Below are 288,358 nucleotides of genomic sequence, written 5' to 3'. Positions count from 1 at the left end.
TAGGGTCAGACATAATTTTACTTTCTACTTTTACCGCGTTTACCGTCTGTAGAAGGCTAGGTAGTATACTGGCAGCGTAATCCTCTAAGTACTGAGGTGGCTGCCGTCTACGCTGCGGGCGATCTACTTTAGGAGGACCGTTTTGTGGAGTGTTCATCATAGGCCATTTCAATATTAATACCACTATATTAATATTACACTAGTTACCATCCGGTTCGAAGGACCAATTGTAACTGAGGGGTACAATTCCCTGACTGTATTGATAAGTATGGTATCATTAAACCACTACCGCTTTATGTACTTTAACTACTGGCCATACAGTACACAATATATGAATATGATGAACACTTCCCACAATGAAATCGGTTCCAGTCAAAGGTATTAATCAAGTATTTAATGGAGCAAAAGGTACATATGATACTTATATTACATTTGATTGCACTTGTAAGGCAAATGAGTATTCGTAGGCAAATCAACACTGAATGTCCATTCTCTGGTTACGCAGGAGGCAAGTATACAACCTGGCTCTTAGGGAATTATATCTATGGTACACTTAATGATATAGCGGGATATACTGGAAGGGGTCCTCCCGGTTGTAAGCCGGCAGGGGGGGTAGGAGAGCTGTCGGTAGTAGAACGTCTGGTCAACGATATCTAGGGAGACTTCGAGTACAGAAGACAGTGCGATAGACTCTTGATCCGCAGACGAATACAGCTTGGTTCTCTTGTAGGCTGTAGCTCCACAGTGAAGAAGAAAACTAGGCGGCCTCAGGCTCTCTGAGCGCCGACTCGACCTTGACTCCTCTCGGGGGTAAATCCAACACTCACAGGCGTCGGCGATTATCCGCTCCACAAATCACAGTACCAAAGCAAATATATATTCCAGCCGCAAAGGGCTAAGCAGTCGTCGGGTAGGTAATCCAGTGTACATGTCCATTCGGTCCTCGCCTAGATCTCCTCGGATGAAAGCGCCATGTGGTCGGCCCAGCCTGGATAAGAATCTAGCTAACACGAGGAAGCGTTGGAGATGCTGGTCACTTTAGAACTCTAACCGCACGATGCACCATACACAATAGTGTGGTGACCTATATTAAGAGACATTCACCAAGGTGGGCTTGTGCCTTTAAGAGTGTGGGTTGTACTGTTTAGGGGACAGGTTAAATACCACTTCCGGTTCCGGGTTAACTTTGTTGTCATTTGTAAATGCTATGTGAGTGAGAAGTAAAGTACCTCAACTCGAACCACGTCTCTGGCTCGCTACTTTCTTATCACCACATTGGTGACCCTGTGAAGAACATTTGTAACGTTAACAGCATTTAGCGTTATGTCTCAAAACAACGGCGTCGCGCAACCGCAAGCTCCCGCGCCGAATGCTAACGACGCTAACATGCTACAAGCGAACATTTACGCTGCGACCGTCAAGTTGCCCGACTTTTGGCAGCATAATCCCCGGCCGTGGTTTCAACACATCGAAGCCCAATTCCAGCTGAGAGGAATAACACAGGATATAACTAAGTACTTCCATGTTGTGGCGGCGTTGGATGCTTCAACGACGGCACGGGCGATGATGCTGTTGGAGGATCCGCCGGCAGCTGACAAGTACAATGCGCTAAAGACATTCCTTCTGAAGCTATATGAACTGTCAGAACTGGAGAAAGCGGACCGCCTGCTGTCCCTCAACGGCCTCGGCGATGGCAAACCGTCGGAGTTGATGGAAAAAATGCTGGCTGTACTGGGATCAGCTGATCCCTCTTTTCTATTTACACACATTTTCTTGCGACAGCTTCCAGTGCCTGTGCGCACAGCACTGGCGAGTTCCCTCCTCTCCTCCACCAAGGACTATCGCGGCCTGGCTGCAGAAGCGGACAGGGTTTTTCTGGCCAACAGGCAGCAGCAGTTTGTCCATGCGCTGCTGCCCCACCAGGGCACCTCTGCCCCACCACTGGAGGCCTATACAGACACCGCTGCTGCGGTGACAGCCCGACGCCAACCCGATGATGGGCTCTGCTATTACCATGCCAGGTTTGGGGACAGGGCCAAGCAGTGTCGCAAGCCATGCAGTTTCAAGGGGCAGGGAAACGCCAGGGCCGGCGCTCATTAGTGGCTGTGGGTGCCGCCCATGACTGCAAGCTATTGTTTATCACCGACTCCTTGTCTGGCCGGCGGCTGCTGGTGGACTCGGGCGCGCAACGCAGCATCCTGCCGGCACAGGGCGTGGACACCATGGACGGCAGACACGGGCCCCAGATGGACGCAGCGAACGGTACGCCCATACGTACCTATGGCACCAGGTATGTGGAGGTGTGTTTTGGGGGGCGCCGTTTCGGCTGGGGTTTTGTGATGGCTGCGGTGTCCACGCCGCTCCTGGGAGCAGACTTCCTCTGTGCTTTCAGCTTACTGGTAGATGTTAAAAACTGTCGCTTGATCGATGCCCTCTCTTTTTCCTCTTACCCCTGCACACTTGGGGCGGTTGGGGGGGGCGGAGCTCTCTGCCTGTTGAACACACTTGCCACCGGGGACCCGTATGAACGCCTGCTCGCCGGTTTCCCTGACCTCACCACACCCACGTTCTCATCGGCAGTGGCCAAACACGGTGTGGAACACCATATTACCACAGAGGGCCCCCCAGTCTATGCCCGGGCCCGGCGCCTCGACTCAGCCAAGCTGGCAATCGCCAGGGGGGAGTTTTCCACCATGGAGCGACTTGGCATTGTGCGCCGCTCGAACAGCCCGTGGGCTTCTCCATTACACATGGTTACAAAGGCTGGCGGAGGTTGGCGTCCATGCGGCGATTTCCGTCGCCTTAATAACGCCACAACCCCCGACCGGTACCCTGTTCCGCACATACAGGACTTCTCTACCCACCTGGCAGGGGCTGTCATCTTCTCCAAGGTGGACCTGGTGCGCGGTTACCACCAGGTGCCGGTCCATCCACGGGATGTGCCAAAGACAGCTGTCATTACACCCTTTGGGCTTTTCGAATTCCTAAGAATGCCTTTCGGGCTCATGGGGGCGGCGCAGACGTTTCAGCGCCTGATGGACTCTGTGCTCCAGGACATGCCATTTTTGTTTGTGTACTTGGATGACATTCTTATAGCCAGTGCGTCCATAGAGGAGCACATGACACACCTCCAGCAGCTGTTTGAGCGGCTCAGTAAGCACGGCCTCATCGTGAACCCAACCAAGTGCCAGTTCGGGCAGTCCTCCATCACTTTCCTCGGACACCATGTCGCTCCACAGGGAGCCACCCCACTCCCCGCCAGGGTGGAGGCCGTGGCCAGTTTTCCTCGTCCCCGCACCGTACGGGCTCTACAGGAGTTCCTGGGCATGGTGAACTTTTACAACCGGTTCCTTCCCCATGCTGCCCACCTCATGCGGCCCTTGTATGAGGCCCTGCGGGGCAAAGTGCCCAAGGACGAGTTAGATTGGTCCTCGGAGATGGACAGCGCTTTTGGGGCTGCCAAGAACGCGCTAGCCAACGCTGCTCTGCTGGCGCACCCCTCTCCCACTGCCCCGGTCGCCCTCACGACAGACGCCTCTGACTATGCAGTGGGGGCGGTGTGCGAGCAGTGGGTGGGCGGTGCCTGGCAGCCACTGGCCTTTTTTAGCAAACAGCTCCGCGACAACGAGCGTAAGTACAGTACTTTCGACAGGGAACTGCTGGGTCTGTTCCTCGCCACCAGGCACTTTAGATTCCTGTTGGAAGGCCGCCAGTTCACTGCCTTTGTGGACCACAAGCCGCTAACGTTCTCCATGGCCAAGACCTCGGAGCCGTGGTCGGGACGTCAGCAGCGGCAGCTATCGGCGATCTCCGAGTTAACCACGGACATTCAGCACGTGGCGGGCAAGGACAACTTTGTCGCCGACTGCCTCTCTCGGGCGGTCATCGGGTCCGTCCACTTGGGACTCGATTATGCCGCCATGGCGGCAGACCAAGCCACGGACTCGGACATTCAGGCCTATCGGACGGGTCCTACCGCACTGCAGCTGGAGGATGTGGTGTTCGACACAGCTAACGCCACTCTCCTCTGCGACGTCTCCACTGGCCAACCGCGCCCTATGGTGCCTACGGCCTGGCGGCGCCGGGTTTTTAACATGATCCACAGCCTTTCCCACCCAGGTGTGAAGGCCTCGACTAAGCTGGTGGGGGTCAAGTTTGTGTGGCCTGGCCTCCGGAAGGATGTTAGGACCTGGGCTAGCTCATGTGTGGCGTGCCAGCGTGCCAAGGTGCACCGCCATACCAAAGCCCCTTTGGCACCGTTTATAGTGCCGGAGAGGCGGTTCGACCATGTGAATGTGGACCTGGTGGGCCCCCTGCCCCCCTCCCATGGATATACTCACCTCCTCACCATGGTGGACAGGACCACCAGGTGGCCGGAGGCTGTTCCACTGTCCTCCACTACGGCAGCGGAGGTGGCCCGGGCGTTCATCGGCTGCTGGGTGGCCCGTTTTGGCACACCGGGGGACATCACAAGCGACAGGGGCCCCCAGTTCACTTCGGAGCTCTGGACTGCAGTTGCGGAGCACCTGGGGGTGAAGATCCACCGCACTACGGCGTACAACCCGCAGGGCAACGGACTTTGCGAGCGGTTCCATAGGGACATGAAGGCCGCTCTTCGGGCTGCCCTTACGGATGGCGCCTGGGTTGACCGCCTCCCGTGGGTCTTGCTTGGTCTTCGTTCTGCCCCCAAAGAGGACCTCCAGGCCTCGTCCGCCGAGCTGGTGTGCGGCCAGCCGCTGCGGGTCCCTGGGGAGTTTCTTCCGGGGGCCACAGCGTCCTGGTCCGTCGCCTCCCATCGAACAGCGTCCCGGGGTGTTGCCGATGCCCTTATTCCCATTCCAACATCCCGCCACTGCCTTCCCCAGTCCTACGTCCCCAGGGACCTGCCATTGGCCAAATATGTTTTCATCCGCCACGACAGCCATCGGACCCCGCTGCAGCCCCCTTATGACGGGCCTTTCCGTGTCTTGGAGGCAGGCACTAAAAACTTTGTTGTGGACATGGGGGGCAGGCCAGAGCGGGTCACTATAGACCGTCTTAAGCCTGCTCACTTGGACAAGGACGAACCAGTTAAGTTGGCCCTACCCCCGCGGCGGGGGCGCCCCCCGGTTTCGGCTCAGACCCCTGCCCTATCCTCTGTTCCGGCCTTGGCCCCTTCCGTGGCCCGGCCGCTGGTTCCACTTATCTCCCTTAATCCCCCTCTGGTTAAGCGCAGTCGGTTCGGCCGCTTGATCCGTCCCCCTCCACGTTGACTATTTCATGCTGTGATCTGTTCACTGATGGACTGTTCACTGGCTATTAATTAGTTGCAGTTTTTGTATTGGTGAATTCTGGGGGGGCCTGTGTGGTGACCTATATTAAGAGACATTCACCGAGGTGGGCTTGTGCCTTTAAGCGTGTGGGTTGTACTGTTTAGGGGACAGGTTAAATACCACTTCCGGTTCCGGGTTAACTTTGTTGTCATTTGTAAATGCTATGTGAGTGAGAAGTAAAGTACCTCAACTCGAACCACGTCTCTGGCTCGCTACTTTCTTATCACCACAATAGACTATTATTAACTTAATAGAAATACGTCGCACTTGACGGTACAGTGCCAAACTCTGACAATTCAGTTATTAATTCGCACGCGGTCTCAATGCTATTCTGGGGCCAAACAGGCCATACTTCACCGCACGTCGTATCGTGGGTGAGGCTTCACGTTGGTTACTAAGTTTCTGACTAAGACTAAGTGCTTCTGTATTCACTTACGCCATATTTATATGCACGGTGAACAAATAGTGCCACTCTCATTTCTGTCGCCGTATCCCTGGGCAGGGCCGGGGCTAGTACAGACATGTCTTGTCGGTAACTTTGAACTTGACTCCGGGGGCTGGTCCCCTGGCGCCTGGTCCTTTGTCCAATAGGAGAATGAACTATTATGAGCTATAGTAGGCTAAAGGGATATTCCGTGTATATGTACAAGGAATATACAAGGGATATCAAACGATATACAAATACTATTCAATATATATCAACAAATAAATATATATACTCGGTTTAATCTGATCCTTCGTAACAGTCTCTAACTTGTATTTTATTTTTTTATTATTTTTTAAACAAACATATAAACAAACATGACAACACACGATAAGATATACAAGCATTAATTGTCAGGGCACATCCAATGAGATCACCTTTTAGTTAGTTGTCTTATATAAGATATACCCATAATACCTGTTATCTAATAAAAAAACCTACACACATATGCTCAGCTCGAACCCCCCCCTCCCGGACCCCACCTTGAGAAGTACCTCCACTATCCCTCGCACCTAACCAGACACTACCATTATAAGCTAGCTTTTATTCTCTCCACCACTTCTAACCACATTGACATTTTGGATTCATTGAGACCCAGAATTCTTGCTGTAGATATTTCATGGTAAATTACATCGAGATATGTAAGAAACCAAACTTTACGGCACATTTTTTCCGGTTGAAACCAGCGTGATGCGATCAGCTTTTTGGCTACTGTGATACCCGATAAAACCAATCTCTTTAGCTGTGGATTCACTGCAAACTCAAAAACATCATTCAACAGCAATACCGAGGGGTGTACAGGTATATTCCAAGATACGAGTTTTGATATTTGTTGGGTCACATCTTTCCAGAATGCCTTAACTGGTGAGCAGTCCCAATACATGTGCATAAATGTCCCTTCGTCCCCATTTGTACATTGGGTGCATTTGGAATCTTGTTTGAGCCCCATTCGGCACAGTCTTATAGGAGTCAAGTATGTCCTGTGAATATAGTTAAGATTGATTTGTTGATGATCCGGGTTCCTTGATGTAAGTCGGACATTTGCCCAGGCTCCTTGCCAATCAAAGTAATTTTCCAGGTCTGGTATATCCCTCCTCCAGACAGAGTCAAGTTGGAGGGTTTCATACGAGGACGTTAGTAATTGATGATAAAATTCTGAAACAAAACCTCTCGATGTCTCTCTTGCGTAGAAGAATTTGTGGTATCTGTGGTGTTCAATTGGTCTGTCTAATGGAACACCGTGAGACTTCAAACATAGCTCTAACTGTTTGTGAAAAAGCCATGTGGACTTGGTGAGATAAAATTTTTTGCGTATTTCTTTATCACTACAAAAACCCTGTTTGTTAAAAACATCCCCTAATGAGCGTATGCCTTGCACTTCCCATATAGGGAATCTTATAGGTTGTTTTCCAATTAAGAGAGCATTGTTATTGAATAAGGGAGTATGATTGTGCCATTCTTGTGGGTTAGGATTTTTTTTTTGTGATTCACGCCATATCCGGATCGCATGAGTAATTATGGGGCAAAATTTTCGTTCACAGTGCTTGATTGGTAGTTTAGTGTATGCTATGTCCTTCAGTCTATGTGGGGCTACTATGTTTTCTTCTATTTTTCTCCAAGATGCTAATGCTTGGGAGTCAAACCATGTTGTCAATGGACTTAATGAGTACGCCTTAAAATATAGGAAAAAATCTGGAAATGCCATGCCACCATCTGCTTTATTTCTCTGTGCGGTGGATCTTTTTATACGTGGTGGTTTGTTATTCCAAATAAATTTGTATGTGGAGGAGTGTAATCTTTTCCAGTAACCCTCTGGAGGGGGTAACGGTAGCATTGAACAGAAGAAGTTGATTTTAGGTAGTACATCCATCTTAACTATTGATATCCGTGCTTGTACTGTGTTTTTAAGTTTTGCCCATCTATCAAGGTCGTCTTTGATTTTGTTTTGGATTTTTGTGTAGTTGTGCTTCACCGTTTGTCTTATGGTAGGGAATATTTCCACTCCCAAGCATCTGAAATGTTTTACCATCGGTATCTGTCCTGGGAGGGTTGTATCTTTTTTTGCAGGGGTGTTAAGTGGAAGGAAAGCCGACTTCGGCCAATTTATCTTAAATCCCGATAAATCACCAAAGTTCTCAATCAACTTGAGCAGATGAGGCAATGTGGTGTTGGGGTTTTTCATGAACAATATTACATCGTCCGCATATAAACAAATTTTTTGTTGTGTGCCCTTGATTACGATAGGTTCTATGGATTGGGATTGTCTTATATATTGTGCTAAAGGCTCTAATGATAGATTGAACAGTCCGGGACTAAGAAGACACTGTCTGGCAGAGCGTGATACCGGAAATATTTCAGAGATGATTGTGCCTGTTGTAATCATGGCCGATGGGTCTTTGTATAATACTTTAATCATATCGATGAATCCTTTTCCTAACCCCATCCTTTCTAGCACTGCCCACAGATACGACCATTCCAGCCTGTCAAAGGCCTTCATAGCATCCAGGGACAGCATCGCCTTAGGTATGGTGTCCTCCTTGTCGGCATCAAGTACGTGCAGTATACGTCTTATGTTCTCAGTGATCAGGCGGCCTCCTATGAAGCCAGTTTGGTCCGGGTGAACTAAAGACGTCATATGCTTTTGTAATCTGATGGCTAATACCTTAGAGTACAGTTTGATATCTGTTCCGAGGAGGCTTAAAGGTCTATAACTACCGCACTCGTTGGGGTCTTTGTCTTTTTTAAGGAGGACTGTTATGAGTGCAATATTGTCATTTTTATGGAAGTTCCCCTCCTTGACTGAGTATAAGATCATATTTAGTAATAAGGGGCCAATTATGTCCCAACAAGAAAGGTACATTTCTGATGGGAAACCGTCTCTTCCTGGAGCCTTACCACTTTTCATTGCGGTTATGGCCTTCTTGAGTTCCTCTAGTGTGATCGGTATTTCTAACTGTTTAGCGTCATCCTCTGAAAGTTTAGGGAGAATAATTTGATTAAGAAATGTGTCCATTTTGTTTTGATCGAAGGTCATTTCTGATTTATATAAGTCGGAGTAGAATACTTTGAATGTATCGTTTATTTTTACAGGATCTGTTACAAGTACTTGTTGTGCTCTAATGGTAGTTATATCTGCAAATGTTGCATTAATTCTTAATCGCATGGCTAATAGGTGGCTGGGTTTGGAACGATGGGAGTACTGCTGTTGTCTTGTGCTGCGTATTTGTATTTCCGATTGTTGTCTGTATATGGCATTGATCTCTATTTTTAGTATGTTAACTTGATTTTCTAGTCGAGTTGAGTTGTTGTATTTCAGAGAATTAAATAACGTTGAGTAAAGCGTTTCCAGCTCATCCAGTTTTGTGCTTTGATTCTTGCGCATTTTGGAGGAAAAGCTATCCGTGAAGTCTTTGATCATTCCCTTTACCGACATCCATATTATTCTGGGGTCTTGCACCGAGTTTGCATTCTCCCGTTACTATAAGAGCTTCTTTGAGTTGTGTAATGAATTCCTTGTTGTTAAGCAGCAACGAGTTAAATCGCCATCTTTGGGGCTCGGGAGGATAGTATACCAAATGTACCTTTAAGGAGTAAATAACAGTGATCTGATAGTGCGTTGGGTATCATTTCCACTTCATAATTATCAAATAGTCTCTGTGATGCAAAGACATAATCTATTCTGGATAGTGTATTATGTCTCGCAGATCGACAAGAGTACTTTCGGGTCGTGGGATTAAGTAACCGCCATAAGTCATTTACACCTGTAATCTTTGACCAATCCTTTAATGCCTTCGATGAATTCTTTTGTTCGCTGGAAAAGGCGAGGTAAGATTTGTCCATCCTTGGGTTCCAGATGGCATTAAAATCCGCTCCTATTATAAATGAGTAATCGGGAATGTCTAACATTGCATTGGTTAGTGTAGTGAAGAAATCTTCTTCGTACAAATTTGGGGCGTATACCGCTATCAACGCTATTTTCCTGTTCTTATGTTCAATCTTAGCTATAGTTATCCGACCTTCTACATCAGACCATACTCCCTTTAGTACAATATTCAACTTACGTTTAACGACTATTGCTACACCCCGAGTTCTCGTACCAATAGAGGAGTGACTGATATTATGGTATATGTTGTCCGCTAATTTATCTACGTCTTTCCCTAGAATGTGTGTTTCGCTTAGCAGAGCAATGTCCACATGTTCTTTTTTCATCAGTGTGAGCACGCTTTTGCGTTTGAGTTGGTTATTTATTCCCCCGGTGTTCCATATCATTATATTCAAACTAGCCATAGTCTATACATGTTGCATTGTAATTTTTGGTAATGCTTCTAGAGTGCGAGGCAATAATAGATATACATCCCACTAGTGAGGTCCCGTTGAGAGCCGAGCTTAAAAACATACATATATACAAATAAAAATCCCCTACCCTTCCCTCCCACCGAGAGTCGTACAGGATTGTGTTCCATGAACACAACCTTTGCGTATGACTCCCTCCCTTGCACCACCGGATATCCCAGAATGATCCAATTATCCTTAACATTCCTATGTATACCATAGGATCTAACACTCTAAATTCTACCATAAGTAGAATGTCGACTGTGGCTTGGCCACTTACCCGTAAAAAATAAATAAATAAAAATTTAAATGAGATAAACTAAAAATAAAGACCAAAAATAAGCTTCAATTGTCATGCCCTAATCACTTACATTTTATATGAACTTGTGTAATTTATAGTAACCCATGAATAATATGAAGGTATTGAACTGAAGAGAGAGCCTCAATAAATCAGAGAGAGCGGATGAAAAAGAAAAAAAAAAACAAGTAAAAGGAAGAGAACATTAACTTAGATCTTAAAAGAGCATTGCTATGCTTAAACATCTAAAGTATAAATTGGAGAAGTAGTGAAATTATTTCCCATTAATAAAAAACAGTTTTTAAATACGTATATGCAGCATTTCCCCTGACCGGGGTGGGCGATGATCGTTGTGTAGAGTGATCTTTCAGCCGGCCGGCTATGATGGCTCTGTGGTTCTGCATCTAGATAGCTGTTGATTATTCCCCCGAGGGGCTTCTGGTAGAGTGAATGACCACGTATTGCTGATATTCCAGAATGCTCCATATATCAAAGAATGCTTCGATGTTCTAGATTATTCCAATATGTCATTTTTACATTGTCTGAATGTTCCAGTATGTTCTGGAGTGTTCCAATCTTGAATCCAATATGTCCGCAATAATATAAACACGTCGGGGAAAGCATTCAAAAACTCTGAGCACGTAGGTCTCTCTGTCCCAAATCCTCGGTTATTAAAGATTGTACTATATGGTGACCTTGCATAACTGAGATTTAAAAGGCCATTTATACACTATTCTGCGTGTTGTTCAGACAGGAATTTGGCTGCATCTTCAGGCGAGTTGAGGAGAACCCTTGCTCCTTGTTTGTCGACAATGCGAAGTATTGCAGGGTATATTAGTAGGGGTCTGTATTTCCCCAGGTATAGTTGAGACATCACCGTCTTGAACTTGGCACGCAGTTCCACTACATCATGACAATAATCTTCAAAGCAGTGTATTGGTACCTCCATGTATTTCAGATTGCCTTTCATCCTGCGAGTTTCACGAATAATAATTTCTTTTATTCTGACTTGGCGCAGGATAACCAATATCACTCTGGGCTTAGCGTTATTGTCACTGGAGCGGGGTCCCAATCTGAAGCACCGATCCACCTCCGGTATTTTAGGAAGGATCCCTGTTCCCAAGATTTTCTGTAATTCTGTGGCAAACTCTTCAGGGTTTGCACATCTCACTGATTCGTCCAGACCGACAATACGAATATTCAGCTTGCGTTTTTGATATTCCATCTAGAATATTTTGGCTTTCTGTTCTTTATTGATTCGCGTAAGCTCCAACGTTATTTCGCTGAGCTCCGTCTTGATTTCATTGTAGTTCCCCTTCATCTCAGCAGTTAGGTTAACTTTGTTAACCTCTACTTCATTGTAGATGCGAGTGAAATTGATTTTGTGGGCTTCCATTACTTTCTCCAGAGCCTCGGTGCGTTTATTCTGTGCGTCGGCGTCCGCTCTCAGCGCATCAATTTTGCCTTCAATAGATTCTTTAATAGCATCTACTTTTTGAGTTATTATCTTCTCCGACAGTTGTGATTGGAGGATCATTTCCTTCATTATTGTCTTCCCCATTTCCTCCATTTGTTTGATGGGGTTGAACTTGAAGCGGCCTCTGTCAAGTCTATATTTCCTGCTGTCCGCTGTACGAATCCTGGGTCCCGCGGCGGGACCTCTTCGACTGGTTTTGGTCTCGCTGTGTCTTTCCTTGTGTTTGGCATCTCGATTCTTTTGGTCAATATAGTTAGTTGATAATCTCAGTTGATATATGCGTCAAGTTTTAAACGCATTAATGGTTTAAAAATATGTTTTTAAAACGAAAAAAAAATAACGGGTGAGCAGCTGTGTCACATGCGACCTACTCCATTCTAGCGCTAAACCGGAGGTCAAGTCTCTAACTTGAAAATGGTCTCTTAAAAAAAATAGTAGAACTTGTAAGTCGCTTTGGATAAAAGTGTCAGCTAAATGACTAAATGTAAATGTACACACCCGCTCCCTCCTACCTCTGGTCAATGGTATCTAACTACACACCCTCAAGACCCCTGCGCTCTGCATCTTCTGGCCACTCCTATTCAGGCTCCTGGGGGGTCATCAAAAAGAAGCAAGCTATTCTCTGTCCTTGCTCCACAATGGTGGAACGAACTTCTCACCACAGTCAGGACAGCAGAAACCTGCCCAATTTCCACCATTGACCAAAAAACACACCTCTTCCGCTTTGGATAAAAGCATCAGCTAAATTACTAAATGTAAATGTAGCACCTACTGTTGACCGGGGTTATAGAGGTAGGGGGGGTGGCGGGTGGAGGGGCCTCAGAGGGTCTGGATTAAAATAGTTTAGGTTTAAAAATAGTTTAGTATAGTAGTTTAGTTTTTACTAAAACATAATAAAACATTTAATTCTATGCTATTTTTGTTCTAGTTTATTTATATTATATTGGATGGTCAAGGAACCACAACAAAGTGAATTTCAATTTCTTTTGCTGTAAGGTACTGAATGACGTGATAATAATGGAATCTGAATCTGAATCTAAAATGTGTGTATGAATCGCAGCTGGGGAGGGAGGAGGGGCCCAGAGACAGAGACTCATGCACAGGGCCCAGACATTTTTGCTATGCTGCTGCTGTTGACCTTGAGCCCCTCCCCCCAATAAATTCCCCAGTATCTCAACAGGATAAGCACCCACTTTAAAGATGTCATGATGGCATATTTCTTGTGACATCTTCAAGGTTTTTTGGTAGGACCTTTGGGGGTCTGTTATTGACACAAATGTTTAAGCCCTTCGTTTTCGCAAGCGAGACATATAAAGTTCATAACAGCGGTAGGCCCGTTCGGTAATCATTTACAAAAAATTATTACATTATTGTTTATTGTTGTTGATTAATAATAATTGGACCTGTTCATGCTAGAGTTAAAAGTGTTATTTTACGAGGACATCTCCCCCATTATAACCACCCTTCGTCTACATCTGCAACCCCGTTCTCAACACCCAATAGGTGACTCCTGCTTCTTGTTAGCATCCAACAGCAAATCCGTCAGGAGAGCTGGCGCCAACAGTCTAAAACGCTGGCCTCCCCCTGATTGGCTGATTACATAACCCCATTGTATTTTCACTTTCCTCGCCTTCCGCAATGGCATTGTATCACACAACATCACTCATAAGTTGTGCCGTTTGTTTGGCACCTCTGAGTCGGACCTCATGTCAGGGGGCCTCTGGAGGAACAGCAAAGCAGGCGTCCCGCCGGCGACCTCCCACCGTCCTGTCATGTTGTATGTTATGTTGCTACGCAGGTTGCTTATGTCGGGGGCTGATGGACAAGGCAAGGCTGCGCCGCTGTGTGTCCAAGGAGTGAGGGACGCAAACCGCATCAGGTTCTCATTATGGGGATTTATTGCACGTCAAGCCCGTCTGTCTCGTGACATGCACTTCGGGGCTTTATGTTTTCTGCATTGCTCTTTGTTTCCTTCTGACATGCGGTTGTTTATATAAGCGCTGAGACAAATCTGATTGTTTTACAGGTTGGTTATGTCCTAACATAACAACAATGTAACGTGTCAAAGATGCCAGTTGACTAGCTGTGGACCCACGTCACAGTTGGGCAGTAACAGATTACATAGGGTTACAGTTATCTGATTACAAAATAATTGGTAAAGGTGATCTGTTACTACTGTAAAAGCACAGTAATCGTATTAAACATTGCTTTTAAAACAGGTGATTACTTCTCAGATTACAAAAAAACACATTCAGAGGAAGAAATTCGTTTTCTTTGTAAAATTATGGATGCAAATACTCTATTTTATATAATTAGTAGTGCTGTCAATCGATTAAAATATTTAATCGTGATTAATCGCATGATTGTCCATAGTTAACTCGCAATTAATCGCAAATACCTTAAACAGATATTTTTCAAGTTCCAAGTTTTAATACTCTTGAAATGCATTGCAAATTTGCATCAAATTCAAAACAGAGTGATGCACAAAATAACATAAAAGAAAATAATAATTTAAAACAATGAATAAAGTGTGCATGAAATAATAGGGGAAAGAAAACGTTAGGAACTTGTTACATTCACCCACACAAGGGCTGAGTAATCACCCCCCCCCCCCCCCCTCTCTCTCTCACACACACTCTCTCCCAGGTCTCTTTCTCTCTTGCCCCTTCCTCACCTCTCTCACCCCCTCTCTCTCTCTATATATATCTCACACTCACACACTTCAGAAACAAACATAGTATCAATGAGAGCATCAATAATACACCTGAGTGAAGTCTAGTAAAAAAAATTAAAAAAAATAAAATAAAAAATCTTTTTCTTAAAAGAATCGTGAGTTAAAAAAAATAGTGGCGTTAATAGAATTGGGCGATAACGCGTTAATACCGCGTTAACTTTGACAGCCTTAATAATTAGTAATAATTGTGGTGGTAGATGATGATAATAATAATAATAATAATAATAATAATAATAATAATAATAATAATAATAATAATAATAATAATAATAATAATAATAATAATAATAATAATAATAATAATAATAATAATAATAATAATAATAATAATAATAATAATAATAATAATAATAATAATAATAATAATAATAATAATAATAATAATAATAATAATAATAATAATAATAATAATAATAATAATAATAATAATAATAATTACAGTCAATTTAGAGAGTCAAATAAATTGGAATAAATTGTTAGTTCAATGGATTCTGGATTCAAGTAATCCAAGAGTATTGTAATGGATATCATATTATATTACTGAGTTGGTGTAATCCAATGTGGAAAATAACTCTCACAGTCACAATCCATATGGTCACATTATTTTTTAAGACCAAGTTGATCATGATTCCAAACTTGTGAAGCAGCTGGTGTAGCTTTAGACCCGTGGTCAGTGGTTAAAAATACACTTGCAGGTCAACTCATAAAATTGACAATGCTGTCTGCTCAACGCATTTACATCCGAATGGAAACCTGATTACTCACTCGGGCAGTCTCCTGCTGGTCCAGTTCCTGCAGTGGGGATCTCCTGAGCACTAAAGACAGCTGATCTTTGAATGCTACGTGTGGGGACCTCCACAGGGAACGAGAGGTCTCTTTGCTACACTGCCAACTCAATGGGGATCGCTGCTCCGTGCCGATCGAGGGGAGACTAGAGGTGGAGAGTAGAGGTGGTTCAGGCGTGTCGTGTGCTAAGGATGCAACTCCCACTGATTGTACTGGATACTACAGGGGCCAAACCCAGGCCGCGTTAGTGGGATCCTGTCTCTCAGCCGGCCTGGGAATAATTGGGACTCACACAGGAGGAGCTGGACTTTGTTATCACTCTGACCCTCACCAGTATGTCTTTGACAATGGGAGAATGCATGGACATGCATCTCTGCTGTTATTGCATTTGCTGTTCAAATCTGACCAGAACATTGTGACAACTGACTATTTGTATCTGATGTGCAATCAACCGTCCTGGTCCATAAGAACTCTAAACACCAGCAAACAGTAATCATTCCACTACCCATATCCGTGCAATAATCATCACTCTATTCACATTGATATGCTATAGTCATGATGTTATATTATATTCTAATTGTTTGTATATATATTGATATCTTTCTTTTTTTTCTTTTTTTTCCCGCCTGATTCTCTATTTAATTTTTTCATCCCAATTTAGTCGTTATGCCAATTCCCCCCCTCCCCTACCTGGTTGTTGTGCGCATGTTCCTCCTACTGGTCAGTACAAGGGAACCCTGAAGTCCACCACATGCTTCCTCCGACACATGTGGAGACAGCCAGTGGCTCTTTTTTCACCTGGCAGCGAGGACTCTCATTGGTGAAGCGTAACACGTGGGAGGTCACGCTGCCTTCACCATTTCCTGCCTTTCGCTGAGCAGGCACCCAGACCTGACCTGTCCACAACGCCAGATTACCACCCACGACTTCCCTCCCCCTAACTCAGCCAAACGAGTTAGTATGACGACCGGCCCAAGCCGCAGGGCAATGCTGACTCTGGGAGTCGAGACCGCAGCCTCTTGCATTCGTGACGAGCGCAATCTCCGCTACGCCACCCGACCGCAATATATTGATATCTTTTGTACTTTTTATATCTGTCTATGTACTGTTTTATACTGACTTGCACTTTTAATCACTTTTAGCATTGACATGTGTATTGTGAGGAACTTCAACTTCAACTTCAAATTACTTTATCCGGCCTCCACCAGACCTAGGTGTTCAGCAGTCTGATGGAGGGTGGCACGCAGCTACCTAAGCCCCTTTTGTTCAGTGATGAAGCTCTGTATCGACGGCCTGAGGGCATTAGTTTGTAATGGGTATGAAGGGTGTGTGTGTTATCTACAACCCTATAACTATGGGTACTGTGTGAGTGATATGTGTAGTATGGAGTGCATGATAGGTGTAGTATGGAGTTAGTGATATGTGTAGTATGGAGTGCATGATAGGTGTAGTATGGAGTTAGTGATATATGTATATGGAGTGAATGATATGTGTAGTATGGAGTTAGTGATATGTGTAGTATGTAAATGTAAAATGTAGTATGTAGGGATGTTCGATATTGGCTTTTTTACCGATACCGATATACCGATATTGTCCAACTCTTAATTTCCGATACCGATATCAACCGATACCGATATATGCAGGGTTTCCCCCCCCAAAAAAAACTGAATAATTTCAGGTAATTAACATTACATATCTCTTGTCATGGAATTAACACGACATTATGCATACTTGACAATAAATAAAATTTGTTCTTACTTGCTTGCCTGGGTAAATAAAGGTTAAATAAATAAAAACATTAAACCTATACCGATCATTTCCAATATCACATTTTAATATCGGTAGACCGATAATATCGAACATCCCTAGTAGTATGGAGTTAGTGATATGTGTAGTATACTCAGCTGATAGAGTTGTACCCTTCCTGATGACCTGTCGTCAGTGGCGTCCTTTCACTAAAAGGCAAGGTATGGCGAAGAGTGGGGGGGGGGGGGGTTAAGGGGGGTTTTCCCCCCCTTGGAGGATTTTTTTGTCAAATCAGTTGTGCAATAGTCACTTTTGGTGAGTTGTTTCTATACAATTCAGTTATATGACATGTAGGTATGACACAGGACTACACAAGCATTTTTAGTATAGAAATGTATCAACAGACTAAAGCAGGGAACCACAATATTTTGCATACGAATTATGCAGAATGTAATATCATAACTGTCTATTACTTTTCTTGCAATTGAGCCAATTTTCCTTAGGTACGGTTTTGAGGTGTGTGTTCAACAGAATGTAGTATCAAAAACACATTCACAAAAAGTATGGGTTACTGAATGCTGAACTGCACTATTATAATCACTAAGCCAGACCTTACCTGTGTCCCTGTATCACTTGTCTCTGCTGCCCTTTGATAAAAAAACTTCCCTATGTCCATTTTCCTTTTTTTTTTGGCATATTTCAGTTAGTCACAGCAAAAGTCACCTAGTAAAAGTGAGATAATTGACAATATCAAAACATGCTAGGGCTGTACCGAATAGTTCGAAGCTTCGTTCATAATGTTGACATTCAAATTCTAAATCAACATAAAAAATTGTAAAAAAAAAAAAAAAAAAAAAAAAAAAAAATTACATTTTTATTTGCCAAGGTATGGCGAGTGCCATACCTTGCCATACCAAATGGACGCCCCTGCCTGTCGTACAGAACTTGTAAGTCGCTTTGGATAAAAGCGTCAGCTAAATGACTAAATGTAAATGTAAAATGTAAATGTATGGAGTTAGTGATATGTGTAGTATGGAGTTAGTGATATGTGTAGTATGGAGTTAGTGATATGTGTAGTATGGAGTTAGTGATATATGTAGTATGGAGTGAATATGTGTAGTATGGAGTTAGTGATATGTGTAGTATGGAGTTAGTGATATGTGTAGTATGGAGTTAGTGATATGTGTAGTATGGAGTTAGTGATATATGTAGTATGGAGTGAATATGTTTAGTATGGAGTTAGTGATATGTGTAGTATGGAGTTAGTGATATGTGTGGTATGGAGTTAGTGATATGTGTAGTATGGAGTTAGTGATATATGTAGTATGGAGTGAATATGTTTAGTATGGAGTTAGTGATATGTGTAGTATGGAGTTAGTGATATGTGTGGTATGGAGTTAGTGATATGTGTAGTATGGAGTGAATATGTGTAGTATGGAGTTAGTGATATGCAGGGGTGTAAAAAGTACCCAGAAATTATACTTAAGTGAAAGTATGGGTACTGTCTCAAAATCTGACTCAAGTAAAAGTCAAAGTATCTGGCTAAAAACACACTTGAGTAAAAGTCAAAAAGTCCTACTTTTAAATGTACTTAAGTACTAAAAAGTAAAAGTAATTTTTTTTTAAAGGGATAGACCCCAGGGGTCTCAAACTCATTCCATCGTGGGCCACGTTTTCATTTTAACTACACATTGCACCAGGTGAGTTAGTTGAAGAGGTGAGCCAATTAGTGAAATCATCAGCTGGTGTTTAGGCAATGCTGAAATGAAACCAAGCATACATTCTGCCCACAATGGAATGTGTTCTGCGATAGACAATGCTGAAATGAAAGAACATATGACACTTTTTTTGCATTAAAATTATGCACTTCTCCATTGAAGGTCAACTAACATGGACGGCATTCACATCACAGCATGAATAATATCACAATATTAAAGACCGAATACTGTAGTATCCTGAATAATATGACAATATTAAAAACAGAATGGTGTATCCTGAATAATATCACAATATTAACCACAGCATACTGGATTATCCTGAATAATATCAATATTAAAGGCAGAATACTGGAGTACCCTGAATAATATCACAATATTAAAGGCAGAATACTGGAGTACCCTCAATAATATCACAATATTAAAGACAGAATACTGGAGTACACTGAATAATATCACAATATTAAAGACAGAATACTGGAGTACCCTGAATAATATCACAATATTAAAGACAGAATACTGGAGTACCCTGAATAATATCACAATATTAAAGACAGAATACTGGAGTACCCTGAATAATATCACAATATTAAAGACAGAATACTGGAGTACCCTGAATAATATCACAATATTAAAGACAGAATACTGGAGTACCCTGAATAATATCACAATATTAAAGACAGAATACTGGAGTACACTGAATAATATCACAATATTAACCACAGCATAATGCGGATTTTGTACTCCAAGTGAATGTCGTTTAAGGCACTGGCCAAAACATTGAAAGTATGGGAGCCCTTCAGTCTTCTGCAGGCAAGTGCAACAGAATGCCTTTCAAAGCTTTCAGTGTCGATCCAGTGAGCGGTTACCCCTATGAAACTTCTTCGTCGGGCTGTCCAGCAATCTGTTGTTGTCGCGATCCATTCAACTTCACTCATAGCAGCAGTGACTTTCTCTTTCATGGTTTGAGCAGCTTTGCTGATCTTCGAACGGCCAGTGGGCCTCGTCATAATGACGTTAGTGCTTGGTCGCAAACCATTTATCAGGTTTTTGAATGATGGCAACTCAACAACACTATAAGGTTGGAGTCCTTGAACTATTTATTTTTTGTAGATAGGGCCATGGATGCTCGTCTTGTCCGTCCACGCTGTCGCCGACCGTTTCGTCTTCTTCATCACTCCTTGTGGCCATCTTCTATGGCTTGTCACTCTGACTGTCTATTCTTCTGATAACAGGTGTTTAATCAAAGATCCCCGCTTTCTAGTCTTGCACAAGGACCAATCAGCATGGGTATGGGCGGGTTCATTTTACATTGATGGGGATTTGATTGGCTGTTTACCTGCGGTCGCAGGATTAATAACGTTAACGTTAGTTTGGCGAGATAAACAATTCAAATATACTAATTAAAATGGTTGGACCTGCGAGATTTGTACTTTGTAGGTCTGCATTTTAAATGTAAGGAGTAAAAAGTATGTTTTTTTTGTCTGAAATGTAATGGAGTAAAAGTACAAAGTATACAAACCTAATAATACTTGAGTAAAGTACAAATCCCCCAAAACAGTACTTAAGTATTGTAACGAAGTACAATTACTCAAGTACTTTACACCCCTGGTGATATGTGTGGTATGGAGTTAGTGATATGTGTGGTATGGAGTTAGTGATATGTGTGGTATGGAGTTAGTGATATGTGTAGTATGGAGTTAGTGATATGTGTGGTATGGAGTTAGTGATATGTGTGGTCAGGGCCACCTCAGGGGGTGTGCGAGCAGTGCGGTCGCACAGGGCCTCGCGGGAAGGGGGGCCAAATAGCATTTCAATTTCTTTCCAATGTGTCTCTCTCTCCCTCTCTCTCTCTCTCTCTCTCTCTCTGTACACTGTATATTGACTGTAGAACGGGAGCTCTCTCTCGCTCTCTCTTGCTATATGTTGACTGTATCATGCCCAGCCTCGGGCAGCGCTATTATTTAAGAATATGTTGACTGTATGAATTTTTTTTTTTTTACCTTTTGTGCGAGATTTAAACGCGATAAACATTGTTATTAACAAAACATTCGGGAGGGGAAGGAAGGAAGAGTGGGGTAATGTCATGACATTTTCATTAATCTTACCTGCACCAAGGAACGCAGGGCGAAAGGCCGCAACACAGGTCTCCACGTTGACGAAAGGCCTCTCGCTGTCGGGACAAAAATAAGCTATGGCCAGAGCCTTGTCATGGTGCAGGCCCGACTACATCTTCTGTCAAAGATGATGTCGTAGTCAGAGTGCCAGAACCCCCTGCTATTCTCACGGCTAATGTCAATGGTCGTAGCACAAGCTAACAGCTAACTCAAGGCTAACTGATAGCATCAAACGAACGTTCCCAGCCGAGCGCAGCCGGCAGCTAACGTCGTAGCTAAACAGCTAACTGGCTAACAGTTAGCTCAACCAGGCTATCGCTAACCATTAGCTAACGCAGAAGCAAGCTATGCGGCTACATACAGGTGCTGACACCAGGCCACACACCGTTAGCTACTAGTAGTACTACAACAGCTAGTCGGCCAGTTTAGCTCCAGAGAGAGAGAGAGAGAGAGAGATGTCCACGGCGGGAATAGAATAGAGTTAATAGAATAGGTTAAAAACTCACCAAACGTCCAAGAGGATGGAGACAACCGCGTGGAGTTGACGAAGTTCATCTGCCAAACGACCATCCTCTTCATCTTGGCTGCATGCGCTGTCTCTAGGTTAGCTAACGCTAGTTAGCCTTTAGCTAAGCTAGCTACTAGCCGACATCATCATGGCTATATCCCGACTGCATCATGACAAGGCTCCGGCCATTTGTCCCGCCAGCGAGAGGCCTTTCGTCAACGTTCCTTGGTGACCGACCGACTGATAATGACCGACCTCTTCGTCTTGGCTGGCATAACTAAGCATAATAGTCAAAAACTGCACGCGCGAAATAGTCAAACGCAGCTGACTCACGCCGGCGTACTACACATGATGTAAGTAACCACTCCCTTCGTTGAAACCAATAGTATGTCTGCTGCAGAGCCCCAGAGCTCCAATAGTGAGTATGTCACTGCAGACCCAGGAACAAGTCAGACACATTCTACAAACGTGTCTAATGTGAAATATATAAGCATATAAGCAAAACTAGATTTTAGGTCTGTGATGAAAAAGGGCCTCGCGGGAAGGGGGGCCTCGAAAAAAAAAAAAAAAAAATTATTATTTTTTATTTTGCGAGGCCCCCCTTCCCGCGAGGCCCTGTGCGACCGCACTGCTCGCACACCCCCTGAGGCGGCCCTGGGTATGGAGTTAGTGATATGTGTGGTATGGAGTTAGTGATATGTGGTATGGAGTTAGTGATTATGTTTACATTTAGTCATTTAGCTGACGCTTTTATCCAAAGCAACTTACAAGTTCTGTACGACAAGTCAACAGGAAGGGCACAACTCAAGTGCATGACAGTAAAGTTAGTTAGGGTTAGAATCATTATTATTATAATATTTTTTTCAGATAATGGTTACAATCAGAATATGTGTAGTATGGAGTGAATAATATGTGTATTATGGAGTGAATGATATGTGTAGCATGGAGGGATGAATGTGTATTGTAGTTGTCCTGTTTACCCTTTTACCTGTTTTTAAATGCACTGATCAGGAGTAGCACTCCTAATTTATTTTCATTGTATTAGTACAATGACAATAAAGCTTTCTATTATATTCTATTCACTTAGAATGAGGGCCAGCCTTGGGTTTAAGCAATTATGAGACAGAAACCTCAGGGTGTTGAGTCTTGCCACCATGAGGAAATATAAACAGTGGTTGAATTGGGAGTTACTGTAATTTGTTTGTGATAAATGGAGAGGAAGCCAATCCCAGTCCGTTGACGCAGAATGGCTCACAAATCATATTGATGCAGTAATTCCTCTTAATCTGCAGTACATTCTTCATATGTAGCTGTAACCAGGCCTGTGTCAAGAGGCCCCGGTTCTCTCATGGCAGGCGGTGGGGTGTTGGCAGTGCCTGTAGGCCAGTCTGCACCAACGTGATTCAACCTTGACCAAAAAATTTCAGCCGCAGCCACTGTTCAGTTTTTATTTCAACAAGTGCAACACATTAATCGTATTGTACTAAATAAACAGATCTAGAAAGTAACTGCCCTCAGCTCTTTAACTAGATGCTATTTTGTGCATGCGTGAGATCGATGACATAGGAAAGGAGAATTCTTTGCATGCGTTTTCCTCTAACCCACGCAAACTAGCAAAGTCAAAGGAACATGTAATCCAGTTTTATTACATTTGGTCTTTGGTTTGATCTGACATTGTAATTATTTTCGAATTTTCTTTTTATATTTTTTTTTATTATAATGTTATGGTCCTTCTGTTTTATTCAATAGAGTACAGTATAGGGGCGGTGATGCTGGTGGTGAGGTGACACGCAATAAATGTCAAGAGTTGGACTCGAACCTGCGACATTGCCCATATGCGGTGCGACACACCGTGGCCTGGTTCACCCGAGAGCGGTCCTGGCAGGGCAACTCAAAATCTGACACATAAGTCAAGTCTCCAAGACGTTCTCTGGAACAGTGTGCGCTACTGTGGTGACCTGCCCACGCAGCACATCTCCTGTGGTGACCTGCCCACGCAGCACATCTACTGTGGTGACCTGCCCACGCAGCACATCTCCTGTGGTGACCTGCCCACGCAGCACATCTACTGTGGTGACCTGCCCACGCAGCACATCTCCTGTGGTGACCTGCCCACGCAGCACATCTACTGTGGTGACCTGCCCACGCAGCACATCTACTGTGGTGACCTGCCCACGCAGCACATCTCCTGTGGTGACCTGCCCACGCAGCACATCTCCTGTGGTGACCTGCCCACGCAGCACATCTACTGTGGTGACCTGCCCACGCAGCACATCTACTGTGGTGACCTGCCCACGCAGCACATCTACTGTGGTGACCTGCCCACGCAGCACATCTACTGTGGTGACCTGCCCACGCAGCACATCTACTGTGGTGACCTGCCCACGCAGCACATCTCCTGTGGTGACCTGCCCACGCAGCACATCTCCTGTAACCCTAACCCTAACCCTACTGTGGTGACCTGCCCACGCAGCACATCTCCTGTAACCCTAACCCTAACCCTACTGTGGTGACCTGCCCACGCAGCACATCTCCTGTAACCCTAACCCTAACCCTACTGTGGTGACCTGCCCACGCAGCACATCTCCTGTAAACGTCCACATTTTATAAATCAAATCAAATCAAATCAACTGTACTGTTCCACCAGTGACTCAATGAAGGAGACATATATTTCATCATTCTAGATGACCTTTTATTGGATTTCAATTTTCAGTTAATTTCCAAGATGCGGGTATCATAATCATCATGATGATAAATGAGTAGCAAAAGTAATAATGATTTATATACATTTTGTGGATAGTGGAACTGACTACCCAGCGCCCCAAGCTGGGGGAGGGCCCTCAGAGAGTCTGGACTAAAACATTTGTTTTAAAAGCTCAAAAAGGTGATTTGGTCAATTATTACTGCTTTTATTTCCACTATGGGCGTGGAATCGTTAAATCAATGCATTTGTTAGATTGTATGGAGGTGCGCAAGTATGGATGCAATTGGAAATGGTAGTTAATTGTTGTGGCTCCAGGCTAATGGTGTTCTTTGCCTATAGGAGGATTTAAAAAGTATGGGGGGAAAAACATATGCAAGGAACATATTTAATCAGCTTCATTAAGTCATATTTTGCTCATATAATATTTGGCTTCTGGTCTTTTTCTGTGATTCTTTTTCATGAATATTCTGTGATTCAGAACATTCTGGTCTTGGTGTTGACCTCTGACCTCTGGAGGAGCAGAGACAGTCAGCTTGGTGTTGACCTCTGGAGGAGGAGGAGCAGAGACAGTCAGCTTGGTGTTGACCTCTGAGGAGCAGAGACAGTCAGCTTGGTGTTGACCTCTGACCTCTGGAGGAGCAGAGACAGTCAGCTTGGTGTTGACCTCTGGAGGAGCAGAGACAGTCAGCTTGGTGTTGACCTCTGGAGCAGCAGAGACAGTCAGCTTGGTGTTGACCTCTGGAGGAGACAGTCAGCTTGGTGTTGACCTCTGGAGGAGACAGTCAGCTTGGTGTTGACCTCTGGAGGAGACAGTCAGCTTGGTGTTGACCTCTGGAGGAGACAGTCAGCTTGGTGTTGACCTCTGTAGGAGCAGAGACAGTCAGCTTGGTGTTGACCTCTGGAGGAGACAGTCAGCTTGGTGTTGACCTCTGGAGGAGACAGTCAGCTTGGTGTTGACCTCTGGAGGAGCAGAGACAGTCAGCTTGGTGTTGACCTCTGGAGGAGACAGTCAGCTTGGTGTTGACCTCTGGAGGAGACAGTCAGCTTGGTGTTGACCTCTGGAGCAGCAGAGACAGTCAGCTTGGTGTTGACCTCTGGAGGAGCAGAGACAGTCAGCTTGGTGTTGACCTCTGGAGGAGACAGTCAGCTTGGTGTTGACCTCTGACCTCTGGAGCAGCAGAGACAGTCAGCTTGGTGTTGACCTCTGACCTCTGGAGGAGCAGAGACAGTCAGCTTGGTGTTGACCTCTGGAGCAGCAGAGACAGTCAGCTTGGTGTTGACCTCTGGAGGAGCAGAGACAGTCAGCTTGGTGTTGACCTCTGGAGGAGCAGAGACAGTCAGCTTGGTGTTGACCTCTGTAGGAGACAGTCAGCTTGGTGTTGACCTCTGGAGGAGCAGAGACAGTCAGCTTGGTGTTGACCTCTGGAGCAGCAGAGACAGTCAGCTTGGTGTTGACCTCTGGAGGAGCAGAGACAGTCAGCTTGGTGTTGACCTCTGGAGGAGCAGAGACAGTCAGCTTGGTGTTGACCTCTGGAGGAGACAGTCAGCTTGGTGTTGACCTCTGGAGGAGCAGAGACAGTCAGCTTGGTGTTGACCTCTGGAGGAGCAGAGACAGTCAGCTTGGTGTTGACCTCTGGAGGAGCAGAGACAGTCAGCTTGGTGTTGACCTCTGTAGGAGACAGTCAGCTTGGTGTTGACCTCTGGAGGAGCAGAGACAGTCAGCTTGGTGTTGACCTCTGGAGGAGCAGAGACAGTCAGCTTGGTGTTGACCTCTGGAGGAGCAGAGACAGTCAGCTTGGTGTTGACCTCTGGAGCAGCAGAGACAGTCAGCTTGGTGTTGACCTCTGGAGGAGCAGAGACAGTCAGCTTGGTGTTGACCTCTGGAGCAGCAGAGACAGTCAGCTTGGTGTTGACCTCTGGAGGAGCAGAGACAGTCAGCTTGGTGTTGACCTCTGGAGCAGCAGAGACAGTCAGCTTGGTGTTGACCTCTGGAGGAGCAGAGACAGTCAGCTTGGTGTTGACCTCTGGAGCAGCAGAGACAGTCAGCTTGGTGTTGACCTCTGGAGGAGACAGTCAGCTTGGTGTTGACCTCTGGAGCAGCAGAGACAGTCAGCTTGGTGTTGACCTCTGGAGGAGCAGAGACAGTCAGCTTGGTGTTGACCTCTGGAGCAGCAGAGACAGTCAGCTTGGTGTTGACCTCTGGAGGAGCAGAGACAGTCAGCTTGGTGTTGACCTCTGGAGGAGACAGTCAGCTTGGTGTTGACCTCTGGAGCAGCAGAGACAGTCAGCTTGGTGTTGACCTCTGGAGCAGCAGAGACAGTCAGCCATAGGGCACCATGGTCGCAAGGGAGTGTCAAGATGTTGTGTTGTGCCAGTGTAAAAGCCTGGTCATTTCTTTTTATGTATAACACAGAAAATAGTCTTACATAATGGAGGTCTATCCATATTGAGTGAACTATGTAGGAAGTGTAGCCCTTTTATACATAGCCCCCCATTTAGGGGACAGAAAGTAATTGGATAAATTACCATAAACTTAAATAAAGTCATCATATTTAATATTTGGTTGCAAATCCTTTACAATCAATGACTTGCCCTAAGTGGTCATTCATGAAATTAGTTTGTCTTTCATGCTAACAAAAGCAGACCAATGCCCCTCAATACAATGGGACCTAATGGGATTTTAGGTGTACAGTGGACTCTCCGAGAATCAGAATAATCTAACTGTTCTAACACGTTGTGGGAAATGTAGTTTTCTTCTGAGCGTCATGTTGTCCAGACCCTGGGGGTTCATGTTGTCCAGACCCTGGGGGTTCAAAGACAATATAAAGCATCACTATCCTGTCACTGTAAGAACAGATGTCTGATTTCTCCATTGACTTCCATAGTAAAAGTGGACATGAAAAAGCTGTACTTTATACAGACTGCATTGTATATACTGTAACTGAGCAGATTTGCACCTTTTCCTTGGTCCATTGCCACTCATTCATGTCTGTCCTCACCACCGTCAGCAATTGGTGTGGTTCTCTTGAGCAGACAGAGGTTTGAGCTCTATTGTTCAAGGGCACACTGGTGGCATAATATTCCAGAGGATCTTCTAGTCACTTTATATTGCCCACCTTCCAAGTTGTGTAGCCAAATCTTGGAATCTTGGGAGACAAACTTGGTGTTGAAACTAGCATCTGATACAGTAGTCACTGTGTAACTCGAGAGCTCTGGTACCACTTGCCAATGATATGGAATAAAATAAAAAAATTATTTTAAATCTACAGGGACTCCTTAACTCATTCACTGCCAACGAAGAGTATACTCGTTATTGGGCGCCAATCGTTGAACGCCAAGAACGAGTATACTCGTTATTTGATCGTTATTTCTTTTATTCAATATTTCTATTCATTACAGGCACACAGACTCGGGGTTAACATGGGGAATCCTCATGAGAATGTAAAAGTGCAATACCGGCCGTATCACGCTAGACGGCGGTATCGAGCACCCTTTCTACCCTTGTATCTTTCTCTGTGGGACGGCCCCAGGTCTCCGGTTTCATGTTTCCTTGTCGGACAAGGGCATCCGTTCTGCCGGTTCCATCGAAGCGCATCAAATATCTCCGATCCATATGTTGTGGTGGATTATGCCGTCGACGAAATGGACATTGGATATACCAGATGGCGATCAAACAATTGGAATATTATTTTTGGAATACTCCCGGTCCCGGCCACAGGTAAGGACGATTTGACGTAAATTTTTGCTTGATCCTGCAATGCTTTCATACCGATCGAGCTGATAACTGTTTTTAGTGTTCAATGCGAATGCCGTTACTGACAATCAAATAATCAGAAACGACCCCCCCCTTTCATGCATTCATGATGGAACATAATAGCTATGATATAGATTTCATTTTGGGATAATAGCGTATACAGGCAAGGCATGGCAACGTCTATAGTGGAATCGAGGTATAGGGCTTTAACTCAGGATTTCATGAATTACCCTAGACCGCTCTAAAACCGCGGTATAACACAGGAACGTATGGATGGAAACATTTATTCTTTCTCACATATTGAACGATAGATAGGTGATGTCAAATGGGCCATAGTATTGTATCCATAGCTATAATATAGAATATAGTTATAGCTCTACAAACAAGGTGACTCAGTCCTATATTTTAACATGTGGCAATGCGACCACAGGGCGATGGCTAATCCCCGGCACTGAATGAGTTAAGAGCCTCTCGCACACATAACACTGTATAAAACAGGAAGATAAAGGAGCAGGAGCCATTGAACCTATTTACTTAAGGGAAGAAATAACATTGTATTACGTCCATGCGCATAAATTACCCTTTCTGCTGACTTTGCATTCGGGACGCTATTTTTCTAGGCACTCCAGCCAGTTGGGCTCTCAGACTTCACTGTTAGAAGAGCTTTCAGAGCCAAGAAGCCCAATCTCCCTGCGCAGCACCTTCGCTTGTCCTCACAGGGATACGCGTTCCTCAAAAAACATGTGTACACACGCACGCACTCTCTCTCTCTCTCTGTCTTCCTTTCTTGTTAGTATTGTATCTAAAATAAAGTATGAGTATCTTATAATAGCGTATCTTGTTGGGCTGTTGGGGGAAACCAGAAAACCCACGAGTGCTTGAAGATGTATCTGGAAAACATTTTCCTCTGCACTTTTATTTTCTCGGCTCGGCTGCTTGAATCTAGACGGCACAGAGGCACGCGGGCACAGAGGCACGCGGGCCCCGACAGAGGGCACAGAGGCACGAGGGCACAGAGGCACGCGGGCCCCGACAGAGGGCACAGAGGCACGCGGGCCCCGACAGAGGGCACAGAGGCACGCGGGCCCCGACAGAGGGCACAGAGGCACGCGGGCCCCGACAGAGGGCACAGAGGCACGCGGGCCCCGACAGAGGGCACAGAGGCACGCGGGCCCCGACAGAGGGCACAGAGGCACGCGGGCCCCGACAGAGGGCACAGAGGCACGCGGGCCCCGACAGAGGGCACAGAGGCACGCGGGCCCCGACAGAGGCCACGTTCAAGTTTCTTTAATAGTTGTCATACAGAAGTACAGAATACTTTTATACAAAATGCTTCTTACTGTTACGCTCCAGAGACTGTGCTAGACAAGATAAGTATGAAATAAAATAGTATAGCATGTAAAATAGAAGTACAAAAAGGTCACAGTGTTCAGTATAGACATATGTACAATGTTCGATGCAGAATAGAAGTAACTGAGTTACCATACAATATACAATATTCTATGCAATGTACTAATATACAATACTATATAGTGCAGAGCAGAAATGGGATGAGGTACAATTTAGGTACAATTTACAGTAAGGTGTACGAGTTGTAGTGCAAATCCTTTACCAATAAATATAAAGTGTAAAGTGTGTTTAAGTGATCTAAAGTGTGGAGAGTGGGTGCTGCAGTGTGTTGTTTGTTTAAGTGAGTGTGTGCGTGTGGGTGTGTGTGCTGTGTGCATTTGATGGTTGTTGCATAGTGTTTATTGTTCGTTGAGCAGCCTGATGGCCTGGTGATAGAAGCTTCTTCTGAGTCTTTCTGTGCTCGCCTTAAGACTCCGGTATCGCTTGCCTGACCGCAGTAGTTCAAAGAGGCAGTTGTTCGGGTGGCTGGAGTCCTTGATGGTTCTCTTAGCCTTGCCCCTGCACCGCTTGTTGTAAATGTTCTGGAGGGTGGGAAGCCCCTCTCCAATTGTGCGTTCGGCTGAACGTGTCACTCTCTGTAGTCTGCTACGGTCTTGTGCAGTGCTATTCCCAAACCAGGAGGTGATGTTGCCAGGCAGGATGCTCTCTATTGTACATGAGTAGAAGTTCTTAAGGATCTTCTGACTGACTTGGAACTTCCTTAGGCGCCTGAGGAAGTAGAGGCGTTGTCGTGCCTTCTTCACAACACTGTCAATGTGTGTGGTCCATGTCAAGTCCTCGGATATGTGGGCTCCGAGGTACTTGAAACTGTTCACTCTCTCAACCGGTGCCCCGTCGATGCTGAGGGGGCTGTAGTCCTTGACCCCCGACCTCCTGAAGTCCACAATCATCTCTTTTGTTTTGCTGACGTTCAGGGAGAGGCAGTTCTCCTGACACCACTGTGACAGATTCTCTACCTCTTCCAGGTAGGCCCTCTCGTCGTTGGCAGAGATCAGGCCCACCACTACTGTGTCATCAGCAAATTTGATGATTGTGTTGTTGTTCCGCTGTGCCACGCAGTCATGTGTGTACAGGGAGTAGAGGAGGGGGCTCAGGACACAGCCCTGGGGGGCCCCTATGTTGAGCATGATGGATGTGGAGGTGCAGTTGCCTGCTCTCACCACCTGCGGTCTGCCCGTCAGGAAGTCCAAGACCCACTGGCAGAGGTCATAGTTCAAGCCCAGGTCCCTGAGCTTGGCTATGAGTTTGGAGGGGACTATGGTATTGAATGCTGAGCTGTAGTCGATGAACAGCATTCTCACATAGTTCCCCTGCCGCTTGTCCAGGTGTGATGCTGCTGTGTGCAGCACATGGGCTATGGCGTCCTCCGTGGACCTGTTGGGGCGGTATGCAAATTGCAGGGGGTCCAGATTGATGGTGAGGGAGGAACAGATGTAGCCCTTCACTAGCTTCTCAAAGCACTTCATGGCTATGGAGGTGAGAGCTACAGGGCGGTAGTCGTTGAGGCAAGCGGGCGTAGATTTTTTGGGTACAGGGATGATGGTTGACTTCTTCAGACAGGTGGGGATGACAGCCTGTTCTAGGGACAGGTTAAAGATGTCAGTGAATACCGGGGCCAGTTGGTCGGCACAGAATTTTAGGACGCGGCCGGGGATGCCGTCCGGTCCTGCTGCCTTCCTGATATTAACTTTTTTAAAGGTCCGCCTCACCTCATGCTCTGTTACCCTGAACACTGAGTCTCCATCAGCAGACCCCCCCCCCCCCATTGCCGTGGCTTGTAGGCTGGTGTTGTTATTCACAGCCTCAAACCTCGCATAGAAGGTGTTGAGATCATTTGCTAAGGAGATGTCACTGTTCAGTTTGAGGGGGGTGCCTTTGTAGTCTGTCATTGTTCTGAGGCCCTGCCACATACCTCTAGAGTCAGCCTGTTCAAACTGAAGTTCAACTTTATCCCTGTAACGCCGTTTTGCCTCTATTACTGCTCTCCTGATGTTGTATCTTGCCGTCTTGTGTTCATCCATGTTGCCTGTCACCAGCCCGGTGTTGTAGGCTGAGGTGCGCACTTTCAGAGCCTCACGGACGGATTTATCTACCCAGGGCTTTTGATTTGCGTAGATTCTAATTGTGGTAGAGGGGATTGTTTCTTCTACCAGAGTACAGACAAAGTCAAGCACTGTTTCAGTGTATTCGTTAATATTGGCTGTGTTATCACGGAATACATTCCAGTCTGTGCATTCCAGCGCAGCTTGGAGTGTCTCCTCTGACGTCACAGTCCAACGCTTAACCTCTCGCGATACTACCGGCGTTCGCTTGAGACTTTGTTTATACTTTGGCAAAAGAAAGATGGCGGTGTGGTCCGACTTGCCGAAAGGACTAAGAGCCTGTGACTTGTACCCATTCTTAAATTGCGAGTATACATGGTCTAATATGTTCTCGCCTCTGGTGGGACAGGTCACATGCTGATAGAAATTCGGCAACACCTTTTTAAGACGCGCGCTGTTGAAATCGCCCAGAAACAAAATGGCAGCGTCAACGCTAGCTATCTGTAGTTTGTTTACCTCGTCGTGTAACTTTGAAAGTGCGGCCCCAGTGTTCGCGTGTGGTGGTATGTACACTCCGATCATGATGATGGACGTTAACTCCCTCGGGAGAAAGAAGGGTCGACATTTGATCGTGATAAACTCCAGGTCTGGGGAGCAGTGATTAGACAATTCCTTTGCGTTGCCTGTATCGCACCACTCCTTGTTTATCATGAAGGCAATGCCGCCTCCTTTCGTCTTTAGTGACTCTTCTGCCGTTCGGTCCTTGCGGAGAACGAAGAAGTGATCTGCCGGTTCTATTGCATTATTTGGGACTTCTGGAGACAGCCAAGTTTCTGTGAAACAGAGGACATTGCAGTCCCGAATGTCCCTCTGGAATTGGATCCGTGCTCTGATGTCGTCCAGTTTGTTCCCTATCGATTGCACATTGGCCAACAATATGCTGGGCAATGTGGTTCTGTGTCATTTGGACCTTAATCTATTTCGGATGCCGGCTCTTCTGCCTCGTCGCCGTGTTTTTTCCTTGCCTTGGCGACAACAAAGGATCTCCGTTGGAAACTGATGTTGCTCAGCAATCCGATCCAGAGAGAAGTCGGTAAGTTTTCTTTAATCCAATGTCAATGAGTGACTGACAATCATACACATATAATGCACCAACAGTTGGTGCAAATAAAACTCTTAAAACTGCCTGCCTGCAACGCGTTCTCACGAGGAGCCCTCGCAGGGGGACGGATCATTGATTGATTGATTTGATTGACAGAATGGCCGCGCAGGGGGATGGATCACACAGACAGAATGCCCTCGGAACAATCCAAGCCACTCTTTTTTATCCTTGTGTCGGGAAATGTCCCATTTCCACTCACAATTGCTGTAATAACATTGGACTCTAATGAACTGAACTCCGAAAGTTCCAACTCGATGTCATGAACACCCTACACAATATTCAACAAGTATGATCATCATCATTATGAAACATAATGCTATTAGAGAATGTTTATGTACATTTGATTTTTAGATAACTTGAGATTTATACATGCATAGTATGCTCAAATGTCATATAGGCCATAGCTCAGCAGTAGATGTGCAACAGCTAAATGAAACCCAGTTGGTTATGAAATGGATTGATTTAGTTTCAGTTGATTCAAATATTGGTAGAGTCGCGGCCTGAGAGTGATTCAGTGGCATCGGTGTTGACGTTGGTGGCTTCGGGAGCGGAACGGGACTGTGGGAATTGAAATAGATAACACATTACTCATCATAACTCTGCCTCAACTGGCCGCATCTCATGTGCACTGACTCCCGTCTGTCCGTTCCTTAGCCGCTCACGGTGTGTGTTCATGTGTGCGAGTGCTGCATGCGTGTGTCTGTTTGATTGGAGCACCTCTGTTTTCCCTTCCTCCCTCGTCTCCTCAAAGTGACTGCCTGGTCGCAGTGGTGGAAAGTAACTAAGTATTTTTACTCAAGTACTGTATTAATTTTAGGGAACTTTATACTTTTGCATAGAAAACATGAAGATCATATACTTTCACATTTGAAGCCTGCCAACTTCAAGAGGAACAGAACTGGACCACATACTGTACCACTTTAACATAACCTTTAATCAGAGCAGCATAACTGGACCACATACCACTTTGACATAACCTTTAGAGGTCAATGGATCGAGGCTTGAATGCTCCCAAGCACTGGGATACCAAATGTCATGTATAATGTGTACTTTTACTTTAGATACTTAAGTACATTCAATAGAAAATACATCTCTACATTTACGTACGAATTTTAATGACTAATAATACTTTTTTTCTTTTACCAGAGTACTCATTTATCTGGGTATTTCTACTTTTACTTAAGTAAAGGAACTATGTACTTCTTCCACCACTGCCTGGTAGTGAGGGAGGACTGGAGGACTGTTTGTCTCTGGCATTTGAGCATGGGGTCTTCCCGGACTGTATGAAGATATGTTAGATGTTTGTTTCTCTTGACCCTTCCACAAGACACGTCTTTCCTTCCAAGGTTATTTCGTCTTCCTAAAGAACCAGGACTTTTACACAAGACAATGAAAACTGACACGATACACCCCGGGGATTTATAGGTCACATAAAACACAACCTCTGACACAAGTCCCTTTAGCAACATAATTCAGGCACCAAGTTGGACCAAGACCCCGACTAACCTGCTTTAGAGTGGATGATCTCCAGGGTTACAGAGGAAAACAACGGGAGGGTGGTCGCCTTAGTGGTCTCAGCCAGCAGAGGTTCATACGCTGTTGAAGTTGGCTCAATGCCGCTTTTACCAGAGTTGTCTATATAATTTTTTATCAGGATATTACTTTTACTCAAGTCGTCTACTATTTTTCCCACCACCGTCATCCTGTCACTCTCTGTAGTTACTAATGATAATAAATAACCTCAGGACAGAAAGTAGAGAACAACCAAATGTTGGTGCTTAAGAGATTTTTCAGGGAGACAGTGTGCCTTCGCTATATTATAATATAATTTACCTTCTGTCAAAATGAATAACGAAGCATGCATACAGTATAGCCAACATACTCTTCTGCAGTATTTACTTATGCTTCATCCATAATAGTGCGGTGGCTTAGCAAAAAAATGTGGACGCGCCGTACAAAAGCACCAAATTTTTTCCACGTGTTCCCCATCACCATAGCTTTCATTTTGGGGTAGGGGCCACGTCATCATGATGGATTTCAAGATGGCCGCCATGTAAAATCAAGGTTCTGCCCATTAATAAATATCTTGGTCCATAGCGCGCTCAATATTTGAGCGAACACAAAGATATTGGTATCCCTGTAAACTAGAGAAGCTAAGCTTTCCATTGGTACCATTTTCATTAAGCCCAACTGTTGGGTAGGGGGTTTTAATAGGCAATGATTCAAAATTATGTTACATTTTCAACCTAGAAAAAACTGCCATGCTCATCTTTCAAAAGGTCCCTTGGCTGTTCACATGAATATATCAAGAGTGACCATTGGTTTTATAGGTACCCACAAGCCTCTTCTTTCCAGACATACCCACTTCGTCCAACTTGCATGCTATTTGGGGCAATAATCAAGCAGGTTTGTGCATGTGGTACAAATGTGTCGAACATTCTAACAACTGCCAAAAATGTGAATGTTGGGTTAGGGTTTGTTGTTAGAATGTTGAACATAGAAGATACATTTTGGTGTCAAACTGTGGTGCTTTTGTCCGGCGCGTCCACATCCTTCTCAAATCTGGTGATAAGCCACCGCACTATAAGATCCTCTGTGTAACACATCTTTAGTTCCCTCTGGTGCTTGGTAGAGGAAATACAGTTTCAGACACGCCCACTTTACTCTGTGTTGGATCAGCTGTTGCTCCATATACAGTTATGACATTTCAGATTGATATTTAATCCTTTCTTTTCGCAATGTAGCGTGGATGTAGCCAAGACCAAATCAACCAATCAGAGACCGGCCCAGTGGCCCAAAGGTCACAGGCCCAGTCTACGAATCAGACCCAGCCAGCCCTGCTGCTCTAGGGTTGACTCGTCATGAGTGTGTGACTCAAGACAGACACCAGAAATAGGAGTACAAAGGACTCATTGGCTACTTTGACCTCTAATTTGCCTGTCCAATCGCTGGGGTCTAGTGGCTAATCTGTTCACTGTAATAATAATAATAATGGCTTGGATTTATATAGCGCTCTTCATGACACCCAGAGCGCTTCACAGAGTCCATTATTCATTCATACACAGTCATACCGGTGGTGGTAAGCTACAATTGCAGCCAGAGCTGCCCTGAGGCCCCAACAGTCTTAATGTCCCAGGGAGAGAAGTACATGATTAGGCCCATTGCAAGTAAAGGTAGAGATGACTCAGGTGTCTCTTCCGAGAAATCATGACAAGAAAATCTGTGGCGGGAAGTGTTAAAGGAACAGTTCACCCAAAAGAAAAGTAAACCATATTCTTTCTGGAATGCTAAGTATCTATCCATCCAGATAGTTTCTGTACAATTTGCGAAAATGGGTTGGAATGGATATCTCCAAATCCATCTCCCAAAACTCTGCAAATCGTACAGAAACTATCTGGATGGATAGATAGCATTCTGGAAATAATGTTTTAACTTTTCTTTTTGGTGAACTGTCCCTTTAACACTTCTTGCCACAGATTTTCTCCACTGCATTCCAGTGGTGTTATGGGTAATACGAACGGTTCAGTGCTATTTCCTTCCAGGTTCTTTGCTGGTCATATTACTGTCGAGGTTGTATCACTCTATAGCTGACATTCTTCAATATTTGATTTGATCTTTATTTTGATTCGATCTTTATTTATCTCGAACAACCATAAACACACAAATTTGTAATAACAAACAATTATATACAAATAACAAATAACAAACAAACAAATACAAATAAAATAAAATATATCTTCCTAGACATGGAAGCAATAATCAACAAAAAATGGTTTTGTTCGAGAAGGGACAGAAAGAAGCAAAGCTTATCTGGTCCTGCCCCTTCCTTACTAGGGGTGTAACGATGCAACCTCACAACGATTAATTTCGATTACGATTAGGCAACGATTCAATGCATCATGAAATCTCTTCATTTGACCAGGATTCGATTCGATTCGATTCGATTTTAATCATTTTCGATACATTTTCTATCAGTTAATTCCCCCCCCAAAAAAATAATACACAAATGTGGCTGGGGGAACTGATTCACTCAGCATGAATGGACTATAGGTCAATAAAAACAATACACACAAAAAGAAATACACAAACATTTATAAAAAAAGTTTTTTTTATTTCGATTCATTTTGATTATAATCGATTCTAACATTTTCAAATCGATGCAGTTGAATCGTCACATTAGAATCAATGCAGTTCGATTAATCTATGCATCGTTACACCTCTATTCCTTACAATATCATATTAATATGTAATAAGTTATCTATCAATATAAAAAAATAATATACCTATCCATTACAGCAAAAGATAAATAATTACAAAAATACTAGTTCACGTTATTTTCAAGCTCCTCTAACTTATACTTGTCCAAGACTTCCTGTTTATATCTGCATTTAAACATTTCAATAGTATTACTTGTTTTTATTGCTACATCAAGGCCATTCCAAATGGATACCCCACAAACTGAGATGCACTTGCTTTTGAGAGTTGTACGGACAATAGTTGTTTTTAATAAAATTTACCTCTTAGATTATAACCCCCATCTCTGCCCATGAAAAAATGTTGTATGTTGCCAGGGACTATATTTTGTACATGAATTGTTCAGTTTTTAATGTGTCAAAGGACAGTGGGTTTACAACTATGTAATAGTCAGGGAATTTTGTGTGTCAGGGCATTTCCCATACTTTTCGGATTTTATTTTAATGGGCAAAACTAATTTAAAGGGGAATTACCACAAAATGTATGTGTAGGTATATTTGTTATAACTGAGTTCTGAACAAAGTTAAAGCCTGTAATCAACTGGGATTCCATACTTATACACAACTGTACAAGTTCTTTGTATGTGTCCCGTTTCAGATTCATGCTTTTTCTGGGAGTTTCAGATGTATGCATTTTCTGGGACTTCATAAGCTCATGCCTTGGTTATTAGTCGAGATATGGGATGGGCACCTCCACATATCTGACAGAAGTTCCTAATTTATGCAAATTACATGTCGTCAGCTTGTGACTGCAACTTGTTCTTGTTCGCGGACGACTCAGCCCTGCTGGTCTCTGACAAGAACAAGTTACAGGTTGAAAAAACCCTCAGCTCTGAACTCGGCAGAATCTGCACCTGGCTCGCTGATAACAAACTATCATTACACCTGGGTAAAACAGAGTCCATTCTCTTCGGATCAAATAACAAACTCAGCAAGACCGATGGCTTCTCAGTTACAGTGGGTGACAATATTGTCACAAGGAAAGATGAAATTACATACCTAGGTTCCATCCTAGAGGCAAATCTTTCCTGTGACAAAATGGCATCCAAGGTAATAAAAAAAGTCAACCAACGAACTAGATTCTTGTACCGGATCTCCTCTCTGGTAAACAAGAATACCTTGAAGACTCTGGCAGGAGCACTCATTCAAGGGTACTATGACTATGTTTGCACCTCATGGTACCAAAGCACCTCAAAGGCACTAAAAACAAGATTACAAACATCACAAAACAAACAGACTTCTACTTGACCTTACCCCTAGAACCCACCTCACCCCTGCCCACTTTGACAACCTAGGATGGCTTAGAGTAGACGACAGAGTACAGCAACTTGCAATGGGCCTGGTCTACAAGATACACTATACGACTAAGGTACCCATGTACATGTCAAAATACTTCCCAAAGGTCAGTAAATACCATGACCACAACACCAGAGGAAGCTCAACAATTCATGTCAAACCCAGATTCGGCTCAAACAAGGGACTAAACACGTTTCGCAATTATGCCACATCAATGTGGAACGCCCTACCCAAAGCTGTAAAGGAATGTGAATCCCTCCCTACCCACATTCAAAACCGCTCTTAAAGAGCACCTACGGGAGGCTGCAATTCTAAACTGGCCACCGTAAATGTCCAAACCCCCCCACCCCCACCCCCTCCTAATAGACCAGGGGTCTCAAACTCGCGGCCCGCGGGCCAATTGCGGCCCGCTGGATGATATTTTACGGCCCCCTACTTGACATCAAAGTTAAACAAATCATTTTTTTTTTATGTTGTGGGACTTGTACAGCACTTTGTCAGTGCTGTAAAGTTTAAACCTTTTTAAATCTTAGACAAACAAAACACTTTGCTTTCATGAAATATTGTAAGCCGTCATTTGAGGCTTTATAAAAGCAGCACAATGAACACAAATCTGTCAGTGCAGAGTCCGACCTCATCTTAAATAACAAACAGCATTGCTTGTTAGTAGTTAACAAAGAGAGGAAGAGTTGATTTTGCAAAAAAAAAAGAAAAAAAAATCATATATATATATATATATATATAATATTTGATGCGGCCCAGCCTCACCCAGACTCTACCTCCAGCGGCCCCCAGGTAAATTGAGTTTGAGACAGTCTAGTCTCCTCCCCACCGCATGTATATATTCTCTCCCAACCGTATGTATATTTCTCTCCCACCCTCCCACCCCCTCCTAATGTACAGTCTCCTCCCCACCGTATGTATATATTCTCTCCCACCCGACCACCCCCTCCTAATGTACAGTCTCCTCCCCACCGTATGTATATATTCTCTCCCACCCGACCACCCCCTCCTAATGTACAGCCCCCTCCCCATCATATGTATATACTCTGTCAGGATCTATGGGTAACAGTACTGTATATTTGCATATCGTATATGTCACAAATGTAACAGTACTAAATACCTGTATGTCATGTATGTCCCTATGCTATAAATGTCATGTATGTTGTCGTGTATGTCATAATAAATGTCACTATGAATTGATGTAAACAAGACAAACGTCTTTCTCTGGTCTGCATCCCCTTAACAATTGTGTGTATTGAGCCGTACTGTATTGTACCCATTCTGCAATCTGTTAAATAAAGTTTTCATTCATTCATTCCTTCAGATGCCTCGACTTTGGAATAGGCTTGTAAACATGCCTGAGCATATAGGCTTGTAAACATGCCTGAGTCACTAGAAGAATATAATTAACAATTTATCATTACATTTCAAAATAGGTTACGGTGTGATATCCAGGACATTCCAAGTAAATTATTACTTATGTATAAAGAAAGATGGTCTGTTGAGAAATAAAAATAAAAATGTGTCTCATTAGAGAAGATTAGAACTATATTTCAGAATAAATTGTTGTGCAATTTATGCAAGTACGATGCCATTAGCTATATAGTACATGACAAATACGACTTCATACAATGGTCATCTCAATGTAACCCTATATCACCATCTTGTGAAACATCTGGGCATTGCAGGCACCGGTAGTATTCTTCATAGCACCAGCTGACTATGAGACTGCAGAGAGAGACTGCAGCACTCAGCACTCAAATAAGAGTATCTATTGGAGAACGATGAGAAAAGGAATGATTTGTTTTGCTTGATTCTTTAAACTTGAGAGCAGACAAGACTTGTTGTAGGAGTGAGATAAAAACAACAGGCTCCAGAATGTCCTGGAGTCTGTTCACGCTGTGTTGATGTGGAGGTATCACATGGACTGCTGTCGGCTCATACAGAGGCTGCAGGATGAACGCCAGGCCAAGTACAAAGAGACAATCCTTAACAGACAACAGACCCTTGATGAGTCTACTGGGCCAGCAGGAAAGGATGAATTGGACCACCGTTCTGAGCAAAAAACATTTCACCTCTGAGCAACAGGAAAGGTGTTCCTGATTTAAGTACAAAATGAGGGCTAATCAACTGATGCTCTAAATGCTCTAAAGTCAAAAAGCACCACACGCTTCAGACTGAGCTTAATGCTACTCTGTTAGAAAGAAACCATTTGACAAAGGCACTTGAAAGGCAATCCGCAGAGCTAAGAGAACCTGTGCCAACAGAAAGGAAGTGGAGGTAGTCTCTCCATTAAACAAAAGACATAGAAAGAGAAGCTCCTGAAATGATGGCCAAGGCCCTGCAGAGCTCACAAAAAGCCCACAAAGACCTCAGTCTTTGTCAATGGACATTCCCAGGTTGTGGAGTAGCAAAAGGTTAGTCAGCTAAACGAGAGACATGAGACGGGACAACTCAGCTAAGCACACCTTGGCTTCCAAAGCACAAAAGTTGGAGAAAGAGCGTCATGCCCTAAAGGCAGGACGTCAGTCCCTCGCTACAGAACAACAAACCCTCTCTTCATTGAGCACCAGGACCTACTGAGTAGCTATCACACTTTGCAAATGGACCATGGCACCCTAACAAGAAAGCTTGAAGTCCCTCCAAGTGGATGGCCTGACGCCGAGATCCAGCTGATCATCACAAGAAAGAAGGAAATGTTGATGGGAGTGCCAGGAGGTTTTGCAACTGAAGTGCAACAGACAAGTCAGTGCACTGTTTGAGGAGTGAGGCAAAAATAACTCGAAACTGCCCGCAGTGCATTAGGAAAGTCCCATGTTGAGCATGGCAAGCCCCTTCAGAGGCTGGACTTCATACATTATGACGTTGCTAGTGCAGAGAGCTAGAGGAACAGAACACAAGTCAACCATTGCAGAAAAACAAACCTTGCAGTGGATTACCAAGTGTAATCCACCAAGTGTACAAGCCAAGCCCCAAACTGGACAGGATGAATTGAAAGTAGGGATGCTCGATATTGGCTTTTTTACCGATACCGATATACCGATATTGTCCAACTCTTAATTTCCGATACCGATATCAACCGATACCGATATATGCAGGGTCCCCCCCCCCCCCAAAAAAACGGAATAATTTCAGGTAATTAACATTACATATCTCTTGTCGTGTAATTAACACAACATTATGCATACTTTGACAATAAATAAAATAATAATTTGTTCTTACTTGCTTGCCTGGGTAAATAAAGGTTAAATAAATGTAAAAAAAAAGAAAAAACAATACAGATATTTTCCGATTATCACATTTTTATGCCAATATCGGCCGATAATATCGGTAGGCCGATAATATCGGACATCCCTAATTGAGAGCATTGCATGCTTTCATATGGCCTTCCTGTAACCGTTTACCTTCCACCTGTCAAACATGTTTATCATTTTTCACTTCACATCTACCATTCCACCCACATGAACACCAAAGTAGATGTTCATTCATCATTCACTGTTTGATGAACATTGTTACTCAGCTGAAAGAGTTGTACCCTTCCTGCTAACTTGTAAGTCACTTTGGATAAAAGCGTCGGCTCAATGACTAAATGTAAATGTAGATGCTTTATGGAAAACCCTCCTGTAATGGTTTCAGAGCTTTGACCTGAAAAATGGCGGGTTGGATGGCTTGAAGTTGGTCTGAAGTAGGTCTAGGTACTGTATAAAGCACATGGTGAGGGGGATAGAGGTAGGTGTAAGAGGAAAGGTAGGTTCTCAGATGAAGAGGGGAGGAAGAAAATCAAAGAATAGAGAGAGAGGGGGGGGGGGAAGGACAGGCAGAGTAATTCATTGGATGAATAATGGTCTATTTAGCACTTTGTTGGGTGACTTCTTAGGTCAGGTCCTTCCTTTGATAACTCCGTAGGAAAAATCCACTATAAGAGCACGTATAAATACACATATAAGAGCCCAGCCAAAGTCATTTGTATAAAACGGGATTTATTAAACAGCATACATGATATAATTATTACATAGGAAATGGTGCATTTTTAAAGGGTAATTCCAGTTATTTTCAACTTACACCCTATTTTTCTACCATCTGGCATCATAACGATGGATTCCCACCGAAGTCCTGTCAACTGGCCAATCGAGCAGGAGCGCGTTAGAGCTGAAGGAGAGCTCTGCCAACTCAAGCATCTAAATAATAGTGTCTAGGTCATCAATAACAGGAATTATCCTTTCAAGAGAAGACTCTAGATTGGTTTGAAAGTAAAATACTGCATTCCTCTTAACAAATCTTAACAATGCCCCTTCGTGAACCACAGTGGTTCAGTCGGCGCGTCCTCTCAGCATTACCGTGCATTCACAGTGCAGTTTGACTACATTGAGCTATAGAATCAGCAATATGATGGAGCAGTCGACAGCCTTCCTTGGAACACTAAAGAGACCAAAGGTAAGATATTCCTTTATTGATCCCCTTGGGGAAATTCAGGAAAATAAGTGTGTACTTGAAGAGGTCTCCCTGAAACATACGACAGAGGCGTCTCGTGAGCTCGCAGAACCGCGGTTAATCACTTCCACAGGAGTAGCGCTTGTTATCATCAACTGCGAGACTACCGTAACAAAATCATCATGAGAACCACGATACTCACATCAGCCGATGTGACCGTCACATTGACACAAGTCACACACACACACACTCACTCCTTTGTCTTTAACAGGTGTCGACCCCGTTCATTCACTGATATACTGTATCACATTGCCAATAGTGCCTGTACACTGTACAGGCTTCATCTGCGGTGTCACCTTGATGTTTGACTAATTAGATTACATTTTTTTTTAAACATCTATATAGTTCAGAAGTCACTTTTGATCAATCGAAATTCGAGGCGTTTACCAGCGAACTTGAGCTACCGAGGACATCCGAGGAGGGGGCTGGGGAATTGGGGACAGATCACTCTTTTAGAACTCAGAGACGCAATTGCCGAGATGCAGAAGGGCAAAGCACCGGGCTGGGATGGAATTCCACCCGAACTATACCTAGAGTTTTGGGAACCACTAGGCCCACTATTGCATGAGATGATTAAACACTCCATTGAACAAGGGGGATTCTCGAGGGATGTAAATATGGCTCTTAGTTCTCTACTCCTTAACACTTTGAGTGCCAGCGACGAGATATCATGCCAACCGTTGAGTGCCAGCCGACGAGATATCTCGTTTTTAATCGTAATAATTTTTTTTGCGATTTCCATTCATATTTCATCAATCTAGCCTCACGTTACCAGTGGGGATCTGTCTGAACTCGAATAGGGAAAATACCTATCGTCTCCCGGATGGTAATGCACGCATTGGAATGGACTCAATGAAAATGGATGAGAAAAGAAAAATCCGGAATCCACATTTTACTTCTCAGGTAAGTAACCCGAGCCGATCGGACTCATTGTGGAGCCTCAGAACAGCGTGGAATATTTCCAGTACCCAGCGTTGGATCAATAAACACGATCGATATTTGGAATGGCGATCAGGAGTTGGAATAATCTTTTTGGAGAACATCTGATCTGAGGTAAGGAATCTATTTTTACCAGTATTGGGATAATCAGAGCTATTTTCACCTATATCAGCATGTGCCATATGTGTGTATGTGTGTGTGTGTGCGATCAGGAAATAAGAGAATCGATTTTTCAGCCCGCTTCTATAGCGTGCATAAGTACACATATACTATCGATAATCTAGCGTTTATTTGAAAACGATTCATAAATAGGCCGAAAAATGACAACGTGTTTTGTGTATTCCAGTAAAGGGCGTTTATCACAGAATCTTCTCAAATCTTCTGGAAGTTTCAAGAAACAAGCGTTTTTCAAAATGGTATAAAACGGAAATGAACCGATTAAAAAACAATCCGTTTCGACAATGTTGACTGCAAACAAGTCATTGATAAGCGATGGCCAGATTAGACACATAGCCATAATTTAAGATATAGTTTATGCGTTCGCAAATATGAGAGCTCTATCATTGAAGTGGGTGGCGGCAAATGGGGTAAATAGGAAACGGAGGCCGGCACTGAAAGGACCAATGTTCCCTCTAAGGTGCGCGTGCGTGCACATGGCAAACCGCTCCCGCGCACATCTGAAATCTGTCGCGCACAGAAACGTTTGTGTAAAATAAGCATGTAGTTAAATTGACTGGCGCGTTGCACCGAATACTACGGTACCCTGTTGCGTGTGACGTTACCCAGAGAAGCCTGCTTTCAGTGCTTTGTGGGCGTCGCTACTGCGCTCACACACACACAACAGATGAGGAAGCGGACAGATCCAACCAGCATTGATTCTGCTCACAATGCCGAAAATGTACATTACAGATGAACTGCAGAGAAAATTCCCAATTTACCGTCCCGGTCGAGACTAATTGGAAGCAGAGTGCAACGCGTGCAAAGCTTGACCATATGTTTCTGTGTCTAATAAAGGTGCTGGCGATCTCAAAGCTCACATGGACACAGATACAAATAAACATTACAAATAAAGCTGTGCGAGGCGAGAGTTTGATGGCAAAGTTGACAGAATTGATTGAAGTATGCAGCTATACAGAGAGAGAAATACATTTATTTAAAACTATTTTGATGCCTCAAAATGATGTTTTGGTTTGATAAGATGCTTGTTATGATACAATCATTCTAAGGATTATGTGTGTAATAAATTAGTTTTGTACACTAATAGCAAGTTATGCAAATGTAACAAATTCGAAACTGCATAGAGCACTTTTAAATTAGTATCTTTGTGAGGTTACTGTTTTATAATTTACATTACATTGAAAAGATAAAGATATATTTTTTAAAGCTGGATTTTCTAATACAGAAGAGGTGTTATTTAGAATATTACTTCATATTTTTCTTATTTATTTTGTCCAGTAAGACTTGGCATAATACAGCATGTTGAGTAACTTTGGTTATAGAGATATAATTTTGTTATAAAATAATATAAACAATAATTTTATATCCATACAGAGGAGGCATACTTTAAATATATTAAAATTATAAGACATCTTTGAGTAAACTTCGAGTATCATTAAGTATCTTGAGGCTGAAGGCAGAGTGTCCTCTTTAAAAAAAAAAAATCACAATATGGTCACCCTTGAAGTCGCATGATAATTCACTTAATAAAATAATGACGAGTCAGCCTCCTAAAAAGACAAGAGTTAGGTACACGACTCACACCGCCGCCTTATATTTGATTAAGGAATATAATATGCCTTTTTGTATTATTTTTGTGTATCAGCTAAATGTATAGATTTTTATGTTAGACATTGAGGGAAATTAAGATTCTCAGATTTTTTCCGCTTATCAACTAACCGGTTAATCGGCAGGTGACGTATGTTGCTCAGTAGTTGCTGATGTCTGCTCAAGAGGTTTGAGTGTTTGCTCAGACCGAAAAAAAAAATTAGAGGGAACAATGACAAGGACCCAAACGACTGTGGTAGTTTACAGGCCCCCCGAGTCTTCTTGGCGCCAACCTCAAAATATTTGCCAAAGTCCTAGCCCATCGTCTACACAAATATACGACGGAGCTAGTACACTGTGATCAAACCGGCTTTATTCGGGGACTCTTAGCTGCGGATAACCTTAGAAGATTGTTGCACATAATCGACACTAATAAGGCTAATAAAAGACCAGCTACCGTCCTATCTTTGGATGCCATGACGGCATTCAATAGACTGGAGTGGTCATACCTATGGGCGGTACTGGAGGCTATGGGACTGGGAAAGGAGTTTATTCATATGATTAAAGTACTCTACGTCACTCCATCAGCAATGATAATGACTGGCAAGATCTGCTCCCCTCTCTTCTCAGTGTCAAGGTCTTCTAGACAGGGTTGTCCTTTGAGTCCTGGGCTTTTTGTGCTTTCCCTAGAACCATTAGCTCAAAATTGGCCACAAACGTACTTAGGATAATTGAAGAATTTGGTGAACTATCGGGCTTCAAAATGAACTGGCTCAAATCTGCTTGTCTACCCCTTAATGAGTTGGCCAGAGCTGTGGACCTTCCGGCATAGTTGAACATTTCAAATACCATGGCATTGAGATTTCCCCCACCCTGAGTCAGACTGTTAGACACAATTATACAGGTACGTACAACAAAACACTTCAGGACCTCAATAGATGGTCATGCCTCCCCAACTTGCTACAAGCCATTATCAAAATTAATGTACTACAGAGAATAAACTTTGTCAGCTCAATGCCCCCCCCCCCCCCCCCCCCATCGACTACTGGCACAAAACACAATATCTAAGATCTATCTATCATTTGGAACAACAAGCGACCGCGAATAAAAATAACCATCACTCAGCGTAGGAAACAGGACGGGGGTCTAGCATTACCGGATTTTAAATTATATTTCTGGTCCTTCTCACTGAGACCCCTGATTAACTGGTTTGATCCCGAGATTGCTGTGTTGTGGTGCGCCTTGGAGGAGGCAACAGTCTATCCACAAAGACAAGATGTAATATATTCCAACACCTCGATTAGAAAATGTCAATTACGGTTTGGTCCCATCATCTCCCATGTGAATCAGACATGGCATAACGCACAGAGGTATTATACTATTAAGTGCCCATGGCACGTCGACTCTCCAATATTTCTTAACCAACAATTACTTGTTGGGCATAAACCCATTAACAACTCAGTGGGAAAGGAAGAGAGTCCACACTCTCTTAAACGGATTTAATTTTGCGGGAGGACATTCCAGAACTGGACCCTGAGTTTGATTGGGATGATGTCTGGACTAATATTACACTGGCTTCCCGTAACCCAAATCATCAACAAGTACACTTTAATTATATTCATAGAACATATCTCACCCCTAGGAAACTGTGTATGATGGGTTTGGTGGCTGACTCCCGGTGCACCCTCGATTTTGGAAAACCATAACCATTAAGCTTTCGGATATTATGTGACCTGACAATTCCACTATCCGCAACAACACTACTCCTGAATGATATCTCCCAGATACAGAATTTCTTTCTTTTTTATTATCTTGCTGTGGACACCGTAATGAAGTGAATGATGGGTTATTGGTTCCTTGGTAAAGCGAGGACAATCTCAAGTGTTAAGGTGTTTTTTGGGAAAGCCATGATCTAGGTCACAGTAGATAAATAATGTGATTGAAGGTTTGTGTAAAGGAAGCTGTGTGAGGCTGTGGTCCAGGGGAAGCTGTGTGAGGCTGTGGTCCAGGGGAAGCTGTGTGAGGCTGTGGTCCAGGGGAAGCTGTGTGAGGCTGTGGTCCAGGGGAAGCCGTGTGATGCTGTGGTCCAGGGGAAGCTGTGTGAGGCTGTGGTCCAGGGGAAGCTGTGTGAGACTGTGGTCCAGGGGAAGCTGTGTGAGGCTGTGGTCCAGGGGAAGCTGTGTGAGGCTGTGGTCCAGGGGAAGCTGTGTGAGGCTGTGGTCCAGGGGAAGCTGTGTGAGGCTGTGGTCCAGGGGAAGCTGTGTGAGGCTGTGGTCCAGGGGAAGCTGTGTGAGGCTGTGGTTCAGGGGGAGCTGTGTGAGGCTGTGGTCCAGGGGAAGCTGTGTGAGGCTGTGGTCCAGGGGAAGCTGTGTGAGGCTGTGGTCCAAGGGAAGCTGTGTGAGGCTGTGGTCCAGGGGAAGCTGTGTGAGGCTGTGGTCCAGGGGAAGCTGTGTGAGGCTGTGGTCCAGGGGAAGCTGTGTGAGGCTGTGGTCCAAGGGAAGCTGTGTGAGGCTGTGGTCCAAGGGAAGCTGTGTGAGGCTGTGGTCCAGGGGAAGCTGTGTGAGGCTGTGGTCCAGGGGAAGCTGTGTGAGGCTGTGGTCCAGGGGAAGCTGTGTGAGGCTGTGGTCCAAGGGAAGCTGTGTGAGGCTGTGGTCCAGGGGAAGCTGTGTGAGGCTGTGGTCCAGGGGAAGCTGTGTGAGGCTGTGGTCCAGGGGGAGCTGTGTGAGGCTGTGGTCCAGGATAACTGGACAGGGAATAAATACAGCAGGAGGGAGGGAGGGGCGCTACTTCTTGATGACTTCCTCTTTCAGCTTCTCAGCCAGATGTTTTCTCTTCTGCAACTTCTTCCTCTCCTCCACAGAGATCTCCTGGAAACAGAACAGTGGTACAGTCAACCACTTTGCAATCTTCTAATCTGCTCATTTGTTTTTCAAATCCCACCCCTCCCACAGAATATTTTCAGAATATTTCCCAAACCAACAATATCACCATTATTTTACAAAATTTGCAGATAATCACGCCTCCTTCAGAACCAGGTACATTTTCAATAGGGTTTAAAGGTCAGCTAGAGTTCATTACTGATTTACATCAGATATTGTCACTTAAAGTGGATAAATTATGGCAAATGGGTTTTCCTCGTCTTTTTATGGATTTGGCAGTCTGGATGTTATTTAGGCGCTTGGGAAAAATTACATAGGTCCTTGTCGTTTTGGCCAGGGTTTGAAGTACAAGCTTTAAAACACAAGAAGGACTTGTTGTGCTTCTTGTGCTTTCCAATTAGCATCAATAGATCAATTAGCTGTGCTTTTTGGAGCCAGGAACACTGCCTACTAATGTACTGTCCAGTTTGTAGAGGTTTCTACTCCTGGGTGTGGGCTAACCAGGTAGGGAAGGGAACAGCATATCTCAAATGTGGTGTGTGCTACACACACCACCGCAGATGACATCACGTCATAAATCAATCTCTCCAGACTGTCTGACAAAATGATAGTTTTTATTTTTTTATCCACTTTTTCTCCTTATTTTTCTATTTTTCTCCCATCCCAATTTCATGTTTCCAATTCTCCCCTCCCCTGTCTTGAACGTTGCTCGACTATGCCCCCCACTGGTCAGTTGTAGGGAGGATAGAAGCCTTGCATCACGTGTCCCCTCCGGTTTTCACCTGCCAGCGCGGACTCTCATTGGCGAGGTGTAACGCATGGGAGGCTCACACTACCCCCGCCACTTCCTGTCTCTGCTGTGCAGGCGTCCCCCAACCGACCTGTAGGAGTTGCTGTCCACAACGTCCAAATCACCACCCATGGACTTCCACCCACTGGCTCTGCAATGCTGACACCCGGATTCGAGACCGGAGTCTCTTGCATTGGTGACGAGCGCAATCTCCGCTGCGCCACCCAGCCGCCCTATCATTTAATTTTTCAAACATATTCAAGAATAAACATCATAACCATGTCACAACAGCAGTTATAATGTATATTTTCATCAATACATTTGTTTACCAAAAGGTTAAAGTGTTATTAGTGAGGTTTTATTTTCTTAAATGTGGTGTTGTGATCGCGAAAATCCACCATTTTGAATGACCGGAAGTCGCTGAATTGTAGTAATTTTGAGGCCATTTTGAAGAGGACATCCAGAGCTTTCAATGAGCATTGGAATAAAAAAGAAATACACTTCCCAAAGGCCTCTAGGTCCCGGCAAGCAAATAACTTGTTATGAATATTATTTTATTCTCTTATTACTCTGGATAATATACCACAAAACTGAACGTTATTGGCATATATTGGAGCGCAATTAGTTTGTCTCCCCTATTTTGAGCATTTAGCAACAATCAGATTTGAAATCAGTTTCATAATGGCGGACCTCTTGCAACATTAAAAAACCTACTGTACATACAGTAGATTTCATTATCTGTTCCTTATGCACACCTGGTGATACCAATTCCAAATTGAACTTGGACATATGAAAGATAAGATTTGGCACAATCTTCCGGATTCTCCGGATGGGAGAATTCAGTACTGTATCAACAAAACCTTCTGTTTAATCATCTTCCCTTTATTCATTTCGTTAGATTTTTTGTACACGTGATCTCAAGAAGGTACTGAACGAGCTCCTTGGCAGTTCTTCATGTCTGGTCATTTTTAGCATGGTGTTATTCACTGTCAAAGATGCAATGAAAAATCGTAATTCATATTCTCCTTTGTTTAATCACAATTTAAGCAAGCCTAGTAATAGACAATATTTCTGACACTGGGAGTACATTCACTGAGGTCCATAGATGTACCTAGATACCAAGAACATGCAAATGGACCTTGTAGAAGTGGAGCAATATTCCATTTACTTAGGTATGTATTTTAGGCAGATTTTCAGAAAATAGGGCTCCGGGCTTAACTCTTTGGACGCCACTGACTTGAGCATCGTTTGTTCCTACCACACCAATGCTCTAAAATATAGGAATAAGTGGCAGTGTTTGCAGGGCTATATATATATATTCTATATTATAGCTATGTATACAATACTATGGCCCATTTGACATCAACTATCTATCGTTCAATATGTGAAAAATTATAAAATTTTTCATCAATATGTTTGCATGTTATACCGTGGTGAATATAAGTATCGTTTGCGTGTGTGCGTGTTATACTGTGGTGAATATAAGTATCGTTTTAGAGTGATCCTGTCTAATCCCAGAAAACGACGATATGCAGCAAAACGTGAATTTCACTAAAAGCGTTGCCGTTTCTTGCCTGGACACGCTACTATTTCCAAATCAAATGTATATAATAGGTATTATGTTTCATCATGAATGCATGAAAGGGAAGGGGGTTGTTTTTTGATGCTTTGATCGTCACCAACGGCATACGTTGTGGAGTAACGTTACACACACACATTGCGATCGAGGTGATATCATGGTTGGATCAAAGCAGGATTGATATCATTTAGTCCTTACCTTCACTAGGAGGTACCCCAAAAAGAATATTCCAATTGTCTGATCGCAAGTCCAAGTATTGGTGTCCATCGTGTTGCCAACATAATCCACCACAACAGATGCATCGGGGGCATTTGACGCTTCTTAATGCAATCAGGATACCCGCTCGACTCGCCTGACAAAGAAAAGTGCACCCGGATATACATTTGAACGTTGCACAGGCCAAGATATAAGGTTTCAAAGGGTGCTCGATACTGCCAGGATGCGGCCGGTATTGCACTTTGGCATTCTCAGGATGATTCACCATGTTAACCCCGAGTCTGTGTGCCTGTAATGAATAGAAATATTGAATAAAAGAAATAACGATGAAAACCCGACTATCCTCGGGATTGAGTTAAGAGGTTAAACATGTTCCACAGATTCAAGGAAGTCATATAACGTTCTTGGAAAATACATGTCCCCTTTGAGAAACAATCATCCAATATTTTCTCAATATTACTGAATACTTTACTTTTGTCTACTTATATTCTTTTGTCTGTTAGACGTTTTCTACTCCTTATGTGTGTTTTTATTGTTGTTTATATTGACTTTTGTTTGTTTTCTGCGTGCTGAATCAATAAATCAATCGGTAAATGGAAAAAGGCACTTTAAAAGAATACGAAGACAGGGAGGAAATTATAAAACTAAGGAAAGAGCACTCTGTGGTGGAAGCAGTACACAGATGACTTAAGGAAAAGCAGAACTATCCAAATAGGATATTACTCTGAAGTCTTCACTGAAGATTTGACTCAAGAAACTGAAGCATTTGCGACAAATACTTCACCAACAGTACAGGTACATTCTATATATGGTTCTTGTATTTCCGCTCTTTCACAGAGGTCAGTCTAGTAGTTCTGGCTGAGTTCCGAATGAAACAGAAAGCAAATGGGGGCAAGAAACCCAAAAAGCGTAATCCACATCACACCATGCAGCAAAATGTTCAACACGAAACCACTGTCCTCCAGCATTTCCTATTCTGCTATCATTTGGCACTATTTTGTTTCTTGGAAAAAGCCAGTGTATTACTATGCACTGGAGCCGGTTCCCAGGTAATGTGGCCTATCAGCTGTTTCAAAATACTGGAAGACAGTGGTTTTGGGTTGGAAATGGGTAACCATTGCTTGTGGTGTGGATTCAAAAGGAAAAGTGTTTTTGTGATCCCCGAATCATCACTTGCTGCCTAAAGCTTATCGGTTCGCTCAAAACCTGTCCAGAACTCTGACCACCTGTGCTTTGTAAGACAGCTAATAGCTTTGCATCGACTACACTACTGGCAAATATTTCATACAATTTCATGTCCAAATATCTGAACTGAATATCTGAATATTGAAACGTACATACGTAAATATACTTAGTTACTTTAAAGGTGCTGTAAGTGGCATTTTTTGTTAAGATAAGTGTTAAGTAGCTCAATAGCCATCACTGATATAGAGTGTTTGGTAACCCTTCCCACTTTATCCAATCAGGAGAGAGAACCCTAGATATCTTTTTTTTACTAATTTCAAGAAATCTTGCCGAGCCAGATTTTCTTACTGCACTGGTAGATTATTTGTTTCAAGCACACATTTGCTTAAAACTAGTTTTTATTTCTTATTTTTGTCAGACAATTTTTGCAGTGTGGAGTTCTCTATCCTGATTGGATAATGTGGGAACGGGATATCAGAACATTTATTTTGTGTTTACTGCACAGCGGATTGATTGATTGAAAATGTTATCAACAGATTGCAGAATGGGTACAATACAGTACGGTTCAATACACACAATTGTTACGGGGATGCAGACCAGAGAAAGACTTTCATCTTGTTTACATCAGGGTCCCCCATTTTCAATTCATAATGACATTTATGACTGTTACGTATTACTTTCACATGGTGGAGGGATACTTACTGTCTGTGGTGCATATTCACATTGTGGTAGTAGTGTGTTGTCACTAATGGGTGGTTTGTAGCGTAGGGCTGTCTTAAATACTTCGTGTGTGTGTGTGTGTGTGTGTGTGTGTGTGTGTGTGTGTGTGTGTGTGTGTGTGTGTGTGTGTGTGTGTGTGTGTGTGTGTGTGTGTGAGAACTACCCATCCCAGTTAGGACAGCCGAATCCCGTCCAATCTTTCGCCGTCGACTAAAGACTCACTTCTTCAACCATTATCTGAAATGATTAAAAAAAAAAAGAAAAAAAAAATCTAACCGTGACTAACCTTACTGTCATGCACTTTTCCTAATAAACTAACCCACACTGTAACACGCAACACTTTGATAAACATTGTTACTCAGCTGATAGAGTTGTACCCTTCTTGCTGTCTTGTCGTACAGAACTTGTAAGTCGCTTTGGATAAAAGCGTCAGCTAAATGACTAAATGTAAATGTGTGTGTGCGTGTGCGTGTGCGTGTGCGTGTGTGTGTGTTTGTGTGTGTGTGTGCGCGCGCATGGGGCCATTGGGTGGGGCCGGGGGACAAATACACTGGAGGAAAGTAACCAAGCTCAGCACTGCCCAAATTATATCATCACTATTGCCTGTTTGAAGGATATCATCCTCAAATACATATACACCTACATGCCTTGTAGAATTCCACACATAAGAAAGAAAGATACTGGGATGAATAAACAAAATAGGAAATAAAATTTAGATAAGGTGCTACTGAGATGTTTTGGTGAGTTCTTTGTTTTTTTGTGGAAGTTGCCCTTCTTAAAAATGCATGAACATTCACTGATAATTGGTCTGTAGTGGAGTCTACAAGGTCTACATTGCCGGACCATGTAGAATCCGGACCTTGTAGACTGACATAATTATGTGCATAGTTTAGTCTACACAGGCCATATTTCAAATAATCAAAATCTTACTTCGTTCATCTTAAACATTCTTGATTTGGGGGATTGGTAGTTCCCATGAAATCTGAAGTTGTTCAAACGACAACAGCGATCCACCTTGAATTAAATCACACAGCCGAGTGAAACCTTGTTGGCTCAGTCACGAAAGGGGCTACTTACTGTAATTCATTAATCCAACCCACTTTATTTATAGAGCACATTTAAAAACAACAAAGTTTATGAAAGTGCTGTACAAGTCCCACAACATAAGATAAAAAATTAAAATAAATAAAAAATAAAAAATAAAAATAAATATTTTTTTTATTTTTTTTCAAAGCTTCGAATTAAAATCGAAGCTCGGCCCCGAAGCTTCGATTGCCAAAAAAAGCTTCGAAGGTCAGCCCTAGTGGTTTGATTGACACACTGTTTTCTTTCTGTTGTCTTTTTGGCTTGTCATTAAAATGGCCGCTTTTCTAATTGACACAGGTGTGGTGATGAGGCACCACGCCCTACAAATGCAGAGCAGAGTGCAGGCTGCAGTTGTCAAGTTCTCACTTCACAGAGCTCGTCCTCGTCACAGCTCTCCAGCGTCTCACCTGCTCTCACTGCTTTGTTATATTTTTGGCTTGTTCTTCCTTTTGCCTTTGTGCATTCTTTTTGTTATCGAACTATGGAGTCTGGAGCACCCAGCTCCCCACTCCTTTTGTCAATTTAAATTAGCTGTGCAAATAAATAGTTATTTTTGATAACTCCTCTCTTGTCTTGTGTCCACCACTTTATGTTCAAGGCCTAAACGAGCCATATTGTAGGATTGAACGTAACATGGGGGCTCGAGTCCGGTCTTTCATGTACGGTTAACATGGAGGCTTGGATCCGGTCTTTCACGTGCGGCTGACGTGGGGGGCTTTAGTCCAGCTTTCCATGTGCTGTTTACATGGGAGCTTCAGTGTTCTTTTTCCCATGTGCTGTTGACATGGGAGCTTCAATTCTTTTTTTTTCTCCATGTGTTAGTGTTATGTACTAGAGGCCTGATCACTCCTGTGTCACCGGGCATGCAGGTGAGGCCTGCCAATTAGCCAATTAGTGCTGATTGGTTACCTGCTGGGGAGCTTTAAAGACATACCTAGTAACACACATGCACTGTCTGTGCTTAGAGAAAGAGCTGTTGGGTTCTTCAGTCCTTGTCCGTTGGTTTACCTTAATACTTTAGTTTACATTTACATTAATAGTTCCTTGGTTTAGTAGCATTTTGAGTTAGAGCACAGGGTTTTGGTGTTGGTTACACATAGGTTGCGTACCCATGAGCCAGGGTCGTAACAGTTGGGCGCTCTTCCGGGATCTTTTACCCCTAGAACTTTGTTTGGTGTTTTTTTTTTTGTGTTGCACGGGGTGTCATCGTATTAAGGTTTGGGTGGTGTTCGTTACATATGGTGTAACGTGGGGGCTGAGCCATTTCATCAAACAGGTGAGTATGCCGTATTTGTTTGTAATTTGATGTGACTACTTATGCTGTTAAAATATATAGTTTAGTGGGCTCCACATGTAGATAGGGACATTATTTTCTGGTTGTTGGTTAGCGTCCGGTGCACCACGTACTCCTGGGGCGGTCAATGAAATGATTGGTATATGATCTTTGACTGGTAGCAGGTGTGGTTGAAGAAAGTTAGGTCTACAGGGCATTAGTTTAAGGGTAGGTAGATTAGGGCGGCCAGAAAACACAGGTAGTGTGGTAGGGCTTGATTTAGTGTTTCTTAGGGTAGACATGTGGTGGGCCGGTTTTTTCTGCAGTTTAGACGTAGAAGCATATGTAGTCATATCAGGTTAGAAGGCGCACCTGTTTGGAATTGTTTGTTGGATTTATTTTGTTTGTTTGAGTGTTTGGTGAGCATACCTGGTAGCACCTAACACCCTGAGTGTATGACACGTCTATTTGGGGTGGGTGTGTTTTTTTTATGTTTTTTTTTGCGTCCTTGAAATGTGCGCTCCGTAACACACATTGCCACCGCGTCCCTTTATGGTTATTATTAGTGGCTTTGGCATTCTGTATGGTTCTTCAGTGGTTCGTCGTGGTTCTTTAGTCGTTCTTCAGTGGTTCTTTAGTGTTTCTTTGGTGGCTCTTTAGGTGGATTGTGTGTGTACTAGGGTGCTTTTGGCAGCTTTTTGGTGACTCTAAAGTGAACGGGTTGTGGCGCTGGTGCAGAAAAGATGGCTTCCGTTAGGGATTTTGTGGATCACCCTTCACATGACATATTGGAGAGGTTTTCCAAAGAACAGCTTCTCGAGCTTGCTGTGCACTACAAGGTCGAGCTTACTCCCAGTGAGAAACGTTTGAAACCAAATGCCTTGGGTGCTTTGAGGGTTTTGCTCATTAGGGAACAGGTGCTTGAGGAGAGGGTGGAGGAGCCTCCTTCGTCTGGCGCATCTCCGCTATTGCCTGGTGTAGAGGGTGACTGGAGGATAAGGGAGTTGGAGTTTAAGGAAAGGCAGCTAGAGCGGGAGGAGAGGAGAGAGGAGCGTGAGCTTAAGGAGAGAAGAGGAGCGTGAGTTTAACGGTGAGCGTGAACTTAAGGAGCGTGAGCTTAAGGAGAGAGAGCACGAGCGTGCGCAGAAGGAGCGTGAGCATGAGCGTGAGCTTAAGGAGAGGCAGCTACAACAAGAACGTTACTTGAAGGACTTAGAGCACGAGCGTGCGCAGAAGGAGCTTGATTTTAAGCACGCTGTCTTGCAGGCGGGTGCTCTGCATCCAGAGTCACGTTCCGGATTTGATGTAGGCAGGAATATTAGGATGGTACCTCCATTTTTTGAGAAAGACGTGGAAAGATATTTTCCCCTTTTTGAACGGGTGGCAACCACATTGAGGTGGCCTGATACCGCCTGGACACTGCTGCTGCAATGTGTTTTAGTTGGTAGGGCACAAGAAGCCTACACTACTCTGTCCCTTGAACAAAGCGCTGATTATGAGCTGGTTAAAGCTTCCATTTTGAGGGCTTATGAGTTGGTCCCTGAGGCCTATCGTCAGCGTTTTAGAGGTTATCGCAGGATGGAGGGGCAGTCTTATGTTGAGTTTGGTAGGGAGAAGGAGAACCTGTTTGACAGGTGGTGCACTTCTCAGAAGGCAGAGTCAAGAGAGCAGCTTAGGCAGTTGATTCTCCTAGAGGAATTTAAAAGATGTGTTCCTGATACCGTTTCCACACATCTAAATGAGCGTGGGGTATCGAAGATAGGCGACGCCGCTGTCTTCGCCGATGAGTTTGTGTTGACACACAAGTCCGTGTTTTTGGAGGACTACCGTGTTGAGTCCGGGGATAGGCATCCTGTTCAGGGGGGCCGTTTCCCAAAACCTGTGTCTGCTGGTCAGTTAACTTCACCTCCTAGGCGGGGTGGTTCTGCTGGTGCATTCCCAGAAGGGATTATCTGTTTTTACTGTAAAGAATCTGGTCATATCGTTGCTGGGTGCCCGGTGCTTGAGCAGAAAAATGTCAGAACCGTGGCTCTGGTAGAAACCATATGCAGGACGCCTATGCCAACGTTAGATGGGGATGGGGAAAGTATCAAACGTGTGGACAAAGAACTCGAGGGTTCCTCAAGGTTTATGATGAATGGATTTGTTTCCCTGACTAATGCACTAGAGTCCAAACAGGCTATAACAGTTTGGAGAGATACCGGTGCTTTTCAGTCCCTCATTCTGGAGGGGGTTTTGCCGTTTTCAGAAAACTCTTCTTTGCATTCCGGTGTCGTTGTTCGGGGCTTTGGGGGTGGATTTGTGGATGCACCTTTGCATGAGGTCACGCTCAATTCTCCCTTAGTATCAGGCAATGTTGTTGTGGGGGTATGTTCTCACATTCCCATAAAGGGGGTGTCCTTCATTCTAGGGAATGATTTGGCTGGTGACAAAGTGTTGGCTACTCCGGTTGTAACTCCCATTCCTGTGGTTTCTGAGGTCTCTAATGAGCTGGCACAGAAACATCCAGGAGTGTTTCCTGTGTGTGCTGTGGCACGAGAAATGTCAAAGGACAAAAGTGATGTTGTTGATACTTCGACTTGGGACATTACACTTAGTGACACATTCTTTGTTGAGTTAAAATGTGTACCTGTTGAGAATTTTGGAAAGCACACTGTGGATGTACCTCTGCATAATGATTCTCTTGATTGTGGTTTTGTGTTAGGCCCGGTGGTGAAACCAGAGTTGACAGGAGTGCCGGAGAAGCATGTGACAGGAGATGATATGGCAGCGCAGTGTCTCAAGGTCTTCCCAGCCTGTACGGTGGCTGAGGCCACGAACGAATTGGAGGAGGAGTGTGGGAAGGATGCTATGAGAGGTGCTGTTGTTTCATGTGACACCGTTCTAGTTGGAGAGGCTACTAAGCTTGACTTAGGCTGCCAGCCTTCCCACAGTAGCTCTATTGTCCCTAATGTTTCACTTGTGGGCAGGGATGGTCCCAGTATGTCAGTTGATGATTCTGACATTGATCCACATGTCCACACTGATTCTCTGCCATGCACTAGGTGTGATGGTCAACCTAGTTACCTAGGTCCTGTGGAGCAGGAGCCGCCTTCGCAACCTGGTCTGTTGAGTGGCAGCCATTTTGATTTTGATCAGGACAAAGTTATTTTGGGTGACGCCATTTTAGATGGTGTTCCAGACGTTATTGTGACTGTCGTACTGCCATGTTCCCGGTACACTGGGGCTGTACCTGAGGCGGTACAGCCTACTCTGGATGTTCACGGTGTGCAGTATCCTGAACTGCCAGTGCCAGGTGGGATGGATATGGGTGCGGTGGTGGTATCAGTGATCTATGGTTTTGTTGTGCTGTGTTCTGTTCTGTTAAGCGCAGTTCTCAGGTTGATTTTGGTTTGCAGTATAATTTTGACAGATCGGTATCGGTGGTCGTGTTCGACAGGGGCCGACCCGGTTCTTGCCTTGAACCATTTTGATGTTTACGTTGGATCCTCCAGTTTACCCCTTGTTGTGTATACAGACCATAACCCTTTGGTTTTTCTTCGCAGCATGGTGAACTCGAACCATCGTTTGATGCGATGGAGTTTGTTCCTCCAGGCGTATAACTTGGATATTCGCCACATCGTGGGAGGGACAACGTGCTAGCAAACGCCCTCTCACGATCATAGTACCGGTTTTTGTGGTACCCGTTATCGCTGTTGTGGTAGTGGCCCTGACAACTAAGGGGTCACAGTTGTTTTTTGTTTTGTTTATGGGTTGTTGTGTAGTGGTTGCCTCTTGGGCAACCAGTTTGGTGGGGGAGGTGTTATGTACTAGAGGCCTGATCACTCCTGTGTCACCGGGCATGCAGGTGAGGCCTGCCAATTAGCCAATTAGTGCTGATTGGTTACCTGCTGGGGAGCTTTAAAGGCAGACCTAGTAACACACATGCACTGTCTGTGCTTAGAGAAAGAGCTGTTGGGTTCTTCAGTCCTTGTCCGTTGGTTTACCTTAATACTTTAGTTTACATTTACATTAATAGTTCCTTGGTTTAGTAGCATTTTGAGTTAGAGCACAGGGTTTTGGTGTTGGTTACACATAGGTTGCGTACCCATGAGCCAGGGTCGTAACAGTTAGTAACATGTGCTTGAGCCGGTCTTCAAACAGGTGAGTATGCTCTTGGTTTATAATTTGATTTGATACACAACATACAGATATACAGATATATATCTGTAACAATATATTATACATAATAATAATAATAATAATAATAATAATAATGTACTGTTACTGTACATTTATGACATACAGGATATACAAATATACAGTACTGTTTACTAGAGATCTTAACAGAAACTATATACATTCGAGGGGGAGGAAACTGTACATTAGGAGGGGGTTGGGTGGGTGGGTGGGTGGTTGGACATTTACAGGGGCCAGTATCGAATTGCAGTCTCCCGTAGGTGCTCTCTGAGGGTGATTTTGAAGGTGGGTAGGGTTCACATTATTTTACGGCTGTGGGTAGGGTGTTCCACATTGTTGTGGCATAATTGCGAAACGTGTTTAGTCCCTTGTTTGTGCCGAATCTGGGTTGAACATGATTTGTGGAACTCCCTCTGGTGTTGTGGTCGTGGAATTCACTTTGGGAAGTATTTTGACGTGTACATGGGTATCTTAGTGGTGTAGTGTATCTTGTAGACCAGGCCCATTGCAAGTTGCTGTACTCTGTCGTCTACTCTAAGCCATCCTAGGATGTCAAAATGGGCAGGGGTGAGGTGGGTTTTAGGAGTAAGGTCAAGCAGTAGTCTGACCAGTTTGTTTTGTGATGTTTGTAATCTTGTTTTTAGTGCCTTTGAGGTGCTTTGGTACCATGAGGTGCAAGCATAGTCGTAGTACCCTTGAATGAGTGCTCCTGTTAGAGTCTTCAGGGTATTCTTGATTACCAAAGAAAAGATCCGGTACAAGAATCTTGTTCATTGGTTGACTTTTTTTATTACATTGGTTGCCATTTTGTCACAGGAAAGATTTGCCTCTAGGATAGAGCCCAGCTATGTAATTTAATCTTTCCTTGTGACAATATTGTCACCCACTGTAACAAGGGGATCAATAAAGGAATATCTTATCTTATCTTATAAGATGACATCCACATTTGTATCTTTCCTTAAGACCTCTGAAAGATGTATTTAAAGGGGAACTATCTTATAAATGGCCTTTTTCAGTGTTTAGCATTGTTTCCTAGCTATGTGGACTTATATTAATATGATCTATGTCTCTAATTCTCATATTGGCGCATTCTTCCAATTCTCCTCTCACAATATTCACCCTCACTGAACTGAGTCATCTGAAAATGTGATGATTTGTGATGTCAGAGAGACTCAGCTGCATGATAATGTGGCAGATGCCACCAGGTAGTTTAGGAGCCCAGCCTCAAAACGGCTCGCGATCTTGAGGTAGAAAAATGCTGTTTTTGAGGACTTGATTAGAAATACAAAACAATGAATTAAAAAAAATTATAATTACAGAGGTGTTCCATAAACTCACAGGAATTGTGTAAAAGTGCCCAAATAGTGAAAGAAATAGTAAAATAGTTCCCCTTTAAGACATTTTCAGACTAATTAAGGCCTTTATTGTTGATAAACAAATGTTATACCTTTTAATACTTTTTAAGGATCCGCGGACACCCTGTAGTTTGGTTGTTGAGTAATTTCCAAAGTTCACAGGGTTTGTTTTTGTTTTCCTCAGTTTTGTCATTGTCATGACATTTTATTTTTTGTCGATTTGATCATGGTGTTTACATCGTTTCTTAGCCTGTTCCTTTGTAGTTTGAGTTCAACCACGTGGGCTTGGAGGTCACTGTTTGAGCTTTTGGCAAGCTTAGACTGACTTTTCTCTGGTTTTCATAGCGGTCAGTATCTCTGAGTGCATCCATGGCTCAGCGCAGTTTTCAACCCTGGTGGTTCTTAGGGAGGCCATGTTGTTTAGTATTGTTGAGAATTTGGTTTTGAATCCAAGCCATGTTTTTTCAACTAGTGTACCACTGAGCTCATCTGACCAGTCTATGCTCTCCAGTTCTTGGTTAAAGGCCTCACTAGAGTAGGTTTTGAAGTCCCTAGATGTGACTGTTTTGTGGAGGGACTGGGAGACCCATGTTACTGACCAGACACTTTATATCAGTGATGGAGAGCTATTATTTTAACATGTAGACCACTTATTTTAACAAACAAAAAATACCACTTACATTTAAGTATAGTACATAAGTAAATGGGATTAGTTACAATACTTACTTTCCACACTGAGACAATTAAAATACAACCAAACACAGAGATATATGAATTGGCTAAGAAACTGCAGCAGCACTCTGTCTACATCTACTGTACGGCACCTACAGTCTACACACACATGCTTTGTTCTCACTGTTGTGTTGCAGCAGTTAGTTACAGGTTACAAAAGGCTTCATGTGATGAAGTTGCATCCAAACATGTGCGTGTTGGGAAATGTGTAAATAAATGGGCTACGTTTAGAGTTAAAATCACTTAAAATTAAAGAAACGCCACAAAACAACATTTCTTATTTAGTAGAGCCTTAGGCAAACATACGTGTCAGTAATACGGAGTGGAAATAGCAATGTCGGGCAGAACATTTCAGATTTATGACGTCTGGATTTCAGGATTTACTAGGTCAAAATGATGCATCAACCCTAGGGTGTGATATTTCTGTGATCTTTTATAGTATCCACAACTGTTTTCCGCTTTTCAAAATATCGCTCTAGGATTAATGATTGATCCTGGAACCCAGATTTGGAAACCGGAAACATCAGTGTAGTGTTGCCATTTCTAATCGGTGACACAGACATGCGTACATTCGTCCAAGAAGTTCCACTAGATTGGAGCGTGTTGTTCTGCGGCGTAACCTTCCTAAAAAAATACTAATTGTTTTGCAAATTGCTGCGGTAAAATGGGTTTCAAACCACATTTGAAAACAAAGCTGAATTCTTGGACACGACATTGACCGTATTCAGCCGGTGGCCATTTTGCTCTTATGTCCTGCTTTACTGCTTAGGATAGGATTCCTTTCTTTTGGGATGGGATTTATAACTGCAGTAATAAATATAATCCTTCTTCGTAAAGAGACGTGGACAGGTCCAGGAGATAATCTGTTAAACCAGATCCCAGGTGTTTACTGATAAACATGTTCTCACCGGGTTCCCCCGCCACGAGGCTCTGAGGAACCTTTTAACAGCCTTGTATGGTAATGGCAACAGAAACATCCCACCATGCGTTTCAAATAATAATCTGTGTGTGTGTGGAGGTATTCTGAGGTCAACCGGGTGGAAAGGAATCCCGTCCTGAACAGGACATAAGAGCAAAACGGCCACCGTGTGACTATGGTCGATGGAACTGAAAAGCGGACTGCAGTAGAGAACAGGCCCTTCCTGAGGGGCAGGACAACTATGACACGCCGCACTGCCACAAGAGTTGCCACAAGTCACGGAACAACACACAGAAGGGGTACGTCGACGCTGGTCCGCGGATCACCTTGTGTCTGGAGTTGTCGGCTTGTTGTACCGGTGGTGGAGGAGGGGTACTGACCCCGTTCCTCTGGGACTGACCCACGGCCTCCAGAGAAGGACGGGCCAATCCCAGGGCAGCCAGAGAGACAGAGGAGCAAGAAGAACCCAAATCAATTCACGGTGCGTTCGCGGTCGGTCCACGTCAACCGGTGAAGTCATACCAATTACCATTGTAATATATATATATAATCAGAAAGTCAGGACCAAATCAGATCCAGACAGATTATTCAACCTTTATTTCTTGATATAGGTGGTTTGAATCCCAGTATGTCAACATCATATGTCCTATGATGTCTCATGATACTCCACAATAATAAAGTGTGTTTGCACCGTGAAAAGGTCACCGTTACGTCACAACTCTTTATCAATTTTACGAGTTGACAAGGACCTGCCGAACGCATGATAGGTCAACAGAGAGGGAGGAGGAGGAGGGAGGAAAAAGAAGAGGGTGAGAAAGACAGCAGGTGAGGGGTTAAAATGAGATGAGATCAAATCAAGTGTGATTGGAAATGAAGAGACATGATGAAAATATCAGAACACAACCAAGAAAAATGGAGAGAGAAAATAACACACGGATGAGCCTATTGCTGTGGAAGTGTGATGTTAGGTACTGGTGCCACCGGTCACTACTACTACTGGCCTGGCTAAGATACAATAGCCGACCACTTATTTCAATCAAAAAGGTCCTTGAAGAGCACTGTAAACTGTGGAGTCCTTTTGTCATTGTGTCTGACGACTTTTTTTTTCTCCCTCTGTATATCTTAGTGTTAAGATAACCTCGTTTCTAGTTTTTTTGAGTTAGTGTCACACTGTTTCTCTAAGGGTGGAGATCTGATTCAAGATTTAAAACTCTCTGTATTATGGTACTGCGTTTTGGGGTGGGGCAGAGCTGTCATGTACCGGCAGGTGTCGGTGCAGAGTTGTCATGTACCGGTGTAATAGCGGCGGGTGTCGGTGCAGAGCTGTCATGTACTGGTGTGGTAGCAGTGGGTGTCGGTGCAGAGCTGTCATGTACCAGTGTGGTAGCAGTGGGTGTCGGTGCAGAGCTGTCATGTACTGGTGTGGTAGCGGTGGGTGTCGGTGCAGAGCTGTCATGTACCGGTGTGGTAGTGGTGGGTGTCGGTGCAGAGCTGTCATGTACCGGTGTGGTAGTGGTGGGTGTCGGTGCAGAGCTGTCATGTACTGGTGTGGTAGTGGTGGGTGTCGGTGCAGAGCTGTCATGTACTGGTGTGGTAGCGGTGGGTGTCGGTGCAGAGCTGTCATGTACTGGTGTGGTAGTGGTGGGTGTCGGTGCAGAGCTGTCATGTACGGTGTGGTAGTGGTGGGTGTCGGTGCAGAGCTCTCATGTACCGGTGTGGTAGCGGTGGGTGTCGGTGCAGAGCTGTCATGTACTGGTGTGGTAGCAGTGGGTGTCGGTGCAGAGCTGTCATGTACTGGTGTGGTAGTGGTGGGTGTCGGTGCAGAGCTGTCATGTACTGGTGTGGTAGTGGTGGGTGTCGGTGCAGAGCTGTCATGTACCGGTGTGGTAGCGGTGGGTGTCGGTGCAGAGCTGTCATGTACCGGTGTGGTAGCAGTGGGTGTCGGTGCAGAGCTGTCATGTACCGGTGTGGTAGCGGCGGGTGTCGGTGCAGGGCTGGCGGGCGTCTCCTCCGGTACGGACATCTGTTTGGCTCTCTGCTGCTCCTTCTTCAGGGCCTGCAGTTTGTCTCTCTGCTGTCGGAGATACAGCGCCCTCTGCTGGAGCTGTTCCTGCTGGGACGCAGACAACTCCTGGAGAGGAGGGGGAAAACACACACACACACACACGCACACGCACACGCACACACACACACACACACACACACACACACACACACACACACACACACACACACACACACACACACACACACACACACACACACACTTGAATACAAACATAATGTATCTCCAGCCATGTGTGTTTTTGCTCATTTATTCTTAGGTCGAATAAAGGATTTCAGTTAATATTTTACAATGTTGATGTTTCCTCTGGCTGGATGTATTCTAAGTACTGGTCTGTAGGATGATATCACTGCAACTCACACAAGTTGGAGAACTATCTCTCTCTCTCTCTTGCTCTCACACACACACACACACACACAAAGGGAGCCGCATGTGATTGGTGGAGGCGGGTCCCTTACAAAAAACTGTTGTTGCTAATCATTGACAGATGCTAGCCTGTAATAATCCCCCCAAGAAAAATCTACTTTGCATTTGATATATTGCAAATATATGCCATCACACACACTGGCATTTAAAGGGTTAGAATTATAAAATGAATATGTGGTGTTATGATCAGGGCTGAAGTTGAATAACATATTGTATTTTTTTCAATCTGACATTACAAAAAAACTGAAAATCCATCAAAATCAGTGTTGTTGCTAATCATACATATGCTAGCCTGTTTTTTAACAATCATTTGTGATGCCAACACTGGCATTTAAAGGGTACAAATAAAAAAAATCCTGCACCAGAATGCAGGAAATTAAGTCTTTGTAACAAAAAAAAATCTGGTGGGGGACCCCCAGACCCCCTGCTTAAAAAGTGGCCTGACTGGGGCTATATTTTGCACTATATTTCCTGGCCTGAATGATTTCCCCAGTCCGGCCCTGGTTAAAAGCCTCCAATGCTTATTAGTGTGTGTGCGTTTGAACGTTTGCATGTTTCAACCATACATTTCCATTTATAAAAAAAAATATATATATATATATATATTTTTTTTTACCTCCTATAATAATGGGGGTTGCGGCTCTCTGACACCGTTATTTGGGGGTCACGGCCTGAAAAGTTTGGGAACCCCTGGACTAGAGCACTCACAGTGTACGGCTTGGAGATCCCGGCCTCTCTGCGGGCTTCGTCCAGCCAGCTCTCAGCTGCAGTATGACCGCCGCTCTTCTCCCTGGGGGCAGGGCCGGGCGTGTGGCTGGGGCTGGAGGTGGGGCTGCGGCTGACCACGCGCTCACTGCCCTTCACTGGGACCCTCACCGCTGGAAGGACTCTGGGTTCTGCACAGTTACTGCCACGCTCTGGAACAAACAGACCCCGGTTACATTCCGATCGGACTCAAATCAGTAACCTTCTTTGGAAGTAACTGGAGTAACATTTGGGACAGCGAGTGCGAGTGGTGTGAAATGGGGGATAATTTAATTTGTTTTTTAATCCATTTAAAAAAAAATTTATCTTTCCCCCCCCCTCCTTTTTCCTCCGTTTTTCTCCCATCCCAATGTTAGTCATTATGCCAATTCCCAATCCCCTTCCTGGTCGCTGCGCACATACCCCCTACGGTCGGTCTGGGAGAGTGGAGGCTACCACGTGCTTCCTCTGACACATGTGTAGCCGCTTCTTTTCACCTGGCAGCGCGGACTCTCACTGAGAGGGTGTAACGTGTGGAAGGATCACACTAACCCCCCTTAGATCCTTTCCTCGCTGAGCAGGCGCCCCGACCGAACTGTAGGAGTCGCTGTTTACAACGACCAGGACCCACCCACCAGCTTTCCCACCCCTAACACTGCCAATTGTGTTAGTATGAACGACCAGCCAAGCTGGTAGCAATGCCGAGAGCTGGGCTCGAACCCAGCATCTCCTGCACTAGTGGCGAGCGCCTTGCCCACTGCGCCACTTAGCCGCCCTTGTTTTCTAATCCATTTTAAATGTTGGCATCGGAGGAACCTTTCAAGTCAAGTCAGTCAAGAGTTTTATTTGTCACGGCATACAAGTATACAATGAAATGCGGGGGGTCTTGCCCGCAACGATGTGCATAATACAATAGTAATATATAATAAGAATCCAATAGAACGACATTGTGCAATAAACAAGTAAACAAAGTAGGGCATATCGGTATATGTACATGAGTTATTTACAGAGCATGGTAGGACATGCTAGGTCCTGTGGTAGTGCAATACACTGTTAGCTATGGATGAGGCACTGGGTCTTTATGTACACTGTTATACAATGCTATATTATACAATCTCAAGTTATACTATACTATTCTTAAAGTGACCTTTCCTTTTGTAAAGTGGCCATAAGTGTGAGCGTGTGCAGCATGAGTGTGTGTGTACTCATGTTAAAGTGGATGCTAGTGTGTGAGCGTGTACAGTGTGTGTGTTGTGTGTGTGCTCATGTGTGCTTGTGTGTGGAGAGTTCAGTGTTCAAGGCTCTGATGGCCTGGGGGAAAAAGCTGAGCCGAAGTCTCTCTGTCCTAGTTGCTGGTGTTCGCAGGCGTTTGCCTGACCGCAGCAGCATGAACAGGCTGTTGTTGGGGTGGTGAGGGTCTTTCATTATTCTGCAGGCTCTGGATTTGCACCTCTTGTTGTATAGGACCTGCAGGGGTGGTAGTGCAATACCCCGTGGTACGCTCGGCTGAGCGCACCACTCTCTGTAGGGCCTTCTTGTCCTGCGCCGTGCTGTTTCCATACCAGGCAGTGATGTTTCCAGTCAAGATGCTCTCTACAGCTCCGGAGTAGAAGGACTGGAGTATCTTCCCAGATACTCTGAACTTCCTTAACTGTCTCAGGTGGTAGAGGCGCTGCTTCGCCTTTTTTACGACTGAGTCTATGTGTGTTGTCCATGTCAGATCCTCTGAGATGTGGACCCCCAGGTACTTGAAGCTGCTCACCCTGTCCACGGTAGCCCCGTTTATCCTCAGTGGTGTGTGTGTCTCCTGCTGTCTCCTCCTAAAATCCACGATCAGCTCCTTGGTTTTACCAATGTTCAGGAGCAGGCTGTTGTCCTGGCACCAGCGTTCCAGTACCTCAACCTCCTCCCGGTAGGCCTTCTTGTCGTTGTCCGAGATCAGCCCCACCACCACTCTGTCGTCCGCAAACTTCACTATGGAGTTGGAGCTGAACTTGGCCACACAGTCATGTGTGTTTAGTGAGTACAGCAGGGGGCTCAGAACACAGCCCTGGGGGGACCCGATGCTCATGGTGATGGTGTTGGAGGTCTGACCCCCCACCCTGACTGCCTGGGGCCTTTCACTCAGAAAGTCCAGTATCCAGGCACTCAGAGCGGAGCTCAGACCCAGCTCGATCAGCTTGTCTACCAGTCTGGTGGGGACTATGGTGTTAAACGCTGAGCTGTAGTCAATGAACAACAGTGTCACATAGCCCCCCTTCTGACGGTCAAGGTGGGAGAGGGTGCTGTGCAGTACTTGGGAGACCGCATCATCAGTGGACCTGTTTGGCCTGTATGCAAATTGCATAGGGTCCATATCACTGGGGAGGGAGGCACAAATGTGATCCATGACCAGCCTCTTAAAACATTTCATGGCCACAGAGGTGAGTGCCACCGGTCTGTAGTCATTGAGACCTGTTGGGGAGGGTTTCTTTGGTACCGGGATAATGGTAGACATCTTGAAGCAGGCAGGGACCACCGACTCCGCCAGGGATCGATTAAATATGGTGGTGAACACAGGGGCTAGCTGGTTAGCACAGGACTTAAGTATGCGTCCTGTTATTCCATCTCGGCCAGCAGCCTTTCTGGTGTTCACCTGCATAAATGCTCTTCTCACACTGTGTACCGTCAATGAGAGAGCGTCCCCGCCCCCCGCGGAGCCCCCCCCCCCCCCCCCCCCCCCCCCCCTCCACAACAGCCGGCGCGCCAGTGACGTCATTAGCCATTGAGCTAGCGGCGCCACTGTTTGCACCAAACCGCTCGTAGAAGGTGTTGAGCTGGTCCGCAAGAGAGGCGTCGTCGCTCCCCATTGAGGGGGCGCTGACTTTGTAGTCAGTTATCGTCCTCAGTCCCCGCCATAAGCCTCTTGTGTCATTCTGTGCCATTTGTGCCTCCATCTTGTCAGCATACGTCCTTTTCGCAAGTTTAACAGCCTTGCACAGAGTGTAGACTGTTGTCTTGTACTCTTCCATGTTTCCTGACTCTCTGCCCAGGTTGTAAGCAGTGGTGCGAGTTTTCAGGGCTGCTCTGATAGTACTGTCCACCCACGTTTTCTGGTTCGGGAAGACCCTCGCCTTCTTTGTGGGGACGATACTATCAGCTAGTGTTGTTATAAAGCTAACAACAGTGTCTGCGAACTCGCTGACGTCACTGGCGCTTCCCTCGAACATATCCCAATCGACGTCATCACCTTTGATCCTTGGCATGAATCATAACAAGGTTGTGAACCTATGAACAGAGAGCCAGCGCATGAGTATTACTGTGAGCCACCTGTGTTGACTTTAAGAGGAGTAGTAGCAGCAGAGCTGGTCTTGGCTGGACTCTTCTGGCCTCCCGTGGCAGCCATTGTGCCCTCCTCCCTCCTGGTTGGTATGTGGTTAACCTGGAGTGAGAAAGACAAGACCTGCTCTCAGATAGGCCACAGTACACTTAGGACAACAACAAATGACATAGCTTGACATTCAATACAACGGCAGTTAGCTTAAAACCATAGGCTTCAGCATTATGAGCCAATTCTCACCTGATCTCAGGCTTCCATTTCCCGTCCTGACGGACTACTACCCACCCCCCCAACCCCGTTCCTCCATTCTCCTGTGTCTATTACTAGTACTACTGCAGAGCATCTTGCTGTCATGTAAGAGAAGGTAAATGCCACTTGCTCTCATTGAAAACAACAATAGTTGTCTTCAAATGATCTTTCGGTTGTATCAATTGACCGTATTATCAAATTGCTGAAAATAGCTAAATTCACTTTGACAGTTCCATTAAGTTGGATTTCCGCATTCACTACTCCGCAACTACTACTGCGACTATATGAGGCTGATTCAGTTACCGTGGGAGAGATTCCATTGACTAGAGGGGACTGGAGACTACTGCTGTTCCCAGCCTTCCCCACAGCTTTGGTCTGAGCATGGAGTGGACAGCACAGTGGACCGAGGAGGACACATCAAAAGAAAGGACAAATTCAATGTTAGAAGGGAGCGCTAATATTGACCTCAATTGATATATTGATCTCAAACCCCTGCCTTCTTTTCTTGATCCTCCGAATACAACTGTTGCTTCCCTCAGACAAACTAGCAACAGTTGTGATTGGAGGATCAAGTAAAGAGGGGGGGTTTTGAGATAGGCCCATTAACATCAGCCTTTAACTTCAGCCTTTAAACAATGGTAGCATTGAGTGCATGTAGGAAAATGGAAAAGGAGATTTGTGACACAACACCAAGATCAGTTTAACAAAGACGAAAATACAGACACATAGAGGTAATGCTGGTTATGAGGGCAGTATATTAACATGTTAATTATGGCAATTTATCTACGCAAATGAAACCACATCACATATTTTACCCCAACCGCATCCCATAACTTCCAAAGCAAGTCCTGGTGGGCAGTGCGTTTACATCACTCCGACATGTAAACTGGAAGAATGATGAGTAACCGGACATTTTACATTTACATTTTGTCATTTAGCTCAGGGGTTCCCAAACTTTTCAGGCCGCGACCGCCAAATAATGGTGTCAGAGAGCCGCGACCCCCACTATTATAGGAGGTAAAAAAAAATAAAAAAAATCGAATTATAATCTTTTTCTTTTTTTTTATAAATGGAAATGTATGGTTGAAACATGCAAACGTTCAAACGCACACAATAATACGCATTGGAGGCTTTTAACCAGGGCCGGACTGGGGAAATCATTCAGGCCAGGAAATATAGTGCAAAATATAGCCCCAGTCAGGCCACTTTTTAAGCAGGGGGTCTGGGGGTCCCAGGAATTCTTTTGTTACAAAGACTTAATTTCCTGCATTCTGTTGCAGGAATTTTTTTATTTGTACCCTTTAAATGCCAGTGTTTGTGATGGCAAAAAACATATGTTTTTTTGTAATCTCAGATTGAAAAAAATACAATCTTTTATTCAACTTCAGCCCTGATCATAACACCACATATTAATTTTATAATTCTAACCCTTTAAATGCCAGTGTGTGTGATGGCATATATTTGCAATATATCAAATGCAAAGTAGATTTTTCTGGGGGGGATTATTACAGGCTAGCATGTGTCAATGATTAGCAACAACAGTTTTTTGTAAGGGTCCCGCTTCCACCAATCACATGCGGCTCCCTTTGTGTGTGTGAGAGCAAGAGAGAGAGATAGTTCTCCAACTTGTGTGAGTTGCAGTGATCTCCTGGTTGTTCCCCACCTAGGTTATCTAACTATTGCGCTGCTGCAACTAGAAATACTGGCCTGGCCTGCTTCTAAGTTCAGTGGCCTGACTGCATACACTTTTTTTCAATTTTTTTTGTTTTATTTCTTTTGGATAATTTTTTTTAAAATGTAATCATCTGGCGACCCCCACTTTGGGAACCCCTGCAGAGGCTTTTATGCAAAGCGACTTACAAGTTCTGTACAACAAGTCAGCAGGAAGGGTACAACTCTGGCAGCTAAGTAACAGTGTTGAACTTGGGTGCTACAGTCTTGAGTGGATAGTAGTATACACTTATTAGCATAGTAGGTAGTAATATAGGCAAGGAAGATTATTTAGTAGCAAAGTGCATGGATAGTAGAAATATAGTAAAAAAAGGTCATTATTATTTTTTTATTTTAAATAAATTTTATTTATTGTGTGTAATAGTCGACGGCGGAAAATTGGTCAGGTTACGGCTGTCCCGAATGTGGTGGGAAGTTCGTTCCACCATTGTGGAGCAAGGACTGAGAATAGCCGGCCTCTCTCTGATGACCCCCCCGGAGCCTGGATAAGAGTGGGTCTGAGGCGGCCGGCCTCTCTCTGATGACCCCCCCGGAGCCTGGATAAGAGTGGGTCTGAGGCGGCCTGGAGGGGCCTGTTTGATGACCCCCCCGGAGCTGGATAAGAGTGGGTCTGAGGCGGCCGGAGGGGCCTGTTTCAGGACATCTCCCTCCACTTTGATACCTGTCATGTATCCCAGAGCTCCACCATAAAAAACCTTGGAGTCATTTTTGATTCCTCCCTCTCATTTAATGCACATATAAAAAATGTCACCAAAATTGCATTCTTCCATCTTCGTAATATCGCAAAAATACGCCCCATTTTAACTCTGGCTGATGCTGAAACCCTGATTCATGCTTTTGTCTCATCACGTCTGGACTACTGTAATGCACTTTTGTCAGGCCTACCTAATTCAAGCATCAAAAATCTTCAACTCGTGCAAAATGCGGCTGCACAGATACTAACTAGAACTAGAAAATTTGATCACATCACACCAGTTTTGTCCGCCCTACACTGGCTTCCTATCCAAGCCCGTTCTGACTTTAAAGTGCTACTCCTCACCTACAAAATTTTAAATGGGCTTGCACCGCTCTATCTATCCGATCTCATCTCCCGATACTCGCCCGCTCGTGCTCTGCGCTCACAAAATGCGGGGCTTCTATCGACCCCTAGGGTTAAAAAGAAATCCGCCGGCCACAGAGCCTTTGTCTACCGCGCTCCCTACCTGTGGAACAAATTACCTGCTGTCATCAGGGGCGCCTGCTCTGTCGAAGCTTTTAAATCCCTGCTTAAGACTCATCTTTTCTCTCTCTCCTTCAACCTACCCTGATCTCACCTGGTCGGGGACTGACCTTTAGATTAATCTGTGTAGTTTAGTTATGGTACAGGGTACTACATGGTACCACTGGGTAGTTTACTACAGGGTAGTTTAGTTAGGGTACAGGGTACTACATGGTACTACATGGTACTACATGGTACTACATGGTACTACATGGCACTACAGGGTTCTACATGGCTCTACATGGCTCTACGTGGCACTACAGGGTACCACAGGGCACTACAGGGTACTACATGACACTACAGGGTACTACAGGGTACTACATGGTACTACATGGCACTACATGGCACTACAGGGTACTATAGGGTACTACATGGCACTACGGGGTACTACATGGTACTACATGGCACTACAGGGTACTACATGTCTGCTCCTTTGCAGCACCACAAACATGGGAACTCTCTAACTCTTCCCCCCCCCCCTCCCCCCCTTCTCTCTGAGTGCCCGTCTCCTGGCGCTGACTAAGGTGATGGATGCCTCGGGGTCTTGGCCAAGATTGTAGTGACTGCTCTACATGCACCTCCGAGGCCTTGGATCAGTTATTCACCGCCGTCTGTCCGTGGTCCTGTCAACTGATTAACAGTATTAACAGACTGTTAACAGATTAACAGTCAATGCGGTTTCATTGCTGGGTTAAGTACTTCCATTTCTATTCACATAATACGCCTACTTCATATATCTACTCCTTTCACATATATGCCTACCACTTGTATCTATTGCTATGTCCGCCTACTACAATCTCATGAGCCGTCTAACGCCTGTCCCGTCTCCCTGTCTCCCTATGACTTGCTGTCCTGGAGTGTTGGACGTCCCGTGACGAAGGCCGGGAGGTTGCGACCCCCTCTGCGTGCCCCCCTGTCTCCGGAGGTCTCGTAGTGGTGACCGGAGTGCCGGATGTCCCGCGATGATGTCGGGGAGTTCGTGACCCTCTCTGCGCCGCCCCTATCTCCCTGTCTCCGGCTGTCCCTGAGCAACGACCGGAGTGTTAAATGTCCCTTGACTAAGACGGGGAGGACGTGACCCTCTTTGCGCCGCCCCTGTGCCTCAAATAGATTGCTATCAGCTCTATCTTTAATCTTTCAAAATGTTCAGTTGCTATCGCTATTAGCTCTATCTTTAATTTTTCAAAATGTACAGTTGCTATTGCATGCACTCATCTGTGTTCCACTACACACATGAGTGCATGCTTACCAACTGTCCGTCTGCAACACTACTATCACCAACATCTAAGAAGGGAGATCCCCCCTTGAATGGCCCTTCTAAGGTTTCTCTCCTCCACACTGCCTGTGGAGCTTTTTTTCCCTATTGTTAGGTTTTAGTGAGTTTTTCCTTACCTTCGCGTGGGGTATGTCTGGGAGTGCTTGCATTCTTTCATTTATTTGCATCCATCTAAAAATGTTTGCACCTTATGGTGTTCTTGTTCTGTTCTTGACTTATTGTTATGTTTTCTTCTTGACTTGTTTAAAGAAGATCTGTACGGCCCATGGGGACATTAACGTGTGTTGTTGGGCCCTATAAATAAATTTGATTTGATTTGAACAGACTTCTGAATTAAACCCAAGTCATACGCACTTTCCTTCCACCGATGTTTGGAGAGCGGCCGGGATCCAACCAGCGCCTATAAATCTTTGCTGAGGATGCTAACGTTAGCGGTGTCATCCTTACCCCATGAAGGAACCGACAGGTCAACAGACATCGGAGAAGCCCATATTTTATTTAACTCTATGGGATCGCCGGTCAATGTTATTTAAGGACTGATAAGTGATAAGTACCCCTGATTACCTCCCCTGGCCAATTTGTCACGTATTTCTTCATTAACACTTTTGTGTTGACTGCAATTTATCAGAGCCTATTTTTTAATGACAGCCCTACTGATGAATTATCACAGAGACCAACATGGCTAACAGATTATATAGAATTAATTTGTTTGAATATCGCCACTAGTGATGTCATCGGGGATAGTGACTCCTTGTGTTGTGTTAATTACATTGCCAGGAAATGATGTAGATGAAAAAATAGCAATACCACCAAAAAAAATTCATCTGGAACCGCAAAACCAATTTACCCTTAAAATGAAGACAACACAGTGTAAATATCGTTTTATATATAGTTATCCCCAAGCATACACCACATTTAGCATAAAACGCCTGACGATTGCATACCCAAAGTAATTAGCGATGTATTATACGTTATACTTATAGCACACAGTTTGTTGCATTAATGGAATTATAAAACAACTAAAAGAAAATTGTTGCCATTTTATTGCTGTTTTTACCTGTTATAACAAAGGAAAACCTCAAACTCGTATGACGAGGAGAAAAAAGACTGGCATGTGTAGACCTACTTTGAAATAGAACACAGAAGAGGAGACAAAACAATGGAGTCTGTAGACCGACTTTGAAATAAAACCCTGAACTATGCAGGTATGTTCGAGTCCTTCCCTTATTTGTGGAACATTTATCAAATTAAAAGTAGTCCACTTTGAAAAAAGACTACCATGTGTAGACCTACTTTGAAATAAAACACAGAAGAGGAGAAACAACACTGGCATCTGTAGACCTACTTTGAAATAAAACCCTGAACTATGCAGGTATATTTGAGTCCTTCCCTTATTTGTGGAAAATGTATCAAATAAAGAGTTGTCCACTTTGAAAATAGACTGGCATCTGTAGACCTACTTTGAAATAAAACACAGAACTATAGGGGCGCTCCAGTAGCACACCATGTACCGCGCTCGTCGCGGAGTACCGCGCTGCGTCGCGGATCGGCTGACCCCGAGTTCGATTCCCGGACCCGCCGTCATTTACCAAATGTCTTCCCCTGCTCTCTCTCCCGTTTCACCCTGCATCTGTCGGTCATGCTTGACCAGGAAAAGCGATAAACGCTAAAAAAATAAAGTAAAAAAAAAAAAAAAAACACAGAACTATGCAGCTCTATTTGAGTCATTCCCTTATTTGTGTAACATTTATAAAATAAAAAGTAAATTTTTTGTTGTTCGCAAATTTCTCACCACATATCAGGCATACAGGTAAGCCAGCATCGTTAGTCGTGAAAGCAAATTAATCCATGCTGAATTAAACGCTCTATTTTCCTCAGACTTTCCTTTTTTGGGATTTATCCATGGTTAGTTTACTGGGGGATCCGAAACTCAAGATTAGCCACCTGCAGACGGCAGGGAGAGGTGCAACGTATATTTTAGTTGATGAATTATTTCAGTTGACAAAATATTTTAGTTGACGAAATATTTTTTCATTTCAGTGTCACAGTATGACCTCAATCTCCAAAATAAGAGATGTAAAAAATGTATAAAAAATGTAATACATTTTTATTTCTTTATTTTTTTAAGTAACAGGGAGCCATAGCAGAGTGGCTAAGAGCAGCATGCAGCTCCGGAGCCGCAGGTTGCCAACCCCTGTCCTATAGCAACTGCTTATCATGGTGCTGTGATTAACACAACACAAGGATTCTATGTCCCCGATAGGGATGGATACCTTTCACATTTGAACCGATACGGTACCGGTACCGGTACATGTGAATCGATACCGGTACCCAACGGTACCTTTTTCGGTACTTTAGTCTCTAAAAATGTAATTTACCTTCCTCAGTCGTGAAAAAAAATATCCAAACTTCAAATAACTACAATAAATACATTATTTTATTTTATATATTTTTTTTATCTCACGTGAATCGATACTCGGTAGTACCGACATGTTTCGGTAAGTACCTTTAAAAGTACCGAATTCGGTACCCATCCCTAGTCCCCGATGATATCACTGGTGGACATATTCAAACTCATTTACTTGCAATAACTGTCAAACTAAATGAACGTGTTCAAAACGGTTTACTTTTCGGATGTGTGTGAGATTTAGGGCTGTCAACTAATATTCTATATTCAAATTAATAATAGAATTGTTCAAAAAAACATACATTAGATTGTAAAAATTTATATTCGAATTGTGTGAATTGTGTTTCTCCCTCTCGACTTGTCACGTGTGTCTGAACGCGCTGCATGACGGACAGGAAAGACGTGACAGCTATATATATTCATGGGATATCACTGCGCCCTTTACGTGCACCTTAAAAAAGCACTGGATAAAAGTATACATTCACACTAATAAAACAAATTGTCTATTGGCTGAGCAGCCTGGCATTCGTGTGACATCATGTCCGGAATCAACCAGGAAATAGCTAACGGCTAATAGTTGTTGTCGTTGTTGAAAATGAATAATAATCACAAGATACATTCAGTGCTGGATCTAACTAAATGGATTCATGGAGAGTGGAGACACATTTATGGAAAGTTCAAGACTGGGACCACAAAGCTTCTGGAAGGGTTAGAATGATATGCAACAGCCAGGGCCGGATTAACGACCGGGCCGTCCAAGTGGGCCTCTAGTGACGAGGGGCTTCAAAAAAAAATAAAAAAAAATTAAAATGTTTAATTAAAAAAAAAATTGGAGGCCCCTTGTCACTAGAGGCCCCAAATTTTTTTTTTAACTTACATTTTTTTTGGAGGCCCCTCGTCACAAGAGGCCCCAAATTATTATTATAATCTTTTTTTACTTACTTACTTTTTTTTTTTTTTAGGTCGCTCGTCACTCGAGGCCTTTTGGAGGCCCCTCATCACTAGAGGCCTTTTGGAGGCCCCTCATCACTAGAGGCCTTTTGGAGGCCCCTCATCACTAGAGGCCTTTTGGAGGCCCCTCGTCACTAGAGGCCCCAAATATTTGTTTATTTTTCTTTAACTTTAATTTTTTTTTTATTTTGGAGGCCCCTCGTCACTAGAGGCCCCACATTTTATTTTTTTCTTATTTTGGAGATCGATGTCATACTGTGACACTGAAATGAAAACATATTTCATCAACTAAAATATTTAGTCAACAAAAATATTTCATCAACTAAAATATACAGTATGTCACACCCTGCCGTCTGCAAGTGGCTAATCTTGAGTATTTTTTCTCCTCTTCATAAGAGTTTGAGGTTTTCCGTTTGAGGTAAAAACAGCAATAAAAAGTCAAAACTTTCATCTCCACATCCCAGCCCCGACGCCTGAATACTTTTACCAACGGATTTCCAGTTCCGCGTTCGCGTTCTGCGCTCTGATTGGCCACTGACGTTTCTGGTAGCGCCAATCGTGTGACGCCTCTTTCTTTCACCGGTTAAGCTTAGGCACTCTTTCGAAGTTGGTTAAGGTTAGAGTTTGTCTTAGAGCAGGGCGATAGAACACCAGCCCTGATTCCATACTCTAACCTTAACCAACTTCGAAAGAGTCGCCTAAGAAACGTCAGTGGCCAATCAGATCGCAGAACGCGAACGCGGAACTGGAAATCCGTTGGTAAAAGAATAGACACGGCCCAACACGAATAAGGCAGATTGGGATCATTATTCATGACAGACAGCAGAGACCCGCCGGTGCTGATAGCGGATATCATCGAGCTCCCCCTAGTGACTAGGGGGCGTTATTTCTAAACCTAGCCACTGACTGACCAACTTCGAAAGAGTGCCTAAGCTTAACCAGTGTAGAAACAGGCGTCGGCCAATCAGAGAGCGTCTTGCCAGAAATGCGGCTAGGTTTAGAAATAACGCGACTAGGGGCATCCACTACACACTAATAAAAAAAAATAAAAGAAAAAAAATATATATAATCAGATCCTCATCCAGCGTTTACTTTCACAGCATCTATAGTGACTACTAGTATCATCTAATCTCTTCTCTATCTACATTTTTTATACAAAAATTTGTATTGCAAATACAAATATGATTGATTGTTTGATAATGAGGGGTGAGAGACGTTGAGTCTACGTGACACTGACGTCCAGGTCCAGGGGTCACTGTCAGGTCAGGTGACCACTGATCGCGAGAATTGCACTTGCAAGTTGATCAAGTAGGCTAAGACTCGTCTCGATTAGTACTGTATGATCATATGACTGACACTCAAAAAACATGGATAAAAAAGTTAAACGGTGGGAAAGCGGAGCTGCTAAGTTAAAATCTAAACAGGAAAGGGACAGAAAGAGCGAGTTACTTCGGCAAAGCATACCAACTATCTCTACTTTTTTCACCCCGTCAGGTAAGACTAAGGAGGACCTGGAGGAGGATAGCCCCCTCCCCCTGGCTAGCACTAGTAGTAGCAGCAACATCGTTAAAGAGGCTGAGCCAGGCGCCGTGGGCAGAGAGGACGAGAATGCTAACGTTATTATTATTATTGATGCTAGCGACAGAGAAGAGGCAGCGGCAGCCTCTAGTTCAGCCGGCCCACCACCACCAGTGGCTGCCAGTGCCACCTGTTCGTATACGCCCGCCGCATCTCCACAGCCCAGCCCCAACACCAACACGAATGACTCTGAGGCAGACCGCGATGATGACAGCCCTGCCGCCGGCGGTGCTTGAACATGACTGTACAACTGTACAAGCAAAACTGTACATTGGAATATTGACAAAACCATACTTGGTCATTTACTGTACATTGGAGGGGGTTGTGTTAGGACATTTACAGGGGCCAGTTTCGAATTGCAGTCTCCCGTAGGTGTTCTTTGAGAGTGTTTTTGAAAGTGGGTAGTGATTCACATTCCTTTACAGCTTTGGGTAGGGCGTTCGACATTGATGTGGCATAATTGCGAAACGTGTTTAGTCCCTTGTTTGAGCCGAATCTGGGTTTAACATGATTTGTGGAGCTCCCTCTGGTGTTGTGATTGTGGTATTCACTGACCTTTGGGAAGTATTTTGACATGTACATGGGTACCTTGGTCGTGTAGTGTATCTTGTAGACCAGGCCCATTGCAAGTTGCTGTACTCTATCGTCTACTCTAAGCCATCCTAGGTTGTCAAAGTGGGCAGGGGTGATCAAAGTCCTTTTAGCTTGGCCCTCAGAGCCCACCACTTCTAAATATTCTATATATTTTTTAAAGAGACATATAAAAACGCCACTGTGCGTGTGTGCACTTATGTGTGTGTGGGGGGGCCTCCACAAGAATCTGGCCCAGGGGCCTCTGAAGTCTTAATCTGGCCTTGGCAACAGCGCTTCCAATTCGTGATGATGGCAGAGAGTTCAGATCCCAACTCAGCTCCGGAGAGCGCAATCTGAAAAGCCCCGTTTGGAAATACTTTGGATTTATGCTGAACCAGTTAGTTAGTTAGTTACATGTATTATTTTGTGTGCTAAGTGCTAACCCTAGCGTTTTGAGAGTTATATATAATTTAAGCACCCTAACTTTTGCGTTTTTTTATAGCACTTTATTGTAAATCATCCCTCAGGGCAAAACGACTTTGTTTAGTCACATTTCTAGGGATTGTGTGCCTTCTGATTGGGAAGGGCATTGTTGTTGAAAGTTCTTCCCCAAGTCAATGGTCGCCTACTGCTCCTTTAAGTGTGTGACCTTGCAAACGTGGAGGTTATTATGCATAGGGGTTTTTAGTAGTGCTGTCAATCGATTAAAATATTTAATCTGATTAATCTCATGATTGTCCATAGTTAACTCGCGATTAATCGCATTGTTTAAAAAAGTATCTACCTTAAACTGATCTTTTTCAAGTTTTAATACTCTTATCAACATGAGTCAACAAATGCTTGCTTTATGCAGCCATTTAACACAAAAGGATGACCCTCATGCATTGCAAATTTGCATCAAATTCAAAACAGAGTGATGCACAAAATAACTTAAAAGAAAATAATAATTTAAAACAATGAATAAAGTGCATGAAATAATAGGGGAAAGAAAACGTTAGGAACTTGTTACATTCACCCACACAAGGGCTGAGAACTCCCACCCCACCCCCCTCTCTCTCTCTCACACACACTCTCTTGCCCCTTCCTCATCGCTCTCACCCCCCCTCTCTATCTCTCTCTATCTCTCACACACACACACACACACACACACACACACACACACACACACACACACACACACACACACACACACACACACACACACACACACACACACACACACACACACACACTTTGAGTAAGAAACAAACATAGTATCAATGAGAGTATCAATAATACACCTGAGTGAAGTCTAGTAAAAAAAATTAAAATAAAAAAAAGTTTTGGAAAAAGTTAATCGTGAGTAAAAAAAAATAGTGCCGTTAATAGAATCGGGGGTTAACACGTTAACTTTGACAGCCTTAGTTTTTAGCTATGATAACAGAACAGCAGTCTACTACAGTAGGTCACCTTAACTATGATAGTAGAGCAGTAACAGCTGTAGAACAGGTGGCACACAGTGGCTCACCTTGGCAGTGGTGCTCTGTCGGCTGGGGGCAGAGGTTGCTTGCTGGGCTCTCGCTCCCTCCACAGCTGGCCTATCAGAGCAGCTACTGGAGGTGGAGCCAAGCTCTTCCTCAAATAGCAACCGCCGAGACATTTCAGCATCATACTCCTCCTTTGACTTCCTAAAAGAGCAAACACAGAGAGGGTGAGAGAGTGAGTGAGAGAGACAGAGATATTATCAGTTTTTTTTATCCGACATAAAATCATTGAAATCACCACTCCTCCACATATAGTTATAACATGTATAATGAGTACTACATGGACTAGCCTATGGTGCATTGTTCTTTGTTTGAACGGATTAGTTTGTAAGTTTCAAGGTTTATTAATTGTCACAATAAAATACACATACTTTACAGTGAACTGCTTGGTTCTGTATGAGCCCCTGAGAGTGTGCTTCATACAGTAAAAAAAAGTAAGTAAGAAAGTAAGTAAAAAGTAAGTAAAAAGGTAAGTAAAGAGGAATATACAATATACAGTACATATATACAATATACAATCTAAAGTACAACCTAGGTACAATCTAACAGTTGTAAACAGTGAGGTACAATGCAAAACAATGCCAACAACGATTTAATACGTGTTTGTCCGCCAATCGTTGAGCGCCAACCACATATATACGTTATTTGATTGTTATTTATTTTATTCACTATTCCCAATCATTATCCATCCAGGGAGCCTGTGTAACCATAGGGAATGAGTCTGAGATCGCAAAAGTCCAATACCGCCGCCTGGTGGTATGCGGCCGATGTTGCTAGTGGTATGCAGCAGAGTCTCCCTTTGAGACTCTGTGTATGGGGCTGTGTGTCGATGAGATTCCTCCGGGCGGACTTTTCTAGTAACCTTGACCAAGGGCTTTACCCGATCGCATTGAATAGTTTCGATCGCATTGAATAGTTTCCGGGACCCCCGATTCATTATGCTGTGGTGGGTTATGTCATGGCCCAAATGGACATACAATCTACCAGATGGCAATCAAATAATTGCAATATTCATTTTGGAATCTCACCGGCCACAGGTTAGAGCAATTTAACGTCAATTTCAGCTCGATTGTGCCTTGTTTTCATAGCCATCGCCGTTATTGACTGTTATGTGGGGGTATATGTTTGTGCCCTGATCAGGCGCTCCTAATGTGAGTCGTCATGTCTAGATGTAGTCCTCTGTCATGGTGTGTAGTCCCTATTGTTTTCCCCCAGGTGTACCCAATTACCATTACCCCAGGTGTGTGTTGTCTCGTCATTCCCCTGTGTATAAGTAGTCTGTCATCCCTTCCGTCTGGTGCTGATCCTGTCTGTATAGTTCTGTGTTTGTCTGTTTATTATTTGATGTTCATTTTGGATTACAAAACCATGCCAATTATACATTAAATATTCTTTATTTAGATACTTTGGCTACCGTCTCTTTATTATGTAACATTGACCAGATAACGAGCCTTCCTGTAGTCAATGGTTACGTAATATGGGGGCTCGTGCCAAACTACTCGGAGCAAACATTTGGTGGTGGCCGCTGGGCTGGATCCACACTGAGGTATGGTTGACATTGTCGTGTGTGTGACCCATGTTTTAGACCCCCTTGGCAAACACTTCTCCAATAGGGAGCGTTCTCAACCAGCTAGGGCAGTCGGACCATTTTATATATGGTGCCTTCCATCGCATGGGGACACACCACATGCGGTCGGGGGTATTAGAAGGACCCTGTCAGGCTCCTCCTAGGCCGGCGTGTGTATAGTGTTTACTTATATAGGGGTGCTATAGTGAGGGTTGAGAACGTTTGGGGATGGGTTTGGTTTTTTTTTTTTTTTTTTTTTTTTACACACGACGGTGGTTGATTTGCGAATATCTCTAGGTGTGGAAGCGTTAGGCGGTCATGCCAGTGCTCGCTTATATTTCTTACATACAGTACCAGTGTTTTGGTAGTGGAGCGGTGGCCGAAGTAGGTAGGGACCAGGGCCCTCATTCATCAACGTGGACGTAGAATATGTTCTATTTCCACACGTAAGCACAGAATGTAGAATCAGTGTACGCACAGAAAAATCGGGATTCATCAACCGTGCGTACACAGGTCCTATGCTCCTCCGTGTTGATGAATACCACTTTGTTCTACCGTCAATGCTCGTGCATGATTATCCATATATGGTCATGAAAGTGAGGAAACACCCCCCATGGGATGTGAAATAATGGACTGACCCGAGCGGAACTCTGAGAAACTTCACGGAGATTGTTCACTGCTGTCGAACCAAGAAGACACTATCGCGTGTTATGGGATAAATAAAAGGCGGACTTGTAAACGGTGATGTCAGATATCAACGGCTCCCTAAGACCATTGCTGCAATTCTGCCTGGACAGCTCAAAATACTAATAAAGACCGTTCGTTGACCACTGTTTGGCGTTGGTTGTGTGTCATTATAACCGTGCTGTAATATGAATGCCTTTATTAGTTGTGTTCGATTGGCTATATGATTTTTAGAGGCATCTATTTTGTTGTCGGTATTACCGACAACAAAATAGATGCCTCTAAAAATCATATACTATTAGGTAGCCTATATGGATTACATATAATAGCAGCCATAGCCTACATTATGCAACAGTAACTTGCGCATACCAGTGTATGCGACGGACCAGTGTATACCTTATATCATGTCATATTCATATAATAGTTTACTCTATCAGCATACTTACTTACGCCTATCGCTCCTTTTGGGGGAGCATAGGCCGTCGACAACAGTTCGCCAGGGTCCTCTGTCCTGTGCTTTGCTTTCCAGCTGTTTCCATGTCAGTCCGCTCTGTGTGATGTCTGTCTCCAAGTCCCTGCGCCAGGTGTTCTTGGGCCGGCCTCTCTTCCTTTTGCCTTGGGGGTTCCATCTAAGGGCCTGTCAGGTGGTGCTGGTGTTTGGTTTGCGTAGTGTGTGGCCGATCCATCCCCACTTTCTTCTCTTGATTTGTTCTTCCACTGGTTGTTCGACCGTTCTCTGCCAGAGATCATTGTTGCTGATGGTATCTGGCCAGTGGATGTTCAGGATCCGCCTCAGGCATCTGTTGATGAATGACTGCACTCTAGTCATTGTGATCTTGGTTGTCCTCCACGTCTCTGATCCGTATAAGAGTACTGGCTTGATGTTGGATTTGAATAGTCTGATCTTTGTCTGCTGACTGATAACCTTGGAGCTCCAGATGTTCTTTAGTTGGATGTATGAGGCCCTTGCCTTGCTGATTCTTGCTCTGACATCTGCCTCCGTGCCACCCTTCTTATCTATGATGCTACCTAGGTAGGTGAAGGATTCTACTTCCTCAAGTGCTGTTCCCTCCAGGTTTACTGGGTCTTTGTTGTTTGTGTTGATCTTGAGTATTTTGGTCTTTCCTTGGTGGATGTTGAGGCCTAGTTGTGTTGAGGTGTCTGCCAGTATGTTAGTCTTCTCCTGCATCTGTTGTCGACTGTGGGATAGTAGGGCAAGGTCGTCTGCAAAGTCTAGGTCGTCCAGTTGTGTTGTGAGTGTCCACTGGATCCTGTTTCTCCTCTGTGCTGTTGTGGTCTTCAATATCCAGTCGATGGCCAGGAGGAAGAGGAAAGGGGACAGGATACCACCTTGCCTTACTCCGGTCTTCACTTGGAAGCTTCGTGTGAGCTGTCCGCTGTGTATGACTCTGCAGGTCATACCTTCATAGGAGTTCCTCATGATGTTGACAAGCTTTTCTGGTATGCCGTAGTGTCGAAGCAGTTTCCAGAGGGTGTTTCTGTGGAGGCTGTCAAATGCCTTCTCATAGTCTACGAAGTTGATGTATAGTGGAGAGTTCCATTCCAATGATTGCTCGACTATGATTCGGAGGGTTGCAATCTGGTCCACACATGATCTATTGGGCCGGAAGCCTGCCTGCTGGTCTCTTAGCTGCGGAACCACCGCTTTCTTTATTCGTTCGAGGAGGATTCTGTTGAAGATTTTTCCTGGCACTGATAAAAGCATGATTCCTCTGTAGTTGTGGCATTGGCTGAGGTCTCCTTTCTTAGGTATTTTGACCAAGTAGCCTTCTTTCCAATCTGTTGGCCCTTCCTCTTTCTCCCAGATCTTCTCAAACAGAGGGTGTAGCATCTCTACCGAGGTGTCTATGTCTGCCTTCAGTGCCTCTGCAGGGATGTTGTCTGGTCCTGCTGCCTTACTATTCTTTAGTTGTGCAATGGCCTGTTGGATTTCCTGCTTGCTGGGCTTTCCACAGTTGATGACTATGTCAGTCTCCGCAGGTTGAATGTCCGGGGGGTTAGGTGGTGCCGGTCTATTCAGTAGTTCTTCAAAATACTCTGCCCATCCCTCTTGCTGTTGGTCCAGTCTTGTGATGGTCTTTCCTTCCTTGTTTTTGATTGGTCGTTCTGGTCTGCTGAACTTTCCGGACAGTTTCTTGGTGGTGTCATACAGTTCCTTCATGTTTCCTTTTGCTGCTGCCTCTTCTGCTTCTTTAGCCAGGTTGTCGATGTAGTTTCGCTTGTCCTTCTTGGCATTTCTTTTGACCTTTCTGTTTGCCTGAGTGTACTCTCTTTGCGCTTTTGCCTTGGTTGCCCTTGTTCTGCTGTTGTTAACTTCTGCCTTTTTCTGTCTCCTTTCTTCTATGTTGCGTAGTGTTTCTGCTGATATCCACTCTTTATTCCTATCACTTCCTTACATGTTGTTGTGAGAGTTTCCCTTATCCTTTCCCATTGGTATTGCTGGTCTCCTTCGTCACTGCTTAGATCTTGCAAGGCTTGATATCTATTCTTCAGCTTCAGTGTGAACACTTCTCTTATCTGTGTGTCTTTTAAGAGGTGGACATTGAATATCTGTTTCTTTGATGTTGTTTCCATCCAGTGTTTCTTCAGTTTCAACTTGAGCGTAGCGCTTAGTAGGTGGTGGTCTGATGCTATGTCTGCTCCTCGCCTTACTCGTAGGTCTTGTAGTGATCTCCTGAACTTGCTGGTTATGCAGAAGTGGTCTATCTGGTTCTCGGTCACTCCATCCGGTGATACCCAGGTTGCCTTGTGGATTCTCTTATGTGGGAAGACGCTTCCTCCGACAACCAGGTTGTTCAGGGCACAGGTGTCCACAAATCTCTCTCCATTCTCATTCATTTCTCCTAGGCCATGCTTTCCCATCACTTTTTCGAAGCCTGTGTTGTCTCCGCCAATCTTTGCCATATCATATCTATCAGCATACCAGCATGTAATAATTATGTTCTTTGTTAGAACTCAACTCGTTATTATTTTGCACATAGATTGCAGAAATACGGGAACGTTTTGATTTACATTAAAAGGCTTTGACATTGTAAAACTAAATACGTGGAATCCTGTAAGCATAATACAAGTCATATCACCCACACGATATGCTCTGTGTCCAGAGCATGTATGCTTTTCATTCATTTAAGACACATTATTGCAAGGGTTTTGTAATACACATACACCCTGGTGTCATTGCAATGCGTTTTTTTATTCTTTCTTATACAGTAAAAAGGGGGAAGAACACTATATCGTGGGTGTTCATGACTTGTATTCTGCTTACAGCTTCGAAATTCCACTTGTTTCGTTTAACGTAAAGCCTTTTAAATATAATCAAAACGTTCCCGTGTTTCTGCGGTCTGTGCGCAAAATAATAACGAGTTGAGCTACGTTCCGATAACGCTATATAAGTTTCAAGTTTCAAGTTTCAAGTTTCTTTAATAGTTGTCATACAGAAGTACAGAATACTTTTGTACAAAATGCTTCTTACTGTTGCGCTCCAGAGACTGTGCATGACAAGATAAGTATGAAATAAAAACATAGTAAAAATTAGAAGTAAAAAAAGAGGTCACAGTGTTCAGTTTAGACATATGTACAATGTTCGTAGACGTAGTTACCATACAATATACAATACTGTGCAGTGTACTAATATACAATACTATATAGTGCAAGGCATAAATGGACGAGGTGCAGTTTAGGTACAATTCACAGTAGGTGTACGAGTTGTAGTGCAAATCCTTTATCAATAAATATAAAGTGTAAGTGTGTTTGTGTGATCTAAAGTGTGGAGAGTGGGTGCTGCAGTGAGTTGTTTGTTTGAGTGAGTGTGTGCGTGTGGGTGTGTGTGCTGTGTGCATTTGATGGTTGTTGCATAGTGATTATTGTTCGTTTAGCGATTATTGTTCGTTTAGCAGCCTGATGGCCTGGGGATAGAAGCTCCTTCTGAGTCTTTCTGTGCTCGCCATAAGACTCCGGTATCGCTTGCCTGACGGCAGCAGTTCAAAGAGGCAGTTGTTCAGTTGAACCATGCTGCATTCATTCTGAGAGAAAGATCTATTATTCCAAATGCTATTTATAGGGTTTTGACCATAATTACACTACTGTTGCTATTTCACAATGAACTATAATGGATTACGGGGGTCATACAGAACACGCGCCAGTGTCTTTATTTCCGCCTTGAAACTAATGCAGAAGTGAGGAGCGCTTATGCGTAGTAACGATATTCTACCACTGGGCGTCAGCTAAGTGTGCTCCGACCTGTGCGTACACGTAAGCACGGAGTCAAGTTCAAGTTGAAATTGATGAATCCCACTTTGCTTAGAAATGATCGTACGCACAGGTTAAGCACAAATCTGTGCGTAAGACACGTTGATGAATGAGGGCCCAGGACTATACAGACACATAGGGTGAAGCCGTTTTGTTTTTCTTGTTTTGTTGTTGTTCTTTAGGGGTTGGTTGTTTCGTTTTTTATATATAGTGGTTATAGATATCTCTCTCCTTCTCCTCCCCTGTTCCTCCCCTGTTCAAAAATGCCGGTGACAGTGGCAGACTTTGTGCGTAGGCCGACAGTGGGGTTCAGAGTGCTCTTACGGGAAAAGCCCAACATGTATATGCGTCACTGTGCCCGAATACCCAAAACTACGAGGCGGTCAAAGCTGCGATTCTCAGGGCGTATGAGCTGGTGCCTGAGGCGTACAGACAGCGGTTCAGGGCTCTGAGAAAGGGCAGCTTGCAGACTTATGTGGACTTTGCATATGAGAAAGAGCTGTTGTTTGACCGGTGGTGCGCGTCGGAGAAGACACCCTGCTTAAGATGCGGGAGCTCGTGCTCCTTGAGGAGTTCAAATCGTATTGTTTGCCCGATAATGTTGCTATGTACATGAATGAGCATAAGGTGACTGAGTGTTCGGTGGCTGCGAGCCTGGCGGACGAGTTTGTGCTGACGCACAAGACACTCTTTGACAGGCCAAGTTACCCTGTGCGCAATGTGGAGAGTAGGCCGAGGTGGGGTTTCGGCGACAAGACTGTGGGCACTGGTGGTATCAGTGGGGGCGAGGCGGTTGAGCGGGGCGCGAAGTCTGAAACATGTGAGTGCTTTAACTGCAGGAAAAGAGGCCATATAAAGGAACATTTTTTGCCCTTACTCGCCCCAGTAAGCAGATTTCGTTGGTGATGGCACCGGTTGAGTACGACAAAAGGGGTGAGGATATTAAAGCTTACCTACCGTTTATCAGCAGGGGTTTTGTATCCTTGGCTAGTGATGGGGTGAGGGTTCCTGTGACCATATTAAGGGACACGGCTGCATCCCAGTCATTTATTCGGGGGGATGTGTTGTCCTTCGACAGTAGTTCAGAGGTGGATGCTGGGATAACAGTTAGGTCTTTTGGGATGCATGTGATGAAGGTCCCGCTTCACATTGTCCACCGGACGTCTGAGTTGGTGTCGGGCCCGGTCATCATTGGGGTAGAAAGTTGTTTCCCGGTTGCGGGGGTGTCACTAATCCCCGGGAACGATTTGGCAGGGGGTAGGGTCCTCGTGAAGGCAGATGTGACTTGTGTGCCAGCACAGTCTGGTGCTGTAGACACCCTGGCAGAGGCGTATCTGAGGGTGTTCTCTTCATGTGCGGTGACGCGAGCCATGGTTGTTAGAGCTCGGGCCGAGGAAGAGGGCGATGTGGACTTGTTCGATACCATAGTAGCGGCTGACGGCGAGGAGCCTGAGGGGGAGGGGGCGCTCCAGGGGCAGCCTGGCTCGTCGTTATTGTCTCAGCTTGCCCCTACAGTTGACCAACTTGAGTCTGATGATGTTGTTTCTTCTGTTTCAGCCGGTTCATTGCTGCCCACTATTTCCTCGGCTGAAGTTGCCAGTAGCGCGGCTGGGTTCTCTTTCGCTCGTGAGGAACTTATCGCAGAACAGGGTAGGGATTCAAGCCTGTCGGGGCTTTTTGCGTCCGCTGTGGGGGAAGGAGAGAGTAAGGGCCTTAAAAGCTGTTATGTCCTGGGAGACGGGGTGTTGCTGCGTAAATGGTCCCCTGATCCCGATGCGTCATTGGGAAATGATTGGAATGTGGTGACGCAGGTTGTGGTTCCGTTTAAGTACCGTCATGACATCCTTTGTTTGGCTCATGATCATAGGCTCGCGGGGCATTTGGGGGTCAACAAGACGTTTGATAGGGTGCTTATGTAGTGGGCACTTACATGGGCACTTACCTGGACGGGACATAATCCACCTACACTGTCACTTTAAGGACACGGGGCATCCGGGGTAGCTAGAGCGGCCATATTAACGCTTGGCTTGGTTTGTTGTGGTATCCATGGCTATGCTAATAAATGATGCACACGGATGTGTGGTCAAAGAAACTTCACTCTCTTTGGTCGTGATTTCCCGTCTCCTACACTGCGTAATTTTTTTTGGCCAGGGTTGAAACAGGATGTGGCGCAGCACTGCAGGGGGTGTTCTACGTGTCAAGTGGTGGGGAAACCCAATGACGTCATTCCACGGGCGCCGCTCTATCCTATCCCGGCAGTGGGGGAACCCTTTGAGAGGGTTATTATTGATTGTGTGGGGCCGCTCCCTAGAACTAAGGCAGGTAATAGTTTTCTTTTGATCATTATGTGTGCCAACACACGTTTCCCCGAAGCGATTCCGTTGAAACGGATAACGGCCAAGACAGTGTCACAGGCCTTGGTGAGGTTCTTCTCTGTGTTCGGTTTACCTCGCGTGGTCCAATCCGATCAAGGGACGAATTTCTTATCTCGTATCTTCTCGCAGGTTTTGAAACAGCTGGATATATCACATAGCTTCTCTAGTCCATACCACCCGGAGTCACAGGGGGCGTTAGAAAGATTCCACTCCACGTTAAAGACTATGCTTCGGGCGTTCTGTCGTGATACAGAGGATGATTGGGATGACGGGGTTCATTTGATGTTGTTTGCCGCAAGGGAAGTGGTACAGGAATCTTTGGGTTTCAGCCCTGCGGAGTTGGTGTTTGCACATTCTGTGAGGGGGCCGCTCAGGTTGTTGAGGGATAAGTGGTTGGGGGAGAGCGAGCCGATAAACATGTTGGACTATGTTTGTGGCTTTAGGGAAAAGCTGAAGAGGGCATGTGATCTGGCGAGAACAAATCTGATCGACACACAAAAACGGATGAAGGGGTGGTATGATAGGAAGGCTCGGGATAGGACGTTTGTGCCAGGGGAGAGGGTCTTGGTGTTACTTCCTGTAACAGGGTCCAGTCTACAGGCTCGGTTTAGTGGACCGTATCGGGTTAGGGAAAAGGTAGGGGAGCTGAATTACATTATTGAGACACCGGATCATGGGCGGAAGACCCGCCTGTGTCATATTAATATGATTAAGCCGTTTCATAGAAGGGGTCCTGTGGCCAGTACTGTGGTGGCCGCTATGCCGGTGTCGGCTTGTGTGTGGCCCCATCTAGTGTCGATATGAGTAATGACAGTTGTAGCTAAGGGGCTACACAACCCGGACTGTATTAAAGATTGTTTAGATTAAACCACTACTAAAGAATATTAATAGCCAGACAGTATAGTTAGACAAAATGGCAGACACTCAATTGACGGCACGGGGACAAGGATACCTGGTTTATAAGCATTTTAATCGTCATAGCAACATACATCTGAATTATCACGTTTCTCTTTTAATAATAGAATGTCAGAGTATCAAAGTCAGCGGTAATGAATAGTTCCTAGGTTACGAATACTCGACCGGAGCTCTGCAGGGAGTGAGAAGAGACGAGGCGATACAGGGAAAGCAAGGGTAGCTGGAGACAATGGTTTCCCTCTGGAGCTCCAAGCTCCGGAGGAATTGGAGACTGGTTGGATAATCCTGTCGTCGCTGGAAGAAAAGGGGTCTCGTACGGAACCGGTCCTTGTAATCCTAGCGCCCGATGGCAGGGTTAATAGCTATTAATCCAAAAGCCTGTTGGCATAGATGGTAGCTAGCTAGCTTCGTTTGTACTGGAAGCTAGCCCGCAGACGGTCTTCAATGAGTAGTTAGATCCAAACGCCGCTGGGTTTAACTATACGTTTCTCCACGTTACTTCGCTTACACAAGTCACTATACTGCGCCAATAATGGCTCTACCATATTATAGTCGTATCTAAGTAGCTACTAGCTATCTGTAACGATTAGAGATGTTCCGATACCATTTTTTCCTTTCCGATCCGATTCCGATACCTAAGCTTTGGGTATCGGCCGATACCGATACTTATCCGATACCAGTGCATACAAAAAAAAAAAAAAAAAAACGATATTATATAAAAAAAAATTATAAATATATATATATATTTTTTTTTAACAAATACTGTTTTATATATACTGTTTTTTAGTAATAACTAGAAAGTAATGGTATTTATTCAACAACAGGTGATTGTATAGATTTGTATTAGTATCATTAATCAATGAGTATGGGGCTTCAGCACTGCAGATATACCCTACTCCAATGATCCACACGGACATTATACATTGCTGCACTCGCTACCCACTGGCTCTGCAGATATACCCTACTCAGTCTGTCTACAAGGCTCCGTTTCAGTAGCAGTCGGATCTGTTGTGATTTTTGCACAATAAATATTCAACATTCTCTTTTGAGACTCCGCCTCAGACTCTTATCATTTGGCACTAAAAGCTAAACATTGTCACCGATATGGCTGTCTGCATTATGTCATTAATTGTGTACGCGAGGTGGTCTCAATGATGACGTCAACGTGAGCTAAGTTAGCATAGCATGAGCTGCCGGTATATGAAAAGACTGTAACGTTACTGGTGACATTGTGATTTAACGAATACTCCTTTGCCAACTTGCTGTACTTTGCTTGCAGGTCTGCAGCCATTATTGCTGGATTATATGAATAGCCCCAACTTTAGCCAAGGTAATGTTAAAGCTAGCTTTCGGTTAGCTGTTCAATGCTAATAACACCAGCCACCAAGCGAACCCATGAGCTCCCCGTCAACACCGCTCTGTCGGGACGATGACATTTGTGTCACTTGGCAGCGCTTGCAACCACAACTCGGCCCGCCCCTTTTTCGTCTACACGTGAAAACGTTTTTTTTTTTTTGTCTTTTTTTTTTTTATATATTATTATAAATTGAATGTATAAGCACATATATACTATAAAAACGAACAGTTAGAATATTTAAAAATAGTAACAACCTTTGTTTAAAAGTAGGCTGTTCACGACATGATTTCAGTGGAACGGGAGGCGTAATAACAATTTGCATTTGAATCGAATCTAAACCTTGGGGGGGTAGCCAGCCCGGAGCGCAACGCCCCCACAATACCTATACATACACCTGTTGGCATCTGGTGACACTTTTAATGTGTCTTGCGTTGAGATTGAGAGATGGATGCGAAGACGATCGCTGCTGAACTCAACAAGATATCTGCTGCGGGGAGAGCCATCGATGGATCGCATTTAATGAGTGGGTACTTAACGGACTATTTTCACCCAGGTGTCCCCGAACCACCGCCCAAACCGGACTCTTCAGATGAAGAAGAAGATTCGGAAAACGAAGTAGTGCCTGATATCGATCCGATACCGCAGCGCGCTGATGATTTTGAAGAGGAAGATGAGCGCGCGGATCAATCAGATTTAGAGGATGATTCTATTCACAGCGGGACCGTCACACCGGGCTATTCAACGGAATTAACGATGAGACATGTCGCAGATATGGTGTCTGTTGTAACCGTAGACAGTGACACCAAAGAAGAATTGAAAAAAATAAGAACGTTTGATTGCAAATGCTATAAAGAGCGGAAAGAGAATTCCGAACGGCAGGCGTTGTCGTGTACAACAAAACTGTCGGAAGAATTGATATACAATAGCAGACTGGACATGGCCTCATTGACGCCGAAAGAGAGGGACATGTGTCTGCTCTCGGCTATACAAACAGGCATCAATGATTCTGAAGTCACACAGAGCACGAAGAGAGTAAACACCATTCGCAAAGCTTCACGGACAGTGTACAGATTCCATAACGTCGTGGTCTGCCGGGCAACATTCTGCTTTCTCCATGGGTAAGTGCCATTATTATTCTGTGTGCATGTGTAACTATGACCGGTTAGTACAGGCTAGTATACATTCTGGAACATTCTGAATTGTGTTGTCATAGTAGTGATGTCATAGCAGACCCTTGATTGATTAAGTTTATTAACAGATTGCAGAATGGGTACAGTACAGTACAGCTCAATACATACAATTGTTAAGAGGATGCAGACCTGAGAAAGACTTTCATCTTGTTTCCATCAGGGTCCCCCATTTTCAATTCATCATATGACACACATGACATACAGATAGACAGTACTGCTACATCTATACATTTATGACATACCAGATTTTCAAATACAGTACTGTTTGTGATACTAAAAAATATACATTTGACATAGAAACATGTGCATTGGGGAGGTTGGGTAGGTGGGGTGGGGCTGTACATTGGAGGTGGGGGGGGGGTTGGGTAGGGGGGGGGCACTGTACATTGGAATACTCACATACATTTGACATAGAAACTGTACATTGGAGGAGGTTGGGTAGGTGGGTTGGGTGGGGCTGTACATTGGAATACTGACATTTGTAGGGTCCAGTTTTGAATTGCAGTCTCCCGTAGGTGTTCTTTGAGAACTATAGAGAACTACAGTACTATACAATAATATTCTATATAGTGCAAAGCACGTGACTGTATTGAAGACATTATCATTGGCTCTAGCTAGCAGGGACTGTGTATGTGTGTATAATAATGATTTCACATTTTTTTTTGTTTAGGATAAGCTGTGGACTTCTCAAAGCTATTATCAAGCACTACAAGACAAATGGAATGACACCACGTGATAGGAAAAAACAACCGAGAACTCACAAAAAGTTTCTCTGTAAAGACGACTGTCAACGTGTGGTGGATTTTCTCACCAATTATGCAGAGGTCCATTCTATTGTCTTGCCTGGTAGACATCCTGGCCACAGAGACTACACTGCCAAGTTACTTCCAAGCAATCTGACAAAAGCGGCACTCTGGCGTCAATACAAACCGGCTGGGGAGGAAGCAGGTATGTGTGTTTGTTATTTATTAATTTATTTCATGACATGAGGTACAGCCGCCTGGACTGCAACATTCCATAATGTTGATAATTTTCTACTGTTCTATAATAAGCATGATCTGTTCAACTGTGAAATGCAATGTTGAAGGAGCCAAGCTGCTTTCATCAAATATCCTTCTCACAATACAATATCTCCAATGTACTTATTGACATCACTTAAGTTCAAGCCCCCCTCCATAAACCACTTGTGTTTACACATCAATTGTGTAAATTTGCAGCATAGACCAGTCCTCCTGAGTAGCCATCCTCTGGCATTGTGTATATGTAATGTGTACTATTACCAAGACAAAGACATTAACGATCTAACATTCCATAAACCACTTGTGTTTACACATCAATTGTGTAAATTTGCAGCATAGACCAGTCCTCCTGAGTAGCCATCCTCTGGCATTGTGTATATGTAATGTGTACTATTACCAAGACAAAGACATTAACGATCTAACATTCCATAAACCACTCGTGTTTACACATCAATTGTGTAAATTTGCAGCATAGACCAGTCCTCCTGAGTAGCCATCCTCTGGCATTGTGTATATGTAATGTGTACTATTACTATTTTATTCTAGGACATCGCGTTGTTGGTCAGGGGAGCTTTCTTCAGCTGTGGAAAACCCTTCTGCCCCAGATAACAATCATCAAACCGAGGACAGATTTGTGTTGGGAATGCTACAAAAACAACTACCAGTTGAGTCAAGCGGCTGGCAAGCCGGATAAATTGCAGACAGAAAAATTGCAGGTGCAATTACAACATCTGGCCCGTGTTAAGAGAGAGCGCAAGCTGTTGCAGGCTATGACTGCTTCCACCCAAAAGACCTGTGCGGAATTGCAGCTGAGTCTAGGCCCTGCCACACCGGCAAGCAAAGACATCACAATGCACTACAGCTTTGATTATGCACAGCAGGTGAGAATCCGATCCTATTACAATGTAGCTTTTTGTTGTTAACTTACTTGACAAAAATCGTTTGTTTGCTGTATTACAGCATTACATCATGTTGTGTAATATTTAAAATGACAATCACCATCACAATTACTACAGCACTACTGTACTACTACACTACAACATTATTTCAATGTATCATTTTTCTTCCGCCAGGTACACTACCCCTCTCACCCTCTTCAAGTTGGGCCGATGTATTTTGCAACACCGCGCAAGTGTGGCCTGTTTGGCGTACATTGTGAAGGGCTGACAAAGCAGGTGAATTACCTTATTGACGAAGGGATGGCCACGAGTAAGGGTAAGAGACTCCAAGATACCAACATAATTATTATTATTATTATTATTATTATTATTATTATTATTATTATTTTTTTTTTTTTTTTTTTTTTTTTTTTTTTTTTTACGAATGAGGAAATGTTTTCCTCCTGTTTTTTCTGTTCTTATCTTAGAGAATTTTGGTTTGCAAATATTGCAATAGGCTAATTTACTTAGCACTATTAGCTATGATGAAGAAGGTTTATTTTGTTTCTGGTAATCAATGTACGAAATGTGTTGACATGGATGCTTGACTCACAGTGTCCTGGAGGCTGGGACCAGTGTTTTCTTTACGAAATAGACAATATTTTAAATGTGTTCTTTATTCTATTACAGCTTCGATGCCAGCAGACCTGGCATGGTGACGGCGAAATTACACCGTGATGATGCTGAACCATTCGAGTTTCAACTGCTGAAAGACCCAAAACGCTACCCGACCATCTCCAATTTTCCAGTGATACCCCCACCCGGTCTGGACAATGACAGGCAGAATTATCTTTTTAAGGAGATAAGACAATACTGTTCTGATGCGGGAAAAGACATCACATGCCCGCGACCAACGTCTACAGCACCTCAGAACAAGACTGTACGATGTTAGATACCCTCAAGACCAACGTCTACAGCACCTCAGAACAAGACTGTACGATGTTAGAAGACCCAACACACACAAAGATACAGATAAGTGCTGAGATCACACACACACACACACACACACAGATGGACCCTGCATCCATACACTGTAGACATTGACTTTTATTTTATCTTCCTAAAATTGTTTATTTTTTATTGTGATGTTACCTACTAAGATAAGATGATCCTTTATTAATCCCCTTGGGGAAATTCTGGTGTCAAAGCAGCATGGGGGGGGGGGGGGGGGTACATAGAAATGGACTATTTTATTGTATCTTCCTAATAATTATTATTGTTTATTAATTGTGCACTGTTGAGCTATATAACGCTGTCTGTATAATGACAATAAAGACTCTAGAAATATTCTATTCTATTTAATTTTATTAAAGCACTTTGGTTTGTGCTTAAGCTCCTGTCTGTACAAGCTGGCAGAAGACGAGCCAAATTAACTTCAATTAATATCTGAAACTACTAACCTTCATACCATCTTTTACTAGTATCCATCTTACTACTACTACCTACTATGCTAATAATGTCTATAGCTCAATACAAACAAGAGAATGAAGATCGGGTCCTGAGGAGAGATAACTGCCATGGCAGCACTTAATTATGTTAATGCTATTCAGGTGAGGGGCGTTGCTGGAGGGGGTTTGTTGACGCCCAGTTGAAACTGTCTGAAGTGTGAAAAGTTGCCTTCCTTTGAGACACCTTTTCACCTCTTAGGCAATCTAGAACACAGCCAGTTTTAGAAGTTATAATTGGGCACATCGTGTTCAAAACATTCTCAGATGTCAACATATGACACATCATTTGAAAGCTTAGATTCTGTACTTTAGCAATCTGGAATAATCTAAAAAATGAAAATGTAGAGATCTGGCATAAAGCGCTGTGAGGTGACACATTTAAGAAAGTATCTGCTGTTAAAATGACAAATGGCATTGACACTTTAATCGATTAAGCACCCGTTTGTTTTATAATGCTTATTCAACAGACCACAGTGTTGTTGATAAATTACGTCATATGGTATCGGAGCGCAGCATTAGAGGGTACTTGCCGATACCGATACCAGCATTTTAGCCAGTATCGGCGGCTTTTCCGATACTGGTATCGGTATCGGAACAACTCTAGTAACGATACACCGCTGGTAGGTCTGTGTACAACTGTACCGGACGTATCACACTCTCGCTCTGCTGCTTCTCCTGTTCTGATACTGCCGACTCGCGGCTGCTTGCACCATCCACAATATATATACTCAGACTGATTTCTAGGGCGCAGCCGATTTACCTGTCCGGAATCAATGCGCCTGCTATGGGCAAGTCTGAACTTGTCTGAACATGTCTAGAACCATGTCTGGGGGGCTCGTCTGGTGGCGCCTCCAATGTCAAGGGCGGGACCCAATGAGGCGAGCGAAGAATACTATTATGCAAACGGATGGCGTAAAGATATATATCCTATATATATAAACAATATACAAGTTATACAAAATAATAAACGCAGACTTTCAGTGTTTATCTGGACCTTCAGAACAGCCGCCCCCTAATTAGTCCGAACCTAATTAGTAAATAAATGGGGGCACAGATTAATATTAAGGGTCAAGTCAACTTCTCCATAATGTGCTATGGGGAGTTGGAAATAATCTATAAAGTCAGTGGGTTATCGTCGTCGTCAGGGGGTTTAGGGATCTCAGGCAGCTCTATCAACTTGGCTACTGGTCTGGTGTAAGTCCGCCCTTGGACGATGACTTCTGCCGCTCTGACCTTCCCATCGGAACCGGTAATCACTTTGCTCACACGGCCGGCCGGCCACGTAGCTCGGGGTAGTGACTGGTCTATTATCATCACGACGGTATCCACTGTCAGGTTGTCCCTGTCTTTAACCCACTTCTGACGGGCTTGAAGGGATGGTAGATAGTGTAGGAGGAAGCGGGCCCAAAACTGGTCGGCCAGTACTTGGCTGTGTCTCCACATCCTCCGGCCGTTCATCTCGTTCTGTCTGTACACCGTCTGAGGAAGGGCAGGGTCCAGCCGCCCCATCAAGAGGTAGTTTGGGGTGATGGGGTCGATGTCAGCTACGTCGCTTGAAACGTAGCCGAGGGGCTTAGAGTTCAGAATGCCCTCAATCTCTGTGAGGACCGTAGCTAGGACTTCATCGCCCACGGTCTGGGCCCCAAGTACGGTGTACATAGCAGTCTTTATGGATCGGACCTCTCTCTCCCACGTTCCCCCGAAATGGGGGGCGTTCAGGGGGTTGAACTGAAAGGTGACCTGAGCAGGAGCGAGGCGGATCTTGAGTTCTTCACCCATAGTCAGGAAGCTCTCTCTCAGTTCCGTGTCTCCTCCTCGGAAATTTGTCCCCTGGTCGGACAATAGCACTGATGGGGTCCCTCTCCTTGCTTGGAACCTCCGGAATGACATGAGGAACGAGTCTGTACTCATGGTCTGGAGGAGCTCAATGTGAACAGCTCGGGTGGTCATGCACTTGTACACGATGCCCCACCTCTTCTCTGTCCCTCTTCCTTTCTTGAAGTTGAATGGGCCGAAGCAGTCCACACCCGTGGAGTGGAAGGCCCGCTCGCCGAGTCGGAGGCGGCAGGGAGGCAGGTCGGCCATCTTCGGAATACTAGGCTGTGCCCTCCACTTGCGACAGGTCGGGCAAGTCCGTTGGAATCGACGTACAGCTTCTCTCCCTTGGAGTATCCAGAAGCGCCGTCGGATCTCCGCAAAGACTCGCTCAGCCCCCGCGTGGTGCACCACCTTGTCGTACTTCTGGATGATCAGATCTGTTATCTTGTGTCGGCTGTTGAGGACGATGGGATGCTTAGCATCTTCGGTCAAGTCCGGGGCCCGTCTCAATCGACCACCCACCCTGATGAGGTGCTGGGCGTCGAGCTCTGGGGCTAAGGTGAGGAGTCGACTGTCTGAGGGGACTGGCTTTTCCCCTCTCAGACAATCTAGTTCTTCTGGGAAGGAGTCTCTTTGTGCTCTCTTTAGTAGAAGAAGTTCTGCTTCCTCGTAGTTCGATGCGTCGAGGTCTGTGGAGGGGGGAAGTTCCGGGTGGTGCCATAGGAATGTCCTTTTCTGAGCACTCTCAAGGGTTAGACAGTCGTCTAGGTCCGGGTCCGTTGGAGCCGGGGCTTGACTCAGCCCGCAGAACATAGACTTCTTCATCTCTGACTCATCTTGGTTCGCCTCCCGTGGTGTGGGGATAGGCCACTTCTCCTCCGGGAGCTTGAGGAACTCTGGACCATCACTGTATGGGTTAGGACGTGTGAGGTCATCTAGGGACATCCCCCGTGTGATGACATCCGCCGGGTTCTGCTTGGTGTCAACATATCTCCAACATGCCGCTCCTACCAGGTCTTGGATTTCGGTTACTCGGACTCCGACGAAAACTTTGTACCGACAGGAGGCGGACTGGATCCAGGTGAGCACGGTCATGGAGTCTGACCATAGGATGATCTCACGCACCGGTATGGTGAGTTCACTTTGTATCATTTTTGCGAGTTGCGCGCCTACCAGAGCTGCGCAGAGCTCTAGCCGCGGGATCGACTGCTGCTTGCGGGGAGCTATCCTCGAGCGGGCCAGGACGAAGGCTACGTGGACTTCTCCTCCCTCTTCTCGGGCTCTCAGGTAGGCCACTGATCCGTACGCCACTTCAGAGGCGTCGCTGAAGACGATTTGTGCTGAAGAGGTCTATCTGACACGTCTCCAGCCGCACTGTAGGAGGGAAGTAACTCCGCCGGATGGTCACCTTGCGGAGTAAGACAAGTTCATCCTCCCATTCTCTCCATGTGGTAGCCAGGTGCTCGGGTATGGGGTCGTCCCAGCCCTGCTCCTTGTCCCACAGTTCTCTCACCAGCATCTTCGCCTGAGTGGTGTAGGGGAGGATACATCCCATTGGGTCGTACTGGCTGGCGAGTGTTCGGTACACACTCCGCCGAGTGGTCAGTCTAGTCGTGGACGTCTCCCGATCCGTCCTCAGGGGTGTGTGTCTGTAGTGAAGCGAGTCAGTCTTGAAACGCCAGACGAGGCCCAGGGTCATCTATTGCGCTTCGCCTGGGGTGTGCGCCGTCCAGGTCTCGCTGCTCACGGCCTTGGTCTCTGGGGGGAGGCTTCGGAGAACTTGAGGGTCGCTGCTGGCCCATTGTCGGAGGTCGAATCCACCTTTGGCTAATGAAGCTCGTAGCTTCAGTAGGATGCTCTCTGCTTCTTCTGCCGTGGATACGCTCTGTAGGCAGTTGTCCACGTAGAAACTTCTTTCCACGCTGTGTCGGACATCATCGTCGGCTCCGGGGTCTTCGGCCACGTGCTTCTGTAACGCGAACGTGGCGCAGCACGGGCTGCAGGTGGTGCCGAATGGGAGTACCTCCCATTGGTATATCGAGGGTTGTTCGTCGTCGAGCCTCTCTCTCCACAGAAACCTCAGTAGAGGCTTGTCTTCCTCCATCAGTCGGACTTGTAGGAACATTCCCTTGATGTCGCCGCTGATGGCCACTTTGTTCTGACGAAAGCGTATCAGTACGCCGAGGAGGGAGGGTCCGAGTGTCGGGCCGGGCAGGAGCAGGTTATTCAGATTCTGCTGTCCAATCTGATAACTGCAATTGAACACGATGTGGTTCTTTCCGTTGTGGGTGACCTTGTGGTGGGGCACGTACCATGACTTGTCGTCCTTTCTGCCTCGTGGTCATCGATTTTCTTTATATGGCCAGCCGTGATCAGCTTCTCGATCTCGGTGCGATATATCGTTGCTTGGGGGGGGTCTTTGGCGAGGCGCCGCTCAGTGCTCTGTAGGTAGTGGTGTGTCGCTCCCTTCGGCACGTGCAGAGTGGGCATCCCTTCCCGCCTCAAGAGTGGGGTCGCGTATCTTAGTACTCAGTCGACCTCGACCCTCGTAGTCTTCTGCTCGAGTAGAACTATGGCATACTTGTCCTCCTTTGACCGAACCATCTTGCGTTCGTTCTTGAATGGCAGTGAGTCTAGTGTCCATAGCCTCTCAACGTGCTGTAAGAGGGTATTGTCTGGGTCGCTCACCTTGGTGTAAAGGCAGCGTGTGGACGTTGGCCGGTTGGAAGGCCCGGAGAGAGGGCCCTGGAGCGTCCGTCCCAGTCGGGTCTTAACCGCGGCTGGGCATCCTCTGCGTCCGATGTGGACCGCATCAGTTGGGACAATAAGGTCCGCGTGGTCGGAGCCTATGAGTAGGGTCGGTGTAGCGCCGTTGATAAGCGGTATGGGCAGTCGGCGTAGGTGTTCGTACTTCTCCCTCAGCTGTGGGATGGGGTAATCGTAGTGTGACAAACCTATGTCGTAGCTTGTGAACGCCTTGTTGATGCTGTACCGCTTCTCGGGCTGATCGATCGCTGCTATGGTGAACTAGCCATTTTCACCTTTGATTGTCTTTAAGTCTCGACGAATGGTATGGATGGTCATGGTCTCCTCTGGACCCCGCAAGTCCAACTGGGTCGCGGCGGAGGCGAGGAGGAGAGTCTTCTCCGACCCGTACTTCTGCTCTCGAGCTGCTTTGTGGGGTGGGTTTTCGCTTGTTGCTCTCGTGCAGTGCTTCGAGGTGAGCGCTGTCACACTTGCCACACTTCTTCTTAAGGCGGCATTCGGCTGCCATGTGGCGGCGCGCGCAGCGGAAACAGCGGAGGTTAGCTTTAATCCACTGACTTACGTCGTCGGCGGTCAGTTTCTTGAATGCGTCGCACTGTGACAGCCAGTGTTCGTTGTCGCAGTATTGACATGCGATCTTCCATTTTCCCTTGGCGGGGGGGTTATGACTCTTCTGTCGTGGCACCGACTCGGCCTGGTGCATCACGGTGATGGGCCTGCTTTGGTCTTTAAACCTTCTCGGTCCCTCTTTAATGTTCGATCCACCCCATGCGAAGGTGTCAATTCTTAGGCTGCTAACCTCCCTGGCTAGGAAGTCAGCAAGGTCCAGGAGTGATTGTTCTGGGCCATTGGGGTCACATGGTTTCTTTGCCGCCGAAAACGTTCTTGGCGGAATGGGGGGAGCTTCTCTAATATACGCTCCACGTTGGAGTTGGCGTACAACTCGTACATCCCCTTCTCTCGTTGGGACCCGAGCATCCCTACCAGAGATTGTACTTTGACGGATAGGTCGTCCAGGGCTCGGTTGTCTTTAGCTGGGGGGAGACGTTCAATCTCACGTATCTCCTGAATGACGTAGTCCCATGTACGTCCGTAACGTGCGTCGAGAGCCACCAGGGCATCAGAATAGGGAGTCTGTGAATTGGAGTATGCCAGCGCTATGTTGTGCGCTCTAGTTACCTTGAGGTGCTTAAGGAGGATGGCATACTTGTATGACTCGTCCTGTACTCCGGACATAATTGTCTCTAGGCACATACGCAGCTCGGTATACTGCGCTCGGTCTTCTCTTGTGAAGTCTGGGAATGTGGGTGTCCCAATGTAGGATGCCATGGATGGCTGTGACACTGATGCACATGGGGGGAGAGGCCTCCTTGGCTAGTCTCCCCGTACGTGGGGTCGTTGGTTCGTGGTGGGCGGGAACCAGAGGCTGGGCCCCCAGGCACTATTCCTCTGTGCTGTCTGTTGCTCGAACTCCCCACTGGGACGGGTTGGGGATTCATAATGCAGCGTGTCGGGACTGAGACCGGGGCTGCACTGTTCCTCTTGGTCTGAGATGGGTTCGTGCGGGTGGGCTTTCTGTCCTCCCTCGTCCTCCGTTAGGCTTTGTGGTCGCTCGGTTAGCTGCTCTGCAACGTAAGCAGGTTCTTCCCGTAGGCTGGGTCCCGTGTAGCTTTGTCGGGGAGGGGAAGGTGCCCTAGACCCGTGTCGTGATGATCTCCGGGAGCTCCGGGTGGAAGAGTGGGGCGTCACCCTCTGGAGCGCTTGCTCCATCATTTGTGCTTGTAGACGGTCTCGCTCCGCCTCGTGCTGTGCATTGGCTACGTCACGCTGTGCATCGCGCTGCGCATTGGCTGCGTCACGCTGTGCATTGGCGCGGTCTCGCTCCATGTTTTCTTCAGCCTGGAGGCGCCTCTCTTCCAGTCTGATGGTCATCGTGGCGTCAGCCTGGAGGCGACTCTCTTCCAGTCTGAGATGTTCGCGTTCACTCTCTCGTTGCGCCTGGAGGCGGTCACGCTCACCCTGGAGGCGGTCTCTTTCCGCTGAAGCGGTTAGCGTGGCGATCAGGATCTGCGCTAGCCTCTGGTCGGCCTCGCTTGGGGATGACGCTGATGATGGTGATTTGGAGTTGGCAGGGCTTGGCGGTGACCTGGTCTCCTTACGCGCTCCGAGGTCCATCTCGGGGGCGCTGTACTTTGTCTTCTCTCGCGCTACAAGGTCCATCTCGGGGGCGCGGTGCTCTTTACTCTGGTGCGCTCCGAGGTCCATCTCGGGGGCGCATTCGTTACCTTCTTGCGCTCCGAGGTCCATCTCAGGGGCGCGTTCTTTACCTTCTTGCGCTCCGAGGTCCATCTCGGGGGCGCGGTGTTCTATGGGCATAGTCAAGTCATGTCCCGCTTGTCCCCCCCCCCCCCGTGAGCTAAGTCAGTTTCACTTAAACTAGCTTGGGTCTCTACCGGTGGGGTTGACAGGTCGATAAGGTTGGGCATACTTAAGCTACTAACGTTATCCTTGCTTAACGTCCTCGTAGATAAGCTAGGAGGTAGATCTACAGCGTAGTTCTCCAAGTGGGGAGGGGGCTGACGCTGGTGCCTAGGGCGCTCTAATGGGGGAGAGCCGATTGGAGAGTGTCCGCCGCTGGCCATATTATTACTAATATGATTATTATTACTGATACCCTCCGGCTCGAAGGACCAATTGTAGCTAAGGGGCTACACAACCCGGACTGTATTAAAGATTGTTTAGATTAAACCACTACTAAAGAATATTAATAGCCAGACAGTATAGTTAGACAAAATGGCGGACACTCAATTGACGGCACGGGGACAAGGATACCTGGTTTATAAGCATTTTAATCGTCATAGCAACATACATCTGAATTATCACGTTTCTCTTTTAATAATAGAATGTCAGAGTATCAAAGTCAGCGGTAATGAATAGTTCCTAGGTTACGAATACTCGACCGGAGCTCTGCAGGGAGTGAGAAGAGACGAGGCGATACGGGGAAAGCAAGGGTAGCTGGAGACAATGGTTTCCCTCGGGAGCTCCAAGCTCCGGAGGAATTGGAGACTGGTCGGATAATCCTGTCGTCGCTGGAAGAAAATAGGTCTCGTACGGAACCGGTCCTTGTAATCCTAGCACCCGATGGCAGGGTTAATAGCTATTAATCCAAAAGCCTGTTGGCATAGATGGTAGCTAGCTAGCATCGTTTGTACTGGAAGCTAGCCCGCAGACGGTCTTCAATGAGTAGTTAGATCCAAACGCCGCTGGGTTTAACTATACGTTTCTCCACGTTACTTCGCTTACACAAGTCACTATACTGCGCCAATAATGGCTCTACCATATTATAGTCGTATCTAAGTAGCTACTAGCTATCTGTAACGATACACCGCTGGTAGGTCTGTGTACAACTGTACCGGACGTATCACGCTCTCGCTCTGCTGCTTCTCCTGTTCTGATACTGCCGACTCGCGGCTGCTTGCACCATCCACAATATATATACTCAGACTGATTTCTAGGGCGCAGCCGATTTACCTGTCCGGAATCAATGCACCTGCTATGGGCAAGTCTGAACTTGTCTGAACATGTCTAGAACCATGTCTGGGGGGCTCGTCTGGTGGCGCCTCCAATGTCAAGGGCGGGACCCAATGAGGCGAGCGAAGAATACTATTATGCAAACGGATGGCGTAAAGATATATATCTTATATATATAAACAATATACAAGTTATACAAAATAATAAACGCAGACTTTCAGTGTTAATCTGGACCTTCAGAACAACAGTCTTTCTCTTTCAGACGGCGGTGGTGGTGGGCTGGAGGATGACGTGATTATCCCGTCTAAAGCGGTTGTGGAGGGCCGTCTTACAAACACAGAGTCTTTGGTCACTCTTGGCTGTCGTCTGGGCCATTTATCGGATCTACAGCGAGCTGATATCATGGGCCTGGTTAGGACTCATGGCGAACTTTTCTCTGATATCCCTTCGCGCACGAGTGTCTTGTACCATGACATTGATGTGGGGGAGGCATTGCCCATTAAACAGCACGCGTATCGCGTGAATCCACACAAACGTGCACGGTTACAAAAAGAGGTGGAATATATGCTCGCTAATGGCATCGCTGAGCCCAGCTTTAGCCCGTGGAGCTCGCCGTGCTTATTGGTGGATAAATCTGATAAGACAGATAGATTTTGCACTGATTTTCGTCGGGTAAATAATGTGACTAGGCCAGATAGTTTCCCGTTGCCCAGGATGGAGGACTGTGTCGACAGGGTGGGGGCGTGTCTTTTGTAACTAAGTTGGATTTGCTAAAAGGGTACTGGCAGGTGCCACTTACGAACCGGGCTAAACTAATTTCTGCATTCGTGACACCTGACAGTTTCCTGCAATACACGGTGATGCCGTTTGGGATGCGCAACGCGCCTGCGACCTTCCAGAGGTTGGTTAATCATGTGTTGTCAGGCGTGGCTTGTTGTGAGGCCTACCTCGACGATCTCGTCATTTACTCTGACGAGTGGGAGGGGCACATACAGTAGCTAGTTTGCGGGAGGTGTTTGGACGGCTTGTTGGGGCGAACTTGACACTGAACCTGGCCAAGTGCGAGTTTGGCAGGGCGACCGTCACCTATCTTGGCAAGGTAGTGGGGCGGGGGGAGGTCCGCCCTGTCCATTCTAAGGTGGAGGCTATACTTGGTTTCCCAGAGCCAGCTACACGTCGGGATCTCTGGTGCTTTCTGGGGATGACGGGGTATTATAGGGGGTTTTGTAGGAACTTTTCGGCGGTAGCCTCTCCCCTTACAGATCTGCTGAGCCCGAAAATCCCATTTCAGTGGACGCCTAGGTGTTCCTTCGCGTTTCGACAGTTGAAGTCCATTCTGGTCAGTGCCCCTGTCCTTGAGGCGCCTTTTAAATTGGCGGTGGATGCTAGCGAGTTGGGCGCTGGCGCAGTGCTCTTTCAGGATGATGACAGGGGTATTGAGCACCCGGTGTTGTACTTCTCCAGCAAGTTTAATATACACCAGAGGCGCTACTCGACCATCGAGAAGGAGGCATTGGCTTTGATTCTGGCACTCTCCCATTTTGAGGTGTATGTCGGCTCCTCTCAATCACCTATTAGAATTTACACGGACCACAACCCATTGGTCTTTATAGGCAGGATGCAGTTTTCGAACGAGCGGCTGATGCGCTGGAGCCTCTTCCTGCAAGCCTTTGATGTGGAGGTGGTATATGTAAAGGGCAAGGACAATGTGTTGGCCGACGCGTTGTCACGACTGTAGTCAGTGGTGGGGTGTGGGGTTTGTGCTGTGTTTCTGGGGGGGGGGGTTGTGTGAGAGGTGTTGTTGTTTTGTTTTTGCTTTTTGTTGATTTTGCTCTGTGTTCCAGGAGTCGGGAGTGATGAGGAGTAAGGCTGAGGCTGCCCATTCTCCTTACCTGGTTGATCAAGGACTTTATTGACGGATTGCAGGGTGCAGTGCGGTGCAGCTCAATATGCACAGTTGTTGGAGGGATGCGGACCGGAGGGCAACTTTCGTCTTGTTTACATCAGGGTTCCCCATTTATCGACCGCTATTTATTTTTCCTTTATTTATTTACGTACGGTTTTCCTTGTTTATGTCCATTTCCCCATTTCACTTTGGGGTTATGGCCATACATTTTAGGGGGGAGGGGTATTATGTGGGGGTATATGTTTGTGCCCTGATCAGGCGCTCCTAATGTGAGTCGTCATGTCTAGATGTAGTCCGCTGTCATGGTGTGTAGTCCCTATTGTTTTCCCCCAGGTGTACCCAATTACCATTACCCCAGGTGTGTGTTGTCTCGTCATTCCCCTGTGTATAAGTAGTCTGTCATCCCTTCCGTCTGGTGCTGATCCTGTCTGTATAGTTCTGTGTTTGTCTGTTTATTATTTGATGTTCATTTTGGATTACAAAACCATGGTAATTATACATTAAATATTCTTTATTTAGATACTTTGGCTACCGTCTCTTTATTATGTAACATTGACCAGCTAACAAGCCTTCCTGTAGTCAATGGTTACGTAATATTGACAATCAATTAATCAGAAACGACCCCCCCCCCCCCTTTCATGCATTCATGATGGAACCTAATATACGATCATATGCATTTGAATTGTAGCGTGTATAGGGACGAAATGCCAATGGATTAAGTATAATATGTGTCGCGGCCTATTACTAGCCTCCCAGGAATTACCCTAAACCGCTCTAAAACCATACTTATATTCACCACGGTATAAAACTTTTTTTCAGTCACGGCACCCTTCATGTGTTTATAAGTCCCACCCTCTGGCCTCTGATGTTGCTAATGTCTTTTTTATTTGGGCCTCACAGGGTTAACCTCTTAAGCCCAAGTGGTCAGGCCATAAATCCATCTCTACAGAATGTATGAATTAATGTTGCGTTTTCTTCTCAAATGTAGTCAAGAGTAAAGACCCTAACCCTGTCAAAACAGCAGTCAAAGTGTATATTTTCAGCATTACGTTTGTTTACCAATGATTGTAACTGTTATTAGTGAAATATATGATTATAGAAATCTCAGGGCATTGAGTCGAAAACCGGCGCATATTGACAGGAGGAAGTGGCGCAGCCAAAAGTGAGTGTAGTCTTTTGAAGGAAGAGACCCAGGGCTTTTGACTTTCAAAAAACTACCCTACCCAGCTCACGCCAGCACCTGTCAATCATCTGACTTCTGGATAAACTTTTTAATTTCTCTTATTTTTCGGGATTATCTCCCACAAACCTGAACGTTATTGCCATAATACAGAACACAGTTAGTTTCTCTACCTTTTTGTGAACGTCTAGCAAAAAACTGCGTTGCAATCTGATGAACATTTTTGGAGAAATGTACATTATAAAAAAGTAACTGTACTGGTGAATAGGGGTGTAACGGTACACAGAAGCCACGGTTCGGTACGTACCTCGGTATTGGGGTCACGGTTCGGTACGAGTTCGGTACAACAGAAACAAATTATTTATAATTATTATTATTAATATAATAATTTTTTTTAATTTTTTTTTAATTTAATTTATATATTATATTTATGATAATTATGATAATTATTATTATTAAATAGAATAATTTTCTATAGGCTTGCCGTGGTAGTCAGTGATACTGGTGTCATTCTGTGTTCAGGCATCCAGAGTAAATGAATTGCCTAGTGCCCCTTTAACAACTTTTTATTTAACCTTTATTTGACCAGGTAGTCACTTGAGATCAAAGATCTCTTTTTCGAGCAAGACCTGGCCAAGAACTTATAGGCTTGGTAAGTTTCAGTTTCACTTCTAGAGAGGATTTAACTTCACGTGAAGCCGAGACTGTAGACTGAAGACTAGAAAACAGATGACATGTTACACAACAATGGCAGAGGATTATTTGGATTTAAACACAATAGCAGTTCAACTGGAGAGGAGCTCAGATGATCAGTCCGAAAAAGTATATATTTTTTATTTGATCAGCGTGAGTCCGGCGGGGGAGAATGTTGTTGTTGTTTGTTGGCGACGCACGTGTGTGTGTGTGTGTTGGCTATGCGCGGCGTGTGTGTGTTGGCGATGCGCGGCGTGTGTGTGTGTTGGCGATGCGGCCCGTGTGTGTGTTGGCGACACACGGCGTGTGTGTGTGTTGGCGATGCGCGCCGTGTGTGTGTTGGCGATGTGCAGCGTGTGTGTGTGTGTCTTCAAGTTTCAAGTTCAAGTTTCTTTATTAGTTGACATGCAAAAATACAGAATACCTTCACATGGAATGCTTTTTTCTGTTATGCTCCTATGAGGATCGTAGGACGCTTGGATCATACACATACAGCTCATTACAGTAATATTCCACAATTATTACATTTTAGATAGTAATAATGGTACAGAGCCTTGAGACATATGCGTATTCACCACCGCAAACAGACTGGCAGCCGTCATAGGCAGCGCCATGTACGGAAGGAGGGGGGAGTGGGTTGGGGTTGTTACAGGGCTGGATGAGACAGTCTTAGGCTCCCCCCCTCCAGCGCGCGTACTAGTCGGCTGCCGTCACCATCGTGGGAGTGGCGCCGGGCGTACACGCGGGAGGGGGGATTGGGTAGGGATTGGGGGTGGGGGAAGCCGCTTGCCACTCTTATCTCCCAGAAGGCCTTCGACTCCAGCAGCTCATGGTTCGACCTTAGTCCAGGAATTTGTTTTGTCTGACTGACTGGCACATTTATCCCAGCCACGTCACTTTAAATTTGATTTGAATAGAGTGAAATATAACTCTATTGATTTGAGTGGAGTGAGTTTTAACAACTCCGTCCAAATGACTGAATGCATTATTAGTCCAAGTGTCCAAGTGTCTTAATCAGTTCATTTGGTAGGTCCTGTGCACGGTAAACAGATCCAAAATCTTCTTATTGCAGTCCAAAAGCTTCGATAATCCAAAAATGACCACGTCTTCAAGTTGGTAGTCCGATTATGATGTCCCAATAGCGTGAATATTAAAGGCAACCAACTTGTGTTCAGCTTTTCTCTGATTGGCCACGACCCCACGCCGCTAGCCCGCCCCCTTTTGCCGCGAGCACAAGCGCAGGAACCTTCAAGTTCCCTGGTGCAAAATAAATCTGGTAGTTGGTTTATGACGTTAATTAATAATAAACACTGTTAGGGCTCTTAATAATAAACACTGTTAGGACTATCTGACTCTTAATAATAAACACTGTTAGGACTATCTGACTCTTACTAATAAACACTGTTATAGGACTATAAACACTGTGCGGTCTATCTGACTCTTAATAATAAACACTGTTAGGACTATCGATTCACGCGTCACTACTGTAACTAGAAACTCTGCTGGGTGTCACTGTACATCAGTGTGGAACTGTACGCTGTAACGTTATATGTTATTTCGCCCGTGGAGGCTGCTGAAGCGCCAGCGGGGCGACGCGGTGGTTTGTCCCCGGCTTCCGTGCGCCGCCCGCGGCTTGACTTGGTCCAGCTCCAGCAGCAGCAGCGGCCGTGCTCCGTTGTAGAAGTCCTTCAATGACAGCGCTCTCATATTTTGCGAATGCATAAACTATATCTTAAATTATGGCTATGTGTCTAATATGGCTGTCGCTTATCAATGACTTCGCGACAGCCATATTAGACACATCGCCATAATTTAAGATATAGTTTATGCATTCGCAAATATGAGAGCTCTGTCATTGAAGTGGGTGGTGGCAGCGTTACTAACCGTAGCGATTTTTCGCCAAAATTTAAGATATAGTTTATGCATTCGCAAATATGAGAGCTCTGTCATTGAAGTGGGTGGTGGCAGCGTTACTAACAGTAGCGATTTTTATTGTTTTGTCATGACCAAACATAATCCCAACATAGATAGGAGGTGTACTGTATTTCAAATGTCGGTCATGTGGTGGAAGAGTTTAGTACAGTCACACAACAGAACACCAGTGTTTCTAGTAGATATGTTTATTAATATAAATAAACACCTCTGTCTGAACTGGTTCGACCACCAAATGATCCCAACTCACTCTCTGCCGCGTCTGCCGCGTCTCTCAGCGGATAAGGGCGTGTGCTAGGGCGGTCACGTGGCCGTGTGGCCAATCAGAGAAACGCTGAACACAAGTTGGTTGCCTTTAATAATCAGAGAAACGCTGAACACAAGTTGGTTGCCTTTAATATTCATGCGTCCCAATAGGCAGAGAGGGTTAGCCTTATTCTGCTTCTTGAAGAAAATATGCAATCCACTGATTAGATCCATTTAGAGTTGATTTGAGTATAGTCCGGCAACCGGCACGAAGCAGAGCATAGCAGCGTCGGGCTCCATGGAGCAGTAGAGGCGGCGGTAGGAACGGCCTTGAGGAGCCTGGGGAGAGGAGAGAAATGCGACTGTCTCTGGGAAGGGCTGGGGAGGACTGGGAGGACTTTCCATTGGTTTCATTTGGTTAACATTATTGGGCGAACAAGAAAACGAAAAAAAACTGTACAATTGTAATGACTGGCTGCAGCTGTTCTTCTAATGTAAATGTGCCTTTCTCCGTGCACTTTCGCTCGCTCTGAAGTCGGACTCTGTGTGCCCGGCCACATGCGCTGTTCTCGCACGGACCTCGCGAGTGCCTGCATGCGCGACTGGTATGTTTGCGCTGTCACGTATTCGTCACACCCCCTACTGGTGAATCACGCCTGGTGATACTAAATCCATATTGAATACTGCCATTGGAAAGGGGAGATTTGGCCCGGTCCATAGATGTGCGACATGGCCATAATAAGGTAATTTATAGGCCTGATATTCTATAATCATATTTCAAATTGCATGGGTCCGGATGGCAGAATTCAGTACTGTATCTACAAAACCTTCTGTTTAATCATGTTCCCTTTATTAATTTGCTTAGATTTTTCAGGTCTGGTCAATTTTAGCATGGTGTTATTCACAGTCAAAGATAAAAAAAAAATATATATAATTTAATTGATATTCTCCTTTGGTTCATTACAATTTACTCAAGCCTAGTAACATACACAATATTTCTGACACTGGGAATACATTCCCTGAGATCCATAGATGTCCCTAGAATCAGATACCAAGAACATGCAAATGAACCATTAAAAAAAAAAAAAAATTTAAATGTTTATTCTACGTCTTATGGAATGAATGACAGGAGGGAGGAGGCACACATTGGCGGGCAAAGAGCCGCATGTGGCTCGCGAGCCGTGGGTTGGCCACCCCTGGTATAGGGGCAACGTGCCAGCACCACCATGTGTTGAAAAAAAATGAAATAATAATAATATATATAGATTTTGTTTTATTAAATACAATAATTTTTTATTTTCTTTGCAGTGAAAGCTTGCAGCCAGCTTAGAAACAGATGCATCATTGTCTAATACGTGATTGATCGGTCCACTGTTCCTTTGTAGGCCGTAAAGGTGAAGCCTGTTATCGTTTCATCCCGTTCCCACCTCGGCGGACTACACAATTTTCACTCTGGGTGAAAGATATATTGGTGTCTCCATTTACAATCCTGCCTGTTTTGCGCAATCATAATTTTAAAGTCGGGACTAGATCTTTCCTCGCGAACGGATACTTGGTCACCACATACTTATATTTGATGTAATTGGTGCAAGTTCTGTCACGTGTCTTGTGCTCGACCAATAGCAGCTCTCTCTGTTGCCAGGATATAGCCGTGGGGCGACAACAAATAACATCCACAGAGTAACGTTACATCTCGACGAATACAGAGGACGAAAATGGACAAAAAACACCTGCTAAAGTTCGCAAAAAGGTTTCTAAACAATGTTATATACATCTCACGTCCGTTCAGAAAGAACGTGTACATGATTTTACACCGACACGGTGAGATAGATATAGAAACTGCGTCGAACGGTGGCTTAACTCATTCACTGCCAGCTGTGAGCTGTGGTGTTCCACAAGGAAGCATACTAGGTCCGCTACTGTTCCTAATCTATCCAAATGACATGTCGTCAGCTTGTGACTGCAACTTGTTCCTGTTTGTGGACGACTCAGCCCTGCTGGTCTCTGACAAGAACAAGTTACAGGTTGAAAAAACCCTCAGCTCATAACTAGGCAAAATCTGCATATGGCTCGCTGATAACAAACTATCATTACACATGGGCAAAACAGAGTCCATTCTCTTCGGTTCAAATAACAAACTCAGCAAGACCGACGGCTTCTCAGTTACAGTGGGTGACAATATTGTCACAAGGAAAGAAGATATTACCTACCTGGGCTCCATCCTAGAGGCAAATCTTTCCTGTGACAAAATGGCATCCAATGTAATAAAAAAAGTCAACCAACGAACACGATTCTTGAACGGATCTCCTCACTGGTAAACAAGAATACCCTGAAGACTCTGGCAGGAGCACTCATTCAAAGGTACTACAACTATGCTTGCACCTCATGGTACCAAAGCACCTCAAAGGAATATTGTGTCTATTACTAGGCTTGCTTAAATTGTGATGAAACAAAGGAAAATATGAATTATGATTTTTCTTTTCATCTTTGACAGTGAATAACACCATGATAATAATGACCAGACTTAAAAAACTACCACTGACCTCATTCAGTACCCTCTTGAGATCATGTGTACAAAAGATATAAGGAAATTAATAAAGGGAAGATGATAAAACTGAAGGTTCTGTATATACAGTACTGAATTCTCCCATCCGGACCAATGCAATTTGAAATATTATTATAGAATATAGAATATATGCTTATACATTACCTTATTATAGCCAATTCGCACATTTATATATATATATATATACATATAGTATCTTTCAAATGGCCGAGTTCAATTTGGATATAGTATCACCAGGCGTGCATAATAACAGATACTGATATTTACTGTAATCGACTGTACTTTTTTATTTCCCCCACAGTGTAACCATTTTGAAACTAATTTCAGATCTAACTGTTCCTACATGGTAACAATAGTGAGGAGAAACTGACTGTGTTTCAATATTTGTCAAAAACGTTACCTTTTGTGGCTTATTATCGCGAATCATAACAATTATTGATATGATTCATTCAGAACGCTGAACTTTGAACCACCATAGTATGTGACAGGAAGTGTAGATCGGAGAAATGTCAATGCTGGCCGATAGCTATGAATCTCCTCTACAAAAAAAACTACAATTCCCATGGTTCAACATTTCCATTTCCGGTTCCGGGTCAGATAGACGATTGCATATCGAAAACTTAAAACGATATAAGGACACTTTTAACCTATTGCTAAACTATTGCCAACCTAACGTTTTACATTCTACATGCATTTGTGACATAGTAGTGATGTTAATACTTGAAAACGGTTGATTTTAAGATCACAAATTATTTTCATCATTCATAAAAATATGCCTATATGATCATAATGTCAAAAGGGGTCGGTACTTTGTTCTGTAATAGCCCTTTAATATGTTGTTGTTGACAGGAAAGGGTAATTGATTTATGCCAGTGTAATCGTTCAGCGTGATGTGCTCCAGCTAGTGTCGCATTCTAGTCTGCTGATAAGGTTACTGGCCCTTTAAGAGTTTCTTCTAACGTCGCGCAAGTCTGGTCTCAGTTCAGCTGTCAGTAGTGTACTCCCGTCCCTTTGGAGAACGTGTGCGTCAATGACAGACCTAAGTACAGTACTTATGTTTAGTTCCTGCCTAATTAATTCATTCAGCTTACTCTACACTTACAGTATGTTCACATTGATCTATTTCTGTCGATGTTGTTTCTCTCTGCTACTGAGATGCTGCTGTGCTGCGTTGGTTAGCTTAGCCGCATGCTAGCTAGCCTAGGCTATCTCTGCTATTGAGATGCGTGCTGCGTTGGTTAGCTTAGCCGCATGTTAGCTAGCCTACGCTATATAAATATAACTCACTCATTACTGTTAGTGAATAGAATGTATCTTTACACCTGGTTTACAGTCTGCCTATTTATATTGTTTACATGTACTGCACGAGTAATTCCCTGCATAGGCTATGTAGGTTATATATAATAACTCCGGCTAAGTGAATGTCTTAGTTACTAGTTGCACTATATTACTAATGAATATTATTGTAGCTATAGACCACATGTTTATGACATTATGTTTATGTACGTCACTACTGTGTTTACTAATGTATACTGTATTGTATTCCTTTGTAGACAACCACACATGCAAATTCCCAAATACAATCATGAACTGCAGCACGCCTCTGTGATTCCTTAATCGGAGTCACAACCCCATAGTGTCCGCCAGCTCTATCAAACGCACCCTGTGGAGGCCCTAGCCCTCTCTGTAGCTCTGTTTCAACACATTTATTCTCTCTCACAGAGGAAAGAAAAACTTGGCTACAATATTCAACAAATGCAGAGACATATCTATTACCGTTAATTATAATTACCGGAATCCAAACCAAAAAAAGAAGCCCAACTGTGAGCGTGTAGTCAGAATAGTGTAGTGATAGAGATTGGAAATACTTCACCTTTAAACACAGCCCAGCTTTACACAATGTTGTTGTAACTAAGAGATGTGCTGAAAAGAATCCTCGTTTTTGTGCATAGATCAGATGTATCAACTTCTAATACGTATTTCATGCATAGAATTAGGTTTCACATGAACTCTGATTGACCCTTCCATCTGTAAGATGAGTTGTCTAAACCCTCTTAGGTGCGATTCGATTAATTTCATGCAAAGGAAATGTCTCCCTCCTCAGTACAGAACCACCAGAATCATTCAATGCAGGGGAACTTGATGCTTTGGTGCTTCCTGCATTTAGACCGTGTCAGCTTCAGCCATCCCCAAACAAAACCTTTCATATGATCCAACATAATCTATTAGAGCTATATGAATCTTTTGGAGGGTCCAAAAGTCCAACTGGAATGTTTTATAACACTAACTAACAACTCAATTGGACTGTCCAACATTTCTCTCTACCCCAAAATACTAAACATTCATGTTTGGTTATTTCCATGTAAAAAATGTATTCATGAAAATTACTACGATTTCAGATAAGTTAGGCTAATCAGTTAGGCTGTACAGTTATTATAGCAACTCTATACCAGAAATCGAATAGATAGCTAAATGTATTTTTTTCTAAAGTTAAAACAGACATAACACATGGTATATTTAGGATAGCCGAATAATCTTTAATATGTCAGAGATCTGTGTGCCTGAAAATAAAAACAGAACAACTTACAGTAACTCAATATAAACACGGGGCAGGAAATGGTTTAATTAAATTAATTCCATTCCGACTGTAAGCTACTTCACAGTGCCAACAAACACACACACATGCACGCACGGTGGCAGAGTGGTTAGCACTGCTGCCTCACAGCAAGAAGGTCCTGGGTTCGAACCCCAGCAGGGGGCCTGGGGTGTGGAGTTTGCATGTTCTCCCTGTTTTCGCGTGGGTTTCCTCTGGGTACTCCAGTTTCCTCCCACACCATAAAGACATACATGTTAGGCAGGGACTACAGATGAAAACTTAGCTAATTCTGGCACATTTACATTGATGTGGAAACTGAAGATGTTCACTTTTTCCCCTATTGTTAGCTTTTAGTATGTGTTTCCTTACCTTCGCGTGGGGTATGTCTGGGAGTGCTTGAATTCTATTATTTATTTGCATTTATTTTAAATTTGTTGGACCTTATGGTGTTCTTGTTTTGTTCTTGACTTATTGTTATGTTTCTTCTTGTTTTGTTTAAAGAAGACGTGTCCGGCCCATGGGGACATTAACGTGTGTGGTCTGGCCTTACAAATACATTTGATTTGATTTGATTAGTGTGCACTGTCCCTTGGAAAAGCACGCACATACACACACACACACACACACACGCACGCACGCACGCACGCACGCACGCACGCACGCACGCACGCACCTCTGCCTTTTACTCACAAACGCTCTATCCCCCCTGAGCTCTCTCCTCTGTGTGTCAACTTGTCCTTTCTTTCTCTCCCCACTTCAAAGTGTCCTCATTGATAAGCCGGCCAGGTGGTTACTTTGTCCAAATAATTTGTTGAGCGCAAGTATAGGCAAACAATGTCTATCTTAGAAAAGAATGTTGTTCGACACAAAATGTCAGGTAAACTGCAAATTCATTGGTTTACAGCAGGTTTTAAGCCTATTTTAAACCAATGCCTATTCTGAGTGCATCCCCAACGATTTGAGATTAGCCTACTTTCCCGCAAGTACTATGCGTAACTTAGCTAGCGCTATTGAATCATAAGCATTCATGGTTAGAACGCCTGTTTTGTCAATCAAATGTATATCAAACCTATAGCTCATTTCATTCAGAAATAGATAACTTTCTAGTCAATATAATGTCACAAGCAAGTGGACATATCTTGAAAGCATGACAGGGAGGCTTCCGGCAACTTTGGTCCATACAGTACTCGCTACATATACAACCTATGTACTGAGCTATTGCATAACCTCTTAAGCCCGATCGGCCCGGTACAAGATTTATTTCACGTCACAAATAGATCAATACAGTCAGTATTTTTTATTTATTTAACCTTTATTTACCCAGGCAAGCAATTAAGAACAAATTCTTAATTAAGTGATGTTGTGTTCCTTTTTCAAATGTACTGTAGCAAAGAGTAAAGACCCTAACCCTATCAAAACAGCTGTCAAATTGTATATTTTCAGCACTACGTTAGTTTAGCAATGATTTTAAGTGTTCGCCGTCATGAAATCGTTGTAGTCCTAAGAAAGAGGAGACCCAGGGCTTTCGATGCACGTATACATTTCATAAAACTACACTATATACAGATATTATCGGCCGATATCGGCATTCAAATGTGATATCGGAAAATATCGGTATCGGTTTTCAAAATTCTTTTATTTGATTATTTTCTTTTTTTTTTACATTTCTATAACCTTTATTTACCCAGGCAAGCAAGTAAGAACAAATTATGATTTTATTTATTGTCAAAAGTATGCATAATGTTGTGTTAATTCCACAACAAGAGATATGTAATGTTAATTACCTGAAATGATTCAGTTTTTTGGGGGGGGGAAATCGGAAATTAAGAGTTGGACAATATCGGTATATCGGTATCGGTAAAAAAGCCAATATCGAGCATCCCTAATAGGAATACGTGGTGGTGTTTGCAGGGCTAAAACTATATTATATATTATAGCTACGGATTAGGGATGCCCCGATCACGTTTTTTGCCACCGATACCGATCACCGATCGTCGTGAGCCATATCGGCCGATACCGATCCGATACCGATTGTTTTTGATTAAAAAGAAATAAAAAATTATTTTATATAAAAAGTTTTTTTTTTTTTTTTTTTTATAAAATATATATATTATATAATTAGACTTGTACTTGTATTATCTGCGAGACATTGCCACCACGCAACAAGTCAAAATGCTCGCTATCTGCAAACAGCTCCACTGTCTGTGTGTACTCTAGTAGCCTCCAGCTCCAAAAAGGATTCTCCGGCGCTGCAGTGGGACCCTATTGGTAACGTGTGCTTTGGTCATTTCACATTCAGCAAGCCCTCAGCTCGAATACGCATTAAATCAATGTTATAAGACATTGATATCAAGAGCTATCTGTAGCTACTGCTAGCCGGCTAGATGACGTTAAGACAGAACTTTAGTTCAATGGGACATTTCGTTTTGAACAGTAAACTAACATCAGCTAACGCAAGCTAACGGAGGTATGAACATGGACTACTAGACTTTCTGGATCATTTGTTGATATCAGGAGCTATCGGTAGCTAGCCGGCTAAATACCGTTAGACAATGCCTACTAAACGTGAATAGTTGACTGGGTAATTTTGTTTAAACAGTAACGATAGCTAGGTAGCTAACGTTAGCGCAGGTCGAATGCACTACAGACTCGAGCAGAGGAGCCGCCTGGCTCTCAGTCCTCTTTGTTTACAAACTCTACACGGGGGCGGGCGGGGCTAGGGAGGAGGAGCAGCGGCAGTTTGCAGGTCGTGTGTGTCTGAGACAGACAGCGAGTGAGAGCTTCGCTTGATCGGTTTCCGCGATCGGCGAATATGACTCATTATCGGAATTCACAGATTGCATATTTATACTGAGTATCGGCCGATAACGATCGGTGGCCGATCGATCGGGGCATCCCTACTATGGATATAATAATATTGCCCATTTGACATCACCTATCTATCGTTCAATATGAGAAAAAGAAATAATTTGTTCATCCATACATTCCCGTTTTATACCGTGGTGAATATGACTATAGTTTTAGAATAATCCTGTCTAATCCCAGAAAACGACGCTATGCAGCAATACGTGCAATTCACTAAAAGCTTTGTAATTTCTCGTCTGTACATGCTACATGAAAGGGTAGAGCCATATGAAATCCGTTTTATTTTTTTCCAAATTCCATTTTATTTTTTTCCAAATTCCGTTTTTTCCGTTTTAATATTTCAGAATTCTGTATTTTGCTTTGTACGCTCATTTTACCATCAGAAATAGTGTCTAATAAGTGGGAATGAATAAATGTCCACAATTTAATAAGATATAACAGTCCATTTAATAGGGCTGTCTTAAATACTTCGAAGCTTCGTTCGATGGGCATGGGATTCGAATATGAAAATAAAATTCGATTATAAAAAAAATAAAAAGGTATATATATTTTTGCAAAATCAACTCTGCCTCTCTTTGTTAACTACAACAAGCAATGCTGTTTGTTATTTAAGATGAGGTCGGACTCGGCACTGACAGATTTGTGTTCATTGTGCTGCTTTTATGAAGCCTCAAATGACTGCTTACAACATGTCATGAAAGCAAAGTGCTTTGTTTGTCTAATATTTAAAAAGGTTTCAACTTTACAGCACTGACAAAGTTGAACAAAGTGCTGTACAAGTCCCACAACATAAAAAAAAAAAAAGTAAAAAAAAAAAAAACGTTTTTTAATTCATTTTTTTTATAGTTGATTCCATTTTTATTGCTCAATTCCGCGATTCCGTCCGCGATTCCGTGATCGCGGATTCCATATGGCTCTATGAAAGGGGGGGGGGGGTCGTTTTTTTATGCTTTGATCATCACCAACGGAATACGCTACACAGTACATTACACACATGCGCTCCGATCGCAATGGAGGAATTATTGGATCAACGCAATACACATAGTTTCAAAGGATGTGGAATACCGGCCGCAAGCCACCAGGTGGCGGTATTGGACTTTTGCGATTTCAGACCTATTCCCAATGATAACACCAGGCTCCCTGGATGGATAATGAATGGAAATAGGAAATAAAAGAAATAACGACCATCATCGGGTCTGGCGCGGAAAGTGTTAAAGGAGCTATGCTGTTTACACTACGCACTGAGCTATGCTACTTGTATACCAAGAGCTTATTGGCAGGAGAAGAAAAAATGGGCCTCATTCACCAATACTCTTATTATCTTTCTTATATTTTTTCTTAACCGTCTGTTAACTCATTGCGCCGGGGATTAGTCGGAGCCCTGTGGTCGCATTGTTAAAATATAGGACTGAGTCACCTTGTTTGTAGAGCTATAACTATATTCTATATTATAGCTATGGATAATACTATGGCCCATTTGACATCACCTATATTCCGTTCAAGATGCAAAAAAGAAATAATTTTTCCATCCATATGTTCCCGTTTTATACCATGGTGAATATAAGTATGGTTTTAGAACGGTCTAGGGTAATTCATAGGGCTGTCTTAAATACTTCGAAGCTTCAAAGCTTCGTTCGATGGCACAAGCTTCAAACATAAAAAAAAATCTAAGTGAAAAAAAAGAAAAAAATATATAATTATTTTTTAATATTATTATAAATTTTTTTTGCCTCCAAAATCTTGCGCCTCCATTCCAATTAAACGAAAGTAAGCGGCGCCTTCCCGCCTCCATTCCAATGAAACGAAAGTAAGCGGCGCCTCGACTCCACCTCTCTACAACAAGCACGTGGAGATTATCTGTGTTGAAAACAACAAGGACATGTGCAGCAGACATGTCGACGAAGAAGCGAAGCAATGCCGTTTGTTATTTAAGACTATGTCGGACAGATTTGTGTTCATTGTGCTGCTTTTTTAACGTGTCCCGACCCATATAAAAATATGTCTTAACACTTTGGTCGCCAGGCTTATATTCTTAATAAACCATCCCACGCCAGCTCTATTTGTCTATGGAGAAGTTCCCCTTCTTTGCAGGGCTATAACTTTTTAAATTGTATTGCTAAATTGACATTACTATGGCCCATTCAACATCAAGTATCTATTGTTCAGGGTGTAGCAACGTTATACTTTTTCATTCACATATTCATACTAAAATACGGTCTAAAGTATAAGTATGTTTTTATCGTTTTCTGCAGCTTTCTCCAGAACGTGATTTATAGCCCTAAATGCATTATATTGATGATTGTATACAGTTTGATAGCAATCGGCGCGAGATAAAACATTTCAAATGGACGTGCTTCTAGAAGTTACTACTTATCATCTGATGTTGACCGGATGGGGGGGGGGTCGTTTATAATTCCGTGGCCAACGTTAGATGATTCATCTAGTGTGGGTGATATGATCATTAGAGCAGTTTGTATCGAACACGTTAGAAAACAACGCTGAAACTAACCGTAGCTTACTCGGGCCGTTGGGCGATGAGCGTGGAGCAGAAATATTCCTATTATGGGATGTAGAAATATGCGATCCATCTCCAGGTTGTATAATAGTATATACGTCCAAATCATGTTGTTTATCGAGTTATTGGTAACGGATTGCTATCCATTGTGTCTAGCTCGAGTCCTGGGACTATTAGCGAGTGATCGGACCGAATTGGAATGAGCACCAGCTTCCATTTCCTGTTTCGGGTTTGAGCGATCCGCCGATCGGCCACCAGATGGCGCTCTTGAACCGTTGGAGAGTTGAGAGGGGATCAACAGTAGATTTCAACTCTCCGGGGGAGAAATATGATTGCGATCACAGATTTTTGAAATATTGATATCAAAGACGTGGTACGGCGTCTTTGGCAGAATGAGCATGGCGGGGAATGACGTGGTAAGGCGTTTTTGGCGACCATAGTGTTAATAAAACGTGCTTAATTAAGTCGAATTCTGCCTTTGTCTCTATCAACTACATATAAATATTTATATAATTGTTTGCTTGATAGACGAAGGTTGCAACATAATTATGTAATGTCATGTCATTGGCTGTGAGCGCAGCCCCACTGCACCCAGGCAGCGCAGCCGAGTGAAACCTTGTTGGCTGCGTCACAGTCACGAAAGGGGCTACTTAATTAATTAATCCAATCCACTTTATTTATAGAGCACATTTAAAAACAACAACGTTTACCAAAGTGCTGTACAAGTCCCACAACATTAGATAAAAAAAAAAAAAAATAAAAAAAAAAAATTTATTTTTTCTCTAAGCTTTGAATTAAAATCGAAGCTCGGCCCCGAAGCTTCGATTGCCAAAAAAAGCTTCGAAGGTCAGCCTTTATATGTCTTGGCCTTATACGCTATTATCCCGAAATCAAATCTAGATCATAGCTATTATGTTCCATCATGAATGCATGAAAAGGGGGGGGGGGGCGGATAGTTTCTGATTATTTGATAGTCAGTAACGGCATTCGTATTGAACACTAAAAACGGTTATCAGCCCGATCGGTATGAAAGCATTGCAGGATCAAGCTAAAATGTACGTCAAATCGCCCTTACCTGTGGCCGGGAGTAATCCAAAAAGGATTGGGCATATTTGACGGGCTTCAATGTAACCGGCAGAACCATTCGTCTTGCCTGACAAAGAAAAATGTAACGCGAAACCCTTGGCCATCCCACAGCTCAGGATACAATGTTAGAAAGGGTGCTCGATACCGCCGTCTAGCGTGATGCGGCCAGTATTGCACCTAGGCATTCTCAATGCGATTCCCAATGTTAACCCCGAGTCAGTGGGCCTGTAATGAATAGAAATATCAAATAAAAAAAATAACGATCAAATAACGAGTATACACGTTGTTGGCGTTCAACGATTGGCGGCCAATAACGAGTAGAATCGTCGTTGGCGGGGGATGAGTTAAGAGAAAAATAAGAAAAGCCACCGCCGCATTCATCAACGCGTTCTTAACGTCCAAATCTGTTCTTACACAGGTGTGTTGAATGATGAATCCCACTTATTCTTAAACTTAAGCGTTCACGTGCCTGAATGGACCTGAATTGGCAGAGAAAATTACATTCACAACTGGGTCACTGGATAAACTGATAGACTTCAACTCAAGCTCAATGTTTCTTTATCCGGTAGATGAAAATGAAGTAATGGACACTGTATTGAACTGTAAGAATAAAAAATCTAAAGATTATAATGATATTGATATGGAGACGATTAAGAAAATTGTTGGGGGAATTATAAAACCACTAACTCACATTTGCAACTTATCCTTTCAAACAGGAACATTTCCAAATAAAATGAAAATAGCTAAAGTAATACCACCATTTAAATCAGGGGATAAACATACTTTTACAAATTACCGGCCAGTCTCTCTCCTACCTCAGTTCTCAAAAATACTAGAAAAGCATTTTTCAATAAGACTTTTCAGTTTTATTGAAAAAAATAACTTGCTTTCCAACAGCCAGTATGGTTTCCGACATAATAGATCAACTTTATTGGCACTTACAGACCTAATTGAGGAAATCACCACATGTATGGACAATAAGAAATTAGCTGTAGGAATATTTATAGATTTTAAGAAGGCGTTTGATACTATAGATCAGGGGTAGGCAACCCTAGGCACGCATGCATTTTCATAGGCACAGGGGGCAGCATTAAAAAAATTATATATATATATATTATAATAATTTTTTTCTTTTTCTTTGAAATATTATAGTGTGGTGACCTATATTAAGAGACATTCACCAAGGTGGGCTTGTGCCTTTAAGAGTGTGGGTTGTACTGGTTAGGGGAAAGGTGAAATGCAACTTCCGGTTCCGGGTGACGGGTGGTTGTTATTGTAAATGCTATGTGCAGGATAAGTAAAGTACTCAACTCGACCTACGTCTCTGGCTCACTACTTTCTTATCGCCACATTGGTGACCCTGTGAAGAACATTTGTTAACGTTAAACGTCATTAGCATTATGTCTCAAGACAACGGCGTCGCGCAACCGCAAGCACCCGCGCCGAATGCTAACGACGCTAATATGTTACAAGCGAACATTTACACTGCGACCGTGAAGTTGCCCGACTTTTGGCAGCATAATCCCCGGCCGTGGTTTCAACACATCGAAGCCCAATTCCAGCTGAGAGGAATAATGCAGGACATAACCAAATACTTCCATGTGGTGGCAGCGTTGGATGCTTCGACGACGGCACGGGCGATGATGCTGTTGGAGGATCCGCCGGCAGCTGACAAGTACAATGCGCTAAAGACATTCCTTCTGAAGCTGTATGAACTGTCAGAGTTAGAGAAAGCGGACCGCCTGCTGTCCCTCAACAGCCTCGGTGACGGCAAACCATCAGAGTTGATGGAGAAGATGCTGGCTGTGCTGGGATCAGCAGATCCCTCCTTTCTGTTCACGCACATTTTTCTACGGCAGCTTCCAGTGCCTGTGCGCACGGCACTGGCCAGTTCCCTCCTCTCCTCCACCAAAGACTATCGCGGCCTGGCTGCAGAAGCAGACAGGGTTTTCCTGGCCAACAGGCAGCAGCAGTTTGTCCATGCACTGCTGCCCCACCAGGGTACCTCAGCCCCACCACTGGATGCTTATACAGACACCGCGGCTGCGGTGACAGCCAGACGCCAACCCGACGACGGGCTCTGTTATTACCATGCCAGGTTTGGGGACAGGGCCAAGCAGTGTCGCAAGCCATGCAGCTTCAAGGGGCAGGGAAACGCCAGGGCCGGCGCTCATTAGTGGCTGTGGGTGCCGGCCATGACTGCAAGCTGTTGTTCATCACTGACTCCTTGTCCGGCCGGCGGCTGCTGGTGGACTCGGGCGCACAACGCAGCATCCTGCCGGCACAGGGCGTGGACACCATGGACGGCAGACACGGGCCCCAGATGGACGCAGCGAACGGTACGCCCATACGTACTTACGGCACCAGGTATGTGGAGGTGTGTTTTGGGGAGCGCCGTTTCGGCTGGGGTTTTGTGATAGCTGCGGTGTCCACGCCGCTCCTGGGAGCAGACTTCCTCTGTGCCTTCAGTCTGTTGTTAGATGTGAAAAACTGTCGCTTGATCGATGCCTTCTCTTTTTCCTCTTACCCCTGCACACTTGGGGCGGTTGGGGGGGGGTGGAGCTCTCTGCCTGTTGAACACACTTGCCACCGGGGACCCGTATGAACGCCTGCTTGCCGGGTTCCCTGACCTCACCACACCCACGTTCTCATCTGCAGTGGCCAAACACGGGGTGGAACACCATGTTACTACCGAAGGCCCCCCAGTCTATGCCCGGGCTTGGCGTCTCGACTCAGCCAAGCTGGCAATCGCCAGGGGGGAGTTTTCCACCATGGAGCGACTTGGTATTGTGCGCCGCTCGAACAGCCCGTGGGCTTCTCCATTACATATGGTTACAAAAACTGGCGGGGGATGGCGCACCTGCGGCGATTTCCGTCGCATTAATAACGCCACAACCCCCGACCGGTACCCTGTCCCGCACATACAGGACTTCTCTACCCACCTGGCGGGGGCCGTCATCTTCTCCAAGGTGGACCTGGTGCGCGGGTACCACCAGGTGCCGGTCCATCCACGGGACGTGCCCAAAACAGCTGTCATTACACCCTTTGGACTTTTTGAGTTCCTAAGAATGCCTTTCGGACTCATGGGGGCGGCGCAGACGTTTCAGCGGCTGATGGACTCTGTGCTCCAGGACATGCCGTTTTTGTTTGTGTATTTGGATGACATTCTTGTAGCCAGTGCATCCATAGAGGAGCACATGACACACCTCCAGCAGCTGTTTGAGCGGCTCAGTAAACACGGCCTCATCGTCAACCCGACCAAGTGCCAGTTCTGGCAGTCCTCCATCACCTTCCTCGGACACCACGTCGCTCCACAGGGAGCCACCCCACTCCCCGCAAGGGTGGAGGCCGTTGCCAGTTTTCCTCGCCCCCGCACAGTACAGTCTCTACAGGAGTTCCTGGGCATGGTGAACTTTTACAACCGGTTCCTTCCCCATGCTGCCCACCTCATGCGCCCCTTGTATGAGGCCCTGTGGGGCAAGGTGCCCAAGGACGAGTTAGACTGGTCCTCGGGGATGGACAGCGCTTTTGGGGCTGCCAAGACCGCGCTAGCCAACGCTGCTCTGCTGGCGCACCCCTCTCCCACTGCCCCGGTCGCCCTCACGACAGACGCCTCTGACTATGCAGTGGGGGCGGTGTGCGAGCAGTGGGTGGGCGGGGCCTGGCAGCCACTGGCCTTTTTTAGCAAACAGATCTGCGACAACGAGCGTAAGTACAGTACTTTCGACAGGGAACTGCTGGGTCTGTTCCTCGCCACTAGGCACTTTAGATTCCTGTTGGAAGGCCGCCAGTTCACTGCCTTTGTGGACCACAAGCCGCTGACGTTCTCCATGGCCAAGACCTCGGAGCCGTGGTCGAGCAGCGGCAGCTATCGGCGATCTCCGAGTTAACCACGGACATTCAGCACGTGGCGGGCAAGGACAACTTTGTCGCCAACTGCCTCTCTAGGGCGGTCATCGGGTCCGTCCACTTGGGACTCGATTATGCCGCCATGGCGGCAGACCAAGCCACAGACTCAGACATTCAGGCCTACCGGACGGGCCCTACTGCACTGCAGCTGGAGGATGTGGTGTTCGACACAGCTAATGCCACTCTCCTCTGCGACATCTCCACTGGCCAACCGCGCCCTATGGTGCCTACGGCCTGGCGGCGCCGGGTTTTTAACATGATTCACGGCCTTTCCCACCCAGGTGTGATGGCCTCGACTAAGCTGGTGGGGGTCAAGTTTGTGTGGCCTGGCCTCCGGAAGGATGTTAGGACCTGGGCTGGCTCATGTGTGGCGTGCCAGCGCGCCAAGGTGCACCGCCATACCAAAGCCCCTTTGGCACCGTTTATAGTGCCGGAGATGCGGTTCGATCACGTGAATGTGGACCTGGTGGGCCCCCTGCCCCCCTCCCGCGGATATACTCACCTCTTCACCATGGTGGACAGGACCACCAGGTGGCCGGAGGCTGTTCCACTGTCCTCCACTACGGCAGCGGAGGTGGCCCGGGCTTTCATCGGCTGCTGGGTGGCCCGTTTTGGCACACCGGGGGACATCACAAGCGACAGGGGCCCCCAGTTCACTTCGGAGCTCTGGACTGCAGTTGCAGAGCACCTGGGGGTGAAGATCCACCGCACTACGGCGTACAACCCGCAGGGCAACGGGCTTTGCGAGCGGTTCCATAGGGACATGAAGGCCGCTCTTCTGGCTGCCCTTACGGATGGCAACTGGGTTGACCGCCTCCCGTGGACCTCCAGAGGACCTCCAGGCCTCGTCCGCCGAGCTGGTGTACGGCCAGCCGCTGCGGGTCCCTGGGGAGTTTCTTCCGGAGGCCACAGCTTCCTGGTCCGTCGCCTCCCATCGAAACAGTGTCCCGGGGTGTTGCCGATGCCCTTATTCCCATTCCAACATCCCGCCACTGCCCTCCCCAGTCCTACATCGCCAGGGACCTGCCATTGGCCAAATATGTGTTCATCCGGCACGACAGCCATCGGACCCCGCTGCAGCCCCCTTATGACGGGCCTTTCCGTGTCCTGGAGGCAGGCACTAAAAACTTTGTTGTGGACATGGGGGCAGGCCGGAGCGGGTCACTATAGACCGTCTTAAGCCTGCCCACTTGGACAAGGACGAACCAGTTCAGTTGGCCCTACCCCCGCGGCGGGGGCGCCCCCCGGTTTCGGCTCAGACCCCTGCCCGTCCTCTGTTCCGGCCTTGGCCCCTTCCGTGGCCCGGCCGCTGGTCCCACTTCTCTCCCTTAATCCCCCTCTGGTTAAGCGCGGTCGGTTCGGCCGCTTGATCCGTCCCCCTCCACTATTTCATGCGGTAATCTGTTCATTGATGGACTGATCACTGGCTATTAATTAGTTGCAGTTTTTGTTTTGGTGAATTCTGGGGGGGGCCTGTGTGGTGACCTATATTAAGAGACATTCACCAAGGTGGGCTTGTGCCTTTAAGAGTGTGGGTTGTACTGGTTAGGGGAAAGGTTAAATGCCACTTCCGGGTGACGGGTGGTTGTTATTGTAAATGCTATGTGCAGGATAAGTAAAGTACTCAACTCGACCTACGTCTCTGGCTCACTACTTTCTTATCACCACAATAGTGAAATATTTTGCACTGTTGTCGCATTTATCTTGTTGAAATCCTCCCACAGGTTCTTTTTACTACCACATATTTAATTGAGACCCTTTATTTGTTTATTATTTCAATTTAGCTGGAAATACATTGCTACATCATTCAGTAACATTTGCAGAGCCTTATAACAAAAAGATTATTATGGTCACCATTGTGACCAGTGGGATTAATCAACACATTTTATTATTTATTTTTCTATTTCATTGAACATTGCACATGTTTTTTTTTATCCACTTTTTCTCCCATTTTCTATATTTTCTCCCATCCCAATTTCGTATCATCCAATTCAACCCTCCCCTGTCACGAACGCTGTTTCTTGCCTCCCACAAGCCGGCTGCAATGTGGACTAAGTCATACATAGCACAAGTCCCCTCCGGTACTTGAGGTAACAGCAGTCGCATCTTTTCACCTGCGCAGCTCGATCTCTCAGTGGTGAGGAGTAACGCGTGGGAGGCTCACGCTGCCCCCGACACTTCCTGATTCCACTGCGCAGGCGCACCAACCGACCTGTAGGAGTCGCTGTCCACAACGCCCGATCCCCACCCATCAGTTTCCCACCCCCTAATACGGCCAATGTGTATTAGTACGGACGACCAGCTAAACTGAAAGCAAATGTGGAGCGCTGGGCTCGAACAGGCGAGCCCAGCGTCTCCAGATTTCGTGGCGAGCGCCTTGCCCACTACGCCACGTAGCCGCCCTGAACATTGCACATGTTAAAAGCCATTTTTTTACTCAAAATGTGAGTATTACCAAGTCAACTTGTGTTCTTAAAACAATGACAATAAACATAGTTTTATTAGGTTGAAATAATGTGGTTGTGTACTTATTTTTCTGTTAACTTATTATGGATTGAAAACTGAAAACCTTAATGCACAGTAACTGAACTCAATATTTTTAAGTTCTGGTAACTTATTATTATTTTTTTTTTTACAGTGTAGTCTTGCGATCAATCAAAACTTATTTACACGATATACCTCACATTCACCCTCCATTCACATCCTGGTGTTCTCCTGGTGTTCTCCATTAGGCCTGTAGGTGGAGCTATGACAGCACACGTACAGTACACACACTGATGGTGTGTGATGTGTCCAAAAATGAATGGGCAAATGTGAGTGAAATGGTCGCACTGTATGCAGCTGTTTGTCTGCATTGCATCCCCCCCCCCCCCCCAACTCAGATTTAGGGTTGATACAACCATCATAATAATATTGTTAATAATAACAATAATGATGTAATAATGTAAAAATGATCATTAAAAATACCTGATTATGAGGGGAAAAAAATACGATGCATGGAATATTGTTGAGGCACACTAGTTACAACTATATTTCAAACAGGCACTCTATGTCAAAAAGGTTGCTGACCCCTGCTATAGATCATGGTATATTATTAAAAAAAACTGGATCGATGTGGTATTAGAGGAACTGTTCTAAATTGGTTGGAAAGTTATTTGGAAGACAGGAAACAATTTGTACAAATTGACAAACATAGGTCAACACTGATGAACATCGTCTGCGGAGTACCGCAAGGGTAAATTTTGGGTCCGATATTGTTTTTATTATATATTAATGACATATGTAGAGTATCATCCATCATGAAATTCATTCTTTTTGCAGATGACACTAATATAATTTGTTCAGGGCAAGATTTGCAGGATCTTTTGCAGGTGATCACACAGGAGTTGATCAAGTTAAAAAAATGGTTTGATGAGAATAAATTGTTGTTGAATTTGAGTAAAACTAAATTAATGTTATTTGGAAAGCGCAATAGTGACATAACAATGAAAGTTATGATAGACAAGGTATGTATTGAAAGAGTCAATCAAACCACATTCCTGGGGGTGATCATAGATGACAGGATAAGCTGGAAACCACACATCAGTCATGTAAAATCCAAGATGGCCAAAAGTGTGGGGATTATGTATCGATCCAAGAATTTTGTCAACCAAAGGTCACTTCTCATCCTCTACCATGCACTTGTAGTCCCATATTTAAATTATTGTCTGGAAGTATGGGGTAATACTTATCGTTCCAAGATATCACAGCTTTATATTCTGCAAAAAAAGGCCATTAGGATTGTGTACAATGCTAAGTACAACCAACACTCTACCCCATTGTTTTTACAAGCATCAGCTTTTAAATTATGGGACTTGATCAAAATTAAAACTGCCGAAATCATGTTCAAAGCTTCACATAACTCTCTTCCAACCCCCATCCAATATCGGTTCACTGAGAGGGTAGGAACCAGGATTTATAATCTTAGAGGGAAACAGAAACTCCAGCAACCGGGTGTAAGAACCACTCTAAAATCTATGTGTATATCTGTTTGTGGAGTAAGATTATGGAATGGATTGGACGAGGAGGTTAAATTGAGTAAAAACATATAACAGTTTAAAATAAAGTTAAAAAAAGGAATATTGGAAAGGTATAAGGAGGAGGGTGAACATGATGTTTGGCATTAAAAGGAGTATGTATATAAAATATGTATTGACTGGTCAGACTCATGTGTGTCTTGTTGAGATGTCGGGGGAATGTGGGAAGCGGAGCTGTGTTGCATGTTGTGTGTGTAGCGGTGATGGCCGGGGTGTGGGGAATGGAAGTTCACAGGCTTGGCTTCTTCCGTCCCACTTTTCGGACCATGGGTGGTGTCTGTTGTTGCTGTTGTCTATTGTTTTGTGGTGGTTGTAGTGCTGTTTTGTGGTTGTCTTGTATTGTATAGGTTGTATGGTTTGAAATGAACAAATGAAACTGATACTGATACTTGTTTAGTTTAAGTTTAACCATATTCCTGCTCCTTTTGCCCATGGTAGAACTGTATTTATGATTTTGTATGAAAACAGTATGATTGTATTGCTTCCATGTGGCAAATAAAAACTCTGAATCTGAATTCATTTGCATACAGACACGCCCCGCATGCTCCTTATAAGGCGGATGAGGCTTGTGCGACTGATATCAAAATTTGATTACATTCAAATGTATTGTTATTATTAAGGCTGTCAAATTGAACGCAGTATTAACGCACAATTATTTTAACGCTACTATTTCTTTTAACGCACAATTAACGTTTTAAATTTTTTATTTTTTAAACGTTTTTTTTTCCTTTTTCTTAAATTATTTCACTCAGGTGTATTATTGATACTCTCATTGATACTATGTTTGTTTCTGACTCAAAGTGTGTGTGTGAGAGAGAGAGAGAGAGAGAGAGAGAGAGAGAGAGAGAGAGAGAGAGAGAGAGAGAGAGAGAGAGAGAGAGCTGGGAGAGAGAGAGAGAGCTGGGAGAGAGAGAGAGAGCTGGGAGAGAGAGAGAGAGCTGGGAGAGTGTGAGAGAGAGAGAGATAGGGAGTGGGGGATGCAAGTCCTCAGCCCTTGTGTGGGTGAATGTAACAAGTTCCTAACATTTCTTTCCCCTATTATTTCATGCACACTTTATTCGTTGTTTTAAATTATTATTTTCTTTTAAGTTATTTTGTGCATCACTCTGTTTTGAATTTGATGCAAATTTGCAATGCATGAGGGTCATCCTTTTGTGTTAAATGGCTGTATAAAGCAAGCAGTTGTTGACTCATGTTGATAAGAGTATTAAAACTTGAAAAAGATCCGTTTAAGGTAGATTTAGAACAGATAAAAAATATGCGATTAATTTGCGATTAATCGTGAGTTAACTATGGACAATCATGCGATTAATCAGATAAAATATTTTAATCGATTGAAGCCATAGTTATTATACAGCACAAGTACAATACACCATCCAACCAGAGAGGATAAATGCATTTAATGCTCCAGAAATAAATAAATAAACGGCTTAGCGAGGCAGCCTTAGCGCACGTCCGAGCACGCACACACACACACACGTCTCAGTGCATGTGTGTGTGTGTTCCTGTGCATCGCCCATCGCATGTGTGTGTGTGTTAATCTGATGACAAATAAAGACTTATACTTCTGCGTATTGTATATGTGCGAAATTAATCATTCCAGCAATGTAGGCTTTGTCAATACTGAACGACTGCGGAGTGTGTTGTGTCTGAGTTGATGCTCCAGAGTATTGCATACATCTCAATCTGAAACGGTTAACCTCTAAACACATTGGACGCCAGCAGCAGGGGGCGTTGATGGCCTTCAGCGCCAGTGCATTATTCAATGGATATAGTTTTAGAATGCCAAACTTGCGAGTCCTAAAACTATATTTTATATTATAGCTATGGATCTAATAACGCCGTCGACTGCCCCCCCCCCACCGCAGCCAACGGTAAACAGCCACACACAGTCCACACAGACAGCTTTGATCGCGGGAGAAAGAAATATCAAATCAACGCAAGATTTTATATAGCGTTCTTACCTCGTCTCTGATGTAATGCAAAAGAAATAACCCAATTATCTGATCGCCATTCCAGTTATCCACAGCGATCCTGTCCCCGACATTACTGAGCGCTACACATGAACGGGCGGGCGGGGTTAGTGTTCCATGCCATACCTACAAGCGCCTGCCTCGTCTGAGTATTTAAACCCCGCCCCCACGGCTCAGATCGGCTCGGAAAACACACAAGACCGTTTCCAATGGAGTGCAATAGCTCCGCAAGGCAGTAGAGGGCGTGTTGACCGTCACATTCACCAGGGTCTGCAGAGGCTGCAGCCATGAATTATGAATAGATCTAGCGAATAAAAGAAATAACGATTATAAAAACGAGTAAACTCGTTATTGGCGTTATTCGATTGGCGGGCAATAACGAGTTAACTCGTTCTTGGCAATTAATGTGTTAACACATCCAGTGCCATTCACGGATAAACACGTGTCTGGCGCCCGACGGTTGAGTGCCATTCACGGATTAACACGTTTCTTGATCGTTATTTCTTTTATTCGCTATTTCCATTGATAATTCATCAGGCAGCCTGTGCAGGCTGTCCTGAATGGGTCTGAAACGTCCAATACCGCCACCTAACGCATTGCGGCCACTATTGCACTCCATTTGAAACGATGTGGCTTGGTGTCTGGGCCGAGCTGCGGCGTGCGGGCGGGGTCTAACTACTCGAGCAAGGCAAGCGCTTATAACGGATGCATCGACGAGGGTCGGGACGTTCATGTTCAATGCTGGATTACGCTGGAAACCCGATCGTGATCAGTACTTGGAATGGCGATCAGATAATTGGAATATTCTTTTTGCAGTACATCATAGACAAGGTAAGGGCTATATGTTATCAATCTTGCGTTGATCCGATAATTCCTTCCCCGCGATCGGAGCGTGTGTCTGTAATGTACTGTGTAACGTATTCCGTTGGTGACGATCGAAGCATAGAAACCCCCCCCCCCCCACCCTTTCATGCATGCATGAGGAACATAATACCGATAATCTAGCATTGATTTCAGATTGATTGTCGATCCAAGCGAGGAATGGCACGCTTCCTAATGAAATGCAATAAAACGCTGTTTAGCGGCGTTTCCTGGGATTACACAGGATGACTCTAAATTAAACTACCGTATACTCATATTCACCACGGTATAAAACGGGAATGTATTGATGACATTTTTTTAGTTTTTTGCATCTTGACCAGAAGAAACTCAATGACAATCGACTATAGTATTAGATCCATAGCTATAATATTTAATATAGTTTTAGCACAAACCTGGGACTTATAAGCACTCTGGAGCTATGCTGTAAGTCTTCACACACGGATGGACGTTTCACAAGCTGTTGTTGATGGGCGTATACTAGCTACCTGTAGCAGACTACAAAGAGTGGCCCGTTCAGCCGAACGCACAATTGGAGGTGGGCTTCCCACTCTCCAAGACATTTACAACAAGCGTTGCAAGAGTAAGGCTAAGAGAATAATAAAAGACTCTAGCCACCCAAACAACTGCCTCATTGAACTGCTGCAGTCAGGCAAGCGATACCGGAGTCTCATCGCAAGCACAGAGAGACTCAGAAAGAGCTTCTATCCCCAGGCCATCAGGATGCTCAATGACAATTAACACTATGGGCTAGATCCACAAAGAATGGATTGCACGGTGCAAGTTGCACCCTTACTTACAATTCATTATGAATTGAAAATGGGGGACCCTGATGTAAACAAGATGAAAGTCTTTCTCTGGTCTGCATCCCCTTAACAATTGTATGTATTGAGCCGTACTGTATTGTACCCATTCTGCAATCTGTTAATACAATGTTCATTCAATCAATCAATCTGCATGGTGATTGATTGAATGGAAATTTTATTAACAGATTGCAGAATGGGTACAATACAGTCTTGTTTACATCAGGGTCCCCCATTTTCAATTCATAATGAATTGTAAGTAAGGGTGCAACCAGCACCGTGCAATCCATTCTTTGTGGATCTAGCCCTATGTAACAAACCATCACACACTCACAGCACACACATCCACATGTACACACTCACTTTAAATAAACAACTCACTGTAGCACCCACTTTACACACTTTAACACACTTTATATTTATTGGCAACTCATACCTCATTGCACATAGCCAAGCCTTGCACCTTACCACCACAAGGTGGCACCACAAGCTACCTCATCCCATTTATATTGTATTGTAACTCTACTCTGCATTGTATATTGTATATATGTATATTGAACATTCTTGTTTTGTTTACACTTGTTTTGAGTACTTGACTCTCTATTCTATACTTATTATATAATTATCTATTTTTATCTAGCACACTCTCAGGAGCAAAACAGAAAGAAGCATTTCATACAAAAGTATTCTGTATTTCTGTATGACAACTAATAAAGAAACTTGAACTTGAACCTTGGGCTACTTCTGATTGGTAAGCATGATTGGCACGCAAGAACGGGACATACGGGGAGGGGGGGAGGAGGACGCACCAGAACAATTATTTGCACTTGCACAAATGCTCCCAATTATATTTTGAGGTCGTACAGATTACATTTCGGGAGCATGTGCGACCAAAACAGTTGCAATTTCGAGCCCTTACAAATTTAGTGACTGCTCGGTGACACTCGTTCACCTTTTCCTGACTAATTTTACCCCACTGTGCTAGCGTGAAAGGATTTTCCTGAGGTGCGCGAGAACCACTAGCTGCAGCCTCAGTCTATTGTCATCATCTAAAATGGATGAAATGGGAGAATATTTAGGGGCGGTCAGGTGGCGTAACGGAGATTGCGTTCGTCACCAACCCCGGAGCGGCTGGATTCGCCTGTTCGAATCCAGCTCACAGCTCCGGGGTTGTCACCAGCTTGGCTGGCCGTTCACACTAATACAATTGGCAGTATTAGAGGGTGGGAGAAGCTGGCGGGGTGGGTCCGGGTCGTTGTAAACAGCGACTCCTACAGTTCGGTCGGGGCGCCTGCTAAGCGCGGATAGGATCTAAGTGGGATAGTGTGATCCTTCCACACGCTACGCCCTCTCAGTGAGAATCCGCGCTGCCAGGTGAAAAGAAGCGGTTGATTGGCTGGACGTGTGTCGGAGGAAGCACGTGGTAGCCTCCACTCTCCCAGACCGACTGTGGGGGGTAAGTGCGCAGCGACCAGGAAGGGGATTGGGAATTGGCATAACGACTAGGGATGGGAGAAAATCGGAGGAAAAAGGAGGGGAAAAAAGATTAAAAAAAAAAAAAAAATGGGAGAATATTTATACAGTGAAAGCATTCGTTTTTCATTTAGTCAAGGAATCAATGCGCAACTGTCAAATGCGCAACTGTCGGAAAAAACATGGCATCGATAAGAGGAATCGATAGTCACGGAGGCATGCGATTCCAGGAATCGCACAATTAGGAACGGGAACCGGTTCTCGATTCCCATCCCTAATCCTTTTTTTTATCCACTTTTTCTCCTCCTATTTTTCTTGTATTTTCCTCCCATCCCAATTTAGTCGTTATGCCAATTCCCCCCTCCCCTTCCTGGTCGCGCATGTTTCCCCCCTACTTGCCAGTCTAGGGAGCCCTGAAGTCTATCACATGCTTCGTCCGATACATAGGAGACAGCCAGCAGCCTCTTTTCACCTGGCAGCGAGGACTCCCATTGGGTGAGTGTAACGCATGGGAGGGCACACTACCTCACCCAGATCCCTTCCTCACTGTGCAGGCGCCCTGACCGACCAGATTACCACCCACCGGCTTCCCTCCCGCTAACACTGCCAATTGTGTCAGTATGACGACCGGCCAAGCCGGAGGCACCGCTGACAGCTGGATTCGATACCAGTGTCTCTGCGGTGGTAGACAGATCCTGATCCTAATCCTGACTGGGAACATCACTGCCTCAGGGAACAAAATAACCACCCGCCAAGCGTCAATGGCCTGTAGATTTAAGGTTTGGCGATAAAAAATATAGGTCTGCCCACCATCTGGCGTTTAGTTCATATCGATACTCTTATTTTGAAAATCCTGTGCGGGTCTCATTTCCGCCCCAAGCGCAGCTCCAGTCATAATATCTGGGCTCCGGCAGCTAGCAACGTTCAGGTTCATATTATCCCACAACGGGTCAAATGCATCTACATGCTTTGCACCGTCGTCATTCCTTTATGTCCACATCGCCCGAAATTAACGTTTATGTACCATTACAATCACTACAACGTTAGCGTAAGCTAACGAGCTAATCCTGATCAGAGGCAGAGGCGCAGAGCCATAGAGAACAGCAGACACAGTGTGGACTGGGGAAAGGGAAATGGGGGGGCACTCTCCCCTTCCCTGTGTGTGTGCGTGCGTTTGGAAAGACGACGAAGTCACTAGTCAGGACTCAGGACAGGAGTATATTATAGTAAACTGAGGATTACTGAGGATGGACAGATAATGTTGATATTCAAATATAAAAAAGTTTCGAGAGGAGTGGAAGTTTGAAGTTTAATATTCCTTATGTTGTTTATGATATTAAAGGGGAACTATTTTACTATTTCTTTCACTATTTGGGCACTTTTACACAATTCCTGTGAGTTTATGGAACACCTCTGTAATTTTTTATTTTTTTTAATTCATTGTTTTGTATTTCTAATCAAGTCCTCAAAAACAGCATTTTTCTACCTCAAGATCTTAAGCCGTTTTGAGCCTGGGCCTAAACCACTGCGCCGCCTGAACATTATCATGCAGCGGTGTCTCTCTGACATCACAAATCATCACATTTTCAGATGACTCAGTTCAGTGAGGGTGAATATTGTGAGAGGAGAATTGGAAGAATGCGCCAATATGAGAATTAGAGACATAGATCATATTAATATAAGTCCACATAGCTAGGAAACGATGCTAAACACTGAAGAAGGCCATTTATAAGATAGTTCCCCTTTAATTGAAAATAACATATGAGAGTATTATATAGTAATAATAACACATGGCGATATACTAAAAAGCTATTTATAATTTTTGGCTGGTAAAAAAATCTGCCCGGCTGGTAGTTTTTAAAATCTACCAAATGGCTGGTAAGTCAAAAAGTTAAGTTTGTTCCCTGCACTGCCTGGTTTGGAAAATGCACTGCCCAGGACAGGAAGGCCCTACAGAGAGTGGTGCACTCAGCAGAGCGTACTACGGGTATTGCACTACCACCCCCGCAGGACTTATACAATAGGAGGTGCAAATCCAGCGCCTGCAGAATAATGAAGGACCCTCACCACCCCAACAATAGCCTGTGCAAGCTGCTGTGGCCAGGCAAGCACCTCTGCATACACGCAGCAAGAACAGAGAGACTCAGGCTCAGCTTCTTCCCCAAGGCCATCAGAACTTTGAACACTGATCTCTCCACATACAAGCACACATACCACACATTCTACACTCTCTCACACACAAACACACCACAGGTCACTTTAATCACATGAGAAGAGGTCACTTTATAGGTGGCCGATACCGATAACCGATATTAATATAGCTGTTCTGGCCGATACCGATATTTACCGATGTCGATATCTCTGTATAGAAAACACCTTTTTATGATAATCAAATAAAGAGATATTTTCCAAAACGCTTTTGTAAACTTTTGTAACTTATTTTCAGAAATGATATTTTAAAACTATTTAAGGCCAAAACATGAAAAAAACATTTGTTTCCCCATATTGGCCCTATCTTGATAGGATAGCATACTGGCATAGGGTAGAAGTGTATATTGTATAGAAGTGTACATAGGACTCATTGCCTTTTGTATTTTATCTTAGTATTTTTATCATGTCTATTTTATTTCTATTTTATTCTATTATTATTTGTTTTTTTTGCACAATCGAAGTGGGCATGGCCACCTTCATTTCACTATATGTGTTGTGTATGTATGTGATGAATAAACCTCTTGAATCTTGAATTGTAATTTCATATTGACGAGGCTCGACAACAGAGGTTCAAAGATAACTTCACATTTATTGGCTATTTGTTTCTTTATATCGCTTCATGCATCGAGCTCCTCAAGGTTCCAATTCTGCGTGTTCATGTGTTGACATCCTAGTGTGACATCATCAACTACGGCAACTCAAACGCAAACCTAAAACAAAACCCTGAGGGTGGGGGGGGGGGGGGGGGTGGCTCTCTCGTGCTCTCTCGCTCTCTACGCTCAATGATTTAAAGCCAAACGTTACACTATAAATACTAACTGGATAGTTGATGATATAAACATTTAATTTCATTATCTGAAATATTCTAAAATCAATAACCTCTTCCACCCGTGCGTTCCGGTGCCGGACTGCAAATTACATCATGTCATAAATCATGCTCTCCAGACTGTCTGACATAATCTTTTTTTTTTTTTTTTACGTATTCAAGAATAAACATCATAACCATGTCACAACAGCAGTTATAATGTATATTTTCATCAATATGTTTGTTTACCAATAGGTTAAAGTGTTATTAGTGAGATTTTAGTTTTTTTTTTTAAATGTGTTGTTGTGGTTGCGTAAATCTGCCATTTTGAATTACCGGCCGTCAGTGAATGTAGTCATTTTGAGTCATTTTGAGAAGAGGACAACCAGAGCTTTCAATGAGCGTTGGGTTTTATTTTAAACTACACTTCCCAACAGATTCTAGCTGCCTTCAAGCAAATTACTTGGGTATGATTTTTTTCTTTTCTCTTATTACTCTGGATTATATACCACAAAACTAAACGTTATTGGCATATATTGGAGCGCAGTTAGTTTGTCTCCCCTATTGTAAACATTTAGCAACCATCCAATTTGAAATCAGTTTCAAATTGCAGAGCTGTCGCAAGAATAAAAAACCTACTGTACATACAGTAGATTTCATTCTCCGTTCTTCATGCATGCCTGGTGATACTAAATCCAAATTGAACTCTGCCATTGGAAAGAGTAGATTTGGCCCGATCCATAGCTGTGCAAGTTGGCTATAATAAGGTCATTTATATGCCTCATATTCTATATTCTATAATAATATTTCAAATAGCATGAGTCTGGATGGCAGAATTCAGTACTGTATCTACAAAACCTTCTGTTTAATCATCTTCCCTTTATTCATTTCCTTAGATTTTTTTGTACATGTGATCTCAAGAAGGTACTGAATGAGCTCAGTGGCATTTACTTAGGTATGTATTTTGAGAATTTTTTAAATCAAGATTTCATGAGAATCACGTTGCTGGGATCTTTTTATTATCTGTTGGGTGTTGTGAGCCCAGGTGAGGTCCTCGCTGATGTGGGTTCCAAGGAATTTAAAGGTTTTCACCCTGTCCACCTCTGTCTCACCTATGTACAGAGGTGTGTACTGTAATTTGGCAGGCTCCTTTTGTGGAACAGGCCCCTGTTCCTTTGAATCTATTTCAAACCACCCATGTCATAACACTGGCTCCATCCTCCTGAACACACCGGTTAAGCTCATGGCCTAGCTAGCTCCACCACAGATCCCAGAGGATAATGCACTGCTGGCCACCGGCACTCAGGTAAGACAAAGGGATAAAAATAAAAAATTTCTCAGTCGTCTGTTTAGTGTCAATCCCTCCAGCCTAAATTAGCGAGACCCTAAGGAGCTTAGCTTGCGGCCGTTCCTAGACACACAGTGTGTTCCACATGGCCAGGTTGACTGGAGAAATCCCATTAGACTGAGAGCTGCCTGGGACAGGAGCTTGGGGAGCTTCTACAACCCTGGGCATTGCAGGCTATGGGAAGAATAAAGGACTGAACTAGGGTTGTCACGATACCAACATTTTAGTTTCGATACTATACCAATATTAATTTCGATACTTTTCGATACTTTCGATGCTTTTCCTCAAAATCAGGGAAACACTCTCAGATGTCATTATTGTTCTTTATTTTAAAACACAACAATGACGAGAATAAATAAATTAAATTAAAAGCAATGGCATTAAAAATGATGGAGAACTTTTTTTGCACTCAAAACAGTTGCTGTACAAGGTTTCTGAACCCAGCTTTCTCAACTGTAGGTCTATATATATTGGAACTTGGTCCATACAGATGAACTCTGCGACTGCCCTGTTGAGCCTTTTATCATCTTTTGGACTAATTTGTGTACTTAAAATGCTGCTAAAAAAAAGCGGAGGTTAGGTTGCTTCTGAGTGGGGGGAGTCACTCTGTGAGCCAAATGCAGCAGACTTCTGTAGTTAAAAAAAAAGTATGGTTGTATTATTATACATTTGTCATAGCAGAGGGCCTAATTAGTTTGAGATACCATAAGTTACCTAGAAAATATTTTGATGAGTGAGACTGATTATAGCCTATCATAATCTAGAACTAGGTTATGTCATATTGTAGGCTGTTTAACAAAAATAAAATAGATTTCCGTTATACAGTATGTATGAACCATTAATGGGCAATTGTCAAATGTCTTTGTATAAATCAAGTTTGTGACTAAGCCATAGAGATGCTGTGTTTACTAGCTTTCAGCACGGCAGTTTAGGCTATTATTAGGCATTTCAATTTATTTTCTATTCTTGCAAATAGCATTGTGGACATTTTCTAATGCTTGTATAAGGAACTGTAGTCACGGGAGCCGGCAAGGCGACGCCGGCCACCACAACCATCGACAGTCGCAGTGAGGATCTCCGTCGACCAGAGCCAGCTAGCTAGCTCCAACTAGAACCATAGCTCGCCAGCTATGCAGGCCGGCGCCGGCCGGGTTCGCCCCATGCGGGGTGTGCTGGCCGGCCGACGCTGGTCAACAAGGATACTCACCACGACTGCCGATGTTTATGATAACTAACTGGTCGCAGTGAGGATCTTTGTTGATTGGCGTTGGCTGGCTAGCACACCCCGCATGGGGCGAACTCGGTCGATGGAGATCCTCACTGCGACTGCCGATGGCCACGACAACCGGCGCCGCGTGCCGCGGTGGCTCCTGTCGGCGCTGCGGTCATGCCGCCGATGCCAACACTCGCCGGACGAGCCATGCCAGCTCTCGTCTCAACTAGAGTTTGTTGTTCTTCATTCCAGAAGGTTACTTCCGGTAAACTAGCGCAACGTCACCACTGACAGCAGCGCTATGCTCCAATAGGAAGGCATTCGCATGCATAAATGAATAAAAAATAAATAAAAAAAAGTAGAGTTTTTTCCCCAAACGCAGTATAGCATCATTTCGAACACTCTAGTACCGCGGTACTATACTAATACCGGTATACCGTGCAACCATAGACTGAACACACCTACATAGTCAGTTTCTTTACATTAATATTCCAATATTATTTTGGGACGCTTGGTGCATGTGAATTCCATATCCTGAATAGTGAGGTTAGGCTCATATCCCGGAGAAGAGAAACACAAATACGAAAGCTTGGATAATATGCCTGTCAGCTACCTACTGAGGCATGTAAACACACCATGTCCCATTTACTGTTAAGTTCTGCTGTTTGCGTAAGTTCTGTTTCCACGGCAATACTTGCAATAATCTGTTTCCTTATACATAATTATGATGATAAGGACATGAAAATGTACTTAACCTGACCTAATAAAAACATTTTAAAGTATTCAGAATACTGTGTGAGTAAATCCTTTCAGTGTAGGGTTCTGCTTAACACTTTCGCAACCACTGGGCTGAGTCTAATTAATGTCAAGAGGACCGGGGAATGTAAACAAACGTGTGTCTTTTTGTAGAGCTAAATCTATACTTTATAGCAGTGGTTCTCAAACGTTTTACACCAAGTACCACCTGAGAACGTAGCTGGCTCTCCAAGTACCACCATATGACCGGCGTTAAAATACAGTCTACTCAGCTATGCACAGTTCACGCAGGAGGCAAATGTATTCCTAATACCATTATTTATTGTTAACTTTTGTCAGACACAGCCACAATGTACAAAGGGATAGCACTAGAACTAGCAAACGCTTCCGCACAACTCATACAATGCAACATTGAGAACATAATAACTAACATTCTCACATAGCAAGTGAGAAAATGAAGAACATGGGGAACGTCGTTTATTATTATTGATTACCAATAACAGTGTTCGTCTAACTAGCCACATAGGCCGTTCGCCTGGATGGCTATCAGAACGGTGTCCGATCGGGCTGTAATTTACGTGAAGGGGATCTTACCGTGGTCGGGGCTGATCCCCCCGAGCATTTCCCCGTTATCGATTGCCATCTGGTAGATCGATATGTCCATTGGCTGATGATAAATCCCCTTATTGCATGGTGAAATCTGTGATCCAAAACGTATCCCGTGCAACAGACAATAGCTATCGCTTCAGATGAGTAGAAAACTACATTAGAGAGCCAAAAAAAAAAAGACAACTTCTGCCACAGGGAACACTCTATTATCGTGATAGCGCCCCTAAGAGGATCTGGCCGGTATTGCACCTTCTCGAATTCACAGACTAGGGTAGATCTGCAGTGCCGGTCGGCGACCTTGAACAGGTTATTAAAATGGAATAAAAGCAATAACAACTTGCCACGTATTTATACGTGATTCTGTCCACAACGCATGGATTCGAAACACGTATAAATACGTGCTTTGTCCCCAATGTGTTATTAAGGCTGGGGATTCAGTGTAGGGTTCTGCTTAAGGCTGGGGATTCAGTGTGTAGGGTTCTACTTAATTACAGCACTGGCAGAGAGTGGTATAAGATGGGCAAACTGCGTGGCAGACAATGTGTTAAGGATGGCGCCCAATAACGTAAATATACGTGGTTGGCCACGAAACGGTTAAGTTGTAAAGCCCTGGCCTATATTTGATTTCATAATTATATTATATTCTAGTGAAGGAGAGGAGTTATTTTTTATTTAATAATAATAATAATAACTTCATAATAATAATAACTTCATAATAATAAGCATGATGTTGAATTACTGCTAATCAGCACGCCTATCAGAAATAAATGTTTACTGTATTGATCATCTCAGAACCTTAACACATTGGTTGCCAGCAGGGGGTGCGCTATTTATCGATTGAGTGCCAGCGATTTAGTCAATGAGAGTACGGGGATATTTGCGAACGCATAAACTATATCTTAAATTATGGCTATGTGTCTAATAGAAACCGTCGCTTATCAATGACTTGCTTGCAGTCAACATGTATGAAACAGATTGTTTTTTCATCAGTACATTTCCGTTTTATACCATTTTGAATACAAGTATAGTTTTGAAGATTTCTAGTGATTCCAGAAAAATCAGCGAAAATAGCCCTTTACTGGAATACACAAAACACTAGGGGTGGGGGGGGGGGGAATCTATACGTAGTAGTATCACGATACTTTGCGTGGCGATACTGTATCGATACAGGGACGCCAAGTATCTATATTTAATTATTCATAAAAATTTATATATCTTTTTTTTGTATAAGGAAGTTGCAGTGTTCATTTCAATACCTGTAATAGTACAGTAGTCCACACACACACACACACACACACACACACACACACATGTGCATTCAGTTAAGTTGGAATTTATTTTATTATATGACTAATACAAACAGTTCAGTTTGTCAGGTACATGCAACACAGATTACAGTGTTTACATCTGTCTGCTTGAGAAAATACCATGTTCTGCAATACAAATTATTGAAGTGAGATGAACAGACTGAACTCTTATTTTATTAGATAAAACATGTTGACAAAGTTTTACTTTGCAGTTGAAAAAAGGTAATACATTAAATGTATTGTGTCTTACTATAGTAATGATATGAAAATATAGATGCCCTATGTATTACTATAGTAATGATGAGAAAATGTAGAGGCCTAGTGTCTTACTATAGTAATGATATGAAAAGATGGAGGCCTAGTGTCTCTTACTATAGTAATGATATGAAAAGATAGAGGCCTAGTGTCTCTTACTATAGTAATGATATGAATAGATAGAGTTCTAGTGTCTTACTTCGATGCCCCGAGGGAGTTTCGAACACGGGTCTCCCACGCCACGAGCAACAGCACAGACCACTATACCAAGAAGTGAACTCACTGCTTTGTAACGTGTCTATGTGTCTTTTGAGGATGAGAGTGAGTTTAACCCATAGAGCACCGCTACTCACCCCAGCCCTTCATGACTGCGCTTCACGATACCATCTGTTACATATATAGTAACTAGTAACTAGTAAGAGTAGGTAAGGGATATGTACAGATATATATATATAGTAACTAGTAAGAGTAGGTAAGGGATATGAACAGATATAGATATCTGTACATATCCCCCACCCACTCCCACCAGTAGTCACCACATCCATATCATATAGATATAGCAACTACCAGCTAGAGCAGGCAAGGGATATGCACAGACATTGATATAGTAACTAGTAAGAGTAGGTAAGGGATATGTACAGATATAGATATAGTAACTAGTAAGAGTAGGTAAGGGATATGTACAGATAATATATAATAACTACTAAGAGTAGCCTAGGTAAGGGATATGTACAGATATAGATATAGTAACTAGTAAGAGTAGGTAAGGGATATGAACAGATATAGATATCTGTACATATCCCCCACCCACTCCCACCAGTAGTCACCACATCCATATCATATAGATATAGCAACTACCAGCTAGAGCAGGCAAGGGATATGCACAGACATTGATATAGTAACTAGTAAGAGTAGGTAAGGGATATGTACAGATATAGATATAGTAACTAGTAAGAGTAGGTAAGGGATATGTACAGATAATATATAATAACTACTAAGAGTAGCCTAGGTAAGGGATATGTACAGATATAGATATAGTAACTAGTAAGAGTAGGTAAGGGATATGTACAGATATCTATATCTGTACATATCCCCACCCACTCCCACCAGCAGTCACCACATCCATATCATATAGATACAGTAACTACTAGCAAGAGTAGGCAAGGGACATGCAAATACATAGATATAGTAACTAAGTAGTGAGAGTAGGTAAGGGATATGTACAGATATGTAAGGGATACATATCTGAGATACATATACGAGGTCATTGTCGCAAAATAATTTACCAACACGGAGTTTAGAATACCGAGGCGCCTCGCCGAGGTGTTCTTTAAACGTAGTGAAGGTCAATTATTTTGCGACAATGACCGAGTATAGGCTATACATTATCCCGCTTATTACATCGCTAACTTACTAACAATATACCTAATTCATTTTACACCATCGACAAGACGAGATCAAATGCAGATGCAGTTCTGTTCCGGCAGCCGGCAGGTCTGTGGTCTGATTGCACTGATGACTGAGTGCAGCTGTGCATATGCTGAGCAGCTTTCATGACTGCGATCTGTGTGTCAGTGGGCTTGATTGGTCCAGCTGCGCACAGCGGCCATTATTGCTCGGCAGAGGTCCGTTATCGAGTAATAACGGACCTTTGACGAGCGCTATTGACCAATCACAATCAAGCATTTCGGCGAATGTTAAAACGCCATGTAATAAAGATATATAGTAACTAGTAAGAGTAGCTGTGATGCATGTGATGTCTTGTGCATTATCACGTTAGCCTAGCTTAGCACAATGAATGAAAGCGATAGTGCCGGTTAGCTAGGCTAATAACAAAGCCTGATAGCTTTATACTGAATGCACAGACGCACACACAGCCAGCCAGCATGTAGGCGTTATTTATTTTCTAGCGTGATTCATTCATTGACTCGTTCTGTAGAAAGCTATCTGGCTGACTGACTGACAAAGTCCAGTTAATATTATTAGCCTAGCTTATATATATACAACAGTTCAAAGCACTCAAAAATGCCATTTCTCTGTTTTGACCATTTCTGAAATGCGCAACACTTTGGGCATTTCTGAGGAATGCTCTCGGCAATTTGTTCTACCGCATGCGGTAGCAAACAGCAGGTCCGACCCCCAAGGGAAGGCTGGGATTCAGTGTAGGGTTCTGCTTAAGGCTGGGGATTCAGTGTAGGGTTCTACTTAAGGCTGGGGATTGAAGATGGGTGATATAACGTTACTACCCGGTGTTGAGGAATCCCTTTTGGTTTCCCACTAACAACAGCTTAACTCATTGGGCGCCAATAACGAGTATACTCGTGTTTCGCCGCCAATGCTTGAGCGCCAATAACGAGTATACTCGTTTTTGGATCATTTGATATTTTTCCTTTGATCCCCGTTCTAGACACTCAGCCGGAGCTCCCTGGCACATCTGCCTACGTTGCAATGATGATCGAATCTCGCCAGGTGGCAGTATCGCCTACCTTATGAACATCCATGGGCCAGCTATTAGTGTGTTAGTGCCAGCCCCCACAGCCCCTAAACAACTGGGTACTCGTTGTGAGCAGCAGTGAGCAGGACACGTTCGACAATCGCGATCGCCTAGAGCGAACAATTGGATATTATGAAAAAGACTAAATGGATTATATGGATGATGATTATGGACGATAAAATGCATTTCCACCAGACTCTATTGGACTAAGCACTACTGGTAAAACGTAAAACCACTATAATCAAACCGACCGATGAGGAAACCTATTCGGCTCCGTGGTATAGTCTGGTCCGAGCACACAATAGTAACCTGGCTGCAATGCAATGGTGAGCGCACTATTGGATATTATGAAGAAGAAGACAAAACGGATTATATGGATGATGATTATGGATGATAAGGTGCGTTTCCACCAGACTCGGCTCCGTCTATAGTCTGGCCCGAGCAGATGAAGAAGACTGATGAGGGCTACCTAACGTTATATGTATTGATCCTGTTCTGATTCAAGACACTTTTGGACTCGACGTGAGAAATGGAGTACCTCCAAACCAAAGGTAACGTCTATTTTACGTGTACTTTACCGAAACTCCATCATAAAACATGCGTTTATATGATCACAGCGTCGGATAAACGACCCTCCCCCCCTTGTGAAGAAACAAGGTCATGCGTTTACCTTTGACCTGGCAATAATATAGGTTTCATACGCTGCACAAAACACACTTTATCTCACAATCTAGAAAACCAGCCTGGATTATTTTGAAACAAGGCAATGTTTAGCTTGGAATTGTGAACGAACGAAGGTACGAACTAAACTCTTTTTTACATGTTGGACTACAAATAGTGTCTGTCAAATGAGCCATACTATTGTCTCCATAGCTATAATATAGAATATACAATAGCTCCGCAAAGATCGTGAAATATCATGAAAATGGTAAAAAAAAAAGATGGGGAAAGAGGGTGGCGCTCAATGAGTGAACTCACACCTACGTGAGAGATGAGGGGCTACGGCCCCCACCCCTCTCTACACTTAAGCTCATTGGGCCTCATTCACGAAGCGATATAAGAACATATGTCCTCTTATTTTGTTCTTAACTAGCATTTTTTCTTATTTTGTTCTTACCTGGGATTCAGCAAAGTTTTCTTATTTTTGCTTTTCTCTCAGGCATGACCACATTTTAAGAGTGGTCGAGAGCACGCTTACCCAGATAAGAAACTCTTACCCAGATAAGAAACTCTTACCCAGATAAGAAACTCTTACCCAGATAAGAAACTCTTACTCAGATGAGAAAAGGAAAATAAAGCCAGTCAATTGCCCCCAAATATGATTTTAGAAACCCTGACCTTATTGCATGCGTTCTGATTCTGAAATGGATTATATATTGCTGTTAGAACAGTTGGATACTCTGGCCGCCCAGGCCGTATAGAACGCATTATTTAGAGATTGTCTAGATCTATTTGCAGAGCCAGATGAGTGGCTGCTTAGCCGTTTCAGATTGCCAAGAGCGGTCCTTTTAGATGTATGCAATACTCTGGAGCCTCAACTCAGACACAACACATGCCGGTCAAATCCTGTGCCTCCACACCTACAAGTTCTGAGCGCACTCTGGGTTTTAGCCACAGGGACCTTACAGAGAGAGATACTGTAGGTGACAGGTCAGGTATTTCCCAACCTACTGCTCGATTGGCTCTTGACAAGCGCAGTCGTTCAGAGTCGCAGCGGACGGCTCATCTCCCTGCACTCACGGACTGAGCGGCACAGGAGGTCCTTTGTCCCCACAGCCATCAGACTGTACAACAGCGTAATATAGTGCGGGGGACCTGACCTCTGACCCACACACCTGTTTTTACACCTGTTTTTACACCTGTTTTTATACACTGTTTTATACACCTGCTTTTATCTAATCACGCTCCTATTAATATTGATGGATATGATTTAATTGAATTTTATCATGTGCTTATTTTTAATTCATGATGCAGACATAACGTGTAATAACTGAATGAGAACGGTCAATGTCTGTATACTGTGTGAGCTGCGAGATACCCTGAATTTCCCCAAGGGGATTAATAAAGTATCTATATCTATCTATCTATCTATCTATCTATCTATCTATCTATCTATTGACAAAGCCTACTTTGCTGGAACGATTAATTTTGCACGTACAGTACGTGTGTGTGTGTTTGTGCGCTGAGGCTGCCTCATTAAGCCTTTTTTTTTTATTTATCTATTTATGGAGCATTTATTTATCCACTCTGGTTGGATGGTGTATTGTACTTGTGCTGTATAATAACAATACATTTTTTATCTAATCTCATTTTGAGATCAGTCGCAAATCGCTTCCTGTTGAATGGATCAGCATAGTGCAGATGCAATGCCGAACCTCTTGTTTTGCACACCGCCCTCGCCGCTTTGCACACGCCTCATCCGCCTTATAAGGAGCTGGCGGGGCATGCCTGTATGCATATGTATTGATCGAGAACGCACATTTCAGTTTAAGAATGAGTGGGATTCATCATTCAACACACCTGGGTAAGAACAGATTTGGACATAAAGAACGGGTTGATGAATGCGGCGATGGCTTTTCTTATTTTTCTCTTAACTCAATCAGCGCCAATCACGCAAAAAGTCGGGTTATCTCACCATGCGTTGAGCGCCAAAACCAGAGAAAAGTTGGGTGTTCGATAGTTTATTGTTTTTTCTTTTATTCGATTTTTTTTATTCTATACAGTCTCACGGGCCTCTGTGTATCATTGGGACTCATTTTGAGACCCCGAGATTGCAATGCCGGCCGAATTCTTATAGGTGGCAGTATCGCCTAGCCTTTGAAACCTTATTTCACACGGTGTGTTACATTTTATATGGTCCGAGCGGAGAAATGATACCCACACTTCATGCATAGTTTGTCCCATGTCATGTCAGGGACCTGATCAATACTGGAAATTGTGATCAGACAATTGGAATATTCTTTTTGCAATACCTCCTAGCAAAGGTAAGGACTATATGACATCAATCCTACTTTGATCCTACAATGATTTCACATCGATCGCAACGATCATATGTTACGTACTCCAAAACGTATGCCGTTGCTGATGATCAGAGCATCACAAAACGACCCCCCCCCCCCCTTTGATGCCTTCATGATGAAACATAATACCTATTCTATACCTATGATTTGGAAATAGTATCGTGTCCAGGCGAGCAACGCGAACGGCTTTGGCAAAATGCACATAGCGCTCCATAACTCAGCTTCCAGGAATTAGCCCAGATCACTCTGAAACTATACAATATTCACCACACACAAACGTATAGATGAAAAAATTTACTCTTTTTTACATGTTGGACGAGAGATAGTGACTGTCAAATGAGCCATAGTATTGTCTCCATAGCTATAATATAGAATATAGATATAGCTCTGCAAACATCGTAACGCATTGTGAAAATGCCTATCTTTTAAAGCTTGGCCCATTGACCACAGGGATGGGGATACACGCTGGCGCTGAATGAGTTAACAGTTAAGTTAAGAAAGTTAAGAAAAAATAAGAAAAATAAAAGAGAGTTAAGAAAGTATTGGTGAATGAGGCCCATTGTCCCCTTCTCTCCCTCAGTGTTCTCCCAGCGGCCATGACAAGAGCACTCCTTTTAGCCAAGCTCATTTAATCTATTTGTACTTTGATCCGTCTATGACATAATTGATGAGTCCGGGTCCACTATACACTGGAATAAAAAAAAATTAGGAAAACTATACAAAATGTATTTAACGCCGTTTTTGCTACAACTGAATACTATTGTATTAACTTGACTTGACTGACAAATCAACACCTCTCCACATGTTGTAAAAATATGAGTTTCCTTTGACAGAAACATAGTCAGCCTAAAAAACATAATTAGGCTATATGGTTTTCATTCACAAAATATCAAACACTAGGCAAGCCCATTTAACTTGGACCCAGGCAAATTGGAAACATTTTCTGGGAGGGGGTAATCTAAAAAGATTAGTTTGTGTGTGTGTCACGCTGGACAGCGCTGTCCAACACGGTAGTGCTGAATGTAGTAGACTGAGCCATGAATGAGACCCAAGGCTTTAATCAGACACTACACACAATGATGTCGCCATCTAGGGTTGGGTACCATTCACATTTGAACCGATACCGGTACCGGTAGCTGTGAATCGATACCGGTACCCAACGGTACCTTTTTTCAGTACTTTAGTCTCTAAAAATGTTATCTACCTACAGTACCTCAGTTGTAAAAAATATATATATATATATATATATTATTATTAATAATAATATTGCAGCGAGCGTTGTCTGCATCTAGCTTTGTAAAGTGTAACAATACACAAAATGTATTTACCGTAATTCCTCTAATAGTAACCCCGGCTTGTATTTGTTTCAACTGTAGCGGGTACCAGGCTTGTATTAGGAGGAGGCCTGTATAAGAGGGAGGCCTATATTTCAAATTTTCAAACGGATCATAATGAATAAATCAACATTTTGTGTCAGTTTGAACCCAGTAAAATGTACTGGGTTCATTTATTGAAACCAAGTACTGTATGAAATAGTAAACAGTGCAATTACAGGTGGTCACTGGTCATTTCAACGTTTTCAAAGTGAAATCAAGTAACTCGCTCAGTATGCAGCTCAGTATATTAGTAACCCGGCTTGTATTAGGAGGCCGGCTTATAATTGCTTAGCTCAAGAGCGCACCCGGCCATTAATAGAGACCCGGCTTGTATTTGAGACCCGGTTACTATTAGAGGAATTACGGTACTCGCACAGTGTGCAAGTGAAGATTACAACCTCAGCAGTGCTTTTTTTGCTCCGCTGCTAATCGTTCAAAAACTAATGAATAAATGAAAAAGTTTATTTTTGAACATGTATTCTCCATATTCCACCAAACAAATCACAGTATCTAGCTCCATCAAACAGAACAATCATAATAATAAAAAAAAGAAATTATAAACAAAAAGTCAAGAGCAATGTATTTAGTTAGTTGACCTGTTCAAAAAAGGAGTAGAGGGAAGCTAAGCTTATTGATCCCTACCCCCTTACATTTACATTTGTTCTAGGGATGTCCGATATTATCTGCCGATATTGGCATACAAATTTGATATCGGAAAATATCGGTATCGGTTTTAAATTTTTTTATTAATTTTTTACATTTATTTAACCTTTATTTACCCAGGCAAGCAAGTAAGAACAAATAATAATTTTATTTATTGTCAAAGTATGCATAATGTTGTGTTAATTACACAACAAGAGATATGTAATGTTAATTACCTGAAATGATTCCGTTTTTTGGGGGGGAAAACCCTGCATATATATCGGTATCGGTTGATATTGGTTGATATCGGTATCGGAAATTAAGAGTTGGACAATATCGGTATATCGGTATCGGTAAAAAAGCCAATATCGAGCATCCCTATTTTGTTCTTCCATAAATCTTACTAGATATAACATAATTTAGTATAATACATTATAGAATATACTTTTACTTATAATACAAAAAGAAAAAACTTTATTCGCTTGACAGCAGTAAATACAATACAACACTACATAACACAATATACCATAACTTTGTTTATCCGCATTACTCATTTCTGGATTTCTCTAATGTGTATTTTTAAAGCTGCTTTTTAAATTGTGCCATATGTTTACTCAGTTTGGTGTATTCAGGTAAATTATTCCACAACTTCACTCCACAAACAGACTTTTATTCAACTTCAGTCCTGATCATAACACCACATATTAATTTTATAATTCTAACCCTTTAAATGCCAGTGTATGTGATGGCATATATTTGCAATATATCAAATGCAAAGTAGATTTTTCTGGGGGGGATTATTACAGGCTAGCATGTGTCAATGATTAGCAACAACCGTTTTTTGTAAGGGTCCCGCCTCCGCCAATCACATGCGGCTCCCTTTGTGTGTGTGTGAGAGCAAGAGAGAGAGATAGTTCTCCAACTTGTGTGAGTTGCAGTGATCTCCTGGTTGGTCCCCACCTAGGTTATCTAACTATTGCGCTGCTCCAACTAGAAACACTGGCCTGGCCTACTTCTAAATTCAGTAGCCTGACTCCATAAAAAAAATATATATATATGAATTTTTTTTTAATCACCGGGCCCCCCCCCCCCCCCCCCCCCCCCCACCCGGCGGCTCGCGACCCTCCTGGGGGTCGCAACCCCGACTTTGGGAACCCCTGTGTTAATGCATGAGTGAGCGAGTGTGTGTGTGCGTGCGTGCGTGTGTGTGTGTGTGTGCGAGAGAGACTTACTTGAGCACTTCCTGCAGGATCCTCATCTCCTGTTGCTCCAGCTCTGACATCACATCCACACCGTCTGTCAAACACTCTGGAAGGGCCCCTACACACATGCACCCACAACAATCACAGGTTACTTACAGCTTTGTGTGTGGTGGGGGGTGGGGGGTAGGGTTTCATCAAAGATTACTAGATGTACCAGCAGCCGAGCATTACAATAAAGGGGAATGCCACACATTTTAAGAATTCACATGTTCTTCCCGTGCCCCAGGACAGTTGAGTCAGTATTTGTGAACACGCACCACTCTCTCCTAAAGCTAGGAATCAGAGAGAGAACCTCCAATCGGTGAAGTAACAGTGATGTAAAATCTGGGGCTGCTCCATAGACAATGAGTTATCCTTATTCACTAGGCCAGTGGTTCCTAAAGTAAGGTCGCGACCCAAAGGTGGGGCGTGAGCAGCCACGGGAGGGCCGCAAGATGATTTGCAAAAAATAAAATAAAAAAAATCCAATTATTTTTTTTCAGGCCACTGAACTTAGAAGCAGGCCAGGACAGTGTTTCTAGTTGTATTCTAAAATTCTATTATATTGTATTCTAAAATGTGACTATATAAATAAACAAAAACGAAAAATCTACTTATTTCAACGAACATTTCAAACTAAATAACAGATTATGCACATAAAACGCTGAAAACAACCGAAGCAACAATAATATTTTAATGAGGCTATTATTATTATTATTATATTATATTATATTATTATTTTGCAACAAGTTAGCCCTCTCATAAATAGCACATATAAATGAATAACTAACTTGAACTAACTTAATAAGATTGAAGTGATATTTGGCTTAAAAAATCGGTCGCCTGGCAAAAAAAAAAAAAAAAAAAAAGCCTGACGATGTGCATTGGGCCGCGGCTCTCTGACGCCTTATTTTCTGGGTCCTGGCCTGAAAAGTTTGGGAACCCCTGCACTAGGCGACCGTACCGGTTGATGGGGTGGGAAGATGCACACGGATATGGACCAGCTGGCCCAGCTGTTGATGGGGTGGGGAGATGCACACGGATATGGACCAGCTGGCCCAGCTGTTGATGGGGTGGGAAGATGCACACGGATATGGACCAGCTGGCCCAGCTGTTGGCCAAAAACTCTCCTGGAGTTTTGAGCTAGGCTAGTGGTCTATATCCGCTTCCATTCATTTGTGCTAAGCTAGGCTAGCTTGCAGCCAGATTTCTACTAAATGCACAGAGATGATGTAGAGGATCCCATAATGTTGGTGTGTTTCTTAAAAAAAACGAAAAAAATTATATATATATTAGGGCTGACCTCGACTAGTCGACTAATTGATCGAAAGGAGCTCTAGTCAACTGCCAATCTCTCAGTTGCATGCAAAATATATATATATATGAATTATAATAATATAATTTTCTTTCCAAAAGCAAAGAGGCCTAGAAGCGTGGCTAACGCTAATGGCGCGCATACCGGAGAGGCTAACTGCCTACGAAAACAGGCACAGAGGCACTGAAAGAGGATTTCACCCATCTAATGAACACACTAGACTAGACAAATATCAAGATGTATCCATCAGTGGACCAATTGCATGCTTTTGCAGAGGACAAGAAGCCTTCAGTCGACTCCTTCAGACATTAAGCACCCCCCACAGCCCAAATGGAATGACATTTATCTACTGCTAGTCGACTATCGACAAATTTTGGCCAATCATAGTCGACTATACAAATCCTTAGTCGGGGACGGGCCTAATATATATATGTGCAATAAAAAAAGCAAAAACCAGTCCTGAGGAGTGTGCGGTCCCTTCTTTCTTTTGAATGTATTCTACTTTTGACAACGCCGGAGCTGTGAGCTGGATTCGAACAGGTGAATCCAGCGTCTCCGGTGTTGGTGACAAACGCAATCTCCGCTACGCCACCTGACCGCCACTCTACTTTTAGTTTTATATATAAATACTACTTCTAGAACTGAAATAGTCAAAACAACAGGAGAGTGGTTTTATTATCTAGTATCCCCTGGAGAGTGGTTTTATTATGTAGTATCCCCTGGAGAGTGGTTTTATTATCAAGTATCGCCTGGAGAGTGGTTTTATTATCTAGTATCCCCTGGAGAGTGGTTTTATTATCTAGTATCCCCTGGAGAGTGGTTTTATTATCTAGTATCGCCTGGAGAGTGGTTTTATTATCTAGTATCCCCTGGAGAGTGGTTTTATTATCTAGTATCGCCTGGAGAGTGGTTTTATTATCTAGTATCCCCTGGAGAGTGGTTTTATTATCTAGTATCCCCTGGAGAGTGGTTTTATTATCTAGTATCGCCTGGAGAGTGGTTTTATTATCTAGTATCCCCTGGAGAGTGGTTTTATTATCTAGTATCGCCTGGAGAGTGGTTTTATTATCTAGTATCCCCTGGAGAGTGGTTTTATTATCTAGTATCCCCTGGAGAGTGGTTTTATTATCTAGTATCGCCTGGAGAGTGGTTTTATTATCTAGTATCCCCTGGAGAGTGGTTTTATTATCTAGTATCGCCTGGAGAGTGGTTTTATTATCAAGTATCGCCTGGGGAGTGGTTTTATTTAGGGATGCCCCGATCACGTTTTTTGCCACCGATACCGATCACCGATCGTCTTGAGCCATATCGGCCGATACCGATCCGATACCGATCGTTTTTGATTAATAAAAAAAAAAATTATATCATTATTTTTTTATTTTTTATAAAATATATATATTATATAATTAGACTTGTACTTGTAGTTGTATTATCTGCGAGACAACGCCACCACGCAACAAGTCAAAATGCTCGCTATCTCCACTGTCTGTGTGTACATACTCTGCTTTGATCAAATCACATTCGGCTCTGCAGATTTACCCTAGGCTCTGCAGATATACCCTACTCCCTCAGCTATCCCCGTTAGTGACTGCGACGCAAGTTATAAGACATTGATATCAGGAGCTGTCTGTAGCTACTGCTAGCCGGAAATATAACGTTAAGACAACGCCTCAGTGAACTATTTAGTTGAATGGGACATTTCGTTTTGAACAGTGAGCTAAGCTAACGTGAGCTAACAGAGGTATCATACACTAGTACTAGATAACTAGACTATTGCTGGAGCATTTGTTGATATCAGGAGCTATCAGTAGCTAGCCGGCTAGATACCGTTCAGTTAGACAATGCCTCATCATGTATTAAACTAAAAGTGAATAGTTGACTGGGTCATTTTGTAACGGTAGCTAACGTTAGCTCATGGAGGTCCCGTCCCACTAGACTAGACCCGTGTTTACATGCGTGCAGGAGGAGCTGGAGGAGGAGCAGACGCGCAGCACTGTGTGCAGCTCCCGGTGTCTGAGACAGAACTCAGCGAGTGAGATCTGTTTTGACGATCGGCGAAAATAAAGCATTATCACCGATCACCGATCGCATATTTATACTGATTATCGGCCGATAACGATCGGTGGCCGATCGATCGGGGCATCCCTAGTTTTATTATCTAGTATCATCTGGAGAGTGGTGTATTATTTGCGTCACGTTTCTCATAGCCTATCTTCCTAGCTGTTTTCTCACTTGGATACCAGAGAAGCTAAGTCAATGCAGAATGCAGGGGAGCTCTAGGCTAATATCCACAATGATAATATGGAAGGAGAATAACAAGTATATATATATATATATATATATATATATATATATAAGCACGCCCCCATAATATAAATGCGTAAAATGGCACTGTTGTGCATGAATCATGTAGCTTCCTTATTCATTAAAAAGTGAAGGTAGTTGGAGATAGAGATAGGAAGAGAGAGAGACGAGCAGTACATAACGCTATAATTAAAATCGTAACTGGCCAGCAGGTTGTTCAGTGCGGTGCTCCTCCATTCTAGCTGTCTGGAAGCATTTGAAAAGTTGTGTAGTCTCTCTAAATTAAAGGGATTTCATTGACATTGTACATTTGTATGAAAACACTGCATGCACTGAATTATAGTATCTGTGCGTGCCTCTTTAGTAACCCAAGTGTTTACTTTCCATATTGAGCAAGGAAGCAAGATATGATCACAACATCACAAGTGGTCACTCAAGATGCATGTGGAGACAGATTCTAATGCCAGGTGTGAACAGACGTACTTAAGGGCGGCTAAGTGGCGCAGTGGGCAAGGCGCTCGCCACTAATGCAGGAGATGCTGGGTTCGAGCCCAGCACTCGGCATTGCTGCCAGCTTGGCTAGTCGTTCATACTAACGCAATTGGCAGTGTTAGGGGTGGGAAGCTGGTGGGTGGGGATCGGACGTTGTGGACAGCGACTCCTACAGGTCGGTTGGTGCACCTGCGCAGCAGAATCAGGAAGCAACGGGGCGGCGTGAGCCTCCCATGCAGACCCTCGCCGCTGAGAGATCGCGCTGTGCAGGTGAAAAGATGCAACGGCTGCCTCCTCGTGTACCGGAGGGGACACGTGATGCAAGGCTTCGTCCACATTGCAGCCGGCCTGTGGGAGGCATGGCCCAACAGCGTTCGAGACAGGGGAGGGTAGAATTGGACAATACGAAATTGGGATGGGAGAAAAATAGAAAATGGGAGAAAAAGTAGATAAAAAAAACAGACGTACTTAGAGCTGTCCACTTGTGATCGGATCACCCAGATTGGATCTTAATTCCCAGGTGGAAACAGCCTCAGTGTGTGTGTGTGTATCCTGCCTACCGTTCCTCTCTTTGATGACCCGGAGGGCTTGTAGCTGCAGCTCGATGTTCTTCTGCACCATCAACGTCCTGAACATCTGGAAGTCATCTGTGGCCAGGACCGGCTGGAACACTGTCTACACAGCAAAGCAACACACCAGGTAAACCACTGACACCAGGACCGGCTGGAACACTGTCTGTACACAGCAAAGCAACACACCAGGTAAACCACTGACACCAGGACCGGCTGGAACACTGTCTGTACACAGCAAAGCAACACACCAGGTAAACCACTGACACCAGGACCGGCTGGAACACTGTACACAGCAAAGCAACACACCAGGTAAACCACTGACACCAGGACTGGCTGGAACACTGTCTGTACACAGCAAAGCAACACACCAGGTAAACCACTGACACCAGGACCGGCTGGAACACTGTCTGTACACAGCAAAGCAACATACCAGGTAAACCACTGACACCAGGACCGGCTGGAACACTGTCTGTACACAGCAAAGCAACACACCAGGGCCCTCATTTATCAACAGTTCTTAGAAAGTCTTCTACTTTCGTTCGTAAGCACAGCATTTAGAATGTGTGCACGCACAAAAAAAAACGGGATTTATCACACGTGCGTACACAGGTCCTACGCACACCTGTCTTGATAAATATCACTTTGATCCTACGCTGGAGCTTGTGCATGGTTTTAAGTATTTGCATACCAGAACCGCCCCGATTATCCATATATGGTCATGAAACACCCCCATGGGATGTGAAATAATGGTCTAACCCGAGCAAACTCTGAGAGACTTCACTGAGAGCGAGATTGATCACAGAGGTCCAACCAACAAATTGAACGTATACAGCATTTCCCGTTGTGAACAATCTTATTTGGAAACATGACACACAGAATAATAGTATTTAGCGTTTTATTTTAAACAATATTTAATCGTATGATTATAGATATTTTTAGAGAATAAATAAATCCAATGAAGTTGCCAAGTTCACAGACAACTCCGCTGAGGAGGAGGGAGCGTGTAGACTATCTTCGGTGCGCCGGGAGCCAAGGATGTTGACTGACCCAGTCCTGCTACAGAACCAGCACATTGACAGAAATAAATGACAAGCTGACCCGACATTAAGCACTGTAATGACTGAAATTAAATCAATTTCAGCAGGCCAACTCTGCGCTCTACAATGCCTATTATGTGCGCTCGTCGTGAGCCTGTGGTTCTGGTCAGAGTCATTATGGCTTCAGTGGATAACCCTGATCTGCATTTAAGTGATGTTTTAGATACCCCAGTAATAACATTACAATTGAATTAAATACAATTAGGCCTGAATGAGACTCCGGCCACCGGCACATTATCAGCCAAAATGCGCATCGCAGATTAGCTGTACATTGACCGAGTGGAATCCCGTTCACATTACTGGATTTGTTTATTGATGGAGCATTGAAAGCTATATGGGTACAGTCTATATATTGCTCCGATGATGTTGGGTAACCTGGCGTAAAATCCTCTCTTGGCCTCCTGTTATTGATATATGGATATTGTATGTAGTTGGTGGGATTGGGGAAATTAGACATCCAACACTGCGTTTTGCTCCACGCTCCAATGTGGGTCTCAAATTGGGTCTCAAATCCCAAGGGGATCAATAAAGGAATATCTTATCTTATCTTAAATTGCGGTACAAATCAGGGAGAATGTGTCTCGGGTAGCGAACTCTACTTAATATTATTATGTTGTCTCTCTCTGCAAATAGACATGCCCTATATCTCTGAAAACATCTGAGCGCACACCGGAGAAGTATTCCTATAATAACGCTATGAACCAGGCTGAATTCATTTGGAAATAACTATTCCACATGCTATTTAGGGTTTAACAATAATTACACTACTATCGCTATTTCACAATGAACTATAATGAATTACGTGTCGGGACTCGGGAGTAATGCACAGAAGCTTATTTCCGCATTGAAACATGCATGAAACTGATGAGCGCATATGTCGTCCGTCTGCAATATCGATATTCTACCACCGGGCGTCAGGTATGCATGCTCCGAGCTGTGTGTAGATATACACACAAAGTCAAGTTCACGTTCAAATTGATAAGTCCCACACTTTGCTTAGAAATTATCGTACGCACGGGTTATGCACATATCTGTGCGTACGCAACGTTGATAAATGAGGGCCCAGGTAAACCACTGACACCAGGACCGGCTGGAACACTGTCTGTACACAGCAAAGCCAGGGTTTCCCATTAATTACCTAGACCAGTGTTTCTCAAAGTGTGGGGCGCGCCCCCCAGGGGGGGCGCAGAGGCATGACAGGGGGGGCCTTGCGATTTATTATTAAAAAACAAAAAAAAAATTGGATTACAGAAAATTATCACTAAAGTGCCATCTGTTGCAGCTGCACTGTTCTCCATGAAAATACCATATTTGGATAAGTTTGACCATTTCTCAAAATCTGAAAATCATTATTTAATAAAACACAGAAAAGGATCACCAAGTTACTCTGGATAAAAAATTTTTTACAGACAACATTGAGACAAAGCTTCCTGACACATCTCCATCCAAACTCTTGGAAGAACTCATTGAAATCTCATCTGATACCACCTGGAGAGCTAGTTTCAGAGTGTGGTGCTGAGTACACATGCTGAGACACATGCCTTCTCTATTTAAACGACCACATCAAACAAGAGGTGGACGCGGGCAAATACTGCGGCATGGTCATGCTGGACCTACAAAAGGCCTTAGACACTGTCAATCACACCATTCTGATTGACAAGCTAAAAGCAATTGGTTTTGATAGTCTATCAGTGAGCTGGATGCAATCCTACCTGGAGGGGAGAGAGCAGATGGTGGAGGTAAACGGTACCCTACCCCCCCCCCCCCTCACAGTAAGCTGTGGTGTTCCACAAGGAAGCATACTAGGTCCGCTACTGTTCCTAATTTATGCAAATGACATGTCGTCAGCTTGTGACTGCAACTTGTTCCTGTTTGCGGACGACTCAGCCCTGCTGGTCTCTGACAAGAACAAGTTAAAAAACCCTCAGCTCAGAACTAGGCAAAATCTGCATATGGCTCGCTGATAACAAACTATCATTACACATGGGCAAAACAGAGTCCATTCTCTTCGGTTCAAATAACAAACTCAGCAAGACCGACGGCTTCTCAGTTACAGTGGGTGACAATATTGTCACAAGGAAAGAAGATATTACCTACCTGGGTTCCATCCTAGAGGCAAATCTTTCCTGTGACAAAATGGCATCCAATGTAATAAAAAAAGTCAACCAACGAACTCGATTCTTGTACCGGATCTCCTCACTGGTAAACAAGAATACCCTGAAGACTCTAGCAGGAGCACTCATTCAAGGGTACTACGACTATGCTTGCACATCATGGTACCAAAGCACCTCAAAGGCGCTAAAAACAAAATTACAAACATCTCAAAACAAACTGGTCAGACTACTGCTTGACCTTACTCCTAGAACCCACCTCACCCCTGCCCACTTTGACAACCTAGGATGGCTTAGAGTAGACGACAGAGTACAGCAACTTGCAATGGGCCTAGTCTACAAGATACACTACACGACCAAGGTACCCATGTACATGACAAAATACTTCCCAAAGGTCAGTGAATACCACGATCACAACACCAGAGGGAGCTCCACAAATCATGTTAAACCCAGATTCGGCTCAAACAAGGGACTAAACACGTTTCGCAATTATGCCACATCAATGTGGAACGCCCTACCCAAAGCTGTAAAGGAATGTGAATCACTACCCACTTTCAAAAACACTCTCAAAAAACACCTAAGGGAGACTGCAACTCGAAACTGGCCCCTGTAAATGTCCGAACACAACCCCCTCCAATGTACAGTAAATTACCAAGTATGGTCTTGTCAATAATCCAATGTACAGTTTTGCTTGTACAGTTGTACAGTGTCCCCCACCCACCCCTCCTACCCAACCCCCCCCCCCCACTCCGGACTAACCAACCGACTGAAAGCCGCAAGTCTCAACCAGCATCCCGGAGCAGTCCAGACCACCCATCACCAAGTGTGCTCAGCTGGATCGATACCGGATGGTGAGCCAACCCCGGAACATTTGATATACCTCCAGACTAATGCCAGCCTGATGCTCAACTATTGCTCAACTAACAGTCCGGTAGGTTTGAACTGAACGAGACTACAAGGACTTCCAAGGGAGTCGATCCCGTTCATCTTGTGTTATTTTGATATTGTATTTTGTATTTGAGTTGATTTAACTTGATATATGGATACGGATATTCTCCTATAAGAATTAGAGAGTAAATGCTTAACCACTGTATGATGTCATAATAGCACCTTCTAGAACATAGAACCTTCTAGAACGTTTGTGTTGATGTCATAATAGAACCTTCTAGATGACATATCGATTATAGCTGAATCACTGATAGTTTTCCTGTAAAGAAAAAGGGTTTAAAGGGCCAATTCACCTAATAAAGGTATTTGCATTCCCTGATAAACTAATAATTATAGAGTTACCGATGATAACCTCAGAGACGTCTGAACGAACCCCAATGTGTTGATCCAATCGACCTAGGCCTTGATATCGACCTAACCCTCCCGCAAGGATAGGTTACTGACCTAACCTAAAAGGGATACTTCAAAGCATAACTTGTACTTTACGTATGTATGTATTAATAATAATACATCTATTTTATATAGCGCTTTTCCAGGTGCTCAAAGACGCTTTACATGGGCAGGAGAGACAAACTATGGCAAAACAAAAAACAGAACAAAAATAATACATGACAAAAATAAAATAACACCGACAGAATTAGAGGTCAAAAGCAAGATTGAAAAGGTGAGTTTTGAGGGCTGATTTAAAAGATGTCAGGGTGTTTGCATCACGGATATGGCTGGGGAGGGCATTCCAGAGGGAGGGGGCAGCAGCAGCAAAGGCCCTGTCGCCCCAGGTCCGGAGCCTGGTCGTGGGAGGTGTCAGGAGGTTGGCATCTGCAGACCTAAGGCGACGGGTGGGCGTGTGACGGTGGAGGAGGTCGGACAGGTAGGGAGGGGCAAGGTTGGAAGCCAGTGGACGTCGTGGAGGACAGGGGTGATGTGATCAGAGCGACGGGTGGAGGTGAGCATGCGGGCAGCAGAGTTTTGGACATATTGGAGTTTATTGAGGATAGTGTTTGGTGAGCCGTAGAGGATGCTGTTGCAGTAATCTAGTCTTGATGATATGAATGCATGAACCAGTGTTTCAGCAGTGGAGAGTGATAGGGAGGGGCGGAGACGAGCAATGTTCCGGAGGTGGTAGAAGGCCGATTTGGTTATGTGGTTCACATGTATTATTACTGTTTATCTAGCGCGCTTATAATTAAAACACCGGTTATTGTTATAACTCTGCCTCTGGTCTACTATTCTTTTAATTGTGCATATTACTCCTCGTCTCATTCGAACCTAGAACTGTGCCTGTGGCAAACAGCTGTTACTGTTATTAACACAAGTGCTACACTGACTTAAAGTGCTCTTTAAGTAGTGAATCAGACTGCAGGTCAATGAGTTCAAGATGAACAACTATCAACACTGCAGGTAAAGGGAGAGGAAACCAGCTGCATTTCATCCTCAACCTTTTTGAAATCTTGAAAACGCCTTGAAAATTCATCATGCAGTGCTCCCAACATGGATGAGTACCTGTGCCGGTGATCAGCTGATGGTTTGACTTCTTTCAGGGTTTTCATGTGTTTGAGATTGTTGCTGCCTAGTTGCCTTGAAATTAATTGCAACTTTGTCATGAAGACTTTCACATGGCTATGCATTTCAGGAGCAAAAATGCCCTTGCCCTGCAGTTGTGTGTTCAGTAGGGATGGGTACCGTTCACATTTGAACCGATACGGTACCGGTACCTGTGAATCGATACCGGTACCCAACGGTACCTTTTTTCTGTACTTTAGTCTCTAAAAATGTAATCTACCTACCTCAGTTGTGAAAAAAAAATCCAAACTTCAAATAACCACACTTTCGACCGTTTTCGGCTTGCCCCGACTGCTTTGTTGTTGAATCAAGTCAAATCCTAGGTAAGCGTATATTGTGCGTGTGAACGTTGACATGAAAAGAAAAAAGTTAAAAAAAAATATATATATATATATTAATTATCATGTAATCTTTCGCGGGCCGGTCAGAATCATCCCGTACAATCCCGGGCCGTACAATGCCCAGGTCTGCCCTAGAGAGAGAGGTCCAAGTGGATGCTAGTGTAGCATAGCATAAATACCCGGAAGTGGTAGGGATCACGTAGCTCCGTCAAAAGTGGAGAAATACAACTTCAGACAACTCCAAAACTGAGATACAATTGACATCAATCTTCTCATTCGACTCTGGGGAAGTGTATTCCCCAAAATGGAGCGTTCGTTTAAGTTGTATCTACTGGGTAAGCAGAGGGAGGAAGAACACAGGAGACTGCAGGCACACTGAACTTTCCCAAGCGGTGCCAACTAGCAGAGAATAGGTACGTTAATAGGGCTAATGGAAGAATAGAAGAGTCTTGTTTCAAAACAAGATGCCCACCATTTGGAAAATGTTAACACCTATTCTCGCAAACTGACCACTGGAATGAGTAAAACTGAAATATCAAAATATCAAGTTATTATTACCTATCTGAATCTGACTTCTGAGAATGGCTATCTGGAAAGAAAAATCAACTGCCGACAATTGCATTGTAATCATCTGAATATTTGGATCACTGATCCATGAATATCAGGTTAAAACAAATGCCCTCCTGGTTACAACAGCCAATCAGCACAGCAGACCAGGGCACAGTGCCCTCCTGGTTACGACAGCCAATCAGCACAGCAACTTCCACAGACATGCTTCTTTCTTACATCCATCAATGTAAAACAAGGACAATTACAAATATACCAAACTTTAGAACACTGATATTTAGTAAGTCTTTCTCTGGTCTGCATCCCCTTAACAATTGTGTGTATTTAGCCGTACTGTATTGTACCCATTCTGCAATCTGTTAATACAATTTTCAATCAATCAATCAATCAATCAATCAATGTATACGTTTGCGTGTTATCCCGTGGTGAATATTGTATGAACGCATACAATGAGTTATGGAGCGCATTGTGAATTTGGCTAAAGTTGTTCGCGTTGCTCGCCTGGACAGGTTACTATTTCCAAATCAAAGGTATATAATAGGTATTATGTTTCATCATGAATGCATCAAGGGGGGGGGGGTCGTTTTTTTATGCTCTGATCATCAGCAACGGCATACGTTTTGAATACTACATACGTTGATCTTTGCGATCGATGTGAAATCATTGTTGGATTGATGTCACATAGTCCTTACGTTTACTCGGAGGTATCCCAAAATGAATATTCCAATTGTCTGATCACGATTTCCAGTATTGATGTCCATCAGGTCCCTGACATGAAATGGCACAAAATATGCATCAAGTGTGCTGAACGCGTTCCAAGGTGCTCGGATGAAGCGTTTCACTTGCCTGGGTCCAAATTCTCCGCCCGGACCATATAGAATGTAACACACAGTGTGAAATAAGGTTTCAAAGGGTAGGCGATACTGCCACCTAGGAGGATTCGGCCGGCATTGCACTCTCTGGGTCTCAGAATGAGTTCCAATGATAACACAGAGGTCTGTGAGAGTGTATAGAATATTACCTCATTGAACGCCACTCACAAATAAAGTCGGGTTAACTCGCCAACACTTGAGCGCCAAACCCGAGAAAAGTCGGGTTTTCTATCGTTATTTCTTTTATTCGATATTCCCATTCATAATCCATCGAGGGAGCCTGTGTTATCATTGGGAATGAGTCTGAGATCGCAAACATCCAATACCGCCGCCTGCCGCATTGCGGCTGGTATTGCACATCCTTTGAAACTCTCTGTCTTGAGCTGTGCGTCGATCTAAAGTGTCCGGGCGGGGTTTTCCTTGTCGGGCAGGACAAGCATTTATAATGCATGGATTGAGGAGAATCAAGCACTTTTCATGTTCTTTGGTGGATTATGTTGGCAACACGATCGACATCAATACTTGGAATGGCGATCAGATAATTGGAATATTCTTTTTGGAGTACATCCTAGTCAAGGTAAGGGCTATATGGTATCAATCTTGCGTTGATCCGAGCGTATGTGTGTAATGTGTGTCTATAACCAGGGGTGTAAAGTACTTGAGTAATTGTACTTTGTTACAATACTTAAGTACTGTTTTTGGGGATTTGTACTTTACTCAAGTATTATTAGGTTTGTATACTTGTACTTTTACTCAATTACATTTCAGGGAAAAAAAAACATACTTTATACTCCTTACATATGCAGACCTACAAAGTACAAATCTTGCAGGTCCAACCATTTTAATTGGTATATTTGTTTCTCTGGCCGAACTAACGTTAACGTTATTAATCCTGCGGCCACACTTTATTTAAAAACAGCCAATCAAATCCCCATCAATGGAAAATGTATCCGCCCATAACCATGCTGATTGGTCCTTCTGCAAGACTAGAAAGCGGGGATATTTGATTAAACACCTGCTATCAGAAGAATAGACAGTCAGAAAAAGAGTTTTACATTTTTAGTACATTTAAAAAAGGTAGAAACTATTTTACTTTTACTCAAGTGTGTTTTTAGCCAGATACTCTGACTTTTACTTGAGTAAGATTTTAAGTATAATTTATGGGTACTTTACACCTGTGTGTAACGTATTCCGTTGCCCCCCCCCCCCCCCCCCGCCCTTTCATGCATTCATGATGAAACATAATACCGATAATATAGTGTTGATTTCAGATTGATTGTTGATACAGGCGAGAAATGGCATGGTTTTTTGTGAAATGCACGTATTGCTGCATAGCGTAGTTTTCTGGGATTAGACAGGATTACTCTAAAACTATACTCATATTCACCACGTTATAAAACGGGAATGTATGGATGAAAAAATTATTTATTTTTCACAAATTGAACGATAGATACTCGATGTCAAATGGGCAATAGTATTTTAGCTATGATATATAATATAGTTTGAGCCCTGCAAACACCGCCATGTATTCCTATACTTTAAAGCGTGGCCTTCTTACCACACGGTACACAGCGCTGATTGAGTTAAAGTCGAAAAAAGAAAAACTGACCAAATCTCGTTATTGGCACCAAAGAGATGGTGGGCATATATACGTTATTGGCACATAAAGTGTTAACCTCCCCCACAATGCAAAGCGTGTAGCATCCATTTTTGCTGTTAGCTAGCATTAGCGCTAACATCAGCTACCAAACATTAGTGATAATGTCAGCTACCAAATGTTACAGCTAACACTAGCTACTAATAATCACAGACCATCTTTGTAGCTAGTGTTAGCCGCAACATTTGGTAGCTGACATAGCAACTCTAATGTTTGGTATCAAATGTTAGCACTAATGTTGCTAACAGCAAAATAAGATGTGTTAAACTTAAGACACTTTGCATTGTGGAATAGATTAAGAGGAGTCATGCTGCATTCATATCATATAGAAGTTACCGTAATTACCATCTTCCTACTAGGAAATACCACAACTAGGAATTTGGTATTTTTCTAATAGCTCAAAAATAGATCAATAATTCAAATGAGCCTGACATGATTTGAAAGCTACCGAAACATTAACGCTATAGCAGACTACTGCGTTACACCATCACAGAGTTGGTAATTACCTAAAAAGTTCCACAAACACTAAACATTTAATGGTACGTGAATGGGCCATGGCTACATAGACCACTGCACTTCCTCTACAAGAAGGCACTCTACAAGAAGGGCCAGAGCCGACTCTACTTTCTTAGAAGGCTGAGATCCTTCAACGTCTGTACAAGGATGTTGAGGATGTTCTACAAGTCTGTGGTGGCAGGCGCCTTCTTGTACGCCGTGACCTGCTGGGGCAGCGGACTGAGAGCGGGGAATGCAAACAGGCTGGATAAGCTGGTCAGAAAGGCCAGTAACATAGTAGGGGTGGAGCTGGACTCTCTAGCGGTGGTGGCGGAGAGGAGGAGCCTTGCTAAGCTCCATGCCATCAGGGACAACCCCTCCCACCCACTATACACAGACTTGGCTGACAGAAGGAACACGTTCAGTGCTAGACTATTAAAGACTCCCAAGATGTAACACTGAACGGCACAGGAAGTCCTTCATTCCGATAGCCATCAGACTTTATAATGAGTCACTGTGCCTCACTGCATCACTGAGTACAGGGTGACAGTACCATCTTCCTGGACTTTTATTTTTACAATTTTACACTTACTGTATATTTCTGTATATTTTTACTGTATATTTTATATTAGAATGTAACATAGGAAATGTATATCCCGGACCGTATTTTATTCTTAGGCTTATTTTTATTCTTGACTTTTGTTTTTGTCTACCCAAATGTTTACCGTTTACTGTGAGCAATTTGTAGTGCCAAATTTCCTTCTGGATGAATAAAGTATTTCTATTCTATACTATTTCTATTCTATTCCGCATTACATTGAACTCATGGAGAGAGCGGGGGGAGAGAGCGGGGGGAGAAAATGTATGAATGTGGATGAGAGCCTTGACATTAAGTGGTTGTAGCTATGGCTGTGGGGGTGCTGGAGACATGATCCAATAGACTTGTATACGCCCGAGTCTCCTGAACACGGAGAGACCAATCCCAAGTCACATGACAGTGAACGTAACCCAAAATACAGTCTAGCCACTGAAGAGTCGATTAGAGTCATTGAGGAGACCTACAACAAGTATGTGGAAAAACCTCCCCCCTCTAAAGATGTGACAGAGCCAATCGAGAGTGAGGAAGGGGAGTCTGAGATGGAGGTGAAGGAGATGGAGGAGGTGACTGCATCTCAAACCATGGAGGGGAAAGGAGATGAGGTCCCTACTGTAGCTACAGACGTGACCAAGAAGAAAAACAAACTGAAGAATAAGAAAAAGAAGGAGACCAAGAGAGCAATGAAAGGACATGAAGAGAGTCAGGACAAACCTGTCAAAGAGAACACCAGGACAACCAGTCAAAGACCCAACTCTTCTGGAAGTAAGACAGAAGTTGACCCATCATCAATTCGATCTTATTTCCAACCTGCAAAGGCCATAAGCGCGAAGCGACAGAGGGAAATTGGATCACTAAGCTCAGAATCTGGGACCAGCCCACCAGTAAAGAAGCGGGCTGATGACCAGGAAGATATTCAACAGCCACCTGGCCAACAACAAAGCCTCCAAGTCTCAACCAAAGCAGGTGCCATGCCAGAGATGGCCAGCAGGCCACCAGCAGGTGAACATGGTGTGACAGGAGGGGCGCTCAGTAAGCCCCAGGTGACATCAGAGGAACAGAGTGCCCACCCAGTCAACTCTGGGGGTCCCTGCCCCTGATCAAGTGGGCCTTCCACAGGGTTCAAGACCGAAGAGTGATCATCCATCATAATGTCATAATGACTTTACATGAGTAGAAGTTCCTAAGGATCTTCTGACTGACTTGGAACTTCCTTAGGCGCCTGAGGAAGTAGAGGCGTTGTCGTGCCTTCTTCACAACACTGTCAATGTGTGTGGTCCATGTCAAGTCCTCGGATATGTGGGCTCCGAGGTACTTGAAACTGTTCACTCTCTCAACCGGTGCCCCGTCGATGCTGAGGGGGCTGTAGTCCTTGACCCCCGACCTCCTGAAGTCCACAATCATCTCTTTTGTTTTGCTGACGTTCAGGGAGAGGCAGTTCTCCTGACACCACTGTGACAGGTTCTCTACCTCTTCCAGGTAGGCCCTTTCGTCGTTGGCAGAGATCAGGCCCACCACTACTGTGTCATCAGCAAATTTGATGATGGTGTTGTTGTTCCGCTGTGCTACGCAGTCATGTGTGTACAGGGAGTAGAGGAGGGGGCTCAGAACACAGCCCTGGGGGGCCCCTATGTTGAGCGTGATGGATGAGGAGGTGCAGTTGCCGGCTTTTACCACCTGGGGTCTGCCCGTCAGGAAGTCCAAGACCCACTGGCAGAGATCATAGTTCAAGCCCAGGTCCCTGAGCTTGGCTATGAGTTTGGAGGGGACTATGGTATTGAATGCTGAGCTGTAGTCGATGAACAGCATTCTCACATAGTTCCCCTGCCTCTTGTCCAGGTGTGATGCTGCTGTGTGCAGCACATGGGCTATGGCGTCCTCCGTGGACCTGTTGGGGCGATATGCAAATTGCAGAGGGTCCAGGTTGATGGGGAGGGAGGAACAGATGTAGCCCTTCACTAGCTTCTCAAAGCACTTCATGGCTATGGAGGTGAGGGCTACAGGGCGGTAGTCGTTGAGGCAAGCGGGCGTAGATTTTTTGGGTACAGGGATGATGGTGGACTTCTTCAGACAGGTGGGAATGACAGCCTGTTCCAAGGACAGGTTGAAGATGTCAGTGAATACCGGGGCCAGTTGGTCGGCACAGACTTTTAGGACGCGGCCGGGGATGCCGTCCGGTCCTGCTGCCTTCCTGATATTCACTTTTTTAAAGATCCGTCTCACCTCATGCTCTGTTACCCTGAACACTGAGTCTCCATCAGCAGACCCCCCCCCCCCCCATTGCCGTGGTTTGTAGGCTGGTGTTGTTATTCACAGCCTCAAACCTCGCATAGAAGGAATTGAGATCATTTGCTAAGGAGATGTCACTGTTCAGTTTGAGGGGGGTGCCTTTGTAGTCTGTCATTGTTCTGAGGCCCTGCCACATGCCTCTAGAGTCAGCCTGTTCAAACTGTTCAACTTTATCCCTGTAACGCCGTTTTGCCTCTATTACTGCTCTCCTGACGTTGTATCTTGCCATCTTGTGTTCTTCCATGTTGCCTGTCACCAGCCCGGTGTTGTATGCTGATGTGCGCACTTTCAGAGCCTCACGGACGGATTTGTCTACCCAGGGCTTTTGATTTGGGTAGATTTTAATTTTGGTGGAGGGGATTGTTTCTTCTACCAGAGTACAGACATAGTCAATCACCGTTTCGGTGTATTCGTTAATATTGGCTGTGTTATCACGGAATACACTCCAGTCTGTGCATCCAAGTGCAGCTTGGAGTGACTCCTCTGACGTCACGGCCCAACGCTTAACCTCTCGCGAGACCACCGGCGTTCGCTTGAGACTTTGTTTGTACTTTGGCAAAAGGAAGATGGCGGCGTGATCGCTTTTACCGAATGGACTAAGAGCCTGTGACTTGTACCCATTCTTAAATTGCGAGTATACATGGTCTAATATGTTCTCGCCTCTGGTGGGACAGGTCACATGCTGATAGAAATTCGGCAACACCTTTTTAAGACGCGCGCTGTTGAAATCACCCAGAACCAAAATGGCAGCGTCAACATTAGCTGTCTGGAGTTTGTTTACCTCGTCGTGAAGTTTTGAAAGTGCGACCCCAGTGTTCGCGTGTGGTGGAATGTACACTCCGATGAGGATGATGGACGTTAACTCTCTTGGGAGGAAGAAGGGTCGACATTTTATCGTGATAAACTCCAGGTCTGGGGAGCAGTGGTTAGACAGTTCCTTTGTGTTGCCTAAATCGCACCACTCCTTGTTTATCATGAAGGCAATGCCGCCTCCTTTCTTCTTTAGTGACTCTTCTGCCGTCCGGTCCTTGCGGAGAACGAAGAAGTGGTCTGCCGGTTCTATTGCGTGATTCGGGACATCTGGACTCAGCCAAGTTTCTGTGAAACAGAGGACGTTACAATCCCGAATGTCCCTCTGGAATTGGATCCGTGCTCTGATGTCGTCCAGTTTATTTCCTATCGATTGTACATTGGCCAACAATATGCTGGGCAATGTGGTTCTGTGTCGTTTGGACCTCAGTCTGTTTCGGACCCCGGCTCTCTTTCCACGTCTTCGCGGCGGCTTCTCCTGGTCTTGGCCATGGCCATAACAAAGGATCTCGGCGGGCCATTTCTGCTGTTCAGCGATCCGATCCAGAGAGCAATCCAATCTTGTATATGCTCTCGTATTATTGTTTATATAGGCTACCCAATACTGACATCAAAATAGATTGTAGTATGCCTCTAGAAATCATATGCAGCAGGTAGAAAATTGACGGAAAATCCATCGCGATTTGGAATAAAATTGAGGAGAACTTTAATCCCTGGGTATTAATCAAACAACACGGGAACAGGCAGTCATATTCCAGCACGGTCTTTATTAGTGTTTGCGCTGCCCAGGCAGCAATGGTTAATAGATATCATATCCGACATCACCGTTCTCATAACACGCTTCCCTCGGCTTAGTCCATTTTTCCACATTTCATGGGGGTATTCCATTACCGTATATGGTTAATCGGGGCGGTTCTGGTATGCAAATACTTAAAACAGTGCACGAGCTCAAACGTAGGATCAAAGTCATATTCATCATGACAGGTGTGCGTAGAACCTGCGTACGCACGTGTGGTGAATCCCGATTTTCCTGTGCGTGCACTGATTCTACATTCTGTGCTTACGTGTGAAAATAGAACATATTCTACGTCCACGTTGATGAATGAGGGCCCTGGTCTCAGACAGGGATAAGTCTAAAGTGGAAAGTGTCCTGAGCAGTGAAATGAAAAAGATCTGCTCCTGGCTCAGTGACAATAAATTGTCTCTACATCTGGGAAAAACAGAGGCCATACTCTTTGGGTCAAACGCCAACCTAAAGAAATCCCAGGGTTTTAAAATTAGAGTAGGTGAACACATTATTGAGGATAAAGAAGAGGTCACCTACCTGGGCTTTATTTTAAATAACAAACTTTCTAACGAAAAAATGGCACAAAAAGTTATTACTAAGGTCAATCAAAAAACCAAATTTTTATTTAGAATTTCCTCGTTCATAAATAGAAACGCTCTGAGGACCCTAGCTGGAGCCCTCATCCAATGTCACTTTGACTACGCTTGCACTTCATGGTACAGCAACATATCAAAACAAATGAAGACAAAGCTCCAGACCTCCCAAAACAAACTAGTGAGACTCCTGCACAACCTTCACTTTAGGACTCACCTAACGCCAGCCCACTTTAGCAGTCTGGGATGGCTTAGGGTTGAAGAAAGGGTACACCAGCTTAAAATGCTACTGGTTTTTAAAGTACTGAAAGAAACGGTCCCCAAGTACCTAGTAAATTATTTTAATAAAGTAGGAGATGTCCACAAACACGCCACAAGAGGAAGCCCCACGGACCTGGTCCCGCCGAGAGTCAGGACATGCATGGGGAAAGATGCATTTTTTTACTCGGCTACGGTAATGTGGAATGCCCTGCCAACATTCCTAAAACTCCTGAACTCCCCTCTCGGATTTAAATCCGCCCTAAAAACAAGGCTCAGCAGCAACTCAAATTGGTCTTAAAATGTTTTTTATCTCTTTTATCATAACTTGGTTTTTATTTCTTTTATCATGAGTTGCTTTTAAGGGTTTGCGGATTTTCTTTTAACATTAGTTAACTGTATGAGTTGTCAGGTTAGGTGTTTTTATACACATGTTTAGGATGTGTCCTGTCTAGTGTACATGTCCATTTGTGTTTCTGTGCCTTTTTATGTTCCATGTATGGACCACAATGGAAACAAGCCTTGGCTTTATTGTGTTTTATCCATTTTTGACCAGCGTTGTTGACACTGTTATTGTCTTGTCTTTTAAAAATGTTTCTTTTGTCATACGATTTGTGTCAAAATAAAGTATTCAAACATATACCTGTTAAAGTACGAATAGATCTAAGTGCACCTGGTGTGGAAATGCTATGGCTACAGGTTCATCTACCTATTCTAATAGGCTGCTGCTACAGACCACCGGGCTCAAACATACAGTACCTTGAAGATATATGCAAGATGCTACAAATAGTCACTGATATTGACAGAGAAATATATTTTGTTGGAGACCTTAATATTGACTGGTTCTCCAAAACATGTACATTAAAAAAGAAATTAAGTGATGTGGCCAATGTGTGCAATCTATCACAGATTGTGAATGCACCAACCAGAGTTAACATCAGGTGCACAGGAAGATCTTCAACTTGCATTGATCACATTTTCACAAACTCTGTGGAGATGTGTTCAAAAGTAGTATCTGTGCCAGTAGGCTTTAGTGATCATAACATCATTGCAGTAGCAAGGAAAACTAAGGTGCTAAAAGCTGGGCCTAAAGTTATATACAAGAGAATGTACAATAATTTCAATGAAAATGTGTTTGTTGAAGACTTGAACGAGATACAATGGGATAATGTGACTGAACTAACGAGTACAGAGAATGCCTTACAATTATTTATGAAACTGTTCTCATCCATCTGTGACAAACACGCCCCTATGAGGAAATTAACAGTCAAAACAACTAAAGCCTCTTGGCTTGATTTGGAGTTGAGAAGCTGTATGAAAGAGAGGGATCAATTGAAAAAGGATGCTATTGCATCCGGTGGCTCGGATGATTGGCAGGCCTACCGTTTTCTGAGAAACAAAGTCACGGAAATGAATACACAGAAGAAAAAACAATACTATAAATCCAAGTTTGAAGAAATTAAAGGTGACAGCAAAAAGTTATGGAGAACCTTAAATGAGGTCATGGGAAAGAATAAAACAAATACGATGCCCTCGTTTATAGAAGCAGCTGGTGGATTTATTACCAAACCTCGAGATATAGCCAATCATTTTAATGATTATTTTATTGATAAGGTGGAGATGATAAGGAATCAAATGCTGCCAGTGGATGGTAAGCTGTCTGAATCAATAATTAAACAGCATATTATGCATACAAAAAAATTTGAATTTGATTTTATGGATATAAATCTAGAGCAAATGGAAAAGCTTCTCTTGTCCATACAGTGTGACAAACCTTGTGGTCATGATAACTTAGATGGTAAACTGCTCCAGCTGGCAGCCAGAATTGTAGCAAAGCCACTGTGTCATATTTTTAATCTATGTCTAAGTGAGGGTGTTTTTCCTCAAATGTAGAAGATAGCTAAGGTCACTCCACTTCCAAAAAATGCTAAACAGCCTTTTAACACTATGGGTGCCGGAGGTTAAATTCATGCTATACCATGGGTTGCCAGCTCTATTTGTCTATGGATAAGTACCCCTTCTTTGCATGGCTATAACTTTTTAAATTCTATTGCTACATTGCCATTATTAGGGCCCATTCAAAGTCCTATATGTATTGTTCATTGTGTAGCAACGTTAAACTTTTTCATTCACATAGTAAAGTATGGTCTAATGTATAAGTATGTTTTCATCTCTTTCTGCAGCTTTCTCCAGAACGTGATCTATAGCCCCAAATGCATTATATTGATGATGAAATACAGTTTGATGGCAATCGGGGCGATATAAAAAATTTCAATTGGACGTACTTCTAGAATGATCTACGTATGATCTGATGATGACCGGATGGGCGGGGGATCGTTTATAATTCCGTGGGCAGCGTTATATCATTCATCTAGTGTGGGTCATGTTCATCATAACAGTTTATATGGAACACGTTCAAGAATAATGCTGAATCTCACCGGATCTTCCTCGCGCCATTGGACGATCAGCGTGGTGTAGACCGTTTTCGATTATGGGATGTTTATCCTGATGAACCATTTCCAGCTTGTATAATACTATATACGTCCAAATCATGTTGTTTATCGAGTTATTGGCAATGGATCGCTATTATATTGTGACGAGCCAGAGTGCCGGCAGCCAAACCGAGTGCCCGGAAGTAATATGGCCGACCAGCACAACCTCCATAGCACTTCCTGTTTGGCGATTGCGCCGATCGGCCACCAGATGGCGCTCCTGAACCGCCAGAGAGCTCAGTGGGTCCTCCTGGTGGATCTCAGGCCAGCGGAGGGGAAATATGAATCCGATCACAGATTTTTGAAATATTGATATTAAAGCCGCTGTAAAGCGTCCTTCGGCAACTTGAGCATGGCCGGGAATGACGCTGTAAAGCGTTTCCCGGCAGTTAAAGTGTTAATGGAGCAAATAGTCGACCTATTAGTATCTTGCCAGTTTTAAGCAAAATCATGGAAGGTGTTGTTTTTAAACAGATTTAGCATTACCTCTTAGAAAACAGTATCAATTCTCAATTCCAACATGCATATAAGGAGGGTTATTCTACATGTACAGCTTTAACACAATTAACAGATGACTGGCTACAACAAATTGACAGGAAGCGAATGGTGGGTACTGTACTACTGGATTTCAGTGCAGCTTTTGACCTCATAGATCACGAGTTGCTGCTCATAAAACTAACTGCATATGGATTCAGAACTGCAGCTGTTAAGGGGAGACACTGCAGGTGAATAGGGTAAAAAAATTTACTAATAGATATCACAATGAAACTTCCCCAGTTGATTACTTATATTAAGACAAGACTTTTTTGTATTACAAGTTTTCTGAAATTGTATGTTTAAATATGCAAATGAGGCATCTACTTAAATATGCACTAATTTGCATATAATTCCAGGACAGAAATCTGAACATTGGATAAAGCCATTTTCAAAATTATAGTTTCATTTTGTTGACATATTAGAGCCAAAGGTTATTACAGAGGGGATTTTGGATATCTCTTTTTATCACTCCATAAATCAGAAAATACTCCATTCAGTCCATTTTTATGGTAAAATTCCATATTTCGCCATGTTTTAGGAATAAAATGTGATATAAATCAGGGTATGAATGCGATATCAACAAACCCTTCTGTAAATACCTTCAGAACATAGATATGAATAGAACTGGAAGGTTTGGTGTATGTGAGTGCTACTGAAGTGGAGATTTCTGGCTCAGAGTATGAGGAAAAACTCTTAAAACTCATTTTTGGGAAAACGCCTTCAAAGTTCTGTATTGTAAAATGCCACACTTTTTTTTTTAAACAGATATTTACAAACACAATACCTAATCAAACCATTAGTAATAGACAACCTAAACACATGCCTGATAACTGAATAATAATAATAATGATGTTATTGAACTGAACAGAACTACACACAGGCTACAAACAGTGTAGTACAGTGTAGTACCCCCTAATAGGCAACAAATATTTGAATAGATATCACTATGAAACTTTCCCAATTTGTTATGTACATATAAACTAAGAAAAAATATATTGCAAGTTTTCTGAAATTTATGTTTATATATGCAAATGAGGCACTTCCCCATTAAATATGTGCACATTTATGGATGCAATAAGGCAAAATGATGTAAAATAAACAACTAAATGTGTGTTATTGACGTTTTATTGTCACTAGTTTCATAGAAGACATGTTTAGGAAGCAAAATATAACAAAATCTCAAAATCAACAAAAAAAAGTACATTTGACTATTCACCTGCAGTGTCTCGCCTTAACTGGATAAAAAGCTATCTATGTAACAGACAGCAATGTGTTGTGTTTAATGGTACCCTGTCCAACTTTAAATCCCTACAGTGTGGAATTCCACAGGGAAGCTGCCTGGGGCCCCTCTTCTACGCCATTTTTACAAATGATTTGCCATGGGCATTAGAAAATACATGTATGGTTATGTACCAATGGTTATGATACTACAATGTATGCATCATCAGACAAGACAGAAGAGCTTAATGAAGTCCTTCAGAGAGATTTGAACTTAGTGTCCACTTGGGTGTCTGAAAACAGGCTGAAGTTAAACATCTCAAAAACCAAGAGCCTAATATTGGGATCCAAGCATACTATAAGAAAAGACGTGAAGCTAAGTATATCTTTAGACGGAACAGCTATTGAGCAAGTTAGAGAGGCAAAGCTGTTGGGTGTCACACTTGATGGAACACTCTCATGGTCAACTCACACCAACAATGTGGTTGCCAAAATGAGCAGAGGTATTTCAATTATCAGAAGGTGTAGGTATTTTCTAGCCGATCTGATATTGAAGCAAGTGATACAGTCATTAGTTCTTTCTCACCTTGACTACTGTCCAGCTGTCTGGTCTAATGCCTCAAGACAAGAGCTCAATAAGATCCAGCTCACTCAGAACAGAGCGGCCCGTCTGGCCCTGAACTGCTCAATGAGAAACAGTGTGGAGGGGATGCATACCAAGCTGTTGTGGTTGAAGGTGGAAGACAGACTGGATTGCAGCCTGATCTTGTTCATGAGGAATATATCTCAAGAGAACCTATCTGTTTGTATTCACAGCTAACATGTACACATGATCGACATAAGTATAATACTAGGCATGCCTGTAGGGAAACGTTCACACTGCTACTACCAAAAACCAATACAGCAAAGAAAACTGTGTTATATAGAGCCATGTCATATTGGAATAAACTGCCAGTACATCTTACTCAGATAACCAGTAAGATAAATTTTAAAAATAATTTGAAACGAGCATTGAGAGAAAAAGAAATTAGTTTACATTAAAGAAAAACACAGATACTGTAGTTTACACTGTAAAGATATGACTGTCTGAGAGTTTAATCCCTTTTATTGTATTTTCTGTGATCTGATACTCTGTTTGTGTACTGTAATGCTATTTGGAAATATTTTTATATTTTTATATGTAGGAATATTGGAATATATAATGTTATGTATATAATATATATACATAACTATAATGTTATGTATGTATGTACTGTTTTTGTTGTGTGTGGACCCCAGGAAGACTAGTTGTTGCTGCGGTGATGACTAATGGGGATCCGTAATAAAGATAAAGATAAAGATAATCCCAAGTCGATTGGCATTTTCTCGGTCAAGCTATAGTCACTTTTCCACACCTACTCCCGAACTCCGCATGCGCAGATTGATAAACCAAGATCTCTGGACAATCCAGAGAGACTTTGTGGGCAATCTCATCCACATTCATTCATTTTCTCCCCCCACTCTCTCTCCCATGATTTCAGAATACCGGAAGTGTTGCGGTGGTCTATACTGTAATTAGCCCTCACACTCTGGGATGTGTAGTTCAACAAAAACTTAGACAAGACTACTGTGTTACACAACCAAGTTTTATTAATCATGAAAGTTTGCAATATTGCCATGTTGAGTCGCCCGACGACCGATGTGAACGCTTTCAAGTTGTAACCATGGGAATCTTTCCCACTGCTACTTCCCATCCCCAGCCAACTTTCTCACTACCAAATAAGGGACAAAGGGTGGCCTGAAGGGGAGAGTGACGTCTATTTAGGGGTGTGTTTTGCTGTGCTGTCCCTTACCTCTTAAACAGCCTCTCTTAGTCAGACATGCAATAACACCAATACCCTATTTAGCTTCTTCACAGAAAAAAAGGTCTGTAGAATGTTGTTGTATGTGCCTCTCACAATCTTAACAGGTAAAACAGTCAACAAAATGACACCTTTTTAGACCATTTACCAACTTGACCATAACAATAGTCTGAACTGAACAATGGGCTTGTCAGTTTAGTTGTCAAAGCAGAATCTCTTAGTTATGTGACTTATAAGAGCAGTCTCTCAAAGTTATTGTTCCTTACTTTTATAGACAATCACTCAATCAGTAATCTTACAGCAAATGCAAACATTTGGTAAGAATACACAATGAAACACATACCTGTGAAATAAACACCATTTCATTCGGTCCATTTTGATAGTTGAATTTCCTGGAGGCACATGGCAAGCTGAAAGGTAGAGACCAATCCCAAGTCGATTGGCACTTTCTCGGTCGAGCTATAGTCACTTTTCCACACCTACTCCCGAACTCTGCATGCGCAGATTGATAAACCTAGATCTGTGTGAGAGAGTATTCTACACATTAAACAGTGCTGTCCATGGCTCTGAAACAACAGCAGCCATCTCTTCTCTTCTCTCCTCAGCGAATTTCGATATATAATCAAATTTCGATATATAACAAACTATCATTACACCTGGGTAAAACAGAGTCCATTCTCTTCGGTTCAAATAACAAACTCAGCAAGACCGACGGCTTCTCAGTTACAGTGGGTGACAATATTGTCACAAGGAAAGATGAAATTACATACCTAGGTTCCATCCTAGAGGCAAATCTTTCCTGTGACAAAATGGCATCCAATCTAATAAAAAAAGTCAACCAACGAACTCGATTCTTGTACCGGATCTCCTCTCTGGTAAACAAGAATACCCTGAAGACTCTGGCAGGAGCACTCATTCAAGGGTACTACGACTATGCTTGCACCTCATGGTACCAAAGCACCTCAAAGGCGCTAAAAACAAAATTACAAACATCACAAAACAAACTGGTCAGACTACTGCTTGACCTTACTCCTAGAACCCACCTCACCCCTGCCCACTTTGACAACCTAGGATGGCTTAGAGTAGACGAGAGAGTACAGCAACTTGCAATGGGCCTGGTCTACAAGATACACTACACGACTAAGGTACCCATGTACATGTCAAGATATTTCCCAAAGGTCAGTGAATACCACGACCACAACACCAGAGGGAGCTCCACAAATCATGTTAAACCCAGTTTCGGCTCAAACAAGGGACTAAACACGTTTCGCAATTATGCCACATCAATGTGGAACGCCCTACCCACAGCTGTAAAGGAATGTGAATCACTACCCACTTTCAAAACCACTCTCAAAGAGCACCTACAGGAGACTGCTATTCGAAACTGGTCCCTGTAAATGTCCTAACCCAACCCCCTCCAATGTACAGTAAATGTCCTAACCCAATAATACACAAGACCCTCTTCTTGGGACCAAGTAAGGTTTTCGTCGATAATCCAATGTATAGTTACCCCCCCCCACCCCACGCCACCTACCCACTCCCCCCACCCCACCCACCCAACCACCTCCAATGTACAGTTCCCCCCCCTCCACCCCACCTACCCAACATCCTCCAATGTACAGTTTCTACGTCAAATGTATATACTCTCTTTTTTAGACTCTTGTTGTATCACAAACAGTACTGTATTTGTAAATCTGGTATGTCATAAATGTATAGATGTAGCTTACTGTCTATCTGTATGTCATGTATGTCATATATCTTATGATGAATTGAAAATGGGGGACCCTGATGTAAACAAGACGAAAGTCTTTCTCTGGTCTGCATCCCCTTAACAATTGTGTGTATTGAGCTGTACTGTATTGTTGTACCCATTATGCAATCTGTTAATACAATTTTCAATCAATCAATCAATCAATCAATCAATCAATCAATCAATCAATCAATCAATCAATCAATCAATGGGACAAACCAATATTTAGCCCAATATGCCAACTGGATTAGCACAGTTGACAACCCTAATCCAGTTGGCATTCCCTATTGAAACCATGCCAGTCAACTAGTGGTAAGATTCCAATAGTTGAAATAAGGAAATACTAAAGATGGTAAGATGCTATTTCAGGGAAACCTAAGGACAAAGGTAGAGGCATCAGCTGGAGAGTAATGACCAGCAAAAATTATAAGAATACCTTTAAAAGGTGCTTTAGATACATAAATGTATATAATAGGGCTGTCCCCGACTAAGGATTTGGATAGTCGACTATGATTGGCCGAAATTAGCCGATAGTCAACTATTAGTCGACTATGAAAAAAAGAAATTGAAAAAAGAAAGTATAATTTTTTTTCATTTTTAAATTTTTTATTTTTTTTGTATCATTCCATTTGGGCTGTGGGGGTGCTTAATGTCTGACGGAAGGCTTCTTGTCCTCTGCATTTGTCTAGTCTAGTGTGTTCATTAGATGGGTTAAATCCTCTTTCAGTGCCTCTGTACCTGTTTTCTTAGGCAGTTAGCCTCTGGTATGCATGCCATTAGCGTTAGCCACGCTTCTAGGCCTCTTTTCTTTTGGAAAGAATGATAAAAAAAATTATTAAAAAGAATAAAAATAATTATAATATATTTTATTTCTTTTTTTGTATTCGACTAAGAGGTTGGCAGTCGACTACGGCTCCTTTCGATCGATTAGTCGACTAATAGGGGTCAGCCCTAGTAGATAATAATTTAAAATATATATATATATAGATAATAATAATAATACATCCACAGAGCTTTTAGAAAGATGCAGAATAAAAGTATTGCTTTTCCCAAAAAATTATTGATTAATGAATTGATCATTTAAGAAAATCTGGGTGGGTTTAAAATGAATGGGTCTCATTCTCCAACGGACTTACGACAAAAAGGGCTTTGAGACCTTTTCGGGCAAGACATGAATATAGACAATATATTATAATATAATATTAATTATATATGTTTTATTGGGACGGTTGGTGAATCCCAAAATCGGCCCAAAAAGGTCTCAAATGGCCCTAAGAGAAAGCCTGTTTTGTCGTAAGTCCTTGGTGAATGAGATGTTGTTATGTACATGTGGCGTGCATGTATCCCCTCCCTACTTCCCATTTCCCCACGTGGAATGCACCTGATTGGATAAATGGCATGCTGGTGCTCTAGTGCAACATCTAGTGGCTGAATGTTATCTATACAGCACCTTTAACTTCTGTCTTCCTCAAAGTTTCTCACATCACCCCACTGCCCATAGATATATATAAAGACTAGATGGCACAAGGTGGAGTCTCTCGCGTAGTTCACCGGCGGCCATCTTGCTACAGTTAACTATTCTGGTACGTATTATGGTAGCTGCTTTAAGGTTAATGATCTGCACAAACAAAAATACTCTCAACTCGCTGAAATCTTGACGGATTTACAAACGTTATTAACGTGGCTATGATTCTTGCTTGGAAGAACTTTTATTTAATCTTTTTTATTTTCATATGAAATTCCATTATAAGTATGCAGTATAATAACTACATCTGACGTTTTTAACAAACCAAACAGTTGAAAATTGAGCACGTTATGGTTATTTCAATAGTACATACTATAGACATCCATGTTATGAGTGGGCGTGCTACCTGTAGCAAGATGGCCGCCATGTGGCAACGTCGGTCTCTGTTGGCCAGCAGCGCCGGTGAGTCATCTAGTCTTTATATATCTATGCCACTAGCTGCCTCCCTCACACCGCTCACCTCTCCCCCACCCCCCTCTCTCTCTGTCTAGTCCTATATCCTGTCTCTCTGAGTAACCTAATCACAGCAGAGCTTTTTCTGGCACAGAGAGCTAGCTACTGTAAGTCCTGAGGGACATGACACCAACACCACAACAAAGAAACAACTCCCTGCCTTGTCTGCCTGCCTGCCTGCCTGACAAGAAGTGAGGCTTGAATCCTCTTCTTCTCTCCCCAGTAACTCATCTCGTTTTCCATTCCTCTCCTTCGCCTACCAACCCAAGAGGTCAAAAGAAGAGAAGAGGCCAAGAGAAGAGAAGAGGCCAAGAGAAGAGAAGATTTCAGTAGCATGCCATAATGCAGCACAATGCTCCTCCCCTTCCCTCTTTCACTCAGCGTCATTTGGAAACCTCCCTCTAGAATCAAACTCAGCCTAAAGCCCTTTGGGACAGAGGATGGAGGAATGGGCAAGGTGTGAAAAGTGATAGTTATAGCATAATAGCATCACCGCCTTCTTCTTCTCCACCCACAACAAAAACCCCACCACCACCACAGCTGAGCTGCTGGAGGATCCTTGTGTCTATTCACATATCCCTCCTAGATACTAGGGGTGGGAATCACCAGAGGCCTCACGATATGATAGTATTGCGATTCAAAATATATTGCGATATGCTGAGTATTGTGATATTAATATTGCGATATATTTCGATTTTTCAACTGCAAAAAAAGTTAAAAAGTAAAACTTTGTCAACATGTTTTATCTAATAAAATAAAGTTTTCAGTCTGTTCATCTCACTTCAATCAGTTGTATTGCAGCCAGTGTTTCCCCTGAAAAAAAAACAGCAGTGCTGTGCTGCGCGCACTCTGCCGGAATCCATATTTGTGCGTGCGCACGTGCCGCCGGAATCCATATTACTACCTTAGAATTGTTCAAGGTTATTCATGTTCATGTTCATGGAGTCATGTGCGTGTGAATTTACTAGGATGTTTTTGGTGTGTCCGCTGACACTAGAAGTGCTCTGGAGGCCCAGGTAGCTGCAGATTTGTACATTGCAAAAAAAGAAATCTTATCAAGTGAAAATATCTTGTATTTGGTACAATAAGTCCAATATTGAGTAGAATTATCTTGAATTATCTTATTCCACAGATAATTTTGCTTCTTTTTTTCTTGATTTGTCAATTTAATCTTGTTTCTAAGAAAATGTTAATCTTGTGTTCTTAAAACAAGATTAAATTGACCAAAATCAGAAGAAAAAAAGCTAAATTATCTGGCAGTGGGATAAGATAATTCAAGATAATTCTACTCAATATAGACTTATTGTACTATACAAGATATGTTCACTTGATAAGATACATTTTTGCAGTGTAGTTGTAATCAAAGTCAAGATTAATGACATGCTTCAACACTTGTACACTATTTGTATTGAACATAGATGATTTAATAGATAATATAAATACTAACATACTAACTGTCTAACATCATAACACTACAACAGCACTTTACACCTAAGAAGTCTCAGTGGCATAGGCTACATTCTGCCTTAGAGCATTTCATTTTCCTGGGCTTTTGAAAGAAAAGCTCCAGGGCTCTTTGGTAGTGAATTCACTGGTAGGGGGTCCATTGATGCTGAGACGCATACAAGCGGCCAGATGGTCTCCCTGCAGCCTTTTCCGCAGGTCAGTCTTTTACATTAAGCACCCCCCACAGCCCAAATGAAATGATAAAAAATATATTTATAAAAAAAAAAAAATCTTATATATATTTTGTAATAGTCTAATTCATAGCAGTGGCGGTCCTAATTCAGCAGCGGTGAATGCATAAGGGAAACACTGATTGCAGCAAATGGGATTTTCTCAATCTGTGTTGCATGTACCTGACAAACTGAACTGTTTGTATTACAGTCATATTCCAACTTAACTGAATACACACGTGTGCATGTGTGTGAACTACTGTACTATTACAGGTATTGAAATGAACAATGCAACTTCCTTACAAAATAATTATTTTTTATAAATAAATTATAAAATATCGATACAGTATCGCCACACAAAGTATCACGATACTACTACGTATCGATATTTTACCCCACCACACACACACACACGCACACAGCGACCTTTACAGTATGCATGTCAGAGCGTAGGGCCACAGACCTGGCGGGGATCAGAGCCTTGCTCGAGGCCTTTGGCAGTGATGCTGGGCACCATACACATTAATACCAACCAACCCCCCTGTCACCAGCTCACTCCTGAAATGCACCTTCCTGACGGCCTCTGGGATCGAACCAATAGACGATCAACAAGTTCAAGTTTGTATATGAAATATCTAGGGCTGTCTCCGACTAAGGATTTGGATGGTCGACTATGATTGGCCAAAATTTGCCGTTACTTAGACTTAATTTGTCGACTTAAAAAAAATATATATATATATATATATATATATATATATATATATATATATATATATATATATATTTTTTTTTTTTATCATTCCATTTGGGCTGTGGGGGGTGCTTAATGTCTGAAGGAGTCGACTGAAGGCTTCTTGTCCTCTGCAAAAGCATGCAATTGGTCCACTGATGGATACATCTTGATATTTGTCTAGTCTAGTGTGTTCATTAGATGGGTGAAATCCTCTTTCAGTGCCTCTGTGCCTGTTTTTGTAGGCAGTTAGCCTCTGGTATGCATGCCATTAGCGCTAGCCACGCTTCTAGGCCTCTTTTCTTTTGGAAAGAATGATAAAAAATATAAATTTCTTTTCTTTTATTTATTTATTTTTTGACTAAGAGGTTGGCAGTCGACTACGGCTCCTTTCGACCGATTAGTCGACTAATCGACTAATAGGGGTCAGCCCTAGAAATATCACAATAAAATACACATACTTTACGATGAAATGCTTGATTCCGTATGAGCCACTGCTAGATATAATACCTGCAAATGCTATGCCTCTGGTATTTCCATGTAGAATGTTCACATCTCAAAACTCAAAACGTCTCATGTGAGATAGTACACCTGAACGGGTAGGTTAACCGTTATTTAATCAGGTGAATTTTCTAATAACACATTCTTGGCGACTGGGGGGGGGGGGGGGGGGTGTAAATAAACGGTGACGCGGGGTTTACACATAAACACGCTCGCACTTGGGGCCTGCCCAGCACAATTTCATTCACACTGACCACTAAAGCAGCTGCACGGAAACAGATGGGGTTTCAAGTGCCTTGCTCTAGGGCACACTGACAATAGCAACTGAGGAAGGGGACAATGAACACTTATTTTCTTACTCCCCCCAGATTTAACCTAACACAGGCTTATGTCATCCTTACGCTACCACCGGCAACAGACAGTGGCTCAGGAAGGTTCCCAGTTCGATTCCCGCTCCTCCCGGGCAACGTGTCGAAGTGTCCTTGAGCAAGACACTTAACCCCTAATTGCTCCCGATGACCAGGTTGGCACCTTCTATGGTTGCCTCCACCATCGGTGTGTGAATGTGTGAGTGAATGGGTGAATGTGAGGAACAAATTGTAAAAGTGCTTTGGATAAAAGCGCTATATGCACCATTTACCAAGTACTGCTAGTTCATTGGCTATGTTTAGTGTCTGAATTACAGTTTAGAAGCAAAGCAGTACCACACAATTGTAACTTCAATTAGGCCTACTCCAAAAAACAAAAGATAAACTAAATAGAGATAAGCATATGGGTGGAGGTGAAGAAAGAGAGATCTGTCCAAATTATGTCTGAAAGGTTGTAGGCTATTTCTTGCTGATTGGTAAGGACATGTCACATCCTTGATTTGGACAGGGCAGTGGACAACAGTAGAGTTCAGACCAAGAGAGACGCTTTGCATTTCTGATAAGAGTGAGCACAAGTAGAAAACTGAGAAGTGATGTCTGTGATCTGTATAAATATGCCCTGCAGCCGCCAATCCAGATAACTGCGGGTAGGTACAGCTACAGTAACTGTCAGTTTTATTTACGTCCCGTCAGCATTAGCATATCAAGTTCTTGCCGGTGTTCAGTTTGTTGACAGCGCTGACAGTCTAATACGTTCAGAGTCGACAAAGCAAGAATCATCACAAGCCAGCAACAATACAAGATAGATGTTTTCGTGTAAGGGCCCAATCCATGATCCACACATAGACACAAGGGGAGCCCAACCATCAAAACAAAAAAATAGGAATGGAGACATTATTTTCATTCTGATTGATTGAGCTCTTGATACAACAATGAACGCTAGGCAATAGATATATCTGAGTTTTATAATTGTATTTGTTTACCTTAGTAATGCCATCTACAAATCACCCTACAGTCAAAACAAGTAAATATTTGGGCTTTAAGTTTAAAAAAAAAAAAAAAAAAAAAAAAAGGGCTCCTGGGAGGGTTGCAGGATAGAGCGGCTCACAGTACCTGCAGCGCTTTGGACTTGGCAAATGGAGAGGTGCAGGCATCCAGGAACTGCTGCTCATCAATGCCAACCTCCTGCATGTAACTCTCCAGCAGCTTCTCCACCTAAACAAGCACAGGAAAGCAGCTTAGTATATCAGCCCACACTGTGGCATGTTGGTCTGTTGAAGTTGGCCACACTGTTATGGGGGGCCATTATGCAATACATTCGTAGTATGTAGGTCCAGAGTATAATTATGTATAGGCATGTTAAGACCTTCTTTTGGCAAATTGCAATGGGATTGGGTTTCTTCGTTGAGCATGTATCCCTTATACGGCAAACAATGACGAAGCAATGGACGGAACTATGGGACAACAGAAAGACGAGGTCCTCGAGTTGGTTGTGCTATCTGTGTGTGTGTGTCTCTGTGTGTGTGTGTGTGTGTGTCCACATGTCTTTTTATGTAGTTTGCTTTAATGGAGCGTGATCAAAGAGTTGAGGACAGTGGACTGTACTTACCAGCTTCTTGTACTGCTGATGGATTTCTGTGTATGTCAATTTATTTTCATCTTCATCATCAAAGACTGAAAGAAAATGCACAAATGAATAAAGTGCACCAAGCTGGCTAATATAGTGCTGGCTAGGCTGGGCTGTCTTTCGATCCATTATGGAAACGATTGATAGGCCTATGTTATTCCTATGATATCCGACAGTACTAGGCCCAGTTTAATCAATATTTGTGAAAATTGACAACTCTCTCCAACAGCTAGAAACTGGAGACCTCCCAATTTGGGCTAGCTCCACAAATCATGTTAAACCCAGATTCGGCTCAAATAAGGGACTAAACACGTGTCGCAATTATGCCACATCAATGTGGAACGCCCTACCCAAAGCTGTAAAGGAATGTGGATCACTACCCACTTTCAAAACCTCTCTCAAGAGACACCTACGGGAGACTGCAATTCAACACTGGCCCCTGTAAATATCCTAACCCAACCCCCTCCAATGTACAGTCATTTACCTAGTATGGTTTTGTCAATAGTCCAATGTACAATTTTGTTTGTTTGTACAGAGTCTCCCCCCCCTCAATGGACAGTTTTGCTTGTTTATACAGTGTGCCCCCCCCCCCCCCCCCAACCACCTCCAATGTAAATTACCCAGTATGGTTGTCAATATCCCAGTGTACCCAGCCCCCCCCACCCAACCTCCTCCAATGTACAGTTTCTACGTCAAATGTATATACTCCCTTTTCTTGACTCCTTCTGTATCACAAACAGTACTGTATTTGCAAATCTGGTATGTCATAAATGTATAGATGTAGCAGTACTGACTATCTGTATGTCATGTATGTCATATATGTCCTGATGAATTGAAAATGGGGGACCCTGGTGGAAACAAGACGAAAGTCTTTCTCTGGTCTGCATCCCCTTAACAATTGTGTGTATTGAGCTGTACTGTATTGTACCCATTCTGCAATCTGTTAATAAAGTTTTCAATCAATCAATCAATCAATCAATCCACAAATAATGGATTGCACGGAGCAAGTTGCACCCTTACTTACAATTCATTATGAATTGAAAATGGGGGACCCTGATGTAAACAAGACGAAAGTCTTTCTCTGGTCTGCATCCCCTTAACAATTGTGTGTATTGAGCCGTACTGTATTGTACCCATTCTGCAATCTGTTAATACAATTCTCATTCAATCAATCACCGTGCAGATTGATTGATTGATTGAATGCAAATCTTATTAACAGATTGCATAATGGGTACAATACAGTACGGCTCAATACACACAATTGTTATTATGGGGATGCAGACCAGAGAAAGACTTTCGTCTTGTTTACATCAGGGTCCCCCATTTTCAATTCATAATGAATTGTATGTAAGGGTGCAACTTGCTCCGTACAATACATTCTTTGTGGATCTAGGTTGTCTTGGCTGGCTCTCTTGGTTTTAGAAGCTTAGCCCATTAATTATTGCGGTATTACCCTTTTTAAGACAATGTCGGATTACGTGCACTCGATTATGTAGAATCAACTTTAACTCGTACACCGTTAGTGCGTAGACTAGAGTACCAAAAACGGACTGCTTCATGATTCATAGTACGAGAAATTGTGTTCAAGGTCGCATAGATAGGATGATAGGCAACGAAGCTAACGTTAGCTAACGTACGCTCAGAACAACGTAAACAGAAAATAACCGCAGTCACAAGTTGGCTGACGTTAACGTTTAGCCACCATGCTAGTAGCAACACACACGCACGTTCCAGAACAAAAGGTCAAACTTTCCACCAAACGTCCGGAAAAACATAATTTTTTTATCTTTTACCTGTGCATTTGTTTTCCATAAAGTCCGTAACAGGAATGACCCATTCGGGACTTCCCAAATACCCAGCGATGCTCTCCACGACCCACTCGCTGTCATCCTCAGCCATGTTGGCTGTGTAATCTTAATAACAACACCCACACTGCGGTGTTCAGACCAGCGCCTCCACCTCTAATATATGCAAATGCAGAAATAGACATTTGGTTAGATCCAATGACTTAAACTATTCCATGGTCGTATTGATTTTTCTCGTGCCTGATAGTTGCTTAGAAAATCTCAGGGCAGAAATGCGCACTCATGAATTTGCTGTCGACAGCGTTGACGCCTAATCGGTCGCTATGGTAACCATTACGTCAGTCCTCTGCTGTTCTCGTCTCTCTCTCTCTCTCTCTCTCTCTCTCTCTCTCTCTCTCTCTCTCTCTCTCTCTCTCTCTCTCTCTCTCTCTCTCTCTCTCAGGTTAGTAGATCCAGTGCCGCTCAATACAAACAACTGCTTGAGGACCCTGATGTAAACAGGGACATTTTCAATTCATCAGGACATTTATGACATACAGGCAGAGGCAATTTTACCACTGGGGCACCAGGGGCATTTGCCCCTGCAGAAATCTGATGTGTCCCCCTTTTTTTTTTATCTAACCCTAACTAACCTTACTGTCATGCACTTGTCCTATAATACTGTAAGTAACGTTGATATTTGAGCACCACGTTATTCACGACTCTCGAGGCAGATTGATAGTTCTCAGTTCACTTGTTTATTCCAACAGTTCTCATACAGTATAAGTGACCATGTCTACAACTTCCCATGCCCCAAGAGAGTGCACCCTGGGTGCCACACCCTCTTATAGCCTTCCCAGGTCAGCGCCTGCCCCCTCCCCTCTACCAATCTGGGGCCTGTGCGACCAATAGCGTCGCCTGCCAGCCCAATGTTGGTAGAGTGCAGAGTGGCAGCTCGACTGACCAACCACCCAAATCCCAGGGTCACTACATTACCCCCCCACAACAAAGTCCCTCGCCCGAACCAAAACCACCCACAGTCAACAAAATTAACCCCCCCAACAGCAATGCTATTGCCAGCAGCTATACGCTTCCGGTGGCTATACCTACAGTAGCACCGGTTACGACGCCACGCTCACTGCTCTGTTGGTTACCGGCTGCTCCCCTCTCTGTCAGGCCCCAAGAGACGACAACCACCAAATCCCATTGATTCCAGGTTGCTCGCGCCCTCCTGTTCCCAGACCGACAGAGAGATGCCCTCCCCAACAGAGATAGAAAATCCCACCCCACACAATGCTATGCCAGCAGCTAGCTACGCGACGCTACCGGTGGCTACCTAACCACCGGGGGCGATGCTACGCTAACTGCTAGCCCCACCCCAATACCTGCTAAACACATTACGCAGACCCACACAGTACCCAGTACATCATACACAGTTCCCAGTACCCCGCAGTTCACAGTACCCAGTACACCATACACAGTTCACAGTACCCAGAGAGTTCCAGGCGGCACTGTGGTCTAGTGGTTAACAGTCGCCTCACAGCAAGAAGGTCCAGGGTTCGATTCCTGCTTGGGGACCAGGTTTACGCGTTGCCAGGTACCCAGGTGGGGTATCTCCCAGCCCAGGCCTTTCTGTGTGGAGTTTGCATGTTCTCCCCGTGCTCGCAAGGGTTTCCCCCCGATAAGATAAACCCAATGGAAAAACATGCACAACAGATCGCTGACGCTGTCGCGTCCTTGATGAAGACGGGCAGGAGCACTTGGATTGGTCCCCGGGCACGGTACCTCGCCGCCGCCCTGTCTGCTCCCGGCTGCCCTTGGGGGGAAGGACAACGGGATGGGTTAAGCGCAGAGCTCAATCGCATCGGCAACCCTGGGAAAAAGACAATGCATGTAATAAAAAAAATAATAATAATAATAAAGACGTCTCTAAAGAGGTCCTGCATTATTATTATTATTATTATTATTATTATTATTATTATTATTATTATTATTATTATTATTATTATTATTATTATTATTATTATTATTATTATTATTATTATTATTATTATTATTATATATATACTACAGAGAAAAGGAGACAGCATTAGAGACAAAACAGAGAGAAAATTTAAATAAATAATAATACTAAAATATAGATGTGTACAAAAGTGAAAATGTAAGTGATGCAGGGGTTGGAGGGTCAGGAGTGAGGGTATGCAAGGTTGAACAGGTGGGTTTTGAGGTGGGACTTAAATGTTTCTATGGATGCGGCTTCTTCGATGTGTAATGAGATGATTCCAGAGTCGAGGAGCAGAGGAGGAGAATGATTTGTTTACTGTGGTTCTTAAGGCGGTAGTGAATTTGTTGGTTTACTTGTTGTAGCACACGAGAAGCAATACAGTCCTTGACCAGAGCCCAGAGTGGAGCACGAGCGCACCACCGCAGACTAAGGTCTTCATCAACAGAAACAAACAAGGTTATATACATTTGGGAATTCCATTTTCAGAGAGGATGACCGACTGGTTTGATGACTGATGATCCGACAGGCTTGGTCTTAGAATGGTCTGGGGCCATCGGCGTATTTAGACCACTATCAGTAGGGCACGTGCCCTACTGATGATCATCTGTGCCCCACTGATTACATTTTTTTTTTTTTTTTTTCTTTTTTACAAATGTTTTTTATTTCCCCTTTTTTAACATGATCAAATGATCATTTAACATGATCAAATAATTATTATAATATTTTTTACTTCACTTTGAAATATTATAGTGAAATATTTTGCAATGTTGTCGCATTTATCTTGTTGAAATCCTCCAACAGGCTCTTTTTTGTAAGTTGACTGGTTTGCACACCAATAATACAGTGCAATAATAGAATAGTAGAATAGATAGTAAAATTATGCAATAGAATGGCCAGAGTAAAATAGTGCTACAGTACAATCAACAGCGGGGTGTATTAGAAGGCTATGGTGAAGAGGTACGTTTTTAGCTTATTTCTGAAAATATTAAGAGATCTAGCTTCCCTAATGTCCATAGGTAGTGTGTTCCATAACTTTGGTGCATAGTTAGCAAAGGCTGCATCCCCGATTTTCTTTAGACTGTGGCTTGGAACCTTCAATAGTAGATGATTGCAATGTTTATACTTTGTATATAAGGAGGAGGACCTTGAAATCAATTCTAAATGTTACCGGAAGCCAGTGTAGGTTATTTACTTGTAACTTTGGGTTTGATCCAAGGAGTAAGTTGCCCCATATTGCTCTGTAACATTTCTCTTTTTGTTATAGGACCGACTAGTAGGATTTCAGTTTTGCCCTCATTTAATTTTAGGAAGTTGTTCGTCATCCATTTGTTTATTGCTAAGAGACAGGCGGAAATGGAGTTTATAGCTGTGTGATCATTTGGTTCAGCGGAGATGTACAATTGTGTGTAATCTGCGTAACTATGGAAACATACATTGTGCTTTCTAATGATGTCTCCTCAATGTTCAATGTTCAATGCAATGTTCAATGCAAGTAAAGCACTTTAAACTTTAAGTATGACTAAATGCTTTCTTGACTATATAGTAACTGTTCCAAAATGCATAGATTTCTATGTATTTTAGGGGTTTGGGGGGCTAGCTCTTTTTAATATAAATGTCAGATTGTTTTATTTATTTCATAGATTTCTATGCATTTCAGGAGTTTGGGGGGCTGGCTCCCCCAAATAATTAAATAACATAACCCTAACCTAACCCTAAAACCGAAATAAAGTTTAAAAAAAATAGTTACAAAATCCACCCATTTTCGCCCACAAACCGGCCAAAATCGGCCAAATTTTTCTCGCGTCTCGCTACGCGCTCCCGCTTCATAGTTTTTGGTGCCCTTCTGTGCCCCACTGAAGTGCTGGGTCTAGATACGCCCTGAATATGATATTATGTTCATGTTTGCTCCTCCTCAATGGCCTGGGGCCGGAGGCGCCATGCATGCACCGGTCGTTAGGTCACACAGGTTATCAGGTCAAATGTATTCTAGTCCTGAGTGCATGGTTTGGGAATTTTGTTGGACAGAGGGTATCTTTTTAATTGGGGAGAATAAGACAAATATATTGCATGCTTCTGTAGTTCTGTGTAAGATATTAATTAAATATGATATACCAATGAAGCAATCTATGGGGCCAGTCTAAATGTATGTTTGTAGAATTATCTTAGAGAAATTGGAGAGTCTGTACCTAATGGTCAAGATCTATTTGTAGCTTGGTTACTAGAGCCACAGCCACATTCCAGAGGAGTGAGACGATGATCATGATTTGACCAGAGGAGCTTAGATGTAAGGATCTGTAATCCTTCAGTGAAATATTAATGAAATATCATCAATTAGCAGATAAATAGACTTGTATTTGCTCATACACTATTTTTTCCAACAGTTTGCTCAGTACTGGCCGAATGCTGATTGGCCTGCTATTGGGACCACAGAAATTTGCTTTTGTGTCTTTAGGTAGTGGGATGATCTTTTCCTCCTTCCACAATTTTGGACAAACGCCACTAATCAAACATCTATAAAAAATATGACAGATTGGTTTAGAAACATATGCCGCATTATATTCTTAACAACTTGCTGTCAAGGAGGGCAGTACCAGCAGGCCCAGCTATATACCAACTCAACAACATTTCAACCATTCCAGCATACACCTTCAAAAAAGAATTCAAAAGTGCACATTTTATCATTCATGATGTGCTTTTTTATAAGCACATCAGAGTTAGAATTGACAGTACTGTCCATATTCTCTCTAAGTTTAGATACCTTGTTGACAGTGGCGAATATTCATGGAAGCCAAACTTCCCAAAAAATGTGACCAGTAAAAAATTATAAGAAAATCATAATTTTTCATCTCTGTGTTATAATAATGTTCTCCCTCCTGGAGAAACTGTACCCACTCTCTATAACACTGCAGGCAGGTACACTTCTCTGGTAGCATTATTTTCATTGACATTGAAGCCATGGATGCTAATGTTAAATGTTAATGTGGCTAACTAACAGTGGAGCCCTCAGCCACATTTGAAGAAACACACTCCTCAGTGTCAGTTTTAGTATTTAATTGACAAGGATGACGACACCCTGAAACAGACAATACAGCGAAATAAGCTAACAAAGTTTTACATACATGCATGTTGTCACTAACATAACGCATATATATAAAGATATATAAAGATATATATATGTATATAAGGATAAAGTAAATACACACTAACTAATAATAATGTAAACAATCTCACATGAATTAGTTGAACGAACGTCTTGACTGGAGGCGGAGTGAAACGGTAACGTTAAAACTAAAATGGCCGCTTGGCAATGCTGAATAGGAGCACGGCATATCCGGTCAGATTGTAGTGGCCGGCGATAAACTCTTCAAGATTAGCATTTAGCTCCGCCTAAATCCAATACATTAATCTGTTAGATATGGGGCATGAAATGAGACATAACTCAATTAGTATCGACGTGGCATCTGTTAGACCCACGTTTGATATTCTGGAAAGTAGTGAATGTTTTCTGTTAATCTGGTAAACTGTTGGTTGTATTGGATTTAGGTGGAGCTAAATGCTAATGTGGCTAACTCTACCAGTAAACAGTAAACCTCCTACAGGGACAAACCTAATCACAACAATCAATTACGGAGCACAGACCTTATTTCACAATTTAACTCATCCTGTGTAACGGATGTTCTGTGTGTAGGTCTGGCTAACACACGTGTTCTCTGCGTTGTGTTCTGGGCGTGATGTGATGTGATGAATCACAGCAACCAATGGACAACAGTTCAGTCATTTATTTCTGGTGCTCTTCAATGGAGAGCCACCTGTATCAAAATGGTGGTTGAAATACCACAAGGGAACAGCGTCACATTTACAATTACAAGTCAAGTCTTTCACGTTGGGTGCTGGTTGCAAACTGAATCAAAACCATTACATGGACCGCATGGCTTAACCACATCTCACATAGTAATTCAACATACTAATCTTATTAGCAATGCATGAAACGTGAATGACAAATTAAACAATAGATCGACATCTTAAAATACACATACCTGTATCAAAATGGTGGTTGAAATACCACAATGGAACAGCGTCACATTTACAATTCCAAGTCAAGTCTGTTGACAGAGAACAATGAATTGACTATGTGACCAAGGGCGAAATACACCGGCTAAAACATCCAGGCAACATGAATGACCACAAGGTGGCGCGATACAACATAAGGAGGACAGTGACAGAGGCCAAACGGCGCTACAGGGATAAAATTGAACTCCAGTTTGAACAGGCCGACTCCAGAGCTATGTGGCAGGGGCTCAAAACGATGACGGACTACAAAGGCACCTCCCTCAAACTGAACAGTGACATCTCCTTAGCAAATGACCTCAATACCTTCTATGCAAGGTTTGATGCTGGTAATAACAACACCAGCCCACAAGCCACGGCAATGGGGGGGGGGGGGGGGTCTGCTGCTGATGGAGACTCAGTGTTCAGGGTAACAGAGCATGAGGTGAGGCGGACCTTTAAAAAAGTGAATATCAGGAAGGCAGCAGGACCGGACGGCATCCCCGGCCGCGTCCTAAAAGTCTGTGCCGACCAACTGGCCCCGGTATTCACTGACATATTTAACCTGTCCTTAGAACAGGCTGTCATCCCCACCTGCCTGAAGAAGTCCACTATTATCCCTGTACCCAAGAAATCCAAGCCTGCTTGCCTCAACGACTACCGCCCTGTACAGTAGCTCTCACCTCCATAGCCATGAAGTGCTTTGAGAAGCTAGTAAAGGGCTACATCTGCTCCTAGGCGAGTCAATATATGGTTTAACCCCAAAAAAATTGATACAAAAGGTTTTTCAATGGATTCTGGTAGTATTGGGCGTGCTAAATAACATACTAAAAGTCGACCAAAATCGACCCCTCCGAAAGCCGTCATTTCCAAGATGGCGTCCCAGATGGCGCCGGGGCGATTAAAATGGCTATATCTCAAATTAAGAAAATGGTGCAAAGGATTTCTCAACTGATTCTGCTACCTCTGGGCATGCTCACTAACATACTAAAAATCTAGGAAAATACACCTTCCAGAAAGGCTTCATTTTCAAGATGGCGTCCAAAATTGCGGCTGGCCAAGCTTAAAATGGCTATATATATGTCAATATAAAAATTATATAAATGATTTTGTCATTTGATTCTGGTACCCCAAGTACCCCTAGACATACTTAGGAACATACTAAAGTTTTAGGGAAATACACCTTCCGAAGACGCTTAATTTTCAAAATGGTGTCCAAAATGACGACTGGGAGCTTAGAATGCCTGTATCTCAAATGGGAAAACATTTCTAAAGGATTTATAAACTGATTCTGGCACCTCTATACATTAATAACGAGCAAAATATCTAGCTAAATATATCTGCTAGGAATGCATCATTTGCATCATCAAAATGGCTGCCTGTAGCTTATTTTGGCTAAAATTAAAATTGGTTATTATATTCAACCTAGAAAGCTGGCTTTGGTGTTGAACACAAAATAAATGACCCACTTATTGTGGTCTTTAGGCCTACTCATCATCATCTTCAGGATCCTCTGGGAGAAACTTGTTATGTGGATTGTCACATTCATGAAGTTGACATGGTCCACAGACAGTAGTACAAGGTAGTCCATATTTTCTGCATGAGCAGCGAAGTGTCTTGCAGGCAGTGGTACAGTTACAATGAATGACCTTCAAGAGACTGTCTGGAGCAGCATTCATTGTTGACATGAGTGGGACAAATCTATTGTCCTGCAGGTTCCAGCCCCAGTCTAGAGCATCTATACCATCATCTGTTCCCATCCAGACCATGACCTGGTAATATGCTCTACGACAGTGGAATTTGGTAGCAGATTCAGTTGGTGGTAGACGTTCAGGCGTTACCGTTGATGAAGCTGAGACAACCTTCTTGCTGAAAATGTTATATCTCATTTTTGCAAGCGAATCTGTGCACTTTCCACCAAAAAAGACAGCCATTGCTTGGCACCCAAGGTCATCGATCACATCTGTTGTCTGGTTTGGTACAGTGAATGCATTGGCACAAGCCTGAAGGACAGGATCCCCTTTTACAAGTTTTTGGAATGCTGTCTTTTTGCCAACTCCGAAGATCCGGGAAGTTGTGTCACAGCCAGTCACAGCATGGATGAACAGCAACTGAGAACACACATCCTGTCCGAGTACTTCTTTCAAATGGTTTATGGCGTACACTTTAAAACTGCCATCAGCTTTCGACTTGTCTGATCTGAAATAAAGGCCCTTGCTATCTCTCTGTGCATAGTAAAGAAGTAAGACGAGGAGATCAGTATCTTCTCCAATCAGCGTCGTGGTGTGAAGAAGAGATGATCCCACTGCGGCCCTTACTATGTCTACATCAGCATCTCCAAGTGAATTGACCACAGTGCAATCCCGTTCTTTCAGTTCATCACTTATCATGTGGATCAGTTTCTGTTTATTCAGATCTCTTGACAGGAACTCCTCCTTCTTACCTGAGAACTCTGTCTCAGCAGTGAAGTTGACAATGGGATGAATATTGTTTCCTCTTCTTTGATGTGTGTTGTCTTTAATGGATGGCCCATCCTCATAGCCATCAAACACAATGGTTGTAGCTGAGCCATAATGTTGGATGGTGAAGTCTGCATATGACTGTGCAATTTTACCATAGCTTTGTCCGTGCTTCCATTGTATTCGGTGAAGGAGTGAACCACCATCAAGAACATAATGCTCCGTTTCTGGTACAGAATCTAGGATTGGATCACTTGCATGATCACAGATCGCGTGCGCTAGTTGTGGTTTATCAGCTTTGCGGAAGACGTTTCCGGCTTCAAAGAGGGCAGGAGGGAAAGGACTGAGTTCGTAACGCATAACCTCCTCCAATGACAGCTCTCCAGTTTGGGAGACAATAAGGAAACGTTGAAAAAGAAGTGCAGAATCAATGATTCGATCAGGAGCAACCTTGATAGACGATTTTTGTCCAAGGGTTATGGCTTTATCCTTTCTACTAAATGAAAATGTGAATGCCGGCTGTCCGATCATTTTGTGCATGATGTTGCGTCCAACAGAGTCATAATCATGCACGTTCACTCCATCCTCAGCGACAACACCTGTAACAACATTCCTTAAAGAAGAGTCTGGAGAGAAAGGTGAACATAGCATGTTTTGAAGTGATCTTCTCCAGGTCAGCAGCATCCCTTTTCATCCTTGCCTCTGTTGAATCCTTGTGCTGTTCTGATGTTGTGTATGTCTGGTTTGAGAACTCCTGCATTGCGGTGTTATACTCTGATGTTATGCCCTTTGACATTGTCCAAAGGGATCTCTGATTGTCGGTCATTCCACTTCCATGTGTCATCCCTCCTGTAGTCTTCAATGACCTCATCAATGTTGTTTCGATTACAAGATCTGAGCTGAGGCCTGCCCATGATTGGCTGCTGCGACGGATAACATGAAAACCCTTTTCAAATTGTCTGAAGACATCTGGGTGGTTGATGTGAAGCTGACTCATCTCTTGGACATAAAAGTGTGCCGATTTCAAGTAATTGTAATGCCCAGCCGCAGCGAATATCGGCATGCATTCAGAAACAGCGCGTAGGTGCAAAAGCCAGGAACCTGTGCGATCTGCTGTTATCAGTGACCTAGCAACTTCTAACATGTGTTGGTAATTTAGCCACAACTGACTAGTTTTGGATCTAGCACACAGTTCCATCTTCCTTTTTCCCAGCTCTTCATTTATTGTAATGAGGGTCTCTGATGTGAACACTGTTTCCAATGGCATTTCACCCTTAACTATTGAGGTATACATTGCTTCAGACTGTTCAACCATTGCTGCAAATTCATGACTATCATCTACCATTTCTGATATTATCATGCGGTTAAGACATTTGTCAACCAGAAGATGGCCACGGAATGCTCTCTGAACTGATTTGCCTGTCATCACATGGGCTACTGAGTTCTCCCCATAGACTACCCCTAGAATGTCCTTAAGTCCTGTACCGTCCATCAGTGTACCAATTGCTCCTAGCAAATTCATAAATGTGTGAAATCCTCCTAGGAGCAGGACAAAGGACTTGAGGTGACTGCACTGTGGTGAATCTAGGATTATCTCTGCTGCTTTCCAATATAGGGGTTGGTCAAATGTAACTACTGGGGCAAGGTGGTGTTTGGATGCCAGACCACAAATGAACTCCAGTGTTGACAGAATGCATGTTTTGTCTCCGGAGTACATGTCTATCATTGGTAAGTATCTCACTGAAGACTGCCCTGGATGTTCATCTCCCTTATGAATAATGTGCATCATCCCCTGCCAACCAGGTGCAGGCTGTTTGAAATTGAACGATAACTCCCAAAGCAGATCAACCATCTTGTTACATTCTGCGAGTCTTGGAAGTTCTTTAAATGTGGTGTCTGCAAAAGTGTTTGGCAAAGTGATAATCTATTATCACAACTTTTGACCTCTGCACAAGATTCAGTTCATTAATTCTGAACCTCGGAATCCTTTGGTCTGTCTTCTGTCCTGGTGTCAAGGCAGCTATCATGCCCATCCCATGAAATGTCCCTTTCCCATCAATTGTTAGAATATTATGATCTACATTGTCTGCAGCAAATAAGACGGTCGTGTTCAACACATCAATATCCTTACCAAGCATGTTTGGTGCAGTACAATTTGCAGCATTCATTTCAAACCTCTGCAGTTCAGAATAGGAAGAGCAGAATCCCATCTTATTCAGCATATCTACAATGAACCGAGACCGGTTTAAGTGGTGCATTTGCACTGCTAGGCCAATTTGCAAAGGGGCAAGGACAGCTCGTGGTCGGACTGCCTGTATGATTGCGTGGCCAATACTAGCAATTTTCTGCTCTGTCTCTTTACCGACAAACAAAGCTTTTAACACAATGTGGAGTGATTGTGGAATATAATCAAGGGCATTCTGTAGTTTTAGTGTCTCTGTAGTCGGGTACTCATTAACAGGTGGAACACTAGTCATTATGTCACTTTTTATGAGTTTTGCAGCTGTTTCAAGTAAGTGTCTCTTCTCAGACTCTTCATCACTGTTTTGTTTTGTGTTGTTATAGTAGGATCTGAGTATGTCTGATGTTTTCTCTCTTATTGTAACAATACAATCCAAGCCATCTCCTTCTGCAATAAATATGCTATTTGCATATCGTTGCATCAGCAATGTTTTTAGGTATTGATTACTATATGGGATGGAATCGGCCTTAGACAAATACTCTTGCATTTTACACCTAAGTGCAGAAACGGTCAGCTGTCCATCATCATTCGTTTCAAAGTAAGCACACATTTTTGAGAAGGCTTGTTCTTGGTCCTCATTCTTTGGCCTTCCAGACTTTCTCCGCTTTGGATTACAATCAGGCTGAAATTCCTTGGGAACATCACGGTCACACTGGAAATGTGTGCTACAAGCATTATGATACACACAGTCTGCAGCATGTAGATCACTATTATAGTATTCAATTCTACCTTTGACTTTGAATGACCACTCATCATTTCGTTTATCACAGCTTTGCAATATAGACTTTGCAAAGTTGTCTGTTTTCACGTAACTGTAGTCGGCACGTCCTTCATGAACATTTGTGCCGCAGAAAAGGCAATCAGTTTGGCTATTGAATAGAGCTTCAGACTGCCTAGTACTAGTCCTTTTATTAGTGGTACTTGATTCACCGCTCTGTTTCCTCTGTAAATGTAAATCAATATCTCGGCTATGTATGTACATTTTGCGGCATTCTGAATGTACTTTCATGCCAGCAGTCACATGAACAGTGTCACCTCTTTTAACACTAGCTTTATTGATCCCATCAACACCTTTTTTAGTAAGCTATTTGTATTTGTATAGTCATTTTAAGCTCCTGGGCGCCAGTTTGGACGCCATCTTGAAAATGATGCCTTTCCGGAAGGTGTATTTTCCTAGATTTTTAGTATGTTCACAAGCATGTCTAGAGGTACCAGAATCAAGTGAAAAATCATAGTTATATATTTTTTTCTATTGAGATATATAGCCATTTTAAGCTTGGTCTGCCGCCATTTTGGACGCCATCTTGAAAATTAAGCCTTTCTGGAAGGTGTATTTTCCTAGATTTTTAGTATGTTAGTGAACATGCCCAGAGGTACCAGAATCAGTTGAGAAATCCTTTGCACCATATTCTCAATTTGAGATATAGCCATTTTAATATCTCCACCGCCATCTGGGACGCCATCTTGGAAATGGCGGCTTTCGGGGGGGTCGATTTTGGTCGACTTTTAGTATGTTATTTAGCACGCCCAATACTATCGGAATCCATCGAAAAACCTTTTGTATCAATTTTATTTTGGGTTAAGTGCTTTTTTTTCATAGATTGACTCGCCTATCCTCCCTCCCAATCAACATGGACCCCCTGCAATTTGCATACCGCCCCAACAGGTCCACGGAGGACGCCATAGCCCATGTGCTGCACACAGCAGCATCACACCTGGACAAGAGGAAGGGGAACTATGTGAGAATGCTATTCATCGACTACAGCTCGGCATTCAATACCATAGTCCCCTCCAAACTCATAGCCAAGCTCAGGGACCTGGGCCTGAACTATGACCTCTACCAGTGGGTCTTGGACTTCCTGATGGGCAGACCCCAGGTGGTGAGAGCAGGCAACTGCACCTCCTCATCCATCACCCTCAACATAGGGGCCCCCCAGGGCTGTGTTCTGAGTCCCCTCCTCTACTCCCTGTACACACACGACTGTGTGGCTCAGCGGAGTAGCAACACAATCATCAAATTTGCTGACGACACAGTGGTGGTGGGCCTGATCTCTGCAAACGACGAGAGGGCCTACCTGGATGAGGTCAAGGTCCTGGTGGGGTGGTGCCAGGAAAACAGCCTCTCCCTGAACGTCAGCAAAACAAAGGAGATGATTGTGGACTTCAGAAGGTCGGGGGTCAAGGACTACAGCCCCCTCAGCATCGACGGGGCACCGGTTGAGAGAGTGAACAGCTTTAAGTACCTCGGAGCCTACATATCCGAGGACTTGACATGGACCACACACATTGACAGTGTTGTGAAGAAGGCACGACAACGCCTCTACTTCCTCAGGCGCCTAAGGAAGTTCCAAGTCAGTCAGAAGATCCTTTTTTTTTTTTTTTAATTTTTTTTATTATTGCAAAACAAAACTTATTAAAAGTCAGTACTCAACACACAATGTATAATGAAACTTTCAGTAAAGGTGGTTAAAATATATGCAAGTACAGAAACAGGATAAAACAAAAATAGTCAATAATAACATTTTAACCGTATACCGTGTATATCCAGCGAAGTTACAATTATATAAATGTTAGTATATAATATACCCCGAATACCTATTTTCTAAAACCCTACACACATATGCTCCAGCTCAAATCCCCCCCTCCCGGACCCCCTCTTGGATAGTACCTCCATTATCCCTCACTCCTAACCAGACATCACCATTATAGGCTAGCTTTTATTCTCTCCACCACTTCTAACCACATTAACATTTTGGATTCATTGAGCCCTAGAATTCTTGCTGTTGATATTTCTTGATATATCACATCAAGATATGTAAGAAACCACACTTTCCGGCACATTTTTTCCGGTTGAAACCAACGTGATGCAATCAGTTTTTTAGCTACTGTGATACCCGATAAAACCAATCTTTTTAGTTGTGGGTTCACTGCAAACTCAAAAACATCATTCAATAGCAATACCGCGGGGTGTACAGGTATATTCCAAAATACGAGTATTGATAATTGTTGGGACACATCTTCCCAGAATGCCTTAACTGGTGGGCAGTCCCAATACATGTGCATAAATGTTCCTTCGTCCCCATTTGTACATTGGGAGCATTTGGAGTTTTGTATAAGCCCCATTTTGCACAGCCTTATAGGAGTCAAGTATGTCCTGTGAATATAGTTCAGATTGATTTGTTGATGATCCGGGTTCCTTGATGTAAGTCGGACATTTGCCCAGGCTCCTTGCCAATCAAAGTCATTTTCCAGGTCTGGTATATCCCTCCTCCAGACATTGTCTAGTCAGTCAGAAGATCCTTAAGAACTTCTACTCATGTACAATAGAGAGCATCCTGACTGGCAACATCACCTCCTGGTTTGGGAATAGCACTGCACAAGACCGAAGCAGACTACAAAGAGTGACGCGTTCAGCCGAGCGCACAATTGGAGGGGGGCTCCCCACCCTCCAGAACATTTACAACAAGCGGTGCAGGGGCAAGGCTAAGAGAATCATTAAGGACTCCAGTCACCCGAACAACTGCCTCTTTGAACTGCTGCGGTCAGGCAAGCGATACCGGAGTCTCAAGGCGAGCACAGAAAGACTCAGAAGAAGCTTCTATCCCAAGGCCATCAGGCTGCTCAACGAACAATGAACACTACACAACAACCATCAAACGCACATAGCACACACATCCACACGCACACACTCACTTTAAACTGTAGCACCCACTACCCACACTTTATAGCACACACTCACTTTAAACAAACACACTGTAGCACCCACTCCCCACACTTTATATTTAAGCATTACATCACACGCAGGAGTGGTTTGTGACCAATAAACCATGCCTAGGGGTGGTTGTTAGGCCCGAGGCGCAGCCGAGGGTCGTTAGACCCCCCTAGGCATGGTTTATTGGTCACAAATCACGACTGCACGTGGTGTAAAGCTTTTATACAACTGCCAGATTCATCCAACCTTATTTCTATACAATAAACACACATTAATCGAAGATTTATTGAAAAAACCATCCGCCAGAAAAAGTAGTTCCCACAACTCCATGTGGAAGCAGCTTGAAGTGCATCCAACCAAACTAACACATCCAACTGTGTATTATTGGAATGATTGAGAGAAGTTGCCTCATGTGGAAGCAGCTTGAAGTGCATCCAACCAACTAACACATCCAACTGTGTATTATTGGAATGATTGATTGAAAATTTTATTACCAGATGCAGAATGGGTACAATACAATACGGCTCAATACACACAATTATAAAGTAGGTAAAACAAATTAAAACGTTTTCTTTGCCCTATAGGAAAAAAACGTTTTCTTCGCCCTATTTTTTTATTTATTTCTTTTAGCCTAAACTTAACCAGTTGGAAACCAGGGGTACAGTAATAAAATTAGCAATCAACCAATCAATCAATTCAATAGACCATGCTCACTTAAAACAGCGCTGCTTCTCTCTCAGTCTGACTCCCCCGCTGTTGCAGACAGGAGTGTGTGTGTGTGTGTGTGTGTGTGTGCGTGTGTGTGTGTGTGTGTGTGTCACAGTGTGTGTGTGCGTGTGTGTGTATGTGTGTGTGTGTGTGTGTGTGTGTGTGTGTGTGTGTGTGTGTATGTGTGTGTGTGTGTTTGTGGGTACGCCAGCGTCAAGTGAGAGAGAACGCTGCAGTCAGTAGAAAGTAGGAAGGAAGAAATTTAAATCAATCAATTAATCTATCAATCAATCCGCGATTTTTCTTTTGTTCTAGATTGAGTCAAGACCCATCAATTACATCATCCAACATTGTTTAAACGACTAAGACATTCGCTGTGACAGAATCGCTTGATATTTAGTCGTTTAGTCGCCATTAACATATCCATTTGTAAATATTATTGGCCACCTTCTTGTGATCCGGCGGAGTGATGTGATGTGGGTCGGTTGTGGGCGGGTCCTGGGCCAGCAGCGTGGATTGTTGCCAATAAAGACGTGTAAAATGACTGTTTCAGCCAATCAGAATCGAGAAATTTGCATGCCGTTGTATAATTATTGATAAAGGATTGCACTACAACTCGTACACCTTACTGTAAATTGTACCTAAATTGTACCTCATCCCATTTCTGCTTTGCACTATATAGTATTGTATATTAGTACACTGCATAGTATTGTATATTATATGGTAACTCAGTTACGTCTATTCTGCATCGAACATTGTACATATGTCTATACTGAACACTGTGACCTCATTTTCTACTTCTAATTTACATGCTATACTATGTTATTGATACTTATCTTGTCTAGCACAGTCTCTGGAGCGTAACAGTAAGAAGCATTTTGTATAAAAGTATTCTGTACTTCTGTATGACAACTATTAAAGAAACTTGAAACTTGAAACTTGAAACTTGAAACAATTGTGCATCTAAACTAACCACACCATTCATCACAACACTATCGCGTTAACATTATCATTTGTTAACATTCAATTCTTATTCAGAATATATATACACATAATAATACATAAAGTGCCGCACACTACAATAGTCAACGTACCTTTCACGTTGGGTGCTGGTTGCAAACTGAACCCAACCCGGAAAAGGTTACCTCTAACACTGCGCTAATAATTGAACCGGAAGGCAAAGCTCTTGAACTTTCTCAAAGTGACCGTTCAAATAAAAGTGTCTTTGGTATAATGAAATCATAAACATTTGTAAACATTTGTAAACATAGGATTTGGTGACGTTTCAATCCTTCATAATAATAATAAAACAATGTTCATTTGACACTTGTTACATTCACCCCTCCTGAAATTTCACCAACATCCTGTGTCAGCAGAGCAAGAGAGAAATAAAAAGAGAAAAAAATAAAAATAGACAGTCTACCACTAACCTAGACCTGGCACAAGAGAAAAGGACCTAGTCCCCCAGTCGACTCAAAAGTCACCCCCCATAAGAGGTTCAGAGAATAAAAAAGATTGATCAAGTCTCAGAATTCCCTTAGACCAGCACGACGCCTGATATGCCACACCATCCTTGGCACTTATTAAAGAAATGATAGACACCCACTAACAATTTCTTTTTTACTGGGCCTCGAGTGCTCCGGTCTCTAGCTCCTTCCCTCACACTCGTTCCTGAGCTTCTGTAGTATAATCCTATAGAATCCTAACAATAATCTAAGGTTATTGTACAGTACAAGGAGGTCGTTTAACTGGAAGGAGGAGAAAGGATCATAAGTGATAGAATTGTTGGTCTCCTCATCTGACTTAGTCAGATGAGAAATAAACGTGTATAGCCAGACAACCAGAACTCTATTTCAACTCAACTGATTTATTTGTCACAGGGCCAAGAGTGAATAAAAGGTTGCTTTTCACATACAAGGATTATCAGAATACATTAATCATGTGTGTTGTGTACACAGAATCAACAAGGTTTGCATCTCAAAACCCCAACATGTAGGTACATACAACAGTCATTTGTTAACATAATTTGAACATAGAGAAAATACTGTAAGCCCCTGTTCATATAAGTAAGCCTGGTTTCTAAGATAAGTATCTTTACATTCTATTCTAACCAACATAATGGGTCCCTCCAGCCTACTTACATGAACATCAGCCAACAGCATTCTCTGGGTGGGGAGCGGTGGAGCCGCAGACCTGGGGTGGGGGGTCTGGGCTCCTGAACTACCAATATGTTCGCTCTTATATACTATAACTTCCCTCCAATCATAATATTCCAGTAATACATTTTGGTCCAATCAGGTGGTCCTCTGTGGGCGGTCTTCTGAGGGGGCTGGCTGCCCCCACCTCTGGGTTTCTCTGTGGGGGCCGGCTGCCCCCACCTCCTTGATCTCCTGTGTGGGTCTTGACTCAATAAACAGAGGGGGCCGCTGGTGGCCCCCGTCATTGTCTTCCTTCAGTGAACAGAAGGGGGGGTCTTGATGGCCCCCCTCCTTGGCTGCCCAAATCTCCTCTAAATGAATATATAACTTTAACATTCCTTCTATATGGTTATAGATGTCTAATATCATCCAAGTACAGTCAGTGCTTTCTTAGACTGATACCAGACATCATATGAGACCTTTTGATACTAAACAGTTGATTAATAGATTCTGCTCTTCAACCAGTCTGAGCCCGTATCTGGTCTCTGGTTAGCCCAGCTGTCTTCTGCTTCTACATTTACATACAGTCAATTCGAGAAGGTGTTGTTTGTTCTCTAAATTAGTCATTGCTTGAGTGTGGGTTGAAATAACTGTTCCTGCTGTTATCTGCTGCAACTGTCTCCAGTATGGTTCCTTATTTAGCCACTGAGTCCACTCTGCTATTGAAAGGTACACCTGGCTTTACATTATGGTTCTCTAATTTATTCACACATATTAATTATGAAATTCACAGGCAATATTACCACATTCCCCACTTTGGCAATTCACATTGTCATATACTGTATATTGACTTGATTTTCTATACATACTAACCATACAATATAATAATAAAAATCATTTTTTCAAATTTTTCTCATTTTTTTCCCCCTTTTTTCTCACATTTTTCTTTCATTATTCTCTGGTACATATCATCAATGAGTTTCTTCTCCTCAAGGCTCATTAGCCAGAGGCCCACCTTTTAAACAACAACTTTTGGGTTTGTTGAAAACAATAAAACAATTTAATCTAAACATTACACCTTAAAGTATAATAAAACACAATTTTTAAAAACACAATTTTCTTAAGTTACAGAACGTTTGGTTCCACATTCTTTTATATGATCTGGGAGAGAAAACGTAATTAGTATCACAATATTTTCACTTTACATTCATTCTCTGAAATAATCTCTTCTTTCTGCTAATTTTATCTTAGTACAATCATATTTGCATAATCAATCAATTGCTTCCCATCTATCCTCCCCCCTTTATGACACATATAATGGTCATAACCTTACCACCTTGGTTTCCACAGCCCAGTCTGGCAGAGGAAAGCAGATTTTCAACGAAAAATGTCTCTCACTTACTCTGGCCATAACCTACCTATGTGAATGCGTCTTTACCCTGCGTTGTGTAATCTATCCGCCCTTTGTTTGTGCGTCCTACCAATCAAATGTGCACAAAACAAAGCCCATCAGTAGCTATTCAGTCATGTCCCTGTCCCCTACAGTCCAATCAAAACTTCATAACTCCACAGAGAACCTTGTCCACACATTTTCAGCTCAGCCCTCAGACCGGCTCCGTCCCCAGGCCAGGTCACATGCCCCAGGTCTAGTCATCTATTATCTCATGACAACCTGTCGTCAGACGACTCCTTTAGCGTGGACATTTCTCCAAGCCACATCTGTTCAGTTAATACAACCTGGCCCCCCCTGTATGGGGTCTGTATAGACGGGGGTCTTCGTGTACAAGAATTCTCTCACCACAATTTGTAATTGACCACCATTGGACTGCAGAGAAGCAGGGAAGATGAAATTCTACGTTACCGTGTTAATGTAATGTATTCATGTGTCCTCCCGCTGCTGATCTGCAATCCCCCTCGACTGAGCTGTTGAAGAAACACAAGCACAAAGCAAATCCTTTTACACAATATGTCAACATACTTTATAAGGGAAGCCATCAAAATCCCTATGCAAATGCGGTGGCACTACTTATCTGTCTTCGACCTGTTCCAATGCATCTCAGCCTTCACCAGTCCTCTCCTCTCACACCCAGACCATAAAAAGCAGATTAGAAAAAAGACAAAGACAAATAATTAACAAAATATCTAAATATACCACATCCTTCAACCACATGTTTTGCAACATGTGAAATTACCATTCATACTTAAAACAGCAAATCAATAAAAACAACAAGCTTCAAACTTCACACGCACACAACTTTGTCACTCATCACCATCACACAACTGCCCCATTCAAACATGTCTTTGTGACTTGACACCTCTATGTTTAGCACAGTCCCCCCTACAGGCTCCATACAAACACATTCAGTCCACACAATCAAAAATTAAAATAGACATATGTACTGACAAACCATTCTAAAGAAATAAAATCAAATGAACACAATAAAACAAACTCCTTTCATCCAATATCTCACAGTTCACACTTCAATACCATTCATACGTATATTGAGTTCCCAGGCAGTGATTCAAAAGAAACAAAATCACGTAAAATAAATAAAAACACTTATTATCGTCCCTATTGTTTTAACTATAACTAGACATGGCTTACACTAAAAGTAGTCAGTTGGCTTACCACAAGATCTAGCATCCTGCCTATTGTTAGGCCTTAACTAGATAACAGACTCGGTCTACTACCTGTCATCACCGGCCTCAGTCATTCACTGAAAAGAAAAAACACAGACAAAAAACAGACCACACTCAATCATCCACAGTCACTCTGACCATTTAACATTGTCCTCTGCAAACACATATATTACACATATCCAGGGCCACCTGGGAGAAATGCGAGGCCCTGTGCGAGATTTAAACGCGAGCCCCCCCCCCCCCCCCCCCCCAAATGTAAAAAAAAAATATATATATATATATATATATATGTATATTATTTATTTATTTATTTTATTTTTTTCATACAGTCAACATATTCTTAAATAATAGCGCTGCCCGAGGCTGGGCATGATACAGTCAACATATAGCAAGAGAGAGAGCGAGAGAGAGCTCCCGTTCTACAGTCAATATACAGTGTACAGAGAGAGAGACGCATTGGAAAGAAATTGAAATGCTATTTGACCCTAAACAGAGAGTACACAGTGGCAGAATACCTGAGCACTGTGACTGAAGATCCTTGACTAGGTACGGACTCAGCGAGGACAGCCTAGCCATCGAGAAAGGCCGCCATAGGCAGACTGTGTGTGTTAGAAAGAGAGAGAGAGAGAGAGAGAGCATGTGTGTTTGTCGTGTGTGTGTGTTAGAGAGAGAGCATGTATGAGAGAGATAAGCAAAGATGACCCCCTAAAGGATATTCAACTTTTAATGAAAGAACAAAACAGAAGGAAAAGATAACTTCACAAAGGCAACATGAATATACATAGATCCAAAAGGACAAAGATCAACACTTTAATCCAAAGAGAAGAGGTCTATACCAGAGAAAACAAAGCAGCAAGGAGCCAATGGCCGACATCAGCTAAATAGGCTAGCCAGGTAGGCTACTGACACCAGGCCACACACAGCTTTGGCCAACGGCCCAACGCTACCCAAGCTACACAAACGACCAAGACAATGAATTCACACACAGCACATGTCGTATCTCCAAATGTTGTGAAGTAACATATGTTTTGCCTGGAAAAAAACATCGTTATTAACAAAACATTCGGGAGGGGAAGGAAGGAAGAGTGGGGTAATGTCATGACATTTTCATTCATCTTACCTGCACCAAGGAACGCAGGGCGAAAGGCCGCAACACAGGTCTCCACGTTGACGAAAGGCCTCTCGCTGGCGGGACAAAAATAAGCTATGGCCAGAGCCTTGTCATGGTGCAGGCCCGACTACATCTTCTGTCAAAGATGATGTCGTAGTCAGAGTGCCAGAACCCCCTGCTATTCTCACGGCTAATGTCAATGGTCGTAGCACAAGCTAACAGCTAACTCTAGGCTAACTGATAGCATCAAACTAACGTTCCCAACCGAGCGCAGCCGGCAGCTAACGTCGTAGCTAAACAGCTAACTGGCTAACAGTTAGCTCAACCCGGCTATCGCTAACCATTAGCTAACGCAGAAGCAAGCTATGCGGCTACGACTGAAAAACTGTACAATGTGAGAAAAGCAATACAGGTGCTGACACCAGGCCACACACCGTTAGCTATTAGTAGTACTACAACAGCTAGTCGGCCAGTTTGGCTCCAGAGAGAGAGAGAGAGAGAGAGAGAGAGAGAGAGAGAGAGAGAGAGAGAGAGAGAGAGAGAGATATCCAGGGCGGGAATAGAATAGAGTTAATAGAATAGGTTAAAAACTCACCAAACGTCCAAGAGGATGGAGACAACCACGTGGAGTTGACGAAGTTCATCTGCCAAACGACCATCCTCTTCATCTTGGCTGCATGCGCTGTCTCTAGGTTAGCTAACGCTAGTTAGCCTTTAGCTAAGCTAGCTACTAGCCGACATCATCATGGCTATATCCCGACTGTACCATGACAAGGCTCCGGCCATTTGTCCCGCCAGCGAGAGGCCTTTCGTCAACGTTCCTTGGTGACCGACCGACTGATAATGACCGACCTCTTCGTCTTGGCTGGCATAACTAAGCATAACCTCCTCCACATACACATGATGTAACCACTCCCTTCGTTGAAACCAATAGTATGTCTGCTGCAGAGCCCCAGAGCTCCAATAGTGAGTATGTCTGCTGCAGAGCCCCAGGAACAAGTCAGACACATTCTACAAACGTGTCTAATGTGAAATATATAAGCATATAAGCAAAACTAGATTTTAGGTCTGTGATGAAAAAGGGCCTCGCGGGAAGGGGGGCCTCGCAAAAAAAAAAAAAAGAAAAAAAAATATTTATTTTTTTGCGAGGCCCCCCTTCCTGCGAGGCCCTGTGCGACCGCACTGCTCGCACACCCCCTGAGGCGGCCCTGCACATATCATAACCAAATACTTTCAAACTCTCTCTCATACACTTGTTAATCAACCAACACACAGACACACAATGGTTAGTTTTCCTTCTCTCCTACTCTCAGTTCTCCCTGTACTCATCCTCAGGCTAAACACAATCTACACTCAACCTCTACACTCAAAGGGTCTAGCAGAACCCCTTTTTCAACCTGAAGTCACCCCAGCCTGCTAGAACCGTGACAACCCCAGGCTATTCCTTCTATCAAATAGGCAGCCCTAATCAATGTAAATAACCTCATCTGACTTGGCTCCTATTCAACCTACTGTGCTCACTCCTCCCCCAGCTGTGTTCTGTATTAGCGCTCCTGTCTCCTCCTCCTGTCACTTCCTGTCTCCCTCATGCTATCCCAACTAGCACCTTATCATCCTGTCTTCCTGTTTGTAAACAACAGGTTTTAGCATATCTGTCATCTGTTATCACCTCCTGACCATACCCCCCTATCTTCGCCAGCTGTGACCCCCCTCCTGGCGCCTCTAATCTGACCTGCACCGTCATCCTGTCATAAAACAGCCACTGTAAGCACCAGCTGCCCCGCTTGACCCCGCCTGAGCATACAACATGATCACTTCCTGCTGTGAAGATATTCTAGGTCTCTCCTGTGAGCATAACAGTGATCATAAACAACAGGTTTTAGCCCTCCCCCGTGGCTTCCCGTGTCCTGTCTCAAAAGGATTTCTACCCCCTTGGGCAATATAACCTTCTCAACTTTTGTCTCTCTGGCTACTGGCATCTGGTGCAAACCCTTGCACCCCCATTTTCCCATATGCAGGCCCTCCTGCAACTTCATCAAAAGGTTAATCATTACATACATCTCACCCTGGGGGCAAGCCGCCCCCAGGTTCGAATAAAACACACATTCCTACTGCTCCCAGGGGAAGGTTAATTAACACATATTCGCCTGTTCTTCTAGTCACAGACAATAACACGTATCTTTACCACAGTGAAACTACGGAATGAAAGCAATCTTTTTACAAATAATCATCACAAACATATTCATTACATTTTCATTGCATACCTAAACTTGTTTTCTAACACAGACAGCAAGCCTCCATCAATAAATTATAATTCCCTACAATTCTGAGGCTTGTATCAAGCATTAAATGTCCTACCCATAATAACAGTGTATTAAAGCATTAACTCAAACAAGCATAAACAATCTCAAAATAATTCCCATTCTATACAGATTTTAAAATCACATATTTGCACAACACTAATCATGCATAATACAAATATAAGCATCTTTATCAAACGCCACTCATTAGAAATAAAACACAATACTAGTGGTCAGTTCCAATCATGCTAAGACTCAAAAACAGTAAACAGGATTTCCTGGGACTCTGTATATAGGTGACATGTGATATGTATTGTAGATGTATTAGTTAAATATAATGCAAGCAATATGTCCTTTTCAGTGTAGAGCGCTTTCCCAACTCAGCTTCTCCCAACCCCACTAGGTCAAGACTATACCCCTGTGTAACATATTATTGCCCAGTTTTACAGGTCCAATGTGTATATATATGTTCCTATTTATTAACGATACACTCACCCAGAGTAGCTAAGTTTGTGAACCTTAACTAGATCCAAGCAATGTATCCATTAAATACAATGCAAGCACTGTCATTTTCAGTGTAGAGCAGTTTACCAAATTCCGCCCAATACTATCCTCACACAACTGCCTATCTGTATATCTAATCATCATACATTACATATCACTTCTACTGTTTACACAAAATACACTGTACAATATACAAATAACATTTTAACACAATGCCAAATACTTCCTCACCCGTTATTCATCCTCAGAGCGAACGAAAATGAATGCAGCGATCCGCGTTGTAACGCGCATGCGCAGTAGCGCAAACGCACAGCCACCAATGTATACCGCGACAACGTGCTATTATCACAAAACACTCCGTTTCGTCCTAATACAATGCAACGACAACCACCGCGTCCTTTAACCCTTCCTAAACATCATTTTCAAAACTCGAATCATAACATATGTCACCCGCAAACCCACAAAACAGTTGCACGCAAGCTAACAACCTAGCCAGCCCTGATGTGACGTTCAAGCGCTCCCGGGATCCGCGCGTTATGCAACGTTCGAGATCCGCACATTCATTCAGTCCGCTCAGTACCAATCTAACTCTAAACAACTTACACATATTCAAATAACAAACTACTTTAAAAGAAAATAATTTTAAAACATTCTCATATACCAACGCCGTTTACACAGTCCAACGCGAATCATAAACCAAGTCTCCTACCCTTTCTCCGCCTGGCTCCATATGGGATGTTCACACACTCCTCTCCACACTATGACGTCATCAAACATCGACTTCTTCCTCCACCATAATAACGTACACAATTGTTACCGCATTAAATATAACCCTCAAAACAGCCACAATCTCCTCAACTTACGCCTCGATTCGCTTCTAAACAGCAATTGCCGCCACAGTGTTCCGTCAATTCTCACACATCACCGCCCTAACATCCCTAGATTACCGCGGCTCCTCCACAGAGCTAAGCTAGTTAGCCCCAACTTCCATATGATTCACAGACTCGTATTGTTCTGATCCACGTCACAACACAACAACCCTCGTCAAGGCCGCTCTGCATACATACAATACATGCAATGTACACCTACATTTGTAAACAGTACTATTAAACGATGTGTTGATAAGCGCTTCTGTCCCCGTTTTGCCGCGACGAACGTGTCGAAATAGGACGCCGAAGCCAAACACGTTCTAATCGGATTTGCTGCGGCTTTTTGCTTTCTGTAATTACCCTTCTCACGGCTAACAAGCAAATCCCGCCTACCCTTCTAATCAACCCTCAATATCGGATCGACTACAGTTAGATCGGCTGATATTCTCCGAAAAAATCCCCTCCCTGTTAAAACTTTCGAGGTGTCCGGCTAATCTGATCAATATTTACAAAAGCCTACGCGCTATGCTTCGAACAAGCCCCTGTTCACCTATATCACCATACCTGTGAGGTTTCTGTCCTTGCTCACCTACTCGCTCTGTTCCTTTAAACCACCTCGCTCTGTTTTCCATTTGTTTCTGTTAATCATTTCATTCCCCCATTCACACGCTTCTTCCCAGAGACGTCGTTGATTGGTTCTCTCCCTTCCACACGCTTTTCAATCACATCCCCCAGCTGTCACTGCTTGTCAATCAATCAATCCCGTATTATTTATACCCCGTTTCCCCACTCAAGTTTTGTTGGATCGTTTTGATATTTTCTGTTTGCATTCGCCGTTCCTGCTGCTGCTGTTGTTCCCTGTGCTTTACCTCCAGGATATCCAAGAAGCCTTCCTCTTGGACACCTTTTTCCCGTGGCGACGCGCTCGCTCCGCTGCTGTTCCAGCGCTCTTTACGCACAACGCCTGGGTGAGTTTTTAATGACTGTCTTTGATCAAGTTCCGTTTTCGTGTGTTTTTATAACACTGAAGATTACCACCTTTTTATCAGACAGTCACTCACCCAGCGGTTGCCTTTTTGATTGTTTCACTGGGATAATATTTTGACCTAACATCTCCCACTGTGTGTTTTTCACACCGAAGATATTATCACATTGGATTGTATTTTGGACTTCGCTCTCAGTGTCTATTTTTGCACCGAAGATATTTTTCACTTGGGATTGTGTTTTGGAACATTGCTCACTGTGTGTGTTTACACGAAGATTAGTTCACTTGGATAACTTTTGTTTTTGGGTACAAGTCACCTCTCCTGTTCTCCTGCTCGTTCTACCTGCACCCTGTGTTGACTCGCTCCCTCTCTCTCTCTCTCGGTCCTGCATCACCTCGGAGATTCTGCCGAGAGAGGTCTGCAGAGCGGCTCTGACGTCAGCATCTGCTACCCCCTACTACCACCTCGGGAGAAGCTGCAGAGCAGCAGAACATTTTCATCCTTGCTTGAATTCCTGTCTTGTTTAGACTCTTCCTATTCTATGCTGTTTAATTAGTCTCAATAAACAAGCCCCTGTTTTTGGCAACTCTGAATCCTACTCTCTTGTGTCGTTGCGTTTGGGGTCGGTGTCAAACCATAACATTACGATCCAACCAAAATGACGACCCCAGCCGACACAGAGAGGGTCAGAACCGCACTTGCTAATCAAGTCGAGTTGACCAGGGATCACAGTCTCCAACTAGAGAGGGCTGCGGCTGCGGTGCAAGATCTCAGGGAACAGGTCCTGCCTATTCAAGGGTCAATGGCCGCTCTGGCGGGACAACAATCCGGTATTCTCGCTCAGCTTCACTCGCTGAGCGACACCGTTAATGCTTTACTTCCTTCACATCCTTCAGGAGCATTCACCGCAGCCCCAGCAGATCCCGCACCTCGGGAACCCCGTCTCTCCGTCCCACGGCTGTTCGACGGCAATCCCGAGGAGTGTGCCACATTCATCATGCAATGTGAGTTGGTTTTCCGTCATCAACCAAGCCGTTTTACTGCTCGAGGGTCCCAAGTGGCTTATATGACGAACTTGCTTTCAGGCCATGCTGCCCAGTGGGTCACTTCCTCCTGGGCAATGGATGCAGATTTTGTTTTCTCCTATCCAGACTTCGTGGCGGAGCTCCACCATCCAGCCCGAGGTCTGGACCCCGGAGCGAGGTTGGGGACTTTCCGACAGGGGAGCGGCAGGGTGACGGACTATGTCCTGGAGTTTCGACTGGCGGCGGTGGAGAGTGGATGGAACGACCCTGCACTTCGCCTAACCTTCTTGAGGGGACTCAGTGACGCAGTCCGGGACCAGCTCGCTACCCGGGAGTTGCCCGACTCCCTCGAGGACCTGTTTAGCCTCGTCATCCGCATCGACGGATGCCTCCTGGAGAGAAGGCGCGAGAGGACCCGACTGTTACCTCCTGAGGTACCCCGGATTCCCCGGACGCATGACGTCACTCCTGGACACCCTGTCCTCAACACTACTGGTGGTAGCAGGCCTCCCCGTTCGGTTCGCGAGGAGGAACCCATGCAGCTGGGACGCTCTCATCTGAGCCAGGCGGAGCGTGAGGCAAGGCTCAGGTCCGGTCTCTGCCTCTACTGCGGAGGTGCGGGACACCGAATCGCCGACTGCCCCACCTGGCCAAAAGATCAGGCTCGCCGAGACCCCGGGAGATCCTGGTGAGCCGTTTTTCCCATTCCCAGCGCCGCGCACCACCTGACCATCTGATGAGCGTCACCCTGGCCTGGGGGGACCAACGTGCCACGGTGGAGGCCCTCATCGACTCTGGGGCAGACGAGAATTTCCTCGACTTCGAGTTCGCTACCCGAGCCAACATTCCACTTGAGGACCTTGTGAGGCCCTTGGAGATCTTCTCGTTGGACCAACACCGCCTGGCCGACATCTCTCAACGCACCGGCCCAGTCGTGCTGACCATCGCTGGGAACCACGTCGAGAGAATCCAGTTCCTCATCACCCAATCCCCCCTTGTCCCGGTGGTCCTGGGTAGGCCCTGGCTCGCGCTGCACGAGCCCCACATCGCCTGGTCCTCCGGTACCATCAAGGGCTGGAGCTCCTCCTGTCACGCCCTGTGTCTGCAGGCGGCGTCCTGTCCCCCGCCCCGGAGGCCCGCTGGTGAGTTGCCTCCGGACCTCTCGTCCATACCTCCCGAGTACCACGACCTCTTGGAGGTTTTCAGTAAATCCAGGGCTCAGGCCCTTCCACCTCACCGCCCCTATGACTGCGCCATCGACCTCCGCCAAGGGGCTCCCCTTCCCGGTAGCCACCTCTACAGTCTGACAGTTCCGGAGAAGAAGGCGATGGATCTCTACATCTCTGAGTCATTGGAAGCAGGACTCATTCGGCCTTCCTCCTCCCCGGTGGCGGCCGGTTTCTTCTTTGTTGGTAAGAAGGATGGGGACCTGCGACCCTGCATCGACTATCGTCAGCTCAACGAGATCACCATCAAGAACAAGTACCCTCTACCTCTCATGAGCTCCACCTTCGAGCCACTGACCCAGGCCTCGTTCTTCACCAAGCTGGACCTCCGGAGTGCCTACCATCTTGTCCGTATCCGTGAGGGCGATGAATGGAAGACCGCCTTCAAGACCCCCAGGGGCCACTACGAGTACCTAGTGATGCCGTTCGGCCTCACCAACGCCCCGGCGGTATTCCAGGCACTCATGAACGACGTCCTTCGTGACATGCTGGAGGTGTTCGTGGTGGTGTACCTGGACGACATTCTCATCTTCTCCAGGACCCTCGAGGAACACATCCAGCATGTCCGCCGTGTGCTGGAGCGCCTCCTCCACAATCGGCTCTTCGTCAAGGCGGAGAAGTGCCGTTTCCACTCCGACTCCGTCGACTACCTGGGCTTCATCGTTGAGAAGGGCTTGACCCGAGCGGATCCTCGCAAGATCCAAGCTGTGGAGGATTGGCCTGAACCCACCACTCGGAAGGAGTTACAGAGTTTCCTCGGGTTCGCCAACTTCTACCGAAGGTTCATCCGGAACTACAGTCAAGTGGCGGAGCCACTTACCAAGCTGACCTCCCCCGCTCTGCCGTTCGACTGGTCCCCAGCGGCATGCGCTGCGTTCCGCTCCCTCAAGAAGAGGTTCACTTCCGCCCCTATCCTGCTCCACCCTGACCCCAAGAGACAGTTCATTGTGGAGGTGGACGCCTCGGATACTGGCCTGGGTGCTGTCCTATCCCAACGTTCTCTTTCGGACCAGAAGGTGCATCCTTGCGCCTTCTACTCGCGTCGCTTCCTCCCTGCCGAGAGGAACTACGACACCGGCAATTGGGAGCTGCTGGCGGTCGTGGCTGCGTTGGAGGAGTGGCGTCATTGGCTAGAGGGTGCCGAGGAGCCTTTTACCATCTGGACGGACCACAAGAACCTGACGTTCATCCGCGCTTCCAGGCGCCTCAACGGTCGGCAGGCGAGATGGGCCAGTTTCCTCAGTCGGTTCGACTTCTCGCTGACCTTCCGCCCCGGTTCCCGCAACACGAAGGCCGACTCCCTGTCCCGGTTACACTCCAAGGGGGCTCCACCCTCTGAGGACCCTTCTCCCATCCTCCCGGAGGCCCGAGTGGTTGGAGCCATCACCTTGGGCATCGAGGGTGTGGTTAGGCGTGCCCTACGCTTCCAGCGTGCTCCTAGCAACGTCCCTATGCATCGTCTCTTCGTCCCCGACTCTGCCCGGTCCCGGGTACTGCTTTGGGGCCATACCAGCCGGTTCGCCTGCCACCCTGGCGTCCATCGCACGTTCTCCTTCCTGGCTCGTCGTTTCTGGTGGCCCACCATGCGGAACGACGTCAAGGAGTTCGTATTGGCCTGCGCGGTCTGTGCCCGCAGCAAGGCCTCTCACCAGGCACCCTCCGGGCTCTTGCAGCCACTTCCCGTTCCGAGCCGTCCGTGGTCACATGTGGCGCTGGACTTCGTCACAGGTCTGCCCTCCTCCCAGGGGAACACCTGCCTTCTGACCATGGTGGATCGATTCAGCAAGGGGGTTCACCTCGTGGCCCTTTCCAAGCTTCCCTCGGCGGCCGAGACGGCGGACCTCCTGACTCACCACGTGTTCCGCCTTCATGGGTTTCCCCAGGACATCGTCTCTGACCGGGGGCCCCAGTTCACCTCCCAGGTATGGCGGGCCTTTTGCAAGGGATTGGGGGCAACGGTCAGTCTTTCCTCTGGTTATCATCCCCAGACTAACGGGCAGACGGAGAGGATGAACCAGAGCGTGGAGTCTGCTCTTCGGTGTGTGGCAGCCGAGAGACCGGCATCCTGGAGCCGTTTCCTTCCCTGGGTTGAATACTCCATCAATTCAATGGTCAGTTCCGCCACCGGCCTCTCACCCTTTGAGGTTTCCCTGGGCTACCAACCCCCTCTTTTCCCCGCACAGGAGGCGGAAGTGGCAGTTCCCTCCGTGCAGGTCCACCTTGACCGCTGCCGACGAGTTTGGGAGATCACCAGGACCGCGCTGCTCCGGACATCTGAGCGCGCCTGTCGTGGTGCCGACCGGCGCCGGGTTCCTGCGCCGACTTACCGCCCTGGGCAGAGGGTGTGGCTCTCCGCAAAGGACCTGCCGCTACGGTCCTCGGCCAAGAAACTCAACCCCCGTTTCGTCGGACCTTTCGAGGTCCTGAAGGTACTCAGTCCGGCGGCCCTGCGCCTGAAACTTCCTGCGTCCATGCACATCCACCCCGTGTTCCATGTCTCCCGGGTTAAGCCCGTCTCCCTCAGTCCCCTTATGCCTCCAGCTCCTGATCCTCCGCCTCCCGTGTTGGTGGATGGTCACCCCCAGTGGCAGGTCCGCCGGTTGATGGGCGTTCGTCGGCGGGGCCGGGGGTTCCAATACCTGGTAGACTGGGAGGGTTACGGTCCTGAGGAGCGTAGCTGGGTCTCCCGGCAGCTCATCGTGGATCCCAGCTTGATCACTGACTTCCATCGTGCCCATCCTGACGAGCCGGGTCGGCCTGGTCGCCGGGTGGCTCCCGTGGAGGAGGGGGTACTGTGAGGTTTCTGTCCTTGCTCACCTACTCGCTCTGTTCCTTTAAACCACCTCGCTCTGTTTTCCATTTGTTTCTGTTAATCATTTCATTCCCCCATTCACACGCTTCTTCTCCTGCTCGTTCTACCTGCACCCTGTGTTGACTCGCTCCCTCTCTCTCTCTCTCGGTCCCGCATCACCTCGGAGATTCTGCCGAGAGAGGTCTGCAGAGCGGGTCTGCAGAGCGGTACTATCCCCCTGTCCGCAAGGGCCTGGCACCAAATACGCTGCCCGTACCTATCGCCATGAACCTCAAACGAATAGGCCGGGAACGGCCTCCTGTGTCTGAACAGTGGGGCGGCTCTGGCTCAGGGGTAGAGCGGGGCGTCCAATGATCGAAGGGTTGGTGGTTCGAATCCCGCTCAAGCCCATGTACATCCCATTGCCGTTGTGTCCTTGGGCAAGACACTTAACCTACTTGCCTCGTATGAATGTGTATGCATGTGAATGAATGTTGGTGGTGGTCGGAGGGGCCGTAGGCGATGATTATTCGCCACGCTTCCGTGAGTCTGCCTCAGGGCAGCTCTGGCTGCAATTGTAGCTTACCACCACCGGTATGACTGTGTATGAACGAATAATGGACTCTGTGAAGTGCTCTGAGTCAGAGAAGAGCGCTATATAAATCCAATCCATTATTATTATTATTATTATTATTATCTGCTACCCCCTACTACCACCTCGGGAGAAGCTGCAGAGCAGCAGAACATTTTCATCCTTGCTTGAATTCCTGTCTTGTTTAGACTCTTCCTATTCTATGCTGTTTAATTAGTCTCAATAAACAAGCCCCTGTTTTTGGCAACTCTGAATCCTACTCTCTTGTGTCGTTGCGTTTGGGGTCGGTGTCAAACCATAACAATACCACGTTTATAATCTCGCAACCCGTGACGATTCATCATCATATTAGCGCCCTCTACACATCCATCTGAATCCGCGGATCTGTTTCAGCGTTGGCTATAGAGCCTGTAAATTCCATCTGCATCGCTCGCCGACGTTTAAAACCTCCGTACCCTGCCGCTCGAGAGGCGCCAACGAACGGAAATTCTGCGTTTGCCCAGCAAGACGTACACCCAGTCCACTCACTGTTCAGATTCACGAAAAAAATAACCATCACATTTCTACGCTCCCTGGAACAACACGGCCTGTCTTATATCCCAGGGCGTACTCCTATCGTACTTCCTAAACGCAAAGACGAATGTGGCCTTGATCAGGACCACACGCCGACGCACAGTACAACACCATCAACCGAGTGACCGGCCGGGACATCCCCGCTTTAAACTGACATTCTGCTCTATATGATCTATGATCGCCACGCACACCCTACTCACCTCATCACCTCCCTCCTCGACGGCTACTCCGTCCTGGGCGAGAATCCCATGAGGCAATCTCTGTTCTCACTGTGGAACCAGGAAATCCTGTACTACAATCACGGTTCTCTCATCTCATATTCTTTACCTTACCCTATAATCTTCTCTTTAAGATCTGACTACTCTGCATTTAACCATTACTGTCCATAATCACCTCACAGTCCCACTTCCCGCGTCTCTGTGACTATCCTCCACTTTCTACCGCTCCACGCCTTCGCCTTCAAGTAAATTACCTATCCCTAACCTATCCCCCTAAGCTATTACCTTCAACAAAAAATTTCAAAAAAAGTACTATCCCCCTGTCCGCAAGGGCCTGGCACCAAATCCGCTGCCCGTACCTATCGCCATGAACCTCAAACGAATAGGCCGGGAACGGCCTCCTGTGTCTGAACAATCATACAACCATCAAAAGCACATGATTGTATGTTTACTGCATAACAAGCGCGATGCCTTTACCTTTGGACAGTCTAACCTAAACACCGCTCCCCCAGTCCTTTAAGCAAAAGGCTATATTCACCCCGGGCCCCAACTAGTGGCTTACACAACCAGCCTCCATCCTGTCCCTCTGTCCTCCACCCAGACAGCCATATGAGTATCAAGAAGAACTAGAAATCCATTACCAACACCCACTGGCTTAAAAGAAATGGGACTGGGTCTCCAGTGCTCCGGTCTCTAGCTCCATCCCTCACACTCGTTCCTGAGCCATCACTCCTGTAATAGGAGGTCTCTAGCATCTGAGTGTATCAAGAAGAAATAGAAATCTCCCACCAACACCCACTACCCTAAAAAAGAAATCCTGCATCACAAATTAACCTGCATTCTCACCGTCACCTAAGTATGTCCCACCCTCTGCCATGCTCCTAACCCTCAGAGACTAAGTAGAAAAAAAAAAACTGGAATACTCAATACTGTAGTAGTAAAAAAAACTTGAATTAATGAAATAATTATATTCCAATAATGGATCGATCAAACAGATCAATAACATTCACATTATATACAATCAATAAATCAATTTCTTACACATTCAATGGTAACATTATTTACTTGACTTTTTTTTTCTTTCTTTTTCTACAATTCCAATTGTCCTTGTTCATGTCAGCCCAATCAGTGAACTGTACACTAAACTGTTCATCAGCCCACTGGCTTACCTGGGCACGGCCCATGGAACCACCTGACATTTTTATTGATTGAAGCAATAGATGACGATGCAGCCTTCCTGGCGAACGATCTGTCGTCGTTCTTTTTCTTTTTCCGGGTCACAAGGCACCACTGTAACGGATGTTCTGTGTGTAGGTCTGGCTAACACATGTGTTCTCTGCATTGTGTTCTGGGCGTGACGTGATGTGATGAATCACAGCAACCAATGGACAACAGTTCAGTCATTTATTTCTGGTGCTCTTCAATGGAGAGCCACCTGTATCAAAATGGTGGTTGAAATACCACAAGGGAACAGCGTCACATTTACAATTCCAAGTCAAGTCTTTCACGTTGGGTGCTGGTTGCAAACTGAATCAAAACCATTACATGGACCGCATGGCTTAACCACATCTCACATAGTAATTCAACATACTAATCTTATTAGCATGCATGAAACGTGAATGACAAATTAAACAATAGATCGACATCTTAAAACACACATACCTGTATCAAAATGGTGGTTGAAATACCACAAGGGAACAGCGTCACATTTACAATTCCAAGTCAAGTATGTTGACAGAGAACAATGACCAGTGGCGGACTGGCCATCGGGACGTTCGGGACGAATCCCGATGGGCCGGAACCAAAGTGGGCTGGTCCAAAAAAAAAAAAAAAAAATCTTTTACTTTTTTTTTTTGTTGCCAGTGTGTGGGCCAGTGTGTGGGCCACTAATGTGGGCCGGTGTGTGGGCCAGTGTGTGAGTCGGTGTGTGGGCCACTAATGTGGGCCAGTGTGTGGGCCGGTGTGTGGGCCAGTGTGTGGGCCAGTATGTGGGCCAGTGTGTGGGCCGGTGTGTGGGCCAGTATGTGGGACAGTGTGTGGGCCAGTGTGTGGGCCGGCAATAAAACAATAAACAAGTTGCATAAACTAAATCAGATAAAAAATGATCACAGTTCTGGTTTGCCTTAAGATGCAGTTTAAGATGGGTCTTGAACATGGAGTATGTAGGGCACTCTCTAATCACAACTGGTAGGCTATTCCAGTAGTTACCACCTTTAACAGAGAACACAGTTTTTGCAAAGGTAGTATACCGAAAAGGCACCTTACAGTCCCCTCTACTGATGGCCCTGGTGGTAATGCCAGTGTCTGCTTTCTGTTGGATGAACTCATTCAATGGGGGAGGGGCAAGTCCATGCAGAACCTTGTACATGAAGCAAGTATATTTGAAAACTTGGAAATTCTCTAAACTTAGCATGTTATGTTTTTCTAAAACATTAGTGATGAAATGAAATTGGTTTCCTATCAAATACTTTTATGGCTTTTTTGTAGAGTAATTCTATTGGTGTAAGAGTAGTGACATATGAAAGAGACCAGTTGATAAAACAGTACTCGATGTGTGATAAAATCATTGAATGCAGAAACATCCTTGCAGCATTAACTGGCAGGCAGGGCCTGATCTGCCTGAAGTTTTCAATGTTAAACTTGACTGTTTGTCACTTTCTTCACATGACTTTTTGAAGGTCAATGTAGAGTCCAATGTGACCCCAAGATACTTGAATTAATGTACAATGTCCAGCTCCGCCTCTCCCAGAAACACATTAGAGTGAGTGACCTCTACTGGTGACTTTGTGAACATCATACACACTGTTTTCTTGGTGTTAAGTGAAAGACATGCTTTTGTTAGCCAGTCTTGAATGAGACATGAGACATCAGTGAATGAGATTCACGTTTTCCTCCCAACCGCGAGTATGCCTAGAAGCGCAGAAATGGAGAACGCAAAAAAAAGAAAGGGTGGAGCTGAAAAAGCTAGAATTAAAAAACTAAAATTGCTAGTAAAAGACGCAGAACAATGTTCTAAAATTACAGACATGTTTAGTAGAGGAAGGGCTGGCGTTAGAGTAGCTGCTGATGATGAAGTTCAAGTGGAAGGAACCAACAGTAACATGACAGGTGCGTTCAGTAGCCTAGTGCATATTCTACTGTTGGTGTCTGCCGGTTCATGAGGGCTAGCTAGCCTATACTAGCTATTGCAGTGATTTCAGTCATTCTATTACTAGACAATGTGCTTTCCGTATTCCTGATTCCTTACAGCACGTGGACGTAAATAGTCGTGACTCGTGAAGTTTTTTCTCTGACTAAAAGTTTAGTTAGCAATGTTAGGACTAGTGCCCACCACAGCATCAGAAGCTAAAGTGCTAACCTAGAGAGCCAATCAGAACCTAGGACGGGCTGCAAATTAATCGGCTACTAATATTATAATAGTAAATACTAAAATAAAATACTATTATGTTCCCTTCCAAATTTTCATGTTGATATAATATTGGTAATCTAATTAATTGAATTGATTGGTTGCCATTTTGCATGCTTAAATAAGATGTACCTTAGAATTCCCAAATGTTAGCCATGTTCTCGATCTGTATATGCAGGGCCGCCTCAGGCCAAAAGATCAGGCTCGCCGAGACCCCGGGAGATCCTGGTGAGCCGTTTTTCCCATTCCCAGCGCCGCGCACCACCTGACCATCTGATGAGCGTCACCCTGGCCTGGGGGGACCAACGTGCCACAGTGGAGGCCCTCATCGACTCTGGGGCAGACGAGAATTTCCTCGACTTCGAGTTCGCTACCCGAGCCAACATTCCACTTGAGGACCTTGTGAGGCCCTTGGAGATCTTCTCGTTGGACCAACACCGCCTGGCCGACATCTCTCAACGCACCGGCCCAGTCGTGCTGACCATCGCTGGGAACCACGTCGAGAGAATCCAGTTCCTCATCACCCAATCCCCCCTTGTCCCGGTGGTCCTGGGTAGGCCCTGGCTCGCGCTGCACGAGCCCCACATCGCCTGGTCCTCCGGTACCATCAAGGGCTGGAGCTCCTCCTGTCACGCCCTGTGTCTGCAGGCGGCGTCCTGTCCCCCGCCCCGGAGGCCCGCTGGTGAGTTGCCTCCGGACCTCTCGTCCATACCTCCCGAGTACCACGACCTCTTGGAGGTTTTCAGTAAATCCAGGGCTCAGGCCCTTCCACCTCACCGCCCCTATGACTGCGCCATCGACCTCCGCCAAGGGGCTCCCCTTCCCGGCAGCCGCCTCTACAGTCTGACCGTTCCGGAGAAGAAGGCGATGGATCTCTACATCTCTGAGTCATTGGAAGCAGGACTCATTCGGCCTTCCTCCTCCCCGGTGGCGGCCGGTTTCTTCTTTGTTGGTAAGAAGGATGGGGACCTGCGACCCTGCATCGACTATCAGCTCAACGAGATCACCATCAAGAACAAGTACCCTCTACCTCTCATGAGCTCCACCTTCGAGCCACTGACCCAGGCCTCGTTCTTCACCAAGCTGGACCTCCGGAGTGCCTACCATCTTGTCCGTATCCGTGAGGGCGATGAATGGAAGACCGCCTTCAAGACCCCCAGGGGCCACTACGAGTACCTAGTGATGCCGTTCGGCCTCACCAACGCCCCGGCGGTATTCCAGGCACTCATGAACGACGTCCTTCGTGACATGCTGGAGGTGTTCGTGGTGGTGTACCTGGACGACATTCTCATCTTCTCCAGGACCCTCGAGGAACACATCCAGCATGTCCGCCGTGTGCTGGAGCGCCTCCTCCACAATCGGCTCTTCGTCAAGGCGGAGAAGTGCCATTTCCACTCCGACTCCGTCGACTACCTGGGCTTCATCGTTGAGAAGGGCTTGACCCGAGCGGATCCTCGCAAGATCCAAGCTGTGGAGGATTGGCCTGAACCCACCACTCGGAAGGAGTTACAGAGTTTCCTCGGGTTCGCCAACTTCTACCGAAGGTTCATCCGGAACTACAGTCAAGTGGCGGAGCCACTTACCAAGCTGACCTCCCCCGCTCTGCCGTTCGACTGGTCCCCAGCGGCATGCGCTGCGTTCCGCTCCCTCAAGAAGAGGTTCACTTCCGCCCCTATCCTGCTCCACCCTGACCCCAAGAGACAGTTCATTGTGGAGGTGGACGCCTCGGATACTGGCCTGGGTGCTGTCCTATCCCAACGTTCTCTTTCGGACCAGAATGTGCATCCTTGCGCCTTCTACTCGCGTCGCTTCCTCCCTGCCGAGAGGAACTACGACACCGGCAATCGGGAGCTGCTGGCGGTCGTGGCTGCGTTGGAGGAGTGGCGTCATTGGCTAGAGGGTGCCGAGGAGCCTTTTACCATCTGGACGGACCACAAGAACCTGACGTTCATCCGCGCTTCCAGGCGCCTCAACGGTCGGCAGGCGAGATGGGCCAGTTTCCTCAGTCGGTTCGACTTCTCGCTGACCTTCCGCCCCGGTTCCCGCAACACGAAGGCCGACTCCCTGTCCCGGTTACACTCCAAGGGGGCTCCACCCTCTGAGGACCCTTCTCCCATCCTCCCGGAGGCCCGAGTGGTTGGAGCCATCACCTTGGGCATCGAGGGTGTGGTTAGGCGTGCCCTACGCTTCCAGCATGCTCCTAGCAACGTCCCTATGCATCGTCTCTTCGTCCCCGACTCTGCCCGGTCCCGGGTACTGCTTTGGGGCCATACCAGCCGGTTCGCCTGCCACCCTGGCGTCCATCGCACGTTCTCCTTCCTGGCTCGTCGTTTCTGGTGGCCCACCATGCGGAACGACGTCAAGGAGTTCGTATTGGCCTGCGCGGTCTGTGCCCGCAGCAAGGCCTCTCACCAGGCACCCTCCGGGCTCTTGCAGCCACTTCCCGTTCCGAGCCGTCCGTGGTCACATGTGGCGCTGGACTTCGTCACAGGTCTGCCCTCCTCCCAGGGGAACACCTGCCTTCTGACCATGGTGGATCGATTCAGCAAGGGGGTTCACCTCGTGGCCCTTTCCAAGCTTCCCTCGGCGGCCGAGACGGCGGACCTCCTGACTCACCACGTGTTCCGCCTTCATGGGTTTCCCCAGGACATCGTCTCTGACCGGGGGCCCCAGTTCACCTCCCAGGTATGGCGGGCCTTTTGCAAGGGATTGGGGGCAACGGTCAGTCTTTCCTCTGGTTATCATCCCCAGACTAACGGGCAGACGGAGAGGATGAACCAGAGCGTGGAGTCTGCTCTTCGGTGTGTGGCAGCCGAGAGACCGGCATCCTGGAGCCGTTTCCTTCCCTGGGTTGAATACTCCATCAATTCAATGGTCAGTTCCGCCACCGGCCTCTCACCCTTTGAGGTTTCCCTGGGCTACCAACCCCCTCTTTTCCCCGCACAGGAGGCGGAAGTGGCAGTTCCCTCCGTGCAGGTCCACCTTGACCGCTGCCGACGAGTTTGGGAGATCACCAGGACCGCGCTGCTCCGGACATCTGAGCGCGCCTGTCGTGGTGCCGACCGGCGCCGGGTTCCTGCGCCGACTTACCGCCCTGGGCAGAGGGTGTGGCTCTCCGCAAAGGACCTGCCGCTACGGTCCTCGGCCAAGAAACTCAACCCCCGTTTCGTCGGACCTTTCGAGGTCCTGAAGGTACTCAGTCCGGCGGCCCTGCGCCTGAAACTTCCTGCGTCCATGCACATCCACCCCGTGTTCCATGTCTCCCGGGTTAAGCCCGTCTCCCTCAGTCCCCTTATGCCTCCAGCTCCTGATCCTCCGCCTCCCGTGTTGGTGGATGGTCACCCCCAGTGGCAGGTCCGCCGGTTGATGGGCGTTCGTCGGCGGGGCCGGGGGTTCCAATACCTGGTAGACTGGGAGGGTTACGGTCCTGAGGAGCGTAGCTGGGTCTCCCGGCAGCTCATCGTGGATCCCAGCTTGATCACTGACTTCCATCGTGCCCATCCTGACGAGCCGGGTCGGCCTGGTCGCCGGGTGGCTCCCGTGGAGGAGGGGGTACTGTGAGGTTTCTGTCCTTGCTCACCTACTCGCTCTGTTCCTTTAAACCACCTCGCTCTGTTTTCCATTTGTTTCTGTTAATCATTTCATTCCCCCATTCACACGCTTCTTCTCCTGCTCGTTCTACCTGCACCCTGTGTTGACTCGCTCCCTCTCTCTCTCTCTCGGTCCCGCATCACCTCGGAGATTCTGCCGAGAGAGGTCTGCAGAGCGGGTCTGCAGAGCGGTACTATCCCCCTGTCCGCAAGGGCCTGGCACCAAATACGCTGCCCGTACCTATCGCCATGAACCTCAAACGAATAGGCCGGGAACGGCCTCCTGTGTCTGAACAGTGGGGCGGCTCTGGCTCAGGGGTAGAGCGGGGCGTCCAATGATCGAAGGGTTGGTGGTTCGAATCCCGCTCAAGCCCATGTACATCCCATTGCCGTTGTGTCCTTGGGCAAGACACTTAACCTACTTGCCTCGTATGAATGTGTATGCATGTGAATGAATGTTGGTGGTGGTCGGAGGGGCCGTAGGCGATGATTATTCGCCACGCTTCCGTGAGTCTGCCTCAGGGCAGCTCTGGCTGCAATTGTAGCTTACCACCACCGGTATGACTGTGTATGAACGAATAATGGACTCTGTGAAGTGCTCTGAGTCAGAGAAGAGCGCTATATAAATCCAATCCATTATTATTATTATTATTATTATTATCTGCTACCCCCTACTACCACCTCGGGAGAAGCTGCAGAGCAGCAGAACATTTTCATCCTTGCTTGAATTCCTGTCTTGTTTAGACTCTTCCTATTCTATGCTGTTTAATTAGTCTCAATAAACAAGCCCCTGTTTTTGGCAACTCTGAATCCTACTCTCTTGTGTCGTTGCGTTTGGGGTCGGTGTCAAACCATAACAATACCACGTTTATAATCTCGCAACCCGTGACGATTCATCATCATATTAGCGCCCTCTACACATCCATCTGAATCCGCGGATCTGTTTCAGCGTTGGCTATAGAGCCTGTAAATTCCATCTGCATCGCTCGCCGACGTTTAAAACCTCCGTACCCTGCCGCTCGAGAGGCGCCAACGAACGGAAATTCTGCGTTTGCCCAGCAAGACGTACACCCAGTCCACTCACTGTTCAGATTCACGAAAAAAATAACCATCACATTTCTACGCTCCCTGGAACAACACGGCCTGTCTTATATCCCAGGGCGTACTCCTATCGTACTTCCTAAACGCAAAGACGAATGTGGCCTTGATCAGGACCACACGCCGACGCACAGTACAACACCATCAACCGAGTGACCGGCCGGGACATCCCCGCTTTAAACTGACATTCTGCTCTATATGATCTATGATCGCCACGCACACCCTACTCACCTCATCACCTCCCTCCTCGACGGCTACTCCGTCCTGGGCGAGAATCCCATGAGGCAATCTCTGTTCTCACTGTGGAACCAGGAAATCCTGTACTACAATCACGGTTCTCTCATCTCATATTCTTTACCTTACCCTATAATCTTCTCTTTAAGATCTGACTACTCTGCATTTAACCATTACTGTCCATAATCACCTCACAGTCCCACTTCCCGCGTCTCTGTGACTATCCTCCACTTTCTACCGCTCCACGCCTTCGCCTTCAAGTAAATTACCTATCCCTAACCTATCCCCCTAAGCTATTACCTTCAACAAAAAATTTCAAAAAAAGTACTATCCCCCTGTCCGCAAGGGCCTGGCACCAAATCCGCTGCCCGTACCTATCGCCATGAACCTCAAACGAATAGGCCGGGAACGGCCTCCTGTGTCTGAACAATCATACAACCATCAAAAGCACATGATTGTATGTTTACTGCATAACAAGCGCGATGCCTTTACCTTTGGACAGTCTAACCTAAACACCGCTCCCCCAGTCCTTTAAGCAAAAGGCTATATTCACCCCGGGCCCCAACTAGTGGCTTACACAACCAGCCTCCATCCTGTCCCTCTGTCCTCCACCCAGACAGCCATATGAGTATCAAGAAGAACTAGAAATCCATTACCAACACCCACTGGCTTAAAAGAAATGGGACTGGGTCTCCAGTGCTCCGGTCTCTAGCTCCATCCCTCACACTCGTTCCTGAGCCATCACTCCTGTAATAGGAGGTCTCTAGCATCTGAGTGTATCAAGAAGAAATAGAAATCTCCCACCAACACCCACTACCCTAAAAAAGAAATCCTGCATCACAAATTAACCTGCATTCTCACCGTCACCTAAGTATGTCCCACCCTCTGCCATGCTCCTAACCCTCAGAGACTAAGTAGAAAAAAAAAAACTGGAATACTCAATACTGTAGTAGTAAAAAAAACTTGAATTAATGAAATAATTATATTCCAATAATGGATCGATCAAACAGATCAATAACATTCACATTATATACAATCAATAAATCAATTTCTTACACATTCAATGGTAACATTATTTACTTGACTTTTTTTTTCTTTCTTTTTCTACAATTCCAATTGTCCTTGTTCATGTCAGCCCAATCAGTGAACTGTACACTAAACTGTTCATCAGCCCACTGGCTTACCTGGGCACGGCCCATGGAACCACCTGACATTTTTATTGATTGAAGCAATAGATGACGATGCAGCCTTCCTGGCGAACGATCTGTCGTCGTTCTTTTTCTTTTTCCGGGTCACAAGGCACCACTGTAACGGATGTTCTGTGTGTAGGTCTGGCTAACACATGTGTTCTCTGCATTGTGTTCTGGGCGTGACGTGATGTGATGAATCACAGCAACCAATGGACAACAGTTCAGTCATTTATTTCTGGTGCTCTTCAATGGAGAGCCACCTGTATCAAAATGGTGGTTGAAATACCACAAGGGAACAGCGTCACATTTACAATTCCAAGTCAAGTCTTTCACGTTGGGTGCTGGTTGCAAACTGAATCAAAACCATTACATGGACCGCATGGCTTAACCACATCTCACATAGTAATTCAACATACTAATCTTATTAGCATGCATGAAACGTGAATGACAAATTAAACAATAGATCGACATCTTAAAACACACATACCTGTATCAAAATGGTGGTTGAAATACCACAAGGGAACAGCGTCACATTTACAATTCCAAGTCAAGTATGTTGACAGAGAACAATGACCAGTGGCGGACTGGCCATCGGGACGTTCGGGACGAATCCCGATGGGCCGGAACCAAAGTGGGCTGGTCCAAAAAAAAAAAAAAAAAATCTTTTACTTTTTTTTTTTGTTGCCAGTGTGTGGGCCAGTGTGTGGGCCACTAATGTGGGCCGGTGTGTGGGCCAGTGTGTGAGTCGGTGTGTGGGCCACTAATGTGGGCCAGTGTGTGGGCCGGTGTGTGGGCCAGTGTGTGGGCCAGTATGTGGGCCAGTGTGTGGGCCGGTGTGTGGGCCAGTATGTGGGACAGTGTGTGGGCCAGTGTGTGGGCCGGCAATAAAACAATAAACAAGTTGCATAAACTAAATCAGATAAAAAATGATCACAGTTCTGGTTTGCCTTAAGATGCAGTTTAAGATGGGTCTTGAACATGGAGTATGTAGGGCACTCTCTAATCACAACTGGTAGGCTATTCCAGTAGTTACCACCTTTAACAGAGAACACAGTTTTTGCAAAGGTAGTATACCGAAAAGGCACCTTACAGTCCCCTCTACTGATGGCCCTGGTGGTAATGCCAGTGTCTGCTTTCTGTTGGATGAACTCATTCAATGGGGGAGGGGCAAGTCCATGCAGAACCTTGTACATGAAGCAAGTATATTTGAAAACTTGGAAATTCTCTAAACTTAGCATGTTATGTTTTTCTAAAACATTAGTGATGAAATGAAATTGGTTTCCTATCAAATACTTTTATGGCTTTTTTGTAGAGTAATTCTATTGGTGTAAGAGTAGTGACATATGAAAGAGACCAGTTGATAAAACAGTACTCGATGTGTGATAAAATCATTGAATGCAGAAACATCCTTGCAGCATTAACTGGCAGGCAGGGCCTGATCTGCCTGAAGTTTTCAATGTTAAACTTGACTGTTTGTCACTTTCTTCACATGACTTTTTGAAGGTCAATGTAGAGTCCAATGTGACCCCAAGATACTTGAATTAATGTACAATGTCCAGCTCCGCCTCTCCCAGAAACACATTAGAGTGAGTGACCTCTACTGGTGACTTTGTGAACATCATACACACTGTTTTCTTGGTGTTAAGTGAAAGACATGCTTTTGTTAGCCAGTCTTGAATGAGACATGAGACATCAGTGAATGAGATTCACGTTTTCCTCCCAACCGCGAGTATGCCTAGAAGCGCAGAAATGGAGAACGCAAAAAAAAGAAAGGGTGGAGCTGAAAAAGCTAGAATTAAAAAACTAAAATTGCTAGTAAAAGACGCAGAACAATGTTCTAAAATTACAGACATGTTTAGTAGAGGAAGGGCTGGCGTTAGAGTAGCTGCTGATGATGAAGTTCAAGTGGAAGGAACCAACAGTAACATGACAGGTGCGTTCAGTAGCCTAGTGCATATTCTACTGTTGGTGTCTGCCGGTTCATGAGGGCTAGCTAGCCTATACTAGCTATTGCAGTGATTTCAGTCATTCTATTACTAGACAATGTGCTTTCCGTATTCCTGATTCCTTACAGCACGTGGACGTAAATAGTCGTGACTCGTGAAGTTTTTTCTCTGACTAAAAGTTTAGTTAGCAATGTTAGGACTAGTGCCCACCACAGCATCAGAAGCTAAAGTGCTAACCTAGAGAGCCAATCAGAACCTAGGACGGGCTGCAAATTAATCGGCTACTAATATTATAATAGTAAATACTAAAATAAAATACTATTATGTTCCCTTCCAAATTTTCATGTTGATATAATATTGGTAATCTAATTAATTGAATTGATTGGTTGCCATTTTGCATGCTTAAATAAGATGTACCTTAGAATTCCCAAATGTTAGCCATGTTCTCGATCTGTATATGCAGGGCCGCCTCAGGCCAAAAGATCAGGCTCGCCGAGACCCCGGGAGATCCTGGTGAGCCGTTTTTCCCATTCCCAGCGCCGCGCACCACCTGACCATCTGATGAGCGTCACCCTGGCCTGGGGGGACCAACGTGCCACAGTGGAGGCCCTCATCGACTCTGGGGCAGACGAGAATTTCCTCGACTTCGAGTTCGCTACCCGAGCCAACATTCCACTTGAGGACCTTGTGAGGCCCTTGGAGATCTTCTCGTTGGACCAACACCGCCTGGCCGACATCTCTCAACGCACCGGCCCAGTCGTGCTGACCATCGCTGGGAACCACGTCGAGAGAATCCAGTTCCTCATCACCCAATCCCCCCTTGTCCCGGTGGTCCTGGGTAGGCCCTGGCTCGCGCTGCACGAGCCCCACATCGCCTGGTCCTCCGGTACCATCAAGGGCTGGAGCTCCTCCTGTCACGCCCTGTGTCTGCAGGCGGCGTCCTGTCCCCCGCCCCGGAGGCCCGCTGGTGAGTTGCCTCCGGACCTCTCGTCCATACCTCCCGAGTACCACGACCTCTTGGAGGTTTTCAGTAAATCCAGGGCTCAGGCCCTTCCACCTCACCGCCCCTATGACTGCGCCATCGACCTCCGCCAAGGGGCTCCCCTTCCCGGCAGCCGCCTCTACAGTCTGACCGTTCCGGAGAAGAAGGCGATGGATCTCTACATCTCTGAGTCATTGGAAGCAGGACTCATTCGGCCTTCCTCCTCCCCGGTGGCGGCCGGTTTCTTCTTTGTTGGTAAGAAGGATGGGGACCTGCGACCCTGCATCGACTATCAGCTCAACGAGATCACCATCAAGAACAAGTACCCTCTACCTCTCATGAGCTCCACCTTCGAGCCACTGACCCAGGCCTCGTTCTTCACCAAGCTGGACCTCCGGAGTGCCTACCATCTTGTCCGTATCCGTGAGGGCGATGAATGGAAGACCGCCTTCAAGACCCCCAGGGGCCACTACGAGTACCTAGTGATGCCGTTCGGCCTCACCAACGCCCCGGCGGTATTCCAGGCACTCATGAACGACGTCCTTCGTGACATGCTGGAGGTGTTCGTGGTGGTGTACCTGGACGACATTCTCATCTTCTCCAGGACCCTCGAGGAACACATCCAGCATGTCCGCCGTGTGCTGGAGCGCCTCCTCCACAATCGGCTCTTCGTCAAGGCGGAGAAGTGCCATTTCCACTCCGACTCCGTCGACTACCTGGGCTTCATCGTTGAGAAGGGCTTGACCCGAGCGGATCCTCGCAAGATCCAAGCTGTGGAGGATTGGCCTGAACCCACCACTCGGAAGGAGTTACAGAGTTTCCTCGGGTTCGCCAACTTCTACCGAAGGTTCATCCGGAACTACAGTCAAGTGGCGGAGCCACTTACCAAGCTGACCTCCCCCGCTCTGCCGTTCGACTGGTCCCCAGCGGCATGCGCTGCGTTCCGCTCCCTCAAGAAGAGGTTCACTTCCGCCCCTATCCTGCTCCACCCTGACCCCAAGAGACAGTTCATTGTGGAGGTGGACGCCTCGGATACTGGCCTGGGTGCTGTCCTATCCCAACGTTCTCTTTCGGACCAGAATGTGCATCCTTGCGCCTTCTACTCGCGTCGCTTCCTCCCTGCCGAGAGGAACTACGACACCGGCAATCGGGAGCTGCTGGCGGTCGTGGCTGCGTTGGAGGAGTGGCGTCATTGGCTAGAGGGTGCCGAGGAGCCTTTTACCATCTGGACGGACCACAAGAACCTGACGTTCATCCGCGCTTCCAGGCGCCTCAACGGTCGGCAGGCGAGATGGGCCAGTTTCCTCAGTCGGTTCGACTTCTCGCTGACCTTCCGCCCCGGTTCCCGCAACACGAAGGCCGACTCCCTGTCCCGGTTACACTCCAAGGGGGCTCCACCCTCTGAGGACCCTTCTCCCATCCTCCCGGAGGCCCGAGTGGTTGGAGCCATCACCTTGGGCATCGAGGGTGTGGTTAGGCGTGCCCTACGCTTCCAGCGTGCTCCTAGCAACGTCCCTATGCATCGTCTCTTCGTCCCCGACTCTGCCCGGTCCCGGGTACTGCTTTGGGGCCATACCAGCCGGTTCGCCTGCCACCCTGGCGTCCATCGCACGTTCTCCTTCCTGGCTCGTCGTTTCTGGTGGCCCACCATGCGGAACGACGTCAAGGAGTTCGTATTGGCCTGCGCGGTCTGTGCCCGCAGCAAGGCCTCTCACCAGGCACCCTCCGGGCTCTTGCAGCCACTTCCCGTTCCGAGCCGTCCGTGGTCACATGTGGCGCTGGACTTCGTCACAGGTCTGCCCTCCTCCCAGGGGAACACCTGCCTTCTGACCGTGGTGGATCGATTCAGCAAGGGGGTTCACCTCGTGGCCCTTTCCAAGCTTCCCCCGGCGGCCGAGACGGCGGACCTCCTGACTCACCACGTGTTCCGCCTTCATGGGTTTCCCCAGGACATCGTCTCTGACCGGGGGCCCCAGTTCACCTCCCAGGTATGGCGGGCCTTTTGCAAGGGATTGGGGGCAACGGTCAGTCTTTCCTCTGGTTATCATCCCCAGACTAACGGGCAGACGGAGAGGATGAACCAGAGCGTGGAGTCTGCTCTTCGGTGTGTGGCAGCCGAGAGACCGGCATCCTGGAGCCGTTTCCTTCCCTGGGTTGAATACTCCATCAATTCAATGGTCAGTTCCGCCACCGGCCTCTCACCCTTTGAGGTTTCCCTGGGCTACCAACCCCCTCTTTTCCCCGCACAGGAGGCGGAAGTGGCAGTTCCCTCCGTGCAGGTCCACCTCGACCGCTGCCGACGAGTTTGGGAGATCACCAGGACCGCGCTGCTCCGGACATCTGAGCGCGCCTGTCGTGGTGCCGACCGGTGCCGGGTTCCTGCGCCGACTTACCGCCCTGGGCAGAGGGTGTGGCTCTCCGCAAAGGACCTGCCGCTACGGTCCTCGGCCAAGAAACTCAACCCCCGTTTCGTCGGACCTTTCGAGGTCCTGAAGGTACTCAGTCCGGCGGCCCTGCGCCTGAAACTTCCTGCGTCCATGCACATCCACCCCGTGTTCCATGTCTCCCGGGTTAAGCCCGTCTCCCTCAGTCCCCTTATGCCTCCAGCTCCTGATCCTCCGCCTCCCGTGTTGGTGGATGGTCACCCCCAGTGGCAGGTCCGCCGGTTGATGGGCGTTCGTCGGCGGGGCCGGGGGTTCCAATACCTGGTAGACTGGGAGGGTTACGGTCCTGAGGAGCGTAGCTGGGTCTCCCGGCAGCTCATCGTGGATCCCAGCTTGATCACTGACTTCCATCGTGCCCATCCTGACGAGCCGGGTCGGCCTGGTCGCCGGGTGGCTCCCGTGGAGGAGGGGGTACTGTGAGGTTTCTGTCCTTGCTCACCTACTCGCTCTGTTCCTTTAAACCACCTCGCTCTGTTTTCCATTTGTTTCTGTTAATCATTTCATTCCCCCATTCACACGCTTCTTCCCAGAGACGTCGTTGATTGGTTCTCTCCCTTCCACACGCTTTTCAATCACATCCCCCAGCTGTCACTGCTTGTCAATCAATCAATCCCGTATTATTTATACCCCGTTTCCCCACTCAAGTTTTGTTGGATCGTTTTGATATTTTCTGTTTGCATTCGCCGTTCCTGCTGCTGCTGTTGTTCCCTGTGCTTTACCTCCAGGATATCCATGAAGCCTTCCTCTTGGACACCTTTTTCCTGTGGCGACGCGCTCGCTCCGCTGCTGTTCCAGCGCTCTTTACGCACAACGCCTGGGTGAGTTTTTAATGACTGTCTTTGATCAAGTTCCGTTTTCGTGTGTTTTTATAACACTGAAGATTACCACCTTTTTATCAGACAGTCACTCACCCAGCGGTTGCCTTTTTGATTGTTTCACTGGGATAATATTTTGACCTAACATCTCCCACTGTGTGTTTTTCACACCGAAGATATTATCACATTGGATTGTATTTTGGACTTCGCTCTCAGTGTCTATTTTTGCACCGAAGATATTTTTCACTTGGGATTGTGTTTTGGAACATTGCTCACTGTGTGTGTTTACACGAAGATTAGTTCACTTGGATAACTTTTGTTTTTGGGTACAAGTCACCTCTCCTGTTCTCCTGCTCGTTCTACCTGCACCCTGTGTTGACTCGCTCCCTCTCTCTCTCTCTCGGTCCCGCATCACCTCGGAGATTCTGCCGAGAGAGGTCTGCAGAGCGGCTCTGACGTCAGCATCTGCTACCCCCTACTACCACCTCGGGAGAAGCTGCAGAGCAGCAGAACATTTTCATCCTTGCTTGAATTCCTGTCTTGTTTAGACTCTTCCTATTCTATGCTGTTTAATTAGTCTCAATAAACAAGCCCCTGTTTTTGGCAACTCTGAATCCTACTCTCTTGTGTCGTTGCGTTTGGGGTCGGTGTCAAACCATAACAATACTACGTTTATAATCTCGCGACCCGTGACGATTCATCATCATATTAGCGCCCTCTACACATCCATCTGAATCCGCGGATCTGTTTCAGCGTTGGCTATAGAGCCTGTAAATTCCATCTGCATCGCTCGCCGACGTTTAAAACCTCCATACCCTGCCGCTCGAGAGGCGCCAACGAACGGAAATTCTGCGTTTGCCCAGCAAGACGTACACCCAGTCCACTCACTGTTCAGATTCACGAAAAAAATAACCATCACATTTCTACGCTCCCTGGAACGACACGGCCTGTCTTGTATCCCAGGGCGTACTCCTATCGTACTTCCTAAACGCAAAGACGAATGTGGCCTTGATCAGGACCACACGCCGACGCGCAGTACAACACCATCAACCGAGTGACCGGCCGGGACATCCCCGCTTTAAACTGACATTCTGCTCTATATGATCTATGATCGCCACGCACACCCTACTCACCTCATCACCTCCCTCCTCGACGGCTACTCCGTCCTGGGCGAGAATCCCATGAGGCAATCTCTGTTCTCACTGTGGAACCAGGAAATCCTGTACTACAATCACGGTTCTCTCATCTTTCTTATTATATATATTATTATATTCTTTACCTTACCCTATAATCTTCTCTTTAAGATCTGACTACTCTGCATTTAACCATTACTGTCCATAATCACCTCACAGTCCCACTTCCCGCGTCTCTGTGACTATCCTCCACTTTCTACCGCTCCACGCCTTCGCCTTCAAGTAAATTACCTATCCCTAACCTATCCCCCTAAGCTATTACCTTCAACAAAAAATTTCAAAAAAAGTACTATCCCCCTGTCCGCAAGGGCCTGGCACCAAATCCGCTGCCCGTACCTATCGCCATGAACCTCAAACGAATAGGCCGGGAACGGCCTCCTGTGTCTGAACAATCATACAACCATCAAAAGCACATGATTGTATGTTTACTGCATAACAAGCGCGATGCCTTTACCTTTGGACAGTCTAACCTAAACACCGCTCCCCCAGTCCTTTAAGCAAAAGGCTATATTCACCCCGGGCCCCAACTAGTGGCTTACACAACCAGCCTCCATCCTGTCCCTCTGTCCTCCACCCAGACAGCCATATGAGTATCAAGAAGAACTAGAAATCCATTACCAACACCCACTGGCTTAAAAGAAATGGGACTGGGTCTCCAGTGCTCCGGTCTCTAGCTCCATCCCTCACACTCGTTCCTGAGCCATCACTCCTGTAATAGGAGGTCTCTAGCATCTGAGTGTATCAAGAAGAAATAGAAATCTCCCACCAACACCCACTACCCTAAAAAAGAAATCCTGCATCACAAATTAACCTGCATTCTCACCGTCACCTAAGTATGTCCCACCCTCTGCCATGCTCCTAACCCTCAGAGACTAAGTAGAAGAAAAAAAACTGGAATACTCAATACTGTAGTAGTAAAAAAAACTTGAATTAATGAAATAATTATATTCCAATAATGGATCGATCAAACAGATCAATAACATTCACATTATATACAATCAATAAATCAATTTCTTACACATTCAATGGTAACATTATTTACTTGACTTTTTTTTTCTTTCTTTTTCTACAATTCCAATTGTCCTTGTTCATGTCAGCCCAATCAGTGAACTGTACACTAAACTGTTCATCAGCCCACTGGCTTACCTGGGCACGGCCCATGGAACCACCTGACATTTTTATTGATTGAAGCAATAGATGACGATGCAGCCTTCCTGGCGAACGATCTGTCGTCGTTCTTTTTCTTTTTCCGGGTCACAAGGCACCACTGTAACGGATGTTCTGTGTGTAGGTCTGGCTAACACATGTGTTCTCTGCATTGTGTTCTGGGCGTGACGTGATGTGATGAATCACAGCAACCAATGGACAACAGTTCAGTCATTTATTTCTGGTGCTCTTCAATGGAGAGCCACCTGTATCAAAATGGTGGTTGAAATACCACAAGGGAACAGCGTCACATTTACAATTCCAAGTCAAGTCTTTCACGTTGGGTGCTGGTTGCAAACTGAATCAAAACCATTACATGGACCGCATGGCTTAACCACATCTCACATAGTAATTCAACATACTAATCTTATTAGCATGCATGAAACGTGAATGACAAATTAAACAATAGATCGACATCTTAAAACACACATACCTGTATCAAAATGGTGGTTGAAATACCACAAGGGAACAGCGTCACATTTACAATTCCAAGTCAAGTATGTTGACAGAGAACAATGACCAGTGGCGGACTGGCCATCGGGACGTTCGGGACGAATCCCGATGGGCCGGAACCAAAGTGGGCTGGTCCAAAAAAAAAAAAAAAAAATCTTTTACTTTTTTTTTTTGTTGCCAGTGTGTGGGCCAGTGTGTGGGCCACTAATGTGGGCCGGTGTGTGGGCCAGTGTGTGAGTCGGTGTGTGGGCCACTAATGTGGGCCAGTGTGTGGGCCGGTGTGTGGGCCAGTGTGTGGGCCAGTATGTGGGCCAGTGTGTGGGCCGGTGTGTGGGCCAGTATGTGGGACAGTGTGTGGGCCAGTGTGTGGGCCGGCAATAAAACAATAAACAAGTTGCATAAACTAAATCAGATAAAAAATGATCACAGTTCTGGTTTGCCTTAAGATGCAGTTTAAGATGGGTCTTGAACATGGAGTATGTAGGGCACTCTCTAATCACAACTGGTAGGCTATTCCAGTAGTTACCACCTTTAACAGAGAACACAGTTTTTGCAAAGGTAGTATACCGAAAAGGCACCTTACAGTCCCCTCTACTGATGGCCCTGGTGGTAATGCCAGTGTCTGCTTTCTGTTGGATGAACTCATTCAATGGGGGAGGGGCAAGTCCATGCAGAACCTTGTACATGAAGCAAGTATATTTGAAAACTTGGAAATTCTCTAAACTTAGCATGTTATGTTTTTCTAAAACATTAGTGATGAAATGAAATTGGTTTCCTATCAAATACTTTTATGGCTTTTTTGTAGAGTAATTCTATTGGTGTAAGAGTAGTGACATATGAAAGAGACCAGTTGATAAAACAGTACTCGATGTGTGATAAAATCATTGAATGCAGAAACATCCTTGCAGCATTAACTGGCAGGCAGGGCCTGATCTGCCTGAAGTTTTCAATGTTAAACTTGACTGTTTGTCACTTTCTTCACATGACTTTTTGAAGGTCAATGTAGAGTCCAATGTGACCCCAAGATACTTGAATTAATGTACAATGTCCAGCTCCGCCTCTCCCAGAAACACATTAGAGTGAGTGACCTCTACTGGTGACTTTGTGAACATCATACACACTGTTTTCTTGGTGTTAAGTGAAAGACATGCTTTTGTTAGCCAGTCTTGAATGAGACATGAGACATCAGTGAATGAGATTCACGTTTTCCTCCCAACCGCGAGTATGCCTAGAAGCGCAGAAATGGAGAACGCAAAAAAAAGAAAGGGTGGAGCTGAAAAAGCTAGAATTAAAAAACTAAAATTGCTAGTAAAAGACGCAGAACAATGTTCTAAAATTACAGACATGTTTAGTAGAGGAAGGGCTGGCGTTAGAGTAGCTGCTGATGATGAAGTTCAAGTGGAAGGAACCAACAGTAACATGACAGGTGCGTTCAGTAGCCTAGTGCATATTCTACTGTTGGTGTCTGCCGGTTCATGAGGGCTAGCTAGCCTATACTAGCTATTGCAGTGATTTCAGTCATTCTATTACTAGACAATGTGCTTTCCGTATTCCTGATTCCTTACAGCACGTGGACGTAAATAGTCGTGACTCGTGAAGTTTTTTCTCTGACTAAAAGTTTAGTTAGCAATGTTAGGACTAGTGCCCACCACAGCATCAGAAGCTAAAGTGCTAACCTAGAGAGCCAATCAGAACCTAGGACGGGCTGCAAATTAATCGGCTACTAATATTATAATAGTAAATACTAAAATAAAATACTATTATGTTCCCTTCCAAATTTTCATGTTGATATAATATTGGTAATCTAATTAATTGAATTGATTGGTTGCCATTTTGCATGCTTAAATAAGATGTACCTTAGAATTCCCAAATGTTAGCCATGTTCTCGATCTGTATATGCAGGGCCGCCTCAGGCCAAAAGATCAGGCTCGCCGAGACCCCGGGAGATCCTGGTGAGCCGTTTTTCCCATTCCCAGCGCCGCGCACCACCTGACCATCTGATGAGCGTCACCCTGGCCTGGGGGGACCAACGTGCCACAGTGGAGGCCCTCATCGACTCTGGGGCAGACGAGAATTTCCTCGACTTCGAGTTCGCTACCCGAGCCAACATTCCACTTGAGGACCTTGTGAGGCCCTTGGAGATCTTCTCGTTGGACCAACACCGCCTGGCCGACATCTCTCAACGCACCGGCCCAGTCGTGCTGACCATCGCTGGGAACCACGTCGAGAGAATCCAGTTCCTCATCACCCAATCCCCCCTTGTCCCGGTGGTCCTGGGTAGGCCCTGGCTCGCGCTGCACGAGCCCCACATCGCCTGGTCCTCCGGTACCATCAAGGGCTGGAGCTCCTCCTGTCACGCCCTGTGTCTGCAGGCGGCGTCCTGTCCCCCGCCCCGGAGGCCCGCTGGTGAGTTGCCTCCGGACCTCTCGTCCATACCTCCCGAGTACCACGACCTCTTGGAGGTTTTCAGTAAATCCAGGGCTCAGGCCCTTCCACCTCACCGCCCCTATGACTGCGCCATCGACCTCCGCCAAGGGGCTCCCCTTCCCGGCAGCCGCCTCTACAGTCTGACCGTTCCGGAGAAGAAGGCGATGGATCTCTACATCTCTGAGTCATTGGAAGCAGGACTCATTCGGCCTTCCTCCTCCCCGGTGGCGGCCGGTTTCTTCTTTGTTGGTAAGAAGGATGGGGACCTGCGACCCTGCATCGACTATCAGCTCAACGAGATCACCATCAAGAACAAGTACCCTCTACCTCTCATGAGCTCCACCTTCGAGCCACTGACCCAGGCCTCGTTCTTCACCAAGCTGGACCTCCGGAGTGCCTACCATCTTGTCCGTATCCGTGAGGGCGATGAATGGAAGACCGCCTTCAAGACCCCCAGGGGCCACTACGAGTACCTAGTGATGCCGTTCGGCCTCACCAACGCCCCGGCGGTATTCCAGGCACTCATGAACGACGTCCTTCGTGACATGCTGGAGGTGTTCGTGGTGGTGTACCTGGACGACATTCTCATCTTCTCCAGGACCCTCGAGGAACACATCCAGCATGTCCGCCGTGTGCTGGAGCGCCTCCTCCACAATCGGCTCTTCGTCAAGGCGGAGAAGTGCCATTTCCACTCCGACTCCGTCGACTACCTGGGCTTCATCGTTGAGAAGGGCTTGACCCGAGCGGATCCTCGCAAGATCCAAGCTGTGGAGGATTGGCCTGAACCCACCACTCGGAAGGAGTTACAGAGTTTCCTCGGGTTCGCCAACTTCTACCGAAGGTTCATCCGGAACTACAGTCAAGTGGCGGAGCCACTTACCAAGCTGACCTCCCCCGCTCTGCCGTTCGACTGGTCCCCAGCGGCATGCGCTGCGTTCCGCTCCCTCAAGAAGAGGTTCACTTCCGCCCCTATCCTGCTCCACCCTGACCCCAAGAGACAGTTCATTGTGGAGGTGGACGCCTCGGATACTGGCCTGGGTGCTGTCCTATCCCAACGTTCTCTTTCGGACCAGAATGTGCATCCTTGCGCCTTCTACTCGCGTCGCTTCCTCCCTGCCGAGAGGAACTACGACACCGGCAATCGGGAGCTGCTGGCGGTCGTGGCTGCGTTGGAGGAGTGGCGTCATTGGCTAGAGGGTGCCGAGGAGCCTTTTACCATCTGGACGGACCACAAGAACCTGACGTTCATCCGCGCTTCCAGGCGCCTCAACGGTCGGCAGGCGAGATGGGCCAGTTTCCTCAGTCGGTTCGACTTCTCGCTGACCTTCCGCCCCGGTTCCCGCAACACGAAGGCCGACTCCCTGTCCCGGTTACACTCCAAGGGGGCTCCACCCTCTGAGGACCCTTCTCCCATCCTCCCGGAGGCCCGAGTGGTTGGAGCCATCACCTTGGGCATCGAGGGTGTGGTTAGGCGTGCCCTACGCTTCCAGCGTGCTCCTAGCAACGTCCCTATGCATCGTCTCTTCGTCCCCGACTCTGCCCGGTCCCGGGTACTGCTTTGGGGCCATACCAGCCGGTTCGCCTGCCACCCTGGCGTCCATCGCACGTTCTCCTTCCTGGCTCGTCGTTTCTGGTGGCCCACCATGCGGAACGACGTCAAGGAGTTCGTATTGGCCTGCGCGGTCTGTGCCCGCAGCAAGGCCTCTCACCAGGCACCCTCCGGGCTCTTGCAGCCACTTCCCGTTCCGAGCCGTCCGTGGTCACATGTGGCGCTGGACTTCGTCACAGGTCTGCCCTCCTCCCAGGGGAACACCTGCCTTCTGACCGTGGTGGATCGATTCAGCAAGGGGGTTCACCTCGTGGCCCTTTCCAAGCTTCCCCCGGCGGCCGAGACGGCGGACCTCCTGACTCACCACGTGTTCCGCCTTCATGGGTTTCCCCAGGACATCGTCTCTGACCGGGGGCCCCAGTTCACCTCCCAGGTATGGCGGGCCTTTTGCAAGGGATTGGGGGCAACGGTCAGTCTTTCCTCTGGTTATCATCCCCAGACTAACGGGCAGACGGAGAGGATGAACCAGAGCGTGGAGTCTGCTCTTCGGTGTGTGGCAGCCGAGAGACCGGCATCCTGGAGCCGTTTCCTTCCCTGGGTTGAATACTCCATCAATTCAATGGTCAGTTCCGCCACCGGCCTCTCACCCTTTGAGGTTTCCCTGGGCTACCAACCCCCTCTTTTCCCCGCACAGGAGGCGGAAGTGGCAGTTCCCTCCGTGCAGGTCCACCTCGACCGCTGCCGACGAGTTTGGGAGATCACCAGGACCGTGCTGCTCCGGACATCTGAGCGCGCCTGTCGTGGTGCCGACCGGTGCCGGGTTCCTGCGCCGACTTACCGCCCTGGGCAGAGGGTGTGGCTCTCCGCAAAGGACCTGCCGCTACGGTCCTCGGCCAAGAAACTCAACCCCCGTTTCGTCGGACCTTTCGAGGTCCTGAAGGTACTCAGTCCGGCGGCCCTGCGCCTGAAACTTCCTGCGTCCATGCACATCCACCCCGTGTTCCATGTCTCCCGGGTTAAGCCCGTCTCCCTCAGTCCCCTTATGCCTCCAGCTCCTGATCCTCCGCCTCCCGTGTTGGTGGATGGTCACCCCCAGTGGCAGGTCCGCCGGTTGATGGGCGTTCGTCGGCGGGGCCGGGGGTTCCAATACCTGGTAGACTGGGAGGGTTACGGTCCTGAGGAGCGTAGCTGGGTCTCCCGGCAGCTCATCGTGGATCCCAGCTTGATCACTGACTTCCATCGTGCCCATCCTGACGAGCCGGGTCGGCCTGGTCGCCGGGTGGCTCCCGTGGAGGAGGGGGTACTGTGAGGTTTCTGTCCTTGCTCACCTACTCGCTCTGTTCCTTTAAACCACCTCGCTCTGTTTTCCATTTGTTTCTGTTAATCATTTCATTCCCCCATTCACACGCTTCTTCCCAGAGACGTCGTTGATTGGTTCTCTCCCTTCCACACGCTTTTCAATCACATCCCCCAGCTGTCACTGCTTGTCAATCAATCAATCCCGTATTATTTATACCCCGTTTCCCCACTCAAGTTTTGTTGGATCGTTTTGATATTTTCTGTTTGCATTCGCCGTTCCTGCTGCTGCTGTTGTTCCCTGTGCTTTACCTCCAGGATATCCAAGAAGCCTTCCTCTTGGACACCTTTTTCCTGTGGCGACGCGCTCGCTCCGCTGCTGTTCCAGCGCTCTTTACGCACAACGCCTGGGTGAGTTTTTAATGACTGTCTTTGATCAAGTTCCGTTTTCGTGTGTTTTTATAACACTGAAGATTACCACCTTTTTATCAGACAGTCACTCACCCAGCGGTTGCCTTTTTGATTGTTTCACTGGGATAATATTTTGACCTAACATCTCCCACTGTGTGTTTTTCACACCGAAGATATTATCACATTGGATTGTATTTTGGACTTCGCTCTCAGTGTCTATTTTTGCACCGAAGATATTTTTCACTTGGGATTGTGTTTTGGAACATTGCTCACTGTGTGTGTTTACACGAAGATTAGTTCACTTGGATAACTTTTGTTTTTGGGTACAAGTCACCTCTCCTGTTCTCCTGCTCGTTCTACCTGCACACTGTGTTGACTCGCTCCCTCTCTCTCTCTCTCGGTCCCGCATCACCTCGGAGATTCTGCCGAGAGAGGTCTGCAGAGCGGCTCTGACGTCAGCATCTGCTACCCCCTACTACCACCTCGGGAGAAGCTGCAGAGCAGCAGAACATTTTCATCCTTGCTTGAATTCCTGTCTTGTTTAGACTCTTCCTATTCTATGCTGTTTAATTAGTCTCAATAAACAAGCCCCTGTTTTTGGCAACTCTGAATCCTACTCTCTTGTGTCGTTGCGTTTGGGGTCGGTGTCAAACCATAACAATACTACGTTTATAATCTCGCGACCCGTGACGATTCATCATCATATTAGCGCCCTCTACACATCCATCTGAATCCGCGGATCTGTTTCAGCGTTGGCTATAGAGCCTGTAAATTCCATCTGCATCGCTCGCCGACGTTTAAAACCTCCGTACCCTGCCGCTCGAGAGGCGCCAACGAACGGAAATTCTGCGTTTGCCCAGCAAGACGTACACCCAGTCCACTCACTGTTCAGATTCACGAAAAAAATAACCATCACATTTCTACGCTCCCTGGAACGACACGGCCTGTCTTGTATCCCAGGGCGTACTCCTATCGTACTTCCTAAACGCAAAGACGAATGTGGCCTTGATCAGGACCACACGCCGACGCGCAGTACAACACCATCAACCGAGTGACCGGCCGGGACATCCCCGCTTTAAACTGACATTCTGCTCTATATGATCTATGATCGCCACGCACACCCTACTCACCTCATCACCTCCCTCCTCGACGGCTACTCCGTCCTGGGCGAGAATCCCATGAGGCAATCTCTGTTCTCACTGTGGAACCAGGAAATCCTGTACTACAATCACGGTTCTCTCATCTTTCTTATTATATATATTATTATATTCTTTACCTTACCCTATAATCTTCTCTTTAAGATCTGACTACTCTGCATTTAACCATTACTGTCCATAATCACCTCACAGTCCCACTTCCCGCGTCTCTGTGACTATCCTCCACTTTCTACCGCTCCACGCCTTCGCCTTCAAGTAAATTACCTATCCCTAACCTATCCCCCTAAGCTATTACCTTCAACAAAAAATTTCAAAAAAAGTACTATCCCCCTGTCCGCAAGGGCCTGGCACCAAATCCGCTGCCCGTACCTATCGCCATGAACCTCAAACGAATAGGCCGGGAACGGCCTCCTGTGTCTGAACAATCATACAACCATCAAAAGCACATGATTGTATGTTTACTGCATAACAAGCGCGATGCCTTTACCTTTGGACAGTCTAACCTAAACACCGCTCCCCCAGTCCTTTAAGCAAAAGGCTATATTCACCCCGGGCCCCAACTAGTGGCTTACACAACCAGCCTCCATCCTGTCCCTCTGTCCTCCACCCAGACAGCCATATGAGTATCAAGAAGAACTAGAAATCCATTACCAACACCCACTGGCTTAAAAGAAATGGGACTGGGTCTCCAGTGCTCCGGTCTCTAGCTCCATCCCTCACACTCGTTCCTGAGCCATCACTCCTGTAATAGGAGGTCTCTAGCATCTGAGTGTATCAAGAAGAAATAGAAATCTCCCACCAACACCCACTACCCTAAAAAAGAAATCCTGCATCACAAATTAACCTGCATTCTCACCGTCACCTAAGTATGTCCCACCCTCTGCCATGCTCCTAACCCTCAGAGACTAAGTAGAAGAAAAAAAACTGGAATACTCAATACTGTAGTAGTAAAAAAAACTTGAATGAATGAAATAATTATATTCCAATAATGGATCGATCAAACAGATCAATAACATTCACATTATATACAATCAATAAATCAATTTCTTACACATTCAATGGTAACATTATTTACTTGACTTTTTTTTCTTTCTTTTTCTACAATTCCAATTGTCCTTGTTCATGTCAGCCCAATCAGTGAACTGTACACTAAACTGTTCATCAGCCCACTGGCTTACCTGGGCACGGCCCATGGAACCACCTGACATTTTTATTGATTGAAGCAATAGATGACGATGCAGCCTTCCTGGCGAACGATCTGTCGTCGTTCTTTTTCTTTTTCCGGGTCACAAGGCACCACTGTAACGGATGTTCTGTGTGTAGGTCTGGCTAACACATGTGTTCTCTGCATTGTGTTCTGGGTGTGACGTGATGTGATGAATCACAGCAACCAATGGACAACAGTTCAGTCATTTATTTCTGGTGCTCTTCAATGGAGAGCCACCTGTATCAAAATGGTGGTTGAAATACCACAAGGGAACAGCGTCACATTTACAATTCCAAGTCAAGTCTTTCACGTTGGGTGCTGGTTGCAAACTGAATCAAAACCATTACATGGACCGCATGGCTTAACCACATCTCACATAGTAATTCAACATACTAATCTTATTAGCATGCATGAAACGTGAATGACAAATTAAACAATAGATCGACATCTTAAAACACACATACCTGTATCAAAATGGTGGTTGAAATACCACAAGGGAACAGCGTCACATTTACAATTCCAAGTCAAGTATGTTGACAGAGAACAATGACCAGTGGCGGACTGGCCATCGGGACGTTCGGGACGAATCCCGATGGGCCGGAACCAAAGTGGGCTGGTCCAAAAAAAAAAAAAAAAAAATTTCTTTTTTTTTTGTTGCCAGTGTGTGGGCCAGTGTGTGGGCCACTAATGTGGGCCGGTGTGTGGGCCAGTGTGTGAGTCGGTGTGTGGGCCACTAATGTGGGCCAGTGTGTGGGCCGGTGTGTGGGCCAGTGTGTGGGCCAGTATGTGGGCCAGTGTGTGGGCCGGTGTGTGGGCCAGTATGTGGGACAGTGTGTGGGCCAGTGTGTGGGCCGGCAATAAAACAATAAACAAGTTGCATAAACTAAATCAGATAAAAAATGATCACAGTTCTGGTTTGCCTTAAGATGCAGTTTAAGATGGGTCTTGAACATGGAGTATGTAGGGCACTCTCTAATCACAACTGGTAGGCTATTCCAGTAGTTACCACCTTTAACAGAGAACACAGTTTTTGCAAAGGTAGTATACCGAAAAGGCACCTTACAGTCCCCTCTACTGATGGCCCTGGTGGTAATGCCAGTGTCTGCTTTCTGTTGGATGAACTCATTCAATGGGGGAGGGGCAAGTCCATGCAGAACCTTGTACATGAAGCAAGTATATTTGAAAACTTGGAAATTCTCTAAACTTAACATGTTATGTTTTTCTAAAACATTAGTGATGAAATGAAATTGGTTTCCTATCAAATACTTTTATGGCTTTTTTGTAGAGTAATTCTATTGGTGTAAGAGTAGTGACATATGAAAGAGACCAGTTGATAAAACAGTACTCGATGTGTGATAAAATCATTGAATGCAGAAACATCCTTGCAGCATTAACTGGCAGGCAGGGCCTGATCTGCCTGAAGTTTTCAATGTTAAACTTGACTGTTTGTCACTTTCTTCACATGACTTTTTGAAGGTCAATGTAGAGTCCAATGTGACCGCAAGATACTTGAATTAATGTACAATGTCCAGCTCCGCCTCTCCCAGAAACACATTAGAGTGAGTGACCTCTACTGGTGACTTTGTGAACATCATACACACTGTTTTCTTGGTGTTAAGTGAAAGACATGCTTTTGTTAGCCAGTCTTGAATGAGACATGAGACATCAGTGAATGAGATTCACGTTTTCCTCCCAACCGCGAGTATGCCTAGAAGCGCAGAAATGGAGAACGCAAAAAAAAGAAAGGGTGGAGCTGAAAAAGCTAGAATTAAAAAACTAAAATTGCTAGTAAAAGACGCAGAACAATGTTCTAAAATTACAGACATGTTTAGTAGAGGAAGGGCTGGCGTTAGAGTAGCTGCTGATGATGAAGTTCAAGTGGAAGGAACCAACAGTAACATGACAGGTGCGTTCAGTAGCCTAGTGCATATTCTACTGTTGGTGTCTGCCGGTTCATGAGGGCTAGCTAGCCTATACTAGCTATTGCAGTAATTTCAGTCATTCTATTACTAGACAATGTGCTTTCCGTATTCCTGATTCCTTACAGCACGTGGACGTAAATAGTCGTGACTCGTGAAGTTTTTTCTCTGACTAAAAGTTTAGTTAGCAATGTTAGGACTAGTGCCCACCACAGCATCAGAAGCTAAAGTGCTAACCTAGAGAGCCAATCAGAACCTAGGACGGGCTGCAAATTAATCGGCTACTAATATTATAATAGTAAATACTAAAATAAAATACTATTATGTTCCCTTCCAAATTTTCATGTTGATATAATATTGGTAATCTAATTAATTGAATTGATTAGTTGCCATTTTGCATGCTTAAATAAGATGTACCTTAGAATTCCCAAATGTTAGCCATGTTCTCGATCTGTATATGCAGGGCCGCCTCAGGGGGTGTGCGAGCAGTGCGGTCGCACAGGGCCTCGCGGAAAGGGGGGCCTCGCAATTTTTTTTTTTTTTTGTTTTTTTTTTTTTTTATTTTTAATTTAATTTTTTTATTTTTTTGCAAGGCCCCCCTTCCCGCGAGGCCCTTTTTCATCACAGACCTAAAATCTAGTTTTGCTTATATGCTTATATATTTCACATTAGACACGTTTGTAGAATGTGTCTGACTTGTTCCTGGGTCTGCAGTGACATACTCACTATTGGAGCTCTGGTTCTCTGCAGCAGACATACTATTGGTTTCAACGAAGGGAGTGGTTACTTACATCATGTGTAGTACGCCGGCGTGAGTCAGCTGCGTTTGACTATTTCGCGCGTGCAGCTTTTGACTATTATGCTTAGTTATGCCAGCCAAGACGAAGAGGTCGGTCATTATCAGTCGGTCGGTCACCAAGGAACGTTGACGAAAGGCCTCTCGCTGGCGGGTCAAATGGCCGGAGCCTTGTCATGATGCAGTCGGGATATAGCCATGATGATGTCGGCTAGTAGCTAGCTTAGCTAAAGGCTAACTAGCGTTAGCTAACCTAGAGACAGCGCATGCAGCCAAGATGAAGAGGATGGTCGTTTGGCAGATGAACTTCGTCAACTCCACGCGGTTGTCTCCATCCTTTTGGACGTTTGGTGAGTTTTTAACCTATTCTATTAACTCTATTCTATTCCCGCCGTGGACATCTCTCTCTCTCTCTCTCTCTCTCTCTCTGGAGCTAAACTGGCCGACTAGCTGTTGTAGTACTACTAGTAGCTAACGGTGTGTGGCCTGGTGTCAGCACCTGTATGTAGCCGCATAGCTTGCTTCTGCGTTAGCTAATGGTTAGCGATAGCCTGGTTGAGCTAACTGTTAGCCAGTTAGCTGTTTAGCTACGACGTTAGCTGCCGGCTGCGCTCGGCTGGGAACGTTCGTTTGATGCTATCAGTTAGCCTTGAGTTAGCTGTTAGCTTGTGCTACGACCATTGACATTAGCCATGAGAATAGCAGGGGGTTCTGGCACTCTGACTACGACATCATCTTTGACAGAAGATGTAGTCGGGCCTGCACCATGACAAGGCTCTGGCCATAGCTTATTTTTGTCCCGACAGCGAGAGGCCTTTCGTCAATGTGGAGACCTGTGTTGCGGCCTTTCGCCCTGCGTTCCTTGGTGCAGGTAAGATTAATGAAAATGTCATGACATTACCCCACTCTTCCTTCCTTCCCCTCCTGAATGTTTTGTTAATAACGATGTTTTTTTCCAGGCAAAACATATGTTACTTCACAACATTTGGAGATACGACATGTGCTGTGTGTGAATTCATTGTCTTGGTCGTTTGTGTAGCTTGGGTAGCGTTGGGCCGTTGGCCAAAGCTGTGTGTGGCCTGGTGTCAGTAGCCATTGGCTCCTTGCTGCTTTGTTTTCTCTGGTATAGACCCTCTTCTCTTTGGATTTAAGTGTTGATCTTTGTCCTTTTGGATCCATGTATATTCATGTTGCCTTTGTGAAGTTATCTTTTCCTTCTGTTTTGTTCTTTCATTAAAAGTTGAATATCCTTTAGGGGGTCATCTTTGCTTATTTCTCTCATACATGCTCTCTCTCTAACACACATGCTCTCTCTCTCTCTCTCTCTTTCTAACACACACAGTCTGCCTATGGCGGCCTTTCTCGATGGCTAGGCTGTGCTCGCTGAGTCTGTACCTAGTCAAGGATCTTCAGTCACAGTGCTCAGGTATTCTGCCACTGTGTACTCTCTGTTTAGGGCCAAATAGCATTTCAATTTCTTTCCAATGTGTCTCTCTCTCTGTACACTGTATATTGACTGTAGAACGGGAGCTCTCTCTCGCTCTCTCTCTTGCTATATGTTGACTGTATCATGCCTAGCCTCGGGCAGCGCTATTATTTACAAATATGTTGACTGTATGAAAAAAAAAGAAAGAAAAAATTATATATATATATATATTTTTTTTTTACCTTTTGGGGGGGGGGGGGGGGGGGGGGGGGGGGCTCGCGTTTAAATCTTGCACAGGGCCTCGCATTTCTCCCAGGCGGCCCTGTGTATATGATTAGTCTCATCTACATGTTTGTAAATAACCACAGCTAACTAGCTTAAGCTAACAACTAGGTCAACTACTACCCCGTAGTTAAACAAATGTGATTGCATATAACAGCTAACTGCTACAGCTAAGTTGGTAGTTAGCCTATTCCATTAATGTTGAATGTATTTATGAAGGTTGTTGATGGTGGTTGGCGCTGAATAGCAGACATGATTCCGTCAGTCTGCCACAGGGCAGCTGTGTTTGCTGATGCTGCTCACGACCACCAGAGAGAGAGAGAGAGAGAGAGGAGAGAGAGAGAGAGAGAGAGAGAGAGAGAGAGAGAGAGAGAGAGAGAGAGAGAGAGAGAGAGAGAGAGAGAGAGAGCGAACAGGCTCTTGGAATGGGTGTCTGGGAGGAAGTGGGGGGTCTTTCGATGTTGATTAAACGGCAAGCAACTAATGTCATGAGTGCCAAATTAAAGGACAATAAATCCAATCTAACTGAAATTGTGTAGCACAGACCTTTCTATGGATCAAAACCTCAATATTAGTATGGTGTAGTTAATACTTCATGTATCCTTAATCTCTAGGCTAATGAGGCACTAAGATGTTAGTAAAAAAATAAAACATATGCCAATGACAGGAAGTAACGGTGTGTGTGTGTGTGTGTGTGTGTGTGTGTGTGTGTGTGTGTGTGTGTGTGTGTGTGTGTGTGTGTGTGTGTGTGTGTGTGTGTGTGTGTGTGTGTGTGTGTGTGTGTGTGTGTTTGTGTGCACTGTGCACGAGTGCACATCTAGGGGCGGGTGTAGATTTGGTCTCCCTGATGTTGACTCCCTAGCCACAGCTTTGGTTTGTTTAATACTGGACAAGTGTTTCATAACGGCCGTTGTGTGGGCCGGTTTCGGGGCCGGTGCGTGGGCCGGTGTGTGGGCTGGTGCGTCTGAATGTCCCGGGCTGAATTTGTGTCCCAGTCCGCCACTGACAATGACTATGTGACCAACGGCGAAATACACCGGCTAAAACATCCAATTGTGCATCTAAACTAACCACACCATTCATCACAACACTATCGAGTTAACATTATCATTTGTTAACATTCAATTCTTATTCAGAATATATATACACACACTACAATAGTCAACATACCTTTCACGTTGGGTGCTGGTTGCAAACTGAACCCAACCCGGAAAAGGTTACCTCTAACACTGCGCTAATAATTTAACCGGAAGGCAAAGCTCTTGAACGTGAACTTTCTCAAAGTGACGGTTCAAATAAAAGTGTCTTTGGTATAATGAAATCATAAACATTTGTAAACATTTGTAAACATAGGATTTGGTGACATTTCAATCCTTCATAATAATAATAATAATAAAACAATGTTCATTTGACACTTGTTACACCTGTACACATTGGATACATTATTCCCACCGAGCTATCATCACAAAACAGTAAACAGTGTTCAGGGCACTTTAGAAGTATATTCCCTTCTCATGAACCCCCCCCCCGTACTCTACCCCACTTGGTTCCTTCCAAATCTCCCCTCCAGAAAAGGCTTTGGTATCTCCCAGTTCTGGTTGGGTTATTAAGCTTCATCAAATGGGAATCAAAGGTAGAATGCTTAAATGGATAAATAATTTTTTGTCTGATAGGAATATAGTGGTAAGAATTAATGGTGTGTTTAGTAAGGAATATATAGTAGAGAATGGAACTCCACAAGGAAGTATTATTAGTCCAGTGATATTTGCGATAATGATTAATGATGTTTTTAAGAACTTGGAAGGATCCATTAAAGTAGCACTGTTTGCAGATGATGGGGCTATATGGAAAAGGGGGAGGAATCTCAACTATATAGTACGTAAAATGCAAGAAGCAGTAAATGAAGTAAAAAGGTGGTCGCTAGAGTGGGGTTTTAGATTGTCAATTGACAAAACAAAAACAATATTTTTCTCAAAGAGGAGTATTCCCCAAGAGCTAAATATATCAATTGGTGATAAAATCTTGGAAAGGGTAGAGAAGTTTAAATATCTTGGTGTGTGGTTTGATAAAAGACTAACATGGTATTTACATATAAGTAAGATGGTAGACAAATGCAAAAAAGTACTGAATGTGATGAGATGTTTGAGAGGGCTGGATTGGGGAGCTAGTATAAATGTGATGAGAACAATCTATATTAGCCTCATCAGATCACTAATAGATTATTGTTGTATTATTTATAGGTCTGCAGCAAAAACGAATTTAAATAAATTGGATGTAATTAAGCATTACATCACGCGCAGGAGTGGTTTGTGACCAATAAACCATGCCTAGGGGTGGTCGTTAGGCCCGAGGCGCAGCCGAGGGTCGTTAGACCCCCCTAGGCATGGTTTATTGGTCACAAATCACGACTACAAGTGGTGTAAAGCTTTTATACAACTGCCAGATTCATCCAACCTTATTTCTATACAATAAACACACATTAATCGAAGATTTATTGAAAAAACCATCCGCCAGAAAAAGTAGTTCCCACAACTACAAAAAAGACAAGTTGCCTCCATGTGGAAGCAGCTTGAAGTGCATCCAACCAAACTAACACATCCAACTGTGTATTATTGGAATGATTGAGAGAAGTTGCCTCATGTGGAAGCAGCTTGAAGTGCATCCAACCAACTAACACATCCAACTGTGTATTATTGGAATGATTGATTGAACATTTTATTACCAGATGCAGAATGGGTACAATACAGTACGGCTCAATACACACAATTGTTAAGGGAATGCAGACCTACTTTCCATAGAACTTCATTCTTAGATGCTTCTATATAAAGTAGGTAAAACAAATTAAAACGTTTTCTTTGCCCTATAGGAAAAAAACCTTTTCTTCGCCCTATTTTTTTATTTATTTCTTTTAGCCTAAACTTAACCAGTTGGAAACCAGGGGTACAGTAATAAAATTAGCAATCAACCAATCAATCAATTCAATAGACCATGCTCACTCAAAACAGCGCTGCTTCTCTCTCAGTCTGACTCCCCCGCTGTTGCAGACAGGAGTGTGTGTGTGTGTGCGTGTGTGTGTGTGTGTGTGTGTGTCACAGTGTGTGTGTGTGTGCGTGTGTGTGTGTGTGTGTGTGTGTGTGTGTGTGTGTGTGTGTGTGTGTGTGTGTGTGTGTGTGTGTGTGTGTGTGTGTGTGTATGTGTGTGTGTGTGTTTGTGGGTACGCCAGCGTCGGACAGTGTGAGAGTGAACGCTGCAGTCAGTGGGAAGGAAGTAGAAATTTAAATCAATCAATTAATCAATCAATCAATCCGCGATTTTTCTTTTGTTCTAGATTGACTCAAGACCCATCAATTACATCATCCAACATTGTTTAAAGGACTAACACATTCCCCTTGACAGAATCGCTTCATATTTAGTCGTTATGGTGCTATCAACATATCCATTTGTTGTCCGCGATCTTGTTTTCTCCCGGAGTGAGCCGGGGAGTGATATGTGATTCGGTTGTGGGCGGGTCCTGAGCCCAGGACCGTGGATTGTTGCCAATAAAGACGTGTAAATGGCCAATCAGAATCGAGAAATTTGCATGCCGTTGTATAATCCAGAGTAAAGCGTTGATATTGTGTTGTGGGGCTATGAAAACTACGCCAGTTGCAGCACTCCAAGTGGAGATGGGAGAAATGCCCCTGCATATTAGAAGAGATCAGTTGGCGCTAGTGTATTGGGCCAATCTTAGAGGTCATAAGGATGACCATATTAGCAAAAATGTATTAGTGCAGTGCCAGGAAAAAGAGAAGGTGCAGCTAGAAAGTTTTGGGTGGATTATAGAATCAAAAGCTAGAGATATGGGCATTCTGGAAATGAGTGTGTGTCCAACAGTCTGTTTCCCAGTAGTTCCTCTGTGGTTGATGGGTACCCCTGTTGTTGATATAGACCTATTGGAGTTAAAGGAGAGAGAGGAAATGAGCAGTCATATGGTGGAGAGTTATATCAGGTTAAAATATGGAGAAAGATTGGTGGTTTATACAGATGCGTCTAAGATGGAGTCAAGCAGAGTGGGTGTGGCATTTACAATCCCAAGTCTTAGAATTTCAAAAAAAGAGAGATTGAGTGACAGTCTAGCAGTATATACAGCAGAACTAGTAGCTCCAATGATAGCGTTATCATGGATAGAGGAGAATAGGCCTAAGAGTGAGATTTTAATTGCGTCAGACTCAATGTCTTCATTGATAAGTATACAAGTTGTTGTGTCCCAGTCAAGGCTGGACATTGTGCTGGAAATAGTGCAGATGGTAGACAGACTTCGGCGCTCAGGTATTATGGTTGCCTTTTTGTGGGTGCCGGCCCATATAGGAGATCGAGGGAATGAGTTGGCGGACAAGTTGGCCAAAAAAGCTTGTGAACTTAGGAAAAAGAGTTACAATGAATATACAGAGTAGTAAGGCTGAAATCCAAAGTATAGTCAAACTAAAGGTTAAGGAAAAATGGAAAGTCATGTGGGATAATGAGAGGTTAGGGAGATGGTTTTATGGGGTGCAAAAAAGGGTGGGTTGGAGTAGGGCTACTAGTAGAAACAAGCAAGAAGAGGACGTGTTTACAAGAATGAGGTTGGGACATACAGGGTTGAACAGTACGTTAGTAAAGTTAAAAAAGCATATTAATGGACAATGTGAGTGCAGTGTTAGTCAAGAAACGGTAGAACATGTAGTAGAACAGTGTACATTATATCAAAGGCAAAGGAAAGTTCTTATTAGGAATTTGAAGAGGGAAAAGATATCACTTAAAATAGTTGACATATTGCAAAGAAATGCTGGAGAAGTTTGTATGGAGAGTTTATTTAATTTTTTGAGAACAACAGGTTTATTTTATAGGATTTAGAACATCCAGATCCACACTCCTTATCAGTAGATGGCGGTAATGCTCATCGAAAGTGATATCGCCAATAAAATAGAAAAGAAGAAGAAGAAGTTCTGGTTGGTGGGCGGCAGACAGATGATTTCGCCACTAGCTGTCAGGTAGAGAGTGTGTTTGAAAGTTGACAACAGAAAACGTATACGGAGATATGGAGGCGGCACCAGCGTGGAGGGTGGGCTCCCGCTGTCATGCTTTATTTTCGGGGGACGGCAAGAAGTATCCGGGGGTTTCCTGGATCCGAGATAAAAAATGCCTGGTCAAGTTTGACGGCTATGACGGAGACGAGGAGATGGATGTGACCGCCTTGCTGATCCATGGTGAACTGCTTTCGACGTCGGGAGCTAAGTCGGGTAGTGGGAGCGAGGGAGACGACGACAGGGATGGGAACGGCCATGACAGGGGAAAGGAGTCGGATAGTGACAGTATGGAGTGTGGTGCAGGGGGTGAGAGCGGGGGAGAAGGGTGGAGTAAGGTGGAGAAGAGGAGCAGGGAAAGTGGGGGGAAGGGGCTTAAGAGGAAGAAGGATAGGGGAGGTAGCTCAAGTGGGTCAGATGGTGAGGGTAGAGGAAATGATTTTACAGAAGTGATTAATATAGTGGTTAGATTTGAGGGAGAGGGGGGAGTTAGAAAAATAGGGCAGAGAGTTAACCAAACTCATAGGAGCGCAGTTAGGTGAGGTAAAGTATGCAAACGTTTTGGGAGATGGGAATTTGATTGTAGGGTGTGTAAGTGTAGAGCAGGTGTAGAAAGCTAGGAAAATGAGAAGCATTGGTAAAGTTAGTATATATAAAGTAGTAAGAGTAGGGGAGAAGAGGGAGGGTGGGTGTAAGGGGGTGATAGCTGGGATACCGATCAAGGTTAGCATAGAGCAGCTGGTGGGAGATTTAAAGAGTGACACACTTAATGGGAGATTTAAAAGTGCAGAAAGGATGAAGAGAGGAGCATATAAGACAGAGACGGAGACAATAGTGATTCAGTTTGAAGGTGAGGTTATTCCTAATGAGGTGTTTATAGGATATATGGTGTTTAGGGTTATGGAGTTTGTTCAAAATCCACTGAGGTGTTATAAGTGCCAAGAGTTTGGGCATATAGCCGTCACGTGTAGGAAGAAGCAGAGATGTGCAAGATGTAGCAGGGAGCATGACTATGGGAAATGTGGAGAGGGAGTGGGGCCGAAGTGTTGTAGTTGTGGTGAGAAGCATAGTGTAGCGTATAGGGGTTGTGTTGGGTCTGCAACCTTTGAAAACCCGATCGGTAATAAGATTTAAAAAAGAAGTAAAGAATGAAACACTTTTGAGGTAGTTTTATTATATAAAAATGAATGAACAAGGTATAAAAGTGAATAAGATATAAAAGGTGAAATAAACAAAAATACTAGTGGTTTGAACACAGAGTGATATGACCGGCCGGCCAAAGCGTGTGCTCCTAATGCAAAAAAGAAGTCGTCTGGTTCCCTTCCTCCGTTTACCTTATCACCCCTCTCCACGGCACATCATATAATTGGTGTGTGTGCGTGCATGTGTGTTGGTGTGTGGGTTCTGGTGTGTGTGTGTGTGCTGGTGTGTGTGTGCTGGTGTGTGTGTGTGCTAGAGTGTGTGTGTGTGTGTGTTGGTGTGTGTGTGCTGGTGTGTGTGTGTGTGTGCTGGTGTGTGTGTGCTGGTGTGTGTGTGTGCTAGAGTGTGTGTGTGTGTGTGTTGGTGTGTGTGTGCTGGTGTGTGTGTGTGTGTGCTGGTGTGTGTGTGCTGGTGTGTGTGTGTGTGTGCTAGAGTGTGTGTGTGTGTGCTAGAGTGTGTGTGTGTGTGTGTGTGTTGGTGTGTGTGTGCTGGTGTGTGTGTGTGTGCTGGTGTGTGTGTGCTGGTGTGTGTGTGTGTGTGCTAGAGTGTGTGTGTGTGTGTGTGTGTTGGTGTGTGTTTGCTGGTGTGTGTGTGTGTGTGCTGGTGTGTGTGTGCTGGTGTGTGTGTGTGTGCTAGAGTGTGTGTGTGTTGGTGTGTGTGTGCTGGTGTGTGTGTGTGTGTGCTGGTGTGTGTGTGCTGGTAGAGTGTGTGTGTGTGTGTTGGTGTGTGTGTGTTCTGAAAGGGAGGGAAAAAGATTTATTGGTATGTGTCTTATCGTTGGTACTTAAACTCTACCTGGCCCCGTCTTCTAATCACGGGGTAATCCTAGTCAAGTCATAATTTAGTTACTTGTGGCATTTCGTGTCAAATTAATTGAGTTAAAGCTATATGCTCCAACGTTGTGTCTTGGGGGAATGAATGTGTCTTTGTATTAGGTTTTGCATCGTGTGTGTGTGAGTTTTTATGGTCACTGATTAGGATCTTTGAGTGCTCTGATGTGCCAGAGAGAGAGAATGCCAAGGGAACTAGGATTCTGCATGTATTCTGCTACATGATTATACATGTAGAATGCCTCTGCTATAATTTCCATGATTATACATGTCATATTTCAACAGTCCCCCCTTCCCTACCCACCAGGTAGGGAAAAAATTAAATAGAAGGGGACCTTACGCAAAATCATCAACAAACAATCAAACAATAAAAAACACACCGGCCGACCCAATCCACACCGCAAAAAGCACAAGAGTTGGTAGAGAAATGGCACAATCATCAACCTCTCCACCCACCACCTCAAACAGTCACTGCATGTGGCCAAAAACCTCCCGAGACAATCCACGGCCTAGAATGTACGGCCTATTAAAGAACACATGAATAATAACATGCTTAATACTATGACATAATTGGAGGATAAAAGGCACACATCATCCCATAGTCCCGCTATTATGGTAACGGCCCTTGGCGCAGCTCACAGCACATCAGACTCACTGTGAGTTGTCAAACATAACATAACAGTGTATAATAACAGTGTATAATAAAACATAACAGCGTATAATAAAAACAACCCAAATCAGGGTGTAGGGAGTCAAAAGGCCCCTTAAAAAACAGAAAAATACAAAAAAATGAAACCCCACCGCCGTCCGACGTCCGCGATGGATCTCAGCACATCTCTGGACATATTTCTAACCACAATGTTCAACGTATGGGATGAACTCCAATACATCAGACTTGTACGTAACCTAGTAGGGCTTGTGGAGTGTGACCACATACAATTGGGGGCCCAGAGGAGAGAGAGAACTTGGTGCGGTATAGAGAGATGAGAGAGAGAGTAGAGTAGGAGACAGAACAGGCTAGAGTCCTATAACATGAGGCTCCTTCTCTGGTTTGTATGGGATGACCAACACTAATACATCAGACCTGCACGTAACCTAGTTGGGCTTGTGGAGTGTGACCACATACATGTGGGGGCCCAGAGGAGAGAGAGAATTTGGTGCGGTATAGAGAGATGAGAGAGAGGGTAGAGTAGGAGACAGAACAGGTAGAGTCCTATAACACGAGGCGTCTTCTCCCGGTACCAGGTACAGGAGAGTCTGTGTTATCCGGTGAGGAGAGACTAGGCATAGCTTCCTCCCATTATCTGGATATCACGATCTGGCAACACGTGGCAACGGACAGTCCAGAGGCCTCTCAGTCCTCCTCTTCCTGTACAGTCAGAGAGTAAAGAGGGAACGAAGCAGAGGGGACAGTGGGAGGAGGGGCCGGAGTAGAGAACAGGGGGAATGGGGCAGAGGGGACACTGGGAGGAGGGGCTGGAGTGGGGAACGGAGGGAATGGGGCAGAGGGGACACTGGGAGGAGGGGCTGGAGTGGGGAACGGAGGGAACGGGGCAGAGGGGACAGCAGGGGGGGGAGGGGGGTATACGGTGGGGTATACGGCCTGTACACGGGGCATACGGTCTGAGACATACGGGAGAGTGGCAGACTTAAAGGGACTTTGCATAGAATTAGGGAGATATACACGAGCATGCACAGAATCAGGGAGATTTCCATGGGCATCTAGTGCTCCTGGTGTAGGATACAGAGAAATGTAGCTCCCGCGATCGTCCTCCGCCAACCTCAGCGAGTGCCCATCCGGCTCGCCTTCTTCCTTTAACAGCGGAAAGAAGGAGGAATCCTTCTCCTTGGAAAGTGCAGTAGTAATTAGCCGGTTGGTCAATGAACGGAGACAAGGGATGCAACAACATCCTACCAAGACAAGAACAGAACCGGCAACAGCGAGGGACATAAACATACTGACAAACATAGACTTGTACCGACCAAACCACCTCTCCATCGCTCCACCGAAAGGGTCTGCTGCACCACTGTTCCGCTTAAGCTCATGACTCAAGGTCGTTAAGCCTAACAAGGCCTTGGTCACTGAGCCGTCAGGACTAGTGTGGTTCGGGAGAAATGTGCAGCATAAGGCCCCGAACATGGAACAGACCCCGCCCCTCTCAGCCATTAACATGTCCAACGCCATCCTATTCTGGAGTGTCATGAGGCTGGTAGCGGAGAGCTGCTCCGCCACCCCCTCAAAAGCCTCCCTCGTGTAATTTATAAATCGCTGTTGATTATAAAATACGTAGTTCAACCCATCTAGGTTTTTATTAATTGTGGGCCAAACAAAAATAGATTCAAACCCTGCGAGCACTGTGTTCCTGGCCTTGAACTCGTCGGGGACCCCCCTTGGTACGCCTATGGAATCAAGATAAACGCTACCGTCAAAGGAGCCTTTAGGGGCCCTACGCCTGCTACGGCGAGGGCTGGGGCGGAGTACCCTCTCCCCTGCCGCTGTGTTCTCTAATTCCTCAGCAGTATAGGGGATAGCATAAAAGGGCAAAACCAGCTGAACAGGGGCACATACACCTGACCATCTATCGGGGAGAATGGAGTAGAGTACGTCTGTACCGCAATACCACCAGACATCCGTCCTGGCGTAGCGCATTTTAGACAAGTCTCCTGTTGTACTCAGTGTGTTGACACTGTGTTGCGTGTCACATGTCTTTATCTCCCCCACTGCTCTGCCTCCTCTGTCCCTCCTGGTGATACATGTGTACGCCCCCAGATAGGGAGTAAACGGGGGAGCAATGGGGGCCACCCCAACGGGGGGAAAGAGCTTAGTGAGTGCGGTGCAATTGGGTTTAACAGCGATTTTAGTGAGGAACATGTCCAGTAGACACATGAAACCTCCGGGGTCCTCCCGCATGCTCACAGGAAAGGGGACTGTGCCCAACGAGGGCCTGGCTGATGCACAGATTACACATTCAGACACGTCGTTCAGTTTTGCAGTGAACAGCATCCATCTTAACCACATATTTGGCTCAGTATATCCTGTCTCTATGGCTATGGTGTCTTCTACCGAACCCATACAAACAGATATGTGACTTGTGGATGCTCAGTGGCTAATGGTCTGGGTCGGACTCCCTCTACTAGGGGGGGTGGGGTGTTCGGGGGCCCTATCGCCAGTCTAAATGGTCCTGTGAAATCTGGATATCCCACACCCGGAATACCTACGACCAGATCAACGGCATCCCCCACCTGTGCATTTACGAGGGTGATAAGAATGGGGTTACATGAACCTACTTTACAGCTGGGTGGGGGTTGTCCGTTGATCACAGTCAGTCTGTCTTTAAGCGAGCGCCCAGACTCGTCTAATCTCATCTCTGGATCCTGCGTGCGGCCATGGTCCCTGCTCCCCTTAGTGTCCCAAGCTGAGTCTGTGGGGGAACGGCACGGAAGAGCATGGGAAACACAGATGCGTTTATTCAACTGGGAGTATGTAGCATGATTTCCTCTACAGCCAGCCAATATACAAGCGTCAATCAACACTGTTGATGTCTTCCCTTCCTCAAACCTGACGTCCATAATGTATCTGGCCTTTCTAACACCGCGTCTCTGGGCGTAGTCACGGGAAGCGGGTTCTTTGATAGTCTGCTGCACTGCATGGGGGTTGGATGAGAAACAATAGCAGAACAGACCAAGGGTAAAAACTAACAGACATCCTATCACCAGACTGATCCTAAGACATGTGAATCTTTCATTTTTAGACGCCATTTCCATTTTTTAGGAGGTATCTTATTCCGTAACAAAGTACAGCAAGTAGCAAGGAAAACACCGTGATTGCCAGACTACCCACCACTACCCTACTCAGTTTTACAGAGATATGGCGTACTCCAGTAATGTTTACAACTGTGTTCTGGTGTTGTATTTGGTGAGAAGAAGGGGATGTTATATTAAGGATGTCGTCAAGCGTGTTTTGTCCTATATCAGACAGAATGTCATCTGATATTGCTGATTCTAATAGATCAGGTAGCCAGATTCTCATTACTCTCTTGTTCCAGCACGGCCAAATCATGTCTAACCTCTCCAAGTTTACGAGAGGGTTCCTGTGCAGGTACACAATGTGTGAGGTGGTGCCAATTAGCTCCTGTTTTACTTTTTACCTTCAGAGCGTGCGAGGTAGCTTCCACTACCAGGGCAGGCTCTTTCCACCTAGGGTCAGTCCACTTTCTTTTGTGCACTTTGACCCTTACCCAGTCACCAGGTTTAACAGGAGTCTGTTCCGGTGTCTCCTCAGCTGGCTCTGCGTTCTGGACCTGTGAAGACAAGACTCGAGTGATTTTAGTGAGAGCCCTAATATAGTCTTCCACCTCAATGTCCCATATGTTCAACGCTGGACCAACACCCCCCTCCCTGGGTGGGCCTGGCATTGGTCTACCTGCCATTAGTTCATGGGGAGAAAGGTGAGTTCTCCCACTCTGGGAAGATCTCATGGACATCAGCGCAAGGGGAAGTGCATCCACCCACTTCATCTTAGTCCCATGACAGGCCTTGGCAATTTTCCTCTTCAAAGTTTGGTTTGCTCGTTCTACAAGGCCCTGCGAGGCCGGATGATAAACTGCCCCAAATTTGTGCCCTATGCCTAGCTGCTTTTCCACTATTGCCAGTTTGTGACTGGTAAAGTGAGAGCCATTGTCACTCCGGACCAAGGTCGGGAGCCCATGACGGGGGACAAACTCGTTTCTTAGCCACTTAACAACTGTGGCCGCATGGTTCTGTTCATATGGACCAGCCTGTCGCTGCAGCTCCCTGATTGATTCCTCTGTCAACTCCAGCTCCTCTGCCTCACGTAAACACATCATCTGACCTTTGTACCCTGCCACAAATTTTGCTGCCTTATCTGCTGCATCATTCCCCTTAGCAATAAATGTGTCTGAACTCTGATGACCTTTACACTTCATGACCCCCACCTCCAGGGGAAGGAGGACTGCTGCCAAAAGATCCCTAAGTGCTTTTGCATGTTTTATTGGTGTGCCTTGAGAGGTAATAAACCCCCGCCTAATCCATTGTGGGCCATCTATGTGCACAGCCATGTGGCCATACGCAGAGTCAGTGACCCCGTGCCAGTTCCAATGCTCTTGTCAATGCTATTATTTCAGCCAGTTGAGCAGACGCTGGCTGAGGAATGATGGCAGACTCTATAGTCACATTTTTAGAGTCTCTCTGTTCTACCACGGCATAAGAAGCAATATTCCCATTCTCACCCCTGTAGCAGCACCCATCACAAAAGAGAACCATATCTGGCTCTGGTATCGGTTCCTCCCGCAGATCTGACCTGATCTTTAAGTCACGCTCCACTATATAGCTGCAGTCATGTGGCTCATGATCATCAGAGGCTAATCCTGAAGCCATGTTAGCTTTTCCGGTCTCGTAGCTAATGTGTGGCTGTGTGAGGGACTCTGAAATCCTGATCTTTCTGACAGGTGAGAATGCAAAAGCTTTAGAGCTCAAAAATGCAACTACACCGTGTGATGTGTTCACCTTCAGGGCGTGACACATGACTACATGAGCTGTATTTTCAACAGCTCTGGCCAGTGCAGCCAGGTGCCTGGCGCATCCCGTCTGACCTAGCTCTATGTTGTCGAGCTTTCAGCTGTGGTATGTCATCACCCTCCTCTCTCCCCTTTGTTTCTGATACAAGACACCATTCACTACCCCCCCTACTTCAGAAACATCAAGGTAGAATGGTTGTGTATAGTCTGGTGTGCACAAATGCGCAGCTTGTGCCAGCGCCTGCTTGGTCTGAGTGAAGGCCTCTTCGCCCTCCCTTGTCCATTCCAGTTCTGCTGTGAGGTTTCTATTCTCTGCTTCAGCAATCATGTCTCTGAGTGGTTGAGTTAGAGTCACATAGTCTGGCACGTAAGTCCTACTGTACCCAGTGAGGCCCAGGAAGGCCAACATCTGTTGTACTGTCTTCGGTTTACCGTGTGAGAGTATAGATGTTCTCTGTGACGAAGTCAACGACAGGCTGTTAGCCGAGATGAGTCGTCCTAAGAAGGTGACAGTCTTTCTCGCTATTTGTGTCTTTTCTCGCTTCACTTTGTATCCTACCTCGGCGAGTAGTGTCAGTAGGTCAGTGGTGGCTCTTAAACAGGCCTCAGCTGTAGGCGAGGCCAGGATTAAATCGTCTACATACATGATCAAATTGACCCCTTCAGGAAGCTGTAAGGTGTCCAGGTCTCTCTTTAGGGCCTGATTGAATAGCCCAGGGCTGTCCTTATAGCCCTGTGGTAGCCTGTTATAGGTGAGTTGACTGCCACCATAGGTAAAGGCAAACATATCTTGTACTTTTGGGTCGAGGGGTAAGCAGAAAAATGCATTTGCTAGATCAATGACTGTGAAGTGGGTGTGTGATGGATTGATGTTCTGTAGTGCCACATATGGGTCAGGTACAGGAATGTTTTCTGTCGTTGTTGCGTTGTTGACCTCTCTTAAGTCATGGACCATTCTCCACCCCTTGTCCCCTGCCTTGGGTACTGGTAGGATAGGTGTGTTCCATGGGGATGTGGTGTATCTTAGAACCCCGACCTCCAGGAGCCCCTCGATAGTGTCTCTTATTCCAACAATCTGTTCAGGCTTAAGGCGGTACTGCGGCCGCCAACAGGGATATTGGTCAGGCTTAAGGGTAACTGATACTCCTCTGTGTGTCACACAACCCACATCGAATGGCCCCGTAGTCCACAGTTTGGACGGCACAGCACGCAGCCATGTCTCAGTGTCCGGGTGATCTGTGTGTTCTCGTCCATGGTCACGTTCCAATTCTTGTACCTCCAACAAGCCCTTATCTGTGCCTCTGTGGAGGATTTTCCACATGTTGTTTACGGGGTTTGTGAAGACCTTGGGGAATGCAGTGGGCACCCACTCACAGGTGAGGGCCTCTTTCATCATAAAGCCCAGGGACCTAGCTTCATACCCTACTGCAATCGCTAAGGTGACATGGGGTGTGGCGTCTGCGTCTAGAGTGTACCATGTTTGTTGTTCTGGGGTCAGATGTGAATATGCAGCGACCCCTTGGGGACCCACAATAATGTCAGATGTCTGTATTGTCTCAGTGTGGCCTTCTTTGTCTTGCTCCCAGGCCTGTTGATACTCCCCATCAGTCCTCCTAAGATAGTTGTATGTCGAGTGCAGGGGATCTGACGGGGGCCTATACGCCCCTAGGGTATTTATCCATGGTTTCCACATCATATAATGTCTCTGTATTTCTGGCGTGTCAACCTCAGTAGTAAGCAGCCTACTCCAATAGACCTGAGTGATTTCCTGTTGGGTGTCAATTGTTCCTAACATTAATATCCTTTGTCCATAGTGGCGAGTGATGAGAGTGTCGTCATGACTTCCCGGGAGTCGCAAAATGATACCATCAGAAGTACAGAAAATGACAGCTCCTAACTTAACTAGGAGGTCTCTGCCCATTAGATTGACTGGGCACTGTGGCGCGTGGAGGAATGAGTGATTTAGGGTTTGACTGCCTATTCGTGTGACCAATGGGGTAGTATATTTCTGTTCATCTGCTTTACCCGAAAATCCAACCGTTCTGAGAGTATGAGAGGACAGCGGTGGGACTTTACCCCTGAGACTGTTAAGGACAGAAACTGTAGCCCCCGTATCCACCATTAGTTGGATGTCCTCTCCCTCTATTAGACAGGTGACCATTGGTTCATGAAGTGTTTCACCAGTGGCTGGACCCTCTGGGCCTCTTCATTGTTGGTCATTACCCCATGCAGCCATAGGCAACTGCGTAGCATTGGGTGGCATTGGACCATACTGTGGTTGTGTGTACTGGGGCGGAACTTGCTGCTGACCAGGGTATGCAGGAGGAGTCCAGTAGGGGGAAGGTGGCTGTCCTGCCTGCATGTTCGGTGGACCCATGTTTGATTGATAGCGTAAACCCCCTCTTCCTCTGGGGCCAAAGGGTCTCTGGTTTCCCCTGGTGGTTCCCCGTTGGTTGTGACCCCAACAGTTCCGGGCCCAATGACCCCGCATTCCACAGAGATAGCAGGCATCATCCCGCTGCTGCTGCCCGCCCCTCCCCTGTCTGGGCATGGCCCCCCCCCCATACATTGGATATTGCATGGGGTTGGGCCATTGTTGTTGTTCCATCACATTTCCACCAGGCGCAACTGCCATCTCCGCCTCTTGAGGCTCTTGTTTCAAGGCGGACCCCAATAGCATCTGTTTCCTCTCTTTCTTCCCTTGATTTCGCTCACTGTCCTTCTCCGCAACTTGAAACTTTAATAATCTCTTAGCCAGATTCTTCATCTCTTCCTCACTCTCCCCTTGTGCCTTCTGGTTTCTAATGTCATAATGTATGAGAAATGCCCTCCATTCCTCATCAGTTTTCGTGTCCAACCCCACGATATCGTCCAATTTGATACGGACCGGTTCTGGGAGAGCTTTAACTACGGCACTCCTCCACACCATTACTGTGGCCTCTGTTTCGTCATACCTCTCCCCTGTACACTCCAACCAAACATCCTCACACCGTTTAAGAAAGGTGTGAATGTCCTCATTTGATTCCTTTTTCAGGCTGGCCAGTGCAGTGAGTGTCCGATTAGTAGGATATCGGTCCCTCACTGCTGCCCAATAGCGTGGTCTATGTAGATTGAAGTCCTCCTGGTCTTGATTCATACTGCATTGAGCGAGCAGATCGGTCTGCCTAGCAGGCAATCGCCCTTCTATTCTTCCCATCAACGCCCGGAGGTCACCTAAGCACAGGCGATCTCCTGCTGTGTATCTTTCAAGTTCCTTTTGACCACCCTTGGTTAAGGGGGGCAATTTGGCCACTAGGGAGTCCATGTCTCTGTGACTCCATGGCTGATAATAGGCCTGCCCTGTAGGGCTAGTCATCAGTGGGCATTGAGTGGAGAATTGCCCATCCCCCCTTTCTCCCCTCTGGTCTTTGCCACTCGTGGGTGCTGCAAGGGAGTCATAACCTTGATGCTGGATCAGCATTTCTCCTCCGCTAATGTCGTATGACCCCCCCTTCGTTTCACCCCCTCTCACCTGCATCTTCAGTCTTCCCTTTATCACACTGATCTTTTCCACTTCTCCCGTCTCATGGTGCTCCTCTTCTTGCCTGCCAATCTCCATAACAGGGCTGTAGCCCGTCCTTCTGTCTGGCAGACATTCTGCATCCCCTGCTTCACTTTCCTCATCTAGAGACACTCTGCTACTGCACGTTGTGCTCCGTTTATCTTTAGCCCATCTTTAGTCAGAGGACCCGCCCTGTCTGGTTCTGTCATGGCGGTTGCCGAGGCCTGTTAACAGGTGTGGGGCATTACGTGTAATCCTGTCAACCTGTTCAACTAATTGTGTCAGTGTACGGTCATTCTCCGTCTCAGCCACATCTAGGACCCCCGAGGTGATGCGTATCACTGGGGCCTGAATCATCTCCAGACCAGCAGGGGCTCTGTGCGGTGCGTACGCGGGGGGATTTGTGCTATACAGTTCGGGGGCCTGTGCTGCTGCCGGGGAAAGAGGGAGGCTAGGATAGAGCAAGGAGGTCAAAGAGCCGGTCTCTAAAGGTGAGGGGATTAAGTCAATTAGTGGAAGTATCGGAGCTTGTTCCACTGTCAGTACTTTATGAATGGTGGAATTGGCCTGGGCCTGTGTATTGAGTCTGTCCAGCTCATCTATGTCCTTAAACACAGGGCCCACTGCCGTTTGAGTAGGTATTGCGTATTTGAAGTGGAGCAAGAGAGAGGAGACTCTTGTCATACGCCGCTCAGCCTTGTCCAGAGCGGCCTTAGCCTGCCCCATTCTGTGTCTCCCCGCCTTTTCCCATTCTATGGTTTTGACAGTTAATTCCCCTTTCTCATAGTCCAGTATTTCTTGTCTATGTGTCCTCGTAAGGGCAAGTTCGTCATCTTTTGGAAGTAAATTTCTCGTTTGCCAGGAAGATATCAATTTGTCCATTTGTTTTTTAACCTTCTTTCTATTTTGAGGCTCAGTTGTCGCATCAAGCCTCAAATTCACCTTTTTTATAACCTGGCCTGTCGTTTGTTGCTCTATATCAGTCATGATTTCACTGTGCGTCAGCCGTAAAAATAAGAAAAATATATAGTATTTATATAAAGAAGTGAGTGCTGGGGGGGGCAAAGAAAGATCTGTGTGTGGGTGTGTGTGTGTGTATAGTATTTATATAAAGAAGTGAGTGCTGGGGGGGGCAAAGAAAGATCTGTGTGTGGGTGTGTGTGTGTGTATTTGTGTAAAGCGGGGGATGTTTTTTTTTTTTTTTTTTGGGTGTGTGTGTGTGTGTGTATGTGTGTGTGTGTGTGTGTGTGTGTGTGAAGTGGGGAATGTGTTCTGGGCGTGTGTGTGTGTATGTGTGTGTGTGTGTGTGTGTGTGTGTGTGTGTGTGAAGTGGGGAATGTGTTTTGGGTGTGTGTGTGTGTATGTGTGTGTGTGTGTGTGTGTGTGTGTGTGTGTGAAGTGGGGAATGTGTTTTGGGTGTATGTGTGTGTATGTGTGTATGTGTGTACGTGTGTACGTGTGTGTGTGTGTGTGTGTGTGTGAAAAAAGAAAGGAAAAAAGGGCAGGAAACTGTGTGATTTTCTGCTGGGGTAAAATAGAGGGAGAGAAATTCACCCTGACCAAGCAGCTGGACACAATGATTCAACTGTACTTCAATTTGTTTTGTTTTGTTAATCGATTTAGCATCAATCAGCCAAACGTGGTATCCCAATCAATAATGGGATTCAGTGTAGCATATTAAATGTACTACATATACCGTCCAGACTGCAACAATTTCACGTGTGTGTGAAAAGCTAATCGAATGAACTAAATGAAATAGTACAGTCTATTTATCCAAACTATTTAGCGTGCCTCTGTATCTTGGGAACCAGTACAAACATGCCAAAATTGTTCCCCTTAATTGCACCAGTCCAATCTAGGAATAAATGCACCAGTCCAATTTAATAATGAATGCGCCAGTCCAATCTAGTAATGAATGCGCCAGTCCAATCTAGAATGAATGCGCCAGTCCAATCTAGAATAAATGAATGCATGCGCCAGTCCAATATTCCCTAATAAACCCAACCCCGTCACGATAGTATCTTAAAGACTCGTATGTTCTTTGAAATTGTCATAATAATCAGCCATGCTTCTACCCGTATATGGGCGGGCTAATTGAAGAATATGACAAATTTCTCACTCCATCCGAGCCTTTCTGTTAAGATACAATTAACCACCCAACACAATCCCATCAAAACACACTGCTTTTCATCGAGCATCTGCTCCACATCCACACACAATCAAACCCTTATTGCTCTAACTTGGCAATAACTGGCACAAACTGGTGACTCTAACTTGTTTAATTGACTAAGCTTATCTTGCAGACTAGGATTGCAGTCGACTGACGCAATTGAGACACTATTCCAGGACTAAGAAAAGGCCGATCGTGCCTTTACTCGTAATATGGCCGTAATCCTCACGCACTCCAGACCTGCAATCCATTTTATGTCTACTTAATAACTGGTTACCCTAACTTAAATAAATGGGTCACTTCTAACCTATGACACTACTTATTGCCTTACAGAGAAGGATTTTTCATTCAACAAACATCAACACTAGCAGTGGGGAAAAAGGATAGAAACACACAATAATCGTACTTGATTAGGGTTATGGGGAAATTTTTTTTTATGAATTTGTTAACATTCAAAATATTACTGTAACTTTGCACCTTGCTCATTCACTTTCAATCAAAAGCATTTATTTGAGTTCACTTTTATCTTTAGCAATTTTTACATTTCATTATAAATTGAAAGAGGTCACAAACCCACTTTGAGAGCTCCACGGACGCCACACTTCTTTATTCTATTTTTTAACCATGCATGCTTATTCTTACCTTCTAGTGCTGGCGCCGCGGTTGTCTCACAGCGGGTCTGTGCCCACAGCGGGTCTGTGCCCACCCCAGGGAAGCCAAATTGTCGGGTCTGCAACCTTTGAAAACCCGATCGGTAATAAGATTTAAAAAAGAAGTAAAGAATGAAACACTTTTGAGGTAGTTTTATTATATAAAAATGAATGAACAAGGTATAAAAGTGAATAAGATATAAAAGGTGAAATAAACAAAAATACTAGTGGTTTGAACACAGAGTGATATGACCGGCCGGCCAAAGCGTGTGCTCCTAATGCAAAAAAGAAGTCGTCTGGTTCCCTTCCTCCGTTTACCTTATCACCCCTCTCCACGGCACATCATATAATTGGTGTGTGTGCGTGCGTGTGTGTTGGTGTGTGGGTGCTGGTGTGTGTGTGTGTGTGCTGGTGTGTGTGTGCTGGTGTGTGTGTGCTAGAGTGTGTGTGTGTGTGTGTGTTGGTGTGTGTGTGTGTGTGCTGGTGTGTGTGTGCTGGTGTGTGTGTGTGTGCTAGAGTGTGTGTGTGTGCTAGAGTGTGTGTGTGTGTTGGTGTGTGTGTGCTGGTGTGTGTGTGGTGTGTGTTTTTTTATTATAATTATTTTATTTATTTTTGCCAGGCCATTGTTCTTGTGAGGTTTTGTCCGCTGCTCACCAACTTTCTCTGTCTTCTTTAAGCCTACTGTTAGGAATTCCCTACTCACTCTCTCTAGCCCCCACCCTCTCGTTCTTTACTCTCGTTTACTCTCAGTGGCCACACCTGGACTATTATCAATTACCTCTCGCACCTGTGGTGGCAGGCTAATTAGTTCCCCTGTGGGCTTTAAATACCAGGGCTCTTCCCCTCGTTTCGGCGTGGGGTCGTGTTGTATACTTGCCGAGTCATATTCTCTAAACATCTAGACTCTTTCGGGAGATCCTCTGTCTGCCTATGCTGTTTATCTCCGGCGTGAGACGAGGTGCAAGCTTTGGCCACCTGTCGCCGTTTGCCTGGAGGGAGACATTGTACTGCGCTCTCTAATCCTCTACGGGAGGTATTCCAGTGTTCCACTCCAGACCAGCGCGCCAGATGCGCTCAAGCCTTCGCCACCTGTCGCCGTTTGCCTGGAGGGAGACACTGTACTGCGCTCTCTAATCCTCTACGGGAGGTATTCCAGTGTTCCACTTCAGACCTCAGCGCGCAGACGCGCATCTCCTAGACCTTCGAGCTTGGCACGCTCTCCAGTCTCCAGCGCGCAACGCGCATCTGCAAGGGCTTGGCACGCTCTCCAGTCACCAGCGCGCAACGCGCATCTTCAAGGGCTTGGCACGCTCTCCAGTCACCAGCGCGCAACGCGCATCTGCAAGGGCTTGGCACGCTCTCCAGTCACCAGCGCGCAACGCGCATCTTCAAGAGCTTGGCACGCTCTCCAGTCTCCAACGCGCATTTTCCAAAGATCCTCGTGCTTGGCACACTCCTCCTCGCAGACGCACCCCGATGCGTCTCTCGGTTCCGACGCGCACACCAAGGTGTGGCGCGCCACTCTGTTCCTCGGCTCCGACAGCGGCTACCCGGTGGACGACACCCTCGCCACCGCCACTGTTCCAGCACTCTGTTCCTCGGCTCCGACAGCGGCTACCCGGTGGACGACACCCTCGCCACCGCCGCTGTTCCAGCACTCTGTTCCTCGGCTCCGACAGCGGCTACCCGGTGGACGACACCCTCGCCACCGCCACTGTTCCAGCACTCTGTTCCTCGGCTCCGACAGCGGCTACCCGGTGGACGACACCCTCGCCACCGCCACTGTTCCAGCACTCTGTTCCTCGGCTCGGACAGCCAGCCACCCGGTGGCGATGCCCTCGCCCCGCTGCTGTCCCTGTACCATTACGCATACGCCTGGGTGAGTTTTGATTGTGATGTCACTCACCCAGCGTAATGCCTCTTGCCCCCGTTCCCGCTGCTGTTTCCTGTACCATTACGCATACGCCTGGGTGAGTTTTGATTGTGATGTCACTCACCCAGCGTAATGCCTCTTGCCCCCGTTCCCGCTGCTGTTTCCTGTACCATTACGCATACGCCTGGGTGAGTTTTGATTGTGATGTCACTCACCCAGCGTAATGCCTCTTGCCCCCGTTCCCGCTGCTGTTTCCTGTACCATTACGCATACGCCTGGGTGAGTTTTGATTGTGATGTCACTCACCCAGCGTAATGCCTCTTGCCCCCGTTCCCGCTGCTGTTCCTGTACCATTACGCATACGCCTGGGTGAGTTTTGATTGTGATGTCACTCACCCAGCGTATTGCCTCCGTTAGTTCTCACTTTGTTAGTAGTTTGGACATTTCATCTCCCACTCTGTTTTTGTTCTCACTTAGATAGTATTTTTGGACATTACATCTCCCCCTGTGTGTTTGTCACACGAAGATATTATTACTTTGTTTTCTTTGTTTATTTGGACTGTTCTGCATCTGCTCTGTTTGTTCCCTTTTGAATATTAACCCTCTCCTCTGTTCTGCAGAGCGGCCCAGATGTTTTCCCACCAGTCCCCAGTTCCTCCCTGTCCCCAGCCCGCCTCCGCGGGTCTCTGTCCCCAGTTCCTCCCTGTTCCCCAGCCCGCCTCCGCGGGCCTCGTTCCCCTCTGTCCCTAGTTCTCCCCTTTCTAGTTCCACCTAGTTCCTGGTCCCAAGTTCTCCCCTTCTAGTTCCACCTAGTTCCTTGTCCCTAGTTCTCCTAGTCCCCAGTTCTCCTGTTCCCTAGCTCTCCTTGTCCCGACTTCTCCTAGTCTCTAGTTCCTCTGTTCCTTTAATGTTTAGCGTTCCTTTAATGTTTTCCCCTAGCGTTCATTAACCTTCCCTTAGTGTTCCCTTTTCCTGCCCGCCTCTTAAAGGCACCTAGTTTTTCCCCTCTTGTTATATTCCTGTATTTGTGTTCTCCCTTAAAGGGACAGTGTCCTTTTTCCCTGTCTCTCAATAAATATCTGTTTCTTGGCAAACCATCATACCTGTCTTGTGTTGTGCGATTGGGGTCGGTTACAAACCATAACAGTACGACCCCACCCATCGACGACCCCAGCCAGCACAGACGGTGTATGTTGAGTTTGCCTTTTTTTTTCTTGTTCCCTCTAGCTCCCCTCTAGCTTCCTTGTTAGCCTGTTAGCTCCCCTGTTAGCTTGTTGGTCTCCCCGGTTAGCTCCCCTGTTAGCCTGTTGACTTCCCCATTTGCTTCCCTGTTAGCCCTGTTTAGCTCCCCTCTTAGCCCTGTTTGACCCCCCTGCAGCTTGTTAGGCCTCTACTACCAGCATGGCCCTGTCTGCTAGCTTTGCCTCGGCGGCTAGCACAGCCTCTATGTTAATGCAGCCCTTACTGCTGGCATAGGCCCTGTAGCTAGCCATGCCCTGGCAGCTAACCCAGTCCCTCAGCAGAGCCCCAGTCTGCTAGCTTAGCCCCGGCTGCTAGCACAGCCTCTATGTTTATGCAGCCCTTGCTGCTGGCATGGGCCCTGTAGCTAGCCAGGCCCAAGCAGCTAACCCGGTCCCTCTGCATGGCCTCCACTTTTTTGTGTAGTTTATCCCACTGCTAGGACTGCCCTTTCAGCTAGCAAGGTCAGTTTATCTCCCACTGCTAGGACTGCCTTTTCAGCTAGCAAGGTCAGTTTATCTCTCACTGCTAGGACTGCCTTTTCAGCTAGCAAGGTCAGTTTTTCTCCCACTGCTAGGACTGCCTTTTCAGCTAGCAAGGTCAGTTTATCTCACACTGCTAGGACTGTCCTTCCAGCTAGCTTGTTCTCTCATGCTGGTCCAGCCCTGTCTGCCAGCCTAGCTCCGGCAGCTAGCGCAGCCTCTATGTTAATGTAGCAGTACAGCTGGCATAGGCCCTGTAGCTATCAGTGCCTTGGCAGCTACCCTTTCCCCCTGCTAGCCTAGCTCGGCAGCTAGCGCAGCCTCTATGTTGATGTAGCAGTACAGCTAGCATAGGCCCTGTAGCTATCAGTGCCTTGGCAGCTACCCTTTCCCTCTGCTAGCCCTTTCCCGGTGCTACCATGGTTACCCCTTAGCTACCCTGCTTGCCCCTCAGTTCCTCTAGACCAGTTCCTCTAGACCAGTTCTCTAGACCAGTTCTCTAGGCCAGTTCTCTAAACCAGTTCTCTAGACCGGTTCTCTAGGCCAGTTCTCTTGGCCAGTTCTCTAGGCTAGTTCTCTGGACCCAGTTCCTCCTGACCCGGTTCCTCTAGGCCCGGTTTCCTCTAGGCCAGTTCCTCCTGTTGCCCCTCTGCTACCCTAGTTACCCCTCGGCGACCCTGTTTCTTTTGCTAGCCCCACTCTTGTGGTGGCTTCCCCTGCTGGCTTGGCCGGTACCTTTTGTTTTTGTCTTGTTTTGCCCCCTGCCACTCTGTCTGTATTTGTTTTGGGTCGCCAGGTGGCTCCCGTTGAGGGGGGGGGTACTGTGAGGTTTTGTCCGCTGCTCACCAACTTTCTCTGTCTTCTTTAAGCCTACTGTTAGGAATTCCCTACTCACTCTCTCTAGCCCCCACCCTCTCGTTCTTTACTCTCGTTTACTCTCAGTGGCCACACCTGGACTATTATCAATTACCTCTCGCACCTGTGGTGGCAGGCTAATTAGTTCCCCTGTGGGCTTTAAATACCAGGGCTCTTCCCCTCGTTTCGGCGTGGGGTCGTGTTGTATACTTGCCGAGTCATATTCTCTAAACATCTAGACTCTTTCGGGAGATCCTCTGTCTGCCTATGCTGTTTATCTCCGGCGTGAGACGAGGTGCAAGCTTTGGCCACCTGTCGCCGTTTGCCTGGAGGGAGACATTGTACTGCGCTCTCTAATCCTCTACGGGAGGTATTCCAGTGTTCCACTCCAGACCAGCGCGCCAGATGCGCTCAAGCCTTCGCCACCTGTCGCCGTTTGCCTGGAGGGAGACACTGTACTGCGCTCTCTAATCCTCTACGGGAGGTATTCCAGTGTTCCACTTCAGACCTCAGCGCGCAGACGCGCATCTCCTAGACCTTCGAGCTTGGCACGCTCTCCAGTCTCCAGCGCGCAACGCGCATCTGCAAGGGCTTGGCACGCTCTCCAGTCACCAGCGCGCAACGCGCATCTTCAAGGGCTTGGCACGCTCTCCAGTCACCAGCGCGCAACGCGCATCTGCAAGGGCTTGGCACGCTCTCCAGTCACCAGCGCGCAACGCGCATCTTCAAGAGCTTGGCACGCTCTCCAGTCTCCAACGCGCATTTTCCAAAGATCCTCGTGCTTGGCACACTCCTCCTCGCAGACGCACCCCGATGCGTCTCTCGGTTCCGACGCGCACACCAAGGTGTGGCGCGCCACTCTGTTCCTCGGCTCCGACAGCGGCTACCCGGTGGACGACACCCTCGCCACCGCCACTGTTCCAGCACTCTGTTCCTCGGCTCCGACAGCGGCTACCCGGTGGACGACACCCTCGCCACCGCCGCTGTTCCAGCACTCTGTTCCTCGGCTCCGACAGCGGCTACCCGGTGGACGACACCCTCGCCACCGCCACTGTTCCAGCACTCTGTTCCTCGGCTCCGACAGCGGCTACCCGGTGGACGACACCCTCGCCACCGCCACTGTTCCAGCACTCTGTTCCTCGGCTCGGACAGCCAGCCACCCGGTGGCGATGCCCTCGCCCCGCTGCTGTCCCTGTACCATTACGCATACGCCTGGGTGAGTTTTGATTGTGATGTCACTCACCCAGCGTAATGCCTCTTGCCCCCGTTCCCGCTGCTGTTTCCTGTACCATTACGCATACGCCTGGGTGAGTTTTGATTGTGATGTCACTCACCCAGCGTAATGCCTCTTGCCCCCGTTCCCGCTGCTGTTTCCTGTACCATTACGCATACGCCTGGGTGAGTTTTGATTGTGATGTCACTCACCCAGCGTAATGCCTCTTGCCCCCGTTCCCGCTGCTGTTTCCTGTACCATTACGCATACGCCTGGGTGAGTTTTGATTGTGATGTCACTCACCCAGCGTAATGCCTCTTGCCCCCGTTCCCGCTGCTGTTCCTGTACCATTACGCATACGCCTGGGTGAGTTTTGATTGTGATGTCACTCACCCAGCGTATTGCCTCCGTTAGTTCTCACTTTGTTAGTAGTTTGGACATTTCATCTCCCACTCTGTTTTTGTTCTCACTTAGATAGTATTTTTGGACATTACATCTCCCCCTGTGTGTTTGTCACACGAAGATATTATTACTTTGTTTTCTTTGTTTATTTGGACTGTTCTGCATCTGCTCTGTTTGTTCCCTTTTGAATATTAACCCTCTCCTCTGTTCTGCAGAGCGGCCCAGATGTTTTCCCACCAGTCCCCAGTTCCTCCCTGTCCCCAGCCCGCCTCCGCGGGTCTCTGTCCCCAGTTCCTCCCTGTTCCCCAGCCCGCCTCCGCGGGCCTCGTTCCCCTCTGTCCCTAGTTCTCCCCTTTCTAGTTCCACCTAGTTCCTGGTCCCAAGTTCTCCCCTTCTAGTTCCACCTAGTTCCTTGTCCCTAGTTCTCCTAGTCCCCAGTTCTCCTGTTCCCTAGCTCTCCTTGTCCCGACTTCTCCTAGTCTCTAGTTCCTCTGTTCCTTTAATGTTTAGCGTTCCTTTAATGTTTTCCCCTAGCGTTCATTAACCTTCCCTTAGTGTTCCCTTTTCCTGCCCGCCTCTTAAAGGCACCTAGTTTTTCCCCTCTTGTTATATTCCTGTATTTGTGTTCTCCCTTAAAGGGACAGTGTCCTTTTTCCCTGTCTCTCAATAAATATCTGTTTCTTGGCAAACCATCATACCTGTCTTGTGTTGTGCGATTGGGGTCGGTTACAAACCATAACAGTTCTAGTTGTGGCGGCGGCGCGGCGCGATAGTTTTTAGATAACCAGGTGGGTGGGGAACAAACAGGATTTCACTGTCTGCGACAGAGTTGGAGAACTATCTGACTCTCTCTCCATCACGCGGACACACACACACACAATGGAGCCGTGCTGCCGCTTGTGATTGGTGGAGGCGGGACCAGGCGATACAACTGATTGACAGTGGAGGCGGCGAATGGAATGGCAGATGGCACACTCCCAAAAGGAGTTGTTAAATCTGACATTACAAAAAACAATATGTGGTGGTTATGATTGGGGCTGAAGTTGAATAAACAATTTAAGAAAGAGAGTCAAAATAATTCCAAGCTAATTCAAAGATTACACACCTTTGCCACATTGGCTACAAACATAATCACTGCAAAGTTATCAAACAATTAAGAATCTGATCAGACACAAGGGTTAAGTTGTTGTTCCCTTTCTAATTTCCTCAAAATCATCTAGTCTAGTTAATGTGATCAATATTATTTGACAATTGATGCTTTTTGTTGGAAATTTCAGTCAGTGAGCTCATACTTTGAGCTAATTTTATAGTTAAAATGATTGAGACAACGCAATCTTCTGTCTTCGTTGTGCATGCATGCGTGTGCTCACCACACGTGATGCATGTGTCACTATTCTGGCAGTGGCTACTGTTATTATAGTATTGTAATGAAAGGTCTGTTATTTAATGTTTGTGTAAAGGGCTATTTTAACTGTTGATGGGTAGTGCATCAGTAAAGTGAATATGGTATTGTGCTTTTGACTTGTTTGAATAGGTGGAGAGAGTGGTTAACGGTAGGTTATGTAGATAACCTAGTTATATTAGTATTGGCTGAGCGTTCCGCTCTGAGCCGTATGAGATATTCTATCTCCTATGATACCTATTGTATCTCCCTACGAACAAAAAAATACATGCACCACACCTGTATGGGGCTCCGCCCCCATGGTGGCACCGCCCATATAGCAGTGACGGTAGTCACCACACACCCTTCCTCGCCAAAAACCCGTCCCAGGAAAAGATTCCTCAAGAGGGAACTCAGGGCCGCGCAGAGCGGAACGCTCAGCCAATACTAATATAACTAGGTTATCTACATAACCTACCGTTATATGCCGTATTTGCTATCGCGTTCCGCTCTGAGCCGTATGAGATATGGGGAAGAGCGGACGCGAAGCCCGACAAATGTACCCCCTGAGGACCCGTAAGCCCACATCAAGGGGTGCGGGGAGCCCTGTCACCCCATCCTCCCTAATGAAGGGGGGGCGCAGTCAACTCCACCTGAATGCGAACAAGAGGGAAACTAGAACCCCTTGAACACACCGTACAGGCGGAACCACGTGTGACTCAACACACTGTGGCCCATACCCATACACTCCTGCTACCCGACCAAAGGACGGGAAGCAGGCAAGGCCACAGACCCCAGAACCGCCTGGGAGACAGAACCCCCGGTCATGTCCATGAGGTAAAACCTAACAAAGGGGCCCGGGGAGGACCAAGAAGCCGCAGCACAAATGTCCTCTACCGAGGCCCCACCCAGGAGGGCGGCAGAGGCAGCCACCCCACGAGTGGAGTGCGCCCTGACGCCCCCAGGGGGATCCTGCCCAGCCAACGTGTAGCAGAGGGCAATACCCGCGCACAACCAACAAGCCAGACGCCGCGTCGACAGCGCTTTACCAGCATGAGCCCCACCGTAACAGACAAAAAGCTGATCGGTAACCCTGAAGCCCTGAGTACGGCTGAGGTAAAACCCCAAAGCACGGACCGGACATGACAGGTGAAGGCCCGCATCCAACTCACTAGCGTGAGGAGGAGGACGAAAAGCCTGAACCACAATATCCCGGGAGCGGAAAGAACTCCGGATATTCTTAGGCACGAAAGCAGGATTAGGTCGCAGAGTGGCACCGCAATCGGTCCGAAAAGACAGGCACTCTGGACGTACCGAGAGAGCACAGAGCTCACCTACGCGTTTAGCGGAAGTGACAGCCAGTAGGAACGCGGTCTTGAAGGAAAGCCGGCCCAAAGGCGCCTGCTCGAGCGGCTCAAACGGAGCCAAGGACAACCGACCGAGGACCAACTGAAGATCCCAACTCGGAGCCAAGGAGCGTTGCACCGGCTTAACGCGTCGAGCGCCAAGCAGGAAACGCTTCACAAGAGGGTGGCTGAACAAAACAGTCCCCTCAAAACCCTCATGATAAGAGGATATAGCTGCCACATAGACCCTCACTGCCGAAGCCGACAGCCCATCAAGAAGAGACTGGAGATAACTCAGAACAGCATCCAGGGGACAGGAGACTGGGTCCCAGCCCCCCCCCTTACACCACTCTTTGAACGCACGCCACCTGCCCGCGTAAACCGCGACAGTGGAGGGAGCAAACGCACGCCGAATGGTATCAACCACAGAGGCCTCCATCCCCTCCAGACTCACCCCCCCACCAGCCACACCATCAGGGGCTGACCCAACACCGGAGGGCGGACAAACACCCCGTTGTGCTGAGAGAGGGCCGTCTCCGACCACGGAATGACCCAAGGAGGAGCGATCAGAAGCTGGATTAAGACCGGGAACCATACCGACATGCCCCGGTCCGGCGCGACCAGGATCACCGTCCTGCGCTCCCTCCGTATCCGCTCCAACAGCTGACTCAACAGATGTACAGGAGGGAAGGCGTACAGAAGACCGGGCGGCCACGGAAACGTCGAGAAGGCATCTACCCCCAAGGGGGGGCGATCCGCTCGACTGAGCGAGAACCACAAGGGGCACTTGTGAGAACGTCGGCACGCAAACAGATCCACCGAGGCCTCCCCGAACCGATCCCAAATCTGCCTGACTATGTCGGAGCGGAGTTCCCACCCGTCGTGACGAAGACCGCCCGAGACATCACATCCGCCCCCACATTCTCCGTACCAGGAACGTGGAGCGCCGTCAGACTGCGCAGCCTGCGGGATGCCCATAGCAGCAGTTCGCGCGCCGCCCGGAGCAGGCGGGCGGAACGAGTCCCACCCTGCCTGTTGATATACGCCGCTGCCGTCACATTGTCCGTCCTGATCAAAACGTGCCTGCCCACCACAAAGTGGTGGAGCCGTTGAAGGACCAGAAGAACCGCCTTCAACTCCAACACATTGATATGCAGAACAGCTGGATCGGCATGACCCGTCCAGCTGCCCCCCACTGCATGAGAAGCACCCCTCCCCAACCCGTGAGAGAGGCGTCGGTGAAGACCGTGACGTGTGAGCTCCTGCCGCCCATGGGGACCCCAACGGAGAGGATACCCAGCCTCCCCCAATGGATGAGGTCCCCCCATATCGACAAAGGAACCGTCAACCGTTTCCTCTTGTCCCTCACTGGATCCAGTCTCAAAGAGACAAACCACCTCTGTATCCTCCTCATAAAGAGGAGGCCAAGAGGAACCACCACGTGAGCAGCCGACATAAGGCCCAGCAGACGCATCACCTGCAGCGCCGTAACCGTCCCTCCCAGACGGAAACCCCCGAGCGCGTGACGGAGAGTCCCCCGACGCTGCACCGAGAGGGACGCAAACATGGGCCTCGACCTCAAGGTCAAGCCCAAGTACTCCACCTGTTGACTGGGAAGAGGGGTACTCTTCTTCCAATTCACAGCAAAACCCAGGCTGGTGAGGAATTCCACCACCAGCCTGGTATGAGACCTGGCAACCTCCTCCGAACGACTGAGGAGTAGAATGTCGTCGAGATAGAATAGAACTCGTATCCCCCGACGACGTAAAGGCTCCAGTGCAGCCGCCACACACTTGGTGAATGTGTGGGGAGCCAGAGAATACCCGAACGGCATTCTGTGGTACTCGTACGCTACGCCCTGAAACAGGAACCGTAGGAACTGCCTGTGAGGAGGGAAAATAGGAATGTGAAAATACGCATCCTTCAGGTCTATGGAGGTGAACCAGTCCCCCCTCCTGACAGCAAGCAGAAGGAGTCTGACGGTCAACATTCTGAACGGTCTCGCTACAATCAACCGATTGAACGCGGACAGATCCAGTATAGGTCTGACCCCCCCTGTTTTCTTGGGCACCAGAAAAGAACGGGAGTAGACGCCTGACATTGCGTCCTCGCTCGGGACCACAACGACGACCTGCTTCGCCAACAGAGATTGGATCTCGTCGGCCAGGGCTGTCACCGCGTCCGACCCTGACAATAGGGTCGGTACCAAACCTGAGAACGGAGGATGGGGCTGTGCGAACTGCAAAACCAGCCCCGCCTCTAACGTTCTCTGCAACCACCGATTGCAGTATGTGACTAGTATGTGAATATAATCCCACAGGGCCCCCGCCACCAACTGACGCTGGGCCGCAAGGAACCGTAGATAGTTGGCCCGGTCCCCCCCGTCGTGCAAAACACCCAAGGGAGGACCCCAACAGAAAGGGCCGGTTTGATACGGGAGGAGCTGTCACCAAACTTGTGGACACACACTCGCCCCCTGAACACCCCACCAGCGTATGCTGAGGAGTCGTTCCGCAGCTAGACACGCAAGGCATGAGGACCCCATGGGCTCCCACACGCCGAAGCCCTGCAGTGATATTGCTACCACTTAAATCACGCCCGCCTCTTCTTTGCAGACCACTGCCGGTTTGACGGGAGTGGGAGGCAACAGCGCGATACCCCGCCTGGCGAGGGCGAAGCCGGGGTAACCCCTGCTGAGCATTCAACAGAAGAGGCACCGAGTCCCCCTGCTGACCACTGGAGCTAGTGGCAGCTGAAACACCAGGTTCCACCCACCCACAACCTGCGGTGTAGGAACCACGCGACGACGGAACATTCTCACGGACAGACCCAGGTTCAGCCATCAACTGGGTGTCAGCCCCTGTCTCCATGAGAAGCGAAGAATGGAGTCGCATACGCTTCAAAGAAGGTTCGCGGCCCGCAGCCAAAGGAGAACGCTCAGAGCCCCGCTTCTGAGGGTAACAGAAAACGGACCGAACGGGGAGCGGGCTGCTCGCGGCAAAATGACGACGGGTTGGTATACAAAACCCGAAATCACCCAAAATGGCCGATCCCTCGGCCGCCAAGGCTGTCGGCCTCGCGATACCCCGTTGACACTCCAACCAGGGCACCACTGGCGGGGGAAAAATGGCCGCCTGTCGAGGGTCTCGCCACAGTCGTTGACGAGACCGTGCCCCCACCTCTGGCTGCACAGCGTGAGACGGTGTAGGACCCCGATCAAAAACCGCCTGCGCCTCCACAGAACGCCCAAAAAGACTATCTGTGGAAAAAGGAGTCATGAGGAGAGAAAACCTATCCTCTTCCCCAAGAGGAGACTGCTCCAACCAAACATGCCTAACAACTAAAGTTGATAGCATCCGAATCCTCCCCGCAGTTATAGCTTGCGACTGAGTCAAGATCTCTATAACACCACAAACATGAATCATGTTCACAATGTCGGTCTGACCCAAAGACCCACAACCCGACGCCATCTTGGATAGGAAAGTAGCCAGCTGAGCCACAACACTGGCCGCCGCTAAATGCCATCCTGCAGCAGTATACCACTCATCCGTCCATACTGCCACCCTCCGAGCCGATATGTTATCAAGCATCGGCCGGGCGGAACGCCGTTCATCCCCGCCTGGGCACAGGAAAAAAGCTACCTGGCTGCTTAGCCAAGGTACCCCCGGCCTGCACCCCGTTGTCAGCCCCTTCACCCGTAAAAAAGGTAAATAAAGCTCAGCAAACCCTCCCACATCCACCACCGACTGACCTTCATCAACGAATCTGGTAAGAGGAGGGAAGAGCGGAAACCCGCGGCGGGGATTACTAGACATTCCAGCGTCAACATCAGTGTTAGCAGAAAAAACAGTAGTAGCATTAGTGTTAACAGCATGTTCCAGGATCGCCAAGACATCGCCCACGACAGTGGAACGATCGCCAAGCCGCCCCGGCCCCGGTGCTGAAACATACTCCACAGCACGACTAACACCGACATCGATGCCTACTGACACAGACCTCACCTTTGTACAAGCCGACCCGTTAGCCAAACCTTGTACGCTGCCCCCCGGTCCGTCGCCGTCAGCCGAGGAACCACCAGCACAGGTCTGTGTCGTCGAAACAAGCTCCGGAGAATCCAGGGAAACACAATCCTCCGGTAAGCTCTCAATATTACGAATCTTCTTTAATCTTTTCATCCTACTAGTTTATCGTACGGTGCACGCATCCGAGTACGCTGGGACGAAAATAGAGGAAGGGTGTGTGGTGACTACCGTCACTGCTATATGGGCGGTGCCACCATGGGGGCAGAGCCCCATACAGGTGTGGTGCATGTATTTCTTTGTTCGTAGGGAGATACAATAGGTATCATAGGAGATAGAATATCTCATACGGCTCAGAGCGGAACGCGATAGCAAATACGGCATATAACTGTATTTTAATAGTAAATAGAAAAATATGTTGTGCTCTTGCTTTTTTCTTTTTGAAGGTGGAGAGAGTACCATTGCTAGTGCCACAACAGTTTTATTTGAGGTTCATAACAGTACATTGTACTAAGCAATTGTTGGCTCATTAGTTTGTGATTCACATGCACAAAAATTCACCAGAATGCAGGAAATTAAGTCTTTGTAACTAAAATCTTCCGGGTGCGGGACCCCCAGACCCCCCGCTTAAAAAGTGGCCTGATTGGGGCTATATTTCGCGCTATATCTCCGGGTATGAATTGTTTCCCCAGTCCGGCCCTGCAGGAGGAGAAAGAGAGGGTGTGGGAGGAGAAATTGAATATTGTGGCAGGAGTAGTTAATGCTACGGCTTTGGTTAAGGGTAGAACGGAAAGGATTAAGATGATTGTTAGAGTGGCAATTCAACACTTGGGTATGGATGGTCTGATATGGGAGGAAGTGGTTAGTGAGTTAGAGAAGGGGATTGTGTAAATTATAAACAACAATTTACAATAGGCGCGGATTTTAATGCCATTTGGGATCCCGGGATGGATAAATCTTATCCCACTATTTCCAATGAGCAGAAAAAAGCATCGAATGCACTAAAGGATTGGTCTAAGAATACAGGTGTAAATGACCTATGGCGATCACTAAACCCAATGACCCGAAAGTACTCCTGTCAATCTTTAAGACACAAGACATTCTCCAGGATAGATTATGTTTTTGCATCCCCTAGACCAGGGGTGGGCAATTATTTTTCCCGGGGGGCCGAATGAGCAACTGAAAATATGTTGGAGGGCCAGGCCAAAATTCCAAACTCAATTATGCATAATATAAATTTTATTTCTATATAAAAAGCAGTAAATGGCATTGTTTTGACCCCTGGTAAGAGTGTATGTTATTATTTGGCAATTAAAAGGTGAGGATAGCTTTCAAAAATATCATTTATTCAAATAGAATTTATTTCCAAAATGATAAACAAAATGTGAAACATTAATAACAAAGGGCATGTATGGAAAAGTGCTATACAAATAAAGTTATTATTTTGAGTTTCATATACTATTGAAACAAGGATTTTCTTAGCTTTCTAAAGACATCACATCATCTTATAGCCAAAATAAACAAGACATGTCACTGAACTGTGTAAAGAAAAGTGTCCCAGTAGACTTTTTTACTTTACATGCCTATATTAAACATTTAATGTTTTCAGAACTGTGCAAAAAAAAGAAGAAAAAAAAGATCAAGTGTCCCATTTATAGTTATATTTCCACATTTTATTGTTCTTCAGCTCTTTTTTTTTTCATTCAGTGTGATAAATCCAGTCTCTGTTGAGCTTTAACAAGTCCATCAAAGTCAGGTTGCATGTCATTGCACGCCTCTACTTCCTCAGGCGCCTAAGGAAGTTCCAAGTCAGTCAGAAGATCCTTAAGAACTTCTACTCATGTACAATAGAGAGCATCTTGACCGGCAACATCACCTCCTGGTTTGGGAATAGCACTGCACAAGACCGAAGCAGACTACAAAGAGTGACACGTTCAGCCGAACGCACAATTGGAGGGGGGCTCCCCACCCTCCAGAACATTTACAACAAGCGTTGCAAGGGCAAGGCTAAGAGAATCATTAAAGACTCCAGTCACCCGAACAACTGCCTCTTTGAACTGCTGCGGTCAGGCAAGCGATACCGGAGTCTCAAGGCGAGCACAGAAAGACTCAGAAGAAGCTTCTATCCCCAGGCCATCAGGCTGCTAAACGAACAATGACTGAACACTACACAACAACAACCACCATAGATCCTCCCCTACACAACAACAACCACCAAACGCACATAGCACACACATCCACACGCACACACTCACTTTAAACAAACACACTGTAGCACCCACTCCACACACTTTATAGCACACACCCACTTTAAACAAACACACTGTAGCACCCACTCCCCACACTTTATATTTATTGATGAAGGATTGCACTACAACTCGTACACCTTACTGTAAATTGTACCTAAATTGTACCTCATCCCATTTCTGCTTTGCACTATATAGTACTGTACATTAGTACACTGCATAGTATTGTATATTATATGGTAACTCAGAACATTGTACATATGTCTATACCGAACACTGTGACCTCATTTTCTTCTTCTAAACTACATGCTATACTATGTTATTTGATACTATCTTGTCTAGCACAGTCTCTGGAGCGTAACAGTAAGAAGCATTTTGTATGAAAGTATTCTGTACTTCTGTATGACAACTATTAAAGAAACTTGAAACATGTCTGAGGTGGAGATGCGAAGCACAGCTGCCAGATGTTCATCAGTGAGAGAGGATCTGTACCTGGACTTGGTAAACGTCATGACTGAGAATGTCTGTTCTCATATAGGTGGATCCAAAGAGAACCAACATCTTCTGAGCATGTCTCCTCATGTTTGGAAAGTTCTCCTCCTTGAGAGCAGAGTAGAACTCTAGCAGTGATGCTGACTTAAAGTGCTCTTTCAGTAGTGAATCAGACTGCAGGTCAATGAGTTCAAGCTGAACATCAGTGGGTGCACTATCAACACTGCAGGTAAAGGGAGAGGAAACCAGCTGCATTTCATCCTCAACCTTTTTGAAATCTTGAAAACGCCTTGAAAATTCATCATGCAGTGCTCCCAACATTGGTTGAGTACCTGTGCCGGTGATCAGCTGATGGTTTGACTTCTTTCAGGGTTTTCATGTGTTTGAGATTGTTGCTGCCTAGTTGCCTTGAAATTAATTGCAACTTTGTCATGAAGGCTTTCACATGGCTATGCATTTCATGAGCAAAAATGCCCTTGCCCTGCAGTTGTGTGTTCAGTAGGGATGGGTACCGTTCATATTTGAACCGATACGGTACCGGTACCTGTGAATCGATACCGGTACCCAACGGTACCTTTTTTCTGTACTTTAGTCTCAAAAAATGTAATCTACCTACCTTATTGTGAAAAAAGAAATCCAAACTTCAAATAACCACACTTTTGACCGTTTTCGGCTTGCCCTGACTGCTTTGTTATTGAATCAAGTCAAATCCTAGGTAAGCGTATATTGTGCGTGTGAACGTTGACATGAAAAAAAAGTAAAAAAAAAAAAAAAAATTGACTTTTTTTATATTATCATGTAATCTTTCGCGGGCCGGTCAGAATCATCCCGCGGGCCGTACAATGCCCAGGTCTGCCCTATCAAGCTTTATCCTCTATCGAAAATAGAGGAAGGGTGTGTGGTGACTACCGTCACTGCTATATGGGCGGTGCCACCATGGGGGCAGAGCCCCATACAGGTGTGGTGCATGTATTTCTTTGTTCGTAGGGAGATACAATAGGTATCATAGGAGATAGAATATCTCATACGGCTCAGAGCGGAACGCGATAGCAAATACGGCATATAACTGTATTTTAATAGTAAATAGAAAAATATGTTGTGCTCTTGCTTTTTTCTTTTTGAAGGTGGAGAGAGTACCATTGCTAGTGCCACAACAGTTTTATTTGAGGTTCATAACAGTACATTGTACTAAGCAATTGTTGGCTCATTAGTTTGTGATTCACATGCACTAAAATTCACCAGAATGCAGGAAATTAAGTCTTTGTAACTAAAATCTTCCGGGTGCGGGACCCCCAGACCCCCCGCTTAAAAAGTGGCCTGATTGGGGCTATATTTCGCGCTATATCTCCGGGTATGAATTGTTTCCCCAGTCCGGCCCTGCAGGAGGAGAAAGAGAGGGTGTGGGAGGAGAAATTGAATATTGTGGCAGGAGTAGTTAATGCTACGGCTTTGGTTAAGGGTAGAACGGAAAGGATTAAGATGATTGTTAGAGTGGCAATTCAACACTTGGGTATGGATGGTCTGATATGGGAGGAAGTGGTTAGTGAGTTAGAGAAGGGGATTGTGTAAATTATAAACAACAATTTACAATAGGCGCGGATTTTAATGCCATTTGGGATCCCGGGATGGATAAATCTTATCCCACTATTTCCAATGAGCAGAAAAAAGCATCGAATGCACTAAAGGATTGGTCTAAGAATACAGGTGTAAATGACCTATGGCGATCACTAAACCCAATGACCCGAAAGTACTCCTGTCAATCTTTAAGACACAAGACATTCTCCAGGATAGATTATGTTTTTGCATCCCCTAGACCAGGGGTGGGCAATTATTTTTCCCGGGGGGCCGAATGAGCAACTGAAAATATGTTGGAGGGCCAGGCCAAAATTCCAAACTCAATTATGCATAATATAAATTTTATTTCTATATAAAAAGCAGTAAATGGCATTGTTTTGACCCCTGGTAAGAGTGTATGTTATTATTTGGCAATTAAAAGGTGAGGATAGCTTTCAAAAATATCATTTATTCAAATAGAATTTATTTCCAAAATGATAAACAAAATGTGAAACATTAATAACAAAGGGCATGTATGGAAAAGTGCTATACAAATAAAGTTATTATTTTGAGTTTCATATACTATTGAAACAAGGATTTTCTTAGCTTTCTAAAGACATCACATCATCTTATAGCCAAAATAAACAAGACATGTCACTGAACTGTGTAAAGAAAAGTGTCCCAGTAGACTTTTTTACTTTACATGCCTATATTAAACATTTAATGTTTTCAGAACTGTGCAAAAAAAAGAAGAAA

At 45.2% G+C, this 288,358-nt stretch overlaps 1 protein-coding gene across 3 annotated transcripts; it reads right to left on the bottom strand.

Moving 5' to 3' along the window:
• Positions 1-47,925: 47,925 nt before the first annotated feature.
• Positions 47,926-188,634, bottom strand: cfap36 (cilia and flagella associated protein 36). 3 transcript variants are annotated; one of them, XM_084321443.1, is made up of 11 exons: positions 188,367-188,634; positions 186,556-186,620; positions 186,060-186,161; positions 156,864-156,978; positions 152,184-152,271; positions 80,325-80,484; positions 69,347-69,418; positions 68,785-68,896; positions 65,440-65,648; positions 64,204-64,371; positions 47,926-48,194 (listed from the first exon to the last, which is right to left on the bottom strand). In XM_084321443.1, the coding sequence occupies exons 1-11, from the start codon at positions 188,470-188,472 to the stop codon at positions 48,111-48,113; spliced, it is 1,281 nt and encodes a 426-aa protein (XP_084177569.1). In that variant the 5' UTR covers positions 188,473-188,634; the 3' UTR covers positions 47,926-48,110. The 3 variants fall into 3 exon arrangements, with proteins under 3 accessions (XP_084177569.1, XP_084177570.1, XP_084177571.1); XM_084321444.1 differs by lacking the exon at positions 69,347-69,418; XM_084321445.1 differs by lacking the exon at positions 186,556-186,620.
• Positions 188,635-288,358: the final 99,724 nt, after the last annotated feature.

Source organism: Notolepis coatsorum (assembly GCF_963971535.1).
Source record: "Notolepis coatsorum genome assembly, chromosome: 9".
In the NCBI taxonomy this organism is placed as follows: Eukaryota; Metazoa; Chordata; class Actinopteri; order Aulopiformes; family Paralepididae; genus Notolepis; species Notolepis coatsorum.
The sequence above is the reverse complement of the archived record's forward strand: the minus strand, read 5'-3'. Positions and strand labels throughout refer to the sequence as shown.

What these genes read in the sequence shown, in the direction of transcription:
- cfap36 (XM_084321443.1), bottom strand. Translation starts at nt 188,472, where the DNA reads ATGGCTGAGGATGACAGCGAGTGGGTCGTGGAGAGCATCGCTGGGTAT. An exon ending in GGTCATCAAAGAGAGGAACG is followed by an intron (nt 152,272 to 156,863) that starts GTAGGCAGGATA and finishes GCATGTGTGTAG; the next exon opens with GGGCCCTTCCAGAGTGTTTG. An exon ending in CACCCGCCGCTACCACACCG is followed by an intron (nt 48,195 to 64,203) that starts GTACATGACAGC and finishes TTCTGTTTCCAG; the next exon opens with GAGATCTCTGTGGAGGAGAG.